Here is a 284,280-nt window from a genome sequence, read left to right as displayed (position 1 = left end):
AGCAAGCGAGCTGTTTAAAAAAATTAAGATTATGACACGCTGTTTTAAACCAAAGTATAAAATTCTAAAAAGGAAATAGAAGATTAGAATGGATTCCCTGCTATCACATTATGTTTTGATATTAGTACTTCAAAAAATTATAGAGGAAAGAACAGCCAGAAATATACCGACTGATTTAGTGTTCGTTGACTTAGAGAAGCCTATGATACAGTACCCTTAAGAGTCTACAGTAGCACGTCATCAAAAACAGAAAACGCGGTCCAAGATTACGGCTTTAATTTTGAATATTTTGTCGAGATATTTGGCACACATATTCGTAATAAGTATAGTAAATAATGGCGGTACAGAGCCCAATTTGCGAAATATGTTAGAATGTGGAAATTGCTCTATAATTAAATACAATATTAAAAAAAACGATCCTGTACCGCCATTAAGAATAAAAAAATACACTTTCTTCAAATAAACACATTGGAACTACTAAAATTTATCTCTAACAAGAAATCGAACATATAACTAATAACTGATTAGGCAACATACAGAAATAGTCACTGTCATTTTGACAAACCTGCATCAGATTTCTAAGTCTAATAGCACGATTCTCTTATTTCTGTTATCTGTATCGATATCTGTTCAGTGCAGTAGTGTATTATTTTAAAAATTCCTTATATTTTTGTGTAATAGAACTAAAATTGGACTATTTGAAAAAAATAGTGGCAATATTTTTCAATTTACGGCGGATTTATTTAATTTTTATCGCGTAATATTTACAACGAAAGAAAATAATAAAACGTAATCGATTTTTTTAAGATTTTGCTAATCATTTTGACGTTCTATGGATGAAATATTAGTTTCTTACTTCGGACACTTTTACAATTATTGTGTAGATGGCGCTTAGATTAATAAATTAATTGATAATTACATATTACGAAATATTAAAAAAACTTAAATTCAGTATTTAAAACGTAAGTTTATTTAATACGTTGACGGACGTCTAGAGACGTCTAATTTCGATTGATGTAATGTGACACAACGTCTATAGACGTTGCACTTTCTCTATTCTACTTTGCAAAATACATATAGTGTCACAACACTTGCTTATACATTTGACGCACTGTCCGTCAACGTGTTAAGGTAAAAATTTGACACAGCTTTGACCAACTAATATTTTTCCTATTAATGTTTTTAATTTCAATGTTTTAAATTAATCACTTTGACATTTATGTCAAATTTCCAGAAAATGTTCACTGACTTGTCACTACTGGCGCTCACGAACTTTTAAATATCCCCTCTACGTACGAGCTCACACCGTACAGGTAAGTATATTTTACGTAAAAATATTTCGAATTCTAATGCCAGTTTAATATAAAGTTATAGAAATATCATCAATAGTTTAAATTTTAAATTTAAATAAAAAAAACTAAAATACACGCTTTTAATAAAATTTTCACCTATTTTGGTTTATATTTATAAATATTTATTTACTTATAATAAAATTGTTTTCTATTACTTCCATTTAGCGCAACTATGAGTATAATGTCAGAATATTCAAGTTATATCAAATAATCCCGACGCACTGTTGCCAAAGTTTCGGAAAGCTTTCGAAAAAAGGTCTGCTACTATCTCCCGAAGTTATAATGATGACACACGCTACTGTTGGCTCTTAAAAGGATCGTTTGAAATATTGACGAAGGCAGGCCTCAGTACATAACGCATACATTAACGCTACAGCGAACATACCTAAATGCAAAAAGTGCCGTTAAAATGGATGGACGAAGTGCGGGGTTGATTTATCCCCTCGACTTCATGCAAGCCACGGGTTGGGGGGCTGCTCCGTTCGACTGGTTCGTGGAAATAAGAAAAACTCGTGCAGGTTATAAGTTTAATAAAAGAATATACTTTTATTCTGGCGATCATTTTCACAAAAACTACACATAACTACTTACTAAACCTTTTCATTTAATTTTACACAGTAAATTTCGCATTTAGCGATCTATTTTTACACAAAAGTGATACATGTTGCTTGTTTAAGAGTCGGCACACGAATGCTAGATAAAACAGGCGGGAAAGAACCACATAACTCTATGTATGCATAAAACCGGCCCACAAAAAACCCAACGCATTTTCGTTTTACTTGTAGGGAAAAAGGGGCGAGCGTCCGTTGCACCATAATTCTTAAATCATTGCGTTTCGCAACAATGGAAAATAAAATTCCAGACGCATTTCCTGTCACAAAAGCCTTAAGACAAGAATATTCTTTGTCCCCAGCTCTATTCCAAATCTATATTCAGGAAGCATTAAACAACTGGGGGAGAAAATGCACAGGAATGGGAATAGAACTTGGAAACAAGTACATAACAAAAAATCTTTTCTTCGCAGACGATCAAGTGATTACAGCAAATGATGAGGAAGACATGGATTGTATGATTCTAAAGTTATCTGAAGAATACGAAAATTGAAGACTCACAATACGAAGACAAAAAATTAGAAGAATATAAATACCTATAGGGACAGTGATAGCAAAGGAAGGATACAACAGGGCCGAAATGCGACAAACACTATACTCGTTACTTTGGTACATATCCCAAAATTAGTTTACAAACAAAAATGACAATCTACAAGTCGGTTGTAGAACCAATTTTGACGTATCGATCTGAATGTTGGCAAATGACTATGGAAAAGAAGAAAAAACTGGAAGTAGTAGAAAGGGACTCTCTAAGAAGAGCGTGTAGGAAATACAGACTTGATCACATCCCAAATGAAGAAATAAGAAGAAGAACAGGAAGGATTTACAATACCGTAAACACAATAGAATCCAAACAGCTTTTATGGTACGGGCATGTAATGCGAATGAATGATGCACGATGGCCAAAATAGACCTTAAACTATGTTCAATGGAAGAGGGAGAGGAAGACCAACATTAGTATGGAGAGAAGGAATCAGAGGACTAATGAGAGATAGAGCCATAAATGAGGAGGAATGGAACGACCGATATAGGTGGACATCGAAATGCGGCAGTAGCTGTATACTCACGGGTAAAGTAATGGGTGCTATTATCTATTCAAAAATAGTGCATAATGGTAGGGGGGCCCAAGCGGGGATTTTTGCAGTTACTCGAGCGCGTCAGATTATCATATGGGGAGAAACCTTGTACCCTGCAGATGTACTCTACCATATATTGGCTCTTAACACAGGGGAGTTCGTTAAGGGTGGCCCGAAAAAAAATCGATCCTTAAAAAAAATCGAAATTGTCAGATTAAGATAAGGTAAGCTAAGTACATCTACAAGGGTGTATATTTCAAAAATCTGACGATTTGAACCGGGCGTAAGGAAACGGGTGAGTCCCAAAGTTTCACAAGAAAAAAGCGAATATTTCGCGAAATGAATGACAGATTGAACAAATAAAAAAATACGTGCTTAATATTTTTTAAAAGTCTATCGAATGATACCAAACACGACTTCCCACGGAGAGGGGTGGGGGGTAAATTTAATATTTTAAATACGAATCCCGCGATATTTCGCGAAATGAACATCAGATCTATAAACTGTAAAATACACTTATTTAATATTTTTGAAAAACCTAACGAATGGCACTAAACACGACCCCCCACGGAGGTGGGGTGGGGGGTTACTTTAAAATCTTAAATAGGAGCCTTAATTTTTTATTACAGATTTGGATTCCTTACGAAAAAATAAGTAATTTTTATTCGAACCATTTTTTCGAAGTATGCATAGATGGCGTTATAATCGGAAAAAACGATTGTTGGAAATAGAAAATTAAATTAAAAAATGGCAAGCGCCTACTAAAATGGAAAACTTTACTTACCTTTTTTTGGTTTTAGGACCTACTCTTCACAACCCCATAGGTCCCCATAACGCTCGAGTGACTCCATATTTAGCATACTTTGCTCCCCTACTATAATAAGCATGTTTATTAAACGGTCGTAGAAATATTTAGTTTAAAACTTTATTAATTTTTTAATAAAGAGTGAGAATATAGAATATAGGTAAACATCGATAGCGACGTCTTTTGAAGTAGGTATTGTTGACACTGTTTTTAATAGTAAGAAAAATTTGAGGTACTTATCTCACTAAAATATCACTTAATACCGGTATTTACTTACGTCTACAAGTGCTTCTAAGCTAAGGTATATTTGTATGCACACGGTCCATGAAAGGAGCCAAAATTCTGCATTAAATTATGAAAATCTGAGAGTATCATCTAATTGAACATGTCGGCAAACAACAAAATAAATAAGTAGGTATATCTAAAGTTGACTGCTAACATATTAGCCGTCAGATACCTATTATATCTTATCTATTAACAAGCTATCAAAAATATAATTTTAGAAAAAACGATGCACATGCTCATATTTTTTTTAATTATCTACTACCTACAATAACACTATAGCGATAAATTGTCATGGAAACTACCCTCGCCTAAAATTTGGGCACGGTGTTTAAAGAAGAAGAAGATAATACATTGTTAAAAAAGGTTAAACGAAGAGAAACTATTCTCTTCGAAATGGAAGTCGATTAAAAAAGCCGCACATATGTACCGGGTGTCCCAATAAGAATGGCTCTCGGCCATATCTCAGGAACCGTTTATAGTAGAGCTTTGAAATAAAAAATTTTATAACAAAAGTTGCCTCAGGAAAAGCCTGGAAATTATTTTCATAATTGTGGGTCCACCGCTAAAGGGCGTAATTGAATATCAAAAATAAAAAAATCTAAATTTTACAAAATTTTCCTAATGAAGGGGCACTGGAAATCCGATTATTGTATTCTTCATCAAATTCTGCGCATATTTGATTTAACAAGTTTAACTCTACCTTTGCAAATAAGAGGTGGGGGTGAGTGGGAACCTTGTTATGAAAAAATGGCTGTAAGTCCGGTTCTGCTAAATCAAATTTTGAAAACTTTGTCTTGTTGAAGACAGATCTTTTTCTTCAATGTAAGCGTGATAATTTTGAACCATCCTAATAAGTAATAAGCCAGCTGGGAGGCGTTATTTAATTTTTTTCAGAAATCTAGTTTTCTTTGGAAAATATTAAATACAAGTATGCATTTTTAATCATACTTTATAAAATTAGATTAAATTAGCAATAGAATAGCGAAAACCGCATGTCGATACCTTTTTTCTATCTCAAGATATCTCGAGAAACGTGTAAATTTTATACATAACTGTTACTATCACCGGTAAACTAAGTTAATGAAAAGTAGTGTGCTGTGGAAAAAACACAAAACATTTTCCAGATGTCAACGTATAAAAATATAATTAATTAAAACAACAATATAAAGAGAAACAATACTATTAAAATTAAATATAACACAGAACAAAAAGAACTACTTAGTGACGACCTAAATATTCACATTGTTGCCCATCATACACTACTCTAGAATACATTATCCAGAGAATACTAAACGCCATTCAAAGCATATCGAGAGCAGAAATTGAGACTGCTGTTCAATCTACTCTTGAAAGAGTAAATGTTTGCAACGAAAATGATGGGCAAAAATTTGAACGTTTATGTCATCACTAAATAGTTGTTTTTATTTCTTTGTAATAGGGCTTTTCAACGCTTCTCATTTGTTTCGAGCCTCTGTCATATGCCGTATAATCCGTGTATAACATTAATATACGAGATATGAACGAGGCTAGAAACAAATGAGAAGCGTTGAAAAGACCTAATATACGTTGACAGCTGGAAAATGTTTCTTTGTTGTTTCCATAGCACACTACTTTTAATGAATTTCGTTTACCGGTGACAGTAACAGTTATGTTTTTAAATTTACACGTTTTGTAAGATATCTCGAGATAGAAAAAAGGTATTAACATGCGGTTTTCGCTATTCTGTTGCTAATTTTGTCTAATTTTGTAATATGGTATTAAAAATGCACGTTTGTATTTAATATTTTCCAAGGAACACTAGATTTCTGAAAAAAATTAAATAACGCCTTCTAGCTGGCATATTACTCAGTAAGTTAGTTTGAAATCATAACTTTTACATTGACGAAAAAGATCTGTCTTCAACAAGACCAAGTTTGCAAAATTTGATTAAGCAGAACCGGACTCACAGCCAGTTTTTCATAACAAGGTTCCCACTCACCCCCACCTCTTATTTCCAAAGGTAGACCTAAACTTGTCAAATCAAATATGCGTATAATTTTATGAAGAATACGACGATCAGATTTCCAGTGCCCCTTCATAAGGAAAATTTTGTAAAATTTAGATTTTTTAATTTTTGATATTCAATTACGCCCTCTAGCGGTGGTCCCACAATTATGAAAATAATTTCCAGGCTTTTCCTGAGGCAACTTTTGTTATAAATTTTTTTATTTCAAAGCTCTACTATAAACGGTTCCTGAGATATGGCCGAGAGCCATTCTTATTGGGACACCCGGTACAATAATGTCAATGTTGTTTTCTGCACGAATATTGTTATTGTTGTCAAGTCCTTTGTACTTAAAGGACGTAAGTATTTGTAATGAAATAATACTCGATGTAAAATACTTTATTTTACAGAATTATGCACATGGTTTCCATTTTCTATCCCAGTATTAAGTATCTGACAGCTGTCGTTCAGATGACAGTAGTACCAACCTACATTCATGGTTAAGGGAGTTTTACACGAACATAACACCTCCTCCCTTGACCATGAATTACAAAAGTTAACTAGAAGTAAAAGTACTTACAAATTCAGTCTGGTAACAGGTTTCCTTACTCTAGTGGAACGCCTTAAAATGGGTTCCTCAGTTTCAGTTTGAGCCCCAGGTACACTATTCGAACTTTCCATATTGTTTGAAATTTCGGATTCATCAGTAATCACTTCGGTAGGTGGTGGTGAGACACTGTGCTCTGGAATTGATGCCTCCCTCGGAATCAAATTGTGAGTAATGGTATCCGGAATGTAACATGTTGGATTATTTTGAGATGGAGTATATTCCCCAATTTGCCGTATTTGGTCTACATGACGTTTCCATGTTCTACCATCATCTAACTGAATTAAATAATGCAATAACCCTAATCTGAGTACAATAATGCCAAATTGCCATTTAGAATGAAAATAATTCCTCACGGAAACCCTAGTTCCTATATCAAAGTTTCTTAGACTCATATCAGTATAGGTAACTCTATCACTACATGAAGGTTTAAGTAAATCTAATCTATTCCTTATTTGTCTTCCTAACATAAGTTCTGAGGGACTTTTACCTGTAACTGTATGTGGGCTTCTGCGGTATTGCATAAGTAGCTTACATAATTCAAACTCCCTGTCATTTCCCTCACTTCGCATAGCCCTTAAACATTTTTTCAGTATTTGGACATATCTCTCTCCCTGTCCATTTGTTGCAGGATGGTAGGGTGCAGTAAATTTTTGTGTAATTCCATTATCTTTCATAAAAGTTCTAAACTCATGAGAGTCAAATTGTCTACCATTGTCTGTAACAAAAACTTTAGGAATACCAAAAGTTGTAAAAATTTTTCGGCAAATTTCAATAGTAGTTTTTGTAGTAGTATTTTTTGTAAAATGAATTTCAGGCCATTTACTGAAGGAATCTACCAATATAAAATAATAACCTCCATTGAAAGGTCCAGCGTAATCAGCATGCACTCGTTCAAAACAAAATTTTGGTGGCTCCCATATATGAGAATTATCTTTAATTGGGTTGTTCTTGTGCTTATTGCACTCTAAACAATTTTTACAAAGTGACTCAATATCCTGGTCTATGTGAGGCCACCAGCAATAACTACGAGCTAAAGATTTCATTCTAACTATTCCAAAATGTGCAGTATGTAATTCTGTCAAAATTTTATTTCTCAATTTAGTAGGTATAACTACTCTTTGTCCTCTCATAATAACATCAGATTGTAATGAAAATTCAGCCTGATTTATATTGAAGCTACATCGTTTATCAACAGGTTTTCCTGTTTTTAACCCAACAAGTAATTTTTTTAAGGTATGATCATTTTTTGTATGAAAAGCTAGATCTCTAATATTTGTAGGCAAAGTTTCAATTTGATTTATTTCAAAAATATCTGGCTCATCATGTGTGAAATTTTGTTCTGATTTTATAGGTAGACGTGAAAGTGCGTCAGCATTGAGATGAGAATCTGTATTTTTGTAACGAATGTCATAATTCAAACCTTGTAAGAAAATTGCATAATGTTGCATTCTTGTTGCACTTAAAACTGGTAGGCTTTTATCAGGTGCAAAAATTTGAACTAACGGTTTATGATCAGTGAGCAAAGTAAATTTCCTAGCACATAAATAATTGTAAAATTTTTTTACTCCAAAAATTATGCTGTAAGCTTCTTTGTCTATTTGTGAGTACCTTTGCTGTGTAGTAGTAAGAGTTTGAGAAGCAAACTGTAAGGGTCTCTCTGTACCATCTGGAAAGATATGTGAAAGTACTGCACCTACCCCATAGGGTGATGCATCAGTTGCTAGGACTAATGGTAAATTTGGGTCATAGTGACATAAAACATTTCTAGAACAAATGAGTTTTTTTGCTTTGTCAAACGCAGTTTGACAAGTGTTCGACCATTTAAAATTGACATTCTTTTTAAGTAAATTATTTAATGGTTGTAAAATTGTAGAAGTATCTTTTAAAAAACGTCTGTAATAATTAATTAGGCCACAGAAACTCCGAACTTGAGTTCTGTTTGTAGGTATTGGAGCATTTGCAATTGCAGTTACCTTATCTGCACTAGTAGACACACCCGTTTTACTCATCTTATATCCACAGTAGTCAATCTCGTCTTTGAAAAATTCGCTTTTATCCAAATTTATATGTAAATTATGTTCAGATAATTTCTTTAAAACTTGTTCAAGTCTTTGTAAATGTAAGGTATTATTTGGAGCTGTAATTCTTATATCATCCTGAAATATTGAAATACCATCTATTCCTTGTAGCATTTGCTCCATTAAACGTTGCCATTTGGCAGGAGCACTAGCAATTCCAAACATTAATCGATTTGGTTGAAATAAACCTTTATGGGTGTTTAATGTAAGTAAATGTTTCATTTCATCTTTTATTGGCAAGTGTAAGTAAGCTTTCGTAATATCTATTTTTGTATATTTGTCCCCACCTGCTAATTGGGAAAGTAGGTCATCTGGTGTAGGTAAAGGGTATTCATCCACTTCAATGCAAGGGTTTAATGTGATTTTAAAATCACCACAAATGCGTATGTCCCCATTTTGTTTAACTACAGGAACAATAGGAGTTGCCCAGTCCGAAAATGCTACTTTCTTTAAGACTCCCTGATTTACTAAGGACTCTAATTCTGCCTCAACTTTAGGGCGTAATGCAAAAGCTACAGGACGGGCCTTACAAAATTTTGCTTTAGTACCAGGTTTTAGATAAATTTCAGCCTCTAACCCTTTTATTTCACCAACTGACTTTTCAAATAAATGTTTATATTTATCTAACAAAGTTGCAATTTCAAAATTTTCATGTAGAATTGTATTTACCTGATGTAAATTGATTTCCAGAGCATGTATCCACTCTCGACCAACCAGTGAGTAGCCATCACCATCCACCACATACAAACTTTAGAGTGTGCTTTAATTCCTGGTGCTCAACCTCCACTGAAACTAAACCTAAAACATTCAAATTATTTTTGCAGTATGTAGTTAATTTAACATCCGATTTTTGTAATTGTAATGCAGGAAAATATTTTTCAAATATATTTTTATTTATGATTGTAACAGCAGCGCCAGAATCAATTTCAAAATTTAAAATATTACCATTCACTTTTAAATTTATAAAAAATTTATCTTTGCAATTTCCAGCATTTACTTCTAAGACCTCTTGAGCAGAGTTTACTGAATTTACTTGCCTGTGTGAATTTTGTTGTGCCTTTAAACAAACTTTTTGAATGTGTCCGACGTTTTTACAAAAGTTACAGATTAAATGCTTTTTATTACATTTATCGGCTAAATGCGAGGTGTCTCCGCATCTATAACAAGCCCTATTAGGGTTATTTGACATTGTAGAAGTATTATTAGGAGAGCTACTATGATTATTTACTGTATTATTATCATTAAATTTACTAGTGTTTGTATTTTTATGAGAACTTTTTGCTTTCGCATTTAAAACATTTATACTAGCCTGATTGTAATTATTGTTGTGAGAAAATTGATTACTATCCTTTTCTGAAGTTTCCATGCTTGCTGCAATTTCTACGGCTCGGTCCAAGTCCAATCCCTTTGTTTCTAATAGTCTGGCTTGAATCCTCTTTGACTGTAAAACAAAAACAAACTGATTTCGTATAGCACTTTTTAAATATGTGGAAAAGTTGCAGTTTATGGCAAGTTTCTGTAGAGAATGTAGGTATTCTTGTATACTTTCGCCTTCTGCTTGTCTTTTTGATTGAAACCTAAATATTTCAGCAATTTCAAGTGGTGCAGGGTTGTAAAAATTATCCATTAACTTAACTGTATCCTCATATGACTTGTCTTCAGGGACCTCTGGAGCTAGTTTATCACACAGTGTATCGTATGCTTCCGACCCCATGTAATGTAGTAAATAGGGCAATTTCATTTCCTCTGGAATTTTAAAAACTTTGTATGCTCCTTCCAGCCGTTTTACCCACCTGGACCATTTTGTAGCTGTCTGGTTAAAAGGTTCAACGGAAAACTGGAATGTAGAAACTTGTGTAGACATTACTGGAGCTGTAGCAGGTGCAACTATCGCAGTTGTAGTTGAGGAACTCGTGTTTGTACCGGCTGTAGTTGGAAGCGTTGTAGTTGATGTAGTGTCTGTAATATTTGTATCCCATCCTCGTCGCCAAATGTCAAGTCCTTTGTACTTAAAGGACGTAAGTATTTGTAATGAAATAATACTCGATGTAAAATACTTTATTTTACAGAATTATGCACATGGTTTCCATTTTCTATCGCAGTCGCAGTATTAAGTATCTGACAGCTGTCGTTCAGATGACAGTAGTACCAACCTACATTCATGGTTAAGGGAGTTTTACACGAACATAACAATTGTTGATATATTCCCTCTTGCTCCTGGTAATGCCTTAAATGTTTGTTTGGAATATTCGGATTGTTGGTGTAATTGTTAGATGGTTCTGAGAAAAATCGTTTTTGTTTGCTGCATGGCTGTTTGCAATGTATTTGCCAGGAGATCTGGAAGCCGGTCTGGCGTTTCGATGTTGCTGTGTAACACAATACTCTGGGGTATTGTGATTTAGAGGGAGTAAGAATTTAAAATTGATGGAGAATTAGGAGAGAAGTTATTGAATATACTAATAAAAAATGGCTTAGCCCAGAGGAACAAATTTAAATGGTCAGAGAGACACCAAAATCTTAAGTGAGGATTACGGCTAGCTTTACTACACTGAAGTTTGGCTTTAAGGTAGAAAGAAAGAGATATTGGAGACTAGAACTATATAAACAAGGGATAAAATGAGACCTTTTAACACATAATTAATTAATGCAATTAGATACCTACTTATTCTTCAGGTGCCGTGTCCGTATTCAGACGTTGGCCGTCATCATCATGTTTACAATTTCCTGACACCTCTCGCAATTAGATAAGACAACTGGAAATATAATGGTACGAAGATTACTATATTTTTAATTCTGTATTAAGTAATATAACCATTCCCATAATTATTTATACAGGGTGCCCAAAAAAAAATTTAATTAAATTATTTGTCAAAAAAAAGAAGAATATGTAATTTTTTAATTCAAAATTTATTTTATTGAACTGGCTTGAACATTGAATTTAATCGAAAAGCAATGTGTATTTGTGAAATAAACATTTTTTTTGTTTTCTGGCAATAGTAGAATGTATTTTAAATTAAACAAATTACATAGTATTCTTCTGTTTTTTATCAAATAATTTAATTAACTTTTTTTGGACACCCTGTATAAATATTTATGTAAATGTTTATATTAATGATTAGAGCTAGTATACGATCATACCTTTCAAATGAGCTAGAATACGATCCCTATTCCCATTTAAAAAATCAAAAATCATCGGTTCCGTCAGAACGCCCAGATGGATGACATCACTAATATTAAATTTATGCCAAAATATCATAATTTAAAAATAAAAATCGACGTGTCTTAGGATTTTTCTTTATCGTCGCCGGTTAACGAAATAACGAATTTATTCATTTCATTTGCACCATACTGTATACATAAACAGAAAATCTGGAAAAAGTAGTGGTGTAGAGGTAGGAAAGACTAAAAAGCCGCGAACAAATAAAAAACCACCACTACTAAAGGTATTAGTAAAAACAATAATCAAGTCCATGGGAATAGCAAAAGTCTTAACAATAAGGTTAGTAATTAACATAAATGTACTCGTCTAGGTAAGGTACTACAAAAAAAAGAAGAGTAGAACAATATGGTTACCACAAATAAAGACCTTACCTAGTATCGGTAATTTACACAGGCAACTTACATAGCAAGAATATGACTATTAAGTATCCGAACTAACTAAATACCAGATCTATGTGTAAGTATTATACTTACACATATATACTGGGAGATATACAAAGCTATAGAAATGGGTTTGGGTCAGCGACTCTATTTAATTATTACTTAAAAAAACCTCTATAAATATAATTACCCTTCTCTGTTGACAACCTCTTTTATAAATTTATTACCCTCCCCTATTAAATTTTAAAAATTGATTTATTTATTATTTACCATTACCTAACCAAACTGTATTTGAAAACCTATTTTATAAAAGAAAAAACACCACCTATTGATTACAAAAAAAGGCTATATTATATAGTTGACCTGATTTATATGCATATAAATAGTTTACACTATTGGTAAATGAAAATAAGAATCAAGGTGTTCATATGAGACGAAACAAAAGCTTATATTTTTCCAACAACTGGTTCCAGAAAACAGGTCCTCTTAGGGTTGGTCCTCCTCTACCGAATGGTGTTTTGTCTTCAAACAATTTGCAAAAACTATGGGTGACCCCACAATATGCTTGGCCCCCACAATATAGGTGGCGAATCTGAGGCTTAACACGCTGACGACCTTAGCGATAGCTGGAAAGTAATATTAAAACTGATATTCCTATGGGTATATCTGATAATTCTTGTAATTGACTGTTTCTCTGTAGTATTCGATGTTACTCCCCTTTTTTTGAGCCTCAGATTCGGCTACTTCAAACGAAAATAGGTCTGCGTCCTACTATGAGTCTGACCCCAAACTAACGATCAGATCGGCAATCGAGTTTTTCAAATCAATATCATGTTTCTGCAAGAAAGTCATTAGAGAATTAAATAATATACAGTATGTCCCTGTAAGTTGTATCATTATGGACAACTTTTTTATTATTAATTTTACGAAAAAAAGTTATTCTTTATAAAAAGCTCTGCATGGTCCAAAACCTAAGATTTAACCATCAAATATCAAATTTTTTGAATATTATACGAGGTATGTCAAAAAGTTTGAATTTCACTCAAGAGTAAATTAGCTTTATTTTTTGTAATATTGGAAATTGCTATTATGAAAAGTTGTTTGGAATTAAAAACTATATTCTAATATGCAATTACATATTTCTAATTGAAAAAATTTTTTTTTTGAGAAATTATGGATAACTATCATTATTTTTTCAGTTATTTCAATTCTGATAACTCTTTTATTATTAATTTTACGAAAAAAAGTGATTCTTAATAAAAAGTTCTGGATGGTCTAAAACTTAAAGTACAACCATTTTATATCAAATTTTATCAATTTTATACGAGGTATGTCAAAAAAGATAAATTTAGATCAAACGTAAAGTACCTTTATAGTTCAGAATATTTCAATTAGAAGGATGTAATTACATACTGAAACACAGTTTTTAATTCTAAATAACTTTTCATAATAACAATTTTCGATATTGTGAAAAATAAACGTATTTTACATTTGAGCGAAATTCATATTTTTTGACATACCTCGTATAAAATTGATAAAATTTGACAAAAGACGGTTGTATTTTAGATTTTAGACCATGCAAAACTTTTTATTAAGAATTAATTTTTTTCGTAAAATGAATAATAAAAGAGTTATCTGAATTAAATTAACTGAAAATAATGTTTGTTATCCATAATTATTCAAAAAAAATTTTTTCAATTATTATTACATACTAGAATAGAGTTTTTAATTCCAAACAACTTTTCATAATAGCAATTTTCAATGTTGTGAAAAATAAAGCTACTTTACTCTTGAACGAAATTCAAACTTTTTGACATACCTCGTATAATATTCAAAAAATTTGATATTTGATGGTTAAATCTTAGGTTTTGGACCATGCAGAGCTTTTTATAAAGAATAAATTTTTTTCGTAAAATTAATAATAAAAAAGTTTCCCATATGAATACAACTTAGAGGGACATACTGTATATTAAGCTTTATGATCGGGATTTGACAAAAATATGAGAAAGCTTTCAACAGGAGTGAAACCTTCCATGTAACGAAATATCACAGTTACTTGATTGACAAAAATTATTCTATGTGAATAATGTGCTGATTTTTTTACATTTGGAGCTTTGCGGGGGCCCCGGAATGTGGGGCCCCAGGCTGCTGCCCAGCCTGCCCTCCTTAAATGCGGCCCTGTATTTTAAATTAATGAGGAAAATCCGGGAAACAAACTTACGATACTATCCCGACACCGACACGGTAATTATTTGGTTTTATATTTAGTTTACTCTAAATAATAACATCAAATTATATTTTTATATGTTTACAACACACCTTTAAAACATAATTGTTGTATTCTCTATAATAATAATATGTTATTGACTTGTAATAACGATATTTTCTTTTTAGTGATTTCTCCTTTTAATATTGGTAACTAGATCCTGTTACATTCTGCCGAGGAATTTGCGACTCAGTTGGCTTTATTTAGCAAAACAATTGCAGCTTATTTGATTTTTCTATATTTACCAAATTTATATGTTTTCTCTACTTTAGCTAGGTACCTACTTACCAAATTACGTATTTTATTATAAATTAGATGAAATTGTTCTTGTAGCTGATCTTTTAAAACTTCAGAATTTCAAGGAATTGATAATAATAAGAGTTTATTTTATTAAATTTGCTCTTTGAGCCTCTATTGTTGTGAGTTTTACTTCAAAATTAGCAAATATTATGGAAAAATCTTTTAAACTAAAATTTTATTTTTTTCAATACATTTTTGCGTCACGTAATATTCATATCAGCTCTTTTGTAGCTGAAACTGAAATATTGAGTGTGCTACTCATTTTTGCCGCTTTCAGCGGTTTATTATTCTTATATGTACTATTATTGTACAAAAAGTTGTTTTTCTTCTTTGTAAGTTTTTTAAACTATGGTATACAGTTAACCACGGGATTTTCCCTTTTATTAATTATGTAAACTATTACTTCAGTATTGAGGTCAGCCAACAATTTTTGTATACCTACTATTTTGTTTTTTTCTACTATGATATCAATCACATGTAGGGTTTGTTGTTATGAAACATTTCAGCCATTTTACTCCAAATAAAGAGCAGACCATTTATTTAAAATTTAATTAAACATTTAAACATGTAGTTCTTATATGCACTCAACCACTTATCTAATATCAAGAACATTTCCTTGATTATTTATTCCGATATTAGTGACCCACATTTTACAAAAACACACAAGATTTTCCTGTAGATATTTTGATTTCTGGGTCAATATCATTATTTTGTCGTAAGATGATTTTAGTATATAGAATAGTTGAAAACATTAAAGTCTCCGTAGTAAACATTTAGGCAAAGTTTTTTGACACTATACGTTATTTTTCGTAACATGATATACCTAAATAATATTATGATGGGCGATTTACACGCTAAAGTGGACCAAGGAGAAGTGGAGAATTGTGAGGGCCCTGACCTTAGCATATAAAGCTAGCTGCTCCCTTGTATAAAAGACTGCTGGTTCTGCTATTTGCTGATGAACACCTCAGATAGAAAGACAGGCAAACTGACTTGGGGTCTCTTCAACAGGGCCAAAACGATTGGTGCGTCTGCTCACTGGGACTCCTTTAAGGAGGCTCAGAGGAAATGCATGTGTCTGATTAATAGGTCAAAGAGGAGCTACTGTGACAGCGTGTAACACATGTACGCTTCAGCTAGGATTCATTGTGCCCTTTCCCAAGATCCGATTCCGGTGGTGGGTCAATTCGTCAATTGTGTCGTTCCAGTGGAAGTTTATGTTCCATTGACAAGGAGGCCCTCAGGAATCTCTTGGATGCTCACTTCCCAGAAGGCAAGAATGATGCTACTGCCCTAGTTACGATTACGCTCACAGCCAGATTACATCAGATCCTACGAATGCGGGATTTTCGGATGGCGAAGGAGGTATATTGTATACGAAGGTGTGTTGGGATGTTAGAACTTACGCCCCCTTTAAGTAACCAGGTAAGAACGGAATTACACCTACCCTGTTTCAGTACGGTCTGGACCTTATTGCCCTCACACTAGTCAGGATATTTAGTGCCTGTCTTGCGATAGGGTGTATTCCTTTACTCTAGAGGATGACTTGTTGTATTCACGTCAATATGACTAGCATGCTGGGAAGTCTTATGAGACGGTCCTTCATCACCTTGTCGACAGCTTGGAGCGGGCGGGCCAGATTAGAAACAAGCTGGATATCTTTATTGATATTGTGGGTGCCTTTAGCTGCGCTACTTTTAATTCCATGCTATTTGTTGTGTTTGGAAGTCGACATCTCATGAGTTACCTTCTGGGAAGAGTTTGGTATTCCCTACTGTAGTGTATGGTAGTCGACGGCCTTCTTTCAGTGATGCAGTTATACTGGTAGAGTGGCTCTTCTTGGGAACGCTGCAGGGGGTCACTCCGGTATGCCTTAGGTTGAGGAATAGTGCCAGTTGAAGTCATCAGGAGTTTATCCTGCTATGGTTGGTATCTGCTTCTGTATGTTTACTCGGAGAACGGCCATAGGATCTACTAGTACTAGACAGCTTATCTTTTATGGCATAGCTTAATCGGTTTTTAAATCGGTGAAGTACCTAGGAGTGATCCTGAATTCCAAACTGTCATAGAAGGAACATCTGGACACCAAGGTGAAGAAGACCGTTGCAGTTTTCTGGGCATACACAAGAACTTTCGGAGCCAAATGGGGTCAAAACCTAGCCAGACCGGGCGTATGCGACCATATGACATGTGGTGGCCCAAATCTAGACTGTCTACAGCTAAGGCCCAGTTGGCTCAAATACAGCGGTTAGCATACGTTGGCATCTGAAAAGCCATGTGGACGACTTTCACAGCGGCTCTTGAGGCTCTTGAGGAGTCTATCGTATTAACTGCTCTAAATACTAGTTGAATATGGACCTAGTCTCTATGAGAGGGGTGATAAATAGACCCGCCTTAGGAGTCCTAAGTGTCTGAAGAGCTAACAAATGGACGCTACCCCGATCTACCATAACCATAACCACAAAGTACTATAGATAGATGCCTATTTCCGCGGATCTATAACCTGAGTTTATCTTTGTTATGTCATTTGGTTGGTTTTTCATTGGAAGCCCCCTAAGGTAAATTTTTCCTCCCAAGGCAAATTTCTAGATTCGCCACTGCCTTTGACACGAAAAATCTTTAATTCGAGTTCGAAATGGCAGACGGTGGATCTGTCTGACTCCTTCAGCATTCCCCATATGTACGAATCTGATGGCGTTAGTTCTGGTGAGTGGTAACTCCCAAAATGATCGCGCAGTATTCGAATAGACCCCTAGCAGTGTGACAGGTTTTCCCGTCCTGCTGTAACCATTGTTTATTTTAAGCTTGGACCGTTTACGTGACCTTTTCCGCATGACCGAAAATAGTACTTCACCAAAAAAAATTTTTTCTGCGAAACTAAGAACCACTCTGAAGCACCTAACATAGTCACGACATTCACATACGTTATAACGACCGACGTTCGGAAACCACTCAGTACGTTTCGGCTCCCGACACATACAAATTTGAGGCATACGACTTTCAGTACTGTTTATTTTGCCGCATACAGTACTTATCCCGCTGGATCGTCTGGAACCCGCGAGTTATATCCATTGACCCCATATAGGCCAATACCCTGAATCCGATGTGTCAGCACCTGAACTATGGTCGACCTTATTTCCAAACTGCAACTTGTGTATTATTGCTTATTTTTCAAATGTGTAATGTATTTCATTTCATTGAATATAATTCAGTCTGATATATTTCTTTGTAGAGTAAAGTCGCATTTTTATATTGTAACTATTAGATCGCAATAAAGTAAATTCTCGCACTTGTATTTTTAAAAATTGTTTTTAAAAATCGTTCCAAAAAGGCATAAACTATCAGTGGCGCAGTCTTAGTGGATTTTTCGTCGAATTCCATTGAGGATATTCGTGGGTTTTAACCTTTAAACGAAAAAAAAAAGAACCGGGTTCCGTTTTCATAAACTTTTAAACTGTCAGTGATTTTGGGCTCCATTCGAACATCCAGAATTCCAGGAACAAGTAGAAGTGCATACATGTGGTAAGCTAAAAATTTTTGTTCATTTTTATCAGACTCCTCTTGTCTATTGAATCCTTTTGCGAAAATAATAGTCAAGTGTAGTATTAGTTATTATTTTATTTTATTTTTTGATAGATTAGTATATAGGAAAGAAAAGTAATAAATAAAGATAGGATGACTTCACCAAGTACTTCAAATACTACTATTATTGTACCTAAATTAGATATTGCCAATTTGGCGATTATTCCTCGTTTTGATGGAAATATAAATAAATTCTACAGATTCATAAATGCAACTGAATCAATCTTAAGGCATTATTTCGATACAAATAACCCTAGTAGTTTTCAAAATTGTTTGCTATTGAACGGAATTTTAAATAAACTAGAAGGAAGAGCTGAAGAAATTATTGCTATTAGCGGCTATACTGATTGGGATGGTATAAAAAATACATTAATTTTAAATTTTGCCGACCAAAGAGATGAAAATTGCCTTAATCAAGATCTTGTTAATTTAAAACAAGAACCAAACGAATCACCTTATCGGTTTCATGAGAAGGTGCTCGATTTATTAAATTCCATATGTAATTATATTGATTTACACCATCTTGGTCAGGAGCACACATATAAAAGAGAATTTTTTAATAAACAAGCACTAAAAACATTCTTAGCGGGTTTAAGAGAACCTTTAGGGCCCTTTATTGCCCTTTAGGGCAATGCGGCCGAAATCCATTGAACAAGCTGTTCAATTCATTAAAGAAGATAACATTAAATATTACCAAAAGAGTCAAAATTTCAATAATAATAATAATAATAGTAACAGATCTAGACACACAAACTATAACTTTTATCCAAATTCTCAAACAGATCCTCGCAATGATAGACATTTTCAACCTTCGCAATCAAATCAGTATCAAAGGAACAATACCCAAAACTATCAGTCTAATTTCCAAAATAACACTCCCAAAATCAGTCTAATTTCCAAAATAATTCTAATAGGCCAGCTCAAAATGTTTGGCGACCAAACCCAAATTTTGTTCCCAACCGACCCACTCCAATGAGTACATCTACTAGAAATAGTACACCCCAATTTAAAAATAATTTCCAAACCTTTAACAAGCCAGCTCAAAATAATACCTGGCGACCAAATCCCAATTTTGCCCCAAATACATCTACTCCTATGAGTACGAATACTAGAAATAGTACACCAGGATTCAGAAATAATTTCCATAACCCCAGAAATCCAAATCAAAACTTCACATTCGAAGAACTGTATAATACCGAGTACGAATCCATCGATATTGATCAAAATACCCAAAATACCCCTGATCAAGAAGCTTATGATGATGCTAACGAAGAGCATAATCAAAATTTTCAAGACAGCCTCTTTCAAAATCAACAGACTTAATAGAATTAAATTTTTCCACAAATAAAAGAGAACTGCCTTATATCCAAATTCACGATCCTCCCTTAAAATTACTGGTAGATACCGGTTCCTCTAAATCTTTCTTAAATCCAGAAAAAGCTAACTTCTTTTATAAAAATTTTATCTATTACGAACCCTTTGTTGTCTCTGCAGTATTTCAAAGTACAAAAAAGGACTTTTGTGCAGAAATTCCCATCTTTTCAGAATTCAATAAGGAAGGTAAGATTAAATTCCACCTTTTTGACTTTCATAGAAGTTTTGAGGGTCTTTTAGGACTAGATAATATAAAATATCTAAACGCTAAGTTGGATTTCGTAAATTCCCAATTAACTACTCCGTATTCCAGTATCCCGATAACATACTATAAATCTGATCTAAAGATAATCTTCAAACAAAAATTGGACCCCCTATCTTGTAGTGTAGCCAAAATTTCAGTTTCCCAAAAATCAGGATGTATATTTATCCCTGACCAAACAATCCAAAAATGTGTAATCCCTGCATGTCTTTCGAATGCAATAGACGGTTTTGCCCTAGTAGAAATCTTTAACCGAACTCAAGATGAAATTTTTGTCACATTAGATGCTTCAATCGATACTGTCCCTTTTGACGAAAATTGTCATGAATTATTCCATGCAGACATAGTGCCTGCCGATGAAACAGAAAATATTAATATCGAAGATTTAATCCGTACCTCTCATATGAACTTTGAAGAAAAACTAAATATTCTAAGAATTTGCAATAAATACTCTAATCTTTTTCATAGCGAAGATAAACCCCTTACATTTACGAATAGAGTTAAACATGTTATTAAAACTAAGGATGAACTACCTATTTATAGTAAATCGTATAGATATCCTTTTGTTCATAAACCAGAAGTAAATAGTCAAATAAACAAAATGTTGGAACAAGGAATCATTAGACCCAGTAATTCAGCGTACAGTAGTCCCATTTGGGTTGTCCCAAAAAAAGCAGATGCGTCAGGAAAAAAGAAATGGAGAATTGTTGTAGACTATAGGAAGCTGAACGAAAAAACAATTCCAGATAAATATCCGTTACCAAATATCACCGATACACTTGATAAATTAGGCAGATGCAACTATTTTAGTACACTTGATCTAGCTAGTGGCTTTCATCAGATTGAGATGCACCCAGACGATATTCCCAAGACAGCATTCAATATTGAGAATGGTCATTATGAATATGTTCGTATGCCATTTGGGCTCAAGAATGCTCCTGCAACTTTTCAGAGAGTTATGGACGATATTCTGCGAGGTCTTCAAGATGACATCTGTCTTGTCTACTTAGACGATATAATTATTTTTTCTACCTCACTTCAAGAGCATATTGTAAATTTAGACAACGTTTTTAAACGTTTGCAAGAAAATAATTTTAAAATACAACTAGATAAGTGTGAATTTCTCAGAAAGGAAGTAGCCTATCTTGGTCACATTGTAACTACAGAAGGTGTGAAGCCAAACCCAGATAAAATTAATGCAATTGTCAAATACCCAATTCCAAAAACTGCACGCGAAATAAAAGGATTTTTAGGATTGCTAGGATATTACAGGAGATTTATAAAAGATTTTGCCAGATTAACTAAACCATTAACGAAATGCTTAAAAAAGGATGCTAAGATAGAACACACTCCAGAATTTGTAAAATGTTTTGAAGATTGTAAAAATCTATTAATTAATGAACCTATACTTCAATATCCAGATTTTGATAAAGATTTTATTTTAACTACAGATGCAAGTAATGTAGCAGTAGGAGCTGTATTATCTCAATTAGTAAATGGTCAAGATAAACCAGTAGCTTATGCCTCGAGAACATTAAATGAGTCCGAGCAAAACTACAGTGTTATAGAAAAAGAACTTCTCGCGATAGTATGGGCAACTAAGTATTTTAGACCTTATCTTTTTGGAAGACAGTTTAAAATTATGACAGATCATAAACCCTTACAGTGGCTTATGTCTCTTAAAGAACCGAACTCACGATTAGTGAGATGGCGTTTAAAATTAGAGGAATTTGATTACATAATTGAATACAAGAAAGGAAGTTGCAATGCAAATGCAGACTCCCTATCTCGAATAGAGATTCATTGTAATGAATTTTTAAAATATGTGAAGGAAATTAATAAAACTCCGAAAAACGACGATGATGATAGCAATTCGATGGCTGTAAATGTCGACGACAACATTAACGAAGAAAACACAGAACAAGGAAATAACCAAGACAACGATATTGAAGAAGAAGATGATGATGATGATGACGGAGAAACTGTACATACTAGTTTAGAAGATCCAATACTAGGAATGCTCATTTCTGATAAGCACCTTAATGTTTTTGATCACCAAATTGTAATTGATTTCGTTTTACACTCAGCCGTCAAACCAAAAATTGAAAAAATATTTCCTAACAGAAAAAGACTTTATATCCAAATTTCAAAAAATAATATTGTAGAAGAAACTATAAATATATTTAAAATTTACATTGACCCAAAATACAAATACGCTGTGTACTTCAAGGAAGACACTTTTATACCAGAAATACTAGAAACTTTAAAAAACACTTTTAAAAATTCTGCCTACAAGTTAATAAAATGTAACAGCATCTTAAAAGATATAGTAAACAAAGATGAACAACATGAAAAAATAAGGTCATTTCACGAAGGAAAAACCAATCACCGAGGTATTCTAGAAACAGAAACTAGGATCAAACGCACCTATTATTGGCCAGGAATAAAACAAGATGTAACAGATTTTATAAATAATTGTAATATTTGCCAAGTAAATAAATATGATCGTAATCCGCCAAATCAAAAACTAATGATTACTCCCACAGCTTCAAAACCATTCGAAATAATATTTGCAGACACTTTTTCAAGCCAAGGCCAAAAGTTTCTTACTATTATAGACTTATTTTCTAAATACGGTCAAGCATACCCTCTTTCAGCATTGACAAGTACTGAAATCGTAAAAGCTTTTCTAACCTTCACACCTGACACACCATGGAATTCCTGATCTTGTAACTATGGACCGAGGCACAGAATTAAAAAACTCTGTTGTACAAGAATTTTTCGACATACATAAAGTAAAAACTCATTATGTAACTACAAACAGTACCCAATCTAAAGGAGCTATAGAGAGATTTCATTCTACTCTAATAGAACATCTACGAATAATTAGAAGCAAAGCTGATGGAAAAATTGATATCCTAAATCAAATGCCTTATGCTATTTTAGGCTATAATAACTCAATACACTCAGTAACTCAACAAAAGCCGATAGATATTATAAATGGCCACATTAACACTAAAGAAATTTTTGATATAAATATAAACCAAAAACTAATTAATAACTACATAGAAAAACATAGAGATAGGACCAAAGAAATCTATAAAGAACTTAATAAAAAATTGATCGAACAAAAAAACAAAAGTATCGAATATAATAATAGAGATCGACATGAACCACTCACATACGAAGAAGGAAGTGATGTTTACAGAAAAAATACTACACTGGTACGAAATAAACTTAATCCCAAATTTATGAAAGATAAAGTTGTTGAAGATGCAAAAATTAAAGTTGTTACTCCAAAAAGACTTTTACACAAACAAAATTTAAGACGACCAAAAACTAACCGGAAAAAACAAATACAAATTTTCAGCTTGCTATTAATCAACTTTTTTTTCATACGCGACTGATAGTTTCTGCCTTTTTGGAACGATTTTTAAAAACAATTTTTAAAAATACAAGTGCGAGAATTTACTTTATTGCGATCTAATAGTTACAATATAAAAATGCGACTTTACTTCTACAAAGAAATATATCAGACTGAATTATATTCAATGAAATGAAATACATTACACATTTAAAAAATAAGCAATAATACACAAGTTGCAGTTTGGAAATAAGGTCGACCATAGTTCAGGTGCTGACACATCGGATTCAGGGTATTGGCCTATATGGGGTCAATGGATATAACTCCTCCACCCTTAGTTTCTGGAATTTTTCATGGAATTGAAAAATGACCTAGGTTGGGCCTCTGGTAGATTTTCTTCAGGATCATCTTCTTGGATGTGAACATTCTCCATGGAACTATCGTCTTTTCTTTGTGATTTCGTTCTTCTTTTTATAAATTTAATAACAAAATATGCAAGAATTATTATAATCAAAAATATTACTGTTAGGTTCCAAAAATTAGGATGAGCGATTTTTGAGTTTTTAAGTATTAATGTTTTAATTTCTTCTTGTTTCTTCTTAATTAAATGAATCTTGTCCAGTTGAACATCTTGGATATGGACTTCGGGAATCTCTTCTTGGTGGGTATGAGGAATAACTATATTCGGAAGTAATAGTGGCTGACTTTCGGAAATGAGACGATTATTGCTAAATGTTTGATCTTCTGTGCTAAACTGGCATTGGAAAGGAACTGTGATGAGATAATTTCCAGAAATTAATTGAAGGTCTGTGTTAGTACAGTTCATTTGGATTTTGGTTTTGGTTACCAAAACAGCGATGTAGTGGGACTCATCTATTTGCTGGATCATATTTCTTGAAATGTGAACTTCTATTCTTTGGCATCTCGTAGGATTGGATTTTAGTTGAAGGAGTTGAAATAGACAGTCTTCTTCACTTTTGCTTCTTAGAGGATTTTCGGGACAGAAGAATTTGGGCTTCAGGTTTGAGCATGGTACAGATGTGTATTGGTAAAAATTTTCATTCATTATCAGATAAGTGTTAGGGGGCACTATGGTAGTATGATTTACAGTAGGAATCGAGTATAAATGATAGTAGGAAAATTCGTCGGGATAAGCTATTGGAACATGGACAATGAAAACAATCGTCAAGTTAGAATAGTACGCTTCTGTCTCTAAGATATTATAATAATTATGTATGTCTGATGTGATATTTGGATAAATTAGTTCGTTTCTTGAATGATATTCTAAAATTTGAGTTAATATTGACTTTAGTTCATTAATTTTTACTATACTACTATTTAAAATACCTAGTCTCGCAAATGTTATAGAGTTTTCTATATCTGTTAGTAACTGTACTATAATATTTATACTTATACCGTTGACTGATAAATTTCCGTATTTATCAATCAACGCTTATACTTAATTGATCTAAAATATTTCTAGTTATAAGAAAATCTTCAAAATTAAAAATAAACTTATTAAGGTTTGAACGAATAGATTCTAAACCAGAGAAAATTACTTCTTGGTTACTTTTTATGAGAGAAATAGTATTATTAAAATTCTCTACAATCTCAGTCGATAATGAAATTTGTTTATTAAGTTTAGTTACAATTTTATTTTGGTTACTTTTTAGTTCTTCTAGTGCGCTATCATAATGTTTTGCGTCTTCTGCATCTAAGTTTCCTGTGATACTTTTAATTATTGAGCCTAGTCCGTCTATAAGACCTCTTTTTGCTCTGTGATCAGGTAAGAGTGATTGGAGTTTTTGTTCAGCTAGTTGTAGCTGGAATAAAACGACGCGATCAAAATTTTCTAATTCGGAATAATAAGGACTACTAAGGCCGTCTTTAATTGCAGCTGTTACATTTTGGTAGGAAAGTCTTAGAGTATTAATTTCTTTTTGAATTGGTTCTAAATTAACATAATGGATAAATGAATGAGTACTAGATTTAATTTTTGCAGTGCCTAATTTATAAGGAAGTATTCCGGGACTATCTTTGAGATTCGTAAAGGTGATTTCTTTATTCTCGACTTGTTGAAGTCCCAGGATCATCATCGTTGTCATTAGGAACCTGTAAGAGTTTTTTCCGGTTAGTTTTTGGTCGTCTTAAATTTTGTTTGTGTAAAAGTCTTTTTGGAGTAGCAACTTTAATTTTTGCATCTTCAACAACTTTATCTTTCATAAATTTGGGATTAAGTTTATTTCGTACCAGTGTAGTATTTTTTCTGTAAACATCACTTCCTTCTTCGTATGTGAGTGGTTCATGTCGATCTCTATTATTATATTCGATACTTTTGTTTTTTTGTTCGATCAATTTTTTATTAAGTTCTTTATAGATTTCTTTGGTCCTATCTCTATGTTTTTCTATGTAGTTATTAATTAGTTTTTGGTTTATATTTATATCAAAAATTTCTTTAGTGTTAATGTGGCCATTTATAATATCTATCGGCTTTTGTTGAGTTACTGAGTGTATTGAGTTATTATAGCCTAAAATAGCATAAGGCATTTGATTTAGGATATCAATTTTTCCATCAGCTTTGCTTCTAATTATTCGTAGATGTTCTATTAGAGTAGAATGAAATCTCTCTATAGCTCCTTTAGATTGGGTACTGTTTGTAGTTACATAATGAGTTTTTACTTTATGTATGTCGAAAAATTCTTGTACAACAGAGTTTTTTAATTCTGTGCCTCGGTCCATAGTTACAAGATCAGGAATTCCATGGTGTGTCAGGTGTGAAGGTTAGAAAAGCTTTTACGATTTCAGTACTTGTCAATGCTGAAAGAGGGTATGCTTGACCGTATTTAGAAAATAAGTCTATAATAGTAAGAAACTTTTGGCCTTGGCTTGAAAAAGTGTCTGCAAATATTATTTCGAATGGTTTTGAAGCTGTGGGAGTAATCATTAGTTTTTGATTTGGCGGATTACGATCATATTTATTTACTTGGCAAATATTACAATTATTTATAAAATCTGTTACATCTTGTTTTATTCCTGGCCAATAATAGGTGCGTTTGATCCTAGTTTCTGTTTCTAGAATACCTCGGTGATTGATTTTTCCTTCGTGAAATGACCTTATTTTTTCATGTTGTTCATCTTTGTTTACTATATCTTTTAAGATGCTGTTACATTTTATTAACTTGTAGGCAGAATTTTTACGTGTTTTTTAAAGTTTCTAATATTTCTGGTATAAAAGTGTCTTCCTTGAAGTACACAGCGTATTTGTATTTCGGGTCAATGTAAATTTTAAATATATTTATAGTTTCTTCTACAATATTATTTTTTGAAATTTGGATATAAAGTGTTTTTCTGTTAGGAAATATTTTTTCAATTTTTGGTTTGACGGCTGAGTGTAAAACAAAATCAATTACAATTTGGTGATCAAAAACATTAAGGTGCTTATCAGAAATGAGCATTCCTAGTATTGGATCTTCTAAACTAGTATGTACAGTTTCTCCGTCATCATCATCATCATCTTCTTCTTCAATATCGTTGTCTTGGTTATTTCCTTGTTCTGTGTTTTCTTCGTTAATGTTGTCGTCGACATTTACAGCCATCGAATTGCTATCATCATCGTCGTTTTTCGGAGTTTTATTAATTTCTTCCATATATTTTAAAAATTCATTACAATGAATCTCTATTCGAGATAGGGAGTCTGCATTTGCATTGCAACTTCCTTTCTTGTATTCAATTATATAATCAAATTCCTCTAATTTTAAACGCCATCTCACTAATCGTGAGTTCGGTTCTTTAAGAGACATAAGCCACTGTAAGGGTTTATGATCTGTCATAATTTTAAACTGTCTTCCAAAAAGATAAGGTCTAAAATACTTAGTTGCCCATACTATCGCGAGAAGTTCTTTTTCTATAACACTGTAGTTTTGCTCGGACTCATTTAATGTTCTCGAGGCATAAGCTACTGGTTTATCTTGACCATTTACTAATTGAGATAATACAGCTCCTACTGCTACATTACTTGCATCTGTAGTTAAAATAAAATCTTTATCAAAATCTGGATATTGAAGTATAGGTTCATTAATTAATAGATTTTTACAATCTTCAAAACATTTTACAAATTCTGGAGTGTGTTCTATCTTAGCATCCTTTTTTAAGCATTTCGTTAATGGTTTAGTTAATCTGGCAAAATCTTTTATAAATCTCCTGTAATATCCTAGCAATCCTAAAAATCCTTTTATTTCGCGTGCAGTTTTTGGAATTGGGTATTTGACAATTGCATCAATTTTATCTGGGTTTGGCTTCACACCTTCTGTAGTTACAATGTGACCAAGATAGGCTACTTCCTTTCTGAGAAATTCACACTTATCTAGTTGTATTTTAAAATTATTTTCTTGCAAACGTTTAAAAACTTTGTCTAAATTTACAATATGCTCTTGAAGTGAGGTAGAAAAAATAATTATATCGTCTAAGTCAGCGATACTCAAAGTGTGTTCCGCGGAACCCTAGGGTTCCGCGATACCCCTGTAGGGGTTCCGCGAGAATAAAAAAAATTCAAAACACCTCTTTCTGTTCGACTTTTCTGACGCGGTATAGCACGATTCACGAGGCGTGGTCCAACCACAGGTCGAACTTAGTTGCCTCCTGTTGTCTCATAAAATTTTACTAGCCTGTCACCGCTGATACACGACTTGGTGTGACCAAAGAATATCCCAACCAACTTGGTTGGTTGGGGTATTCTTTGGTGACTTAGTCCTTAGTACTGTCAGTAGTCAGTCGACAATTAGGGTTCGGAGCGAAAAAAGTGTTTATTTTTCTACTGCTGTATTCTGATTGTATCAGTTTTGTTCTTTTGTTGTTTGTGATTGTACGTTATTTTGTGGTTTTTAATAAAGAAGAATGTCACGTTGGCTTAAAGGCGTTAAACGTGATGCAACAACATCTTCTACCGAAGCCGAATGTTCGAAAGCAGTACGCGCGGAGTATAAAGCAATTACCGGTCAGACGATTATGCAACGACGTCAGTTCCACGGTTTCAAAGGCGAAAAACAGGAAGTATGATGACACAGTTTCGGATTTGTTGATTCCAACGGCTCAACTATCTGCATTTTATGTAGTAAACTGTTTCCTAATTTTTCCTAGAAACTGTACACCCCGAGTCTAAAAACAAGAATAAAGAATTTTTTTTACGTAAAAAAGAACAGTTATTGGAAAGTCAAAAAACTATAATGCATGTAACCAAAACTTTCAATGAAAAGGCCACAGAGCCATTATATTATTTAGTTAGCTATCGCATTGCACAAGCAGGTGAAGCGCACAATATCGCTGAGAATTTAATAAAACCATGTGTGTTAGACATAAAAAATGTATGATCGATGAAAAATCTGCAAAGCATCTTTCTACTGTACCACTATCGAACGATATTGTTTCACGGCGTATTCATGATCTGGCCAGCTACGTCAAACAAGAACTACCTAGTTACACGTCTACAAAAAACACGATTCGCCTTGCAAATAGATGAGTCTACTGATACATATGAAAGTTCTTCTGATGAAGACATGCTTATGTGTTCACCGCTGCCCACAAACACAACCGGAGAGGAAATTTTTAATAAAATAATTATGTTTTTTGAGGAAAATAATCTCAGTTGGAACGATTGCATTGACATTTGTACAGATGGGCCAAGTCGATGATAGGTAAAACAGCAGGATTGGTGTCACGAATAAAAAATAAAGCTCCTAATTATAGCTCCAGCCATTATATCCTGCATAGACAAGCACTTGCGATGGAGCAAATGCCGTCAAATCTAAAATTAGTTATGGATGAAGCAGTAAAAAGAATAAATTTTATCAAATCACGACCACATTCCCGATTTTTCTCATTATTGTGTGAAGATTATGGCAGCAAATATAAAACACTGCTGCTCCATACAGAAGTGCGATGGCTGTGTCGGGGTAAAACTTTAGCAAGGCTATTTGAACTTGAGCCGAGTTACAAATGTTTCTTTCAAATACTTATTTCAATTTGAAAGACCGTTTGTATGATAAAACTTGGTTGTTGCGACTGTCTTTCATGGCGAATATCTTTTTAAAAACTGAACGATTTAAATTTATCATTGCAAGGTAAACAACAGTGTTCCAGGCCTGTAACAAAATAACTGCGTTCAAAAGAAAATTAGTTTTTTAATTATTTGCGCCAGAAAGATAAAAATAGAAAGCTTTACATCATTCAGTTTGTTAGCGATACGGACTCAGAAATGTTCCAAGATGATGCATTTGAAGAAATAGTCAAATATCTCACTTCCATGCGTGCATCTTTTGATGTATTTTACCGAAGAACAGAATACAAAAATGAAAATGACTTCATGGATTCATAAACCCAACTTACAAAAGCCCGAAAATATGTCAAACGAGATATACGAATATCTTTTAGAAATGTCATCAGACACATTTATGGAGTCATTGTTTAAAACGACGCCTCCCAAAGATTTTTGGTGCAGAATCCGTGATGAATATCCAACGATTGCCAAAATGGCTGTGAATATTCTTCTCCCGTTCTCAACAATATATTTATGCGTAACAGGATTCTCCACATATGCAACAATGAAAACAAAATACCGCAATAGACTGGACGCCGAACCTGATATGAGACTTCAAATTAATGTCATCTATCAAACCTGATATCAACCAATTGATGAAAAATAAGAAAACAGTTTCATACCTTCCATTAGTTAACAAGTATGTAAGTAATAAGTAACTGTTACATTGGAATTTGATTATGCTTATTAATAAAAAATACACTTTTATAAAACTATTGTAGGGTTCCGTTAAGTATTTTACTTTCCAAAAGGGTTCCGTCACCAAAAAAGATTGAGAACCGCTTGTCTAAGTAGACAAGACAGATGTCATCTTGAAAATCTCGCAGAATATCGTCCATAACTCTCTGAAAAGTTGCAGGAGCATTCTTGAGCCCAAATGGCATACGAACATATTCATAATGACCATTCTCAACATTGAATGCTGTCTTGGGAATCTCGTCTGGGTGCATCTCAATCTGATGAAAGCCACTAGCTAGATCAAGTGTACTAAAATAAGGCATCTGCCTAATTTATCAAGTGTATCGGTGATATTTGGTAACGGATCTTTATCTGGAATTGTTTTTTCGTTCAGCTTCCTATAGTCTACAACAATTCTCCATTTCTTTTTTCCTGACGCATCTGCTTTTTTTGGGACAACCCAAATGGGACTACTGTACGCTGAATTACTGGGTCTAATGATTCCTTGTTCCAACATTTTGTTTATTTGACTATTTACTTCTGGTTTATGAACAAAAGGATATCTACACGATTTACTATAAATAGGTAGTTCGTCCTTAGTTTTAATAACATGTTTAATTCTATTCGTAAATGTAAGGATCAAATCTTCGCTATGAAAAAGATTAGAGTATTTATTGCAAATTCTTAGAATATTTAGTTTTTCTTCAGAGTTCATATGAGAGGTACGGATTAAATCTTCGATATTAATATTTTCTGTTTCATCGGCAGGCACTATGTCTGCATGGAATAATTCATGACAATTTTCGTCAAAAGGGACAGTATCGATTGGAGCATCTAATGTGACAAAAATTTCATCTTGACTTCGGTTAAAGATTTCTACTAGGGCAAAACCGTCTATTGCATTCGAAAGACATGCAGGGATTACACATTTTTGGATTGTTTGGTCAGGGATAAATATACATCCTGATTTTTGGGAAACTGGAATTTTGGCTACACTACAAGATAGGGGGTCCAATTTTTGTTTGAAGATTATCTTTAGATCAGATTTATAGTATGTTATCGGGATACTGGAATATGGAGTAGTTAATTGGGAATTTACGAAATCCAACTTAGCGTTTAGATATTTTATATTATCTAGTCCTAAAAGACCATCAAAACTTCTATGAAAGTCAAAAAGGTGAAATTTAATCTTACCTTCCTGATTGAATTCTGAAAAGATGGGAATTTCTGCACAAAAGTCCTTTTTTGTACTTTGAAATACTGCAGAGACAACAAAGGGTTCGTAATAGATAAAAATTTTATAAAAGAAGTTAGCTTTTTCTGGATTTAAGAAAGATTTAGAGGAACCGGTATCTACCAGTAATTTTAAGGGAGGATCGTGAATTTGGATATAAGGCAGTTCTCTTTTATTTGTGGAAAAATTTAATTCTATTAAGTCTGTTGATTTTGAAAGAGGCTGTCTTGAAAATTTTGATTATGCTCTTCGTTAGCATCATCATAAGCTTCTTGATCAGGGGTATTTTGGGTATTTTGATCAATATCGATGGATTCGTACTCGGTATTATACAGTTCTTCGAATGTGAAGTTTTGATTTGGATTTCTGGGGTTATGGAAATTATTTCTGAATCCTGGTGTACTATTTCTAGTATTCGTACTCATAGGAGTAGATGTATTTGGGGCAAAATTGGGATTTGGTCGCCAGGTATTATTTTGAGCTGGCTTGTTAAAGGTTTGGAAATTATTTTTAAATTGGGGTGTACTATTTCTAGTAGATGTACTCATTGGAGTGGGTCGGTTGGGAACAAAATTTGGGTTTGGTCGCCAAACATTTTGAGCTGGCCTATTAGAATTATTTTGGAAATTAGACTGATTTTGGGGAGTGTTATTTTGGAAATTAGACTGATAGTTTTGGGTATTGTTCCTTTGATACTGATTTGATTGCGAAGGTTGAAAATGTCTATCATTGCGAGGATCTGTTTGAGAATTTTAATAAAAGTTATAGTTTGCGTTTCTAGATCTGTTACTATTATTATTATTATTATTGAAATTTTGACTCTTTTGGTAATATTTAATGTTATCTTCTTCTTTAATGAATTGAACAGCTTGTTCAATGAATATCGGCCGCATTGCCCTAATTATGGGCCCTAAAGGTTCTCTTAAACCCGCTAAGAATGTTTTTAGTGCTTGTTTATTAAAAAATTCTCTTTTATATGTGCGCTCCTGACCAAGATGGTGTAAATCAATATAATTACATATGGAATTTAATAAATCGAGCACCTTCTCATGAAACTGATAAGGTGATTCGTTTGGTTTTTGTTTTAAATTAACAAGATCTTGATTAAGGCAATTTTCATCTCTTTGGTCGGCAAAATTTAAAATTAATGTATTTTTATACCATCCCAATCAGTATAGCCGCTAAAAGCAATAATTTCTTCAGCTCTTCCTTCTAGTTTATTTAAAATTCCGTTCAATAGCAAACAATTTTGAAAACTACTAGGGTTATTTGTATCGAAATAATGCCTTAAGATTGATTCAGTTGCATTTATGAATCTGTAGAGTTTATTTATATTTCCACCAAAACGAGGAATAATCGCCAAATTGGCAATATCTAATTTAGGTACAATAATAGTAGTATTTGAAGTACTTGGTGAAGTCATCCTATCTTTATTTATTACTTTTCTTTCCTATATACTAATCTATCAAAAAATAAAATAAAATAATAACTAATACTACACTTGACTATTATTTTCGCAAAAGGATTCAATAGACAAGAGGAGTCTGATAAAAATGAACAAAAATTTTTAGCTTACCACATGTATGCACTTCTGCTTGTTCCTGGAATTCTGGATGTCCGAATGGAGCCCAAAATCACTGACAGTTTAAAAGTTTATGAAAACGGAACCCGGTTCTTTTTTTTTTTCGTTTAAAGGTTAAAACCCACGAATATCCTCAATGGAATTCGACGAAAAATCCACTAAGACTGCGCCACTGATAGTTTCTGCCTTTTTGGAACGATTTTTAAAAACAATTTTTAAAAATACAAGTGCGAGAATTTACTTTATTGCGATCTAATAGTTACAATATAAAAATGCGACTTTACTCTACAAAGAAATATATCAGACTGAATTATATTCAATGAAATGAAATACATTACACATTTGAAAAATAAGCAATAATACACAAGTTGCAGTTTGGAAATAAGGTCGACCATAGTTCAGGTGCTGACACATCGGATTCAGGGTATTGGCCTATATGGGGTCAATGGATATAACTCGTGTAAAAACCTTCTGTTTTTGTCAAACTCGAAAGTGATTTAGTGCTAGTTGTTCCAAGGATCGTACAGGTGGTGTGCAGAAAGGTGCTGGAGGTATTCTCATCCAAGCGTGGACACAGCTATTTACTGGCAAGTACTTTCCAATTTTGCATGACCAATCATTTGTACAATTTGCGTTCCACGCAAAACCTTGAACATTTGAGTGCGTAAAAATTAGTTCTGAGGCGGACTCTGTTTCTTCAAATAGATCTGTGGCAATAAACATTAGAGACATGACTCAAAACGTGGTGTTAACCAACGAACAATTTCAAGAGTTTTTGTCGAGATTGTCGGTACAAAGTGCTCCCGTTTCGCCGTCGCCGTCGGTCCAAAGTGGCAACTTCATTAGCGCTGTAGAAATCTATAAAGATTGCGCATTAGTGTCTGACGAAAATGTTTTTCGGGAATCGCTATGCTTTTTGATGATTTCGCGTCGAAATGGTATCAAGGAGTCAAAGATACTATTAATACATGGAAGGAACTTGTTAGTTCCTATGGAAGGATCTTGTTAGTTTGCTGAGAGTTACGTTCGGTCTGAAAAAAACCTGCATATCGTGTGTACCGCGAGTTATTCGCCGAGGAACAAGAAGAAAAAACGTCAGTGGACGTCTTTGTTTGCCGTTGTAGGGCTGTCCTTGCGCAACTAGAACTAGGCAGCCTTACAGAATAGATCCAGTTAGATATGGTGTATGGGTTACTAGATACATAAAGGGATTAGAGAAAAGATTTCTAGAGATTCCGTTTACAATTTTAAGGAGCTGGTTACTTCTTCTTCTTATGAAATCCACTAATGGTTGCTCGCGATCACGTTTGACCATTTTTCTCTATCCCTTGCAGTATGTATTAGGTGTCTTTTGTTTCTTAGTCCTGTCCATTGTTTGACATTACGGAGCCATGACATTTTCTTCCTGCACACTCCCCTTCTTCCTTTCTTCATATTTCCTTCAATTAAGGTTTGCAGAACCTGGTATCTTTCGTTTCTAATTAGGTGGCACAGGTATGTCGTTTTTCTCTGTTTAATTGTACATAGCAGTTGTCGTTCGGTACCAATCCTTCTCGGGATTTCTTCATTTGTTATTCGTGCGGTCCAAGGAACTTTAAGCATTCGTCGATAAATCCACATCTCAAATGCCTCTAGCTTATTCATTGTGTTTATTTTTAAAGTCCAGGTTCCCAGGTACTTAAATTTTCTTACGCGCTCTACATCTTGGTTGTTCTATCTTGCATTTGCATTTTGATGTTGACATAATTGACGGCTGATTATAAGGAACTTCGTATTTTTTATGTTGATGCTAAATCCCATGTTCTCGCTATGTTCTCCAATTTTATTAAGGAGGTTTTGGAGGTCTTCTATATTGTCTGCTATTAAGACCGAATCATCCGCATATCGTATATTATTGACCCTGGTACCATTTACTTTGATGCCGCTTTCGCATTCCTCAAGAGCTTCCTGGACGATATTTTCTGAATATAGATTGAACAGTAGTGGGGGGAGAATACATCCCTGTCTTACATCTCTGAGAATTTTTTTAGCTTGCGTTATTTCATTATCCCCCTTGACGACAGCTGTTTGATTCCAGTAAAGAACTTCTATGCAGCGAATATCTTTTTGATCTATGTATGAGTTGTTTTAATATATTTACGAGTTTATGATGTTGTACTCGATTGAAGGCTTTTTTCATAATTTATAAAGCACATCATTACATCTTTCCTTTGATCGTAGCAGTTCTGAGATAGCACTTGGGTTACAACTATTGCTTCCCTGGTACCCAGGCCTTTTCGAAATCCAAATTGTGAGCAACCAATAACCTTATCGCATTTTGTGGAGATTCTGTAGTGAAGAACTTTGAGGAATATTTTTAAACAATGGCTCATCAGACTTATCAGTCGGTGGTCTTGACACTTTGTTGCGTTGTTCTTTTTTGGCAAAGGGATAAAGGTAGATACAAACCATTGGATAGGGAATTTTTCTTTTTTATAGATTTGGTTGAAAAATCTTTGAAGTATCGTAATTCCCTCTTCATCTAAAAATCTGAGTAACTCAACAGGAATTTGATCAGGTCCAATGGCTTTCCCGTCTTTCGAGGTACTTATTGCTCTAGTAATTTCTTCAATTGTGATCTCGAGACCAGATAGGTTGTTAATATCTATCAATTTTTCCTGAACGACTTCGATCGCAAGCCTCTTGTCCGCAAAGAGATTTTTGATGTATTCTTCCCATATGAGTTTCCTATCTTTTTCATCTTATGCCATTTGTCCTTGTTCATTTTATAAGTTAGAAAACTTCTTTTTTCTATATATTCCAGCTACCTGAATAGACAGAATGTCTCTAGAGGTCTAATTTCCATTGATGTAATATGACACAACGTCTATAGACGTTGCTTTTTTCCCTATTCTACTTTGCAAAATATATAATATAGTTTCACAACACTTGCTTATACATTTGACGCACTGTCCGTCAACGTGTTAAGCATACAATTTCTAAAATATATAAAGAAGGAAGAGTTAAAATCCTGTGATCTTTAAAGTAGTTTCTGCAATGTGTTATTCTTCTGACGCCATACAGATATCGTATTGCTCTTTTTTGTAATTTGAAAATAACATCGAATTGGGCAGCTGTCCAAGAACCCCAAAAAGGAAGACCATATCGAAGATGCGACTGGAACAAAGAAAAATATGTTATTTTGAAAGACGCTAAATTGAGTTCATTCGAAAGAGATCTTATAGCATAGCAAGCTGAAGATAGATTCTTCCTTAACAAATTGATATGAAGGGACCATTTATTTAATAATGTTTAAATAATGTTACTGTTTTATCTACGTTAAACGAGAGTAAACATTGGTTATCCTTTGAACCCACTTAATTTTAAATATTGTTCTGTAACACCACATTTCGAACACTTCTATTTTCTTATGTGTTGTTGTGTTGTCCCTTCAATATCCAAGCTTCAAACAGATATAAATCGATTAAACAATCAATCTAGAATAAACATCAAACACATTGTTTTCAATCTTCACTGTGCACTGTTAAACTGTGAATGATACTTGTCAGAAAACACAAATAATGAATAAACCAAAAAATAAAATATCATGATGATTATCAGAAATATATTCTATATTGCTTTATGACGTAACGACAAAAAAAACAAAATATCGTCGTTGATTGAAATATTAATACGGGTATTAATATTTCAATCAACGATATCATGATGATTCTTCAAACATATTTATCAGTGTGTCACGTAACGGAAAATTCAATATCATGATGACCTTCAAATTTATTTATTGCTTTGTCATCTAACGAAAAAATAAATATCACCATGACTTTCAGAAATTTTTATCGCTTTGTCATGCAACGAAAAAACAAATATCACCATGACTTGCAGAATTTTTTTTGCGATGTAATTCTTAAAAATAGGACCCTTGAATTAGTCAATTCGCACTTGTATTTACATTGTATATTACAATGGACCTATGTGATTATTTTATCTAGAATCCAATTATGTCTACAATGTACCAACAACAATAATAAATTTGGGATTGATTATATAATCAATCCGAATTGTGCGCTGTAGAATGCTAATGGGACTTACAATAGCCTGTACAATAAAAAATATGGCAAGTAATTTTGTCGCGCGCTAGCATTTTGGGCGTATTCTATACAAAAGGATAGAATGTTTTGAAATGTAGGTCTACTGGCGCGTTCTCAGGGTCTCTTGGACGGGACGGATAGTCACAAATCAGATGTTGCTGGAAAGAGTGAATATTGAAACTTAAATTACTTAATATAATATGTATTATAAATTCGGATTATATATGAGGCGCTCAGACGCAGTGGCGTGCTGGAACTTTTCAAGCGGCCCGGTGATTTTATAGAAAAGCGGCCTCCCATCCTCACTTTACCTTCTATTATAAGAAAGACTTATTGACCGGCCTCACGAGGCCGCAGCCTCTCGGTGATTGCACCGTTTCATTTATATGGTCAGCACGCCACTGCGCTCAGAGCAACAGTGCAACAGTTGAGCAGTTTTAGATATTATTTATATACACCGTTATTAGGCGTCAACGCCCTTCGGTAGGGATCTACGGAGGAGTATCACCAAGCCGCAAGCCCTTATCCCTTGCCGCACCGCTCCTCCATAGGCCGATTAGACACCAGTTTATTCCAGACCAAGTCGTAGATTCTATTGAATTTTATACTAAGACGTTGGCCTTTTTATTAATTTCATATGACCGGGCTGGGGCTCGAACTTCGATCGCAAATCCACTAATCTTGTCGATCGACTGCGCCTCAGCCAACTGAGCCGTCTGACCGACGGCTTAAATTTTTAGAATAATATATCAATAAAAGCAGCAACATTAAATCTTCGGATTAACAAGCAACGGTGTAACCAGGATGATCCTAAGGGGGGGTTACAACTGCTGGAGGGTCTCTAGGGGGTATGGAATAGCAATGGTGTTAAGCGTATAGAGCTCAAACACAAATGGGGGGGATTACAACCCCCCCTAGTTACGTCTCTGTTAACAAAGGCAGAGGTGTAATTAGGGGGGTGTAACCCCCCATTTGGATTTGAGCTCTATACGCTTAACACCATTGCTATTCCATACCCCCTAGAAACCCTCCAGTAGTTGTAACCCCCCCTTAGGATCAACCGCCATCCCATAAGCACAATGTAAATACCAATGCAAAGATTGCATTTATCTCAAAATTTCGTTTTTGGGGTTAGGCCACTGTTGCTCTGAGCGCCTCATATATCCTTAAAATGATAGAATAGTTTGAAATGTGCGGGTCTAGTGGCGCGTTCTCAGTCTCTAGGATGGATAGAGTCACAAATCAGGTATTGCTTAAGTTGATACGACTAAATATTGAACCTGAGATTACATTTAATATACCTAAAGAAGAGAAAACTTGAGTTTCCTGGTTACATCTCTAGAGGCGTAAGATATGAGTTCCTCCAGCTTATAATGCAATGAAAGATCGTTGGATGAAGAAGCGCATAATCTTTTGAAATGTGAGTCTACTGGCGCATTCTCATTGTCTCTTGGACGGATAGAGTCACCAATCAGATATTGCTGGAAAGAGTGAATATTGAACCTGAAATTATATATGTACCCATTATAAATTCTGATTACATTCTTAAAATGATAGAATCTTTTGAAATGTGGGTCTACTGGCGTGCTCTCAGTCTCTTGGACGGATAGTCACAAATCGGGTATTGCTGAAGTTGAAAAGACCAAATATTGAACCTGCGATTATATTTAATATACGTAAAGGAGTAAGGAGAGAAAACTTGTGTTTTTCCTTTTTCCTGTTCAATTTCTATAATCTGATGATCCATTTCTTCCTTGGCCTCCCTTTCCTTCTTTTACCATATCTTTTTGATTCCATCACCTGCTTTGGTAGTCTTCCTTGGTCCATTCTGTTAATGTGTCCATACCATTTTAATTTTCTTTTTTGGATCTTGGTTATTATCGATTCCTGTTTCAGCCTTTGTCTAATATCTTCATTTCTTATTCGGTCCAATTTCGTTTTTCCTGCTTTTTTTCTCAGCTGCTTTATCTCCGCTGCGTTTATTGTACTGTCTATTTTTGCATTGTTTACCCATGTCTCACTTGCATATATTAAAGTTGGTACAGATATTGCATTGTATACCTTCAGTTTTATTTCTTTATCTATTTCTTCCTTTCCAAATATTGTTTTATTTAGTGCATAGTAGATCTTATTTGCTTTTTTCGCCCTGTACGAGATTTCTTGATCTAGCTTTCCATCCTCTGATATTATTACTCCTTGCTTAAGTTCAAAAGACTAAATATTGAACCTGAGATTAAATTTAATATACGTAAAGAAGAGAAAACTTGAGTTTCCTGACCACACCACTAGAGGCATAAAATATGAGTTCCTCCAGCTTATAATGCAAGGAATCATCGTTGGATGAAGAAGTGTGGGGCGTAGAAGAATTTTGTGCTGCGAAAGCTTCGTGAATGGTTCGGAATGACATCGGTCTCCAGCTATTGACTGTTTAGAGGAGTATATTTTGGAACCGGTCATGTAAAGTACGCCTATCAATGTGGTTAATCCCTGAGCAGTTTTAACAATACAATTCTTCGATATGAATCTTTATAGATCATTTTCTGAAGATATATTATGTGTTGGTGTAATTGATAATATATACCTAATAAAGTTTAATCAAAAAAATTGTTTCCCGTGATTATCCGTACCTATACAAGTCGCATTTGCTTGTGGTTTTATCTTCGAATATTTGTTTATTATTTTACTATTCGATAGCTGGAATATAGTGTGTGCCTTTTTTTGTAAGTCTTCTGTTGTACACCTGTTTTGTACTTCAGCCAGTTGGCTTATTGTACCTACATCTTTCATTTGTTATCTCCATGATACCCATTCCAAAATTCTGAAACCTTATATCAGATTGTACATAATTAGACAGACTGTGTGTATCATATGTTTTTGCATCTAGGCATTAGTCTGACAAACATTAGTCTGACAAACAAACATTAGTCTGACATTAATCTGCAAAAGATCTGTTTGCTTCCTCCAAACAAACGACAAAAAGTTGCAGTCATGAACGATATGGTGACTGTTTCAGGTCCTCTGTTATATAGTCTGAAGCTTTATTCTCCATGAAACAGCCCAATTGTATGTAGGTGTCCTTTGGATAGCGCATGTCCAATACCTGGTACTCTTGCGAGTTTTTAGCAGTACGTCAGCTCAAGAGTATTATACCGTTAATACTGCGGTAGAACATTCCGTGGCGTATCTCTTTTTCGAATTTTCGTCCTCATACCAAACGGAAGCACTGTTTTAAAAATCAAAAGTACTTAATGATTTGCTTAAATATTTATTTCAAAGTAAACATTTCTTGTACAAACGGTATTATTGTATCAACTATGTAATTGTCGGTAAAGTTCACACGAACTACGTTCAATGATTTTGTAAATAATAAATTATGTCTAAATTTGAATACAAACCTTAATAACCATTAGAAATCAATTAATCACTGATAATAGAAATCACACATCAAATAGATGTTATCTTTCTTCACCTCTCACCGTTAAAATATATATTATTATGACACAGTGAATTAGCATAGTTTATTTCAATGTTGGATGATATTTTAAAAATACTAATCATCATAAAGACAAATATTGTCTAAAAATAAAAACTTCGGTTATCACATAAGGTTAAATTTGTTATTTATTATAAGTTTTTGATAATTTATTTATACAGGAAGGACTACAGGGTTTAATATTCTAAAATGGTTGTTAAATATTTTGCTGGTGTATTGACATTCGAGCGGGCGCGATGTCGTAAATTTTACGACAAAAATTCCGTGATGAGACCCCCTCTCATATCACACGGTTTAGAGCGTCCAGATTCTGGGTTTGTGAGGTTTAGTATTTAGTCCAGGCAGTATGCTCGCCCCCGTTATGTAAATTATTCCGATTCGTTTTTTTGTACAAACTTAGATACTCAAAAAGAGGTCCTCATAACAAATGCACACGGCGCCAGGAGCTACCGTGGTGGGAAAAGTGTTTAAACAATTTTTTTAAACAAATTCAATATCAATTTTTCATTTCGGACAATTTTTTTTAGATTTTTTGGGTCATTCTTTGAGCAAAAGGTCTCTTGTGATTTTCTCTAAAATTGATTGTTGTCGAGTTATACGCGATTAACAATTTGAAAATCGCAAAAATGGCCATTTTCAAGGCTTAATAACTCGGTTAAATATTATTATGAAAGTCAGAAAGTGACCGAACCAAAGTTTGAAGCCCCTCCCCACAAGATCGCAAAGAAATGTTTGTCATTATTTTATTACTAAGCTGTTATTTTTAATTATTAACAATGAGCGCTAAGCGCGTATTAGCCGGCCGTCAATGGTGAGTGCGAGTGAGATGTACCATTATGGCCATCCAATAGTGCATCTCAGTCGCACTCACCATAGACGGCCGGCTAATAGGCGCTTAGCGCTCATTGTTAATAATTAAAAATAACAGCTTAGTAATAAAATAATGACAAAAATTTCTTCAGGGTCTTGTAGGGGGGATTTAAACTTTGATTTGGTCACATTCTGACTTTCATAATAATAATAATAATTTTTAAAGGACTTATTAAGCCTTGAAAATGGTAATTTTCGCGTTTTTTAAATTTCGAATCGCGTATAACTAAATTTAGAGAAAAATCACAAGAGATCTTTTTTGCTCGTAATGACCCAAAGAATCTAAAACAAATTGTGCGAAGTGAAAAAAAAATGATATCTTGAGTTAGTTTAAAACATTTTTTTAAACAATTTTCCGACCGCGGTAACTCCTGGCATCCTGTGGATTTGTTATAAGGACTTCTTTTTGAGTAAGTTTGTACAAAAAAAAAAAGACGAATCGGAATAATTTACCTAACGGGGGGAGCATCAAGCCTGGACTATTTTGCTAACAAACAACGGTGTACGCACAGATGTTTGATATCGACAAAATTTCCTAGAAAATGGACCCAGACACTAAGGAGCCTCAGGTTCAAGATTCAAGATTAAAATGACACCTGAGGTGGAGTGAGCACTATAGATAAGACATGTGCTGCTTATTCGGCCTCTAGGATAACAAAGAGATGGCCGTGTGTACTTTTCTACAGTTTGGTAAATATTGGTGGCATAAATTCTCAAATCTTATACAAATTGGTTCGTCCAACCGAGGCTCCTAAATGTCGCAGAGTTTTTTTAAAACATTTGACATTTAGCCTAATGAAAACATCTTATATTCAGATCAACCCTCAGAAATTTACCTCAAGATCAAAATGCTTTCCTTAACGTGACTTACGGACGGGAACCTACCGAAAAAGAACAAAATAGAAACCCTCGTCAGTTATTTACATGCAAGAAACTGTCATCGAGGTGGTTTGCTGGTAGATCATTCGGGGGTTCAGATTTCGAGGTCGCTGATCATTAATATCATCATGGCGATGGTCTGGGTACCTACTTTTAGGGACCGTTCAAGTATTACGTAACGCAGGTTGGGGAAGGGGGTCAAAAATCTTCAAAAATTGCGTTACGCAATAGTTAAACTCCCATAAGAGTGCGGTACGTAGGGGGGGGGTTAAAAATCTTCAAAAATCGCGTTACGTAATACTTGAACGCTCCCTTAGGACAGGTATCACCTCATGGAGTTTTATGGAAAACCTATGCAAACTCGTTACTCGATGGTGTTTCGGATCGCTGAGCAGGAATATCATGTCGGAGATGGTCGCTCACGATTCTCGCCTCCTGGAATTTTGTGAAAATTCGATACAAAATCAGTGCAAAGTCGGTACCTGGAGGCTTTTGGGGTTGTTGAATATGAATATCATGTCGGTAATGACCTCCAAGCCACCATATTCGCAGGAGGGGACTACTCTCCTTAAGTTTTATCGAAATTCGATAGAAAATCTGTTCGTCCTGGGCACCAAATGCTTTGGATGCCATCGCCGACATGATATTCGTATTCAGCGATCTCAAAAACTTCCGGATAACGAGTTTGAATTGAAGTGAAGTGAATCCACTGATTTTGTATTTAATTTTTCGCACAACTCCAGAGACGATGCTCGTCCTGGACACCAGGTGCCTCTGCGACCATCGCTATGATCGATATGATTTTCATGTTCAGCAATCCTAAAAACTTTTGAGTAACGAGTTTGTACTGATTTCCGAATTTCCACAAAACTCCAGGAGACAAGACCTATCCTGGGCACCAGCTACCTCGGAGACCATCGCCGTCAAGATATTCGTAATCAGCGAATTCAAAAACTACCGAGTAGCGAGTCGGCACAGATTCCGTATTGAATTTCCATAAAACTCCAAATGAGACGCATACTGGGCATCAAGCGTTTCGGAGATTATCGCTATGATGATATTCGTATTCAGCAACTCCAAAAACCCCGAAGTACTAATATTGAACTCATTTCCGTCAATTATTTTCGAATTACAAATTGATTACAGTGGAACCCCGATAAGTAGGCCCCCGATAACCCGGAAGTCCGGCTAACCTGGACCGATTTTCATCAGACAAACATTTCAACAATAAAAATGTATGTATTATGTTAAAACATTTTATCTGTAGCCGCTTCTGGAATGTCTTAAAAATATCGAATTTCATTGATAAAATGCGCATATCCCACCGATCTTCGCTTCGACCATAATATAATATTTGAGAGATAATGGGTATTTGTGTAATTTGAACTATACGATAGTAAAAATGACTCATGGCACACGACGGCGGCGGCAGAGCGACGTGTATTATCTCAGGCTATCGAAAACAACAGGCACCTGTTGTTAATTTATTTATTTCCAACTGTCTTAGCATTGTTTAAAAAAATTTTTTTTCAAACAATGGTCTTTTAAACAATGAAAGAGCCACTTTTCTGAAATAACATAACATCGTTCCGATGGCAGACGAAATTGACACAACCGAAACTGACATGAGTTTTTTTACCTAGAAATGAACAATACTCTATACTCTGTCTATACTCTATACTCTATACTATACTCTATACAACTATAGGTAAGTTAGATGTGTACTGTGCATATATATTTCATGTTATTTCAATTATAACGGACTTTATCTATTAGTATACCGTATTTTATTAATTTTTACCATACTCTCCGGCTAACCCGGATTTTCGATAACCCGGATCTGCCGCGGTCCCGACTAATCCGAGTTATGGAGGTTCCACTGTATTTTTCACAACTTCGCAAATCTCTAAGATCCATTCCGGTCATTTTTGTCTCGTTTTGTGGTGGAGGCTCGATGGCTCATCGGATCGTGACGTAAGAGGGCTCGTTGGAAACAGGAGGGGGTAGCGAATAATACAAGCTAGTAGTACAATACAAGCAAGTAATACAGTACAGTGTATTAGTCAAAATGTTTACCCTGCGTAGTAAGTAAACACAAGAATAATATTTGAAGGATATGACTCGAGTCAAGGACTTATTGAATAACTTGCGGCATAGAATTTAAGAACTTAATTTTAGAACAGATGCTCTATTAATTTAAATGGCACAATTATGTTCTAGAACGAATTAAATGTTCATTAAACATTAGGTTAGGATATTAGTATAATAATATATAAGTTATTTTTTATGAAAATACAAAATTAATAAATTCAGTCCTGGTTTCGGCACCCAAACAATAATTATTACGGAATCAAAATTTTGGGACATCCTGTACAACATGCGTTCTACCTCCAATATTTACTCTCGAATATATAAAAGGGATATTATTATCGAAACGATTCAAATTGATCTCGGTCGTGAAACCGGTACGATAAAATATATTATTATCTTTAAGTAGAGCACTCACTTCATTGATTTCGTGATTTAACAACATATCGTCAACATGAGTAAATACGTCTACCGTTCGCCTTTAAATGACGCTATTTGCGCTCCTGAAAGGGAGCAAAAGTGCCCATGGAATCCGAAAGTTGACAGATCGACCTCAATTCATACAAAGGTCGATTGGTAAGTAGACTATAATATTTATATATTTTGTTTATTATCTATCCATTTAATTTTGTTGTTGTTTCGTTTCCTATATTTGAAAATACTTAAATGTTTAGTACAAACAGAAGAAATACTCGCGAACTTCAATTGTTATCTTATATATTAGTAACTAAGGATTTCCACAGTTTTCACTGTATTCATTCACTCAACCGTTCTCTCCACCTCTTTTTGTTTTGCCGGTCCCCTTTCTGTAGATTTCTTCTCTCCATTGCTTCGTCCATTTTATCTCTGAAGCATCTTCGGGGTGTCTCTTCCTTCTTCCTATCGGGCTCCACTCTGTTATTCTATTTATCCAACGATTTTGGTCTGCTTTTCTGACATGTCCATACCAGGTTAATCTCTTCTGTTCGATGTAGTCTATTATATCTGAGTTCACTCCCATCCTTCTCTTAATGTTATTTTCTGTTATTTTATTCTATCTTTTCTTGTGACTCTGCCGCTTCTCCTTAGAAATTCTATCTCTGTTCCTCTTATTTTGTTTTTGGTTTTCTATTTATTGTCCAATTTTCACACCCATAAGTGAGGATACTTCTTGTCATGGTATTATATATTCTTCTTTTTGTTTTTATGCTGATGTTCTTCTCCCTCAGTTCCGTGTTCAATTTTTGTATGCAGTCCCTTGCTTGTCCTAATCTATTTTTTATATCTTCTACCATTGTTCCTTTGTTTGATATTATGGAACCTAAATACTTGTATTTATCTGTTCCTACGATTTGTTTACCTTCGTATATTTACAGCTGTTTTTATTTCTGTATTCTCCGTTGTTAGGAATTCAGTTTTTTTAGGTTTATTTACATCCCATTCTTTGAATATTCCTGTTCCAGTTTTCTCATCATAAAACTGAGGTCATCTTCGTCTTGTGCGATCATTATTTGGTCGTCAGCAAAACTTAGGGTATATACTTGATATTCGTTCCTTTCTGGTATACCCATTCCTTCGCACTTTCTTTTCCATGGCTTCAGCATTTTTTCCAGGAATATTTTGAACAGGGTAGGGGATGTGGAGCAGCCCTGTAGTAGCCCCTTTGTCGTCTTAAATCGACTGCGTATTCTATTGCCCCTTTTGATTGCTACTTTGTTATTCTTAAAAGAGTACTTTCACTGCTTTTATTAATATTCGGGGAATTTTGATGTCTTCCATTGCTTCTCATAGCTTGGTTCTTGGTATCAAGCCATATACCTTTTTAAGATCTACAAAAAGCAGATGGACGAATCTATTTTTGGCCATTTTTTTTTCTATTAGTTGATCGATCGTGTAAATTTGATCTAAACATGCTTTCCCAGCTGTGAAATCTTCCTGGCCTTCTTCGATTTTATTTTGTATGTATATTTCTAATTTTTTCTCTATATTTCCATACAGTCTGCCTATAGACGGTATAATGCTGATTCCTCGATTATTTCATTCATAGGAGATTCTGACCAATAGAAAGCTACGGAAATCTAAATTAAACTGATAACTTTTTTGATTATGTCATTCATAGGAGATTCTGACCAATAGAAAGCTACAGAAATCTGAATTAAATCGATAATTTTTGATAATCTCCCGTCGTTAAGTATATTACGTCAGATGCCCTTCGTTGCTACGAAAAAATACATTCAGTGACATTAATGACAATTAATGTTTTAAAAATTATAAAAGTGATGACCTTCAATTATCAAATATTTATAAAAACTGTGTGTTTAATGGTACTTACATAAATAAATTACAATAAAATTTTGGTTTTGAACAGTTTTATTCATGAAATAATCGCAACAAATTGCACTCGACCTCTGAAATTAATATAGAATTTTTGCACTCGTGACACTTTGACATAATTTCACTCGCCTTCGGCTCGTGAAATTAAAACTGTCAAAGTGTCACTCGGGAAAAATTCAATAATTTCAGAGCTCTTGTGCAATTACTACTGATAATTTTCGCAGTATTTTCTATTTCCTTTCTTACATATTGATGTCATAATATGCTTGAGTCTATTCTGCCGGTAATTCTTCTCTATTCAGTGCTCTCTCAAACATTCAGTGCTTTTGTGTATCATGCGGACATGAGGAATAGTTTTTTCGTACTTCCGGGCCTAAAGTGACAACTTCACTCCCTTGTGACAGGTACTAAAGTGTCACATTTAATCCCTCCGGGATTAAATATTGACGAAACTCCCGGAACGATTAAATCACAAACAAACGAATTTAAGGGATATTTTATTGAAAAATATAATTAATTAGAATGGTAATTAACGTTAATATTCAAATTAATATTGTGACAGTTCGTCATATTGACCAGTCTTTCCTGGGTTAATGCAGCAGGTAACTGACGAGTAACAGATAGGTCCTTTTCATATTGAACTGGTGTTTGTTTCGAAGATCCTGCGGAAACAGGAAGCGAGAATGAGGACTGTGGCATAACTATAGTGGACGAATCGGCGACTTGACCAAATATTTTATCTGAAATTTTTTGTTTATTTTTAATAGACGATTCAATATATCCCTCGGCCACGTTGGAGGATTTCCATCCTCCATGTCTCTTCAGCACGTCTATTGTTGCTCCCGAATCAGCTAACAAAGACGCAGATGTGCGTCTAAAACAATGTCCCGTATAAGACGTCGCATTTTCTAATTTCAAGAAAGCTGCTATTTGCCGTGGAATTGTACCAAACATGTTTTTTCCTACTACTCGCGTAGTACATTCTTTGTTGATGTATTGAACAAAAAATTTTGAATGAGTTGTCCCTGTCTTTCGCAATGCCACATATTTCCGAAATATCGCCACAAAACTGATGGCACTGTTTTCTGAATTTTTGATCACAAAATTTCGGTCAATTTTATTTTTGGTGTTTCTAATCGCAATTAGGAAGGAATCGCCCAAATCTCTCACATCGTCGATTTCTAAATCAACCAACTCTTTTCCACGACAAGCTCCCGCAACGCCCAAAATAAGTGCAACCTACAAAAAAATTGATTTCTTAAAATTTCTGAATATAAACAAATTTCCAAATTTACCTTAAGCATTAAATATTTATCATCCGGAGCCTCCCGTAAGAACTGATCTATCTGCTCAGACGTGAGAATTCTTGACTTCTTTGGCTTAAATCCCTCATTTCTTCTCTTCAAAAAAGCTAATAATTTTGGAAATTTACTTATATCAATATCTTCTCTAATGTTAATAACCGATTTCAGCATTGAGTAATGTGCCCAGAGAGTTGAGGCACAAACCGCTTTTGATTTATCATCGAAGTAGACTAACAGCGCATTTTCAGTATATAGGTTGTCTCACATTTTTTAAGCGGCACCACTTTTTAAAAGCATCGTACTGCTGCTCGTATAGTTTTCTAGATTTCGGTGGTAACAATTCTTCACCTACTTCGGCTGCTCTTTTATCAATATCAGATACACCTTCTTCACTCATGATACCAATAATTATCAATAACAATGTTTCTTTACAATGACACTAGTAATGACAATGTTTCTAAATTATAACTGTCACAACGCAATGTTACTATGGTAACTTATTTTAAAGACAGTTTATTAAATGAGTTGAAGAGAGAAAAAACTGATTGAAATTATTGAAATAATTAATAAAATCATACCGGAAGTACGAAAAGTATCGTATATACCTTGCGACTGAAGTACATTTAATCCTTCAGGTAAATTATGGCCCTCCCTGCGGTCGGGCCATAAACTTTACCTTCAGGATTAAATGTACTACTTCAGTCCCGCGGTATATAATGTACTATTAGATCCGTTTTTTATCAATTCAATTTTTGTCTTAATTGAACAATATTTACATTTTTATACGGCAACTCTATATCAAATATTTCAATGGCGATGAAACACTTACATCCCGCCTTTCTGGAAAACCCAATTCCCAAAATTTTGTTTACCTATTTTTCATGAGTTATGATGAAATTGTTGTTTATTTTGATCACAACCTTCCGTTATAAACAAACAAGGCTGAGAAAGTATTCGAAAAGAAAGTATTACTGAACTTTGTCGAAGACATGTGGACTATTATTATTAAGCAGTTCTTATTGGTGTCAAAAATAGAAAGCTAAAGACAGACAAAACATTGTAAACCAATCTTTTGTGGAGAATGATTTGATTTGTATTTTTTGTCCAAACTATTATTAATTATTCTTATTATTTTGTCATTGTTTCCCTTCTTCCTTAGTATAGTCCTGTCGCCAGGGGGGGTACAACGGCCTCGTTAATTCAGATGGACTTACTCAAGTTTTTTTTATGTATTTTGACCCGTAGAACACGAATTTTTTGGGTAACAGTTGATCCGGATGTCGATAAGATTGTTATAGACCAAGAACTTGAGGAATCAAATAACAGCGATTTTTGGCAAAACAAAACAATATTTTGTATTTTTTGGGCCATTTTAAGTAAAAAATATTTCTACAAGTTTTTTCGTAGGATGCACAGTTTTCGAGATAAACGCGGTTGAACTTTAAAAAAATCGAAAAATTGCAATTTTTGAACCCGAATAACTTTTGATTAAAAAATAAAATAGCAAGTCTGCTTACCGCATTTGAAAGTTTAAGTCAAATTATATCGGTTTTGATTATTTGCATTGGTAAAAATTTATTTTTTTATTGTTTAACAAAGCTATAAACACGTAGGGTTTCCCGTGCTTTTACATGCGTTTTAACGCATGTAACGTAGAAATAGTCTTGATTGCACTAGTACCTATTCTACCTACTCGTTCGATTTTAAATGAGAAATCATAGAAACATCACTCACGCACTAGTTGTTTGTAGCTTTGTTTAGCAATAACACAATAAATTTTTAGCAATGCAAATAATCAAAACCGACATAATTTGACTTGAACTTTCAAAGGCGCTAAGCAGAATTGCTATTTTATTTTTTAATCAAAAGTTATTCGGGTTTAAAAATTGCAGTTTTTCGATTTTTTGAAAGTTCAACCGCGTTTATCTCGAAAACTGTGCATCCTACTAAAAAACTTGTAGAAATATTTTTTGCTTAAAATGACCCAAAAAATACAAAATATTGTTTTGTTTTGCCAAAAATCGCTGTTATTTGATTCCTCAAGTTCTTGGTCTATAACAATCTTATCGACATCCGGATCAACTGTTACCCAAAAAATTCGTGTTCTACGGGTCAAAATACATAAAAAAAATTTGGGTAAGTCCATCTGAATTAACGAGGCCGTTGTACCCCCCCTGGCGACAGGACTAGTATATATGTATACAAAAAATGCGCTACAGGCACTGTAGTCCCCTAGCTTCCATAAACTTGGTTGTTTCCCTCCATTTTTTCGGGTTCCTAGCTTTTCTCTTCAATCTCTCACAATCTCTCAAGCCTATTTCAATAAGTCTTGCTTTTCTGCTTCCAATCATTTTTTCTTTGAACGCTCTCTCTTTTTCCCAATTTCTCCCTCCTTCAGTATTATTATATTTCAGTTCTCTGGCATTCGTGTAATGTAGCCAACCGTATTTCAGCTCTTTGGGGTCGTATTTTTGTCGTCATTATTGGTTTTCCATACATCTTCACTATTTCTTTATTTGTTCGTCCAAATATTTTTTACCGTTTGTATTCCTCGGAAGATTTTTCTGAGCACCTTTCTTTCCGTTCTTCTTCATGTGCCGTGCTCGATTATCGAACGTTAGCTATCAAATTGGCTATAGTAATTTTGTTGAGGGCAGCTCGGAAAAGGGATGCAGAGAATCTGTTCAACCATTCTCTCAAAGTTTTTAAACCCTTTCTTTCCCAGACCTTGCTTTCTTTTCTTGCTGCTGGTAAATAATCTACGTTCCCCTGGCATACATCGCTGTGGATCTGATTACTTTCTCGTAGACTCTTTTGTTTTTAATGTTGAATTTAGTGATCGTATTTCTTCCCTTCATTAATCTTTTGTTTATCCTTTTCCTTCGTTTCCCATGTTCGTTATAGTTACTTCTAAGTATCCAAATTCTGACACTTTTTCAAAAACCTATTCACAGCTTCTGCTGATATATTTGCTATTATTTGTTATGTCTCCTCTCATTTCCATATATTGTGTTTTTGTTGGTTTATTATTAGTCCGTACCATTTCGATTTTTCTTCAAATGTCTGGAAAATTTCTTGAGGAATTATTTTTGTTTTCACTAGTATCATCACGTCATCCGAGTTCGATATTATTCAATGTTCCTTCCTATTGAAAATAGTTCTGGTTGTACTTAAATTTTGATCGATTTACGATTTGTTTTAATACTAGGTTTCAGAAATTCGGTGATAGCGGATCCCCTTGTTATAAACCTCTGTTCAGTGTGAGCTGCCTTGAAAAGCTTTCTTACATTGTCACTAAGTATTTATCTTGTACCTAACCGTTATTTTCACTAGCCTTGTGATATTTCCCAAACTTCTGCTTTTTTGATATTTCCAATGTTTTTATGGCACCCCGTACCTACTATTGGATTGTAAAGATGTGAACATGTTTATTTAAGTACATATAAACTTGTACTTATTACTACTTTTTTTAAGCAACAATGTAAATTTTTTTTACAAATTATTATATTATTTTTTCATAGGAACGCACCTAAGCCAAAAATATTACCGAATGCTTTGGCTGCAATTGGTAATACTCCATTGATCAAGCTCAACAGGATACCTCAGCAGGAAGGATTGGAATGTGATATATGTAAGCATTTTTAATAATATAATTAAATTTAACTTCTTTGAAATAAACACCGGAATTTTAAATCAAATTGTTGGTTTCCTTTGGATTTCTAAAAATAAAAGATTTCTAAAGATAAGATAAAAAAATAAACATATTAGTTTTATCTGAAAGTTATCAGAAATACAATCAATAATAATTTGTATAGTAGATTAATTTACTTAAAAATATACCTATTTACTTTACTTATCATTTAATTTCCTGTATTATCGGTATTACATAAATTATCTTTTTTTGTTCTTTTTTTTTTGTATATCCTATGAGATTATTAATTTGTAACATAAAATATGTAGATTATAATAATTTTACATTTAGCCTTACACGCAATTTTTGAACTTTGATACTAATTTGCTCTGTATTATGAAGAATATTAGCTAAAACCATTAAATATCTCCTTTAAACAAGCAGCTTCTAGCGCAATTAAAAAGATATTCAAGCTTTTTGATGCTTAAAAGCACTTAATACAATAAGGGAACTTAAATTCGAAAAAATGTTATAAATCACAACAGAACATAATTTAAAACATAATGTATCAAAAATAAAAAAGTTTTTTTTTCTTTCGTTTGGCCCCTAAAGACGATTAAAAATTCAAATTATACCAACCAGCCCAAAACGCGTCGTGACGTCATCCGGTTATATGTTTACATTCTGCACCAACAAAGTAAACAAAATTGTATATAATTTTAAATTGGGCATTATAAACGTCAGTAGAAAATACAGTTATGTTACGTCACAAGTGTTTTTGATCGTTTGAACTATTCGTAGAATACTTGTACTTTTACAAATGGTTCTATTTTCCATAGTAAACCTTCTTTCCTTTCCTTCAAAAACTGTATCAAACTCAAATCTCAACAAAGTGGTATATATATTATTACAATGACATACGATAAATGTAATTAGAATATAAATATTTTCCCGTATTCCGAGACGATGAGCTGGCGAAATACCCAAGTAGGTGGAGGCCAATAGACTAGAGAAGGAGAAGAAGAATATACCTAAATATAACCACAATCATAACTTTGTAATAAAACTATGTGACGTCATGGGTCGTTTAAACTATTGTATACCACAGAAGACTTTAAATTTGTATTTCTAAGTTATTACGAGTTTTTGAAGCGTGAAATTTTGGAAATTTCATTTTTAAACAAAACTGAACACTATTATGTAATAAAAAAATGTGCAAGTTCCCTATTACACAATAGTGAAATATACTCCGTCTAATATACTTACCGTTGCACGACATCCGCGTCATAGCCCGTGACGTCACATGATACCAACACGAAATATTTAGGCGGTAGGTATGTTCTTTTTTACAATCATTTTGCCGAGTCCCAGTACACTGAAATTACAGCCAATAGACATATTTTATTATATACGCGTAGAAATAATATTTAAAGATTTCTATTAATATTAACTTAGAAGAGAATTAAGAAACACACAATAATATGTTTCATTTAATTTTGTATAAATGGATTATAAAGCGTTTTTATTAAGCACATTTGTTCGGAACACACTGTAAATGTAATCGAACGTAGGTGATATTTTGGCATAAATTGGTAACATTTATTTGACAGCTGCGGTGATATTTGTTTTTATTCTTTACTATTCGCGGTGTGCAAGTACCTACTCGGAAGGGATACGCGAAACGATCGTGCGCGAATAGCGGAGAAATATTGCAACTTTCTTAAATAATTCATATTGTCAATTGAAATTGTCAAATTGACGTACATTTCATACCTATTGTCATTTAAGAAGAAAAATTATATATTGCTTCACAATATTGGTATGATATGCAATTATTATATAAAGGTAAATTTAATTAATTGTATTTTGCTTGCAGTACTGCATTTTAATAACTAATTTTATTTATAATAACATAACCTAAATCTTATTTTTTCTTCTTATTATTTTTTTGGACTATAGCCTTGACAATTATCCAGTAACCAGGACCATATGATTGGCCAATATAATTAAAAGTGCGAATAAAAGTTCAGAGCGAAGAAACCAGGTGTCGCTTTTCCGAACTTGCACGGTCCTAATAAGTATTTTTTGTTTTATTATATTTATTGTTTTTATTATTTACTTTAACGTAAGATTATAACGTAATTATTGTTTTCTATTTCTGAAGTTTTTATTTTTTATTTATGTACATTGAATATTAATTTGTTGTGTTGTATAATCCACTTCCGCAAAAAATATGTGATATATTTGATTTAAAATGAATTCAAGAATTTTTTGTAATTTGACAACAATGCCAACTTAGATCTCTGACGTAGATAATGACGTGCAACGGTAAATATATTAGACGGACTGTAGTAATTTCACTTAAGACTTTCACTATAGGTACTATGTTTAAAAAATTCCTTTTGATTCTGCCAAGCTATCTCACCGATCGAAATTAATCATCTCAATAGAGACCGATCTTCTTCTTCATTTGCCTCATTCTTTAAGGGCATTGGCGGTCATCACGGTCCATTTTACTCTGTCTGCAGCGGTTCTGAAGAGTTTTATTGCTGTTTTCACTCCACCGCTGTACATTTTTTCACCAGAACGCGTGTCGTCTTCCCGGTCCTCTTTTACCTTCCACTTTCCCTTTGTATAATCAATCGCATCAAATCATATTTTTTATTTTTTAGTATGTGAGCAAAGTAGCTCATTGTTCTTTCCTTCATAGTGTTGAGTATTTGTTTTCCTTTTTTCATTTTTCTAAATATTTCCTCTTTGTTACGTGTTGTGTCCATGATATTTTCCACATTCTTGGTAACAGTATATCTCGAAGCTAGCAAGTCTTTTTTCAGTTGCATCCGTAATTATTGTCAAACTTTCAACTCCATGTAAACCATTATTCTCTAACCAGGTTAAAGAATACGTAGCATCTCAATACACTAGGTCCAATTTCTTATCGGGATTCTTTATCATATAAATTAATCTAATTAAAAAAAAATATTTATTGCTTTGTTCTTGATACCATTAATAAAACAAGCTAAACAAACAAATTTGGTATTCGCAAAATTACTTATACTTCCTATTAAATTTTTGAAATGTTGGAATCTTAAATGCATATGCTTTTACGGAAAAAAATTAACTTCTGATTATAAATAAAATCTATCACATAGGTTATTGACTGACCTTTTTGATTCACACACAATGATGTCTCCTCTTGACCCAAACAGCTCCTCCTTGTTGATTATGTTAGGCTACCAATCAAAGCCCTCTCCGTTCTCAGCAAACAATCCAGCAGGATACCAGCAACTATTTCTCCAAACCACAAGCCAGGCCTCTTTTTGCCAGTACTCGTTCAATAAACTCCAAAACTCTCTCCTCTCTTTCTCTCAACAATAATCTCCTAAGACCCAAGTATCTTTTTTACTTGGTGTCGCAAATAATTTTAATAACGATAATTCTTGTAACTTACTCTCTTGGACTTTACAGAATCAAAGAGGTATTTCTTCTCGATTTTATTTTTCTCTCGTTCCACTTTCAGCTGCTCTCACTATCAAAAACAACCACTAGTACTTGCTTCTGAACTACTCACGAAAACTTTTGACTGCTCTTCTCGAATGCCCGTAACACAATAATCTTTTCTTTTCCAAACTGTCTCAACATTCAAACAAAACTTTCCCCATTCCAAATTTCCAAGCCAATCAGAAACATTTCTCTCTCTCCATTCTTTTTTTCATTCGAAAACCCACTCATACTTTAAAAATTTTTCAAAATCGCCTGTTTTAGCCACTCTGTGGATCCATAGAGTAGCGCTGCAGAGTGGACCGTCTGGTTTGGGCCTTAAAGTACCTAATCTCACATTTAAAGACTAAGGAAGAAATCATGCAAGAGAAGAAACATGAGTTGCACATGTTAATGAAGAAAAGAATATAGGCACCATCAAATTGATGAAATCTCACTGATAGTCCCAAAAAAAAAAAATTAAAATTAAAATAAGTCAAATTGTTTGATACAGTAGAAAAAAACATAACCCACTATAGTTATTATGAAAAAAAGAGTAAATTGTTTAAATGCAAATATGTACCTACTTCAAAATCTTGAGATAATAATATTTTAAAAAAAATTAATTACGCGTGGAGTGCACTTAATAAGATCAATAAAATATATCTACTTGTGTTAGATTATACACTGACAAAATTATGTAATAATTTTAAAGTAAACATTGTTGATATTTACAAAAATCAGTATTTTTGACTACTTCAGAAAAAAAGGAATATTGACATAAAAAGTAAATATAAATGACATAAGAAATGGTACACGCGTGATGTTCAAAATATCATGATTTTCACTGAGTTGAGTTAGCTATTTTGCTGTAATTTCTTTTTTTTTGCTTTTCTTGTATAATATTTTCAGTACAAAAGATATGACATAACATACGCCGCAGAAACAAGACCTGATACAGATAGGACAACAAGGTTGCTAAAAACAGCCGAGATGAAAACCCTTCGAAAAATCGATGGTAAGAGACTATGGGATAGAGCTAGAAGATAGAAGTGCAGATATACGACAGATATGCAAGGTGGACAACACTAAAAACTGGGTAAAAAATAGAAAAGTAGAATGGAACAACCAAATAAGCCGAATGACAACAAATAGAGTAGTAAAGACGTCGAGAGACGGTTCCCAATAGGAAGACGATCAGTGGGAAGACCGCGAAAACGATGGAATGACAACTTACTGGAGGCACATTGAAATACAGAGTGATGTATACACCACAAAAAACAGCAGAATAAGAAAAATATATAAGGTTTAAGATGAGTGGTTGAACTTCGTATTTAAATCCGATTGTGTAGCAAGAATAATATTAAATTAACAAATGAATCTAAAAGTAAAAGATTTTTATGTTCGATTATTGAGAGAAAATATTGACTGTTGCTAAAAATATGTTAAGTACCCTACTTTAGACACATTTAATTGTGAAGGTTTATACAGTGATGAGAGCGCTATAATAACCGGCAAAATAGCTCAAAAGATGGAAAACATAATACAAATACATTGCGAAACAAAAAGAGATGAAACTAGTGGAGGTGGAAATTATCGTTATAAACGTATTAATTAACATTACATTACATAGTTTCCCATCTTTATACATTGCGAAACAAAAAGAGATGAAACTAGTGGAGGTGGAAATTATCGTTATAAACGTATTAATTAACATTACATTACATAGTTTCCCACCATTAGACGTATCAGAGAAGTATGACAACTGTCACTGTGACAGTAGAATTTTATGAAATACTCCTGACACAGACGTATAAAGGTGGGAAACTATGTAATGTAATGTTAATATTAATACGTCTATAACGATAATTTCCACCTCTACTAGTTTCATCTCTTTTTGTTTCGCAATGTATTATGTTTTTCATCTTTTGAGCTATTTTGCCGGTTATTGGCGCGATCATCACTGTATATGGAAATAGTACAAATATTTGGTATCATAAAAATGAAAATGCAACAGATGCATTCTTAAAATTGAAAACAATTATCTGTAACATTAACCTTATATTGGACCTGAAAGTGAGAGTACTAGGATGTTACGTACTTTAAATACTACGTTGTGAAATGAAAAGCTGGTAACTTAAAAATATTGAATAACTAAGTAGGTTATAATAATTTGGAAATATAAAAAAGATCCCCAACACAGAAGAAATAGTACATTGTTTACCGGGTAGGAAAAGCTTAACATTCCTGGACGACTGTGAAGATTGCTAAGTCGAGGCGCAAGCCGAGACTTAGCAACACAGAGTCCAGGAATGTGGCTTTTCCTATGAGGTAAACATACTATTTTTCCGCAAATCGTTTAAAATTCGACAGATATTGATTGATTTAAAAAAAAACGCGATAATTTTATTCCCAAATAAATGGTGCTTTGAAATTCCTAATAAAATTACTTGGGTTACTATGGAAACGTATTGAGGTTGAATTGTCAAACTTGACGCTTATAAATTTAATTGCTGGTGTTCTCGAAAGCAAAATGATAAGTGATGATGAAATTTCCATTCCTGGGACTCCTCCAGAGCTGGTTGAGGCAGTGAATACTGCTTCATTAGAATTATTGCCAAAGAAATCAAGAGAAAAGTACGAAAATGCATACAGACGTTTTATGGATTATTAATAATTTTCTATCATTTATGTAGAACACTAACAACTGTACGGAAATATCATTTCCTTACAGTAAGGAAATGACATTTCCTTACAGTAAGGAAGTCCTGACTTTTTCTTCAAGAAATTTTGACAGGAATGTCAAAATTTCCTGGCGATTTGCGGAAAATGAATTTTTATTGAAGAGATGACTAAGGAGTATTAAAATAATGAGAGGAATAACCAACCTAGCGTGAATACTTAATGGTACCTCCATCTTCATGGGATTATCCAGAAAATAAAAATCAATCACAGGACATATTCAAAGTTGTCAAAAATATTATCGTTATGTAATAATCTGAATTAAAAAGCTAAAGATATTGCTACAAACTGACAAAGGACACCACACACAAATCTAATGTAACACAAATGCAATAAAATTTACATGAATAGATTTGTCTAGAAATTACAATCAGTTCATCAGTTTATCAGTATGCCAACTCTGAATTTTAATTAATAACGGTGTAAATTGTAATGAAGTTTATCGAAATCACATTTTTGAAGTCCATAAAAGTGTCAGTCATAAATACAATTAGTCTAGTGGCTGTAGAACAGCTTCCCAGCGTGAGCCAAACCGATTAGGAGATCTACTTATACCTTTTTTACGACTGATCAAATTATACCTACTTTATTATCTAAAAGATAAGAGTAAGCTTCTGCCTAAATACCTGAAGATTGATGCCTGATATAAATTGGCAATTAATAAAATATTTTTTCTCTCTTTTACTCACGAACATTTCCAAGTGATTTTAGATCTGCTTGGATCACTTTACGCCTTTATTAATCAAAATTCAGAGTTCAATATGAAATGATTGCAATTTCGAGAGGAATCCATTGATGTAAATTTTATTTCATTTGAGTGACATAATATTTTCCATAAGATGTGTGGGGTATCCTTTAATATATGGAGGACATCTATAACAGCAGAACACAAACTGCTGCATTTATTAAGCTTATTGATTGACAAAAATCGTGTTATGATTACTAAATGTTTATTTAAAACATTTCATATTAAATTAAGTGTTATCATTTATTATGAAACAATCTTCTAAATGAAACCAACATTTATTGTAAATATTTAAACAATTTTATTGAATTTATATTCATTTTATTAAATTAGTTTTGACCTTTAATAAAGCAAATGCCGATTGCGGGGTCGCTCAAAAAACGACAAATATTATCGTTCTGTATCAAAATAATATCATTTTTCGGTAAGTAATTTTTTGTTTGCATTTATTTTCACAATACGGTTAATTTAGAATCTTATTAATTATAAAAACCGTATATTTGCCTATCTTATCAGTCATAAATAACTACAAATGTCAATAATTGTCCTTAAGATAACAAACTTTTTTGGATAAGTCACTTTTACCTAGTATATTATATAATATTGTACCAATAAAGATAAATATTAATACAAATATTATTAGAACTGGATCCCGCGTACCAAAAAAAGTTGATTAATAGCAGGCTAAACATTTGTTAATAGCTTAACGATGTCTAGTCGGACCAACTTTGATGTATGGGAACATTGGAATAGGGGAAGTTTTAATTGTGGAACAAGTTAAAAATTTGGAACTTCAGACTACGAAAACGTTCCATGTATTTTGTCGGACTGAACTTCCAATTGATTTGGGCATTTTAATGAGTGGAACACGAAGAACATGTCAAATGACGGGAATCGTGTTGGTTAGTAATAGCAGTCTGTTTTTTGCATGAGTGTTTAATGAAAGGGTAACAAATTAATTGGAAGTTCTGTCCGACAAAATACATGGAACGTTTTCGTAATCTGACGTTCCAAACTTTTAAACTGTTCCACAATTAAAACTGCCGCTGTTCCAGTGTTCCCGTACATCAAAGTTTGTCCGACTAGACACATTTAAGCTATTAACAAATTTTCAGCTCGCTATTAATCAACTCTTTCTGGTACGCGGGATCCAGGCCTATATACACACACTGCATCAAAGAATAAATAAAATAGCCATCATATTTCCTATTTCCTTAATATGCCTCATCTACAATTACAATAAAGAATCATTTGAAGACTTAAATTATATCTCCAGTAATTTCTTAGCATGTATTTAATTTCACTTTTGTATCAAGAAGTTAAAAAAATATTCACCGCCTTTAAATGAAACAAATTCCCTAGATTGCTTCGGAAAATATATATTTTATTCTATTATTAACTTTACAGGCAAATCAAAACAGTGGCGCAGTACAAAAACAAAAAATATATACTTACAGGCACAATACATATAATAATATATTCTTTAATATAAATATACAACCCCTTCTTACTTTGTTGCTTTCCCCAAGATTTAAATCGATTGAAGTGTGAAGAATAGAATAGGTTCGAAAAGACCAACAAAAATCTAAAGAAATTCCAGTAAGAAGAGGAGTACCAGTGCCGTTTTATCCATTGGGCGCTTTGGGCGGGCGCCCAGGAGCCCGGGCCCCGAAGGTGCCCTTCCATTTATTAATAACAAATTAAAGTCCGCTAAATAATCGAGGATCATATTTTTTTTTAAATAGAGAAAAATACTATGAAATACCTGCGATTTCGATATGGTCTAATTTTAAGACTGGTAAATAAGAACTGTGACAACTTTTAAACCAAAGAGCGATTCCTTGGAAAATTGTAAAAAAATGTATGAAGCTGGATACAAAGCTTATTATAGTATAGAAGATTAAATATAATTTTAATAATAATTTTAATCTTATAGAGTTAAACCCAATGGAGGCAAAGAGAAGTGTTTATCTGTTTAGCTGTTTATTGTTACCCGTGCAAATTATTTTCAATTGGAAAAATATTTTAACAGATTTTAGATATACAGTCGAACCCGCTTATTAGAATCCCTGTTATAGGAATATCCCGGTTTATGGAATATAAATTCAAGTTCCCGAAACATTTCCATTTACTCCTTAATAAATTTATCTGTTTATTGGAATAGGATCTAACTAGATAATACCGCTTATTAGCATATTTTGCAGGTCAAAGAATATTTTTTTTACAATTTACGAAAAATTTAAATTATGTTTGGTATTATGGTTTGTCGTCAACGGCCAGTAGTGCTGGATTAGATATTATTAGGGTAATAAATATTTATTACTTTGTAACGAATACCAATTCGATCTTTAGCATGGCCGACAAATGCATGGGTCATAAAATAATTTTTATTTGTCTACACAAAGGCACTGTTGCCTGTTATAAAATTGTTAGAAGCAGTTTATTTAGAATTCACTCAGAGAGTACCTACCTGTTTGCAAGATGTAAATTATGGCTTTGTTAAATTCGAAAAGAAGAGAAAAGAACAAGAATGTAACAATCCATTTCTTGACGCCAATAAAACTTCTATTCAACCAATGGATTAAGGATGACCACACGGATTAACAACGAAAAAGCTATATTGACCAATAATTTCTCAAGAAAAAAAAGTAATTTTGTTATATATGCATTTTAATAAGAAAATATTTACATATCTACATATTGCATACATTTCATATTATTTACCTAATGTATTCATTCACATACATGTAATGTAATTTGGTATTTAACACATACATAGATAAGTACTAGTTACACTACTGTATTATTGACGTAAAAAGACCTAAAACCATTTACATACACTGATTATGTAGGTACATATATGATATACATATTGGCATAGTATGTAAAACTACACATTGGCATAGTATGTAAATAATATTATTACGTATATTCGGTAACACTTATTTCGACTAGCCACCAATGATCGGTTATTAGAATATCCCGGTTATAAGAATATTTTTGCCTTGCACAAAGGCTATTCCAATAAGCGGGTTCGACTGTATTTTACCCACTGGAAATATTTAAATAGTTTACTCAAATCTCACGAAGAAAGTAAATTCATCTAAACTCTATGGTTACATTAATAACAAGTTCATCATTTATGGATCATCAGTTAAATCGGAGTTATAGAGGTTGGCCTGAAAGAGCAACTAGAAAGCGAAGCTGACTATTGAGTAAAGGTCCTAAGAAGAGTTGTTGTCACCACTAAATTACTTGCTTCTCAAGGACTAGCTTTTCGTTGATCCCATGAGAATTTACCGAGTCGTCATAAGGGAAATTACTTGTATACTTTGTTTTCTTGTATACTTTGCTTTTGACAACTTCTTAGCTCAGCATTTACAGCGGAATGCAAATAAAGAAAAAGGTTCAGTTAGCTATCTGTCTGACCAAACTTGCAATGAATTCCTGGAAGCGATAAAATCAAAACATGTAGAAACTTTTGACGCTATAAATGCTTTACTTAAAAACTACGGATCCATCAAACATATTTTTCCAGTTAAGCGATAATAGAGACAAAAAATCAGCAGTTAGAAGAGAAGCCAAGGCACTGCATAACAAAATGGATACCTTTGAGACAGGTTAACTTGGATACTCTTGGATTTCGGCAAGGATTTTAAAACGAGTGAATGCAACAAGCAAAACGTTAGAAACTCTGGACTTGAACGTGTCAATTGGAGTAGAATTAATGGCATTTGAGCTTTGTTGGAGACGTAAGAAATAAATTACTTAAGCGAAATTGAACTAGAAGCCGAAAATATTTTTTTGTGAAGGCAATAATTTCTAACATATTCTATAGAATTGGCCTTCAAAAAACAAAGAAAAAACATTTTTCGATGAAGGAGTTGAAAGTGAAACAATGTTACAGGGGCAAGAGATATTCAGAATTGACGTACGTATTTAATGTTATATGCCACAATATTTCCTAAGATCTTTTAAAGAGAATATAATGCTACAAAGATGTTACATAAGCTATTAGATGGTTTTTTACGCTAAATAAAGAAGAAATCAAAAAGGTCATTAATATTTTATACGAGGAATATAAAAAAGATGTTGATGAAACCAAAGAGAACTTACATAATGAAATTATTCATTTTATAACGTTATGCCAAAAGTTGAATAAACATTTGAAAATTTGGTGTCATCCAGGATGTAAAGACAACTTTTGCCAATTTTTAACTTCACTGCAAGTTTATTTGACGATACCAATTTCTAATTCGTCAAGCGAGCAGTCTTTTTTGGCTTTAAAAAGAATAAAGATACATATATTGAAGATCAAAGGGTCAAGAAAACCTAGACGCATTATCACTATCGTATTATAAAAAATGAAGAAGTGGACCAACTGAATTTTGATACTATTAATATGGCAGTTTGCTAATGCCTAGTCGAGAAAAAAAGGGAGCTAATTTTTGTCTTATATATTTTTTAGAATATGTTAGCTCACCGGAGGGACCGCAGACGTTCGGAAACAATTAGCGTCTCTTTGCAAAGACAATGACGTCGACTTTGCAAAGTAACAAGACACTTACTCAATACACACACTACACATTACTCCCCTGACTTAGTGATAAGTTATACAATTACGTGGATAAAGGTTCTAGTTCTAAACCAAAGCCAGAATCAGAGAAAAAAAAAAAAAAAAAAAAGAATATGTTATTTTGTTTGTCATGTGTTGTTCTGTAGAACTTTTTGTTTTTTTATATTTTTAAATATATTTTTACGTTTGCTATTTTTCTCGTTTGTTTTAAAAATGTATGGGTTTTACAATAAACGTTTACAGTTAATGCAGGTTAATGCTTGTGTTTCTCTTTGAACGAAAGAACGAATATCTTTGTTTTTTTATAACCTACAGAACTATTTTATATAGTTTTTTTATTAGATGCATAGTTTTTAAGTTATTCGGAAAAAATCCGTCCGAAAAGGTGTCATTTTTCAATTAAAATGGCCAATTTTCAACCACGAATAACTCAAAAAGAATTGAGTTTTCAAAAAATAATTATAGAACAGTTTTCGGCTTTTTTAACCGAAATATTTTTCACCCTCGAGAAGGGGTGGGAACCACCCCCAAGATAAAAGCGCACATCGGCATAGGGTAGACTTTGTTTTTTGAGCTATTTCCTACTTACTGTGACAATATCGAGTAAATCGATGTAGTAGGATGGAATTCGGAGCCAAATACCCTCATTGACTGCCCTAATTTAATTGTATACGTATATAGCGTAAAGTCAATGTCGACTTTAGTTACATACAATATCTGACGAAATGGTGACACTTTACTTAGAATACTGAATGTTTTAAAAATATATATTTACTACTTTTATTTTTAGGTGTAAAATGTGAGTTCTTCAATCCTGGTGGATCCGTAAAGGACCGCATGGCAAACAGAATATTAACAGATGCTGAAAATGAAGGCATCTTAAAACCAGGATGTACGATTATAGAACCATCTTCAGGAAACACTGGTATTGGTTTGGCTATGGCAGCCGCTATTAAAGGTAATATATAAACGTCTTCTAATCTGGCTTTAAAAAAATTGATCTTTTTTATTGAAACTAAATGACATGTTTCGTTTACGTCTTTTAGGATATCGATGTATAATTGTAATGTCAGAAAAAATATCAAAAGAGAAAGAATACGTAATGAGAGCCCTTGGAGCTGAAGTCATAAGATGCCCTGTAACCGCCAATTCGTTTTCTCCATATGGAATGTTTGGAACCGTACATCGTTTATCGAAAGAAATTCCTAACAGCGTTATTTTTGACCAGGTAAGATTTATGCATACTGAGGAAGTTAAAAAAGTGTCTATTTACAATTTTCCTTGTACTGGGTGTCCCAATAAGAATAGCTTTCGGCCATATCTCAGGAACCGTTTATAGTACAACTTTGAGAAAAAAAATTATAACAAAAGTTGCCTCGAGAAAAGCCTAGAAATTATTTTCATAATTATAGGTTCACCGCTAGAGGGCGTAATTGAATATCAAAAATTAAAAAATCAAAATTTTACAAAATTTGCCTAATGAAAGCGCACTGGAAACCCGATCATCGTATTATTCATAAAATTCTGCGCATATTTGATTTCACAAGTTTAAGTCTACCTTTTGCAAATAAGAAGTGGGGGTGAGTGGGAACCTTGTTATAAAAAAATGGCTGTAAGTCCGGTTCTGCTAAATCGAATTTTGCACACTTGGTCTTATTGAAAACAGATTTTTTTCGTCAATGTAAGAGTTATAATTTCGGAACAGACTATTAAGTAATATGCCAGCTAGGAGGCGTTATTTAATTATTTTCATAAATCTAGTTTTCTTAGGAAAATATTAAATACAAGTATGCATTTTTGATCCTGTATTACAAAATTAGAACAAATTAGCAACAGAATAGCAAAAACCACATGTCGATACCTTTTTTTATTTCGAGATATCTTAACAAACGTGTAAATTTTACACATAACTTTTACTGTCACCGGTAAACGAAGTTAAGGAAAGGTAATGTGCTGTGGAAAAAACAAAGAAACAATTTTTAGATGTCAATCTGTATTAATTAAAACAACAATAGGACAAACACCGCTATAAAATATAACGAAGAAATAAAAGCAACTACTTAGTGACGACTTAAATGTTCAAATTATGGCCCAGAATTTTCGATGCAAGTATTTACTCTAGAGTGTATTGAACAGCAGTCTCAATATCTGCTCTCGCAATGCTTTGCATGGCGTTTCCTACTCTCTGCATCATGTTTTCTCGAGTAGTAGGCCTAGCGGCAAAAACAAGGTCTTTAATCCGCCCCCATAAATAAAAATCTAAAATAGTTAAATCTTTTTACCTGGCTAGCCAAAAAATAGGCTTCCACGTCCCATTCATCTATCAGCGAATGACTCATCTAAATCTAAATCTCTAAGTACTCTGGAAAAATGCGAGGGACAACCATCGTGCTGAAACAACATGGACAATTCATTCCTTAGAAAAATTAGATAGCGTTCACCAATAATAGCATTATCGAAAAGAGAGGGTCCAATTATCTGACTGTCACCAGATTTAACTGTTTGGTGTGGGGGCGGTTTGGTATTTCACTTTTATCATTGATTATAAATATTCCTGTAGTTATTAATCAATGCTTTTATTTAGGTATGGAGACGGATTAAAGACCTTGTTTTTGCAGCTAGGCCTACTCGAGAAAAAATGATCGAGAGAATACGAAACCCCATTCAAAGCATTTCGAGAGCAGAAATTAAGACTGCTGTTCAATCTACTCGTGAAAGAGTAAATGCTTGAATCAAAAATGATGGGCAATAATTTGAATATTTTAGTCGTCACTAAGTAGTTGTTTTTATTTCTTTTTTAAATGTTATAGTGTTGTTTGCCTTATTGTTGTTTTAATTAATTATATACGTTTAAATTTGGATGTTTCTTTGTTTTTTATAGCACACTACTTTTCCTTAACTTAATTTAGCGGTGACAGTAACAGTTAGGTTTAAAATTTACACGTTTCTTAAATAACGCCTCTTAGCTGGCATATTACTTAATATGCTGTTTCGAAATTACAACTCTTTAATTGACAAAAAAGAGCTGTTTTCAACAAGACCAAGTTTGCAAAATTCTATTTAGCAGAACCGGACTTACAGCCATTCTTTTCATAACAAGGTTCCCACTCACCCCCATCTCTTATTTGCAAAGGTAGACTTATACTTGTGAAATCAAATATGCGCAGAATTTTATGAAGAATACGATGATCGGTTTTCCAGTGCCCTTTTATTAGGCAAATTTTGTAAAATTTTGATTTTTTAACTTTTGATATTCTATTACGCCCTCTAGCGGTGAACCTACAATTATGAAAATAATTTCCAGGCTTTTCCCGAGGCAACTTTTATTATAAATATTTTTTTTCTCAAAGCTGTACTATAAACGGTTCCTGAGATATGGCCGAGAGCGATTCTTATTGGGACACCCGGTACATTATCATGAACTGTACTGTGTTGTTGTTACAAAACTATTTCACATAAATATTATTCTCATAATAATTCAGAAAATCGTGTCCACTGCTGGAAATAGTCCTCCTCTAATTTCTTCTAATGTTCTCTACATTGGGCCGCTTGTAGCCAGTTTCCCGCTACTCTTTTCACGTCGTCGATCCATCCAGTCAGTGGTGGCCCCCGGCTTCTTTTAAAGTTTCTGGATCTCCATTTCAGGATTCGTCTTGTCCACGGTTCATCTTGTGTTCTAGCTCAGTGTTCTCTGTTCTAGCTAAGTGTGGTGTTTTATTGATGTTTGATTTATCATCTAAACAATTGGTTGCTTTCACAGCATAGGCGTATCGAATTATCTTTTGCTTATTTTAGTTTAGATTAAAATATATTTTGCTCAGATTTTTGACATCTTTTTTATCGTTTATTGCGTTGTTGTTGTTGTTTTTTTTTATTTATATAGGATATAGACTTCTATAGGTTTGTTGAAGACTGTGTAAATTATTCCAGGACCGGATTGTGACGTTGAATTTGAGGGGTAAAAGTTTAGGGCCTCATCTCTGCTGTAGAGGCTTTCTTGTGCTTCTATGTCTAGGAGTCTCTTATTGTTCTTGTCTTGTAATGTCGTATAGGTACGATATCTTTATACTACGGAACAGGTTTATAGAAGAATATTCAAGAGATCACTGTAGTGCTATAGTTACCATTTGTCGTAATAAATATATGTTTGAACAGTTTAATATCTAAAATACGAATGGTATTCTTTATTACTTTCTTTATTTCGTAGTTTTCGAATCCCGGAAATCCACTAACTCACTATGATACCACAGCAGAAGAAATCTATGATCAATGCGACAAACAAGTTGATATGATAGTAAGTATCTCTTTAATACCTATTAAAATTTCAAGTGTTTTGTAATGAAAAAAGCAGCGATGCTTAGTTTTAGGTCAAGATATCAGACTAAAAAATTTAATTGCATTAGAAGTACAAACATTTACAAGTATTTTATTTATAACTTTCAAGGATATCCAATGTAAATATGCTTCTAAAATAATAATTGAATGTGTACAAAGTAATACTCAAATCGTTTAGGTATATTTTTTGTTTTCGTAATTATCGACACAATAGGCGTCCATCTCAACCTTTTTTAATAGCCTGTTTAATACTTATACTCCAGGGAAATATGTAAAATTTAAGGGGGCTCAGGAGATCTCAAGAGCCAGGTATTTGATGAGTTTTTTCGTTATTATATAGCTATAGTAAGTACAAATTTTTGCAAAAATCTCAGTGCTATTTTTTTTAGTTATAAACAAGTTACTGCGAAAAATTAGATTTTCTGAAATTTTTGCTTACCATTATAAAAGATATTTCTTTTCTATATCTGTTAAGAAAAAATGTTACAAAATTACATAAATAATCTAAAAAATTTTAAATTAATTCGTAGTTTCAAAAACAACGAAACAAAGCAAAAAAAAAACATGCTTTTTTATGATTGCTCTCAAATTGGGGCGTTGTAACACTTAACAAATCCTTAAAACTTAAGCTTGATCCATTGGTAGTTAGTTAGTTAAAAAATTATTCAAATTATGTTTAAAATTAATATTATATTATTAAAAATATAATATAATATTTATAGAGTTAAAAATCATTTTTATACCCAAGAATTGTTTTGTAAAGTTACTGTTATTTTTAACTTATAATAAACAATTAGAATAACTTTTAAAATCTTATTTTCAGATAAAATATTTTTATATATTTGAAAAGCTGATAATTTTTACACGAATTTGGAAGAAATCTAAAGTTATTCTGGTAAAATAAAAAGTAGGAATTATGTTTTTAAGTTGTAGTTAATTTGTTTTTAATAGGTAATTAAGAAAAGTAATTATTTTCATTTTAAAGATAAAGACTTAAGAGGCAACATTAGCCCGCGGAAAACGCGTTCCAAGATTGCAGCTTTGATTTTGAATATTTTGTCGAGATATTTGTCACACATATTCGTAATGTAGTAAAGAATGGCGGTACAGAGCCCAATTTGAGAAATATGTTAGTATGTGGAAATTACTCTATAATTAAATAAAATATTGCAAAAACATATAAAAAAATATACACTTTCTTTAAATACACTTTTTTATCTACTCTATCTCATATTATGTATAAGTTTTTAGTTTGTTAAAACTGTCATTATAGATAGCAGTGCGTGAAGGATTTAAAGTGTGCGTGAAGTAACAATGTATTTTAAACGGGATTTACTTTTTCGCACTGATTTTTGGCATACTTTCTTTCTTTCTTTCTTTCTTTCTTTCTCCCCTTCCTTATACCCTTTTAGGTGTGGGATTTGGGTTTAGTTTAGCTACATATTATCTATTTCCTTTCCATTTAGAGAGGTCACGTTCCATGTCGCTATTCCTATTTGTCCTGATTCGTCATTTACAAAATTAGTATTTGAATTTTAATTATTGTTATTATTACTATTACTACTTATACTACCAATATTTCCGTCATCCATCCTATTTCTATTAGTATGTTTAACATTTGAATTCCTAAACCTAATTTTATCACTAATCAAGTCTATACTTTTATTTTCATTGTCCAGTGTATTCCTAATTTCCTTGTTTTCTGATCCTTGTCTGGCCTCTACTTCGTCTCTTCTCTGTCGCTCTGCTAGTTTTTTGGACTCGCTACCTCCACTACGTTTTCCTCATTGTAGTTCGATCTCCAATCCTTACCATCCACTGTAATTTTGTTGTACCCAATTTTCACCCTTTTTCCTTTATCTCTCATCTCCCTTGCTTTGTCTCTTAGAGATTTCATTTTTTCTCTCTCTTTTCTTGTAAGGTCCTCTATTATCCATATTTTCTTGGGTTCAACGTTATTTAGTTTCTTCCTATTTCGTAGAATTACTGTTTTTTCTTCTCCGTTTCCTAGTTCTCTTAAGCATGTTCTAATTCCAATCTTACACGCTCTTTTAATATTAATATTTACTCCTAAATGCTTTCCAATCATATTTGTTGCTCTTTCTTTCAGTACTGTTGAATCATCAGTATGTATTTCTAACCCACTAATAATTAAATTATTTTTCCTTTTGTCTTTATCCATTATTTCTCTTGTTCATTGGAGTTCTTTTATATCATCTGTTTTCTTTTTATTTTCTTTTTTAATCAATTCATTTCTTCTATCAAGTCTTGTCTTTCCTTAGTCCATTCATTTTTCATTTTTTGGATTTCTCGTTTTATATTATTTATTTCTTCATTATTTTGTTTTATCTCTTCTTTTAGTTCTTTTATATCACTTCTGGTCTCCTTATTTTCTTCCTTCATTTCTGTTTTTAAGTTATTTATTTCTGTTTTATTCTCCTGTTTCAGTTCTGCTAATATTTTATTTATTTCATCCATTTCTTGTTTTTCTTTGTCGTCGTTTTGGGGTGGTGTTCTTATTGTTGACTTACTTTTCTTAAATGCTTCCTCTTCGTCAAACGAATTATCATGTTCCCGTTTGCTCCTTTTATTCTTCATTCGAGTGGGATTATACCCGTAACCTTATTTTATTTAAAGTTGGCGTCAGGCAGTGCCTTCCACCTCGACGGTTCAGAGAAAACACTACCTACCAACTTTAATTTAATTTATCTTCCACCTGATTAAATTTTCCAAAGCCGTCCCTGACTTTTATGTTTAATTTTGATAAATTAATGGCTGGTCTTAATCTATTCTCGACAAGTTTTTTGTTCGTGGTTTATTTTAATTAGTTTTTGATTATATGCTTAAATATTAGGTACTGGACTTTTGATTTTATGAATATTAATCTAGGCATACATTAACTTACAGTTGTTTTTCTGAAGGCTTTTGCGTTGTGGCTTACACTTTCACTTACACGCACTTGGGGAGTTTGGTGCCATTCGACACATTTTTAAAAATATTGAATAAGTGTATTTTTCACTTTTTCGATCTGATGTTCATTTCGCGAAATATCGCGGGATTAGTATTTAAAATATTAAATTTACCCCCACCCCTCTCCAATGGGAAGTAGTGTTTGGTATCATTCGATAGATTTTTGAAAAATATTGAATATTTATTTTTTAGTTTTTCGATTTGTCATTTCGCTTTTTTCTTGTGAAACGAATGGGACTCGCCCATTTTCTTACGCCCCTCAAATCGTCAGATTTTTGAAATATACACTGTTTTGCATGTATGGTCGAAGCGAAGATCGGTGGAATATGTGCATTTTATCAATTAAATTCGATATTTTTAAGATATTCCAGAAGCCGCTACAGATAAAATATTTTAACAACCTATTAATCATGCAGAATTACTCGACGGATATTAGTACAGTTAAAATAATTAAGACGATAACCGGAGGACAATAATTATTTAATGAGTGCAATTTAGTTTTTTTTTTTAATTTAATGACAACAAAAAGCAAGCCCATTAGCAGAACCCAATTAAAAATTATTTTGCACATCATATTTGAAACATTATTTGGTTGAAAAATCTCATTTTTGTTGGCAAAGAAAATATATTAATTTGTTTAGACTAAATTACAGTTGTGCTTATCTTAAAAAGGATATGTTACTATCAACTTTCACACAGTGTTGCCAAACTGAATTTTGTTATTTTGGGTGTAAATTTTTTCCACGGATCTCCGAGGGTACATACTTAACTTACCTTATTTAATCTGACGATTTAGAGTTTTTCTAAGGATAGATATTTTTTCGCCTCCCCCCTCAACAAACTCCACTGCATTAAGAGCCAATATATGGTAGAGGTACATTTTCAGGGTACAAGGTTTCTCCCCATGTAATAATCTGACGCGCTCGAGTAATTGCAAAAATCCCCGCTTGGGCTCCCCTAGCATTATAGTCTAAGATATTTTTATGTTATGGAAACATAACTAATGATTAAAACCAAGGATATTATGACTTATGACACACATGGTAAATACACTTATACATAAGTAATTTTTATAATGTCGACAACAAGAAAAAGTACTGCCTCCCCGAAAATAGTGCGTTTCTTTTAGGTATGGATATAATACACAATTTAGAACAAAAAAGTCCTATAACATTTTTTTCTAAAGTTAACCGTTTCCAAGAAAAAAATTACATTGTTCTCCATATAAGTGAATTTTTATTTTCATAAATTTGAATGACATGGCAACGTAGCCTAGAAGAACTTGCTGTGACTGTGGAAATTTAACCTAATAACCCCTTGTTTATTTACTTTGAGGTGTGATTTTTCGGGTTCTTGACATCGTAGGTACCTACCTGAAAAATAATGGATATGGGTTTGGTTCATATTTACATTATTTTACCTACCAGATGCAACTGACCTACTAACCTACTTTTTAATCTTTAGATTTTTTAGTTGCGCGTTGTTGCCAGACTTCAATTTGCATATCAGAATATATTTTCGTTTTTTGGTCAAATGGATCAATTTAGAAAAAAATGTTATAATACTTTTTTTGCTCTACATTGTGCTTTCTACCTATACCTTTAAGGAACGCACTATTTTCGTATATAAAAAAAAACAATAAAACTTTCTACGTCTGATAACACTTATTTTACCAAAATTTTATTTTAGATAATGGGAGCTGGAACAGGTGGAACAGTTACGGGTATAGGAAGGAAATTCAAAGAAATCTCTCCCAACACAGAAATCGTTTGTGCAGATCCATTTGGATCATCCTTTGCTTTACCAGAAGCCATTAATAAAACCGACGTCACTTTTTGGGAAATAGAAGGAATGGGTTACGATTTCATTCCCTCAACTTTGGACCGCAAAGTCATTGACACTTGGATTAAAGTAGGAGATGAGAAGGCCTTGCCAATGGCAAGAAGGTTGATTAAGGATGAAGGACTTTTAATTGGTAAGAAATAACAATACATCAAAAATACGTTAAAAAACTTTACACTAACGGAATATAACAAATACATATGTAGTATTACTTTATACTTTATCATTTTCTGCACCTGTTTAATATTTTTAAACGGTTATTTGATACTCTCTGCAATTTATTTTATCTATATTTTCATGCCTTTCTGTTTTTCTTACTTCCTTATCTTCGTGCGCATGTCCTTTCTTTTTGTCTATTATTAGACTTTAATTACAATTTTCATTTATGCCCTTTTCTCAATTCTCCCCCATTTTCCGTTCATAATTAAAGCAAAAATATTATCTCCAAATCCAGATCACAACTATCGATAACAATACTACTGGCAAAAGTTAGTGAATGCCACATAGGTAATACTTGTTATTGTTACATGTTACAAAGTAAGAACTTTCAACGCGAAAAGTCTCAGGTTTAAATTACTATTTACCATCTTAATTTTTATTAAATTGGTGGATTCTGCATCTGAGACTCTTCAATTTGTTATGAGATGTCGCTGTATCGCGTCTAATGGGAAATTTGAATTATTTTTCAGATTCCCTTTAAAATTATGGTGGAGCTGTTTTTCGATTCAGAGGTGTGCACGCTAACAAAAGCTACTAAAGACGCCTGAAATGGTAGAAACAGCCTGTCTAGCGGGTGTACAACCCTCTGAATCGAAAACAAGCAAAACCATCATTTATTATTTTATTTCCTTTACTCGGTTTGAGTACTGAAAGTTCCTCTGCTGTCCTTTTCCTAGACGAATGAAGGCGGAATGTGATCGTTTCCCTTTCGTTTTCTATATTCGTCGTCTGCTGTCTTATTACAGTCGAACCCGCTTATTGGAATAGCCGTCGTGCCAAGAAAAAGTATTCCTATAACAGGGATATTCTAATAACCGATCATATAAGCCTAGTAAAAACGTTTTGGGACCTCAAATTTCTATTGGTTAAACCGGGATATTCCTTTAACCGGTATTCTAATAAGCGGGTTCGACTGTAATTGAAAAAGTCGCAGATTAAGCATGTACCAGTAAGAACTTTCAACGCGAAAAGTCTCAGGTTTAAATTACTATTTACCATTTTAATTTTTATTAAATTGGTGGATTCTGCATCTGACACTCTTCAATTTGTTATAAAGTATTTGTTTAAATTTTGTAATGTAAATTCTATAATAAGGTATAATTATGGTATTTGTTTAACCTTTAACTACACGCGCTGGCGTACTTTGTACGCCAGATATAAGAATTCTACTGGAAATATATTTAAAAATTTAATTTTTGACCTTGCTTATTTTTCTAACCTATCACTGGAATGTGCTTTACAATTTGGTTTTAGTTTAGTTATAATCGGCGTTCTGGAAAGATCGTAATTTACATTTTATTATTTGTTGTTTCCGGTGGTGGACAATATACTCCAGGATTATATTACTATAAGTCGTAATATAAGTACATATTTTAATTGTTTTAGTCATTATGGCAAAAAATATATTTTTTTTTGTAAACAATACTTTTTCTCCTGTAAAAAATCACATTTAAAAAATTTTTTTATTAGTAATTTTATTTATCATGGAATCCAGTTATTCCATGATTCCAGTTATAAATCCCAATTGGCTTACTGAAAAGGAACTCCAAGTATTCACTGATGCCGAATAAGGTTTATAACAAACAACTAAGTGTATTTTTTCAAAAAAATTAAACAAATCCGCTGTTTTTAAGTGTATTTTCTTGTGGCGTACAAAGTACGCCACGCGCGTAGTTATGATATAACTTGATGCGCGGGTAGTTAAAGGTTAAATTTTGTGTGTAAATTCTAAAACTTGATAAAGAGAATCAAAGTGCCAAAATCACTAGAAGAGCAAGAATGGCATGGGTAGGATTTGGAAAACTCAGTTGGATACTTAAAGAACCACAAAATACCTCAATACTTGAGGAGCAAAAATTTTTTCCAACAGTGCATTCTTCCTATCATGACATAATATGGATGTTACACCTGGACCCTAAGCAAGTCAAATATGAACAAACTAGCTACAACAGAAAGGGCAATGGAAAGAGCTATGTAAGGTAACGACTGTCAGATAAGAAGAAAAAAGACTGGGTAAGATAAACAAGTGGAGCTTCACAGGCCACACTGATAGACAAAAAGACCAACGTTGGATACAACACTGGAGGACTTACAAAGGTTGACGACCAAGAGGACAAGGAGAAGTGGTCTCACAGAGATGGATAAAGAGCGATGGATGGAGGTGAAGTGGCCTATGTCCAAAAATAGACGATAAAGGCTAAGAAGGAGATATATTTTTTATATTCCATAGCATGCTCTTTTCTGTGCTGCCTTCTGCCAATTTGCCAATCATTTATTGTAGCACCATTACATTTTTTATAATTCAGTTCCCTTATGCTTTGGTTGATATTATTCACTATATTTTTTCTACTAGCATTTCTCATCTTGAAAGACAGTAATACTCTTTCTTTTTCAGGGGCTAGCAGTGGAGCTATGATGTGGGCTGCTATTCAAGCAGCGAAAGCTAAGAACTTCGGTCGCGGTAAAAAGGTTGTCGTTGTTTTGCCAGATAGTATTAGGAACTACTTAACAAAGTTTGTGTGCGACCAGTGGATGGAAGAACGAAATTTACAACCTTGCGTAAATGTTAATAACCATCCGTAAGTACAACTCTACAAAAGTTGATATTTTAATTTTTGTTTTAAATCTATAGTCCGTCTAGAAAGTATCCGGAAAAAAGAAAGCAGAATTATAATTTTACGGTCTTTATTTCTATCACTTGAAATATTAAATTTCAACAAATAATTCATCTCAACCTCCATTTAAATCTAAACACTTAACTAAACGTCCAGGTACACCCGAAACTAGGTCAAGGCCATAATTTTCGGTAATGGTGTTCCAGACCTATAAAAATGACCGAATCAAACCTTCTTTATCTCGTGGCGCTGCTCGTTCCACTTTAATCTTCATCAGTCCCCATATGTTTTCAATGGGGCTAAGATCTGGAGAAGCTGCTGGCCACGGAATTGTTGCCAATTCGTGTTCTTGCATCCAAGCTTGAGTATAAGCAGAAGTATGGCATCTTGCATTATCTTGCTGAAAACGCCACCCCTCTGGATATAAAACACGAGCCGTTTAAAGAAGAAAACCATGCGATGTCACAATATTTCGCACTATTAACAGTACCATTAACTATACAGAGAGGTGTAGCACCACGCTAAGATATTGCTCCCCAGACCAATATTTTAGTGGGAAATTTGGAAATTTGAACGGTAACATTTTTCCTTGATAGGACTTTTAGATGATTTACACCAAGCTGGAAACAACTTTTATCAGATATAAAGACATTATTAAAATTATCTTCTCGAAAACTTTGACAAAAATCTATTCTTCGTTGCCTTTGCAGAGATGTCATTGTAGGGATTCTTTTTAAATTTCTTGATATGTAGCCTTGATTTTTCAGTGGCATGCGGACAGTTTCTGGGCACAATTTTATTCTTCGTTGATTTCCAAATCTGTTCGCTAATTTTCGAAATCCTAGGCGCGGATTTTTTCACCCTAAAGCCACTAAAGCATTTAAATTGTTTCCGCGAATCTTACGCGGTCTACCCGAAACTGGTCTATATCTCATATCTATGCCATTTTTTATCCTCTTTATTGTCTCACACTGCACTTTTTCCGAGTTCAGTCAATTGCACTAATTTTTTAACCTTTCGGACACCCTTTCTATACAAATATTCCACCACTTTTCTTTTTTCTACTTGCGACATTATTTCACAAATCTTAAGTCTGTTTACAAACAACAATATTTGACAGATGGTGTTGTCATGCGATTTTGTCCATAACCTACTATCGGCACAACCTACTTGATGCATTACTTTTGTCTTAAAATGTTACAAAAAGGAAATGTATTAAAATTAGTAAAAATATAAAATTCCGGATACTTTCTAGAAGGACTATATTTATTTTATTTAATTATACCTATATTTCCCTCAAATAATGCTCCTCTTAGTTATATCTGTTAAAATACATCCCTATTAAAACACAACATAGATTCATCTAAGATTTTTTTACAGGTGGTGGGATTTAAATGTCTCCCAGTTAGGTCTTCCAGCACTACAAACGGTTCCAGTAAATTCTACCTTTGAAGAGGCTTTGAATTTGATGAAGAAACTTGGACTTAATCAGATACCAGCATTAGATGGTCAAGGGTAAGTTAGATTTAATACATAATATTCTTATATTACCTAAGAAACAAAAACTGAAATCATTCACTATCAAACTTTAAGCACGAAGTTCTATACCTCGTGCTTATTCGTTCTATAAATTGGCTATACTAATTTTTGCTGACGGTAGTTGTAAAATGGAATGCAGAGATTTCTACCACGAACCATGAAATTCTTTTTCGACCTGACTATCTTCTTCCTGTACTCCTAAAATTAATTATGCAGGGAAAGATTCAAGGAAGGCGCAGCATAGGTAGGAGAAAAATGTCCTGGCTGAGAAATCTCAGAGAATGGTTTGGATGCAGCTCAATTGAACTCTTTCGGGCAGTAGTGTCAAAAGTTAGAATAGCAATTATGATTGCCAACCTTTGTCGCGGAGATGGAACGTAAAGAAGAAGAAGTCTTCTTCCGTCTGTCTTGTCTCGTATTATTAAATGAAGTATACTATAAATTCCTATGTGGGTGACGCATACTACTATTACAACTACTACTACATGTCGCTTTATAGCGTTCACCGCCGTTTTCCGAGTTCCAACCGCTACTTCGACCGTTTTTCCATAGTTTCCCTGTTATGTTTCTTTCTCACAGCCCTTTTTGTATTCCTTCGCTCCAACTTGTTCTCGGTCTACCTCGTTTCCTCTTTTCTTCTGGTTGCTATTTTAGTATTTCCTTTTGTATTTGTTGTTAATCCATTCTTTGTATATGTCCGAACTAGATAAGTTGTTTTGTTGATAAATCATTTGTGATTGTTCGTTGATAATCTTTTCTCTTCTAGATTTTTTCCATTGCTCTCAACGTTGCCAGTATTCTTTCTTTCAGTTGCATACATCGCAGATGTATAGTGATACTTTTCACTATAGTCTTATAATAATTTCCTCGTTTTATTTTCTTTGTTGATGATTGGTCTCATAAAATACTGTCTAACATTATGATGGCTTTTTTATCTGTTGTATTTCGTTCTTTTATGGATCTGTCTAATGTTCCATCGTGTGAAATATTGATACCTACAGAGCTTTATCGTGGTCATGTCGTCTAATATGAGATCTGTTTGTTCTCCTCCTATGCACAAGTATTCGGTTATCTTTTTATTCACTTTTATTCCCCAAATATTATACTTATCAATTAATTTTCGGTTTATATAGTTTTAATCGTCATAATTTTGAGCAATCATTATTTGGTCATCTGCAAATTTGAGCGTATATAATATAATGATATTATCACAGTGTTGGTGAGTGGTATCCCCATTGTTCTACATTTTTGTTTCCATCTTTTCAAATCACTTTCGTGGTATATTTTAAATAAAGTGGGAGATAGGCAACATCCTTGCTTCAATTCCTTTGATGTTACGAATCCTGTTGTTAATTGTGTCCCTGTTTTTATTTTTGTTATGGGTTGATTGTATAATACTTTGACGGCTCTTATTAATTCTATATTAATATTCGTGCTTTCCATTGATTGCCAATCCAAGCCACCTCATTTCACTAATACCCAGAATTGATGCAGTTTACTCATGACATTTATTGCATTATGTTTTTTTTCGGGTTATTATAAACTCCAAAAATTCCATGTACCTATTCTACAACTCATTTCGATACAGTTCTATGCAGTTTTTCTATTATACATTATACAACTGAAAAACTCATGGAACATACTACTTAATAAGGAACTGAAAAACTCTAAATATTGGAGTCTTACTTAAATTCTATAGCGGATTAACGTGTGTTCTTAAGTATAACTGAATATATTTTTAGGGGTGTTGTTGGAGTAGTTTCCATGCAGCTAATTATTAACAAGCTCACATCTGGTAATGCCAAGCTAAGTGATCCAATAGCAGATTCGCTTGACCGACTTTATCCCAGGCTTGAAAAATCTGCCAACATTGGTCTCGTCTCAAGGGTATTGGAACGAGAACCTTACCTGGTAATTTTGGATCCTCAAGGTAAGAAATTAATTTATTGTGTTAGCAGATTATCCAACATTAACGGTGAAGAAATACCTAATACTTTGTCTTGGATCTATTTTTTATAGCATCTCTCTTAGCTCGTTTTTGACTTAATATTTTTCAATTTTGTTTTATAGTTACTGCGATGCTCTTAAGGTTTCTTGTACTGTCTTTTTTTAGCTTTTTACCAACTTCCATTTTTCATGCTATGTTCTTATTATGTCATATTTTCCGTGATCACTACATGCCTAAAATACATATCAAAATATACATACCTACTAAACAAAGAAAATGACGAGAAAGAAAAAACAATATTGGTTAAAAATAGTCTTAGAAGATATAATTGTTTTAAGATAAGCTCGTTAGGACTACATATTTTCTCAACTTTTATGCATTTATTATGTATATGACGAATAGATTTTTAAGTGTTCTCTGTGTCAACGAACGTGATTCTTAACAGTACATATACCTACGATTAGCGGAGACCATACAGATACGGTTTAAAACATACAGCAATTACATCCTAGCAGATAATAATTAGGTATGTTTAAAATAATTTGAATTGCTGGGTATCAGTAATTATTACCGATACCCAACATCATTAAATTTTCAACATTTTGAATTTTGAAATTGTAATGTCATATTTGGATTCACCATAATCAAAAACAAAATAGAAACATTTTTTATTAAAGTAATTTACCGATATATTTAGAATCATTTTATAAACTTGCTTGATTTTCTCCAAAACAATGCATATTTTCGATCTACATTGACTCCCCAATTAATTGTTTTCGGAAAATAGCATTTGACTGAGCATTGCAAGTAAAACTATTCAATAATAAGGCATGAATTTTATTGTTTTTTATTCTTATAAGTAAAGTTCGGATTTAAAAGCATAAAGAAACGCAAAAAAAGCGTTTAAAATGCATAACAATTTTACGAAAAAAATCATTTTATTATACAAAAAAAGCATGAAAATAAGCATATAAATTTTGACAAACCATTTTTATTTAAGAAAAAATATATATAATTATCTCAAGGCTAAGCTTAAGAACTAGTAAAGACCTATTATAAATTTAATAATAAAATAGAATAAACAAAATAAAAATAGATAACTGAAACAAAAATGCTTACTGAAAATATATCATTTTTGTTTAAAGCATGAAATAACTAATTACTCATTTAAATGTTCCATCGTAAAGTTCATTTTTGTATATCTAAAAGCTTCTTTTAACGTCCACACTGGTTACCGGTGCATACTTATACTTTGCCACTACTGCCGGATCCATATTTATATCTTCAACGTGTTCTCAATTTAAAACTGAAAATATTTTCTTAATCTTTTGAAATCCTTCGTTTTTTGTTAATACATCTTTGAATTTTTTTAATACTATCTGACCAATTTTTCCAGGGATACCTTCCATCTTTTTTTCAAAACTGTTTATTTTTTGGATCGACTCAACTGATGACATTTGCTGTTTCTCCAAATATTTCATTGTTTCACTCACAGAACAAATATTTGCTTTTGATAAAAGCAAGATTGTTTTGTAATTCTGTTTCACCTAAAACATCCTGACAATAATCGATTTCCTAGTTTTCAATGCGAAGTTCCAATACGAAGCTTTTAAAATTTTCGAAATATTCGGAGTAATATAAAGCTGCATCTAACCATCTACCCCATCGAGTTAACACTGGTTCCTGCGGTAATGGAGATTTAGGGAATCTGTCTCTAAAAAGTGGCACCCTTAAAGGAGCTTCAATGAATTTTTTTTCATTTTTTATCAACTCATTAACAAGTGAAAATTGCAGCCGTATAGTCTCAGCAACGCGATTCAGGCCATGTGCTAGACACGTACAGTGAATTAGATTTGGATAAAACACTTTAGAATTTTTGATGCTGTTTTGATCATATGTGGTGCAACGTCGAAAAGCATTAATACTATTTTGTTGGTGGGCACAGCCTCGGGAAGATAAAAATTTGTTAAAGCGTAATTTACGAATCTTGTAACTGTATTGTTATTTGTTGCTTCTAGTTCTTTTGAGCACACTAAAAATAACCCTTCGTCAAGATTTCTTCGTGAAGTACGCCTATGATTAAATTAGCGACGTATCTTCCACAAATATGCTTAGTCGGCGCACACAGTGGAGGCGGTTTCCGCTAGCGGGTAACGCTAGCGGGACCCGCTTTTAAACGTTTTCAAAAAGAATGCACGTCTTTAAATGTACACGAACATAGTCAAAGCAGGTCCGCACGGTCCAACCGCCTCAACCCGCCTGACCGCTTTTGCTAGAATGAGAATTTAGTTTTTTCCGCGCGGTTTTAATGTTTACTGCAATGATAATTTAGTTTATTCGCTCTTTTATAATAAGAATTAATAGTTCTCCATGGATTAATTTTATAAATAATTGTACATTATAATAAACAAAAGTAATAAAGTCAATCTTATTGAAACCGTAATTTTGTGTGACTTAGGTATTTCTAAAACCATTCCAGTATTAACTATTAACTAAATCAGTACTTGAAAAATAAATTTACAACAAAACTACTTACCTCAATGTTATAACAAGCCTTTCTTCCGGAAGGATAGCCTGCTTATGTAAATTACACCAGTTTTTAATTAAACGATACTCCTTCTTCTTCTTAAAGTGCCTATCCGTTCCGGATGTTGGCGATCATCATGGCTATCTTGACTTTGTCTACCGCAGCGCGGAACAGTTCAGTGGTATACCACTTTTGTAAATTTTGAAGCCAGGAATTGCGTCTTCTTCCCGGTCCTCTTTTACCATTTACATACCTTCCCTTGGAGAATCAGTTGGAGAAGGCCGTAACGTTCTTGATTTCTCACTACATGTCCTAGATATTCTAATTTTTTTGTTTTGATGGTTATGAGAAATTCACACTCTTTCCCCATTCTACGCAGGAATTCCATGTTAGTAATTCGGTCAACGCAGGATATACGTAAGATGCTCCTATAACACCACATTTCGAAAGCTTCGAGCCGATTCATAGATGTAACAGTTAGTGTCCAAGCTTCCATTCCGTAGAGCAGGACTGTGAATATAGATAGCATTTCAACAGACGGTATTTTGTTTTTAATGATATGTCTCGACTGTTGAAAATGGGTCTCATTCTAAAGTATGCTCCTTTCGCTTTTATTATTCGCTGTTTAATTTCTGAGTAGTCCCATTCGCTATTTAAATTCGTACCCAGATATGTATATTCTCAACTCTTTCGATATTCTGTTGGTTTACTGTAAGTTGAGCGTTTAATATTGTTTTTAACGATACTCCACTTTCTCCAAAATATATTTAAAAGTCTCTTGAGTCATTCTCATATACTGGAAGAATCGTTCATTATCTTTTAATTTTTGAAATAGATGATGATATTCTCCATAAATTAATCTTTCTCGATTAATAGGATGTACATCAACTCTCTTTTCAGTTTAGTCAAAACAGAATCTAAAGCAATTATATCATCATCGGAAGACGACATTTTGCTACAAGTAGTAGACGCAACTGCCAGATTTGAACGATCTCTCTCGCTTTTACCCGTCGTCACTGTGTTACCATACCCGCGCGCGAGAACCGCGCGGTTTGCCCGCTAGCGGAAACCGCTTTCACTATGTGTGCCGCCTTAGTCTCGTCCACAGCAAACCAATGTTATTGTTTCCCACTACTGTGTTTTTACTTTTTTCTGGTTTTATTGTAAATGCAATTTACATATTTTTTCGGAGAGTATTTTCATCCGGCACATGTCTTCGATAGTAGGTACTTTTCGAAAAATGATTTAAAACTTTTCCAAAAATGATTTAAAACTTTCATTTTGCAATTTTTTTAATGGAAGTCCACAATAATTGCACTACATAGATCAAAATTAAATTTCTGCTGTTCGCAAATGAAAAAATGATAATAGTTTATAAAAAGCACCAAATAAGCACAATAATTCAAAAAAGGCATTATAATTTAAAAAAAAGCAAAAAAGGCATAAAAAGAGCTGCCAAAAAGACTTATTTTTGCATATTTCGGTCATATTTAAAAAGAAAATAGTCCTGCTTGTATTATTTACCATAAGCATTATGCTTAGAAATCCGGACTCTACTTATAAGTATTTAATCAATATTAATAGACTTTTAATTTTAGGTAAAGGTCCTTCCACAGTCAACAAACCTGTAGGTGTCGTAACTCCTTTGGATTTTCTACAGTTCATACAGAAACAAAATTAAGAAAAATATAATAGATTAAGGTTTACATGTATGTAACAAAAATAAATAAGTTATATTAACTAATAAATAAATAAGTGTTAAAATCAATAATTTTATTAAATTGAATTATAAATGATTGTGTATATTATTTTACTGTTAAAATGATGTCTTTTAAATATCTTGAAAACTAAGTGTCGAAAGATGGGAGATTTTTATTGAATGGGTATGGTGTGTATACAGCAGTCAAAAGAGTAGAAGAAGATCGAAGCTCAAAAAAGAAGAAGTAAAAAAGACAGAATATTGCAAAAATAGTTTTTATATTTTACAGGACAAGACTAACCTACAAATCAGATGAAATATTGCATTTTATGGGATAGAAATGATCAAACAACTAACAGCAGAAACTAACAGCATTATAAAACAAAATAAAATGTAATTATCCTGTTATTTAAAAGACTTTTTAACAGAGAGCTAAAGCAAAGAGTTAAAATCAAAGGAGAGACTTAGCAGATTAGCAACGAGGTTTTATTATGGGAAAATCATGTGCAGGTCCTGTATCCGCCATGAAGAAAATTACCAAGAAACGATGAAAGTGTAATATTTTTAAGATTTAACGACTTGAACAAAGAGTTAGGCTGAGTAAGGTTCAGTAGTTAGTCTTTCGTATAATAGAGGTGTTTCGAGCAGCTGTAAACAAAGTCAAAATTGCCATAATGATCAACAGCCAAATTGTTGACCATTATGGCAACATGATCATTATGGTGTCCCAATGTGGATTGCCAATATCCAAAAGTATAAGAACCACAAAAAGAAGAAAATAATAGAGTAATTTCCTTGATCATCTTAAAATCACCTTAAAACATAAATAGAAACAACAAGGAAGTTAAAATAGACGGGTAGCTCACGGTAACTATAGACAGAGACAACTGAATTTAGATTCATTGAGCCCTAAGATATTTAGTTTATTCATGTATGAACTCATCAAAAGCGCCAACCAAGGGAAGTGAAGGTGAGAAACAAAGAAATTAAAATCTTCTATTACGCAAACCGCGCAAAATTTCTAGCCGAAGATAAAAATAGACTCTCAGTCTGCAGATCTAACACAATAATGGCAGAGGAATTTATTATAAGGATCTAATTCTAAATTCAGAATTAGTGGCAGCTGGTCTCACTTAAGATACTTTAAGATACTTTAAGATACATTAAGATACTTACGAAATTGTTCAACTTAATCTATGAAAGCGGAAAAATTCCTAAAGATTGGCTTAAATCCTCATTTGTTGTACTACCAAAAAAACACAGAGCCACAAAATGCAGCGACTATCGCACCATCAGCCTAATGAGTCATGTATTGAAAACGTTTCTTAGAATCATTCATCAAAGAACATATAGAAAAATTGAGGAAAGAATCTCAAGTACTCAATTCGGTTTTCGCTGTGGCCTTGGAACGCGTGATGCACTATTCGCAACCCAAGTTTTAATTCAGAGATGCAGAGATGTAAACCATGACGTTTTCATGTGCGCGATTGATTTTGAAAAGGCCTTTGATAAAGTTCGCCATGAAAAAATGCTACATATTCTCAAAACTACCGGTCTGGACGGTAGGGACATTAGAATAATCGCAAATTTGTATTGGGGCCAGGCTGCATGTATTAGGGTTGCGAATCAGTGCTCTGAAGAAGTAAAAATCAAGCGCGGAGTTCGACAAGGCTGTATATTGTCACCAATGTTGTTTAATCTTTACGCTGAAACAATCTTAAATGAAGTCTTGGAAAACGCAAAAGAGGGAATACTCATTAATGGTATGCTTATGAACAATATCAGATACGCAGATGACACCTTGTTGCTGACTGGATCAATTGAACATCTTCAAGCGTTATTGAATCGAATGGTGGCATTCTGCGCGATATATGGACTCAAACTCAACGCAAGAAAAACAAAGTTTATGGTTATTAGTAAACAGGCAGCCGTAAATAATAATAACTATAACGTAACAATCGGTAATGACTCAATTGAACGAGTAAGTAATCTTGTATATCTGGGTACTCATATTAATGAAAGCTGGAACCCTAGTACAGAAATAAAAAGTAGAATTGCCAAAGCAAGAACAAGTTTTATGAAATTTAAGAAAATCCTGTGCAGTCATGATCTAAATTTGGAACTTCGCATAAGAATGGTCCGATGTTATATATTCCCAGTACTACTTTACGGGGTTGAAGCATGGACACTGACAGAATCGCTTTTAAAAAACCTAGAAGCATTTGAAATGTGGGTCTACCGCCGTATTCTGAAGATCAGTTGGGTAGAAAGAGTCACAAACGAAAGGGTTTTGCAACGTTTGAATAAAAGTTGCGAAGTAGTGAACACGGTTAAAAGGCGCAAATTGGAATACTTTGGTCATATAATGCGTCACCCAGAAAAATATGACATACTTCACCTTGTCATGCAAGGTAAAATAATGGGAAAAAGAAGTGTGGGCCGCCGTACAACTTCTTGGCTTAAAAACCTACGCCAATGGTTTGGGAAAACTAGCACTGAACTATTTCGTGCGGCTGTAAATAAGACAATGATTGTTAATATGCTGCACAACATGAGAGCCAACGATCGACAAGCGGTCTCGGCACCTTAAGAAGAAGAAGGTCTCACAAACTCAGAATTCGTATGTGCTTTCTGCACATGCGAAGGCCTCACTATAACTTATGAGGTTTTCAGAAAGGTAGTCTGGGTAAATACATTTAGTCCAGACCAAATAGTTCTAACCCAGCAAACAGACCGACGTGTTAATTACGTGAATTTTGGGTACATTTTTCACCAATATACGTAAATTGCTTACGTGAATTTCACGTGAAAATTTGGTTGGAATGTCACATTGAAAATACGTCTTTAAATTACTTGAATAACTCGTCTTCAATAGACGTGTTATTTACCTTAAATAGCAATAATATGTTTCGGGAAATTCACGTTGCAAATACTTGTTGATTAACGTATCTTTTAGGGAATGAATATATTAGTATTCACGTGAAATATACGTCCGCGGTTCACGTAAATAATTCGACCTTAATTAACTTATGAATCACGTAATTATTATCCTGATATGATATAAATAAAACAAGCATATTATAAAGTATTAACAATGTATTTATTTAGTAGAATTTAGAGACTTTGAAACATTTGTCTTGTATAATTATTATACAAGATAATGAACCAAAAATGCTACCGACCTACAGACACATTAAAAAATTTGCCAACACAAAACACAACACAGGTCACTTTTTATTTTGACGACACTTTCTTGTTTTTTTCACGACCCTTCAACCCTCGAGCAGTGAGGTAAACGTTAATACGAAAGACATTATTATAAATAAACCCGCCAAAATAAAACGAGGGAAATAAAGCTCTTCACGTTTCACTTGCACTTTTTGTTGTGAGAAGCTGATATTAGAGGTTATGATCATCGATTATAAAAATAGATTATTTTTAAATTACTGATAAACTATTCTACTTACTTTAAATTAGTATTAGGTATTTTCTTTTTGTTTTTAAATTTCTTCTACTATTAACTAATTGGTCTTACTAAAAATCTATTTCAATACCAGAATAATATAAAAAAAATAATCCTATCGAAACGTATCTATTATTCGATAAATCGATTAATTTAGTTTTCGAACCAACTATATTGATCACGTACCGTGGTCACGTGATAGTATTTAAAGGAGGAGAAAGGCTTGGTAGTACGTCATCACCGCGCGCGATTTGAAAATTAGACTCAACATCACTTTAGCTCCTGTGATATTTTTAAAGAAAAAAAAAATAGCAAAAATAGCTTCAAATCAAAGTTGGATTGAAATAGTTATGCTAAATGATTTTAAAAGCGAAATCATAAAACTTTTTGTTTAAATATTGGTGTTATTTACATTACTTTTACGTGAAATACATCTAATTTTTCGACGTCCATAAAATACAGTGAGTAAAATTCAAGCGATACGTATTTAACCAACACCGTTGTAAAATTTTGTTTTCAAAAATATTTCTCAAAATTTAACCAAAGGAAGTTATTTCTGTTTCGTGATTATTACGTGAAATAAACGTACCTTTGCGATGTAACCATTCACACCTATGATACATACAGACATTCACACCTATGATAAAAAAACATGTACAATATTCGTCATTATGATTTTATATTATTCTAATGTCAAACATGTATAAAGGAAGCACTAATATATAGGTGAATGATTTGGCACTGAAATACGTTTTTTTCCCGTCATAAATCACCGAGTTACGTATTCGTTGAAATTTGCCGTAAATTTAACGTAATCATCACGTAACTGGGCTCAAACCTGTTTGCTGGGAAGTTAGTTAAAATAATAAAAATAGTTATAACTTAACTAAAACCAAAAACACCATTTCTCTAAACCAACAAATTAACATAGATGGAATTAAGATATTCTAAACCCACTATACTGCCGTCCTAAGCCAAAAGGACGTATCTCAAAATTTTTCGGTTTTTATAATGGTTCTTAAGGACCCCAAATACAATGTTTGACCTATTCCCTAAGCGAAAAAGACACATTTTAACTACATAGTGCCTAAAAATTGGTAATAATATTAGACGCATCTTAAAAAGAATACAAAATCCTACTCCGATTCGACGTATCTCAATTTCCCAAGCGAATATGATGGTTCTCAAAGATGCGCCTTTTTCGCTTAGGATTTTTGGTAATTTTAAGCACAGTGCACATTTAGATGCGTCTAAATTAGTTATGTTTTTACATCGTAGTTTCTGTGTAATGAGTTAGTGGTGGTAAGAACACACAAGTAAGTGCAGTGAAGAACTTAATATTAATAACGACATTAATTTGAATAACGACATAAACTCTGGGAATTGTGTAACAGAAATCGCCCCTGCCATTCACATACAATCGGAAAGGCCAGTTCTTCTCGATATTTCTAGGTCTTTTGTGCCAGTTCACTTTGAGGTTCTCGAAGAAGCAGACTTATGCCCCCTTACGTCAGAAGTAGAGAATGTTGAGTTGCAAACAGTGACTGAATTATGTGATCAAATCACGGAAGCAGCCGAGCCGCAATAATTTATGCATGAACCTATTCAAGACGAGCCTGTTACGGATTCTGACGATTTTGTAGAACCTGACGGAACTGAAGGAAATAATACCGCACTTGTCGTTCAATACACTAAAAAGGGAACAGTGCGAAAAAGAAAGAAGTTTAAATTCTCAGTAAGTTCCTGACCTGTCAAAACCTGACATTGATTAAAAAAAATGTTTATACCTGCATATACTACATAAAAAGTTCTTATAACTAAATGGACATATGCCCATGAGGTACGTGATCATTTTTGTTATTCATTCTCGTTTTCTGTCGTTTTTCGTGAACCTAATGCATTCTTCTACTACCTATCTTTGTTATTTTCGTTTTTCAAGTATTCCATGCTACTTTACCGTCCATCTATACCAAGCTCTCTATCTTTCAGGGTTTTTCAGTTGTGAAATGTCACGATATTACGTTACAAATGACGATTTCTTCGATGTGATTGAACATGCTCATCAGCAATGTGGTTATGGTGGTAGAGATCTTACAACTAAAGTCTTGAATAAAAAGTATGCAAATATCGCAAAGAGTGCGTAAACTATTAGATACTTGGATTTATTACTTTCTTTAGATGTACAGTTTATTCGCATGAGACATGAACCATGAACTGGATGTAGCTCGTGCTCGGTGTAGCATGTGCTCCCCTACATATAAACCGCAAATCGGTTGAATCGAAGAGGGTGAGCGCCGAGCGGCGAGCACCAACGTATCCACTATGTGGAGCTGCTAGACCGAGCACGGATCACCCACGTATGGATACGTATGAAACATTATACATTAACATTACACACCAACATTATACACTAACATTATACATTAACATTATACATTAACATGTACACAAAACACATCTTCTTCATTTAGTTCCATGGCCCTTATCGACCGTTGGATATCATAAATGGTCTACCATATTCGCTGTGACTTTATTGACAGCAGTTCTGTTGATTTTCCACACCAGTGCCTTAGATTTTTCAGCCATGATGTTCTTGATGACAACGTTTCCGTTGGACCTTTCCCTGAATGATCAGATGTAAAAGATCATATTTTTCAGGGTGTCTCCTAATGTGACCGAATAATTCCAGATTGTGTCTCTTACTTGTGTCAATACTAAGATCGTGACTGCAAAGTACCTTTCTCATTTTTACAAAGGTAACTTGGGCTTGTTCTACCCGGCTTTTAATTTCTGCGGTTAGATCCCAGATCTCATTGATATTACTGCCGAGATACACGAGTTTCTCTACTCTGTCCAGTGTGGCAATTCCGACTTTTATACCGTCATCCTGTATATAATTTTATTTGATAACTATCATATACTTAGTTTTTTTAACTTTGAGTTTAAATCCATACTGATCACAGGTCTGTTTTTTTTATTAGATTTTTAAGGTTTTCTCCGCAATTAGCAAGCACTAAGGTATCGTCGGCATATTTAATATTGTTCACGGTTACTCCATTCACGATATTACCTACGATTGTCTCCATTAAGGCTTCCTTAAATATTTTTCCTCCGAATACAAGTTAAAAAGTAAAGATCATAATATATTTATTTTTTATATTGATTTTATCAGACATTTCTTGTTCAATTTAATTCTTGCCACTTATATTATTAATGCCAGTATGGATTTGTAAATATTCGTAAATCTTTGTCGTCCAATCCAACTGTTTCCAATATTATTTCTAGAATTTTGTTATGTGGGACCTTGTCAAAAGTCTTTTAAAAATCGATTGCACAGACTTTTTTAGTACATAATATTTATTTTACCAAAAATCAATTAAGTTTACAGAGTTATTCACTATATTTTGACCCCCCCCTGTAAACTGCTTTATTTACAAAATTAGAAAAAATGTAAAATACAAAAGTTATTTCATTTTTAAATTATGATTTTTTGACATATATATCATACTAGTGACGTCATCCATATGGGCGTGATGACGTAATCGACTATTTTTTTTAATGAGAATAGGGGTCGTGTGCTAGCTCATTTGAAAGGTTATTTAAGTCTCTATTCAGTAATATAAACATTAAGATAATTATTTATACAGGGTGTCAAAAATTTTTTTTTTAATTAAATTAATTCACACAAAAAGAAGAATGTATGAAATTTATTTAATTCAAAATATCTTCCACTGCTGTTAGAAAGCAGAAATAAAAGTTTATTGCACAAATAAACATTGCTCTTTGCTTAAATTCAATATTCAAACTGCCAAGAGGCAGATTGAAGAATTGAAGTGAAAAGTAATTTATTTGTAGTAGTTTATTTGTCCAATAGGGCTTTTCATCGATTGTCATTTGTTTCAAGCTTCTGTCATATGTTGTATAATCTGTGTATAATATTAATATACAAGAAATATAATAAATATGACAAGAGCTCGAAACAAATGACTGTTAATGAAAAGTCCTATAAACATTCATTTCTATTTTCTGACAGCAGTAGAATGTATTTTGAATTAAATAAATTACATACATTCTTCTTTTTGTGCCAATTAATTTAATTAAATTTTTTTTGGATACCCCGTTTAAATAATCATGTTAATGTTTATATTGCTAAATAGGGAATTGAATAACCTTTCAAATGAGCTAGCGCACGACCCCTAGTCTCTTTTAAAAAATAGTCGATTACGTCATCACGCCCAGATGGATGACGTAACTAGTACGATATATATGTCACAAAATCATAATTTAAAAATCGAATAAGTTTTATATTTTACATTTTTTTCTAATTCTGTAAATAAAGCAGTTTACAGGAGGGGTCAAAATATAGTCAATAACCCTGTACATAAATCTAATGTAACTACTGATATTAATCAAGTAGGTAAGCAATGCTAACAACTACCAAAAAGGCTTGAGCCAGTGAATATACAAAATGTTCTTTCAATATTGAATCATATTTTTAAAATATCAATTATTATGGATAAGAAATATTGACATTAAAATATAAGTGAAGGTACATTATTATAATATAGTCCTGTCGCCAGTGGGGGTATAACGGCCTCCTTAATCCAGATGGACTTACTTAAGTTTTTTTTTATGTATTTTGACCCGTAGAACACGAATTTTTTGGGTAACAGTCGATCCGGATGTCGATAAGATTGTTCTAAACAAAGAACTTGAGGAATCACATAACAGCGATTTTTTGCAAAACGAAACATTTTTTTGTATTTTTTGGGTCATTCTAAGCAAAAAATGTTTTTACAAGTTTTTTTCGTAAGATGCATAGTTTTTGCATTTTAGAACCCGAATAATTTTTGACTGAAAAATAAAACAGCAATTCTGCTTACCGCATTTGAAAGTTTAAGTCAAATTCTATCGGTTTTGATTACTTTCGTTGCTAAAAATTAATTTTTTTATTGTTAAACAAAGCTTTAAACACATAGTGATTTAATGATGTTTTCAATGCATTTCTCATTTGAAATCGAACGAGTAGGCGCGCGTACAGACAATTTCTACGTAGATCATACATTAAAACGCATGCATTGGGCACGGGAAACACTATGTGTTTATGGCTTTGTTTAACAAATAAAAACTTAATTTTTAGCAATGCAAATAATCAAAACCGATAGAATTTGACTTGGACTTTCAAATGCAGTAAGCAGAATTGCTATTTTATTTTATTTTTTTAATCAAAAGTTATTCGGGTTCAAAAATTGCACTTTTTCGATTGTTTGAAAGTTCAACCGCGTTTATCTCGAAAACTATGCATCCTACCAAAAAACTTGTAAGACTATTTTTTACTGAGAATTACCCAAAAAATACAAAAAATGTTTTGTTTTGCGAAATATCGTTGTTATGTAATTCCTCAAGTTTTTTGTTTATAATAATCTTATCGACATCCGGATCAACTGTTACCCAAAAAATTCGTGTTCTACGGGTCAAAATACATAAAAAAACTTGGGTTTTTTTATGTATTAGGTCCATCTGAATTAAGGAGGCCGTTGTACCCCCCTGGCCACAGCACTAATACAAAATTTGTTCAGTTTATAACTTTTTGATCATTTGGTTATAGAGGACGGATTTATACCGTGGACTTTTAAATTGTGATAGGTCCAACTAAGTTTTTTTATGTATTTTTGTCTGCTGATTATGAATTTCGAGTGTGTATTTCCTTTTGACTAGTCAAAAATTGTTATAAACAATTTAATTGTTTATAAAGCCCTAGGTCATAAACTAAGAGATACGTACCTAAAAAAAATTTCAAATAAAATTTGATCTTTAACCCATTCAGACCGATTGACGTATTGGTGCGTTATAAAATATATTATAAGGAATACTTTGATAGACGGGTGAAGTACATGTACTACTTTGTATGCAATAGTTTGGGACGGCTGCCGTACACGTTTTACTTCTTTTGTATTTTTTCTGGACTGATACCGTACATATACTGCTGTATTATACATCAGATTTAGGGCCGGTTGTTCGAACGCTAATCAAAAATGGAATCAACTGATCATTATCAAATATTTAATTACTGTCACCAACTGTCAATGTCAACTTTGTTTGGGTTGCTGAAAACATAATTGAATACAATTATGAGATTTATTAAACAATTATGTTAATAATTGCTATGTTAATTAATAATTAATTAATAAATCAATTATGTTAATTATCATAATGATAATTAACATAATTGATTACAATCAACTGTTGTGTTGTTATTTGATGGTTGTTAAGGGGACTTAATTATAATCAACTTCTTGATTTGCGTTCGAACAACCGGCCCTTAGCCGAATATCGTAGATTATATATTAAGTCAGTAATATTCTCTTTGAAAGACTGCTGTCGCACCGGTACGGCAATTGGAAAACGCATTAGTCTCAGTACGACCGACGTACAGGTACGCCATTTATTATTTTTGGGGTTGTAAATAAAAAGCATTTGTAATTAATATGTTTTAATCTTTAATAAGTAAATAAGTAAGAAGCAAGAAACAAACTATAAAAGCAAAGTTTTTAGACAGTTTTTTATAAAAACGCATCATTCTTGCCTGCCGTTATAGTACGTCAACCGTCCCCACCCCTTGGATTCCTTACACCGTCCTAGAAAGAGACGCGCGATTAATCGGTCCGTCCTGAATGGGTTAATAAAAGATTATTATTAATGTATTTTAAAATTGTAAAATTAGTACAGATTGGTTAAAAAATAAATATTTTTCGAAGCTTTATATTATGATCGTAGCTCGGCTATGAGGCATTTAAATGAGCTTTGCAATGTCTTATTTTCAAGCTTAATTCAATACTTTCAAATAAAGTTGATTAAATTACCTCACCTTTATTTGTGTTAAAGTTATACCGGTTTGAAATTGGGATTTCCTTTAAAAATTGTAAATTAATTTGTTTATCAGGGTTTTAATTAGATTTAAACAATTTAATAAAAACTTAAATTGAGGGGCTCGGTAGTAAACAATGGTGAGGGACAAATTTTGATTTTTCGCGAAATAGTATGTAAAAGATGGCAAGGGCCATGGCAAAGCCGAAAATTTTACTTAGCTTATCCTCCTAACAGTAGATGGAGTCAGATTAGTTTCTTAAAATGTGGTAAGGGACATGCATAAGCATGAAAATAATGTTATGTGTCCATGATACTGCAGGTTGTTCAAATCTAAATGGCTTTTTTGCTGTTAACAGTGACAATAATTCTGAGAGCTACGATGATTTGCAACTCAGATAAAGATCCTAAATTTCAAGTATTTAGTGAACTAGCTTGGTCAAGTTTCTCTAAAGAAGACAATTTCTTTATATTATTAGAATAATTGTTCGCAAGTAAAAAATGGTAAGGGATGTACTTAACATTGTTTACATCCACGTTCACTTTGCATAAAAACTTAACATTTTTTACTTGCAAACATGAAAATAAATTCTCTCCAGCGCAATATTATTATTTTTATTTAAACGCTTTAGAAAACCTGAAAGATGTAAAATCATTTTGGGAATTGATTCCAGCTGTTTACCACAAATGGTATCTAAATTTAAAATGAATTCCTAGTACCTAACAAATTATGTTAAGTCAACACCACTTAACACGTTACGTTAAACTATTTCAAATATTTTAGGTAAACAATGTTAAGTTGTAGTTCATATTTTCATACTTTTCTAATTAATCATTATAAAAAATATTTGGTTTACCATATTTTGCCTACGTATTAACAACATATTCAGCTAGTTTTAACATGCTTCATACTTTTATATTTTTTAATAAAAAATATAAGAATATTTTTTTCAAAATTCAACACTTCAAAACTCAAAACTTCTTTACTGCCCTTTACCATTTTTTTACTGCCGGACCCCTCAAATAATGACCCATTATCACAACAATAAAAGAAAAAATGCGTAGTACAGGCGTCCGTACTTAAAAAAACAAAAATCTGGGATTTCCCTGGGTAAAAAGTACTTTCTCGGTTAACAAAATGTATATGTAAGTCTTCTGGACGTCATAAGCTCGCCCGCGCCACCTAAGCAATTATTTTAATTTAATATAATATGTATAATAATATGGTCTTTGGCTGTGTTCAACTGTAATTGATTTTAAGCAGTTATAAAATTTATACCAACCTATTATAGCTACGCCACTGTTTCGGGGTCACTGTTTATTTGATTTACATAACATTTATATCAAAACAATGCTATTATTTTTAAGGCAAAATTCATACTAAGTTAAGAGCTGCTCGTAGGCACTTTTAAAGTTTAATCTAATAAATATTGTTATTATTTTTTCGTACTCTATCATACTCTATTTGTAAATTAGATTAAAAATTTACCACTGATAGAAATCGAATACCTACATAAGTATTATTAGTTCAGAGAAATAAGGAAAAAAATATCGTGTTGGTGACACATCCCCCTCCAGGCTGAAACTAAATTTTTCGAGTAATATGGTCATCTACAATAATAACCTATATGTTTCCTGCAGCCGATTTTGATGATATACATAGTTATAAACAAATGAAGATCAAAAAACGGTAAATTTTCGCTTTTTTCGTCTCTTACTAAAAAATTGGGCATTTTAAACAAATTTGAGAGTAATAAACTCATAAACCGTATAAAAAACTTCAATATGGCGTTCGCTGAATATGTCTATCCTTATTGGTTACTTAGAAAATTGCCAAATAAATCATAAATTTTGAGTTTTTATAAATATTCATAACTTATGTAAAAATTAACTTAGAACCTTCTTATTACATGGAATGCTGAGACTTATGGTGCTTAAATTACACCCTAAATTCCAAAGCAATTGGTCAAATAGTTTAAAAGTTATTTAATTTGTTTTTCCAAAATTAATTTTTTTTGCAACACTGTAAGTCAGAAAATGATGAAGTTACAGTAATATTTTGGATAGTTTATGAATGAAGAAAATTTACAGTATTAATTTAATTTAAAAAAAATGACAAAAAATAATTATAGATATTGCAAAATAATTTTGCAAAAACATGTGAATTAAAAAAATGGGGGGGCTAACTTTGTCCCTAAATGTCCTAGAACAGTTGTTTTTCTTTCTAAATGTGTATAAAAATTCAGTCTTTCTAAATATGAAAAAATAATTTTTCTACGGGTAACGGTTAAAAAGTTATTCTAATTGTTTATAAGTAAGCAAAAAATGGACATGTTTTTGCAAAATAATTTTACAATGTTTAAAATTATTTTTTGTCATTCATTTTTAATTAAGGTAATAGTATAAATGTTCTTCTTTCATAAACTGTCCGAAGTATTATTGTAACCTCATAATTTTCTGACTTATAGTGTTGCAAAAAAATGAATTTGGGAAAAATAAATTAAATAACTTTTAAACTATTTGACCAATTGCTTTGAAATTTAAAATATAATTTAAGTACAAGAAGTCTCGGCATTCCGCGTAATAAGAAGATTCTAAGTTAATTTTTACCTAAGTTACGAATATTTATAAAAACTCAATATTTATGATTTATTTTGCAATTTTCTAAGCAACCAATAAGGTTGGACATATTCAGCGAATGCCATATTGAAGTTTTTTATACGATTTATGAGTTTCTTACTCTCAAATTTGTTTAAAGTGCTTAACTTTTTGGTAATAGACGAAAAAAGCGATAATTTACCGTTTTTCGATCTTCATTTGTTTATAACTATGTATATCATCAAAATCGGCTGCAGGAAACATATAGGTTAATAATATAGATGTCCATACTGCTAAAAAAATTTGGTTTCGGCCTGGAGGGGGATGTGTCACGAGAAAAACCTTATTTCTCTGGACTATATCAGTTCTCGATCTATATTATTAAAATCTTCATGAGTCATTTTCTGATAAAAAAAAATGAAAGATCACGATGACTTTCAAAAATATTTATTACAATGTCACTCTTTTTAAAACATAATTCGTGTAAGAGTTCTTGTGAACTGCATAATGCACTAATATTTTTACATTGTAATTATTTCTGAATTTCAAATAAACTCAATAAAATTAAGAATCAATTATTTCTAAATTATACCATGGATTGTTAAACAGGACGGATTAAGATTAAAGGGACTGCCGTTTCCATGCATTTAAAAACTAGATCATGATGAACTCGATCAAATGCCTTTTTGTAGTCAATGCAACACATATCGACGTTCTTACAACTTTTTGGAGGAGAAAAGGCATACAAAATAGGATCCCTCTAGTTCTTAAGCCATTTCTAAAGCCATCACCAATTTGGCTTTCGAATACACGGAATGTGTGTCATATGCCAGTAGGTCCACAATTTGAAGGCATTGCGTTTCATCCACATAGCATTTGTAAAAATCGACGCTTTGGCTCCGTACGTTATTGCGCACTGAGAATATAGCATCTGAGAATACTACTTGTTAAGGGTAGATTGATAATATCAAGACTGCATAGTACAGTATTTGGTTTAAACCGTCTACTCTCTCTGACCAAATCTCCTGACACGACAAAGTTCCTCCTCTACACACGTCATGGTAGGGGAGCAAAGTATGCTAAATTTGCAGTCCCTCGAGCGTTATGGGGACCTATTGGGTGGTGATTGTTAGATCCTAAAACCAAAAAAAGTTAAGTGAAATTTTCCACTTTAGTGGGATTTTCCACTTTCCATTTTTTAATTTAATTTTAGATTTTCAACAATCGTTTTTACCGATTATAACGCAATCTATCAATAATTAGAAAAAAGTCTCAAATAAAAATTGCTTATTTTTACGTAAAGAATCCAAATCTACAATAAAAATTTGGGGGTCCCATTTAATATTTTAAAGTAACCCCCCACTCCACCTCCGTGAGGGGTCGTGTTTGGTACTGGTACACCCCTCACCGTGGGAAGTCATGTTTAGTACCATTCGATAGATTTTTGAAAAATATTGAAGACGTATTTTTTAGTTTTTCGATCTGACGTTCATTTCGCGAAATATTTGCTTTTTTCTTGTGCAATTTTGACTCACCCATTTCCTTACGCCCCTCTCAAATTGTCAGATTTTTGAAATATACACTCTTTTGCATGTACTTAACTTACCTTAGCTTAATCTGACAATTTCGAGTATTTTTAAGGATAGATTTTTTCGGGCCCCCCTTTATGAACTTCCCTGTGTTGAGAGCCAATATATGGTAGATGTACATCTGCAGGGTACCAGGTTTCTCCCCATATGATAATCTGACGCGCTCGAGTAACTGCAAAAATCCCCGCTTGGGCTCCCCTACCATAGCTAACAAAACGTAAAATTATTATTTTACTTACATTTTGTCTAAACATAATGTGTATAAGCCGCATTTTTTAATTTCTAACGTCATAATTGGGAGTACAAAAGTGAAACGTTTTAAAATATACATCTCCAAGTAGTAAATTATCATAGTTTACACGTCATTTGTGTATAAATAGATCATTCAATTTTATAGCCTAATGAATAATGAAGACATGACACAGTGTTATTGACACATGGGACATGATATATGTAAAATTAATATTTTGCATACATTTTTTCTAAACCTAATGGGTATAAGCCGTATTTGTAAATTTCTAACGTCATAATTATTGGGAGTACAAATATGAAACATGTTAAAATATACACCACCAACTAGTAAATTACGTACTCTATATTATAGACCTTACCATAATTAACATGTAATTTGTGTCCACCGCTTTAAAAAAAGCCACCCGTATATACTTAACAATTGTTCATCCGTGTTGGAGTAAGAGGTCAGGTCAACAACGCTACATACGTCCTGACACAACAAATGTTGTCAGGATGTTGGAATAGCAAGACCTAAGACCACCCGACCAAATCCGTCAGCCTGACTGTCAGGGTTACTGACGTTGTCAGTCCCGACAGTCAGGTGGTTTTGTCAGAGAGTGTGTAGACCTTGCAAGGGATATTATTGCTGCTTCCACTTCCTCTATAAGAGGATGTACGAGCCTGTTATGGTGTTGGTTATTTGTTGTTCGGCTCTTAGATTTGAGAATAAATCTTTTATGTAATCTTTTTAATGTTTTGATTTGTTTGATATCTACAATTTATCCGCTAAACCACTTTTTTACAAAAAGGCGGCCGGTGATTTTATGGTTTTTGCTCTCGGCGGATAGAAGGCACAAATATTCATACACTGGTAATCTCACTTTAATTCGCCATATTTTTGGAATATTATCCTTTTTCCAATCACCCATTCAATTATTTTAAGTAATTGTATAACATTTATATTTTTTACTAAATTTAATTAACTATTAGGCCACTTCTGAGCTTGGGCACGGGGTCGCCTCAAGCTGAGGGCCAGTTTCCTTTTGCCAGGCCTGCCATCCTATAGTAACGCCACTGTATCTACATCTACTTTTTCAAATATATAATTGATTTCCAAATCACCTTAAAAATTAATTTCTGGGGCCACTGTTTATGTAATTTATATCAAAACAATTTTACTGATTAGATACTTTTAAAACAAAATTGATATAAGTCAATAGCTACTTGTAGGCTCTAGCTTTTGAAGTTTAATCTAATAAGTAGGTATTGTAATTAGTTTATCAATAATAAAGTATTTTTGTAAATTAGATTAAAAATGTAACACTGATAAAAATCAAATACATAATTATTATCAATCCTCAATCTATAATATTAAAAGGCTCATGAGTCATTTTCTGATAAAAAGATGAAATATCATGATGACTTCCAAAAATATTTATACAATGTCACTCTTTTTGAAAGAGAATTCATGTACCTACAAGTTAATAGTTCTTTTGAAGTGCATAACCATTAATGAACTAATATTTATCCATCCATCCAATGGCTTCTTCTTCTTCAAGTGCCGTCTCCTAATCGGAGGTTGGATATCATCATCACTATCTTTACTCTATCCACCGCTGCTCTAAAGAGTTCTATAGAACTGCATCTAAACCAGTCCCTTAAATTCTTTAACCATGACACTCTCCTTCTTCCTATACTCCTTCCGCCTCTTATCTTTCCCTGTATTATCAGTCTTAGCATTTCATATCGCGGTCCCCTCATTACGTGTCCCAGATATTGTAACTTTCTTATTTTTATTGTGTTTATTATTTCGCATTCTTTACCCATTTCTCGCAGTACTTCCGTGTTCGTTTTCCTCTGTGTCCATGCTATTCTAAGCATTCTTCTGTAACACCACATTTCAAATGACTGTAGCTTATTTATGTGTTCTTGCTTTAATGTCCAGCTTTCAAGTCCATATTGTAGTATCGAGAACACGTAGCATCTCAAAGCTCTTGCTCTCAGTTCTAAACTAAAGTCTTTGTTGCAGAGAACTGTTTTCATTTTTACAAACGCATTTCTTGCTATTTCTATCCTGGTCCCTATTTCTGTTGTTTGATCATTTTTCTCTGAAATCCAGGTTCCTAGGTATTTGTATTTATCAACCCTTTCTATCGGTACATTTCCCAAATGTATGCTTGTTTGTATGTTTGTTTTCTTAGTTATTATCATGTATTTGGTCTTTTTTATATTCATTTTTAGTCCATATTCTTTACAGAAATTGTTTGTTTTGTTCAGTAGTAGTTGGAGTTGTTCAGCAGAGCTTGCTATAATCACGGTGTCATCTGCATATCTTATGTTGTTAATAGATCTTCCGTTAATTATTATTCCTTCACTTTGAGATAGCAATGCTTCTTCAAAAATGGCTTCACTATATGCATTAAAGAGTAATGGAGACATAATACATCCCTGCCGAACTCCTCTCCTGATTTCAATTTCTGGACTGGGTTCGTTATCTATTACAATTTGTGCTCTTTGATTCCAGTAAAGGTTTGTTATTATTCGTAAGTCCCTTTTGTCTATGTTTTTTGTCTTTAGAATTTGGACTAATTTTTCATGTCTTACTTTGTCAAAAGCCTTCTCAAAATCAACGTAACAAACATGCACATCCACATTCATGTCCATGCATCTTTGAGCTAACACATTAAAAGCAAATAACGCCTCTCTGGTTCCTAGTCCGATTCTGAACCCAAACTGACTATCATCTATTCCTTCTTCTAGTTTTTTGTTTATACGACCATGTATTATTTTCAAGAATAATTTGAGAATGTGACTTATTAATGATATTGTTCTGTATTCACTACAATCTTTAGCGTTTGTATTTTTAGGGATAGCACAAAAGGTTGAGAGTAACCATTGTTTTGGTATGCTTCCTGTTATGTACACTGTGTTAAACAAGTCTACGATAATGTCTAAGGTTTCATCATTTATACATTTTAAGCTTTCTACTGGGATTTGGTCTGGACCTACTGCTTTACCATTTTTGCTGTTTTTTAATGCCGATTTAATTTCTTCTTTTAATATCTTCAAAACCGTATCATCTTCTACTTCGACTTCCATCTGCTCTACAGTGCCATCCAATGGCACTACAGCCCAAATCGAGCCTTGGCCTCCTTCAATAAGCTTCTCCAATCATTTCGATTTACCGCTGTTCTTTTCCATGAACGCGTTCCCAGGAAGTTCCTGGCATCCTCATCGACTTCGTCTTCCCATCTCTTTTTAGGTCTTCCAACCGGTCTTCTTCCCTGCATTCTTGCATTCAGTAATTTTCTGGGGATTCTATACTCATGCATGCGGACCACGTGCCCTGCCCACCGTAATCTCTGTAGTTTAGTGTGTTGTGCTAGAGTTGGTTCGCTATATTGCTCGTATATTTCTCTATTATACCTAATTCGCCAGTTGTTATTTTCCCTTATTGGGCCCAGTATCCTACGTAATACTTTTCTTTCAAACACATCTAATGCATTGGCAGATTTCTGTGTCACCACCCATGTTTCGCAGCATAACTTACTATGGGCCTGATTATTGTTTTATATACCCGGAGTTTTGTTTTCCGGTGTACGTCTCGCGATTAAAATATGTGGCCCATCGCGAAATATGCTTTATTTGCCAGCACAAGCCTTCTATTTATTTCCGGTTCTTCTTCACTGCTTGCAACCAGATCCATTCCTAGGTACGTGAATCTATTCACATGTTCTATATCGTCAATAAAGTGTTGTTGCGCCGGTCTATTTGATCTGGTTTGTATGAGTAGTTTTGTTTTATTTGTGTTTATTGCTAGCCCTACTGCTTCTGCACTCTGTTTCAACTCAACGTAGGTTTCTTCCGCTGCATTCATTGTTCTGCTCATTATGTTTATATCATCCGCGTATGCTGCTAATTGGGTAGATTTGTTTGTAAGTATGTTATTTCCGCTTACCGTCAACCGTCTAATTACATATTCAAGAACAAGATTAAAAAGTGTTGGAGCCAGTCCGTCGCCTTGTTTCAGTCCTTGCGTTATCGTAAACGCATCAGCGATCTGTCCTTGAATACATACTTGTGCTTCTGTTTCTGTCATTGTCATTTGCACTAGTCGTATTAATTTTGATGGTATGCCAAATTCTTCCAATACATTAGGTAGAATTGTTCTATCTATTGAATCATAGGCTTGTTTAAAATCTACAAAGAGATTGTAAACGTCCATGTCATATTCCCATGCTTTGGCTAGTATTTGTTTAACTGTAAATAGTTGGTCAATGGTAGATCTATTTTGCCTAAACCCTGCTTGATATTCCCCGATGATTTTTTCCGTGAGAGATTGAAGTCTTCGATTAAGGATGTTTGTGAATATTTTGTATCCCGAACAAAGTAAAGAGATGCCTCTATAATTCTGACACAACAGTTTGTCTCCTTTTTTATGAATAGGGCAGATTATACTTTTCTTCCATTGTTGGGGGATTTCTTCTTCTATCCATATTTCTCGTATTAGCTGATACATCTGTTGTGTCAAATTCCTTCCTCCTTGATTGAGTAGTTCTGACGGTATTTTATCTATTCCCGGTGCTTTATGGCTTTTTTGTATGTGGATTGCCGTTTGGACCTCCTCTAGCGTTGGGGGTCTAGTTAATTCATTTTCTTCTCCATCTTCCCCCAGCTCTTGTTGTTGTACCTCCTGCCGTGCCTGCTGCTGTCTCTGTTGTTGTAATGGTGGTTGTGCCCCTTTGTTTAATACTTCCTTAAAATATGTCATCCAGGTTATCTTAATTTCGTCCATATCGCTAATGATTTCACCCTTCTTATTTTTGCAGAGGCTAGTCTTCGGTTTGTATCCCTGTCTTAAATGTTTAATAAGTTGGTATGCACTAAGTTTTCCTTAAACTCCCTCTCTATGTTTAGTATCCGTTGGTTTTCGTACTTTCTCTTTTTCTGCCTGCACAGTTTATCTGCTCTTTGTCTTTTGTTCTCAAATTCTGTTTTTCTCTCTCTAGTACGTCTGAGTATGTAATTCTTATGTGCTTCATTTATTTCCTGTATAGATTGTTTGCATTCTTCATCGAACCATGTTTCTTCTCTCCGTTGTGTCTTTGTTCCTATGACTTCTTTCGCTGTGTTTAGTATGATACTGCTTATGGTGTTCCATTGATTTTCTATTGTGGAGTCTGCTCTGTTTTCTTCTAGTAATTTTTCATCCACTGTTCTCTCAAATCTTTCTTGTACCTCAGGGACTTTTAGGTTATCTAAGTTTAGTTTTTCTTGTTTTGGATATTTTTCCTTTACCTGTCGACTGATTTTGCATCTAAACCGTGTCTGCACTAGTAGATGGTCTGAGTCACAGCTTGCGCCACGTCTGCTTTTTACATCTAATATACTCGTCGCCATTCTTTTTTCAGTCAGTATATGGTCTATTTGATTTATTGTGTTTCCGTCAGGTGATATCCAAGTGCCCTTATGTATGTCCCGATGTGGGAAGCATGTCGAACTGATAATCATATTCTTTCCAGCTGAGAAATCTATTAGAAACTGACCATTGTCATTTGTGTCTCTATGCAAACTATGTTTCCCAATTACCCCTATGTACTCTTCTTCTTTTCCGATCTTGGCGTTTGTGTCGCCTATCACCATTTTAATGTCGTTTCTTGGTATTGAGTCATAGATTCGTTCTAGATCTTGATAAAAGGCTACCTTAGTGTCTTCTTCCTGTTCATTTGTGGGACAGTGTACATTTATAAGGGTTATGTAAAAATAATATTTTGCATACATTTTTTCTAAACCTAATGGGTATAAGCCGTATTTGTAAATTTCTAACGTCATAATTATTGGGAGTACAAATATGAAACATGTTAAAATATACACCACCAACTAGTAAATTACGTACTCTATATTATAGACCTTACCATAATTAACATGTAATTTGTGTCCACCGCTTTAAAAAAAGCCACCCGTATATACTTAACAATTGTTCATCCGTGTTGGAGTAAGAGGTCAGGTCAACAACGCTACATACGTCCTGACACAACAAATGTTGTCAGGATGTTGGAATAGCAAGACCTAAGACCACCCGACCAAATCCGTCAGCCTGACTGTCAGGGTTACTGACGTTGTCAGTCCCGACAGTCAGGTGGTTTTGTCAGAGAGTGTGTAGACCTTGCAAGGGATATTATTGCTGCTTCCACTTCCTCTATAAGAGGATGTACGAGCCTGTTATGGTGTTGGTTATTTGTTGTTCGGCTCTTAGATTTGAGAATAAATCTTTTATGTAATCTTTTTAATGTTTTGATTTGTTTGATATCTACAATTTATCCGCTAAACCACTTTTTTACAAAAAGGCGGCCGGTGATTTTATGGTTTTTGCTCTCGGCGGATAGAAGGCACAAATATTCATACACTGGTAATCTCACTTTAATTCGCCATATTTTTGGAATATTATCCTTTTTCCAATCACCCATTCAATTATTTTAAGTAATTGTATAACATTTATATTTTTTACTAAATTTAATTAACTATTAGGCCACTTCTGAGCTTGGGCACGGGGTCGCCTCAAGCTGAGGGCCAGTTTCCTTTTGCCAGGCCTGCCATCCTATAGTAACGCCACTGTATCTACATCTACTTTTTCAAATATATAATTGATTTCCAAATCACCTTAAAAATTAATTTCTGGGGCCACTGTTTATGTAATTTATATCAAAACAATTTTACTGATTAGATACTTTTAAAACAAAATTGATATAAGTCAATAGCTACTTGTAGGCTCTAGCTTTTGAAGTTTAATCTAATAAGTAGGTATTGTAATTAGTTTATCAATAATAAAGTATTTTTGTAAATTAGATTAAAAATGTAACACTGATAAAAATCAAATACATAATTATTATCAATCCTCAATCTATAATATTAAAAGGCTCATGAGTCATTTTCTGATAAAAAAATGAAATATCATGATGACTTCCAAAAATATTTATACAATGTCACTCTTTTTGAAAGAGAATTCATGTACCTACCTACAAGTTAATAGTTCTTTTGAAGTGCATAACCATTAATGAACTAATATTTATACATGGTAATTATTTCGGAATTTAAGATGAATTCAATAAAATCAAGAATCAATTATTTCTCAATTAGACCATTGATTGTTATACAGGACGGATAGTACATTCTTTCACGGTTTTTGCTGTAAATTTTAAAGAACCGCTTGGATTGACATGGAATTTGGCGTACGCATAGCTAACATGTCAAAGAAAAAAAGTGATATGGTGCCGATGTGCGCTTTTGCCCTGGGGATGAGCCCCATCTCGGGGGTGAAAAAATATATGTCCCTAAATGGATAAACTAACTAATTTTAAGCAACTTTTGTTCCATAGAGTTTTTCACCAAATCAATACACTTCGAGTTATTTGCAAGTGAATATGTTCATTTTTGAACAAAATAACCACGTTTTTAGACGGTTTTTCGCAAATAACTCAAAACGTAAGTATTTTGTCGAAAAAAATATTCTTAGCAAAACTATAGCCTATAAAAAAGTGAAAAAAACGGGGTACATATTAGGTCGCTATACCTAGCAAAAGCAGAGTTATAGCTAATGAAAAATAGGTTCATATTCGAAAATTTCCAAATAGAATAATTCAATGTGAAATATCCAAATAATGAAGCATTAGTGGAGAAAACACATTACAACTTTTTTAAAGTGTTTAAAAAAAGCTTTATTTCTGTTTTTATAAAAAAAAATTCTAGCATCAAATGTAAGCAAGTTATGCTCAAAATAAAGTTGGTCCCTTTTGTTTTGGCAAAAAAAATCAGAAAGGTCACCTCCCAATTAGCAACTTAAATGAAATTAATCGTTACCGCTTCACAAGTTACTTTACTTATGTTGTGTTTATATGATCTGTAAGTTTCATCGATTCAAAGTGCTTATTTTTGAAAAAAAAATGGTTTTAAAATAAAATTTTTAAAAATTTTTTTGTTGAAGTATTTTGTTGTAAGAAGTAAATGCTGAATTTTTCTATAAACTATGGGAACTACTATTGATGTACTCTTAATGTTTCTATTCCTTTGTAAAGTGACTTTAGTGAAGTGAACTGTGCCTTGGACTTAAACCAACCAAGAGAAGATACAGGACTAGTAGAAGGGATTTTTTTTGTAAACTTTTCATTTTCATTTTGGTAAACATGATCTCTTTATGTAAAATCGCAAGAGATCACAGATCTTTTTAATTTTGTTTTATTTTGTGTCAATAAAAAATGGTTGGTTCATTGCAAAATATTATTTATTATTATTGTCTCTTCCCTTTCTTTTGTTTTGTAAGTACAACAAAGAATTTTCTGAGTAAAGACATAGATAAGGTAAGTCACGCCATAAGTATTTTATATATTTTGTATTGACTAGGTTTTTGTTTAATTTTTGATTTAGCTATATTTTCTCTTACGTTTCTATTTTTGTATATTTATGATTCCCACAAGGAAACCAGTGGCGCCCAATATTTTATTTCTATTTGTTTGAATTCTTATTTGATTTTTCTATTTTTTTATTTCTAAGCTAATAAGAGAATATTAATAACATCCCGCTAAGGACCACCCCTATATCTCTTTCGTACTGAGCAACCGAGGACATGTTCTTCAAATTGTTCAACACGTTAACATCCCCTTATATTACATATCAACATCTTGTCAAATTATATTTTCCATTATTCCTACAGGGTGAATTTCGTAACATATATTTTTGTCGCTGCAACGTGTTAATAGTGTTATACAAATAGCGCCCATTCGTAGGACTGCTATAATGTGAGTAAAAATATAACAACCATTTTGCCACAAGAAGATCCCATTTCATATCTCCCTCTCTGATTCTGATTAAGTCATGGAGTATGCAATGAATCACTTACCCAATGAGACATTGCAGACAGACCGCTATGTGGCAAATGCAATGCTACTCCACAAGAATGTACAGCCACACGACTTGAAGGTAGTTTAAACGACATACACGAATTAACTCCTGAGGTAATGGAATGGCTCTATATACGGTTTTCATCTATAATGTGTGAGCGGCCGTGGAGTAACGGCATAAACGCTGGCCTCATACGCCAGTAGACGTGGGTTCGAGCCCTGCCAACGACAAACCATTTTCATTTCCAATAATGACACGAGCCGTCTCACCGTGCCTCGGAGAGCACATAAAGCCGCCGGTCCCCTGGGCTAGTGTACATCGGCACTAGTTACTTAAAACAGGGTTAAAGATGTAAATGGCGCCGGAACTATCCGAAAGGATCTCCCCGGCAAAAATGCCATACGATATTATTATATTATATCTATAATGTATAGGAGGCAGAAAATTTCGTTCAAGAATGAATCAATTAAAATGTATCTGAAAATGAAAGACAGCTTATATTTCAATTCCTTCAAAGGCGACCACACCTCTTACTTACCTACGTTTCACCCTCTTTAGGGATTATTGGGGAGGCTCTATGGTTTACGGTCACCTCTGAACGAATTGAAATGTAAGTTGTCTTTCATTTTCTTTTAGTTTTACTCCTATCTGAATGCAGGGAACCAAGATTTATTGGAATTTTTACCTAGATGAACAGACAGGTAGTCGTCGTTCATTTGCTTTGCAAGTTTAGAAAGCAAAAAATTCGGAGTGTTTACCAGAACTTGGTCACAATAGAAGCTTTTAGTTCTTCTGATCTAAAACTTCGAACTGTTTTAAAATTTATCTATTCCCAGCAAACAGACCGACGTGTTAATTACGTGAATTTTGGGTACATTTGTCACCAATATATGTAAATTGCTTACGTGAATTTCACGTGAAAATTTGGTTGGAATGTCACATTGAAAATACGTCTTTAACTTACGTGAATAACTTGTCTTCAATAGACGTGTTACCCACATAACAATTTCATGTTCTTAGTAGATTCATAGAACATACTTTTCAGAAAAAGTATATACTTAGAATATGCGTAATTACCATTGCGAATGTGCAGAGCATATACTGAGTATATACTACATTACAGTACTTAAACGTTCTATGTATATACTTAGAATGTACTACCGCACTTCTTTTCAGTATATACCAAGAACATACTTTTTAGAAGATTCTAAGGAGGTGCTATAAACCTTCTATTTATATACTTAGAATGTACTATCGTACATATTTTAGTATATGGGAAGAATATTCCAAGGAAGTGCTATATACCTTCTAGTTATATACTTAGAATGTACTATCGCACATATTTTTAGTATATGGGAAGAATATTCCAAGGAAGTGCTATATACCTTCTATGTATATACTTAGAATGTACTATCGCACATATTTTTAGTATATGGGAAGAATATTCCAAGGATGTGCTGTATTTCTCAGAAGTATGTTTTCAACATCACCCAATCTCATCCTATAGGTTCTACCAAAGAATACTAACACACCCACAGGGTGTGTTAGTATTCTTTGGTTCTACTAATATATTATATTTACATATTCTAATTGCATATGAGAATGTAGATATTACATTCTACAATATTACGTAAAAAGTAAGTATAAAATATATAAACTTTAGTTAGTTATATAGGTACCTATGTATAATAAATATTATATGGGTAAGTAGCCTATATATAAAATATAAGTAATATATTTAGTTATTATGTGCACATCAAAATAAAAATGCTGCTTATATAATTATATAATAGCCAAATATATTATAATATGTATGTAAATTACTAAAATTTATAGGTATCTATATACATTATACATACTTTTACTTACTAGGTATTTAGGAAATATTGAAGTACCAATATGAATTTATTATTTTCAAACTGCTTTTTATGTTCTTAAAAATGTTTTAGTCCTTGTAGCTAGAAATACTTGGTCCTACCTAACAGCGTAGACATAAATGCATAACTGTACTGGAAACTATTTTCATATTTTGCTCTTTTGTTACCTACCCCCTTCCCTTGTGCAGGTATAAAATGCAATGCAAGGGTCAGAATGACAATGAATGGCCGTTTCCGGATTCCCGAAAATTATTTTACTTATGGTATAAACTACTTAAATCAAAATGGTATATTCATTTCAACTGAAAACGAAACGAGAATTTCTCATTTTTCTTCACAATAGAATTAAGTTTTAAACTTTTTACCATAGAATTAAAACGGTTTAAAAAAAATGAATTAGATAGTTCAGTAGCACCTACTAAAATACATAAATTTTATTAATTATTCGAAGTTGATAATCTATAGGCTCACATTATTCTTCTTCCTATAGGTAGGTACATACAGTATATTCTTTTTTAGATATTTTAAAAGTATATACAAGTAGGTATGTGTTAAGTATATACTTTTGCATATACTTACGCATATACTAAGAATATTCGATTAAGGTATATTCTAAGAATAAACTTTTACGAACATTCCGAGATACTACTTACCCGAATGTGCTCAGTATATTCGGTGCAAGAATATTCTTTGAGGCACATGCAAAGAACATGAAATTTAGAATGTTTTTTATGGTACATGCTATGCTTGTACTACGCATATACTAAAAAGGATATACTTCGACGAATGTTGGTAGGATATGCTTAGAACATGATGCGAACATCATTGTTATGTGGGTATTTACCTTAAATAGCAATAAAATATTTCGGGAAATTCACGTTGCAAATACGTGTTGATTAACGTATCTTTTGGGGAATGTATATATTAGTATTCACGTGAAAGATACGTCCTCGGTTCACGTAAATAATTCGACCTTAATTAACTTATGAATCACGTAATTATTATCCTCATATGATATAAATAAAACAAGCATAATATAAAGTATTAACAATGTATTTATTTAGTAGAATTTAGAGACTTTAAAACATTTGTCTTGTATAATTATTATACAATATAATGAACCAAAAATGGTACCGACCTAAAGACACATTAAAAAATTTGCCAACACAAAACACAACACAGAACACTTTTTTTATTTCTAGGAGGCACTTCGACACTTTTTGGTTTTTTTCTAATTGCATCATCGGCACTTCAACCCTCGAGCAGTGAGGTAAACGTTAATACGAAAGACATTATTATACGCCTAAAATAAAACGAAGGAAATAAAGCTCTTCACGTTTCACTTTTACTTTTGTTGTGAGAAATGTGAGAAGCTGATATTATATAGATAGGTTATGATCATCGATTTTAAAAATCGATTATTTTTAAATTACAGTTAAACTATTCTACTTACTTTAAATTAGTATTACGTACCTATTTTCTTTTTGTTTTTTTTTTCTTCTACTATTAACTAATTGGTATTAGGTACTAAAAATCTATTTCAATACCAGAATAATATAAAAAATAATCCTATCGAAATGTATCTATTATTCGATAAATCGATTAATTTAGTTTTCGAACCAACTATGTTAATCATGTACCGTGGTCACGTGATAGTGTTAAAAGGAGGAGAAAGGCTTGGTAGTACGTTATCACCTCGCGCGATTTAAAAATAGACTCACCATCATTTTAGCTCCTGTAATATTTTTAAAGAAAAAAATAGCAAAAATAGTGTCTAATCAAGGTTGGATTGAAATAGTTATGCTAAATGATTTTAAAAGCGAAATCATAAACTTTTTGTTTAAATATTGGTATTATTTACATTACTTTTACGTGAAATACATCTAATTTTTCGACGTCCATAAAATACAGTGAGTAAAATTCAAGCGATACGTATTTAACCAACACCGTTGTAAAATTTTGTTTTTCAAAATAGTTCTCAAAATTTAACCAAAGGGAGTTATTTCTGTTTCGTGATTATTACGTGAAATAAACGTACCTTTGCGATGTAACCGACATTCACACCTATTATAAAAACATGTACTATATTCGTCATTATGATTTTATATTATTCTAATGTCAAACATGTATAAACGAAGCCCTAATATATAGGTGAATGATTTGGCACTGAAATACGTTTTTCCCGTCATAAATCACCGAGTTACGTATTCGTTGAAATTTGCCGTAAATTTAACGTAATCATCACGTAACTGGGCTCAAACCTGTTTGCTGGGTTTAAACAAAAGAACTTAAAATCTGTTTATAAGTAAGATATAAAAAAAAATTAACCAAATAAACAGTATTATAACTTAAAATAAAATTTTTTGCCTAGTCAAATTAATCTTAAGTTTTAAATTTTGGGACATCCTGTAAAAAATATGCGTTATCTCTACTCTCTCTGGGATGTCTAGAAAATGTATATAAAAAGGATATCTGAAGTAATTCAAATTACACTCGATCGTGAAATTTAAACAATATCTTATCACTTCTAAGCATTTCATCTTTAATCAATTATTGAATAACATAATACTGTCAACATGAGTAAATACGTCTACCGTTCTCCTTTAAATGACGCTATTTGTGCTCCTGAAAGAGAGCAAAAGTGCCCATGGAATCCGAAGGCTGACAGATCTACCTCAATTCATACAACGGTCAATTGGTAAGTGGAAACTAATTTTTTCGTATGAATTTTTTACATATCCATATTACCATAATATTTTTGTATTATCCATATTACAATGATTATTTCATTCAGAGGAGATTCTGACCAATAGAAAGCTACAGAAATCTAAATTAAATCGATAATTTTTGATAATTTCCCGTCGTCAAGTTTATTACGTCAGATGCCCTTCGTTGCCACGAAAAAATACATTCAGTGACATTAATGACAATTAATGTTTTAAAAATTATAAAAGTGATGACTTTCAACCGTCAAATTAATATTTATAACAACTGTTTGTTTAATTGTACTAATTTGTACTTACATAAATAAATTACAATAAAATTTTGGTTTTGAACAGTTTTATTCATGAAATAATCGCAACAAATTGCACTCGATCTCTAAAATTAATATAGAATTTTTGCCCTCGTGACACTTTGACATAATTTCACTCGCCTTCGGCTCGTGAAATTAAAACTGTCAAAGTGTCACTCGGGAATAATTCAATAATTTTAGAGCTCTTGTGCAATTACTACTTAACTGATAATATACCTACCATTTATTTCTTGATGTAATTTTAATTTATAGAAAAAGATCTTCATTTTAATGTGTTCCTAATTAATGGAGGGCGTAATATACTAAGGAAAAAAAATATGGCTTTCCACCACCAAAAATATACATCGCTGAGCAGTCATAAGCCATAATTCTGATATTTAAAAATTTAAATGGAAAATATTCCTTCTCATATATCGAATACATAATAGATCTATTTACTCTGATTAATTATAAAAAATAAGACTAGCCTAATTGGTCCATAAATCGCTAATCTTCTTCTTAAACTTCCGTCTGCTCAATGGATGTTGGTTACTACAATTATTGCAAACTCTTCTCTGTCTTCAGCTGTTTTTATTAGCTGTTTAAAATTTAGCCCTTTCCATTGTAGGATGTTTATGATCCATGATAGTTTTTTCTTTTCTAGTCCTCTCTTTCCCTCGATCTTCCTTTCAGTGGACTAGGTATGATGCTTTTCCAACTTTCACTATGTTGAAAAGTTCTTTTTCTTTGCCTATTCTATGTAGCACTTCTTCGTTTGTGGTATGCGATGTCCATGAAATTTTGAGGATTTTCCGGTAGATCCACATTTCAAAGGCCTTCAATTTATTTACGTTTGATATTTTAAAGGTACATGCCTCAACTGCATAGAGAAGAGTCGACCAGGCGTAGCATTTTGATAATCACAAAGCAGTTTTTTGATCTTTTCGAAACATTTTCTGGCCTGTTCTATTCCCGATCTTATTTCTAGATCAGGATTTAGGCTGCTATCGGTTCAACATCGCAGGTACTTAAATTTATTGGCCTGTTCTAAAATGTGCCCATTTATTGTGCAAAGTTGAGTACGTTTTGGTTTTGTTCGGATTGACATCACTTTGGTTTTTTTTAACGTTTGTTTTCATAGCAAATTTCTCACAGGTCGAGTTGGTCTTGTCGATGAGTCGTAGACATAAGTCGGAATCGGCAATCAACACCGTATCATCGGCGTATCTGATGCTGTGCTGTTGATATTTACGCCATTCACCTTGACTCTATCCTTGGAATCTTCCAGTGCCTCTTTAAATAGAAACTCGGAGTAAATATTAAACAGCAGAGGCGACAGAACACATCCCTGTATAACTCCCCTCCTAATTTCGCTAAATCGCTAATAATTATTATTATATTGGAAAATTTTTGGCATTGATTGTCTTTTTTTGGTATTGATTCCCCGTCCATAAGCTAGTGTCAGTGTATATTATAAATAGTCGACACTTAAAAATTATAAAATTCTCAAATAATAAGCAATTGTTCACCCAACGTGACCGGATGTATAACCGAAAGTCGACATTTGAACTCTTCGTGTAACTTTGCGTTGATTGATATACATTTCACTAATTTTGAGTCCAGTCATAATTTTTTAACCGGAAATGACATCAAAACCAGAACTTTTGTTTTGCTGTAATTCATATTATACACTTTCTGGATTCCTTGTCAAGTTATTAGACTAATCTCTTTTTATTGTTCTAAAGCTTTCCGAAAATCGAAACGTCAAACAATCTTAATTTTAAAGTAAAATTTTGGCTTAGTCCTAATCTTCTTCCTCATGTACCATGTTCTTTCAGAACGTTGGTTACCATCATAGTTATCTTAATTTTATTCACTGCGACCCTGAATAGCATGCTTGTATCAACACAATACCAATCTCGCAAGTTCTTCAACCATGAGGTTCTTCTTCGTCCTGGACCGCGTTTGCCTGCTATTGTTCCTTGCATAATATTTTGAAGCAACCTATATTTGGGACCTCTCATTACATGCCCGAAATACTCCAGCTTTCTCTACTTGATGCTTTTTATAATCTTAGAAGTCTTGCTGAGACGTTCTAGTATTGTGGAGTTTCGAATCTTCTCCACCCTCGAATCTTAAAAGGAAACTTTTAAAATTCTTCTGTAGCACCCCTTTTCGAAATCCTGAAGGCGATTTAGATATATTTTATTTACAGTCCAGGATTCGACACCATAAAGCAAGACCAAGAACACGTAGTAGCGAAGTAGGCGGATCCTCAATGCCAATTTTCGGTCTCTGTTACATAACACATTTCACATCCTTGTAAAAGCGGCTCTAGCCTGTTCTATCCTAGATCTAATTTCGCCGTGACTTTCTGCGTTACAATTTAATTGCCGTCCAAGGTAAACGAGTTTATTAACTTACTCAAGACGGTTTATAGATGAATATATAGACGGTTTTATATTCTGTTGTTTACTTATTACGAGTATTTTGGTTCATCTTGGCTAGAAGCTAGGAGTGTACTGTATCGTCTGCATCTCGCAAATTATTGATGACTTCACTGTTCATAATTTATTCCTTCTTGTTTTTCAGAAAGTACATTTCTGAAAATTCTTAATTAGAGAAAAAATTTCAATTTTTTTTTCAATTAGAAGAATGAAGTTGCATATTAGAAAATTATTTTTAAGTCCACACACATTTTCGAAATAACAATTTTCAATCTTGTGAAATATATAAAGGTACTTTACTCTTGAGACAAATTCATACTTTTTGACATCCCTCGTATACTATTGAAAAAGCTTGATATCAGATGATTGCATCTTCGGTTTTAGATCATGCAGAACTTTTTATGAAGAATATATTTTTTTCGTAAAATCAATAATAAAAAAAGGTTTCCATATGGTTCCAACTTACAGGGATATACTGTATATATTCGTACATTAGTAATTATTCATTTGTTTTTAATTTTTAATATTATCCAAATATATATTATTAATTTTAATTTTCAAAACATATCTAAATTTTATGATATAATAATAAATCCACTTAGTAAATATTTGATTAGTTTTACTTACATGACTGAAACAGTATAGACATTTGCTCAATAATAATAAAAAATTTCGCTTACAAATCCTACACCGCTACAGTTAATTTCTGGACCGAAATAGCATAGGATATGTAACTAATATTCTGTATACAAAACCTACTCGAGTTCAGTCGCCCCATGACTGAAATAGTATAGGTTTTGTAAATTCGCGAACGGTATGCCGTATGCCAGGTGTAACCTAATACAGAGCGTTAATTTTGGCGGTGGCGGCATAGTGCTATAGAGAGGTATTTCTTGGAAAGCAGATACCGAACGTGTTTAGGTGATTGAGTTAATGAGAGCTGATATGCACATTAAAAACATTTTAGATCATTTTTTGCCATTTCCCAGCTATATTGGACAACAAATTCGTGTTAATGCACCATATCACAGGTCTTCATGTCGGTAGAATAGTGAATACTTACCACGATACGACTTAATTTAAAAATTATATTGGCCACCATATAGCCCATATCATATTTAAATCTGATTTTACCATTTATATGATACTTTAAAACATCGCATTCGGAAAAGAACTCCGATTTCTATGGCACTGGTGGCAGCACAAAAAAGTTCATTTCACACGTTCATTTCAAAATATGCAATATTTTTGTTTGTGAGTATAGTAAATTACACTAAATTTTTTTTGTTTTATTATTGTCTCCCATTAAAAGGAGGGTTTAACTAAAATTCCGTGTCAGTTCCATTTTAGTTTATTAAAAATATCTACTCGTACAATATTTGGTTTGGAAGAATTTGAAATTGCAAGAAATCAAATCTACTATGGGCTACCTAGTTGTTTATATTAACACACGAGTAGGTGAAATGGATATTTATAACGAATGATATTTTATCCGTTGAGTCCGATCCTTTTTCTCAAAACTGTACAAAATATTCATACATAATTTTATTCTTAGTACCTATCAATGTAATAAGGGTACCTCTTATTAATTTATGACTTTTTTGTAGGCAAGCTCCACGTCCAAAAATACTGCCAAATGCCTTGCACGCAATTGGTAATACTCCATTGATCAAGCTTAACAGAATACCTCAGCAAGAAGGTTTGGAATGTGATATATGTAAGTATTTAACTCACTGTACAATAAATTTTGAGATCTTTAAATGAACCACGTAAAAGTCTTAAACAACTAATAAATTTACTTAAAATTTAGCAATTTTATCCCATAGTAACTTAATGAATTACCTTATCGACATATTAGGTATGTCTTTTGGGAGTTCATCTCTGTATGAAATATGAAATTTGAAATTGATTAATTTCGTTTTATAAGCATTATCATTATTGTTGACACTGCATTTGTCAAGAAGTCTCGATTTTTTTAGTTTTAATCATTGTATGTCAGTTTATTCGCCAATTACAGTCAACATCCATAGCAAAACAAGATTCTTTAAATTACAATTCAAAAAAATATTCATGCTTTATTATAGGCTGCATTACACTAAAATTTTATAAATGTACAGAATTTTAACACAACCGATCGACAACGTATCAACAAATACAATATAAGTTCTACGATTTAAAGTTTTGAACTGCAATCTACTTCATTATTAAATTAATCAAGTAGGCACAAACTAGTCACTTTTTACCTTCAGTCCATTCTAGCCGTGTTTTTCTTTTTTAGTTTTTTACTTTGTTTATATCAAAGATTCCCAAACTTTTTTCTCTTGTAGACCCCTTGTCATGTTTTTAATTTGATATCGACCCCCTGCTATTTCACTTTGAAAGATTTAAATTTGTAACAGTATTTACTAACTTATAGCGTTTTATAGTGTGAAAAAGTAAAAGAAACATTTTACACATGTATTACTTAAATTTAAATCAAAATATAGTATGTTTATTCGCACTGGATAAGCTTATAAAATTAAAAAATCTTACAAGAAGTTCAAAGATCAAAATCTATAAATCCATCGTCAGACCTGTACTAATATCTGGATGCGAAACGTGGACCATGACCAAAGCAAACGAAGAAAAGCTCAGTCGTTTTGAATGAAAAATACTTAGAAAAATTTTCGGACCTCACCACGATATCACCACAAACCAGTATAGGATCAGAACCAATATCGAATTAAAAGCACTCTACAATGACGCCGATATTGTCCAAGAAATTAAATCACAGCGACTAAGATGGGCAGGCCACGCGCACAGAATTCATAACGAGAGACTTGTAAGACTGGTATGGGAGGAGATTCCTACATGCAAAAGACCACTCGGAGGTCCCAGAATGCGATGGAGAGATAGCATCCAAGCAGATCTCCGGAAAATGAACATTACATTTGACCCTAGGTTGATGGAAAACCGAACAAATTGGAAAAAAATTGTACTGTCAGCCAGGACCCACCCAGGGTTGGAAAGCTACGTGATGATGATGAAAATATAGTAGCTGTTACATGAAAAAAACTAATCACAAAATAAATTCATTTAATGGGAGGGATGAACTTGATGGTTTAATAATAAATTATCAACATTTGGCATTAATTTAGTTACATCAAATCTCAAACCTCCCCGGTTACCCAATTCTTTTTTTATGAGATCTATAACTGCGCTAAGACCCCTATCTACTAGGTATGAAGATGGAAAAGTGATTAAAAACTTTCTCGCGGTATTTCGTAATATCATCATCATCATCATCATCACGTAGCGCTACAACCCTGGGTGGGTCCTGGCTGACTGTACAACTTTCTTCCAATTTGTTCGGTCTTCCAATAACCTAGGGTCAAATGGGATGTTCATTTGTCGGAGATCTGCTTGGATGTTATCTCTCCATCGCATTCTGGGACGTCCAAGTGGTCTTTTGCCTGTAGGAATCTCCTCCCATACCAGTTTTAAAAGTCTCTCGTTATGAAGTCTGTGCACGTGGCCTGCCCATCTGTGATTTAATTTCTTGGACAATATCGGTGTCATTGTAGAGTTCTTTTAATTCGAAGTTGGTTCTGATCCTATACTGGTTTGTGTTAATGTCGTGGTGAAGTCCGAAAATGTTTCTAAGTATTTTTAGTTTAAAACGTCTGAGCTTTTCTTCGTTTGATTTGGTCATGGTCCACGTTTCGCAACCATATGTTAGTACAGGTCTGACGATGGATTTATAGATTTTGATCTTGGAACTTCTTGTAAGATTTTTTGATTTTATCAGCTTATCCAGTGCGAATAGACGATTTGCTGATTGGATTCTGTCTTTTATTTCTTCAGTAACATCGTTGTCAGCTGTGATTACGGCCCTCAGATACTTAAAACGTTTTACTCTTTCGAAATTGAAGGTGTTGACCGTCACATTTTGTCCTATCCTGTCTCTTCGTGTCGTTCTATTTATACACATATATTTCGTCTTCTCTTCATTAATCCTCAGCCCTACTTCGCTTGTTGCTCCTTCCACCTTGTTGAAAATGGCTTTTGTGGATAGGATGGAGTCTCCAACGAGATCAATGTCATCTGCGTATGCTAATAATAACTTAGGACCTTAAACCGATAGCAGTTCTGTTTTTATTTCGGCCAACCTCATGGCTTTCTCTAATACAAGGTTAAACAGTAGTGGAGATAATGCATCACCCTGTTTGAGTCCACTGTTGATTTCGAAGCTGCCAGACAATTCATTATTTACACGTACTTTTGATATTCCACCCTCCATACAGACTTTAGTCATCCGAATTAGTTTCTTTGGTATTGAGAACATGGCATTCCGCCATGGCATTCCATACTTGGCTTCTTTCTACGCTGTCATATGCCTGTCGAAAGTCTATGAAGAGATTGTGTATCGGTCTGTTATACTCCAATCTCTTTTTTAAAAGCTGTCTCAGCGTGAATAATTGATCTATTGTGGATTTTACTGTTTTTTGCAATCTTTCAAATTTCTTGCCATTGACCTCCATTTTCAATTTTTATTTTTGCCCACATAGGCCACTTGGAGGTTCTTATCGACCCCTGATAGGTCGATATAGACCACTTTGGGAATCACTGGATTATAACCTATAGAGAGAATTATTATTATTATAGAGAATTTATTACCTGTATATAGGATATCTTTGGCTTTACGAATTTTTGTTTATTCTAACAATGCTTTACAATAAATACTACAATAATAACAAATCACATGCTATGATTTTTTTAACGTATATATTATTAAGTTGATGTCATATAATCAAATGAACTATCTTCCACTAAAGTCGTCCCAGGAATGCAACTTCTAAATATTGGCAATATAATTTTAAAGTCTTCTACTTTAAAATGTATAAACATATTATGTCTGAATTGCCGATATGAATCAGTCAGATTAAAGTAAATTATTAGAAGAATAATTTTTTTACCAAGTATCAAAAACAAAATTTGTTTAATTTATTAATGGTTTGTATTTTTCATAACGATTTCCGAAATGGAAGTCGAAACGTTACGAAACGAAATAAATTCAACTTCAAACTTAAATTGTGGCTTTATTCCCAAATAAAATATTAAATTGTATAAGATGCCACAAGGAAATATCTTCAGTACGAATTGCTTGAGGTAAAACTTACTGTAATATATTTGTTTTTAGATGTAAAATGTGAGTTCTTTAATCCTGGTGGATCAGTAAAAGATCGCATGGCAAACAGAATACTGACAGATGCCGAGAATGAAGGTATCTTAAAACCAGGATGTACCATTATAGAGCCGTCTTCAGGAAATACTGGCATTGGTTTGGCTATGGCAGCTGCTATTAAAGGTAAATTTGGCTTTTGAAGAAACTTTCGTTTTATTTATTTCAAAATTACTGTAATTAAATCAAAATGTTTCTGTTTCTATTTACAGAGTCTGTTTCTATTTACTGTAATTAACTTTAGTTTCATAATCCTAAACCAAAATTTTTTTTACCACGTTTTAGGATATAGGTGTATAATCGTAATGTCAGAAAAAATATCCAAAGAGAAAGAATACGTAATGAGAGCTTTGGGAGCTGAAGTTATTAGATGTCCTGTCACAGCTAATTCGTTTTCTCCATATGGAATGTTTGGTACTGTCCATCGTTTATCAAAAGAAATTCCCAACAGTATTATTTTTGATCAGGTAAGCTCTTCGCCCATATCAGTTAAATTTGAAACTAATATATTTTTTTTCTGTTAACATTGATAGTTTTTTTTTTCAAAAAGCTATTTAACTACAAATCAAAAAAGACAAATAACTAAGAACAAATAGTGTCCTTATTGAAGTATTATTTTCCAGTTAATTTTTTCTTTCAAAATTTTCCAAAAACTATTCTGTCCAAAGTGGAAACTTATTACTGCTATGCCTTTATGCCCAAAATTTAGTAACAGTACGACATACTCGTACAATATGTATGAACAGTTTAATACTATAACTTAAAATATAATTATTGTTTTTTTTTTATTTTATAGTTCTCTAATCCCGGAAATCCACTGACTCACTACGATACTACAGCAGAAGAAATTTATGATCAATGCGACAAAAAAGTAGATATGATAGTAAGTATCTTGTTTTTTCTTGATGTGCCTATCCATGACGAATGTTGGCGATCTTCACGCCAATCTGTATCTTATTTGCAGCAGCGCGAAAAAACTCCACAGATGTTTTGTTAAACCAGATTCTGAGGTTCTTTCAGAATGTTCTTCTTCTTACTGGACCTCGCTTACCAAAAAATTTTCCTTGCAGGATGTCTTGTAGGAGAAAAAAATCTGGTAGGTCTGGATCCCGTGTATGAAAAAAAAGTTGATTAATAGCAAGCTGAAATTTTTTTAATAGCTTAAGGGTGTCTAGTCGGACAAACTTTGATGTATGGTAACACTGGAACAGGGTAAGTTTTAATTGTTAACAGGTTAAAAATTTGGAACGTCAGACTACGAAAACGTCCCATATATTTTGTCGGACAGAACTTTCAATTAATTTTTTACCCTTTCTTTAAACTGTCCTGCAAAAATCAGACTGCTATTTATCACCAACTGGGCATTTTAATGAGTGGAACACGTAGAACATGTCAAATGAGAGGAATTATGACAGGTGACAAATAGCAGTCTGATTTTTGCATGAGAGTTTAATGAAAGGGTTACAAATCAATTGGAAGTTCTGTCCGCCAAAATACATGGGACGTTTTCGTGGTCTGACGTTCCAAATATTTAACCTGTTCCACAATTAAAACTTCCCCTGTTCCAGTGTTCCCATACATCAAAGTTTGTCCAACTAGACACCGTTAAGCTATTAACAAATTTTCAGCTTGCTATTAATCAACTTTTTTTTCATACGCGGGATCCAGACCTATGGATTCATTTCACATAATGTGTCCGAAGTAGTCTAACTTTCGAGATTTGATGGTGGTCAGTAGGTCTCGGTTCTTCTTCATTCTTCTGAGGACCTCTTCATTTGTGATACGATCAGTCCATGAAATCTTAAGTATTCTCCGTTATAGCCACATCTAAAATGCTTCCAATCTTCTGCACATATTTTCGTTCAAGGTCCACTATTCAATATCATAAAAAAGGTCCTGTCCTTTCCTGTCCTGTCCTAAAAATCATATCCTGATTGTTGGTCCATTCTTAATTTATTATGGTGCTGAGGTCATTGTAGTGCGTCACTTTTTCTACTACGGTGAGGTTGACACAGAATTAACCTTCTGTTATATTTTTCTTGCTAATTATCATGAGCTTTGTCCTATTTATGCTTATATTGAATCCATATTTTTCACTGTAATACGTGATTTTGTTCCTAAGGTCTTGTAGATCTTCTAACTTGTCTGCGAATACTATTATAGTGCATAATATGTGATGTTGTTTAGGCGGTACCTGTTTAGTAGAATGCTTTTTTCAGTTGCCTCACTCCACGCATGATTTTCACCTTCAAATCTAAAATTTGAGGTCTCATTCCAGTATAGACCAGTAAGGATCTGTTTTTAGGTGGACGTGAGAGGTGGCATTCAGATTCTTGTGGATAAAGTTAGGTGATAATTTCTTTAATAATAATTGATTTATGCTCCTTCTCAAATATGCCCGGAACATTAATAAAAAAAATAAAATATTTAAAAATTTCAAAAAATTTCGTTTTTTTTTCTTTTTTTTTTGGTTATAACTTAAAAACTATTCATTTTAGAACAAAGTCCAATCGAAATAAAATAAAGATAATTAAATTTTGTATCAGATGCGATTGGTTAAAAATGTCTTAATTTATCACCCTTGCTTCAAAATAGCAATAAATATAAAATAAGTGGGCAAAACAAGCCGGTCCTTATTCAATGATTTTCCATCACTTGGGTTACATTTGGAACCTTCCTAATTCGCTTAGAAAATTTTTGTAAATGCTAAAACCGTACACCAAATTTCATTAAAATTGACTTACTAGATTTTGCATAATAGTTTTGCAATCTAAACTTTTTTTAAAACATTAAAATTTTTTAAAATCTTGTAAAACAAAAACTAGAATATACAAAGCTTTGTCAATTTTTTTTAAATATAAAGAAGTACTCCACCTATCTAATGCACTTTACAGAATTGAAATCGGATTATTTAAGCAGCCTCAGCAATGTTTTAAAGTTATAAACAATTTTTTGGCTTATAAACAAATTAGTGCTGTGGCCAGGAGGGGGTGCTACGGGCTGCTTTATTTAGATGGACTTACCCAAGTTTTTTTTATGTATTTTGACCCGTAGAACACGAATTTTTTGGGTAACAGTTGATCCGGATGTCGATAAGATTGTTATAAACAAAGAACTTGAGGAATTACATAAAATCGATTTTTCGCAAAATAAAACATTTTTTTGTATTTCTTGGGTAATTCTAAGCAAGAAATGTTGTTACAAGTTTTTTCGTAGGATGCATAGTTTTCGAGATAAACACGGTGGAACTTTCAAAAAATCGAGAAATTGCAATTTTTGAACGCGAATAACGTTTGATTAAAAAATAAAATAGCAATTCTGCTGACAGCATTTGAAAGTTTAAGTCAAATTATACCGGTTTTAATTATTTGCATTGCTAAAAATTAATTTTTTTATTATTAAACAAAGCTATTTGTTTATAAGCCAAAAAACTGTTTATAAATTTAAAACATTGCTGGGGCCCCTTAAATAATCAGATTTTAATTATGTAAAGTGTATTAGATAGGTAGAGCACCTCTTTATATGTAAAAAGATTAGCCAACTTCTAAATGGTCTACTTTTTGTTCAGATAGCCCAATAAATGACCGTTTTGGAATGTAATTTCCAGGGGCAACTCCGAATTGCATGAAAATTTGGATTTAGGCTCAACTTACCCTCCACTTCAAAGTTGAATTTGTTCCGTTGGTTGCTTTTACTTGGGGGGTGACATTTACCCCTTCTCGGGGGGTGAAAAACGCGTGTTTCAAATGAGGCCGGAAATGGATAAATTGACTTATTTTAAGCACCTTTTGTTCTATAAAGTTTTTTACGTAAGTCAATACTTTTCGAGTTATTCGCGATTAAAAATGTTGATTTTTCGACAAAAAAACTACGTTTTCAGACGGTTTTTCCCAAATAACTGAAAAAGTAAATATTTTATCGAAAAAAAGTAAAGTCTACAAATTGAGTAGAAGCAAAGTTATAGCTCATGAAAAATACCTTCTTATTCGTCTAATTCCAAATCGAATAATTCAACGCGAAATCACCGAAGAAACAAGCGTTTTTCGGGAAAACCTTATTAAAATTTTTAAAGTATCTAAAAAAAGCTTATTACTTGTTTTTTACAAAATTCTACAGCATTAAAAATAAACAAGTTACACTGAAAAAAAAAAGTTATCCCCATTTTTTGGTAAAAAAAAATCGTGAAAAACTCACTCTATTTAGCACCCTAAATGAAATTAATCGTTTGGCTTTACCATCTATTTTAACTGTATGTGTATTGTTTATATGATCTGTAAGTTTGATTGGTTTTAAGTGCTTATTTTTAAAATAATTTGGTTTTGTATTAAAAAAAATTTTTCTAAAAATTTTTGAAAAATTTAATTTTTTCAAAATAACTTAAAAAGTATTAGTGATAAGAAAAATCTTAAGGAGTAAAGAAATGTAGGTTTTGCTATTGTAAATATGGTAGTTTATTTTGTTTCTCCGTAAGACAAAAATTAATTAATCTATGGCTGTTCAAAATTTGCATACACTCATGATTAGTGACCCATTTAAGCTTTCTCAATTATAACCCTTTCAAAAATAAACACTTTAAACCGGTGAGCCTGACAGATCATATAAAAAATAGATAGGTAAGTAAATTGTTTGTAAAGCGGTAACGATTAATTTCATTTGGGGAGCTAAACACGGCGATATTTTCATGATTTTTTACAAAAAAAAAGAGGGCCAACTTTGTTTTGAGCGTAACTCGCTTATTTTTAATGCTAAAACTTTTGTTAATAATTAAAACAAAGCTCTTTATAAACACTTTAAAAAAGTTTAAATGGGTTTTTCCCGAAAAGTGCTTAAGTTTTTGGTGATTTCACCTTGAAATATTCGATTTGGAATTAGTCGAATAAGAACGTATTTTTCATGAGCTACAACTTTGTTTTTGTTTGACTGATAGACTTTACTGATACACCATTTTTTTGGGTTATTTATAAGCTACACTTTTTCTAAGGATATTTTTTTCGATAAAATATTTACTTTTTGAGTTATTTGCGAAAAACCGTCTGAAAACGTAGTTTTTTGTCGAAAAATCAACATTTTAAATGGCAAATAACTCGAAAAGTGATAACTTACGTAAAAAACTCTATAGAACAAAAGTTGCTTGAAATCAGTCAATTTATGCATTTCCGGTCTTATCTTGAACGTATGTTTTTTCACCCCCGAGAAGGGGTGACTATCACCCCCCAAGTAAAAGCAACTAATGGCACAATTTCAACTTTAAAGTGGAGGGTAAGTAGAACCTAAATCCAAATTTTCATGCAATTCGGAGTTGCCCCTGAAAATTACACGGTATCGCCGGATTTTCCGTTCATTTACTGGGCTAAGAAAGATTTTAAAAAATTTGAACTTTTTTAAAAACATTTAGATTGCAAATTTATTATGCAAAATTTATTAGGTCGATTTTAATGAAATTTGGTACACGATTTAGGTATGTTACAAAGAATTTCCTAAGTGAATTACTAAGGTTTTAAGTGCCACCAAAGTGGTTAAAAAATATTGAATAACAACAGACTTATTTTGCCCCCTTATTTTGTATTTATTGCTATATTGCAGAAAAGGTAATACCTTAAAACATTTTTTACCAGTCGTATATCATACAAAATTCAATTATCTTTATTTTATTTCTGTACGACTTTGTTCCAAAACGAATCGTTTTAAAGTTATAAGCAAAGAAAGCAGAAAAAAATCGGTGTTTTTCGAAATTTTTAAATATTTTAATTTTTTTATTAATGTTCCGGGCATATTTGAAAAGGAGCATAAGTCAATTATTATTACTGAAGGTGTCACCTAACTTTATCTGCAAAAATCCGAATGCCACCTCTCACATCCAAAAATAGACGTTTTTTCGCAAATCCTTACTGGTCCAAGTAAAAATTTTCAGATCTTGGTCATCAATTTTTTCCTGGCGTGCTGTCCTCAATCAAGCGTTTTCTCTAATCAACCAGACTTAACTATATATGTCCCAATTGACGTCTATGTATCTCTGAAATAAGAGAACAAAGCATCTCTCTTCTTCTTATTCTTATGCAATTCACTAATTTATGTTCGCGATCACGTTTGGCCATTTTTCTCTATCCCTTGCAGTATGTATTAGGTCTCCTATGTTTCTTAGCCCTGTCCATTGTTTGACATTACGTAGCCATGACATTTTCTTCCTGCCCACTCCCTTCTTCCTTCGATGTTTTCTTCAATTAAGGTTTGCAGAGACTGGTATCTTTTGTTTCTAATTAGGTGCCCCAGGTATGCCGTTTTTCTCTGTTTAATTTTGCATACCAGTTGTCGTTTTGTACCAATTCTTCTCAGGATTTCTTCATTTGTTATACGCGCGGTCCAGGGAACTTTAAGGATTCGTCGATAAATCCACATCTCAAATACCTCTAGCTTATTCATTGTGTTTATTTTTAAAGTCCATCCTTCCATGCCATATAGGAACACCGACCATACATAGCATTTCGTGAATCTTAGTCTTAGGTTCAGGTCAAAGTCAGAGTTCGTAAAGACGTTTCTGAATTTCATGAATGCACTTTTGCCCCTTTCTATCCGACATTTAATTTCCATATCCAACATCCAGTCTTCACATAGCCAGGTTCCCAGGTAGGTACTTAAATTTTCTTACTCGCTCTACATCTTGATTGTTATATGCTAGTTTTGCATTTTGATGTTGACATATTGACGGCTGATTATACAGTCGGAAAAATGAGACCCATGAACGAACATATAAAACACGCTGTATTTTCCTGTCACCGTGTCACAAAGAAAATTGCCCAGCGCAAGTACATGTAATAATAATTATTACGTGTACTTGCGCTGGCCAATTTTTTGTGTGACACGGTGACAGGAAAATACAGCGTGTTTTATATGTTCGTTCATGGGTATTCTTTCATTTTTCCTACTGTAAGGAACTTTGTCTTTTTTATGTTGATGCTAAGTCCCATGTTCTCGCCATGTTCTCCAATTTTATTAAGAAGGTTATGGAGGTCTTCTATATTGTCTGCTATTAAGACCGAGTCATACGCATATCGTATATTATTGACCCAGGTACCATTTACTTTGATGCCGCTTTCGCATTCCTCAAGAGCTTTCTGGAAGACACTTTCTGAATATAAATTGAACAGTAGTGGGAAGATAATTCAACCCTGTCTTACACCTCTGAGGATTTTTTGAGCTTGCGTTGTTTCATTATCCACCATGATGGCAGCTGTTTGATTCCAGTAAAGAGCTTCTATGCAACGAATGTTTTTTTATCTATGTTGAGTTGTTTTAGTATATGTACGAGTTTATGATGTTGTACTCGATCAAAGGCTTTTTCTTAATCTATAAAACACATCATTACATATCTCCTTTGATCGTAGCACTTGGGTTGCAACTGGTGCTTCCCTGGTACCCAGACCTTTTCTAAATCCAAATTGTGAGCAACCAATAACCCTATCACATTTTGTGGAGATTCTGTAGTAAAGAACTTTGAGGAATAATTTTAAAGAATGGCTCATGGGACTTATCGGTCGGTGGTCTTTACACTTTGTTGCGTTGTTCTTTTTTGGCAAAGGGATTAAGGTAGATACAAGCCATTGAAACATACAAGGTTCTATCAAACCAACAGTATTTATGAACCCGAACTGGTTAGGGAAATTTGACTTTCACACAGATTGTAAATTCCTTTATGGATTATATCTTTCGGAACAATTTTAGAAGATGACTAGTGAGGCTTATCGTACGGTATTCTTCGCATTTTCTGGCTCCTGTTTTTTTTTGAAAGTGAAATAAACTCAGACTTAAGCCATTATGTTGTTGCTGTTAAAATAATAGAGAAAAGACTAAGGCAAGAAGTAGAAATGAAATTGGGAGTTGAACAAGCGGCCTTTAGACCAGGAAGACAAACAAATGACAACATATTTACCATCAGGAACCTAATCGAAAGCTTAGGCACGGGGGGAAAACTGGTATTAGCATTCATAGACCTAAGAGCAGCATTTGACACGATAGAAAGACAAATTATAGGGGAATGCTTGAGGAAAATAAATGTACCAAACAGATTGATAAAATATTATCAGATATATTATCTACAGATTATAGAAAGTACTTACAAAGAGGTAAAAGTAAGAGTACAAATAGGGGAACGATCAGAAGAATTTAATTGGAATAGAGGTATTAAACAAGGAGATAGTCTCAGCCCTTTGCTATTCATAATCGTAATGAATGAATTAATAAGAAAAACTAGAGCAAGAACCAACCAACTACAGACAATAATAGGATACCATAGATTACAACCGGGAACAATAGTCCTTAATGTATGCGGACGACATAGTACTAATAGCAGATTCTGAGAACAAAATGCAGTAACTAATGGATATATGGGCAGAGGAAATAAAAGAGCTAAAAATGGAAATAAACGAGGAAAAAAGTAAGATAATGACAATCAACGGCAAAGAAGATAATGAAATAAAGATAAAATGCAAAAACTCAGAACTGGAAAGTATCTGGAAGTATCATTACTAACGACGGAAAAATAGACTGGGAAATAACAAATAGAGTAAAGAAATCAAACAAGTTATACTATGCCTTAGCCCCAATACTGAGGAAAAGAAAACTTGCAAGAGAGATAAAAATTAACATATATACCACAATAGTGATATCGACTGTGCTCTACGCAAGTGAAAACTGGACAATTCTGGAAAAACATAAGAGCAGAATAAATGCAATGGAGATGAGACATTTAAGAAGGATAGTTGGAAAGACAAAATGGGATAGATTAAGCAACGAGACTATTGGGAGAATGGCCAACCAAGAACCAATAATGAATAAACTAAAAAAGAGACAAATGAATTGGTATGGGCATTTGATGAGAATGCAACCCAACAGAATTACGAGAAGAATTCACGAAGCAAGGAACATTGCAAAAATAAAAAGAGGCAGACCAAGGAAAAAATGGATATAGAAAATAGTAGAGGCGGGAAAAGTTAAAGGAAAATCACTCAAAGAATTAAAAATAATGGCGGAAAACAGAAAAGAATGAAAGATATGGGTGAATGTAAATTAAAATAGCGATCCCAAATCCGACACCCTGATAGGGTACAAGGAAGGGGAGAAAGAAAGAAAGAAAATTGCTGCTTCTCTAGAATTGTATAATATATTGTACTTTGTGATTATACAGTGGAACCTCGATTATCCGTCTCTTCATTAACCGTCACCTCTGTTAACCGTCAGGGTACATACAGGCGTTGTATTGGCTACATAAGCAAACATTTTAAAAAATAATATAAAAAAATAAAAAAAAAGTTAATTTGATTTGTGATGAGGACACGGCTATTCATTGCTGACAGATAAAGAAGTCGTTGAAATGGGAACAAAGGCGGACCAAACAGATTCAGAAGCTGACACAGACTTGGAATTCGACTGTAGATATGTTGATGAACCTATTGTAACTGACAAAGATTTGCGTAAATAATCTAGAGAAGCTGCATCGCACATGCAATAATTCATCGAGTGGTATTCTCAACCAGAAGAAGCCAATAAAGTAGATTGCATGATTTTATGCCGATTAAGAAATTCAGCAGTCGCAAAATGTGAAGCAACCATAATACAAACAAAGATTTCAGAATATTTTAAATTGATTCGATTGTACGAACACAAATCCCTCTTATATTGTCATACAAAACATACAAATGAAATTTGAGAGTTGTACTATGAATTTTTAATTTTTTTAATGTTCTGTTAACCGTCTTTTCGATTTTCCGTCATACCCTTGGTCCAGTGCTCTGACGGATAATCGAGGTTCTACTGTATTGCTATTGATTCGTTGTCCATTAGTTTGAGTAGTTCTGCTTATATATTTATCAAGACTTGCTGTTATACTATTCTTTAGCTATCTCGCTCGACACCTAATTAATTTTAAGTGTTTTCTAATTACATAAATTTTTGCTGAAGTTTGGACAAACACTTCAATTAAAAATAATTTAATTATATATAAAATTGAATATAATAGAAGTAAAACTCAAATCACTCCAAACTATCAAGGTTTTCCAATATAAACATATTTAGCTGAAGTATGCTAATTGTTAATTCCATCTGCATACACTAATAATCAAGTCTTTGAGGTATTTTTTGTTAGATTCATTATCATTGATACAATAGTAAAAATTATTTACCTTTTGTTTATTTCTGTGAAATGATGTTGTGTTACACAGCAATTGAAATTATCAAAACTTCTAAAATATACTCTATTCCTATTTTTTAATAATATCTATTACTCGTTCTCAAAATATAAATTAAACAAATTATTATTTTTTTGTTCCTTGGAAATGGAAATATTTTTCTTAATAGTTAACGCGAGCCACAGTTGCATAAAAGAGGCTGCACGTAAATTGGCAGACGGAGGGGCGGACGTACGGACGAAGAAACAAATATAATTTGGAGGATCGAAATTTTATTTTAGTACACATTATTATTTCGATCCAATAAAAATAAAGATATATATATATCTGTTACAGTTCAAGTTGATTCTCAGTTAGAGTTGAATCCAACTAGTTGGAGTCAACTCCAACTGAAGTAAAATACTGCGATATTTCGCGAAATGAACATCAGATCGTAAAACTGCAAAATACATCTATTCAATATTTTTCAAAAATCTACCGAATGGCACCAAACACGATCCCGACGGAGGTGGGCTGGGGGACTACATTAAAATCTTAAATAAGAGACATCTGTACAAACTGAAAATTTAGCATACTTTCCTCCCCTACTATGAGGATTTATTGATAAAAAACATGGCTAGTTGTTAAAGCACATAACTTTTTTATTTTCCAACATAAGCAAATGAATCAAAAAAGAAAATGTTAAGAAAGCCTACAATTGAGTTTTAATTTTAAAATATTATATATACTAGAATATTCCACAGGGTGTTCCGAACTTTAAGAAAAAAAGACAGTATGATTGTAACACCCGGTATAAAATGACATGTACCTGTCTAGCAACAATATTATTACAACGATATTCTTAACTAATAAGGCTATAATTTACTAAAAGAACCACTTAAATCGGAAAACAGGTTTAGGAAATTCGAGACATCAAACATGTCCCATTTTTAAGGTGTTCGGCTAATTTTGCCGGTGTGTGTAATTTTTTCACTTCGTACAATTTTTTTTTAGATCCGTTGGGCCTTTTTTTCTCTAAAATTGACTGTTGTCGAGTTATTAGCTACTTAAAATTTGAAAAACGCCAAAATAACCATTTTCGAGGTTAAATAACTCGGTTAAAGATAATTATTGTGAAAGTCGAGCGAGCGGCCGTGGAGTAACGGCATAATCGCTGGCCTCATACGCCAGTGCACGTGGGTTCGAGCCCTGCTAAAGACAAACCATTTTCATTTCCAATAATGACACGAGCCGTCTCACCGTGCCTCGGAGAGCACTTTAAGCCGTCGGTCCCCTGGGCTAGTGTACATCGACAATGGTTACTTGAAACAGGGTTAAAGATGTAATTGGCGCCGGAACTGTCCGAAAGGCAAAAATGCCATACGATATTATATATTATGAAAGTCAGAAACTAAAAAAGATTAAAGCTACCTCTATAAGATCCTGAAGAAATTTTTGTCGTTATTTCATAAATAAGATACTATTTTTAATTATCAACAATGAGCGCTAACCGTGTATTGAGGCGGCCGTCAATGTGAGTGCGAGTGAGATTCGCCATTGGACGGCTGGAATGGTGCATCTCTTTAGCACTCACCATTGACGGCCGCCTAATACGCACTTAGCGCTCATTGTTAATAATTAAAGATAAAGCTTAGTAATAAAATAGTGACAAAAATTTCTGCTGGATCTTGTAGAGGGGGCTATAAACTTTGATTTGGTCACTTTCTGACTTTCATAATAATGAATTTTAACCGAGTTATTAGGCCTTGAAAATGGCTATTTTCGCATTTTTCAAATTTTAAATCGCGTATAACTCGACAACAATCAATTTTAGAGAAAAATCACAAAATACTTTATTTTGGCTCAGAATAACCCAAATGATCTAAAAAAATGTTCGAAGTGAAAAAATTATTTTTGTGAATTTGTCTAAAAAGAATTGTTTAAACAATTTATCGATCAAGGTACTGCCTGGCACCCAGTAGATTTGTTATAAGGACCTCTTTTTGAGTAAGTTTGTGCAAAAAATTCGAATCGGAGTAATTTACCTAACGGGGGCGACGATACAGCCTAGACCAATTTGAACATATTCAGTAACATTTAATTTATAGAATCGGCTGTTTGTGTGAATCAGAATCTACTTTTACTAAATGGCATTGGGAAGAGTACACTTTTCCTAGTTGGAGTCTACTTTTATTAGTAAATGTTGAATATAAATCTTCATTTTATATTTATAATCAACTTTTACTGAAACCAGCCGTTAGAGTTGACTCCAACTAGTTGGTGTAAACTCCAACTGGATAATCAACTTGAACTGTAACATATCTACAATCAAACAACTACAAAAAAAAAGAATGTGTGTGTGTACTTTGTACGAACGTAAGAAGTTATATTACTTCTGTTATTATGATTTCAACGAAATTAATATACTTTAAACTGTTTATTTATATTTTATTTAAATATTAAACTAATTTTAATACTTACTACTTTTCAACAATTTTTATTAAAACAATAGCAAAAATTAAAAAATAAAAGAATAAAACACACACAAACACATTGAAAAATGCCACAAATGATTTCTGAACAATAATTGTTGGAAATTTTTTAACTAAATACGTATTTTCTGAAAATAAATTATATAATAATATACTTACAATTATAAAGTGTATAAAAAAAATAAAAGTTTGTATTGTGGATTGAACCCGCGTACACTGGCGCGGTTAGTTTTGAAATTCAAGCATCTTTAGATCTTGGCTACGGAGACATATGCATCATGTTGGTGCATGTTGTGTCAAGATAGACCAACTAAACGTTTTAAACTTGTGATAGTTCTGAATTTAACGAAATTAATTTGATTTTTGTGGAATTGAAATATTAAAATACAACAAAACATAGAGTAAGAAAACAATATTAGATGAATATTGGTAGAAATTTTGTTGGTAATCAAATTACGTAAATCAAAGCATTATATACTAGGTAGATTTATTTTACATTTTCCAAATAGGTAGGTACCTATGTAATTTTTTATTACGACACTGAAACATTTACAATCAAGTACGCACCTGTTGCTTTTAAAAATTATTTAAGAAATCACTACAATTATAATATTGCTTTTTTCTCTGCCCTCACAACAATAAAAACTAATATACACTACATTTATTTACCCATAACCGACATATTGAACAATTATTGACAGGTCATTGTAATTACCCAATCAGAGCACGTTTAACGTTTCAGCTGCGCCCAGGACCAAGACTTTTGATGAATTCGCGCACATATAAATTTACTCCCAACGCGCCTAAAGAAGTATAACTTCAAAAATGGATCAAAATGGTAACACAACTAATAAATGCGAATGTAAGGCTGTTAGGATATTTTCTAGCACAATGGAAGTTAGCGGACATTTTACTTATACAGAAACCAGGTCCATTATAGTTTGTTTACTGTCGACTTTCCAACCGATGACCATCATCTAACAGCTACATTTGCAGATGATACTGCAACTATGGCGAGACACAAAAACCCCCAAAGTGCAACCCGTACTTTACAGATAAAACTAAACGAAACACATAAACGGGCTAGTAGATGGAGAATAAAAATAAACGAGGAAAATCAGCAAATGTAAGTTTTACAAAATGCCAAGGTGATACACCATCAATATACTATAAGAGTAACCTAATACCCAAACACATTGTGCAAAATACTTTTGACTAGACAAAAGGAATTTGGAAAACTCATATGGGATAAACGTAAACAACTAGGTTAAAACACTACTGGCTGCTTGCAAGTAAGTCACCATTATCATTAAAAAGTAAATTTCTGATCTGCAGTTCTAGGAATTATACTTAAAACACTTCTGGATGCTTTCAAGTAACTCACCACTATCATTAAAAAGTAAATTCCTGGTCTACAGTTCCGTCATAAAGCCTATTTGGACAGACGGCCTACAACTCTGGTGTATAGCTTCTAACAGCAAAAGAGCGATCCTGGAACAATCCCAATCAAACATTAAGAACTATAGCGACTCCCATTTGGTTTATCCAATCAGGTCATTTACAGTGATTTAAAAATCCCTACAGTTAAACAAGTAATCACGCAGTGTAGGGACAAAAATATCTAAAGCGTCTTGAAGTGCTTCCCAACAATCTTGCAGTCGGTTTCCTTGAGTTTACAAAATAAGAGACTAAAAATTCGTAGTCCACTGGATTTACCCTATAGACAATTAATAGACAACAAGTAAAAGTTTAGAATAAGTGTATATTAAGTAGTATAAGTCGTACCAATGTATACCTAGTTAGAAAAATATTCAAGCAATAGAGTTATAGCCTAGGCGATCACTCCTAGTGTTAAATTTTTATTCAACAAAAATGCTTACCTACTGTTTATGGTTTGTTATAAACGGATGGCGTTTGAAACAAAAATCTACTTATCTACTTAATAAAATACTAATTGTAATTTTTAGATAATGGGAGCTGGAACAGGTGGTACCGTTACGGGTATAGGAAGAAAATTTAAAGAGATTTCTCCCAATACGGAAATCGTTTGTGCAGATCCAATTGGATCATCTTTTGCTTTACCAGAAATTATAAATAAAACTGACGTTACTTTCTGGGAGATAGAAGGTATGGGCTACGATTTCATTCCCTCAACCTTAGACCGCAAAGTCATTGACACTTGGATTAAAGTAGGTGATGAGAATGCCCTGCCAATGGCAAGAAGGTTGATTAAGGATGAAGGCCTTTTGATTGGTAAGTGGAAACAATAAATAAAAAGGAGAGTTTAAATATTGACAATTATTGTAAGTCAGTCATTTGTGGAACAAAGCCTGCTCTAAATATTTGCAGGTTACTCTTTTTTATGTAGTTGCTATTCAGTTCCCTGTTATTCTCATTAGCTGATCTGACTATCTGGTAACTGATTATCTTGGGTTCCTCTTTTCTATCCTTCGTTTCTGTTCTGGTAGTTGACTGATAGCTGATCTTCTTTCTTTATAGTACGACCGCCCTATCTACATTTGAGTTTTGTTATCTGCTCTATGATGTCCTCTACCTTTGTATTTCTCCGGATATCATCGTATATTTTCCTATATTGTTGTTAGTTCAATTCAATCTATATCTTTTTTTGTTTGGATGTTATTATGGGATATTTTTTTTTTATAATTAAGCTACTCGCGTTATATCAAAAGCTGGTAATGTACATAAGCTTAAGAGCTGGTAGTGTATATAGTAGGGGAAGCAACAATGCTAAATTTGCAGTTACTCGAGCGTCATGGGGACCTACTGGGTTGTGAAGATTAGGCCCTAAAACCAAAAAAAGTTAAATTAAGTTGTCCAATTTAGTGGGGACTTTCCACTGTTTAATTTAATTTTCCATTTTTCCAAATTTAATTTTCCATTGTTTTAAAACAATCGTTTTTCCCGATTATAGCGCCATCTATCCATAAAAGAATGCCGAAAGAATTTCTCGAATAAAAGTTACTTATTTTTACGTAAGAAATCCAAATCTGAAATAAAAAAAGAATGTGTGTGTACTTTGTACGCACGTAAGAAGTTATACTTCTATTATATAATTTTAACGAAGTAATTGTATTCTATTTAAATATTAAACTAACTTTCTTATCTACCACTTTCAAAAAATTTTTATTAAAACAACTAAAAAAAAATGAATCGTAGAGGATTGAAACCCGGGACGTTTCGATCTCTGACCGAACGCTCAACAACTAGACCATCGAGGCTCATTTGATTGACACGTAACTTTCGGATATAATTATGAGTGCAGCTGATCTCACTACTACCAACTTTGTTAAATTTCGAAACAGTAATTTCACTTTTATTTAATAATGGTACGGTAAACAATCCTCATTTTTTAATATGTTATTCCTTACAAAAATACCTTTAATTTAAGCACAAATAATTAAAAATCGTAAATTTGGGTCAAAAGTTATTAACTTTTTAAGAGTTCCCATAAGAGCCCATGTTAAAACTTAACTTTGACCCTTAATAGTAATTAAACGGCACGGTAAAACATTTTTTAAAAAATCAAGTCTTAGTTTATTGAAGTAAACTATAACATACTAAAATTTCATGCAAATCCTTAATTCTTTGCCGAAGGTGTAGAACGTCATTAAACTTGTGATATTTTGATATTTTGAAAATTGATCAAATTATTTTAATTTTGAAGTGAAAATGATTTAGAATTGAAAAAATACAACAAAACATAGAGTAAGAAAACAATATATTAGGTGAATATTGATATAAATTTTGATGGTAATCAAATTATATAAATAAAAGTATTACATACTATGTATTTTGGCAGATCAAACAGGTAGGTTTATACACATGATACATTAACAATTATTACGTACCTGTTGCTTTTAAAAACTATTTAAAAGTCACTACAATATTATAAACTTTTTTGTTTCTGTCCTCACAACAATAAAACTAATATATTATACATTTGTTTACCTTTACCTCCAAACCACAGGTGTCCTACAGCTGCCATATTGGATAATTTTTGACATGTCATTTGAACATTCAATCAGAACAAAGTTATAATGCGCGTATGCGCCTGGGTGATGCGTATGTGCCTGGTTTTAACATATAAAAATTCACCCTCATCGCGCGTAAAGAAGTATAACTTCAAAAAAAATTGAGGCTTCTTTTTAAGATTTTAAGGAAACCCCCCATGCCTTCCGTGGGTGGTCGTGTTTGATATCATTCGATAGATTTTTAAAAAATATAGAACACGTATTTTTCGGTTTTTTGATCTGATGTTCATTTCACCAAATATTGCGGGGTTACTATTTAAAATTTTAAAGTTAGCCCCCCACCTCTCTCCGTGAGTGGTAGTGTTTGGTATAATTGGATATATTTTTGAAAAATATTGAACACGTATTTTAAAGTTTTTCGATCTGACGTTCATCTCGCGCAATATTCGCTTTCCTTTTTGTGAAACTTTGCGACTTGTCCATTTCCTTACGCCCCGTTCAAATCGTCAGATTTTTAAAATATACATACACTGTTCTGCATGTACTTACCTTATCTTAATCTGACGATTTCAAGTTTTTCTAAGGATATATTTTTTTCGGACCCCTCTTAACGAACTCCCCTGTATAAAGAGTCCATAGAAGGTAGGGATACATTTGCATGGTACAATGTTTCTCCCCATGTGATTTTCTGACGCGCTCGAGTAACTGCAAAAATCCCCGCTTGGGCTCTCCTACCAATATGAGATAAAAGCTTTTTTAAAAATTAATTGTATTACCGTTTTCCTTTAACGTATTTCAAAGTTTCAAGTTTGGTTATTCCTAACAATGTTTATTCCATGGTACCTATATTTCTCGACCAATCTTATTCCTGTTCCATTATTCTGAATACATTCAGTAGCAAAAATTTGATATTATCCAGTGTTTAGATAAGAAACAAATAAATACTGGCAAGATAACAACAAAAATAGCCAGATACATAAAAAAGAAAGAATAACACCAGCCTTCAGAACTAACAACAACTTAAGTAAATATAATAAGAACAATAAAAGCCGAAAGAGAAAGCAACTACAGAGTGGTGTGTACAAACTAACTTGTGGTGACTGTCCGAAAACTTACATCGGTCAAACTGGCAGAACCTTTGACAAACGGATAGCAGAACACAAAAGGGCTTTCAACAATGGAAAAACAGACACTTCTTCATACGCACTTCACCTTCTAGATCATAATCATTCTTTCAATGAAGAGTTTCAAATTCTGCATATCCAAAATAAAGGCCTTAAGCTATCTTTTCTAGGATCTATGGAAATTAATAAATTGAAAAATACAGATATAATTCTGAATGACCAACTCGAGACAAACAGCTCCCCACTCCTCAACCTTTTCAGTTAAAAACTTAAAAAGGTAAACACATTGTAAACTATATCACTTGAGAAAGGCACTCTGCCGAAACAGCTGTAGTCATTTAGTTGTAATAAATTTTGTGGAAGTATAGAAAACAAACGTTTTCAGTGTTTTATTGTTAGAAAAAATCAAATACTTCTTCCTCTTTATTTTTTATTCTAGGTGAATTTCCTGTTCAAACTTTATCCACCTGCCTTCACCTACTTGCATCAAGGTTCAAATTGTCACTCCATCTTCTTCTAGGTTGGCCTACACTTCTTTTCCTCTTGGCTATTTATCTCGAACGATTCTCATTCTCTTTATTCGTTCTGATGTTAATTGTGTTAATATGTTTATTCAACTCTTTTTTCCTGTTTAACACCCAAACATTACTATTGTCTACCCTATATGTATTTCTTATGTTTTCACTTGTTTCTCTGTCTAGAAGAGTCTTTCCAGTTATACCACGAATATTCTCATTCTGTTGTTTGAAGCAATTCTTGGGTTTTTATTGTTTTTGGTCTAGATCCTGCGGCATATATCATTATAGGTCTTCTAGTGGTTTTGTATAATATATTCGAAAATCAAATACAAAGAACCACAAGCTGAATGAACTAAACAAGAAAATATATAGGGCCATAAAAATAAATATATAATATTTTCCAGTTTTATACCGCTTATGCGGCTTTTGGATTAAAGCAGGGTAATCTGCTATCTCTAGGGCCGGTATACGAGGAAGGTAACAGGGCCAGATCTACGCTTCAACCGCCTATTATTACCTCTGGTTTTACCCAAGGTACTAATTTTACTCAGGCTAAGTCGACCCGGGGCCTACGGGCATTTTCTTAAATGTCTAGATGTTCTCGCCAGGGCCGTAACTACCATTGGGCCAACCGGGGCAGTGCCCCGGTGCCCCCGATTGGTTGGTCATGCATAGATTTTAACGAGGTCAAATAAACGTTCAAAGTACTTTCAGTCAAGTTCTACTTCAAGTTGTCCAGTTGTAATAAGTACACGTTCTAACAACTTCAATGCGATTTTAACCTGTTTCACCTGCACCAATTTAAAAAAAATTGTCTCAAAATCTCTCCATGAAGTCACCTCATTTTCTTTGCTTTCAAAACACAAAGCAGTTCCGTTTTTTAGATGGCTTCTTATCATTTCTTTGCAATCTTCGAAGTTCTGCATATGTTGTAATTTGTTTTTTAAGATATTAATGAATGGTACCGGATGTCGTTTTCTAATATCCTCGCCAAATTGGATTCTGATCTAATTAGAGCTGTATATAATTACTTCCCGATAGTCTCCTTCTCCTTGACATTTTCCTATCTCTTTCAATTTTTCATCTACTTTTCCATATCGAATTTTAACGCATTCTCGAATTTTTCTTCCACTTTTTCAATTTTCTGTATCTCCTCAGCAATCTGGCTTACCTCTCTCTGCATTTTCTCTAAATAAACCTGCATATCTTCATATTTTTCCAACTCTCAACGAACAGTATCGTTCATTGGGAGGTACTGAATTCCCCATACCAGTCTGAAAGGTGTTCTTCGAAAGTCTCGGACGACTCTCAAACCTCTCAATCCAACACGCTGGGCTGGAAGATTTGATGTAGTCAATGCATTAAAACAGAGATTTTGCGATGTTTCGAAGTTCCTAGCTCTGACAAGTAACAAAAGAAATGAAAGAGACGAAGCCTAGCTCTGACAAGTAACAAAAGAAATGAAAGAGACGAAGCAGCACAACTGAAAAAGAAACTAGAAATTTGTTTTGTTACTAGTTGTGCAAAATAATATTCTTGGAATCCTCAACATAGTCTCAAAAACACTGCAATCAGAATTTCTGGACCTTTTAACAGCTTACAGTTTACTTGAAGACAGCCTCTTAAACCTAACTGAAATGAGAAGCAATTTGAAATCTTCTTTGAAGAGGCTTCAAATATGTGTCAACGTTGGGGAAAACATACCAGTAGAGTTCGCTCCAAAAAGAATGCAGAAGACGAAAAAACATTTCGATGAACTGTTCGAAGATGAAAGACCTCAAGATTCCAAGTCATGCTTCAGAGAAACCGTGATTTACTCAATGATAGACACATTATGCCATCAGCTACACACTCGCTTTCAAGGAACGAAAGCAGTGTTAGATACGTACCGAATTGTTCAACCTGATTTAATTTTGAATGCAAACGAACAAGACCTTCAAAACGAAGCAATCAACTTCGTAAAACTTTTTCCAGATGAGAGATTGTAAACCCCCCGAGACCCACCGTTAGGAAGCCCCCAGATCACGTTTGCCCCTGGGCCCCTTACATCGTACTTGCGGCCCTGGTTCTCGCCGGAGCTGGGATTCGATCCCCGGCCTACCTGCGTGGAAGTTAGACATCCTACCGCCTGAGCTATCAGGCTTCTTAAATATAAGTATTATAAAATGTATTATTCCGCTATTTTTAATGTTTTTTATTCTGAAGGTCTACTTATAGAATAGTTGAATCGAGATCGTTTTATTTGATCTTTATCTATTCTTAAGATCTGCTGACATTGCTGATCTACCTACATGATCTACATGATCTACATCTTCTTTTTTTCTTAAGGTGCCTATCCGTTCCGGATGTTGGCGATCAGCATGGCTATCCTAACTTTGCTTGCTGCTATTCTGAATAGTCCGGTTGTCGATCTACATCTACTATTATCTATTCTTAAAATCACTACAATTGTGTCTTGTTAATATTTAGTTTAGTGATAAGCTGTTTTCCTTGTTGAATTTTTGCGGCATTTCGTTATTACAAGTGTGTCATTTATTTTGTTTCAATAACGTTACTCACTATATTCCTTATACTAGGTGTAAAACGTTCTGGAAGAAAATTACTATTATTTTTTTTTAGGGGCTAGCAGTGGAGCTATGATGTGGGCGGCTATTCAAGCAGCGAAAGCTAAAAATTATGGCCCTGGTAAAAGGGTTGTAGTTATGTTACCAGATAGTATTAGGAACTACTTAACAAAGTTCGTATGTGACCAATGGATGGAAGAGCGAAATCTTCAGCCTTGTGTAAATACAAACAACCACCCGTAAGTAGACTACATACATACCATTTTTTGTTTACTTTAATCATATACAGTGAGGACTTTTGAGTTGGAATAAATTCATTACATCGAAAATGGGCAAATTTGGAGAGAAATCCTCAGACAGGTCGATTTTTATTTTTAAATTAAGACTTTTTGGTATATATATCCTACTAGTGACGTCATCCATCTGGGCGTGCTGACGTAATCGATAATTTTTTTTTAAAGAGAGTAGGGGTTGTGTGACGGCTCATTTGAAAGGTTATTTAATTCTCTATTCAGTAATATAAACATTAACATAAAAATATTTTTACAGGGTGTCCAAAAAATTTTTTTTTATTAAATTAATTTACACAAACAGAAGAATGTAAGCAATTTATTTAATTCAAAATACATTTTACTGCTGTCAGGAAAAGAGGTATTAATGTTTATTTTACAAATAAACATTGCATTTCGCTTAAATTCAATGTTCAAACTGCTAAGAGACAGGTGGGTGGCAGTTTTAACATTGAATTTAAGCGAAAAACAATGTTTATTTGTCAAATAAATTTTTTTTTCTGTTTTCTGACAGCACTTAAATGTATTTTGATATAAATGAATTACATACATTCTTCTTTTTGTCTCAGTTAATTTAATTGAAAAAAAAATTTGTACACCCTGTATAAATAATTATGTGAATGTTTATATTATTGGATAGATAATTAATATCCTTTTAAATGAGGTATCACACGACCCCTACTCTCATTTAAAAAAAAATCATTGATTACATCATCACGCCTAGATGGATGACGTCAGTAGTATGATATATGCCAAAAGTCGTAATTTAAAATAAAAATCGACCTGTCTCAGGATTTCTCTCCAAATTTGTGTCTTCTCGAGATAATGAATTTATTCCAACTCAAACGTCCTCACATGTAATATTGTAACAGTTTTTAAAACTCACACGCTTTTCTGATGAGTTTTATGGTTTCCTTTTTGTATCTAAATTTTACAAAACATTTTGCTGAATATATTTAACTCTTCATTTGATTTCTTCTTCGGTTTCTCGAGATTAACGTAATATTTTAGTTACACAAAATATCTAATTCCTTTATTTTCGATAGAAAACCAAAAAATTGTTGTTACAATTTAGTTTCTCCTCATTTATGCTGACCTGTTATGTTAAATCATCATCATGCAACCTCTTCCGTCCATTGCTGGACATTGGTCACTCCCATTTTTCGCCACCCAAGTTATGTTAAATGGTTTATTGTTAATAAAGCTTTAGTATTATATTTATTACTGTATGTAGTACATATAGAGGTAAACCATATCAGGTATAAAGGAAATCAGTAAAAACTTCATAAAATATTGGTTTGGATTTATTTAATTTATACATTAATGAGCAAGCTAATAACCGTCTAAGTAATGCAAAAGAATGAAATCATAATACGTTGTGAATTAAAAAGAGATGAAACTAGTAGAGGAGGGAAAATATCGGTAGAAACCTATAATATAATTTAATTAAATTACAACAACTCTCGAGAGTCTCCACCTTTGGACATTAGCTTAAGAGATAGTTGACTTCAATCGTGATTGTACGTATGAAGTTCTTCCTAACTTAGTTTTATTAGGTTATGTATGTTTTCTTCTTCTTTGGTTTATTGGCTTCCACCCACTTGGATATTTGACCAGCTCATCGTTTCGGCTAAAGCAAAAATCCCTTATTATGAATGGGTTGCATGTGTGAGTCCATACTATTGTAGTAAAGAAAAAGAGAGACGTTCTCACAAACAATTTATTTTACAACTGACAACCGGTTTCGCTGTCTATACTTTGCACAGCCTCTTCAGGTCAACAGAAAATAAATTGTTTGTGAAAACGTCTCTTTTTTTCTTTACTACAAAAATCCCTCATTCATCTACAATTATTTAGAATTCATATCGGGACAAATACAACAAAAGTAAAAAGTTTTCTCGCTCAGGGATAACTGCCGACCAGTACACAATCTGCTTTAATAAGCCACAATTTCAGTTTGAAATTAAGTTTTTTTGGCATTTACATTTCGATTTGACGTTTATTTATGTCAGTCGACATGAATAACCATTATGACTGAAGGCAACTAGCCACGTATAAGAACTAGCTTTATCTCGTACGAACTCACAACTTGCCGGTTATTAGGGCACTCGTCACTGTATAGTAATAGATGTTGGTCAAGTAAAGGTCTACTCAGTTTAATTCGTTTTTAAATTTTACTCTGAAATCGAATAAAAAAAAGAATGTGTGTGTACTTTGTACGCACGTAAGAAGTTATACTTCTATTATATGATTATATGATTATAAACGAAATTAATATACTTTTTATTTATATTTTATTTAAATATTAAATTAATTTATACTTACTACTTCTCAAACATTTTTATTAAAACAGTGCCAAAAAACACATTAAAAATGCCACAAATGATTTCTGAACATTAATTGTCGGAAAATTTTTTAACTAAATACGTATTGTCTGAAAATAAAATTATATAATAAATATACTTACAATCATAAAATGTATAAAAAAAAATAAAAAAATAAAAGTTTCTATTGGGATTCGAACCAACTTACCACGCGGCTGGTATTTGCGTTGTATTGGGATTCACCCGCATTAAAACTTCGCCACAGAGACAGCTTGTCATTATGTGCGAAGATCCTCTAACTAAACAGATTAACCTTTTGACATTTTTAACTTATGTAAATAAAATTATTTTGATTTTGAATTGAAATGATTTAGAACTGAAAAAATACAACAAAACATAGAGTAAGAAGACAATATATTAGGTGAATATTGATAGAAATTTTGATGGTAATCAAATTATGTAAATGAACGTATTACATACTACTTATGTATTTTGGTAGGTTCAAGGTAGGTATCGGAGCCCGTATAACGACTAATAAATTTCGCAATCACTTGCGTCGTGCAAAGTGGCTATGTTCAAATATCATAACAAAATTTGATCAACTATTTGTAAAACACTTACCAGTGAAAGATTCTTTAGCTTTGAATAAGCGAGATCTGCGGCACTCATACTAGGCACAGTTTGATGAGCTTTCACATTGGCATGCAACAATCATATCTTCTATGTAAATAAGTCTAAAAATATAATATGAAAACTATTTAAAAAGGCAGTATAACCATTAACTAACTTTTTGTTTGTTGTTTCTCTTCCTACAAATTTTAAAACGCAACAAGCATACATTATAACCAAACCATGCACAGTCACACAGCTGTGCCACAGCTGCCATATTGGAGAATTTTTGTCATGTCATTTGAACATCCAATTAGAACAAAGTTATAATGCGCATGCGCCCGGTCGCTAGGTTTTCCCATATAAAATTTCACCGTCATTACGCCCGTAAAGAAGTATAACTTCAAAAAGATACTAATTTGAGATTTTTTAAAAATTGATCTTGTAGGTGGTGGAATTTAAATGTCTCCCAATTAAATCTTCCTGTACCACAAACTGTACCGATAAATTCTTCCATTGAACAGACTTTGAATCTAATGAAGAAACTTGGACTTAACCAGATACCTGCATTGGATGATCAAGGGTGAGTTTTATTTATACCATTACATTTGCATACTATACTAGAAACAAAGATACATTAAAAACTAACAATATATAAAACACCTAAAATTTTTCAATATTTTCACAAAATTTATTATAAGTTAATGTCACTACAGATGTTTCGGCAGAATGCCTTATAGTAGGGGAGGGAAGTATGCTAAATGTGCAGTCACTCGTGCGTTTTGGGGACGTATTGGGTTGTGAAGAGTAGATAGGTTCTAAAACCAAAAAAAAAGTTAGGTAAAGTTTTCCATTTTAGTGGGGACTTTCCATTTTTAACTTAATTTTCCATTTCCAACAATCGTTTTTTCCCATTATAGCGCCATTTATCCATAATTCGAAAAAATGTTTCAAAAAAAAGTTATTTATTTTTACGTAAGGAATCCGAATCTGCAATAAAATATGGGGGCTCCTATTTAAAATTTTAAAGTAACCCCCACCCCTCTCCGTGGGGAGTCGTGTTTGGTGCCATTCGATTGATTTTTTAAACATGTGTATTTTTCAGTTTTTCGATCTAATGTTCATTTCGCGAAATATCACGGGATTCGCATTTAAAATTTTAAATCTACCCCCACCACTCTCCGTGGGGAGTCGTGTTTTGTATCATTTGATAGATTTTTGACAAATATTGAGCACGTATTTTTTAGTTTTGAGATCTATCGCTCATTTCGCGAAATATTCGTTGAAATTTTGTGACTCGCCCATTTCCTTACGCCCCGCCCAAATCGTCAGATTTTTTAAATATACACCGTTTTGCATGTACATACTTAACTTACCTTATCTTAATCTGACAATTTCGAGTTTTTCTAAGGATAGATTTTTTTTTCGCCCCCCCCCCCCCCTTAACGGACTCCCCGGTGTTTAGAGCTAATATATGGTAGAGGTACATCTACATTGTGCCAGATTTCTTCCCATATGATAATCTGACGTCCTCGAGTAACTGCAAAAATCCTCGTTTGGGCTCCCTTACCATTACTGAAGTGATGTATTTTAGTATGTGTCTGCACTTTAAAGTCTCTAACTGAATAGGTTGAGGAGTGGGGAGCTGTTTGTCTTAAGTTGGTCATTCAGAATTATGTCTATATTTTTTAATTTATTAATTTCGATAGATTTTAATAAAGTTAGCATACTGCTATTATTTTGAATACTTATAAAGAATTTAAAACTCTTTATTAAAAGAATGATTATGAAATGCCTACGTAGAATCTGTTTTTCGATTATTGAAAGCCCTATTGTGTTCTGCTATGTGTTTGTATTCTATAATTATTCAGCTTTCAGATAATATAACACCAGCTTTCAGAACTAATAACAAATTAAGCAAATACACTAAGAACAATACGAGGCAAAAGAAAAAGCAATTACAGAGTGGTGTATACAAAAACTGGAGAAAAATTAAATGTGGTGACTTTCCAGAAACGTACATCGGTCAAACTGGCAGAACCTTTGACAAACACATAACATTACACAAAAGGGATTTCAATAATATAAAAATAAATTCTAAGTACGTACTTCAGCTTCTAGATCATAACCATTTTTTTAATTAAGTGTTTAAAAGCCTTATGCTATTTTTATTAGAATCTATGGAAATTATTAAAAAAATACAGATATAGTATTTTTACTACAAAAACGTTATTACGTAGGTCAAAATTTTTGACGTAAGAGAACTGTCAAAACATTAGAATGTGACTTTTCATTATTGCTATGTTTATTATAAACACGGTAAACATGTTTATTATAAAAATTTTGACCTACGTAATAACGTTTTTGTAGTAAAAATACTATATAATTCTGAATGACTAACTTGAGATAAACAGCTCCTCTCTCCTCAATCTATTCAGTCGGAGACTTAAAATTGCAAAATACACAGTACATAATAAAATACATCACTTAATAAAGAGGATCCTTTGCGGGATCTCTTAATGACACAATCTGGAAGAACAAGCACCTACCACAAGACACAAAAGCAAGAATCCATAAAGCAGCAATTAGACCTATACTGACGTAAACTGCGGAGACAAGACCTGACACATCTAAAACGAGACGACTACTAGAAACAGCAGAGATGAAAATCAATTACATTTAATGGGAAATAAGCCGCAATTTTACCAAAAAAATGATTTTATTAACGTTTCGACGGCGATGCCCAAGTCGGGTGTCGTTGTCAAAATACAAAAATTCCGACTTGGGCGTCGAAACGTTAATAAAATCATTTTTTTGGTAAAATTGTGGCTTATTTCCCATTAAATGTAATTGATTATAAAAATGCCACAAGAAAATAGCTTCAGAACAACAGAGATGAAAATACTCCGACGAATATCAGGGAAAAGTCTGTTGGATAGGGAGAAAAGCGAAAACATAAGAAGATCATGCAATGTAGAAGACATAAATGGATGGGTGACAAAACGGAAACAGGAGTGGAACGAAAACATTAGTAGAATGGCTGAGGATAGGATAGTACGAATAGCACGGGATAAGTCACCAAATGGAAATAATAAAGGGGCACTCTGCATAAACAGGGCGACATTAACTTAGAATAAATGTTGTGGAAGTATTGAAAACAAAAGTTTTCAGTGTTTTATTGTTAAGCAAAATTAATTTCCATCAAGTAACGGTCGAATGCATTAATTATTTAAAATATCCATTACGCTACGACAGCCTAAACATTGAGTCCTACACAGCTTTTTGTGTTACATGTCTACGGATAGTAATAGCAACTTAAAGCTGGAAGAATTCAGAAGAATTTGCCAAAACCAAATCGAGAGGCTTATTATATTTCAGTTTGTTTTGAGAGCGCCATGAACACCCTCACTAGTTTCACTCTCATTAGAGATCATCAGAGAGTGTATATTGGTTATCTCTGAACAAACCGAAACAAACCAAGTCTCATAGTACCGAACCACGAAAAAATAATTCGCTAAGTTTGTAAGTAATAGATACCACGAAGGCGTAACCAGAAACTTGGTCTCATTAGAAGTTTTATTTCTCCGGAAATAAAACTTCGAATTGTTTTAAGCAAATGTCGCTACGGCATCCATATCGAGTTATTTTGTCGAGATTCGGTACTAGCAGGCTTGGCTTGTTTCAGTTTGTCTACAGATAACCATATAAACCCTCTGATGATCTCTAAGGAGAGTGAAACTAGTAAGGGTGTTTATGGCGAACTCCGAACGAACTAAAATATAATACTTATTTATTATTTATTGACGAACCGAAGTCCATTAGTACATAATACAATTAAAATGTCACACAAACTAAAAAAACCATTCAAAATAAGATCTAGTACAAAATTGGTAAATACATAATAAACAATAATAAAATTTATTGCTCTCATTTAAAAATTGAGAGCTAGTCCTATAATATAAAGTAATAAAATCTAAATATCTAAAACATTTTGCAATTGACAAATACAACTTATCTTAGAACGAAGACAATAACAGTAACAGTAATTGACAAATCAGTCCTAAAATTAAAACATTAAGTTAAATATAAATGTAATTGTGTGGAAAACACAGTAAAGTCGTTCACAAAGAAATCAACATGCTGAGATAAAGCGTTTGCTAATTTAATAGGTTTACAGAGATAGGAACTTGAACCATAGTTTGTACGGTTAATGACTTTGTGGAAGGTGGTCACAGAACGGGTGGTTCTTGAAGGTTCATGTAGACCAATTTTATTTAAGAGTGAGATACAGTATTTATGACCATGAATTAAGTTATATAAGAAGCAAAGATCTTTATGTTGACGACGACTCTGTAATGGGTCAAGTCGAATAATTTGCAGTTAAGACTCATAACTTTGGCCAGTGAAATGCATCTTATAAGCATAATAACGTAAGAATTTACGCTGAGCTTGTTCGATTTTATTAATGTGACAATTATATTGAGGTGACCAAACACATGATACATAATCTAAATGTGGTCTAACCAAAGAATAATAAAGAAGTTTTAAAGAACGACCAGTCGTAAAGTCATAGCTACATCTTTTAACAAAGCCAAGCATCTTTAATGAGTTAGAAACCATGCTATTAATGTGTAGGTTGAAATTCAAGTTATTGTCAAGAATAACACCTAGATCTATAACTGAGTCAACTAATTGTAACCTAGTGTCCAGTGTCCCGTATATAGTAAGAATTATTATTCTCGAAGTGTCTCAGTCGAGTAAAAGTTATAGCATGGCATTTGTTTGCATTTAAGTCCATCCCATTAAGTGAGCACAATTCCACAAGATTATTAAGATCTGATGGCAAATTGAAGCGATCCAAATCAGAGGTAATTATGTGAAATAATTTAAGGTCATCAGCAAATAGAAGAAATTGAGCAAAATTGAAACTTTTGTTTATTTCATTTATAAATAAATTAAAAAAGATAGGTCCTGAGTAGGAGCCTTGAGGTACCCCGATTTAACTATAATTTCATTAGAGAAATAATTCTTAATACGAACTACCTGCCTTCTATCTAATAGATAATTTCGAATCCAACTAAGCAGAGGATCAGAGAAACCTAACTGTTCGACCTTATGTAAGAATAACGTATGGTTGACCCTATCACCGAACAACCCTATCAAATGTTCGGTGACCCTATCATATCAAATGCCTTGGAAAAATCTGTATAGATCGCATCTACCTGTTGTTTGCTTTCCAAGGCTTTATTTAAGAAGGAGGTATAATTTAACAAGTTCATTTCAGTTGATCTCCCCATAACAAAACCATACTGTTGTTCAATTATTACGTTTTGTATAGTGGGCTTAATTTTATCACATACTAAACTCTCGAATAGTTTAGGTGTAGTATTAAAGATACTAATAGGTCTGTAGCTTTGAAGCCTGCTTCTATCGCCATTCTTGAATATGGGTGATATAAAACTAACTTTCCAAACGGAAGGGAATTCACTCGTCTGTAATGATTTTTGAAAATAAAGAATAAGGGAGGAACAAGATTAAAACTACAGTATTTCAGTAACTTGAGTGGGATTCCATCAGGCCCTGGACCCTTATGTATGTTTAGCTGAGATAATTTGGTATATACCTCTGAAATAGATAAGTTACAACCAGCAATGTTGAAACTAGTGTTAGCCCTTGCACTATTTGGAATAGGACATTCGTCCTCACTATATACTGCAGCAAAGTACTGAGCAAACATCTTGGCTATGGTAGGACCATCGGAACTGGTTTGGCCATTATGGTTTAAAATGTTCGGAATGCTATTATTGTTCCTTTTAGAATTTACGAACCTCCAGAAGGTTTTAATGTTACTGGGAAGTGTACGTCTCTTGATTTCGTTTTACGGCGAATTCTTCTGTAATAGTTTTACTCCTAACTGGGTATCGAGACTCGAGACTAAGTTTTCGTTGGAATTTTGCCACCTTGAATAGACAGGAAGTGAGGTGCAAATTAAAGACCTCCCCGTGTTTTCTTTAATTCAGTATTCGCTTGGTTTGCAAGTAACAGAAACCACTAAGGCGTAACCAGAGACTTGATCTGATTAAAAGTTTTATTTCTCCGGAAATAAAACTTTGAATTGCATTGTTAAATCTGGAATTTTATCGGAATCAAATTCTAACGGATGTTCATGTTATGTTACTAAAGCTTCGAATATATTTTAAGGGGTGTTGTTGGAGTACTTTCAATGCAGCTAATTATTAACAAACTTACATCTGGTAATGCTACACTCAATGACCCAATAGCAGATGCTATAGACCGACTTTATCCCAGAGTTGAGAAATCTGCTAATATTGGACTCGTCTCAAGAGTATTGGAACGTGAGCCTTATTTGGTAATTTTGGATACACAAGGTAAGAAATTAATATATTCAATATTAAAAGTAAAAGATGGTTTTGCTTGTTTCCGATTCAGAGGATGCACAATCGCCGGACAGCTGTTTCCACCATTTCAGGCTTTATCAACAGCGCTAGCGTGCACTCCCCTGAATCGAAAAACAGCTCGACCATCAATTTAAGGGGAATTTCAAAGATCATTGAATATTGAATTGAATTGAATTTCATGAATATATTCAATATTAGTTTTCACCAATACCAACTACGTAGAGATGAAATTTTCTCTACATTTTATATATTGCTTCCCAATCCCATTGAGGGCTCAAGAAATCCCCCTGTCTTGTCCCATTTTCAGCTTCAATTGGGTCAGTTAATTCATCTTCTACTTTTGCTTGTATTGTGTTGTACTGGTATGTGTTTTCGATCGTTTTAGTTATTTCTAGAAGTACTTCTCTTGAGTATAACATAGGGTTAACGTTTTTTAATTTGACCCTATCAAATGCTTTATTAAGGTCCACTCAACATAAATATGCCGGTTTGTTGTATTATTATGAGTTCTCTTCAATTTGTCTCAGTATAAAAAATATATAGCGTCGGTGGATGATTTAAAACCTTGTTGTACTATTGCTATAATTTCATTCAGTTTGTTTGTTACCATTTTGGTCGTTAATTTTAATATTGTGTTTAATAAGCTAATTCCTCTGTAATTCTCCGGGTCCGGTTTGTCTCCATTTTTAAAGGGATGTATTAGGGTGCTTAATATCCATTTTTGTGGTATTTTGTTGTATTCTATTATTTTTTTGTATTAGTTTTAAAAGTTGTTTAGTCAGATCTTGTCCTCCTTACTTTAGGAGTTGGTTCGATATTCTGTCTTCTCCTGTAGATTTTTAATTTCTTAATTTTTTTAGTGCTTCCTTTACCTCTCTCTCCTCGATGTTTATTTCTTCGTTTGTTGTAGCATCAGGTGTTCGTGGTGCATTATCTTCGCATTTGGTAAATAGAGGTCGGAAGTAGTCTGCCCATATTTCCATCTGAATGTGTTTATGGGCCTGATTAGGGTAATCACAAAGAGCTAAATTAGATGATTTACATTAACGTGATGTAGGTCAACAAAATTAACATAATTAAAAAAGGAAATACTTAAATACCTCGCGTGTTTTAAACAACAATATAAGTAGAAACTATGGAAGTCATACAAATTGTCCAAAAGGTTATAGAAAATAAAATAAAAGTAAGAGATTACTTTTATAATAGTATATTATGCAACGAGCATTTAATGATGGTCATTATGAAGCGAGTATAAGGAATACGAAACGAGCCGCCTGGCGGCGAGTTTCGTATAGAGTACGAGCTTCATAATGATAATTAAATGCAAATTGTATACACGATTTTTTCTATGATCATTCACAACAAAAAATATATTCAAATTTATTAATTTTGTAACGCAAACAAATTAAAGTAGTTTGTCAGTCTGTTTACATATTGAGAACTGTCAAAGCGTATATATTTGACTCGCCATTGGTCACTGCGCGTGTGCCACCTTCATCGCGAATGCTACATCGCAATTCTATTGCGCATTCTATTGGCAAGCAAATGAAGCATTTTAGCTCGCAATTTTTTCGTCCAGCATGTATTTACTTGAAATTTTCATAGAAGGTATAGTCCAGGGGTGTCAAACTCAATTTTGCAGAGGGCCATATATTAAATTCAGAATGTGTCGGCGGGCCAGATTCAAATAAAAAAAAATGTACTGAATTATTATAACATTTTATTTAATAGTATACTTATAATATACGGTTGTTAAAAATCATATCAAAGTTATAAAAGAGGGTAATTATTTTGAGCTCGAGGATCCAGATACCTGACTTCTCTTGTTTTTGACAAGCTCACTGATGTCAGGTATCATATTCGTTGTATTTATTTTAAGAATTGATTGGAGATGTTCATTTGTAAGTCTTGTGCGATGTTTGTTCTTATTTATTTTCATGACGGAAAACATCTGCTCACATAAATAGGTGCTACCAAACATGCACAGAATGCGTGCTGCATGCTTTTTTAATTCCGGGTAGTTATCCAAACTCTTGAAATATTGTGTATAAAATGTAAGTGCGTTAACCTCTTTAAATTTTTCTTTCAAAATACTGTCCGATTGAAGATCTATCAACTCCATTTGCAAATGAACTGGTGCCTGTCAAGCTTCAAAATTGAATGGATTGTTGAAAATTGGGAATTCCATTTCATTCATTTTGTGGAAGTCTTCAAAACGATTGTTGAATTCCGTGATAAGATTTTGCAGAAGTTGAGAATATTGATCCAATTTTTTTTGATCCACTGTGCCAAATGATTTTAAATGAGGGAAATGATCCAAAGTTTGATTTTTTACCTGATTTTCCCACAGCCTCAACTTTGTTTCAAAGGCTTGAATACATGAGTACATTTGAGTGACAATCAGATTTTTACCCTGTAACTTTACATTCAGATCAGTCAAGTGTTTATTCATATCTAACAAAAAGGCACAATCAACCCACCAGTCATTGTCATAATCAATTGGGTTGCCTTTTTCTAACATGAAAGCTTGAATAGGGTCACGTAATGCAAAAAATCTTTCTAAAACTACTCCTCGACTGAGCCAACGAACTTCGGTGAAATAAGGGACATCAGAAAACTTTTCGTCCAAATCTTGTAAAAACTGCCTGAACTGTCGGTGATTTAGTCCTCTGCTCCTTATAAAATTTACTATTTTAATTATAGGTTGCATGACATGGTCCATTTTTAAATGTTTGGATGCCAATGATTCCTGGTGAATTATACAGTGAAATCCCACAAAATTTCCTGATGTTTTCTGTTTTAATTTAGTTACAACGACCGAATGTTGGCCAACCATGGCAGGAGCGCCATCCGTAGTTGTGCTGCTAAGTATATTCCAATCGAGTCCATATTCTGCCATCAAATGCTCCAATGCAGAATAAATATCATTTGCTGTTGTAGTACCTGTCAATGGAACGCACTTTAATAGTTCTTCAGTTATTTCAAAGTTACTGTTAATACCTCGTATAAAAACAGCAAGTTGAGCTGTATCAACAGTATCAGTGCTCTCATCAACAGCCAGTGAAAAGTTTGTAAATTCCTTAATTTTCTCCTTCAGTTGAAGAACCAAATTTTGAGATAAATCATTTATTCTTGAAGCAACAGTGTTTCTTGACAGCGAAATATTTTGAATTATTGACTTTTGAAATGGAAATGAAACATCGGCAACTTTCAACATACAGTCTTTAATAAAATCACCATCAGTGAAAGGTTTTGATCTCTTCGCGATTTCTAATGCAATAATAAAACTTGATTTCAGGGCATCTTCGCTCTCAGTATTAGCTTTAGTAAACATCGATTGTTGACCTTGAAGTTTAGATTTTAAAGATGACAATCTGTCCATTCTTATTTTTCCAGTGTAACAATCGAATTTTGATTTATGATTCGTATCATAGTGTCTCTTCAAGTTAAACTCCTTACAAACAGCAACTGTTTGATTGCAAATCAAACACAGTGGTTTACCTTTCCATTCTATGAAAAAATATGCATTTTCCCATTTAGACTGAAAAACTCTACGTTCACTATCAACTTTACGTTTTTGTGACATTATGCCGAAATCGTAACAAATATGGAACTCGACACAATTATGGATATCGCACACGCACGACACAAACAAATGTACAATACCTTCTCAACCACTACTTCGCAACTGACTCACGTGACACGTCGACGCACTTCTTTTATATCGATAAGGAAGGTTCTAGTCTAGACTCGAAGCGCATGGAAGATTCTATTGTTCTCAACAAAAATAATAGGGTGTTTCCGCTAAGAGATGGTGTTACTGTCTATCTCTCTCGCTTGTCTAGGCACGCGCTGCCTTTGAAATGACTTATAAATGTAGTGTAGTGTACGCATTTTAAAACTTCCGTAGAGCAATCGAGTGAAGTCTAAAAGCTCTAAAAAACATGATTCTTCTTTCTGTGACACATTGCGATCGCGGGCCGTATTGGTATGGCCCGGGGGCCGGATGCGGCCCGCGGGCCGTATCTTTGACATGACTGGTAATAGTCCATTAAAATGTTACATTTTTTAGGCCGTACCTTGCATTTCTTAGAGGAGTCAATTTTATTTCTTTAATGTGTAGGGGGATCAGTAGAAGCTTAAGTTCAAGTTTTTGGGGTCGCCATCCTTGTCCCCCGGTCGCCATCTTGGAAATGGGGTGCAAAGGGGTTTCGCGCTATATCTCGTAAACTACCAACCCTACGGAAAATCTAATTAAACATAAAATGTAGCAAAATAGATTTTACACAATTTTGTTTCTACTACTTTTTATCGTTAAGTGACCAACAAAAAAGATATAACCAAAAATATGTAAATTTTTTTTAACAAGTTTCCTTTTGGATGTTATAGCTTTTTTTCAGTCCATTTTAAAATAAAATAACGTTATAGCAATTTTGTAGAGGGTTTTTCAGCGAACAATTTCCACTATAAAGTTGTTTAATTCTATTTATTTATATAGGTTTTACAGCGCTCCAAACTTGACCAGATTCTCGAATGCTCATAGGGATACAATAAAAACAAAAGTTAGGCTTGCTTTTCTATCTATATATAATTTTTATTCATACAGTTTATTATGATTTTAATATTTCTATGCTATTATTAATCTGTTTTTGACCTTTCTTCCCACTATAAAACTTATAACTCTAAGCATATATAGAAAAGGCCCAAGAAGTTGTTTGAGCACAAATTCGCCGCTTCAGAAGAAGAATGACGCAACCGCAAAATGCAAAATTCTTAAGCAGAGCAAAAAACGATTTTTGATATCAAAATCATAAAGTATGATAAAAATTAGCCATTCACCACACCGTGGTCAGGATCTCGAGATATAAGCGTTTTTTGGGGTGTGCCGCTTGTATATGAAGTAACATAACTTTTTTCCTATTACATATTTTGACTTAAAATTTTTCAAAAAACTTCTTCTTGAACTATATTTTATTGTTGTGTGGGTTGAAATTATAAACTAAAAAGTTTGTCACTCAACTTTTTTAAGCAAACATGAAACTAACGAAATATGATGACAAAATGTTAATAAATTAACAACTCCTTTTTTAATGTGTTTAAACATTTTGGACAAATTTCATTGTTATCTACGTACTTCAAAGATGACACAGTAAAATTTTTGAAAGGAAATATTTACAGCGACCAAAGATACAGCGAGGTAAATTTGAAAAATCATCAAAATTGATTTTTGGCATTTTTGTATAAAATTTATTTTTTTAACATGTTCCACCAACTCTAGATAAAAATAAACTTCATATTCGGATTCAGCGACCTCTAAAACCTAAAAATAGACCAAAATGGATCATTCACCTTAAATTTGATTTTCGTGGTTGGCATAACGGTTAATGCCGCTCGTCTAATATTTAGATAGAAAAGCATTATTTTTCTACGAGAATTCAAGAATCTGGTCAAGTTTGGAGCGCTGTAAAACCTAGATAATAAATAAAATTAAACAACTCTATAGTGAAAATTGTTTATTGAAAAATCCTCTACAAAATCGCTATGATGTTATTTTATTGTGAAATGAACGTAAAAAAAGTTATAACCTCCAAAAGGAAATTTCTTACAATATTTTCTCTTATTTTGTTTATAACTTTTTTGTTGGTCACTTTACGATAAAAAGTAATAGACATAAAATTGTATAAAATTTAATTTGCTTCATTTTATGTGAAATTAAATTTTCTATAGGGTAGCTAGTTTACGAGATACAGAGCGAGAGCCCTTTGCACCCCTTTTTCCAAGATGGCGTCCGAGGGACAAGGGCCTCAACCCCAAAAACTTGAACTTAAGCTTCTACTGAACCCCCCTACACATTAAAAAAATAAATTTGACTCCTCTAAGAAATACACACTAAATGTAACATTTCAATGAACTAGTAGGGAATAGTCCAAGATCATTTTTTCTATATCATGCCGCTGTACGCTAAAACCTTGGGGGTGGGAATTTTTTATTACATTTTAACCATGTAAATCGATGTAAAAAGTAATTCTAGAAAAAAAATGTTTTTTGCATATTCTTCGTAAAACCATTGATTAATAAGTACAGGAATATTTATAATCAATGGTAAAACTAATATTTTTCGAGTTATTCGCGGTTGAAAGAACAGTTTTTCGACGAACAAATCCATCATTTTTGAGGGTTTTTGAGAATAAGTCAAAAAATATGCATTTATTTAAAAAATAAAAAAACTGTGAATACCAAAATTGTATCTTTTAGTAACATAACTCAAATTCTTTTTCTGTAATATCTTTACGACTAATACGAACGAAGATACGGCATGTTAAAGGTTAGCTTTTTTCGTCAAATCCATAATTTGAAATATTCAAAGCCAAATAACGGGAAAGCTTTGCATTTTTCGAGGAAAACTTAAATAATCTTTTTTCAAGCCTACACTTACACCTTTCAAAAAAATATTAAAAAGTTTCTATCATAAAAATTGAGCGACTTATGATAAAAAAAAGTCGGTACCTGCTTTTCTCTACGAAAAAATCAGTGAAAACAACCCCCTAACTACCCGTCTAATTAAAAATTGGTCTTAACCTTCCTGTAATTCCTTTTATATTTGCATTATAAATACACATAAAAAGTTTGACCAATTTAAAATTTAATTTACATAGTATTATAGCTCTTCAAAAATCCTATAAACTCATATTTGAAAAAACTTTTTATCGCCAGCAATCAAGGAATTATGTTTATAAAACGAATTTTTGTTTTTTCGAAAAATTTAAATAGTCCGCTTTCAATGTATATGTCGTAGGCAAGTATGAAATGCAGGCATTCCTGCAAAAGCCTAGTCATTTTTGTAATGACTACGCAGTTTGTATAACGTTTTCATTTTTACAAAATGACTTCACACTTTTAGGCATTTGCAAATCCACCAGCAACGTGAACGTTTTTACGACATTATTTTGTCAAACAAACAGTAATTTTATTTTGAAACAGTGTTGCAATTTAGATTATGTTTATAAAATTTATTAAATTTAATTAATTAATGAAATTACTACACCCAATGATTCTAAACCTTTATTTTATAATAAGGAACAAATATTATTATAAAAATATTAACTTAATTAATTAAGGAACTTAATTAAATATTTTAGACCTGAAACATTATTTCACTGAACTTACTGCAAAAGCTATACGACGAGTTCATTGCACTAATTTGCATAAATGATAAAATAAAATTATAAAACAATAACAACAATAAACAATAAAACCTAAACTTATATATCATCTGTGCCTAAATTGCAACACTGTTTCAAAATTAAATTATCCTTTCCGGCAGTTTTGCAAATGGCTAAAAGTGTGTGATTCAGTTTTGTAAAAATGAAAACATACAAACTGCCTAGTCATTATGAAAATGACTAGGCTTTTGCAAGAATGCCTGCATTTCATACTTGCCTACGACATATACAATACCACAGAACCGGTTCGTATACTGGAAGATGACTAAAAAACTATTTTTATTTGTATTTGTACATATTTGTAAATTCGTATTTTTGTGTAAATAAATGTTTTTGTAATTCTTTAATTCTACTTTTTTTTTCTGTATAGATCTATTAAAAATTATCTATTTATAAAAATTTCATTGTTATTAAGGGTGGTTTCTAAGGGTTGAAATATTATGACATTGTATCCTTTAGCATAAAACAATTATTATTTAACCAATCAAAACCAAATTTTACCCATATTAAAGTTTAGAATGTTTTTATATAATTTTTGACAATAAGGGGTAGTTTACACCCCTAAAAATAATCAACGCCCTTGAGCATGATATAGAATATGAAGTAGAGGTGAGATGATCCTAATCGTAAATTTTTATGTAAATCGATGCAAGCCGAAATTATTCTTTTAGGAAAAGTCAATTTTTTATGAATAACTCCAATAATGGTGGTTGTAAGGGTTAAAATATTATAATATTATATCTTAAAACATAAAACAATCATTATGCTACTAATAGGAACCAAATATTGACAATATTAAAGATTAAAATATTATTTTATAATTTTTTACAATTAAGGGTAGTTTTCACCCTTAAAAAACCAAAAGCGTACAATGGCTCAATATAGAAAATGAACTAGAGGGTGAAATGAGCCTAATCCCAAATTTTTGTACAAATCAATGCTGGACGAAAAAATTGCGAGGTTTTGCCATTTTTTCAGTTTCATTTTCTCGACTATTAAAAATCTGTATCGTAATGAAAATCTGTATCATAATGAGATTATTATGATACAGGTAGTGAAATCATAATTGATATATTATAGTATGAGAATAGAAAAAAATATTTTGGATCAGAAAATCAACGTATATTCAAATTTATGTTTATTCAATTAAAAAAAAAACTTTTTAAATTTTAGGTAAAGGACCTTCCAAGATAAATAAGCCTGCAGGCGTTGTAACTCCTTTAGATTTTCTACAGTTTATCCAGAAGCAGCATTAAATATAGAGGAGACTAATATTTCCACCATTTAACAAAAGTAATCACCATAAAGTGATAAAATAAATAATACCTAATATAATAGAAATATTAGAAATAATAGAAATTATAGATTATAATAAATAAATAAGTATTATAATTAACAGTGTGTTTTTTATGCATCATTTTTACGTTACTCTCTGGAATAGTAGGTACTTATACCTACACTCCAAAGTATGGGAAATAGTTTCTGCTGCAGAATAACCTAAATTATAAATTACATTGGAGAAAAGGGCAACGAGAGGATATGAATATTGGCAAAGAGAGCGTCCAAGAAGATTGACCCAAAAAAGAAGAAGAACGCAAATCTTAAACATTTGCAAAAAAAATCTTAAGTTCAGGCATAGGAAGAGGTACACAAATAGACAAATTTACGGAACAATTTTTATATCGCACAGATCAACTACACACCGGCAAAATTAGCCGAACACCTTAAAAATGGGACATGTTTGATGTCTTGAATTTCCTAAACCACTGGTCCGATTTGAGTGATTCTTTTAGTATGTTATAGCCTTATTATTTAAGAATATCGTTGTAATAATACTGTTGCTAGACAGGTAAATATAATTTTATACCGGGTGTACCAATCATACTGTGTTTTTTTCTTAAAGTTTGGAACACCCTGTGGAATATTCTAGCATATGTAAAATATTAAAATTAATAGTCGATTGTAGACTTGGGCTTTCTTAACATTTTTCTTTTCGATTTATTTACTTATGTGAAATAATAAAAAAGTTATGTGCGTTAACAACTATCCATGTTTTTCATCAATAAATCCTCATAGTAGGGGAGGAAAGAGGAAAGTATATTAAATTTGCAGTTACTCGGGCGTTATGGGGACCTATTGGATTGTGAAGAGTATGTGCTAAAATCAGAAAAAGGTTAAGTTAAGTTTTCCATAAATTGGGGGACTTTTCATTTTTTAATTTAATTTTCCATTTGAAACAATCATTTTTTTTTTCGTTATAGCGCTATCTATCAATAATTCGAAAAAATGTGTCGAGTTAAAGTTGCTTATTTTTACGTAAAGAATCCAAATCTGCAATAAAAATTGGGGGCTCCTATTTAAATTTTAAATTAAATCCCCCACTCCACCTCCGTGGGGGCTCGTGACACCCCACGGAGAGGGGTGGGGGGTAAATTAAAAAATTTAAATACGAACCCTGCGATATTTCGCGAAATGAACATCAGATCGTAGTACTGCAAAATACACCTGTTCAATATTTTTCAAAAATCTACCGAATGGCACCAAACACGACCCCCCACGGAAGTGGGGTGGGGGGTTACTTTAAAATCTTAAATAGGAGCCCCCAATTTTTATTGCAGATTTGGATCCTTGGCGTAAAAATAAGCAACTTTTATTCACAAAATGTTTCCCAATTATGGATAGATGGCGCTATAATCGGAAAAAAGATTGGTGGAAATGGAAAATTAAATTAAAAAAAGAATGTGTGTGTATTTTGTACGCACGTAAGAAGTTATACTTCTATTATAATATAATTTCAACGAAACAAATATACCTACTTAACAGTTACAATACAAAAATTAACAATAATTACCAAAAATTAACCAAAACTTAACAATGCCAAATATTAAAAAAAAAAAGAAAAAAGTATGAATCGTGCGGGATTTGAACCCGCAATCTCGCGATCTCTGGTCCAATGCTCTACCAACAAGACCATCAAGGCGCATGCTAGTGATGTTTCAGATATACATAAATACACATCACGGCGACAATTGAAATATAAAAATAGATGTTTTATTATTTTACGCCCAAGGAAGACAAATCCAAAGACACAAAATTATAATAAAAACCTTTTAAACCACCTTTTTCAAATTGCGCAAGTTGTATTATTAATATTAATGTTAATAAATGAAATATAAATATTTTGACGTTTCACAATTTGACAATTCACTTTTAACTGCAGTGCCTTAAAAATTTTAAAGCACTAGTGCCTTAAAGTAGCATTTTTAACGCTCCTATGGAGTGCTAGAAATTGCATTTTTAACACGTTTGTAGAAAAATATATTTAAAAACACTAATATATTCTTTCCACACCTTTTCTGGAGTGATACATACATAAATTAAAACATTTAGTAACTAACTCCATACTGCCTGTGTGCGCATGCGCGCAGATTACTAAAATTTCACCCTCAATGAAATCGCGCCTAAAGAAGTATAACTTCAAAAATGGAGAGTTCCACACTTTATGGAAAACTTAACTTTTTTTGGTTTTAGCACCCACTCTTCACAATCCATTAGGTCCCCATAACGCTCGAGTAACTGCAAATTTAGCATACTTTCCTCCTCTACTATGAGGATTTATTGATAAAAAGCATGGCTAGTTGTTAAAGCACATAACTTTTTTATTTTCCAACATAAGCGAATGAATCAAAAAAGATAATGTTAAGAAAACCTGAGGCTATATAGTTTGGTTTTAATTTCAGTATTTTATACATGCGAGAATATTCCACAGGGTGTTCCGAACTTTAAGAAAGAAACACAGTATGATTGTAACACCCGGTATAAAATGACATTTACCTGTCTAGCAACAATATTATTACACCGATATTCTTAACTAATAAGGCTATAACATACTAAAAGAATCACTCAAATCAGACAACAGGTTTAGGAAATTCGCAACATCAAACATGTCCCATTTTTAAGGTGTTCGGCTAATTTTGCCGGTGTGTTTATTATATTATACTATGTTATTATACTAGCTGACACGGCGAATTTCATACCAGCTTAAGAATTAATAAAATGTCCTATTATACGTAGGAAAATTTTCAAAAAAATATTAGTGTCTATACATTTATATGCTAAAATTTTGGTAATCATATGATTGCACCAAAGAACTTCCTAGAAGATTGAATGGAGAAATGTAGTTTTTTTTCAACATTTTCTAACGATACCACGATACTTTTTGAAGACATACCTTTATTGCAATAATAATTTTGCACGTAAGTTAAAACACTATGCAAACTTTATTATTGGATATTTAATAAACATAAATAAGGTTTTTCTCTGTCAGTGTTATCAGTATCAATACACAAGATTATGCTTAATCACAGTTTACAGCTTCAAAAAGGCATAACGATCGATGATTCATGACAGTTGCTTCACAATAATTTTAATGTAGTATAACAAGGAGAGCAATTATGCCGGTTGTATTTGCTTTTCTGTAGATAATAATCAAATGGATTAAAATTTAATATATTTTTTAACCCGGGAGCAGTCGTGCCGTTAGAAAAAAATCTAACATTTTATCCTTTTCTGTGATAACTTGATGAAAAATTTGCAACACACCTTTCCACTTGTAAGTGCCTCGAGGAAGATTTCAGTAACGCGTGGGATTTAAAAAAAATTTTATTTTTTTTTGTTGTGGAATTTATGGCTTTGGTGAGAACCAATTAGCTTTAAAATTGTTAGAAATAGATATTATTAACATAACAAGTAACTAAAAATATTACAAAATAGAAATTTGTTTTAAATTCGTATTTAAATTCGTATTCTGAAATTTTTTCTCTGCGCGCGACTGCATGCTTACGTGACAGAAGTGAGCGCGACTGCTCCCGGGTTAAACAGTTGACTTCACATCATAAAAATATAAGATTTTTTGTTTTAAATGGTAGGTACACTCAGCCCATCCCTTTAAGGAACGCACTATTTTCCGCGACACCCTGTATGCTTATTATAATATGTCTGAATTTTCGTTCTGAATGACGCAGATAAAATTAAATTATTACATTTTTTTTTGTAGTTGTATTACTAAGTAATAGAAGAGTTTTTATTTTGAGAAATTCTGAAGTGTAAATCGAAACGTCAAAATAAAAATGTATTTTCAAATCAAATTGTGGTTATGTTTGCATTAGAAATAATAAACAAAATAAAAAGCAACCAGAAAATAAATAATTTAAGAACTACTAACAACAATGTGTTGAACTATAACATCTGTGTATTGTTCTGAAGCTATTTTTTATTTATTTACGCTGCAACCACAAGGGTTATTAGCGATCTAAAAAATATAATAAAGGTAAAGTTAGTAAAAATTACAATAATTGATACAGTCCAGAGTCTTTAACCCAGATGTGCCTGACGTACCATAAATTGTACATACACCATAAACATGTTTTGACTTATACATATATGCACATTCTTTGTCTTGGTAACAGCTTAAATACTTTCAGTAAGTCTTAACCAACCCTAAGGTGTAGTTGTGAATTGCTCACTTTGTGATATTTGGCGATAATTATGTAATAAAGATTATAAGTTTTATAATACGGCTGAATATAGAAAACGATTTGCTAAATAATTCAATATTTGTTATATTTATGCAGAAAATATATATATTTTTGTACATACCGGTAAAAAATACGTATATATTTCTATTTAGATTTAGAAATTGTTTAAATTTTTATCTACAATATGCGTTAGGCTATTTCATTTTTCTACGAGCGTGCAAAAATGTCTACTTTGGCGCACGCATTTTAGTTTAGAAAGTTTTACTTTTCCGCACGAGTTTTACTTTTCCGCACGCGTTTTACTTTTCCGCACGCGTTTTAATTTAGATATGTTAATATGGCCTTAAAGTAATTATAATACATGCAATAAACTAATATTTAGATATTATTTACTAATTTATTTCAAATATATCTTATTGTGTTCATGTTTTAATGAAATTAACGCGAGAATTCGATGAAATAAAATAATTTTGACATAAAATTCGAAAGTCAAATCAGTAGACAATAACAGTGGTTTTGAATCGTCGTCATGGAAACCAAGATCGTCGTCATGCTAACCAATTATGCTGAAACTTTGGTTTTGACAACCTTGTCAAAGAATTAATTTGTGTATGTATTTTCATATTAATTAAATTAATTGATTAAGATTTGGTCATTTTTTAAAGACTCGTAGAAAAAATATTGTTCCTAACGCTTGCAGAAAGTCTCTTTTCCGCACTCGACTGCTTGCCGAACTCCCGCTTCGCGTCGTTTGGCAAACTGCAGTCGCGTGCGGAAAAGTATGACGTTCTGTACTTGTTAGGAAATAGTATATTGTGCAACAAGTGCAGAAAGGTACTAATTTCTCACGAGTTTGAAAAGTTGCGGTACGAGCGCAAGCGAGTGCCGCAATTCAAACGAGTGAAAAATTACCTTTCTGCACGTGTTTCGCACTATACTTTTTCTACAAGCACAGTTTTTCCTAAAAATAAAAATCACAATTTCCAAACGACGATTAATTATAATAGGTACCTATGTGATAAATTTTAAACTGTATTTAATTAATACCTACTAATCAATTTAAATTCCTTATACCTAAATAAATTGCACAGAAATCAGTTAAAAAATTAATGCACTGCCTTAATTTGTTTAAATTTAAACAATTATTACACATTATTGACATTATATTTATGCAGTCACGGATTTACACAAAACCTACTTCATTCGACGTCTCTTGCACAGGTTGCTAAATCCTTATTGGTTATTTGATAATTATAAAATGTTTAATAAGAATAAAATTGTAAAATAAAACAGTTGTAACATCCATAATTTAGTTTCTATGCTATAGTTGAATATAATAATTGTCTTATAGGTTATATATTTGTCTAAAGTTTAACCACGGATGTAAACAGAATATAACGTTACTCAGAATGCGGTAGTCCACGGATGTAAACAGAATATAACGTTACTCAGAATGAGGTAGTCAACTGTGCAGAAAAGAACTTTGCGGCACAGAAACGTCACTTTGCGGCACAGAAACGTCACTTTTCTGCACACTAATGTCAAATATCTTATACTGTGAGAAAATATCAAGTTTGCTAACATAAAACCGTGCAGAAAAGTACACTTTGAATAGTGGTTGTAGAAAAATAACTATTTAGTGTACAAAATATTGTATGCCAGGAAAATACCATACTATTTATTATTAGGGGCTTTTCACTGGAGGATGCGCTTGGTATGTTGGAGAATCATGAAAATTTAGTAGCAATTGTAGACAGTATTGCTTTGGAGTCTCCAGTAACTGCATGTCCTAACAGACGAAGACTGATGATAGAGATATAAAGGCAATAGATAATTTACCTGGCTCGCAATTATAACCTCGTTCTCAAACTATATGTGCAAAATAATGACGAAGGCATATTGTTACCCGATTCTCAATAAAACAGTCCATTCACAGAGCTGAGAGATAAACGGAGAGGTAAAGGATCAAAGAAAAAATACATATCACTAGGTAAGGAAAAACATGCAGAGAGAAGGTCAATGTATTGGTGAAAAAGGAACTTCCAAAATATGATTCTAAGCGTTCTGCTGAATGTTTTTCACTTTTCGTTGATAAAAGTATCTTATACTAAAGCTTATACTGTCAGCAACTAATCGATATGCTTTACAGAAGAATCGCTAACAAGAAGTTTGCGAGTATGAGGTCAAAGCTTTTCTGGGATCTCTACTATTGAGTGCTTATGTCAACATTCCTTGAAGGAGAATGTTTTGGCAACGCGAAAGAGATCCTAGAAATTGACTTAAATCTGTGACATATGCCCTTATTTACAAAATTGGATCAGTTATAATTTAGAAGACGCTAATTTAGATTAGGTCGTTCATCTGCCAATGAAAACGTCTAAATTTGCTATGATCGACTATACCATTTGGTAATTCCACAGGAAAAAATATCTCGATAGTATGATTTGTGCCATAATATTTCATAAATAAGGTGTTTAAAATCCAACGTATGCTTAAATTTCAAATGTTTCGTTTTATACTATACCCAAACCTAATAGTAGGTTATATGCCTGGTGTACCATATTTTGTACAGCATTTTTTTTTACTTATTTTACATAAATATTTGGTTTTAACGACAAATACAATAGGAAAAATGAAAGAATACCCATGAAGGAACATATAAAACACGCTGTATTTTCCTGTCACCGTGTCACACCAAAAATTGGCCAGAGCAAGTACATGTAATAATAATTATTACATGTACTTGCGCTAGGCAATTTTCTTTATGACACGGTGACAGGAAAATACAGCGTGTTTTAAATATGTTCGCTCATGGGTATTCTTTCATTTTTCCGACTGTATGTTTTTGTTACCTTACTACATAACACGTACATACATTTGAAGAAAAATATTAAAAAATATTTTAAGGTAAGTTTTAGGCATATCTGGGTTAAGATAACTTATTGTGTTTTTAACGTTCGTGTTTACTCCTAAGGCTTCCTTTATAATCTTTGGGATAGTGTACCTACTTCTTTCTTGTTGCTTCATATATTTTGCACTCAGTTGATATAATGTTTCACGGAGAATGTTGTTTCACAGTTTTCACACATCGCATCGGCGGCGGCACAATTCGCGTAAAGAATTGTTTATGTGTTATTAGTTGCTGTGTCCCAGCCGCAAAGGTGTAATTTATTATTCTCACTTGGTCGGGTCTGTTCGCTGTTGGTTGGAGCCACGGTTTCACTAATTGTTTGATTTCCTTGAATTTATTTTGTGATGCACTCCACTTATTTTGCCACGCACTTTATATAGCCTAATAAAATAAAAAAAAAGTCAAAATGTAAATTCGTACAGGTTAAAACAAACTTTATATCAAATTTTAGGTGGGTACAAAAGATATTTTCAAGAAAGTATCCAAATCATACAAGGGGATCATTGTTTAAATAATTAAAAAGGGGTAATTTTTGCAAAAAATATACTTTTTTAACTGCTGAGGTAATTCACTTATTAATGAAGGTCTATGAGATTGTTTTCTACAAAGTTGAAGGGTAAATCTTTCACATAAGACTTACTAAATTAAATTCGACCCCCTATTTATTTAAATAATTGTATATAAAACTTTAAAAACAAATTTGCAAAAAAATATTTTTAGCGTTTTAAATAAGCACTATAAAATATCTTATTTTACGGTGTAAGTTGCGCTATGTTACCAGTATTAATTAAAAATAAATTGGTCGAAAAATATTTAATATTTTTTGAGATATTGAATTTGTTTATTAAATGCTACTATATTTTCAATTGCAAAAACGTGGTTGTTGGCAAAGAAATATTCATCTGCTTAAGATCCCATTATTTTTATTTTTATGTATATTTTCGATAAATGTATTGATAAATTCAAATTTCAATTAAACTGCCCCCTAAAATGGCATTTGAAAACTATTCAAATTTGTTTATAATTTGTTTTTTTTAATAACGTCGCGGGGATTGAGTATTTTGAAATGCCGTTTGGATAATTGGGTTCCTGAGAATTTTTTACTAATTAACAAAATTTTTTTGTCGTTTTTTCTTCTTCTTTTTTTCTTGGAGTTATATTACTACGGGCCCTTTTAATGTAAACGTTTATTAAGAATGTCGCATCTCTGAGTTGTAGATTCTAGACCTAAAAATATTAAGATTTAACTAAAATCTCTTCAATAAAATGTGGCTACTTACTGAGTTACAGGGTGTTTTATTTAAAAATTTAAAAATTATTTTTACCAACTACTTTAAAACTATTTGACGTATCCTTATCATACTTGGCAGAAAGTGTGGCTATTATACACCCTACTAAATTGTGATTAATAAAAGTTTCTAGCTAGTGCCAGAGGCGTACGACAGGGGATAGTGAATTATTGACCCTTCCCAAATTCTACGCCACTGAGTAGATTTTAGTAGATAGATTTTAGCGTAATTTTTCGATTTTCCGATACTTTGTATGTAAATAGCTTTATTGGTATCGATAAAGTCATCAGTTTTAGAGATATTGGAAGTTTAAAATGAATGAATGGATGAATCAAAATAACTATGCTGTTTTATTTTCAACGTCCAATATCTCAAAAACTAATGACCTAATCGTTACCAGTAAAGAGTATATTATTTACATAGAAGGTATTAGAGAATCGAAAAATTTTGCTAAAATGGTAATCCCCTCAGTGGCGTAGAATTTGGGAAGGGTCAATCATTAACTATTCCCTGTCGTACGCCTCTGGCAGTAGCTAGAAACTTTTATTTATCACAATTTAGTAGACTGTATAGTACCCACACTCTCTGCCAAGTATGGTAAGGATAAGTACGTCAAATAGTTTGAAAGTACTTGGTAAAAATAATTGTTAAATTTTTAAATAAAACACCCTGTAACTCAGTAAGTAGCCACATTTTATTTAAGTGATTTTAGACCAATCTTAATATTTTTAGGTCTAGAATCTAAAACTTAGAGATTCGACATTCTTAATGAAATTTAACCCTAAAAGTTAAACCCTAAAAAAAAAAGAAGAGGAAAAGAGAAGAAAAAATTTTGATAATTATTGAAAAATTTCCAGCAACCGAGTTATCGAAACGGCATGTCAAAATATTTATGCCTTGCGACGTTATTAAAAAAACAAATTATAAACAAATTTGAATAATTTTCAAATGCCATTTTAGGGGGAAGTTTAATTAAAATTTGAATTTATCAATACATTTATAGAAAACATACATAAAAATAAAAATAATAAGATTTAATACGGGTGAATATTTCTTTGGCAACAACCGCGTTTTTGCATTTGAAAATAGAGTAACATTTAATAAACAAATTCAATATCTCAAAAAATATTAAATACTTCTTGACCAATTTTTTTTTTATTTAATACTGATAACATAGAGCAAATTTTCTTGTAAAATAATATATTTATAGTGCTTATTTAAAACGCTAAAAATAATTTTTTGCAAATCTGTTGTTAAAGTTTTATGTATAATTATTTAAATAAATAGGGGGTCAAATTTAATTTAGTAAATCTTATGTGAAAGATTTACCCTTCAGCTTTGCAGAAAACAATCCTATAGACCTTCATTAGTAACTGAATAACCTCAGCAGTTAAAAAATAATTTTTTTGCAAAAATGACCCCTTTTTAATTATTTAAATAATGATCCCCTTATATGATTTAGATACTTTCTTGAAAATATCTTTTGTACCCACCTAAACTTTGATATAAAATTTGTTTCAACCTGTACGAATTTACATTTTGATTTACATGTAGTGTAATTTTATTTTACTAGACTAATATATTATTTCTGACTTCAAGTCATCAAAAAACCTCATTAATAAGAATGGAGTCCAGGCTGAAGGATGCTAGTAGATCTGCTTCTTCATTTCTTTGTATAACTGAATGCGATGGGACAAACATAAAGTCGACAGTGATCTTATTTTTATTTAGGATCGCTATTTCTGATCGGATATCTGAGTCAATTATTGGATTATTGGTGTATAGACGTTTGATAGTGTGCAGTGAGCTTAGTGAATCGGTTATTATGAGACTGTTTCGACTCTTTTATATGGATAAGTTCTTTTAATATTGCATACAACTCTGCAGTGAATAACGAAGTAATAGGATTGAATTTAAATTGTAATGATGTGTTGGGTTTGAGGATGGCTGCACCAATACCGTCTGATGATTTGGATGCATCAATGTATACCTTAAAGTGATTTTTATAAGTTTCCATTTCTTTTAAGAATGATTGTTTGATCAAATCTGGTATAGTCTCATTTTTTTTGTATATACTAAGGTTAGTATTAATTTTGGGAATTGGTATTAACCTTAACCAAGGTGGAGAAGTTAGGAAATTTGTTGGGAGAATTTAAGGAAATTGGAGATGTAGGTCATGAAGGTTTCTTCTAAATCTTTCGTAAAATGGTGGATTTAATCTTGTTGCAGAGAAAGTGTCTTGAAATCGATCTGTGAACCCACTGGTATTATAAGTAGGGTGTTCTTTATTACTGGCTATTTTAGAAGTATATATGAGAGAAAGATATTAGCATCGTAAACTTAGGGGTGGTTCTCCTCTTAAGCATTGTAAACTTTCAACTGCTGTCGTTCAAAACGCACCTGTAGCTATTCGTAGAGCTGTGTTTTGAAAAGTTTCCAAGGTTTTCAATACTGATACTTTGCTTGATGAATAAACTATCGCACCATAGTCGAGTTTGGATCTAACAAAAGATTTATATATACATGTAATAGTGTATTTTGATCTGCTCCCCAGTTTTTGCTGGAAATAGTTTTCATAAAATTTAATCCTGCTTGGCATGATTTTCTAAGTTCTTCTGTATGTTTTTTCCATGAAAACTTTTGGTCGAAAACAATACCTAAAAATCGGACATTATTTGTGAAACTGAGGGTTTGGTTATACAGCTTCAGATGTGGAGTTCGAGTGTTATGTTTTCGTGTGAATAGAATACATTTAGTTTTTGTCGGTGAGAATTGTAATCCGATAGACCTAGACCATGATTCTAACTGATTGATTGTTTGTGGTAAATGTTTTTGTATATATAGAGTTTTTTTCTTTGGCAAATAAAACTAAGTCATCAGCGCATAGTCTTCCTTTGACAATCGATGAGCATTGTTGAAGTATGTCGTTTATGGCTATTAGAAAAAGGATTGAACTTATAACTGATCCTTGTGGTACTCCGTTCTCTTGAACTTTTTTATCTGAGTTAACATTATCTGATCGAACTATGAAGCTGCGAGATTGAAGAAAATTTGATATGAATCTTAATATATTGCCTCTGATATCCCAGTTATGCAATTTCGATATGATATTGAATCGCCACACAGTATCGTAAGCTTGATCAATATCAAAGAAGACTGCGATACAATCTTGCTTATTTGCAAATGCTTCATGTATTCCTGACTCTAAGTCTATTAAGTTGTCTATAATAGTGGATCGAATTTGCTTAAATCCGGTTTGTTGTGGGATAAGAAGTTTTTGTTTTTCTAAATACCATCTCAGTCTTTTATTTACCAATTTCTCTAACACTTTACATATTATAATATTGGTTAAACACATTGGTCGATATGATTCTGGTAATGTCCGGGAGTTATCAGGTTTGAGAAGAGGTAGTTATTATTGCTTTGGACCAGGTTGACGGGAAAACCTGCTTACTCCAGATAAAATTATAAAGGTCTAGTAATAAATGTTTCTCGTTGTCTGGAAGGTGTATTAGAAATGCTAGGGGGATACCGTCTGGTCCCGAGCTTGAATCTTTGGAATAGTTTAAGACTACATCAAGTTCTATTAAGGAAAATGGAACGTTAAGGTGTGAATCTCATGTCCGTCGAATCCCAGTATGTTTTTTCTGTTGTTTTTATGTATTTTAAAATCGTCAATGTAATTTTCATCACTGGAATTTAATTCGTATTGGTCTGCTAACATATCTACGATTTTTTTTCTGTCACTAATTATTTTGTTATTTTTTGCTAGAAAAGGAATTTGATATGGTTGGCATTTGCCAGAGATTTTCCATAAATTTCTTCAAACTGTACTTATAGTTGAAGAGGCATTTAGAGATGAGATGATTTTTTTTCAGGATTCTTTTCTATTATTTTTTAGAATGTATCTTGCCTCGTCGTGTTTTGTATTCCGTTATGTTTTCGTCTGTTTTGGGATGCATTAGTCTTTAGACTATTGAAAGCTTTCTTATACGCTCTTGTAGCTTGGCTGCATTCAGGTGTCCACACGGGAATAGGTTTACATTTCTTTAAAAATTTTTGTTTTTCCTACATATGTCACTGCGGCTGCTGTGATGGTTTGTAAAAATGTACTTAAAAACTTATCTATGTCGTTTGATGGTGTGAAGTTGGTTTGGTTAATGTCCAGTTCGATTTGTTTGGTAAAGTTAGTCCAATCAGCATTTTTAATATTCCACTTTGAGATTAGCGACTCAATATTTATTGCGTTCTGATGTGTTAAAGAAATTATAATGGGGTAGTGGTAGCTACCATATAAGTAGGGTAGAACGGCCCATGTTAACGTGGTGGGCAAGACTGGGTCAAACAGAGAAATATCAATTGCCGATGTTGTGCCATTTTGGATGTTGAATCTGGTTCGTCTTCCGTCGTTAAGTAGATTCAGATTTTGTAATGTTATAATATCTTCTATAATTCGTCCTTTCGGGTTGAGTTTTATGGAACCCCACATCGGATTGTGGCAGTTAAGATCTCCAACGATAATTCTAGGTGAAGGAATTTGTTTCAAAATAGCTGTTTAATCTTCTTGGGATATGGTTTGATTTGGTGGGATATACATATTACATACATTGCGATAGTTATTAATTCAATATTATTTGAAGTCAATGATAACTGTGTGCTCATGAATTATTCATCTAAGTAAATTGCTACTCCTCCACTGGCAATATTTTGGTTTAATCTGTTGTTGTAGAAACATGAATAATTACGGAAAGTTATATACATTATGGTTTGAATTTTTGAAGTTTGTTTCCTGTAGGCAGATAATAATAGATGGGTGTGTTTCAGAGGTAATACGTTTTAGTTTTTCGAAATGTGTGTATAACCCATTTAAGTTTCATTGAAGTAGAGAAATGAATGTAATTATTCTTTAGAGGAATTTACAGATGAGTCGGAATCTTCTCCCGACAATGAAGTTTTTAAAGCAGGGAGTAAACCCATGTGTTTGCCAAGTTTTTGTATTAATCTGGTGCTTTTGGTTTTCATTCTTTTGTCGGTATAATATGGATATAAATCCGTTAGAAAATTTATAAGCGCATGAGAATCTTCTTAGTACAATTTTGTTACGCCGATTATATCTTTTGCTCCTTGCATACTTTCGAATAGATCCGCTACTTGATTGAAGCTTAACAATTGCATTTCGCTTTACATATTCTCTAACTGGTTCTAGTAATATTTAAAGATTTGTTATCTCATCTGTTAAGTTTTTGTCATCATTTTTGGTTTTTTCTTTAATTGAAGTTTAGGTTTTTCGAAGTTGTCTTCGGCGGATGGCGAGATTGCATCTTCTAAGGTTCTTTTTCCGGTTGCTTTTTTCGAATAATTTATCTGGGGTTCGTGAGTATTCATGTGTGTATTTTTATTTGGAGGTAAGTGTTGGCTTGTTTCAAGTGAGGTTGATTTTTGTTTTTGGGTATTAGAGGATGACTCAGAGGATGTAGGTGTTACTGTAGTGTTAACTTAAGAAGTGGTCAAATGTATGGATTTATTTTGTAGTGAAAATTGTTGGGTTGGGTTTATTGATAAATGCGGGATGGATACTGTTTGTGATGTGGTTTGAGAAGACGTAGTAAGTGTGGAGGGAGTGGTATTTAAAATTGTGGTAGTATTTTGTAGATTATTTTGTTGAGTATGATTTATTGATGAATTATGTTTTATCTCTGTTTGCACTGCATTATCACTGTAAGGATGGTTATGAGGTGAAATATTTGAACAATTAGCTGTGTTTAGGCAATACGTAAAGTATCCTTAACAATAGTAACCTATACTTATTGTACGGTTATAGAGTATATTCCCATAGGTAAGCTGGTTAAGAGTAGATAACGATTTTTCATATGTAATTTAAAGTATTATCTGCATAAATGGCACAAAGAATATTTGCTACGAGAGGTATATGGTTCAAAATGCATACAGTATCACGACTAATAAGTTATGTTCACATACATGTAGAGTACTTACAGTTTTATTCCTTGATGACGTGTCACATCAGAGCTCTGATTGAATTCCATAATCCATTTGGTTCATTTGTAAGGCACTCACTAATACGCTAAATAAATCATCGTCGATAATACTGAGCAGATTGAATTATCTGAGCGGTATAAAACGATAGCAAAAAAAGCCGGTAAAATGCGGCCTTTTTACGAATAGCGGGAGCGTCGATAGATTAGAGATGATTCTCGTTAGGAAGCTTTTGACGATCTGCCCCGGCGAGGGGTTCAAATGCGAGTCTCAACAATAACCTGGAGTTTCCAGAAAGGTTACATAAATACTACTTGAATTTTAAGTAATCAGTAGTACAGGGGCGTAACTAATTATTTTAGTGAGCCGTGTATAATATATTTATTGTACATATTGCCGGGGGCGACAGGCGAGAGAGATGGCCTATATCACCTCGAAGAGAGGGGATTGGCAAAGATGTGCACAACGATAAGAAATGTTTGAAGAAATTAGAGTTTATATACACAAGGGGTAACAACGATAAAATGGAGGAAAACGATAAGTTTTCCCCCTAGGGATAGATTTTAATCTTCCAGGGGAATCACAGCGATTTTCGTAATACCACGAAGAAAATCACCGTGAGTAGTGTGAATCTTGACAGTACGAACTAGACCATCCTTACCAGGCAATACATCTATTACCCTGGCAGTTGGCCATAAGAGTGGAGGAGTACCATCCTCCTTCAACAGAACCAAATCCCCGATCTTGACAGGGTCAGTAGGGTCGGTCCATTTATTTCTTTGCTGCAGGAGGCAAAGATAGTCTTTTTTCCACAATTTCCAAAATTGCTGTTGAATTTTACTAATACGCTGAAAAAGATTCAACCTATTTTCAGGTATCTCTGAAACACTTGGTTCAGGGGGCGCGGTTAAACTTCTTTGAACTAAGAAGTGAGCTGGAGATAGGAAAGCGAAGTCATTGGCGTCAGACGACATCCTAGTGATGGGTCTCGAATTTAGAATAGCCTCGATTTGGCATAATACTGTGTTAAACACTTCAAAGGTGAAGTGGGAATTTCCTATAATTCGATAGAGGTGATACTTCACACTCTTTATTCCTACCTCATGGAGGCCGAATTGATGGGGGTTGCGGGGAACACCCATCTTGAAAGTTATGGAGTTTTGAGTACAGAATTCCTTAATCTGTTCCGAATTATTTTGATTTAAGAAAAAATCATAGAATTCGCGCATTTCATTTTTTGCCCCATGGAAATTTGTGGCATTGTCGCTCCAAATAATACTGGGCGTGGATCTTCTGGCAATAAACCTTTTCAGAGTAAGAATATAGGCTTCTGCGCTTAATCCTGTGACGAGTTCGATATGAACACATTTAGTGCTCATGCAAATGAAATAGGCTACGTATGCTTTGTAAAGCGGTGCCTTCCTCAAATGTGAGGACTTAATTAAGAAGAACCCCCCATAGTCCACTGAGACGACTTGGAAGGGTCTAGTGGGGAGTACACGATCGGGATGCATATCTGCCATCTGTTGAACAGAATTGGGTGTCATGAATCGGAAACAGTTTACACACTTACGAATTAAGCGTTTAATCTGTCTTAATCCGTCAATTGGCCAGTACTTCATTTTGACATACGAAAGTACTGTTTGCGCGCCTGAATGTAATAACTTATGATGAGCTTGAGTCAAGATTAGTTCTACAACTCGACATTTAGAAGGAAGTAGAATGGGGTGTTTTTGATTATACGATATGGGGGCGTGTCGGAGACGTCCTCCCACACGAATCAGCCCATCATTATGTTGTAGGAAGGGGTTGAGTTTACGAATGGCTTTATTGGTCACGAGTTTAGCATTTTTCAATTCAAGAATCTCTTTTTTAAAGTAGATACTTTGGATATACCTGATGATCGCGTGATCAGCGATCTCCATTTCGGGTGGCGTCAATATATCCGTATCTCGTGGAGAGTTATTTATTTTCTTTTTAATATTACTGATGAATCTAAAAAGATAAGCGACAATTCTTTGAATTTTACGAAAAGAAGAAGATTTAGCGAATAGATTTTCAAAGGTGTCGTTGAGTTCGTGATTTGTTGCTATGTTTGAGACAACTAACTTCCTTAATTCAGGAAGATCATCCTGAAAATGAGGAATTTGATGAAGAGAAAAATCGATGGGATTGTCTCTAATAAAGCTAGGTCCGCATAACCAGTCTTCGGTGGTCTGGGGATTATCAAAGACATTTATCCCTCTGGAAGCGGGGTCAGCGATGTTTTCGTGACTTCTGACGAAATGGAAATCACAAGGAAAAGTTTCCAACAAGGAATTGACCTTTTGAATTCTGTTTTGTACAAAAATGTTCCAAATGTGTTTTTTAGAAAGTATCCAAGACAAGGCAATTGTAGAGTCAGCAAAGAGATGAGATGAAGATATACTCAAATTTTTCTTGAAGATGTGAAAAAGTCTATGAGCCAGAGTGACTCCCAACACTATTCCACAAAGTTCCAATTTGGGGATGGTGAGTTTATTTTTTAGCGGAGAAATTTTGTTTTTAGAAGCGATAAGCCGCGACGATACAGAAAAGTCTGAGTATGTCGCTTTGAGATACACACAAGTGCTGTATATTTTTTCCGATGCGTCGGTGAAAATAATTAATTGAACATCAACAACTTTCTTTTGTAAAAGTAAGCATCGAGGTACCTTGACCTCTTCTATAGTTTTGAATGTCGATAAGAGGTTTTGCCAATTTTTCATAATGATGGGTGAGTCAATGGGTTGATCCCAGTCCAGTTTCTGGGACCATATTTCCTGTATCAAGAGCTTAGCGTTCACAAGGACAGGGGATAACCATCCTAGCGGGTCATACAAAGTAGCAATGTAGGAGAGAATAGTACGTTTAGTAACAACATTAGCCAATTTGAAGATAGGAGTTTTAAACGAAAAGTGGTCGCGTTCTGAATCCCAGAATATGCCTAAGACTTTATCAGATCCCGTGAAGTTAAGACTGACTTCAGAGACGGGATTTAAATTGTGTTGAGACAGAAATTCTGAAGAACTGCAGTTCCACTTGTGGAGGAGGAAACCATGGGTTTCTAGCAAAGAAGTTAATTGTTCGAAAAGACAACTTAATTCATGAAGACTGTCAGCACCGCTGATCAGGTCATCCATATAGATAGATTCTTGCAGAACACTAGTAGCAAGTTCGTGGGTATGTTTGTTGTTGTCAGCGATGTGCTTGATAACTCTTTGAGCGATAAATGGGCTACTTGGGAGCCCGAAGGGTAATCTTTGAAATTGATAGCACCGTAAAGGCTGCTGAATATTGTCCCTAAAGAGAAAATTTAACAGAAATGTTTCAGTGGGACAAATGGCGATTTGTAGGAACATAGCCTTGATGTCGCCTACTAGTGCGAATTTAAACTGACGAAACTTAGCGAGAATGTCAAAAAGTTCATGTTGGACGACATAACCTTTGTCTATGACGTCACTGAGGGAGATTCCCGTAGACGATTTATTGTTTGGATCGAAAACTATACGAGTGGAAGTAGTAGAGTTGGATTTGAAAACGGGAAAGTGAGGGAGAAAGTAATTAGGTTTACCTGAGTCATTTAGCATTTTTAACGGCACTTGAATTATTTGTCCGTTATTGAGATATTCCGATATAATGTCCTGATATTTTTCCAATAAATCAGGGTTGAGTTGAAAACGTTTCTCGAGACTGAGAAAACGTCTTTTTGCCGAGAGAAACGAATTTCCCATGTCTATATCTTCGATAGGGAGTTTGAGATTGAGTGTGGACTCATATCGTCCATTGGGGAGAACATTAACATGTTTTACAAAATTAATTTCAGCGGGGTGATCATTAATGAGATCGGTGTTCTGAGGAGCGGCTTCTTCCAGCTCCCAGAATTTTTGTAAATGATCGGATAGTTCCTCGTTGGACACTACCGGCTCATTTACGGCGGAAGGAGTGTTATGAGAACAACAAGTAACGAGAGAGTTTGAATAAAATTCCAAAGCCTTTTTAGTATTTTTCGACTTAAGAGCAAAGTCTGGAACTGACCCTGATATCGTGTACCCGAGTAGAGTGCGTTGAAGAACGGGAAGACCTTTTCCCAAACGAATTATTTCAGGTTGAATGATATCGTTATACAGGTCTGCACCGAGCAGGATACCAATTGGGGATGTTACATGGAACATCGGATCACCTAATGGTATCTCTGAGGGTATGTTTAGTTTGCTCGCCGAAATAGAAATTTGAGGAAGCGGATTTGTTATCTTTGGGAGTACAGAGCACGAGATGTCAAAAGGAACGTCGTTAGCGACAGCGAAAATTGTTGTATCTACAATAGATTGAGACGAGGATGAGGTGGAGTTAATTCCATTGATCCGTAATTTTCCATCTCTAGTGGTGAGTGACAGTTCCTTTACGAGGTCAGCACTAATAAATGAAACCTGTGAGGCCGAGTCTAAGAGTGCCTTTGCGAAGACCCTCTTGCCGCTAGGAGCGACAAGATAGACCTGGAGTGTGCTTAATAACACCAAATGATTATCAAGCGAGGCTGCAGATAGAGCCATTGAATGTGGAGTCGAATTTTGAAGATTAACTTCCGTTTCAGGAGCTCTAACATGTGAGGGCCCCTGTTGTGAATTACCCTGTGTATGGGAGTTATTTGAGATAGCGGTTTTATTATGATTATTTGAGTTGTGTTGGCCAACAGCCGCGGAAGGGTTACTATGACCCGTTTTGTCGAAATGGAGCAACGTGTGATGACGAGATTTACAAACTATGCAAGAGAATTTGGATTTACACTGATCGAGCATGTGAGACCCAAGACAATTAATACAAAATTTATTTTGTTTGACAAAACTAAAACGTTCTTTAGAATTCAACTGCTTGAACTGAGGACAAGAGTAGATCGAGTGAGAGTCGTTGCAATAGGAACATTTCTTAGGACCTAAGCGAGGCGAAAGGTTACTGGTAGAAGTGTCTGAGGCTAGGTGTAAAGAGTGTCTGGAAGTAGTAGTCGATTTTGGTTTTGATTGAGATTGAATATTCTCAAGATGAACAACGCGTGTCTCGATTTCCCCTAGAAAATGGACAAAATCAGGGGTAGCTTGGCTACCACCGGATTGGAACTCAAGAGCCCTAATGGTAGGTGCGTCGAGTTTCTGAGTAGCGATATGTATGAGAAGTAAATGCAAGAGATCTGAAGGGGGCCTATTCAAGTTCAATAGGGCCTTGAAATTATTTGACATGACCGTATGAAAATTTCTTAATTGTGAGTGATTTGCGTTTCCAGAAATAGGAGGCGCATCAAGAATTTGAGAGATGAGAGTTTTGATAAGCGATTTAGAGTTGGCGTACCTTTGTGTCAGGTTATCCCGGGCTATTTTGTAATTGTCACCTGTGAGTGGGATATGCTCGAGAAGCGTCAAAGGCTCGGAAGTTAGAAAACTTTTGAGGTAAATGAGTTTTTCCAGATCACTTAATGTAGTATCAGATCCTATTATTGTATCAAAGGTCTCAATGAATGAATTGTATTCAGTAACTAAGCCACTAAATGGTTTTAACTGAATACGAGGGAGGTTTACTGTTCGTTGCCTAGCCATAGACTGTGAGGTTAGAGAAGAATTAGGGTCAAATTGGAGGGAGGGGGTAGCAGTCACATTAGAACTTTCAATGACCTCTAACCTTTCTTCCAATAGAGAAATTGTATCCAAATATTTATCAAAAACCACAGAGGAATCAGTAGAGGGGGTAGGTTCCTCGGGGATCGTCTCCAGCACATTTTGAGCATCGCGGAAAAGTCCGTAAGAATGTTTGAGTTGTGAAATTATTTCACGAATTTTATATTTGTTTAGAGAATTAAGAGTTGTGGGAACCGAATCAGCCAACTTGGTTATATCAAGTTTTGCGGTGAGCCTCTGTCGGTTATATTTTGATCGGTCAGCCATGTTGCGAGAATGTGAGATTAGATAGATTATTTGCAAATGTCTAAACCTATAAATCGATGCGAAAATGAGAGAATATGTACAATATATTATATATTACACGTTTAATAGTGTGAGATTGGCTTAATAGTATCACCCTGTATGAGCGCAGATTAGTATATGAAATGCAAAACTATAAAATTTCAAAATATATGCAATTTTCCAAAATGGGTATTTTTCAGCAAGTGTGAGACACCCTTAACAAGTATTTAAATTAATTAAATTGAAGGAAAAAACAATTATTTATTTTCTATAGTTTTCTAGAAGTGTAAAATGAGCTTAAGCGAAGCTAAATGTAGCAAAAACTTACAATTTATGCAAGAAAACAAAATTATTTTTAATAATTTTTGTAACCTGTGAACCAGGCTTAATCGGATTCAAAATTATAAATTTAATTTAAATCAAAAGGTTGAACAAACAATGTTAAAATTATAACACCCGTACTATCAGCCAAGAAATGAGTACACTTTTTGTATACTATAAACAGAAAAATATATTTACGAAAATAAAATAATGTAATATATGCAAATATTTTTTCATACAAACAAAACGACTCCTTTATTTGAACAAAGCAAGTAGTTTCTGAAATTGCACGTGTAGACCGGGCTTAACAACCTACCAGCTATTGTAGAGACGTGCTGGGTTAAATACTGAGAATTTGAGTGCAGAAAGAGAGGAATATTTTATTTTTGTGCCGGGGCGGCGTGGCTTGGAAATTTCCAAATGCAACAGAAAGACACTATAAATGAAAAACCGTTATTCTCAGAATAGAGATTATCAAAATATGCAAATACGAAGGACCTTGAGGATTTAATTAATAAATAATTAATATGATACGGCTCGATGGAACAGAAATGTTTAGGCAATACGTAAAGTATCCTTAACAATAGTAACCTATACTTATTGTACGGTTATAGAGTATATTCCCATAGGTAAGCTGGTTAAGAGTAGATAACGATTTTTCATATGTAATTTAAAGTATTATCTGCATAAATGGCACAAAGAATATTTGCTACGAGAGGTATATGGTTCAAAATGCATACAGTATCACGACTAATAAGTTATGTTCACATACATGTAGAGTACTTACAGTTTTATTCCTTGATGACGTGTCACATCAGAGCTCTGATTGAATTCCATAATCCATTTGGTTCATTTGTAAGGCACTCACTAATACGCTAAATAAATCATCGTCGATAATACTGAGCAGATTGAATTATCTGAGCGGTATAAAACGATAGCAAAAAAAGCCGGTAAAATGCGGCCTTTTTACGAATAGCGGGAGCGTCGATAGATTAGAGATGATTCTCGTTAGGAAGCTTTTGACGATCTGCCCCGGCGAGGGGTTCAAATGCGAGTCTCAACAATAACCTGGAGTTTCCAGAAAGGTTACATAAATACTACTTGAATTTTAAGTAATCAGTAGTACAGGGGCGTAACTAATTATTTTAGTGAGCCGTGTATAATATATTTATTGTACAAGCTGCCTGGTGTCCAGTTAATTTGCATTTGAAACATGTTTCGTCTTGGGGTATAAATATGCGGTATGATGTTTGTTCTAACTCGATGATAAAATATTCAGGTAGTACAAAGTTGTCTGACAAAGGTAAAACGAAAATTTGTCGTCGGAGGCTTAGAATATTATGACTGAAAGCAGGATTGGTTGCCCCTATCCGTAGATATGATAAATATGTCTGAGAGAGGATTTAAACCTAGTTTTATTCATCATCATCAACCCGTACGCGTCCACTGCTGGACATAGGTCTCCCTCAGCTCTTTCCATCTTTCTCTGTTTTGTGCGGCTTGCATCCAGTTGCCGACAATACGCTTCAGATCATCAGCCCATCTGATTGGTGGTCGTCCTCTGCTCCGTAGTGCTTTTTCTCGTGGCCTCCACTCGACAATACGTTTTGTCCATCGGTTGTCTGACAATCTGGCGACGTGTCCTGCCCAATTCCACTTGAGCGACGCGATTCTTTCGACGGCGTCCGCTGTTCTTGTTCTACGACGTATTTCTTCGTTTGGGATTCGGCCCCTCAGGGAGACACCCAACATTTGGCGCTCCATAGCTCTCTGAGTTATGCGAATATTGTTCACTACCTTTTTTGTGAGTGTTAATGTTTCCGCTCCATAAGTGAGTACAGGCAATACACACTGGTCAAAGATTTTCCTTTTCAGGCATATGGGTAATTCCGATTTAAATACATAGCTCAGTTTACCAAACGCTGCCCAGGCTAATCCTTTGCGACGTGGGGGCTCGCACGTCTGGTTATCTCTTCCCAACCGAATTTCATGTCCCAAGTACTTATAAGATGCAGTCTGCTCAATATCCATTCCATCAACAACAATATTACGATTTAGCACCAGATTAGCCATTATTTGCGTCTTGTTGATGTTAATCTTTAGTCCGGCCTCTAAGGAAGCGTGATATAACTTGTTTAACATTATTATTGCATCATCCATACGATCGGCTATAATGACGATGTCATCTGCGAATCTCAAATTACTGAGCTTCTCTTCATTTATGTTGATACCAAAAGGGTTGTGAACAGCTTTGGTGAGATAGTGTCTCCTTGCCGTACTCCTCGCTGTATACAGAATTTATTTGTTTGTTGATCAGATAGTCTTACGCTAGCCGTTGCGTTGTGGTAGCTATATTTTATCATGTTAGTGTAGCGATGGTCTATTCGGCATTCTGTCAATGCTTTTAACATTTTCTGCTGGTTTATGGTATCGAACGCTTTCTCGTAGTCCACGAATATCAGTGCCAATAATTTGTTGTATTCCGCAGACTTCTCGATCAAGTTTTTTATTACCAGTAAGTGGTCGTTAGTGCTATATCCGGATCTGAAGCCAGCTTGTTCTCTAGGCTGATAGAAGTCTAACTTAGCCTCCAGTCTTTTTTGATACTTTTTGTGAAAAGTTTATATATGTGTGATAGCAAACTGATAGGACGGTAGTTTTTTAGATCTGTTATGTCACCTTTCTTGTGCAATAAAACAATGACTGCATTGTTCCATTGAGAAGGCGTTTTTCCTTGGTAAATGCATTCGGTGAAAAGTTGGGCCAAAACCTGGATAATTTTATTTCCACCTTGTTTGATTGCCTCGATACCTACTCCGTCATCGCCAGGGGATTTATTATTTTTCATTTCTGAAAGTGTCTTTTTAACTTCGTATGGTGTTACTTCTGTCATTAATTCTGATCCCTGGTTTGTGATTTTGGGCAGGAGCTGATCTTGCCTTGCGTTGGTGCTCTCATACATTTCGCGATAAAACGATTCGACAACCTTAAGGATTTCGGCTCTATCCGTAGCAATGCTGTTGTCTTTGATTCTTATTCTGTACATATTTTTGTTGCCAATGTTATTCGTATTTCGCCGCAAAACTTTTAAACTTTTGTTTTCTTGAATTATGTGAGTTATTTCTCTTGTATTCTTTTCTCTTATGTCTTTTCAGATTGACCGGTGGATATCTTTATTTAATTTCTTCAGTGTTGTGTAGTTGGAGTCGTATTTTTCTGTCAGTTGTCTTCTTTTACTTATTAACTCTTTGGTATTTTGGCTTAATTTTTCTTTATGGGTCACTACCGTCGAGCAGCACTCCCTTTCGGTTTCTTTTAGTGCCTTCGTTATGAGATTATTTGCTAGTTCGATGTCTTCTATTTCGTTTTCTAAGTCTTGTATACGGCTGGTTAGTAAGTCTTCATAGATGTCGTTGTTTTCTGTGGGAATCCATTTCTTCTTTCGTGTTTTGAAGATCATCTGTGTTCTTTCCAAGTTGACATTTAATTGTATCCTTGCTCGGATTAATCTGTGGTCGCTTCCTATCGACAATTTGTTAAGTACTTCAATATCTTTAATTATTTCTTTTCTGTTCGTTATGATAAAATCTATCTCATTTTTGACACTACCATCTGGGCTTATCCATGTCCATTTACGCTGAGGCTATTTATCGAAAAAAGAGTTCATCACGGATAAATTTTCCTGGTGTAAGAAGTTAAGCAGTCTTTGCCCTCATTCATTTCTTTCGCCGTACCCATACTTGCCCATTGCTACTTCTGCATGATCTTGTTTAAAGCCCATTTTCGCATTAAAGTCGCCCATAACTATTGTGTAGTATGATGGTGTAGTATGTAATGCAGTTTGTAGGTCGTCATAAAATTTTTCAGTTTCTTCATCCGAGTGGCTAGTCGTTGGAGCATATGTCTGGATTATCTTAAGGTTATATCTTGCATTTAGTTTGAAGATGAGCAAGCAAGCAAGCAATTTGATTCAACCCGACCTGTGGGAGATGTCCACCCTATCGAAAAAGTACATTCGGGTGTAACAATTCATTGGGGCGAGGTGTTTTGACCCGAGTACAAACAGGGATCACTCCACCTTGCTCCAATGCCGCAGGCCATCCCTTCCCCCCCATAGCACTCTGATGCGCGATGGGGGCACAACTATCGTAGCCAAATTTTCTTCACAACGGAATCCTGGGTAATAAGATTCCATGTGGTACCCTAATCGAATGCAAAAAACTAGGCCAGCGTGAAGCGCTCTATGCCTTTATCTTCTTAATTACTTATCCGCGGAACTAAAATTGCTTGCTTGGGCCTCAAGTCATTGTACCGAGCCCCATTGAGCTCTGTCCAATGACTTGTTGCTCGAGTTGTTTTGGGTGTTTTTTTTGGTTTTTTATATTTTTTTGGGGGCTTACGCCTTTTTTGTATTTTATATATTTTTTTGGGGGCTTACGCCCTTCTGTATTTTTCTATTTTTGATTTACCTTAAAGGTGATCGTGGTATTGGACCTACGTGTGTTACGTTTTATTCGGCACTTGTTTTCGAGCTACGAACCGTTCACTGTTTACACTATTTTATTTATTTATCCCACTTTACAATACTTGTTGCTTTGGACGTTTGTGCTTCCACCGGTGGAGAGCGTCGTACCTTAGCATCTCTCGCAGTATTGGGCTTGGATGGTGTTCCAGTTCTGCAAATTTTACCCTGGCCTTGTCTGTCATCATCTCCGTGACTCTTACTTGCTGTAGTTCTCTGAAGAGGAATCGCTCGGCAACGTATTTTGGGACTTTGGCTGCTTCTCTTAGGCTGTTGTTGTGGACCACCTGTATCTTCTTTTTTGTTGTGTTACACACGTGTCCCCATGCGAGAGATGCGTACGTTAATATCGGAAGTATTATGCTATTTATGAGCCTTATTTTAGTCTTCAATCTCAGTTTACTTCTCTTTCCTGTTAGTCCTCTGAGTGTTGCTCTTGTTATGTTGGTTTTTTGGACTGTGGCTTCTACGTGTTTCTTGAAGGTTAATCCTTTGTCCGTGATGACTCCTAGATATTTGGCTTCGTCTTTCCACTCGATGGGGGTGTTCTGCACCGTCAATTGTTCTTCTGGCTGTTGTCTTCCTTTCTTATATAGTATCGCTTGCGTTTTCTCCGAGTTGATGGCTATCTTCCACTTTATGCTCCATTCTTCTATGTCTTCTAACGCTGTTTGCAGGTTGGTCACTGCTATATCTACATTTCTATATTTGGTCGCTATCGTTGTGTCGTCTGCGTAGAGGCTCATAATGGTACCCGGAGTTCTAGGTACGTCTGCGGTATATATTGTGTACAGTAGGGGTGACAAGACTGCTCCCTGCGGTACCCCAGCTTCCGGGCTCCCGAGCTCGGACAGGACTTGTCCTATCCGAACCCTGAAGCTCCGGTCGCCCAAGTACGAAGAGATCAGCCTCGTCATCGCCCCACTGTACCCATAGCCTCGCATTTTATATATGAGTCCCTTATGCCACACTCTGTCGAAAGCCTTGCTTACGTCCAGGAATGCTGCTCCAGTGTACTGCTTATCGTTGAAACCAGCTGCTATGTACTCAGTTAGTCTGAGTACTTGTAGCTCACTGGAGTGCTCTGCTCTGAATCCAAATTGAGCTTCTGGGATTATCTCTAGTCTGTTTGTTTCCGCTTGCAGTCTTCTGAGGATGATTCTTTCCACTATTTCGCTGATCGCTGGGAGTAAGCTGATTGGCCTGTAGTTCTGCGGGAACGTGTGGTTTTTGCCAGGTTTTGGGATCATGATGACATGGGCCTCTTTCCATCTGTTTGGGAATCTTTTGTATCTTAATATCGCATTCACTATGTTTGTAAAATACACTATGGCTCTTCTGGGAAGGTATTTTAGGGCTCTATTTGATATTTCGTCTAGACCAGGCGCTTTTCTCGGTGAACTGTTTCTTATATGTTCGTTTATTTCTTCCGGTGATGTTGGGGGGATGATGTCTTCTGGATCCTCTGGTCTTTCTTCTTGCTCTTCGACTTCTTCTAAGAAGTCGTCTTCCTCGTCTTCATGGAAGTTTAGTCTGCACTCAATTTCGAGTGTGGACCTCATCGCCTCAGCTTTTTCTTCTATGGAGTGTACCATGCCGTTTGCTCCATGTAATGGGGGGGATGGGTTTTCTGTCGCTTCTTAGCATTTTCTGGAGCTTCCAGACGTTTTTCATGTTTGGGTCTGATTCTTCCATCTCTTGTACGAAGTTGTCCCATTTTTCGCTGCGGTGTAGTCGAAGAGCCGTCTTCAGCTCTCTGTTTAGTGTATTTTCCCAGGTTTTATCTACTCTGTTTCTCGTTCTTCTGGCTATTTGCTTCGCTCTGTTCTTTTCCCTTATAAGATCTTTTACTTCTTGTGGTATGTCTTTAAACCTTCCCGTATGGATTTCGACTTCTTCTACCGTTGTGCTGTTTCTAATCGCTTCTTGTATAATGTTTTCTAGCTCTAAGACTTTTTCTTCTATTTGTTCTGGATCGTTTATAGTTGGCACTATGTTTATTCCTTCACTAACTAATCTTTTATAATTTGTCCACTTTATTTTCTTTTTAGTTCTCTTCGGTTGATTTGTTTCTTCCCATGTTCCTAGTTCTAGTAGAATGGGGTTGTGGTCTGTGTTCCCTTCGTCTCGTATGGTTAGTTCTGCTTGAAGTCCTAGGTTCTTTGCAACAACGATGTCTATATGTGTGGGTAGTCCATTTCCTGGGAAGTGTGTTGGATCTTCTGGGCCCATTGCCATTGTATCTTCGTCATTTTCTATGTAGCTGTTTAATAATCTTCCATTTCGGTTCGTAGCTCTATCATTCCAGTTGGGGGATCTCACATTTAGGTCTCCTATTATTAGTGTTGATTCGGCGATGTTTAGGAACGCGTCGAGGTCTTCATCCATTAATGGGTCTTGCGGTCTTACGTAGGCTGATGTTATTCTGACTGCGCCTTGCCTCATTTTCACTTCTATTGTTGTTGCCTCCATGTTTACCAGTGGTGGAGTCGCGAAACTTGTGTGTTTGATTCCCTTCTTGACTAGGATGGCTGTTCCTCCTGATCTTCTTGTGTGGTCGTTCCTATATACATCGTATCCAGGAAACTTTAGATTAAAGTTGTTGGTAAGTTTGGTTTCCTGTATGGCTACGATGTCCATCTCGTATCTGTTGGCGATTTCGTCTAAGATGTTCTGGTTTGTTGTTATGCCGCCCGGATTCCAGGAGCATATCCTCAAGTATCCCCTTTCTGTCAGCATTACTTCTGTGCCTCCCTGGTGCCCAATATCACTTCTTTGACTACCTTAGTCACTATGTTGGTGACCATTCTGACTAGGTAGTCTTCGTCTGGGATCGCTGTGTTGTTCTGCGCGTTTTGTGTGGCCTGGGCGTAGGAAACCCCGGTTGCTTGCGGTCTTCTTTGTTGTTGTGCTTGATGTTGTGGCCTCCTTGGTGGTGGTCTACCCCATGTTGGGCACCTAGGTCATCCTCGGTAGCTGGCTGAATGGCTGCCTTTGCAGTTAGCGCAGGTTGCTTTAACTTCTCTGTCACGTTTGCACTGTTTCGTTTGGTGGTCTTCACCGCACTTTACACACTTTATGGCACTCGTTTTGGGCGTGGTGGAAGCCCTGGCAGTTAAAGCACTGCGTTGGTCCGTTAGCCTTTCGTAGGTCCTCTACCACGACCTTCATGTGGCACAGGTTGGTGATTCGCTTGGCATCCTCGACGTCCTCATGGTCCAGAGTCAGGACGAACATTGGAAGCTGTCTCTTTGGGCCGGCTCTGGTGGACATGTTTTTCGCTGAATGGCAGACAATATTATATTGTGCTGCCATTTCGTCTTTTATTTCTTCTTCTGTGGTATTTGTTGGTAACCCTCTTATAACCACTCTGGGTTTTCTATCTTCGTCTAACGCGAAGGCTATCCATTGTAGCCTTTTGGTTTTGTCCTTGGCTTCATATGTTTTAGCATAATCTGCCACTATCCTAACCATGTTCCTGTAATCTTCGGGGCTTTTGGTTTGTATTAGGGTTTCCATACCGCTCTTGGAGATCTTGTTGATCGTTATGATCTTTTGCTTTTGGGCAATGCTGAGGATGGCCCCTGTCTCGTTCACGCTCTGTAATTTTATTACAGGCGGTTTTCGTTGTTTTGTTACCTGTTGTTCAGGCAACGCGGTATCTTCTTCGTCTTGGTTTGTCACTATTCGGTCTGACTCCGAAACACTGGGGTGCCGCGCGGCAAGCGTATCTCCACCTGTGCTTGTAGCTGGATGGATTGGTGGGACTGGTCCTCGGGGCAGGTTGAAGGTGTCTTGTATTGGGGGAGAAGTGGCCCTCATAGCGTTGCCTGCTTGGAGTTCCCATGCCGTCGCCTCTTCTTTTGAAATCGGTGATTTCAGTGTTGGGAAATCTTCTTTGTTTTTCGGTTTGTCTTCGGTTCGAATCTTTTTCAGTCTCTCTTCAGCGGTTGGTTTTGGCTTTTTGGCTTCAAGGGCTGGCTGTGGCTTCTTGGCTTCAGAGGCTGGCTGTGGCTTTGGTTTAGTCTGCATTGTTGTTGATTCTTTTCAATGAGTTTTCTAGTCTCTTTCAGTTCTGTCAACAGGTCGTCCAACCGGTTTGACATCTTCTTGATTTCGGCCCTTAGTCGCTCGTTTTCTTCCTCTTTCTTTGCCATTTGATCTTCGGCAATTTGAAACCTGGCACTCATCGTTTTTATCACTTTTCTCAGGGTTGCTACTTCTTCATTCGGATCCTCTTCGCTCTCGGATTTGGCTGTCTGTGCTCTTTTAGTGGTACCTCTGCCTGCCTCGTCGGGAACTTCTTCCTCCATGGCCTCTACTTTTGGGTTGTCCTTATCCTTCTTCGTTTCCTCTGTTTGATTTTTCTCGTCGCTCTCTTTCTTTTTCTCCTCTCTTTTCTTTATGGACTTTTCCTTCTTCTTCTCGCTCCTAGGGAGTTTAAAACCATCGTTTTTCGCGCTTCTGTCGTCCATGGACGTGTATCCGTCAGTTTCATCTGAGCTTAATTCCTGAAACAGGTTAGGACTCACTTTGCGTGTGTCCTCACAAGTTGGCGGGGTAGGCGCCATGGAACGGTGACCGAGATCTGACTCGAGTCATCTGGGGTTGGGGGCGAATGGTCCTAAGTTTAGCGAAGCCTTTTTTTCTGCCGACTGACCCGATGCCAGCTCGGTTTCAGGGTTGCCTCCCTGCACCAAGCGCGGTTGTTCACGTACCCAGACAGAACTAGGTACGGGATCCTCTTGACTTTCTCGTTCTACTGACCTAGGGGCCGGGGCTACCCGATGTATATTCCAAAGAACTACACCTTGCAGTGTCGATACCCTTACGGAGGCACAGTAGAAATCCCGTAGCGGGCTCACGTCGAGCCCGCTTTACTTTTTCTGCTAACCGATCTCTAGCTGTGGCGTCTCAGAGAATTCAATAAAATCAAACTCCCTAAGTTTCACCACATCTAGTCGATCGGCCTTTGCCTCTCCTTCTCGCCTCAGAGAGTGATTATCGTTCAATTGTTGTTGCGCTTACATTCGCAACTGAACTACTGTTGAAGATGAGGTACACAATCCTGGGACTTATGCTGTTAATTTTAGTTATATTTTGGGCGTGCTTTCTATGTATAATGAATCCTACTCCACCATTTGAAGTGTCTTCTTCTCCTCTAAAATGAAATAAGTGTCCCGATTTAAGGGTAATTTGGGCTTCTCCTCTTCGTCTGGTTTCACTGAGGCCGATGATGTCCCATTTTATTGTTTTCAGTTCTTCCTCCAGTTCCATTATCTTCTGGTCCGATATAAGAGTTCTAACATTGTATGAGGTGATATGCATTTGTCGTTTTTTGTGGTAGCCTGATCTTTTCCGGGGATTCTTAGCACCCTCTGTTCCAACCCTTTTCCACCCGCTACCTTGGCTGGGGTGTTAGAGCCGCCGGAGACTGAGGGCCGTTCAGTAGTTTTGTCTTTCATGGAAATTTGCCTTTGGGGTTTTTAGCCATTAAAACACCACGCTTGGCTAGTGCGTGTTGGCGAGTTGATTAGGATGTGGAAGGAGGAAAGGGTGGAGATGGGAATGCTTTGGGTTAGGACATGGTTTTCCTGGTAAAGGGATGTTAGGGAAATCCATGAGCTCGCGTAGGGCAAGTGTGCTATTCTTGAAGTAGATTTATTCCCTACCGAGATCGCAGAGAAGTATCTACCCGCTACCACCGTTTTATTTATTATAGTTTTATTAATTCGTCTTTTATTAAGTTGGAAGGTATGCTTGGACATACATTGGACAGAATCAAGCGGACTGATGGAGTTGATAATCTTCTCGCTTCTAGTATATTTCCATTTACTTTTATCTTCTTTGTTCCTGATATGAATTTATCTACCAAGCTTTTCGATGATATATGTATGCACATTCTACCGTTTGATATACGGGATGTGAAAATGATATTTTTTGGTTCTATATGCTGATTCAATCCTTCAAGGTAGTCATTAATTGTACAATACTCTAGAGTGTTAAATAGAATAGCTTGGTCTCTGTTTGGGATTACTATACTACGTGATTGGCTAACTGCTTTTGAGTATGATGCAATTTGTGGTAGTTGACTGGAAGATGACATCTTTTGAATGGATTTAAAATCAGACGAAAACCGGTGCAGTTTTACAGCTTTCGCTGTGATACCAATTCATGGAAATCGGATAATATAAAAATAATTGTCGCGATTTACGTAAATATTTAGATCCAAATAAATGATAATAATAAATTTTATCTACTCACAATACCAATATTTTCTATACAAATCACTTTCACTTAGTTTTTACTTTAATTTCTTTTCTACTACTAAAATTTGCTTCAGTAATTATTACTATTTAACTAGCACAATAATTGGGTGCCAAAAACACTTATTACTCGATCGTTGGTTAAATAGCGAATCCTCTGAAGCTATTTCTTTGTGGCATTTATGTAATTTACTAATCTTATTGGGAAATAAGCCACAATTGAACTTAAAAAATGATTTTATTGACGTTTTCATGATTATATAGTTTATTATTTAAATGATTTTTTATTTGTTTGTAACGGATATTCTTTAGTTAATGTTGATTTCATGTAATCGACTGAACTATCTTGCAATAAAGTCGTCCCAGGAACGTAACTCATAATTGGCAATATCATTTTAGTCTTCTACTTTAAAATTTATGACACCTATATGTCGGAATCGCCGATATGAATGAGTCAGATTAATTTAAATTATTAGAAGAATTTTTTTATAACAATATTTTTGTTTAATTTAGTAATATTTTGTGTTTTGATAACGACGTCCGAAGTGGAAGTCGAAACGTCAATAAAATCATTTTTTAAGGTAAATTGTTATGTGGCTTATTTCCCAGTTAAATTAGTAAATAACGCTAAATACACACTCATCGATTTTGGACGGTCGATTTTATCGCCCGATATTTTTGTGGTATAGCAGGTGCTTGCAGACACATCGATATTTACCGTTGTAACAATCAGTTGCTTGGTTGTCGTGATACGAGTTATAGGGGAGTGCATTTATATTTTCACTTCGGAAAAAATCAAACAAGATAAAACTTTTTGTAATTTCATTAAGAAATGTTTAATAAACAACATATCAAAAAGTTCTACTCGAGAAGTGGGTGCTTCATTTTTTATTAAACAAATGAACAGCGAAGTTAGATGTTTTTTTAAATAACTCCGAAAATATAATTTTTAGAAAAAAATTGACTTGACCATTGAAAAATTCAGAAAATTTTACAAAAAAATCTTATATAAAGATTTTTCTAAAATTAAATATCTAGCTTCTGTAATTTTTTATTTATAACGCTAAAGTCACCCTTCTCACACACATTGGCGCACTGTAAACTAGTGTTGGAAGAAGTGAACGGTTGAGTTTTTTTTCATGTAATTCTTTAACTAATGGATCAAAAGAAATTTTTCAAATTGGACATGAAAGAAGATGAAATAAGCTATCTTATGGTTGTAATAAAAAGAAATAAAATGTATGGACATAAGTACGGTGTGGGCAAAAAGTGAGCCTTACATGAATTTTGTTTAAAAATGATTTAAAAATGTGTAACTAATACAATTTTACTTATAAAACTCTCAAATTTGCACAACTTATTTCTCAAACATCTTACTAAATGATGTTTTATTAAAAAAAAATCTCAAAAATTTAATTCAAATAATACGATGTCTCAAAAAATGTAATTTTTAAAAACTTTGTAGTTTTACAGAATTCCCACCATTTTAAGACGGTATTGCTCAAGTTTGAATAAATCAAGCTTAGGATGTAATCTTTAAAAAACACTGAAATATTTTAGTTTAAAAATGAAATAAACAATTTCTTGTTGAGAAAACTAAGAAAGATAACAAAAATGTAATACAAAAATCGAAAATTACCAGCTGAAAAAATGTATATACAGAGTGATCAAAACTTTTTTCTGTAAAACTTACCTAAAATACATTTAATAATAAGCTTCAACAATAATAAATGTTCAACAAAAAAATTTTTTTTTTAGCTCTTATACAGTATGTCTGCGTAACTTGGAACCTATTGATAACTTTTTTAATATCAGTTTTACGAAAAAAAGTTATTCTTTATAAAATATTCTGCATCGTATATAACATAAGATGCAACCATCAAATATCAAATTTTGTTAATTTTGTACGAGGTATGTCAAAAAATATTAATTTCACTCAAGAGTAAAGTACCTTTATGTTTCACAATATCGAAAATTTTTATAAAAAAAAAGTTGTTTGGAATTAAAAACTATGTTCCAATATGTAATTATATCCTTCTAATCGAAAATTTGTTTTTTTAAATATTGTTTCAAATTAATTATACCCAACATCATTAAATGTTCACTTATTATTTATGATAACTCTTTTATTATTAATTTTATGAAGAAAGTTATTCGTCATAAATAACTGTGCATGGTCTAACACTTAATATTCAAATATAAAATATTATATTTTATCAATATTATACGAGGTATGTAAAAAAATTATATTTCGCGCAATAAATATGTACCTTTATAGTTCACAATATTTCGATTAGAAGAGTGTAATTGCATATTGACACATCGTTTTTAATTCTGAACAACTTTGCATAATAACATTTTCAGTATTATGAAAAATATAGGTATTTTACTCCTAACTGAAATTTTTATTTATTGACATATCTTGTACAAAATTGATAAAAATTGATATTTTATGATTGCATTTAAAGTTTTAGAATATGCAGAGCTTTTTACTAATAATAACTTTTTTATTTATGATCCAATTGCAACAATTTTTGAAGATGCAGCCAATCTTCACTTTAAACGAATTTATTACCAAGTTTAAGCTTGGTTAAATATATTTTTGCCAGCTGACAATTGGGGCTGGAAAAAAGATAACTCGAGTATGTCACCAATCACCATGACGCAAGATCCCGCCCCAAGTGAACTGCTGAAAATGATTTTTTGTGCATGCAAAACTGGCTGTGGGAGTCAATGTGGATGCAGAAAAGCTGGATTATTCTGTACCACTGCTTGTTCTCATTGTTTCGGACAAGACTGTTTGAATTGTCCCGTTTTAAATGAACAAGAAATTGAAGAAAGCGAAGATATCAGCGTAGTTGGAGGTGATATTGAAGAGATAGATTTTGAATAATTTGTTTTTTCTTTCTAATACATTTTAATTTTTAATATTATTGTGAAAATTCTTTGGTTATCTTCTTTTTAAGAATGAAATTCCATATTTGTTTGATTGGATTCTACTTGTTTTTCATTTAAATATCCGCCATTTTGGATCCGCCATTTTGAAATTTAAATTTTTAATCTTTAATTCAGATTCAACAACCTTTTAAAAACAAAGACAATAGATGTTTTAGAAAAATGTTCTTTTTTATGTTCTTTTTAGAAAATACGCATTTTGGATCCGCCATTTTATAGTTTATAATGTTAACATTTAGTTAGGTTTGTCAAAGCTCTCAAACATAAATATATTATGTAGAAATAAATACATTTTTTAAAGAAATTATGATTTTACAACTATTTTTTAAGTTATCCGCCATTTTGGATCTGCCATTTTATAATTTAAATTATCAAAATTTGATTCAGGTTCAGCAACCTCTTAAAAATATCCACATATATGTAAACAAACACGTTTTATAAAAAAATTCGGATTTTACAACTACTTTTTAAGGATTTTTAGGAAAAAATCCGCCATTTTGAATTTGCAAATTGTAATGTCAGATTCGGGTTCAGCATAATCAAAACTAAAATAAAAACATTTTTTATCAAAATAAAATGTTGAATTCACCCATATTCTTAACATTATTTATACAAAACAATTGTTATTGTTTAAACAATTAATAAACAATTAGCGGCGAAATTTGTGAGTAGAACTTTTTACTTTAACATATTTATAAACTAACAAAAAAAGTTTTAGAAAAATATAACCTTGTTTGATTTTTTCCGAAACATTGTATCTTTTCGTTCTAATTGCACTCCCCTATTATGAATAAATGGATCCTAAACGAGTTGTTGCCGTGTGTTTATTGTATCGCCGTATTAACACGCAAGATTAGGTGCGCAGGATTAAATGCGAATGGTGGATTCATCATATCAATCAAAACAGAGAAAAAATGGGAACATTCTACACTCTGAAGAACTACGTGCTCTACATGCATCCGTAGTTAGATTCCTTTCTTAAATAGATATGTATATCCAAAATTTTCTCCCATGAAACAGATCTTGCCTCCACTAACGAAATAAGGACGCCATTGTCAAGAAAATCCGTAAAATCACCCATTTTAACAATTTAAATTATATTCAAGCACTGTCAAAGCTAAAATCACAACATATACTTACAATTTCACTGATCTGTTGAATGGAATTTGCCGATAAAAATCGATGTGTGTATAATGCTGTATTGAGTCATGCCACTAGTAGACCAGGGTAATAAGCTAGAAATAGACCATGTTCGGGACACTCAAAGATCCAGGTAGCTGACTACTTTTTTAGTTATTGTATACCGATAGGATGAAAATCTACCTGTTTCCTGCCTAGAGTTCGCGTCCGTTTTTTAATTATTAATAATTTAGTGCAAAAATCGCGATTTTTTCGATTTTTTTGCACCCCTTTCAAAAGCTAAATAGTTGACATTAAATTACAAAATTTAATTTTTTAGAACATTAAAAACCTTCAAAATGCCTATTTTTGAAAGTTAAAAAGAGAATTTGTTGCTACGCAAACTGCAAAATAAGTGAAAATCGTTATTTGTTAATAACTTTTACTAAAACTACCTTAGAACTTTAGTGTTTCACCCAAGGTTAGTGTTTATTGGGGTACTTAACAAACCCTCAAAATTTGAGACCGATCCATTAATTAGTTTAAGAGTTATTCTAATTGTTTTTCCCAGAGACCTTTATTTTGCAATAACATAAGACAGAAAATAATTAAGATAGGACAATTCTGAGTATGCCAAATGAAAGTAGAAAACTTATACTAGCAAAATGTACTAAAAAACGATAAAAAGATTATCTAATATAGTCAAATATCCTAATGCCAAATTTGTGAAATTTTGTAGTTTAAAAACATTTAGAATAACTTTAAAAATATTGTCTGTAGAAAAAGTCATTTTACATATTACAAAAGCTGGTATTTTACACGAATTTTTAAAAATGTAGTTTAACTGGTGACTAGTCGTGGTAAGTGAAGGGGGAGCTGGGAGCCGACAAATGTACGAGTTCAAAAACTAAAAAAACAATTTAAAACTACTATAATTTTCTATATCTCGGGATCTACTGAATATAATTTGATCGTTCTTTTTTAATTGGTATGTAATTTTTCTGTACATTACAAATATGTAATTTGTCTAGACATTTTATTAATTAATCAGCAGTCTAATTTGTTTAAACAATTTTTGAAAAAATAATTTTTTCCCAAAAATCCATAATTTTAATCATACCATCCCTATTAATCATAGAAAAAGTTAAGGTATACTTTAATAAATAAATTATCTTCAATAAATAATCATCTAATAAAAATCGTTTATTTATTAAAGTGTATTTTAACTTTTTCTGTGATCATTAATGATACTATGATTAGAAAAATTTATTTTTGTAAAAAAAATATTTTTTCAAGAATTGTTTAACCAAATTAGACTGTTTATTAATTAATAAATTTATAAACAAATTGCATATTTGTAATGTACGTAAAAATTACATACCAATTAAAAAAGAAAGATCAAAATCCATTGAGTTGGTCCGGAGATACAGCAAATTATATTCGTTTGAAATTGCTTTTTCGGTATTTTAACTCGCTGGATTTGTAGGTTCCCCCTAGTAATAGTTTGCAATACATTTTTGAAAAATCGTAGAGGGTGCTGTGAACGTATAACGCTTGTGCAAATTTTTAAAGAAAAAACACAAATCCCCTTCTTTAAAAAATGGCATTAATGAGATTCCTTAATTATTATAAACAAATTAGATGTGAATTAAACAAAAACAAATGGCTAACTTTGTCCCAAATGAGCCGAGGCAACATTTTTTTATTTTAAAATTCGTGTTAAAATACTATATTTTCGAATATATAAAAAGATTGTTTCTACGGACAACATTTTTAAAGTTATTCTAAATGTTTATAAAATACAAGATTTTAAAAATTTGGCATTAGGATTTTTGACTATGTTAATAATTTTTTTATCTTTTCTTAATACATTTTGATACTATCATTTTTCTACTTTCATTTGGCATACTCAGAATTGCTCTGTCTTCATAATTTTCTGTCTTATCTTATTGCAAAATAAAGGTCTCTGGGAAAAACAAATAGAATACCTCTTAAACTAATTAATGGATTAGTTTCAAATTTCGGAAATAGGTCCAGATGCGGTCGTTGCATATGCGGTCAAGGTAATTATCGTTGCAAATGCGGTCAATCCAAAATATTTTGGCAGGTAAAGGCTGATTCACATTATAGCTCAAGTCACGCTCCGCTCACGGTCAGCTCAAGCCACGATCAAAATATTCTCTCGGAGAAACCACGCGGTCCAAAAAAAGGGGACGGAACTTGACCGTCGTGTTTAGTGCGGATAGCATGATTAAAATGCGTGTAAGAATAGTTGACCGAACCTTGAGCTGAGCGTGAGCGTACCGTGACCTGAGCTATAATGTGAATCAGCCTTAACGTTGCACTTGCGATCAGACATTTTACTTAAAAGCTAGAAATGTAAGAAGGTCGTAAATTAGTAACCACCCGAGTTATTAGCAGGCCCGGTCGACCCAATTGAAATATTTTATTCCGCTTATCTATCTTTCGAACAATAGGTAATGAAAACAGTAATGACTAAACCACAATAATCCCCTCATTACGGATTTTTGGAAAGTTTGTATTTGCCTAATTAAAAAGGTTGGGGAAGCATATTAAAACAAATGCATATTATTTGTATATTAATAACAACAATATATTAATAATAACAGTAACAACTTTTAATAATGGAAAATTTTGAAGTGATTGAAACCACCAAGGGAAAACCTTCTGATCTTCACGCTGGATATCAGTATCGAAAATATAGGAAGAATAAGGAAGATGTTGTAACTTGGGTATGTGTAAAAGAACGTCACCACAACTGTAAAGGGAGGATGAAGACAAAACTGACGGATTTACTCGAAGTCAACCAACACACTTGTGGTGTCCCCAATATAGCTCTCTTAGAAGTAAAAAAGGCTACGTACATTTCAAAAAAGAGAGCTCGAGAAGAAGACACTCCAACCCCAGACATTTACAGGAAAGAGTTCGAAAAACTATTTACAAAAGGACTCGATTTTGTAAGTAAAATTCCTTTGTATGCCTCACGTAAGTCTACACTTTGTCGTTCAAGACATTTACAAACTGGTGTCGGACCGGAACCAGCGTCGTCTATTGAAATAGATATCCCACTGGAAATGTTGAGATTAGAAGATGGTCAGAGTGTTTTGTGTTTTGACGACACTGAAGAAGGAGAAAGAATTTTATGTTTTTCGACTTCGAAAGCAAAGGAAACGTTAGAAACAAAACAGATTTTTTTGTCGACGGTACATTTAAGAGCTCCTCCAAACAGTTTACACAAATATATACCATGCATGTTGAAATGGGCAGCACTGACGACGAAACAAGAATTGTCCCTGTGTTGTATGCGCTTCTACCGAACAAAAAAATGAAAACGTATAGAAGGCTCTTTACAATACTGACAAAAAAACTAGGCGGATGGAAACCAACAACAGTGACGCTTGATTTTGAAGATGCTGTTATTCAAGCTCTCAACACTGTTTTCCCAGATGTTAGACTGCATGGATGCAACTACCATTTTAATCAGTCGCTTTGGAGGAACATTCAGTCGATCGGACTGACAACACAATACATTACCGACGATAACGTTAGACTTCATTTAAGAATGTGTTCTGCATTGGCATACTTACCTTTGGAGCAAATAGAAGACGGGTGGCTAATTATTCAATCTGATTCTCCGGAAGATGAAAATTTGACAAAATTTTATGATTACTTCGTTAACGAATGGCTAGAAAATCCAGTGATTAGCATGAATATGTGGAACTGCCATGGCCTCCGACACCGAACAAATAATGCCGTGGAAGGATGGAACAACCGGTTAAACAGAATGTTAAAAAACCTCATCCAAACAAATACATTCTCATAAAAAATTTAAGAAAAGAAGCAGAATATTTCGATTACATATTAAATAGAATGGACTTAAACCTAGAAAATAAGAAACGAAAGAAAATGTATATTCAACTGGATAATAGGATAAATAGTGCAACAGAACTATTGCAGCGCTCTTGTGATATAAAATCATTTTTGGTGTCCGTGGCAAATATTCAAAAATTTCACTAAAAAAAAAACATTAAAATAAAAAAAAAACAAAAAAAAACAGAAAAAATTGATAAAAAAGCTAAAAAAAAATAAAAAACAAAAAAAAATTAAACATGCCTATGATTCATCATAGCCAATCCTAAGCCTGGACAAAATGTGAAGGATTTTTTTAAATGTTTGTACTTAACTAATACACATTAAATATAAAAAGACATGAAACAATCTTAGGGAAGGAACTCCCATTTTTAAATTTTTAATACTTTTTAACATTTGACACAAACAGTAAGGTAGCCAATTTATATAGAAATAATCAACAATTCGCTAATATTTTATTTATGTGACACTAAGGTTTATTAAATCAACTATCTTCATTTTTTTTTAATTAGTGCACATAATCTCACTAAACTCTCAAAAGAAGAAAGTTTTTTTATATCAAAATGCTTTTTGCCTTAATAAAATTATTAGTAAGCATTTTCTCCTCTTATCAACGTCTATGGTAAATAATATTTAAATCTTACAAAAATTTGGTTATAGAATTATTCATGTGATAGTGGTAGAAAAAGGTAAAAATATGATTTGTTTATTAGGCAATGACCGCACATGCAACGTTAAAATCAACATATTTTTGTATGACCGCAAATGCAACGATAATGGCCGTGATCGCAAATGCTACGACCGCATCTGCAACGACACCAAATTTCGATGGTTTGTTAAGTACCCCAATATCCAACTTTGGTTGAAACACTAACCCAGATAGCAATATAAACTTGTTTCAAACTTGCAAGAAGTTTGATACATCAAATATGAAAGCTTGCTGCAGGTTTGCCATGGCAACTTTGCAAGCTTGCAGCAAGTTTAAATCAAACTTGCTAGTTGGTGTGTGACCAACTTGCATGAAGTTTGTTTTTTCAAACTTGATATAATAAACTTGCTGAAGGTTTGTTTTTGTTTTGTTGCATGAAGTTTGTTTTTTCAAACTTGATATAAACTTGCTTAAGGTTTGTTTTGACATACTAGCCACAATTTGAATAAAACAATGTGAATAAAAAATACAATACCATTTTATATAACTATTTATTCAGTAATCACTCAACTAAAATACAATCTATTGTCTAAAATTATTTATTGGAACTTACATTAAACCCGCTAGCGCTAGCTTCAGATTCCGATGCTCAGTTTTTTCTCAGCTCTGAAACAAATAAAATAAATTGTTATAAAGTCTTGCTGTGTGAACAGAATTAATATTTGCTATTAAAAGAGATAAAAACATGTTAAAGTAACAATTTTACAATAAAACCTAAAACTTATTTATAAATAATATATTATAATATGTTTATTTTAGACAGTATGTATGTAAATACAGTTAGACGCTACAAAAAACAAAAAAAATTACCTCAATTTCACCAAAGCCAAAAGAATACCTAATCCTAATCACCACAAGCAGGTGGGTCTATGAAAAACTGAAGAAAACAAGCTTCAGCTTAGTAATTAAAGTAAGTCTCGGTGAATTGTACGGTAAATGTAAAAAAATCAAAGAAAAATATCAACATAGGATAGGATACGATATACCTAACCACAAATTATCACCGCTGCTTGGCAGGATGGCAATGGCAGGTTACTTTTCCCGTGTTGCCAGCTGTCGAGTAAGCTTTTTCCCTCAACGTACCTTAAAAATTCCCACTTTTATGATAAAATTCCCTCCTATGCTCCTATTTAAAAAATCTGTGAAAATATGTTGAATTATTTTCAAATATTTTGATTTTTATAAATATTTTACAATTTGGACTGGAGCAAAGATTCCCTTATAAGTTAACTTTTTCCCTTTTATGTTGAAAATTCTCGCAGAAAGGGAAATTTACCACCAGTGGCAACACTCTCGTTTTCGTGGGCATGACATCAGTCAGGGCAAGTCAGGGTAACGAACGAAACCGAACCGAACCGACCGTAACGTGTAAGTTGTAAGTCAACCAAATAGATGGCACGCGTGACGTACGTGGCTTTGCAACTGTACGCTTGCAGCAAAGTTGCTACAAACTTGAATCATCATCTTTGTCATAACAATATTGCAGCAAACTTGACACAACCTTGCATCGTCATATTTGACGCAGCAATTTAAAATCAAAGAAGAATCAAACTTGCCACAAGTTTACATGCTATCTGGGAAAGTTCTAAGAAAAATCGGCATTTTGAAGGTTTCTCAATGTTCTAATAAACTGAATTTTGTAATTTTATGTCAACTATTTAGTTTTTGAATGGAGTGCAAAAAATCGAAAATATCGCGATTTTTGCACTAAATTGTTAATAATTAAAAAACGGACGCGAACGCTATGTAGGAAACAGGTAGGTTTTCTTCCTATAGGTCTACAATAACTAAAAAAGTAGTCAGCTACCTGGATCTTTGAGTGTCCCGAGAAAATCCTTATTACCCTGGACTATAGTGCCGGTGAATACCGTGGCAGTGGCCGGCTGCTGAACGATATTTTTTATCGTCACCGATAAGCGGTCGGCGTGTGTGAAATGTCCCGTTCTCGCATGTGGTTCGTTATCGAAATTTGGACGGCGATAATAATCGCCCGTTAAAAATCGATGTGTGTGTATTTAGCGTTTACATCTGTAGGACAAATAAAAATTTCTATTAATGCACAGGAATAAAATATTTATTGCCCAAAACAATTGTACAATTTTAGGTTATATTAATCAAATCGTTTATTTCTTGTAAATTTGTTAATTAGCTGTAATGCCCATTCCGGTTGATCCGTTGGAACCATATGACCTGCATTTCTCACCATAATTTCCGTTAAGTTTCCAGCTGTTTTAACATATCCAGCAACAACGTCTTTATTGTTGTCATCGCGCCACTGTCTTCTTTTTGCTTTCTTATAGATATCAGATCCACTAAATTTTAGTTTTTGTAAATAATTCACTGTCAACGGATACGGTACCATAATATCTAATTGTCCGTTGTAGATTAGGACCCTATAATAACTTAATAGCTCTGATACTTTTTGTGCTTCTGATTGTATCATGTCAATTAAGAGATTTTCAGAAACCTTAGTGTCATCAAACTTGGTATTGCCAACATGAATTGCCCTTCTTACTTCTTGCTTTCTTAAAAACTTATCAAGTGGTGTATTTTCAGCGGCTTCGTGAAATGTTTTATCATCTATATAATTGTACCAATTTATCGAACTTTCACCTATAATGGTACCCCATATCAGCCCCTGAATATGATACGCATAGGAATAATTTTTTGATTGAATGGCATTTATCCCTAAAAATATAATAACGTTAATAATTACTGCATAAATAGTTCATTGCCGAGAATTTTGATAATAAAGATTTTTAATAGTAAGCGAAAAAAATATTTATTACGGTACTATGACCGGTACTATGACGGGTAATATGACCCATATACACGCCAATGGTGAATATAAAATCCCTAATTGTATGTCAAAAAATGATTAACAACTATCTATTAAAATCTACAAAATTTCATTTGTATATCTCAACCGGTTTTAGAGCAATAAATAAATCGTCAGTTTGTAAGAAAAAAATGTAACATGCCGTATCTCGGAAACGAAACATCTGCGGACATATGTTTATAAAGCAAACGGTCATTATTTTTTCATGCAGAATTACCACTTACAGTTTGCGTTCTTATTTAGAAACACCCTGCACTTATGAAGAACATGGCTAGTTGTTAAATTACCTAACTTTCTTATTATCCAACCTAAACGATTGAATCAAAAAACATAATGTTAAGAAAACCTGAGGCTATAGTTGGGTTTTAATTTTAGTATTTCATACATGCTAAAATACTCCACAGGGTGTTGCGAACTTTGAGAAAAAACACAGTTTGATTGGTCCATCCAGTATACAATGAAAATTTACCTATTTAGCAACAATATTATTACAGCAATATTGTTAAAGAATAAGGCTATAACATATTAAAAAATCACTTAAATGAGACAAGAGGTTTAGAAAATTCGAGACATAAAATTAGCCAATTTTGTGGCCCGTCCGTTTTCTCTGACGCTCAGTGTATTAGGGCCAAACCAGACGCACCAACTTGCAGCGCTACTCTGTGGATCCACAAAGCAGCTTCCGATGATTGGCCGTGGGTTCTTATGTAAAGTGGACGTTGCACCCCAGACGAGCGACTGTGACTGTTGCCAGTCACAGTCACAGTGCCGACTTTAAATCGCGTTTACATGATGGCAATTGGCGAGACAATTGTCAGAAGACAACTGACTGGCATGAAATTATTTTCTTCGTGTAAACACTTCAGGCCAATTGCCTTGCCAACTGCCCTCACAATTGGCCCAAAATTCAGTTGTCTCCGGGAGTAGACTGAGGACAATAAGCTGCGCCCAGTGAGCCCCCCACCACTCGAAATCTCAATTGTCGCGACAATTGGCGCCGTGTGAACGGTGTAGGACAGTAGTGCTGTCTTGTTTTTTGCCAGTTCCCTCTAGATGACGAGCAGTCGGCCATGTTTTAGCTGTCTACTGCCATGGCAATAGTTGGCCCCGTGTAAACATCTTCTCTTCCAACTGGACTGGCCTCCGACAATCCGCAACCACGTGATGACAATTGTCCAATGACAATTGTCTCGCCAATTGCCATCGTGTAAACGCGACTTAAGAGCTCTGAGTAACGTGTTTTCGATACTAAAATATGGACTTGAAAGCTAAACACTGAAGCAAAAAATACGAAAGTATTTCATGTCAATACACTTTTTATTCATGTACCATATGCCATATGTCTTTCAGAACGTTGGTTACAATCATAGCTATCTTAATTTTATTCAAAATAGCCATGATGCTAACCAACTTTCTGAAAGCAAATGGTACATGAAGAAGAAGATTCTTTGACTATTTTTCCTAATACTTTCGTATTTCTTGTTTGGTGTTCAAATACCTATAGCTTATTTATGTGTTCTCGCTTCAGTGTCTAGCTGTGAAGTCCTTATTTTAGTATCGAAAACACGTAACATCTCAGAGCTCCTACTCTTAGCTCTAACCTAAGGTCAACAATATATACTCTCCGAGAAGAATACTGCCCTGTAACGTTTTAGCATAGGATTTTGTATTCCCACTGAGTAGGTGCATAGCAGTGGCGACGCGTGACTTTTTCTAAAGTGTTACCAAAACCAGACGTAAAAAAATCTTATTTAAAAAAATTATTTTGAACCTCCCAAATATAATTTTTTGTTTTCAATCCTGTAGGATAAAGTTAAACAAATCACTATTCCCAAATTATAGATATGTATGTAATTATGTATATGTAACAGGTATAACAATAAATATGAAACAAACTAAACATATATTATTCTACCATAAAATTAACATAGAAAAATGAAGTAGGAAAAAAAAACAGATTTTGAAAACTATTGTTTATATTTTAATTCTTCCATTTTCAATAATCTCATTTTTTTTTCTTCAAAATTATATATATAAAAAATATATATACAAGGAGAATTACTTTTCAAGTAGTTGATCAATTACGCAATACGCAGCAACATACTTCCATGTTTAAATGCACGCACACTGTAATATGTAATAGGTACTAAAGCAACGTTACCAATCTTCAAAATGGTTACAATACTGACATACACAACGTGCCCGCGCGCCGTGTCTAGAGGCGTCGCTTCTTCAAAATTTTCAGAAACGAGTTATTTAGACCCACGCGATTGCGAGGTTCTTCCTTCCTCTTGCGTTACCACTGCCAGAATTGGTAACAGCATAATAACGTGCAATGGATTCACCTATCTCGCCAATATTTTCGTGCGTCTAGTAGTTGGCTATTTACTGAATTAGGTAGATACTATTAACAAATATTTCTGTTGGTAAAAAATATAAATGGAATTATTTCATAGTAGTCATAAAATATTTATTTGCAAGATTTTTAACTATTACCAGTGGTAACAGTGGTTACATGGACGCTTCGCCAGTGGTGCATAGACCTGACAACGACTACGGAGCTTGCGCGATCTCCTCACCACCGCGGCCTCAACATCCCTCGTCAGGTCAACAATCCTGCCTGTAGGAAGAGTATATAATATTATATTCTTTGCGAGTATCAACGAGTATTTTGAAGTGACAAATAAACGTGACCATCTGTCCCATAGGTACAATCTTTTTCTAGGAGAGTATAATATATTCTTTGCTAAGGTCTTCATTCATTCGTCAAATAGTACAAAATAATAGATAAAAATAATCAAAATAAAAAAAATTACAACATCTGGGACACGTAATGAGGGTACAGCGATATGAAATGCTATGATTGATAAGAAGCTTGCTAATGCGCGTGATACACACGCAATCTATAAGTACGCGGGTTTAAAGATCGCGGACTTACTCGGCTCGCCAGTCGGTAGCAAAAAATTTAGAAACTGTCCTCGTGGTTGAATTTTTTATTTTCTGTGTACCTAATTTTGCTTTAATCTTATGTTTTTTAGTAGAGTTTGATTATTTTTTGATCAGGTTTTGTTAAATAGAAGAATAATTTGATTTTTTATAAGTGTGGTAAGCTGTTAAAATTATGATGTGAAGTATAGCACTTGTTTTTGATCTATTTTAATTTAATACAAGGTAGGCATAAACAAACAAAATATCATAGATAAGATGGTAATATTTTCATCAGGAGGATAAAACAGCCTATAAATAATTAGGTTTACTCAAAAACAAATAATCAAAATAATTTAGTATAGCTTAAAATAGTGTTTTACGGTTTTTTCAAAACTTATAAAATATAACTTGTCTCCTTTCAACAATAAACGATTTAATTATTTCTAGGCAATTTGCTTAATTAGTGAAAATATAAGTGTAACTTTAAACGCAATAACATGATGGCTCGAGGCTCGTGGCTCGTGGCAGTGATACACGTACGGGTTACGAGTAAGATTTCAAACTTGTTGGATCGACAGCGTACTTACTCGGCGGACTTAAAGTACGCGTACTTGCGATGATACACGCGCGAAAAAGGTCGCGAGCCATAAGTTCGCGTACTTACTCGCGTGTGTATCACCCCTTTAAGAGCGAAAGATAAGAGGAGGAAGGAATAAATGAAGGAGAAAAATTTAGGAAATAACTCTTCAGAGCAGCCGTAGATAAAAATATTGATGATAGTATTCAACCTCCGATTGTAAGAGGGCATTAAAAAAAAAAGGAGAATAATTACCGACGTAATGCTTCCACAAAATTCGGTTTTGAGGCCAATAAGTAAATTATTCATTTTTGTGATAAATATTTACTTGTTATTTATGTACGAATATTGTTGACTCTTTTAAGTAAAAAATTATGGTATATTAATTCATGAGAATATCAAAAACTCAAAGAAATAACGAGAATATCTTCATAAACGGAACCAAGGTCGATCGAGTAGACCGATATGCATATCTTGGAACAACGATTAACTCCACAGGTGATTACTTCCAGGAAATCAAAATTAGAATAGAAAAGGCTAGAGAAAATTTTAACAAAACGAGAAAAGTGCTCTGCACAAGAGATTTGAAGTTGGAGCTAAGAGTTAGGTTGGCTAGTTGCTAAGTTTTCTCGACTCTGCTTTATGGAATGGAAGCTTGTATCTTGAACGCAGCATCAACGAAAAAACTGGAGTGATTCGAGCTGTGGGTGTACAGAAGAATTCTGAAAATTTCGTGGACAGAACATGTCACAAACAAAGAGGTTCTGGGAAAGATGGATGAAGAAATGGATAATCTTAAATACCGTCGGTCAGTTGGCCAAGCAGTCTGAGACGCTCGATCGACAAATCTAGTGAATATAAAAAGGAAAACGTCGTAGTCTAACACTCTGAGAATCTACGACTTTGTTTGGAATAAGCTGGTATCTGATCGGCCTATTATGGGGTAGTGATGTTGATTATAGTTAGTTTCGAGTATTCGTTACAAATCGTTACTTTTGTATAAAGTAATCATTTACAGTATTCGTTAATTTGATTACTATGATTACTTTTGTAATTGAGTACCGGTAATCATATCGAGAATCGTATTTCTCAGTAGGTAGGTCAAGGGCGGATCCAGGACCGATTTTCGGGAGGGGCCATGAACTTTTTTGGGGAGGGGTACCAGGTTCTGGAGGTAATTTTTAAAAATTAGGGTTACAATGGTGAGTTTTAAGGTACTTTTCACATACTTTTCAGTGCCATAAAGACATTCAAAATTTAAAGTTATTAAAGTCAGTACCGATTCCTACACATTCCTTCGGATCCAAGGCAGTTCTTTCAACACGTTTAATACTATTTTCCCAATGCTTCTCTTGTCAGGCATTGTTTCCTCCTTTCTTGATTTTCATTAATTATTTTTATGTTCACATAAGCGCCAATGAACTTGACAAACTCTTCATGAATGTTGTTATTGTGTATGTATCTCAAATTTAGAGAAAGCTGTTCCATGTGGGATATGTCGGTCGTTTCATCAAATACGGCAGAGTAATAATGTGCACTTTGACTCTAATTCATTCTTTGTTCAATTATTTCCTCATCACAACATGTTATCAATTGATTTTGACTGGTACTACTAATGTTTGTTGCTCGGTAAGATGTTGTGGATATGTGTTGTTTGGGAGTCTTATTTCCTGATGCGATTTTAAATCTTAACAATTCCCCTCATTGCTAGGTCCAGCATCTTCGTCCAGAAGCAGAAGACCATCATCACTATGGCCTCTTAGAGAAATATTTTGTCGACCTAAGAACACTATAGACTCTACTATTGGTCGTAGTCTTTCTCTATTTTCTAGTATCTGTGTAGACCTGTGAGAGTCTATCTGGTTAATGACTGACTTTTGCGGGTTGAGATAACTTTGTAGAAAATCCCGCCCAACCTGAACGCACTCTTTGTGGTATGATGTTTTTTCATGGGTTTGTATGGCTCCGTCTTTGCCCATGAGTTTGGCGAAAAATGTTAAAGGTTTTGTGACAAGGCTTTGGGCTGTCATCCCTTTATTGTGACTATATTTTTCATTAGAAAAATAAAACGCAATACTTGCAAAGCAATCCCTTTTGAATGTGCTAAAGTATCAACCAACTTTATTCTAAGTGCTGGTGGCCCAAGTATAACTCTTCATTTCTTTTTTTATTTTTTTTGTGTACAGAATATGCAAATTCATACGATTTTGATTTACAAAACATAACATTTCATAACATTTTGATTTTCAAAACATCCTATGTCATTCTTGAAGCTTCCGTTACTGCTTTTGTTGAATTCTAGTTCAGAAGACATATTTATCCCCTGTTTTTTGTAAATATATATATGTGTTTGAAACTAAAAACATTTGAACTGCAAATATTTAAATGTCTTTTTTTTAATTCTCGGAGGGGGCCATGGCCCACATGGCCCTGGATCCGCCCTTGAGGTAGGTATAGGTATTCCGATATAACAACGACTTTCACCGATCTGTTTAAGGCATAAAAATAATTTGATTACAATGATTACTTTTGTTCCTTTTGTATTTGATTACCTGTAATCATATCGAGAGTCGTATTTCTCAGTCCTCACACTCACACCCTTAAAAGAGGTGACACACACGCGAGTAAGTACGCGAACTTATGGCTCGACGACCTTTTCGAGCGTGTGTCACCGCAAGTACGCGTACATTAAGTCCGCCGTCGATCCAGCAAGTTTGAAATTTTACTCGTAGTCTGTACGCGTATCACTGCGTCGAGCCACGAGCCGCGAGCCGTTATTTTATTGCGTTAAAGTTACACCTATGTTTTAACTAATTAAGCAAATTGCGTATAAATAATTGAATCGTTTATTTTTTAAAGGAGACAAGTTACATTTTATAAGTTTTTAGAAAACCGTAAAAAACTATTTTATGCTATTATACCAAATTATCTTAGATTATTTGTTTTTGAGTAAACCTACTTATTTATAGGCCTATCTTGTATTAAATTTTAATAGATCAAAAACAAGTGATATATTTCACATCATAATTTTGACAGCTTACCTCACTTACAAAAAATGAACGAATAAATGAACGACGGCGGTCTATTAGGACAATTTTTTTTTTTAAATAAAACGATATTTTTTTTTAAAATATAATGCAAAATGTAAGTGTTCATTTTAATGAAACGTAGGTACTGAAAATACCGACAATATCCCTAAGTCTGCCCGCGTTTAATATCTTTAAACCCGCGTACTTAAAGTTTGCGTGTGTGTCACGAGCTTAAAACGCTTCATACCGATAACGATATTCGATACACTCACTGTATAACACTCGTAAAATACCGGTCCCGTCCGTTACTCGCTGGAATACGATTGGTAGAAAGTAATCAAGTGTACTGTTTTTACATACAATAGTCGTTACTCGCTCTGATACGATTGGTACTAAGTAATCAAAGTAGATACAATAGTCGTTACTCGCTCTGATACGATTAGTACGAAGTAGGTAACGAAGTAATCAGAGTAATCAAAGTAGTCAAAGTAACGATTTGCCTCTCTGTATAGTAATCGTTACTTTCGGTATTAGTAAGTAACGAGTACTGTGTAACGAATACATACTTTTTCAACATATCTATTATGGGGGAGCGGTACGACAAGGCATAAGGGCTTGCGGCTCAGTTATACTCCTCTATAGATCCCTACCGGAAGGGTGTTGATGCTCAATAACGGTGTATGTATACATATTCTTAAATACCATCAAACCCAGAAAATTAAAATATCGGACAAGTGGAGAGAGATACAACTTGCTATAATTGATTATGCAGGGAAAAATTCAAGGAAAAAGAAGCATAGAGAGACAAATAATATCGCGGCTGCGCAACCTGAGAGAATGGTACCGATGTACATCAAATGGACTTTTCAGAGCAGCCGTCTCTAAAATCCGAATAGCTATGATGATTGCCGACCTCCGTCGCGGAGATGGCACGTGAAGAAGAAGAAGAATTTGTTTTGACATATACTAGCCGGCATAATAAGGTGGTATACCAACAGGTATGTAATTCTAGATTCTAGGTTCAGGTTCAATATGAATCGCCACCGTCCAGTTAATCAAAGACAGTTAGAAGCACTAGGTGAAGAACTCCCAGATTCTGATCTAGTAGAATGGTTTTCTGCTGGATCAAGCGACAATAATTATGACCCAACTTTCGATATATCAGCTGATAGATAGTAATACGTCGGATTCATTTTTGGTGGCGTCTATGAAAATAGCAGAAAACGTCTTACCTATATCAAAGTACAGTAAAGCCTAGACTCGCTTGTAGCTGTTGATAGAAATGTAGATACCGGGTACTTCTTGACGATATATTTTAACCTCCCCAGAATACTTTATTAGTTACAAGAATGTCAGATGGCTGCTAGTATTACCAAAGTAGATTTGTAATACGTATTTCCTCGGTTCCTCGTCTTTCGCCAGAGGACCAAAAAAGTTTCCGCATTAGTTTAACTTTGCAACATCTCATGGAATACGGAAAAAGGCTAATAACTTTCTTTTATCAACAATAATTACTGGCGACGAATATAGGTGCCATGATTATCTTATATTATTTGACCGTCAAGCACTAAGTCGAAAAGGTCAAGATAAATAGTCACTGGGTGTCATTTTTTCAGCAAGTCAATGATCGTTCTCATGTTGCCAAAGTAATGAAAAAAATCTAATTTCGTCGATCTAAAGAGATGGAGGATATTAGAGCATACACCCCTATAGTACAGATTCATCGTCTCGTGATTTTCACATGTTTGGATCACTGCAAAAGGCGCTAAAAGGTAATCGTTTTCCTTCGTACGAAGAAGTACAAAACACCGCAAAGGATTCTTCGAGCAACAGTTATAAGAATTCTTTAAGCAATGTACATATATGTTACCGGCCAAACCCTATTTCAGGACAAACCAGTTTGGCCTAGGCCAAACTAGTTTGTCCTAACCGCGTTAGGATAAACTAGTATGGCCTAGGCCAAACTAGTTTGTCCTATCGGTAGGCCAAACTAGTTTGTCCTAGGCCAAACTAGTTTATCATGATACAAATACACACACTTCAGGCCAAACTAGTTTGTCCTAACCGAGTTAGGATAAACTAGTATGGCCTAGGCCAAACTAGTTTGTCCTATCGGTAGGCCAAACTAGTTTGTCCTAGGCCAAACTAGTTTATCATGATACAAATACACACACTTTAGGCCAAACTAGTTTGGCCTAGGCCAAACTAGTTTATCCTGATATAAGGACGCACACTTCAGCCCAAACTAGTTTATCCTGAATGTATGTTTTTATATCAGGATAAACTAGTTAAGTCTTGTCTAAACCAATTTAATCTAGTCGAAAGTTCATAATTGATTACAGATTGGTTGCTGATTTAAACGTAAGTTTAGAAGACACTATTAAGAGTTGTAAGACTTTTAAGTATTTACGGTAAATGATAAACCGAGATGGCACTTGTATGAAAGAAATTGAAATGAAAATACTACGGAGAAAACAAGCCACGAAACGAAAGCACTCCATGGGGAGAACATGGAAGAACACTCTAACTAAAGAAAAACAAAAAAAGATTTTTCAGGGCATAGTGCTGAATATTCCCCTGCAAGAGCGGAAGAATGGCCAGTGACAACAATAATACAAAATACGAACAGTTGAATTGAAGTTTATGAGAAGGTGTCTACAAATTACCAGGCAGGATACAATAAGAACAGAGGAAATATGAAGAAAAACAGAAGTAGAATGCTCAATTACAAAAAAGATGTGGTAGTAAAAGTATAGCACTAAAATGGTGAACTGGTACCGGCATGTACAAAGAATGCCGGAGCACAGGTGGCCGGAAAGATTACTGGACTGGACCCGCAGGGAGGAAGACGTAGAGGAAGACCTGCTGTGAGATGGAAAACTCACATAGGAAATGCTATGATAGATAGAGACCTCAGAGATGGCAACTGGGAGAATAGAGTGCTATGGAAGACGAAATCGGCAAACTCATAATGGGAAAAAGCCAAGAAGAAGAAAGTAATTCAGCGAACTAGTACGGCTTAATATAAATAATAAATTGAAAAAAATACTTTGTTCTTGGAAAAATATTAATTTATATTAAAATTATAATTATTCATAACAAACAAACAATAATATTGAGTTATATTCGCGGTCGGACGGACAGACAGACTAGGTCAAATTTCTCACCTTTAGTACCATCCTTGGATTATAAGCTTTCATTTGACACCTCATTTGTCATTCTACCTGGTATAATGACGGAGGAGTTGAGTTCACGGAGAGACAGACAGACGGATAGACGGACGGACAGACGGACGTGGATAATTCAACGTTTTCACATTTTTTCAAAATTGGTGAAAACAATATTAATTCGTACTCGATTTTATTCGCAAATGTATTTTTTTTTTAATTTTTGAAGAAAACTTCATCATTTTATTTATTATTTTTTATATTATTTAATTATACCAGAATATATTGATTTATAGCATGTATCAATATCTTCACTCGATGTATCATATGATACAATATATCGATGTATAATTTTTTTTGCCATCCCTGTTAGGACGTGATTTGGAAATTCCCCGCATATAAAAGTCCTTACATGTTCGTTAAATTACTTTCAACTGGGCTAAATTGGTTTAGACTAGGCCGTACTAGTTTATCCTAAAGTATGAGTCTTTATGATATCAGGATAAACTAGTTTGGCCTAGGACAATCTAGTTTGGCCTATGCGCGATAGGACAAACTAGTTTGGCCTAGGCCATAGTAGTTTATCCTAACGCGCTTAGGACAAACTAGTTTGTCCTGAAATCGGGTTTGGCCGGTAACATATACATCGACTGGTAAAACATTGTGGTGGTAAGTATTTGTAGATATATTTACCAATAATTTTCTTCTGGGCAAAAAATGCGTTCCAACTGAACAAGCCTCGTATAAGCAAACAAGGCTGACTATAATACACGAAAGAAATTAAATTAGAAATTTAGAAATTCTCCATAGACCGGGCAATATCGTCGCCCCCGCTAGCGCAATTATTCCGATTCGATTTTTTTGCACAAACTTACTCAAAAAGAGGTCCTTATAACATATCCACAGGGTGCCGGGCGGTGCCGTGGTCGAAAAATTTTTTAAACAATTTTTTTTAAACAAATTCACAAAAATAATTTTTTTATTTCCAACAATTTTTTTTAGATAATTTGGGTCATTCTGAGCAAAAAAGGTCTCCTGTCATTTTTCTCTAAAATTGACTGTTGTCGAGTTATACGCGATTAAAAATTTTAAAAATGCGAAAATGGCCATTTTCAAGGCTTCATAACTCGATTAAAAATGATTATTATGAAATTCTAAAAGTGACAAAATCAAGATTCAAATACCTTCTTCAACGTCCTGAAGAGATTTTTGTCACTACTTTATTACAAAGCTGTTATTTTTAGTTATTAACAATTAGCGGTATAGTCCAACTCTATCGTCGCCCCCGTTAGCGGAACTATTTCGATTCGATTTTTTTTGCACAAACTTACTCAAAAAGAGGTCTTTATAACATATCCACAGGGTGCCGGGCGGTGCCGTGGTCGAAAAATTTTTTAAAAAGTTTTTTTTAAACAAATTCACAAAAATAATTTTTTCATTTCCCACAATTTTTTTTTTAGATAATTTGGATCATTGTGAGCAAAAAAGGTCTGTTGTCATTTTTCTCTAAAATTGACTGTTGTCGAGTTATACGCGATTAAAAATTTGAAAAATGCGAAAAAGGCCATTTTCAAGGCTTCATAACTCGATTAAAAATTATTATTATGAAATTAAAAAAGTGACAAGATCAATATTCAAATACCTTCTTAAGCGTCCTGAAGAGATTTTTGTCATTATTTTATTACAAAGCTGTTATTTTTAGTTATTAACAATTAGCGGTATAGTTCAACTGTACCGTCGCCTCCGTTAGCGGACCTATTTCGATTAGATTTTTTGCACAAACTTACTCAAAACGAGGTCTTTATAACATATCCACAGGGTACCGGGCGGTGTCGTGGTCGAAAAATGTTTTAAACAATTTTTTTTTAAACAAATGCACAAAAATAATTTTTTCATTTCCGACAATTTTTTTTTAGATAATTTGGGTCACTGTGAGTAAAAAAGGTCTCTGTTCATTTTTCTCTAAACTAACTGTTGTCGAGTTATACGCGATTAAATATTTGAAAAATGCGAAAATAGCCATTTTCAAGGCTTCATAACTCGATTAAAAATTATTATTATGAAATTCAAAAAGTGACAAAATCAAGATTCAAATATCTTCTTCAACGTCTTGAAGAGATTTTTGGCATTATTTTATTACAAAGCTGTTACTTTTAGTTATTAACAATTAGCGCTATAGTCCAACTTTATCGTCACCCCCGTTAGCGGAACTATTTCGATTAGATTTGTTTTGCACAAACTTACTCAAAAAGAGGTCTTTATAACATATCCACAGGGTGCCGGCCAGTTCTGTGGTCTAAAAATTGTTTAAACAACTTTTTTAAACAAATACACAAAAATAATTTTTTCATTTCCAACAATTTTTTTTAGATAATTTGGGTCATTCTGAGCAAAAAATGTCTCGTTGTCATTTTTCTCTAGAATTGACTGTTGTTGAGTTATGTGCGATTAAATATTTGAAAAATGCAAAACTGGCCATTTTCAAGGCTTAATAACTCGATTAAAAATTATCACTATGAAATTCAAAATGTGGCCACATCAAAGTTTTAAATCCCGTCTTCAAGGTTCTGAAGAGATTTTTTTCATTATTTTATCACAAAGCTGTTCCTTTTAATTATTCACAATTAGCGCTATAGTCCAGCTGTATCAACGCCCCCGTTAGCGAAACTATTTCGATTAGATGTTTTGCACAAACTTACTCAAAAAGAGGTCCTTATAATAAATCCACGGGGTGCCAGGCGGTACCTTGGCCGAAAAATTGTTTAAACAATTTTTCGACCACCGGCCGGCACTATGTGGATATGTTATAAGGACCTATTTTTGAGTAAGTTTGTGCAAAAAAATCTAATCGAAATAGTTCCGCTAACGGGGGCGACGATACAGTTGGACTATACCGGTAATTGTTTATAACTAAAAATAACAGCTTTGTAATAAATTAATGACAAAAATCTATTCAGAACGCTGAAAAAGGTATTTGAATCTTGATTTTGTCACTTTTTGAATTTCATAATAATCATTTTTGATCGAGTTATGAAGCCTTGAAAATGGCCATTTTCGCATTTTTCAAATTTTTAATCGCGTATGACTCGACAACTGTCAATTTTAGAGAAAAATGACAGGACACCTTTTTCGCTCAGAATGACCCAAATTATCTAAAAAAATTTTTGGAAATAAAAAAATTATTTTTGTGAATTTGTTTAAAAAAAAAATTTTTTAAAAATTTTTCGACCACGGCACTTTCCGGCACCCTGTGGATATGTTATAAGGACCTCTTTTTGAGTAAGTTTGTGCAACAAAAATCTAATCGAAATAGTTCCGTTAACGGGGGCGACGATACAGTTGGACTATAGAGCTAATTGTTAGTAACTAAAAATAACAGCTTTGTAATAAATTAATGACAAAAATCTCTTCAGAACGCTGAAGAAGGTATTTGAATATTGATTTTGTCACTTTTTGAATTTCATAATAATCATTTTTGATCGAGTTATGAAGCCTTGAATATGGCCATTTTCGCATTTTTCAAACTTTTAATCGCGTATAACTTGACAACAGTCAATTTTAGAGAAAAATGACAACAGACCTTTTTTGCTCAGAATCACCCAAATTATCTAAGAAAAAATTTTTGGAAATAAAAAAATTATTTTTGTGAATTTGGTTAAAAAAAATTGTTTAAAAAATTTTTCGACCACCGGCCGGTACTATGTGGATATGTTATAAGGACCTATTTTTGAGTAAGTTTGTGCAAAAAAATCTAATCGAAATAGTTCCGTTAACGGGGGCGACGATACAGTTGGACTATAGCGCTAATTGTTAATAACTAAAAATAACAGCTTTGTAATAAATTAATGACAAAAATCTCTTCAGAACGCTGAAGAACGTATTTGAATCTTGATTTTGTCACTTTTTGAATTTCAAAATAATCATTTTTGATCGAGTTATGAAGCCTTGAAAATGGCCATTTTCGCATTTTTCAAATATTTAATCGCACATAACTCAACAATAGTCAATTCTAGAGAAAAATGACAACGAGACATTTTTTGCTCAGAATGACCCAAATTATCTAAAAAAAATTGTTGGAAATGAAAAAATTATTTTTGTGTATTTGTTTAAAAAAATTGTTTAAACAATTTTTAGACCACAGCACTGGCCGGCACCCTGTGGATATGTTATAAGGACCTCTTTTTGAGTAAGTTTGTGCAAAACAAATCTAATCGAAATAGTTCCGCTAACGGGGGTGACGATACAGTTGGACTATAGCGCTAATTGTTAATAACTAAAAATAACAGCTTTGTAATAAATTAATGACAAAAATCTCTTCAGAACGCTAAAGAAGGTATTTGAATCTTGATTTTGTCACTTTTTGAATTTCAAAATAATCATTTTTGATCGAGTTATGAAGCCTTGAAAATGGCCATTTTCGCATTTTTCAAACTTTTATCGCGTATAACTTGACAACAGTCAATTTTAGAGAAAAATGACAAGATACCTTTTTTGCTCAGAATCACCCAAATTATCTAAGAAAAAATTTTTGGAAATAAAAAAATTATTTTTGTGAATTTGGTTAAAAAAAATTGTTTAAAAAATTTTTCGACCACGGCACCGCCCGGCACCCTGTGGATATGTTTTAAGGACCTCTTTTTGAGTAAGTTTGTGCAAAAAATCGAATCGGAATAATTGCGCTAGCGGGGGCGACGATACTGCCCGGTCTACCAACTGAAACTATTTTTGACAGATCATTAAAATATTTAAATTTTATTTGACTGAACCAGCATATCTGCAATGATTTAACTTATCAAATCAAAAATTTCCAAAATTAACAATAATTTTAGGAATATCTAGGAATAAGTCTTTTACCTTCATCTTCAAGATCCTGCAGCAAATTCTTCACATTTAAGTCGATTAGTCCATGTTGATATACATAGTCTGAGAATCGAAATTGATTAATTGGATCAGTGTAACCATTACCAATAGCCAATCCCTTGAGGTTAATCTTTAGCTTGGCAGCAGGGTTTCTGTGGTGAATTTCGTAACCTATAGCAGGAATATATTTCCCTGCATAGGATTCTCCTGCAATAAAGAATTCTCTATCTTGGAATTCATAAAATAATGTAAAGAATTGGTATAGAGCTTCATATAAATCCGACGCAACTTTTGTTTGATTTTGAGCATAACCACCGTCAGTAAAACTGAATCCGGTTCCAGCTGGTTGATCGATATAAAGCACTGAGTGTTGCATTGTCCAAGAGGTATTTCTTTTTGAGAGTTCTCCAGCTTCTGGAAGGACAATTTTATTTTAGTAAATTAATCTTTAGATACATTTTATTTATTTTTAATGTTGTAAAGCTAAAGTAAAAAACATTAATACCAATAAATAATCTGACATAAAAGTAAAAAGTTAGATACAATTTGCATGTTTCTTCCTCTCGGCGTCATCAGCCATCCGTATTCTACACGTAACTTTTAACTTTTATTTTAGATTATTTATTTCTCATCCTATTGAATACCAATTCATAAACAGAAGAAGAACGATGTGTGCTTTTGTACCAATTATTTATTTATATAATATTTTACATCATAATTTTGTACAACACAAGAGATATATTCCATTGAAATGTTACATTTTTAGGTATTAGCTTGCATTTGTCAGATGACGCAATTTTATTTTTGTTTTATGTTTAGGGGAGGTCAGTAGATGCTTAAGTTCAAGTTTGTGTTCAAAAAGAACTGCAAAGGGTTTTCGTGCTGTATCTCGTAAAGTAGTAACCCTATAGAAAATTTAATTAACCCGGGAGCAGTCGCTTCGTTAGAAAAAATATCACATTTTATCCTTTTCTGTGATAACCTGAAAAATAACTTGGAAAAAATTTGCAACATAACTTTCCACTCGTAAGTAACTCAAGGAAGATTGTTGTAACCCGTGGGAATTTTTTTTAATTTGTTTTTAATTTTTTATTTTTTTTTGGAATTTATGGCTTTGATTAGCTTTAAAATTGTTTTTTTTTCGTGGAATTTATGGCTTTGGTGAGAACCAATTAGCCAGACTATGTTAGATTGAATAATTAATTTGTGTAAATTATTTCATAGTATCAAACTTGAGCATGATGTATTCATTTGTTTTGTTAGTTATATGTAGCATTAGTAAGGTGTTTAATTTCTTTTTTTTTTCTTCACAGCGCTAGGGCGTCAACCCGGTTCAACACCCCGGAGGTTTCAGCCCTCTTTGTGTGTGTGTTTATTGTTTTATTTTTTTTTTGTTTTATTTTTTTTGTTTTATTTTTTTTGTTTGTTTTTTTTTATTTTTTTATTTTTTTTTATTTTTTTATTTTAATTGGTTTATTATTTTTTTTATCACCATTTTTTTTCTGTAATAATGCTTTACATTTAGTTTCTTTCGCAGAATTGCTTACAAAATTGGTTAGTAATTTTACAGTTTTAGTTTACAATTTATGATGTGTTGATGAAGTACATATAGTCCAGGGCGCATCTGTTTTAAGATGGACGTTGAGAGGTGACTCAAATTTTTTTGCAGAAATTGCTTGAAAATAAATAAAATAATAATATTTGAGTTATCCTCCCTCTCAAAAAGGCCCGGAACATTGTTTAAATAATCAAAATGTCAAAAATTGAAGGAAAGATTCGATTTTTTTTCTTCGTTTTTTGATTATAACTTTAAAAGTATTCATTTCCGAGAAAAGTTGTACTGACATAAAAGTTGCGTAATTAAATTTTCTACAATATAGAATTGGTTAAAAATTTAAAAAATAGTCACCCTAGTTGCAAAATAGCAATAATTGCGAAAAAAACCATACAAAAACAAGTATTCGCATTTTACGTTTTTCAACCATTTATGCTACACTTAGGACCTTCATATTTTATCCAGAAAAACTTTATGATAGAGTAAAACAATACTGTAAATTTCTTAAAGATCGGTTTAATAGATTTTGCAAAATAAATTTTGCAATCCAGCTTTCGCAAAAAAAAATCATTTTTTCAAAATGTTACAGGACTGAAAATAAAGCAGATAGGAAGTTGAAATTTTTTTTGCTTATAGAAGTGTACTGTACCTTTCATTTGCAATTTTCAAAATTAAAATTGATTAATTACCACGGCGTCAGAAAATTTTTGAAATAAACAATAATTTTTGGTGCTACGCGCAGGACAGCGGTGTTCGATTCACACAAGTTGATTTCCACCAAAATTTCTTCCAATCTTTATCTAATATATTATTTTCTTACTCTATATTTTGTTGTATTTTAATATTTTAATTCCACAAAAATCAAACTAATTTTATTATTGTTTGTGAAAACAATTTAAATGTTTAAACAATTGCATATGTTTAAAAATAATAAACTTTTATTATTTAAGTTAAAATATATGAACAAAGAAAGTTTTTGCTAATAAAAGTGTTATTTCAAAGGATAGAGTATGTGTTTTTATTTTGCAATAAACAAATTTATTTATTTATATCGAAATGTAATAAAAATTAAAATGTATCAATCATTATCAAAGGTCATTGGAATGCCCAATCAGAGCAAACTATCCGCTGTCCTGCGCGTAGCACCAATAATTAATGTTTATTTAAAAAAATTCCTGACGCCGTGGTGTTAATCGATTTTAATTTTGCAAAATTGTGAATGAAAGGTACAGTACACTTCTATAAGCAAAAAAATTTTCAACTTGGTATCTGCTTTATTTTCAGTCCTGTAACATTTTGAAGAAATGAATTTTTTTTTTACGAAAGCTGGATTGCAACATTTATTTTGCAAAATCTGTTGAACCGATCTTAACGAAATTTACAGTGTTGTTTTACTGTATCATATAGTTTTTCAGGGTGAAATATGAAGGTCCTAAATGTAGCATAAATGGTTGAAAAACGTAAAATACGGATACTTGTTTTTGTATGTTTTTTTCACAATTATTGCTATTTTGCAACAAGGGTGACTATTTTTTAAATTTTTAACCAATTTTATATTGTAGGAAATTTAATTACGCAACTTTTATGTCAGTAGAACTTTTCTCGGAAATGAACACTTTTAAAGTTATAATCAAAAAACCAAGAAAAAAATCGAATTTTTCCTTAATATTTTGACATTTTGATTATTTAAACAATGTTCCGGACCTTTTTGAGAGGGAGGATAACTCAAATATTATTATTTGATTTATTTTCTAGCAATTTCTGCAAAAAAATTTGAGTCACCTCTCAACGTCCAAATGTACTAATATTTTGACAGATGCGCCCTGGTCTAATAAAGTATATCATTATTTCCTGAAAAAATAATACAATTTAGGTTTATTGGAAGGTTTATATTGTAGTGAATTAAGTTTTTATATAGTTTGTTAATGTTTACATTATTTATTGGACATTCAAGTAAAAGATGTATCAATGTACCCATTTTATCACAACTACAAAATTGATCGTCTGTAATTTTCATTTTGTGCTTATAATAAGGTGTTATTGCATGATTAGCACGTATTCGATTTATTGTGGCGACAAAGTTTCTGTTTGGTATTTTGTGAAACCATGGTTTTCTGGGGATTCTTTGCTGGTGTTTACAAAAGTTTGTTCCGGTTGTTGATGCACTGTATAGGTTATGCCACATCTCATTAATTTTGTTTCTTTGATTTAAGAATAAATCGGACGGGGGTAGTTTAAGATTTAGTTATTCTCCTGATGTTGAGGCTGTATTTCATTCCCTGTTATACCTGCGTGTCCCTTTACCCATAGATATATGACGACTTTATTCTTGATGTGTATCTCATTATGTAAATACAGGATTTTTGCTTCAATGTGATTAACTGATCTATTTATTTTAACATTTTTAAGTTTATCTACTGCACTTTTGCTGTCCGTACATATTATGAATTTGTCGTGGGTAGAGCCGAGTATGTATTTCATAGCTTGCACTGTTGCTGTTAATTTTGCAGTGTATACGGAAGCTTCCTTTGGTAAAATAAATTTTTTGTCAGTATTTTCTTCAAAATGGTAAAAGACACAACTGGTATATTCTTTTGACTTTGATCCATCAGTGAATATAAGGTTTGTTCGTAGTACGATCCAATCGATCAGCAACCGTTGCCAACCATCAGACGCATGCGCAGTTAACAGTTAGCGCTGCGCAGTTAACAGTTCGAGTTCGTAGGCTACGAACGCGCTTGCGTCTGACGGTTGGCAACGGTTGCTGATCGTTTTACGAACAAACCTATAGAATCATAGTTTGGCCAGTATTTGTTTTTTGTTTCGTTGAACTTTGTTTGATTGATACATGCTACTTCTTGACTTTCAAAATAGTAGGTTCTAATTTCACGTGAAAAAATTTGTTCAGGTGAGTAAATTAAAACCGGGGGGAGTTGGTTGGAATAGACTATATCTGTAATGTCAGCTATTTCTGAGAAAGTTTCTACTATGAGGGGGGTTTTCTTGAAGTGCCAGTATCTGTGGGTCAAAACTTGAACTGTTAATGACTGTAGATATACTATTGAGGTAAGAAGTTTTTTTGGAAATGGTTTTTATCATGAATTTTCTGCTCAATAGTTGTCTTCTTAGTTTAAGAGGAGGTTCCACGGCTTCAGCTTGTATAATGTTTATGGGCGTTGACTTTAGATATCATAGGCAAACTCTTAAGCATTTATTTTGTTGTATCTCGATTTTATTTAGATGTGTATCTGCTGCTGTTCCATAGAGTTGACTTCCATAATCCATTATTGATCGTACCATTGTTTTGTAGAATAGTAAAGCCGTATTTGGGTCTGCTCTCCACTTTGCTTTACAAAACGCTCTTAAAATATTTACAGAATTACTTGTCTTTTTGATAATTTGGTGGATACAGTCCTTCCATAATAGCTTTCTATCTAGATGCAGACCAAGATATTTTACAGAGTTACTAATACAGAGTTTATATTTTCCTATTGTTAATTGTCTTTAATAGTTGTTTCTGTTTCTAGAGAAAATACATATATTGGTTTTGGACTCGGATATGGAAAGTCCCATGTTGTCTAGGCATTTTTGGATTTCTGTAAATTCAGTGTTGATATTTTCTAAACATTTGTCCTCTGATTTGCTACTGGTGTAAATAACAACATCATCGGCGTATTGAATAATTTTGGACTTTTGTGATATAACATTTTCTATGTCCATTGTGTACAAGCTGTAGAGGATTGGGCTCAGGATACTACCTTGTGGTAATCCAGATCTACATATTCTTGATTTCGAAATTTCTTGATTTATCTTTAAGGAAACTGATCGAGTAGAGTAAGCTGATTTTATGAAGTTGGCAAAGGAGGTTGGTAGACCAATATTGATGAGCTTCTCTTCTAGTATATCTATTTGAACATTATCATTATGCTGAAGTTGTATCCAAAAATGTGGTCAAAGTGCTGTGTTTCTGTGTGAATCCTAGATAGATGTCATTTACCAGTATCGTTAGGGGCTCTAAGGAAGATCTTCCCTTTCTAAAAGCATATTGTGAGTCAGGTAATATTTTTTCATTTTCTAGCCAATATTCAAGCCTGTTCTTTGTCATTCTCTCCATAGTTTTAAATATACACGATGATAAGGCTATGAGTCTATATGAATCTGCATTTCCGTTCTGTTTTCCAGGTTTTTTGATAGGTACTATGATGTATTCTTTCCACATCGGTGGAAAAGGAATCCTATTTATTCAAATCGAATTGAACAATTCCAATAGGGCTTTCTTATGATCTAAGGGCATTTTATGCAACATATTGTATGAAATGTTATCCGCCCCGGGAGATTTATTATTTGTTGACTTATGCAATGATCGAGTTCCCATAATTGAAATAGCGATTGTAGAACAGAAGTTTTCCTATTTACGGTAGCTATTTGTTGAGTAATGTTGTTTTCAACCCATGGAGGTGAGATTTTTGTGTGGAATTCGCTTATCCAGTCTTCTTTGGGGTTTATTGGGGGTTTATTTGCTTGTTTTCGGTTTTTATATCGGTTTACCTTGTTCCACACTTCTTTAATTGGTGTATTTTGATTTAGATTTTGGCAATAATTTATCCAGCTTTTATTCTTGGTTTCTTTAAAAGTTTTTTAGCTACTGCATCAAGTCTTTTATATTCTATTAGAATATTAAGATTTGGAGCCTCTGTGTAGGTTAAGAAAGCTTGCTTTCTTGCTTTAGCAGCTATGTTACAGGTTTCGTTCCACCAGTCCTTCGAGCAATGATTTCTATTTTGTGTGTTTGATTTTCGTAAGGGAATTGCTTTGTTGGCAGCTTTGTTAATATTGTCGATAATGCCCATTAGTGATGATTTTGGTTCTGTTGCTTCAAGTGTAGCGGTGTATACATCCCAATTAGCAGCCTTGAGTCTCCATATATTATGTTTTGTCTGTTTAATTTGCGCAAGCGGGATATTCCTTCCAAATTGTATGTGTATTGGTAAGTGGTTAGAGCCATAAGGTTCTTCTAAAGTAGACCACGTAATTTTAGTTGTGTCAGATCCTGTGTACAGAGGGTCAAGTCTACAGCTGACTTCTTATTGCTTGCTAATGTAGGTGATCCGTCGTTCATAATTACTAGGTTGCATTGTTCGATAGCTTCCAAAAGAATCTTGCCATAAATGTCGTCATATCCATCGTTCCATGCCAAATTATGTGCATTAAAGTCGCCCCCAATTATGAATGGTTTTGGAATTTGTTCCAAAAAGTTAGTCCACTGTTGTAATGATATTCTAGTTCTCGGTTTAAAGTATACTGAAAGGAAGTAATTTTTTTTATGTATATATGGAAAATTAACCGAGATACAAGTATGCTCAAAGTTGATTGTAGTTGGAATTGAGACTTCTTGCTATATTAAGTGTGATTTTAATAAAATGGCAGAGCCGCCGTACCCGTTGTCCCGGTCACAGCGAATATTGTTGAAGCCTTTAAAATTATAATATTTTTCTGCTTTAAACCATATTTCCGATAGAAGTGCAACGGAGTAATTGCCCCTATCTAGTAGATATTCCAAGTTATTTTTATTAGAAACTGCCGAACGGCAGTTCCATTGAAGAATATTTATTGTCCGATAGTTGAGGTCTGAGAATGTGATGACGTGTTTCCATTTACAGTTAATTTGACTAAATTTTCAAGTTCTTCCTTATTTACATTTATACTTTTTGTTACTAAAACTTTTGAGACAATTTCTATAACTAATTCTAATATTGAATTTATCATGCTCAAGTCTGAAGGAGATGCAACTGGATTATTATTAATATTTCCCTTATAGTTAATATTTTCTAATATTCCTCCCGTAGGTAATTGAGATCTAGGGGAAGATATAATTTCAATATGCAAAATTAATGTTGGATCTGGACTATTTGGTCTCTGTCTTTTAAATGTTCGAGAATTTGTACTATTTGAATTATTATTGTAGAATATATTATTGGTTGACATTTTGTTAATTGAATTTAATGGGAGCTTGGTGGGTGCATAATTATTGGGATTTAATGGAGGGAAAGTTTTGAGGCAGGAGAGGTTTGTAGTTTGTTCAGTATTAATGGATGTTACTTTTGCATAGGAGTTTCTGGGGAACTGTTTGTTGGCGTCTTGATAACTAATATTATTGGAAGACATAGCGTCTTTAATAAGTTTTTGGCGCTGAAATTCTTGACACGCGCTTAAGTTTGTAGTAAAATGATCTCCCGAACAATTAAAACATTTTGGAATGAGATCGGTCTTTTTACATTCTTTTGAGTTGTGGGATTCTTGACATTTATCGCACCTAGCCTTGCTCTTACACTGCCCACCTGTATGTCCGGATCGAAGACAATTAAAGCGTAATAACACCTTTTGTTTATACGGTTCGACTTCCTTTAGTACCTTGTTGATTGTTATATATTTTGGTAGCACTTGTGACTTAAAACTATTTAATTGTGATTAAATCTTTTGACTTGAAGGACTTCAAATTTACAGTGTAAATCGTACATTTTGATTCTGTTCTTAACATACTCTACTGAAAATGCTGTGGAAATATCTTTTATTACGCCCTGTCTAACTAAAAGAAACTTAGGAATGTATATGTCTAAATTATTTTTTGTAAATATTGCTTCATTTCTTTTTAGATATGATATAGTTAGCCGATTTATAATCTTTAAATTTAATACGTATTTTATTTCTCCCTACTGCGTCAATGTTTACAATTTTTTCATCAATTTCTTTAAAATTTGTGATAATAATATCACCTATCTTTAACGCGTTTAATCTGCCTTGAAAATCGGGTGAATTATTTTCTAAATAAACGTAAAATGTCCTTCATCGTTTTGTCGGTAAAGAAATTCCTCCCTTTTTGTTCCTACTTCTTTATTTACGGTATTTTTATTGAAGTTTGTACATTAGCAAAGTCATTATCGATAATGTGTTTATTATTAACAAGTTTTGTGGTACTTATCTGTGTAACCGGAACAATATTTTGAAATTCTAACAGCTCCTCCTTTGAAGATGTTGCATGTTCTGTATCCATTTTCGTTTCTAAAACATTTTTATCGGAGGCGTCGCCCCCGCTAACTGCACTCATAAGTTTTTAATGTCTTTATTTCGATTTCGCTTTTTTATTTGGTGTAATTAATTTACTTTTAAAGTTCACAAAATATTTATTTATATACCTAATTTATAAACACCGGTTTTAAAAACAAGCTTCTTTCCTACGCACGTCTGACTACCACGACAAATGATAAAATTTTTAGAAATAGATATTTTTAACATAACAACTAAATAAAAATATTATAAAATTGAAATTTGTTGTATATTCGTATTTAAATTCATATTGTGAGACTTTTTCTCTACGCGCGACCACTTACGTGACGTTGTTCTGAAGCTATTTTAAGCTATTTATTTTATTTACGTGACAGAAGTGAGAGCGACTGCTCCCGGGTTGCATATTTAGAGATGCTAGCGTGTGAAGACACCAGGGTGTTGAAATCAGTTAGGGTTTGGAAAAACAGTACATTTATAGATGCCAGCGCGTGTTGACACCACGGTGTTGAAATCGGTTAGGGTTTGGAAAAACAGTACGTTTACAGATGCTAGCGTGTGTTGACACTAGGGTGTTGAAATCAGTTAGGGTTTGGAAAAACAGTACATTTACAAATACTAACAGATTTGGACACCAGAGTGCTTACAGACGCTAGCGTGTGTAGACACTGGGGTGTTGAAATCAGTTAGGGTTTGGAAAAACAGTACATTTACAGATATAGTAACTGATTTAAACACCATAGTGTCAACACACGCTAGCATCTGTAAACGTACTGTTTTTCCAAACCCTAACTGATTTCAACACCCTGGTGTCTACACACGCTAGCACCTGTAAATATGCTCCCGGCATAAACATAAAATGTAGTAAAGTAAATTTTCTACCATTTTATTTTGATTTCTTTTTATCGTCAATTGACGAACAAAAAAGTTATAAACAAAAATAAAATAAAATTTTTACCGTGCTCCTTAAATTAAAATTTTTAATTCATACCGTGCTCCTCCTCTTCATTTAATCCCTATTAATATTTCAAAATCTTTTTTTTTATCCTTTCGAAAAATTTTGTTTTTTGCAGTTGCGTCATTCTTCTTCAAGACCGGCAATTTGTCCTCAAACAACAACTACTTGGGTCTTTTCTACATGCTTAGGGTTCAAGTTTTGTAGTGGGGAGAAAGGCCAAAAATAGTTTAATAATAGCATTTGAATGTTAAGATCATAATAAATTGTATAAATAAAACATATATAGGTACAAAATTATTCCTAATGTTTTTTTTATTGTATCCCTATGAGCATTCGAGAATCTCGTCAAGTTTGGAGCGCAGTTAAACCTAGATAAATAAATAAAATTAAACAACTTTATAGTGGAAGTTTTTCGTTGAAAAACCGTCTACAAAAATGTTATGATGTAGTTGTATTGTAAAATGAATTGAAAAAAAGTTATACCCTCCAAAAAGAAACTTATTACAAAAATTTACTTATTTTTGTGTGTAACTTTTTTGTTGGTCACTTGACGATAAATACTAATAGAAATAAAATTATATAAAACTTAATTTGCTACATTTTATGTTTACTTAAATTTTCTGTAGCGTTCCTAATTTACGAGATACAGTGCGAAAACCTTTTGCAGCCCTTTTTCCAAGACGGCGGCAGGGGACAAGGGTGACGACTCCACAAACTTGAACTTAAGCTTTAACTGATCCGCCTACATATTAAAAAAAATAAAATTGCGTCCTCTAAAAAGTGCAACTCTAAACTGTAACATTTCAATGGACGAATATAGGAATCGTCTTTTTCGAGACGGCTTGTTGCACAGCCATCAGGAAAGATGAAGCTCTTATGCTTTCCACTGAAATTGTGAATCTCCAGGACAATTCGATTATCTTCTGGTTATGAGTTCCTATTCTAGTCGGATGGCTGATGACGCCGAGAGGCAGAAACATGCATGTATCATTCTATTGAATACAGAGGCGACTGTAGCCCATGTAGCGCCCGTGTGCAGTCGATGCCTTGGCGCCCTTTGGTTGACGCGCAGTCAAAATGGAATAGTCAAATAGTAGTTCAGAGAAATAAGATTTTTCTCGTGACACATCCCCCTTCAGGCCGAAACCAAATTTTTTGAGTAGTATGGACATCTATATTAATAACCTTTATGTTTCCTGCAGCCGATTTTGATGACATACATAGTTATAAACAAATGAAGATCAAAAAACGGTAAATTTTCGCTTTATTCGTCTATAACCAAATAGTTAAGCATTTTAAACAAATTTGAGAGTAAGCAACTCATAAATGGTTTAAAAAAATTCAATATGGCGTTCGCTGAATATGTCTATCCTTATTGGTTGCTTAGAAAATTGCAAAATAAATCATATATTTTGAGTTTTTATAAATATTCATAACTTTTGTAAAAATTAACTTAGAACTTTACTTTCTTATTACACGAATTGCTGAGACTGCTGGTGCTTAAATTATATTTTAAATTTCAAAGCAATTGGTCAAATAGTTTAAAAGTTAGTTAATTTGTTTATCCCAAATTCATTTGTTTTGCTACAATATAAGTCAGAAAATTATGAGGTTACAATAAGAATTGTGATAGTTTACGGAAGAAGAACATTTACACTATTGATTTAATTAAAAACAAATGACAAATATTAATTTTAAACAGTGTAAAATTATTTTGCAAAAACACGTCGATTTTTTGCTTACTTATAATCAATTGGAATAACTTCTTAACTGTTACTCGTAGAAAAAATATTTTTTCATATTTGGAAAAAATGAATTTTTAGACACATTTAGAAAGAAAAACCATTGTCCTAGGACAATTAGGGACGAAGTTGGCCACCCCTTTTTTTTTTAATTCACATGTTTTTGCAAAATAATTTTGCAGTATTTAGAATTATTTTTGTCATTTTTTTTTAATTAAATGAATAGTATAAACCTTCTTCTTTCATAAACTATCCAAAGTATTATTGTAACTTCATCATTTTCTGACTTTTAGCGTTACAAAAAAATTAATATGGGAAAAACAAATTAAATACCTTTTAAACTATTTGACCAATTGCTTTGAAATTTAGGGTATGATTTAAGCACCAGAAGTCTCAGCAATTCGTGTAATAAGAATTTTCTAAGTTAATTTTTACATAAGTTATGAATATTTATAAAAACTCAAAATTTATGATTTATTTTGCAATTTTCTAAGCAACCAATAAGGATAGACATATTCAGCGAACGCCATATTAAAGTTTTTTTATATGATTTATGAGTTTCTCAGTCTCAAATTTGTTTAAAATACTTAACTTTTTGGTTATAGACGAAACAAGCGAAAATTTACCGTTTTTTGATCTTCATTTGTTTATAACTATGTATATCATCAAAATCGGCTGCAGGAAACATATAGGTTATTAATATATATGTCCATACTACTCAAAAAATTTGGTTTCGGCCTGGAGGGGGTTGTGTCACCAACAGGATATTTTTTTCCCTTATTTCTCTGAACTATAGGTACCTATAATACCTAGTACCTGTACTAATAGTACATAGAGTATTAGAGGATATTAGGCACGCTTATAATGCAAACAAAAATCCAGATGCAAATAGTGTAATATTAAATTATGTCGGGAGCCAATAGGTATTCACGGCGTCAAAACAATCTACACATACACATATCTGTTGAAAATATTTAATTAAAAATGAACTTTTTTATCTATGAGGTATAAAGGAAAATTTGTTGAGGAAATTTGACAGATTTGAGTACACGAGTAAATAGCACTTTTAGGAAGGAATTGGTTAGATGAATAAAAAGGAACAACTTTGTGATTATTTAAAAAAATAATAATTTATTAACGAATTATTAAAGGAAGCACATATGCACTTACTACAACATATAATTATAAAAAATTTTCGTGGTTTTGCATTAGCAAAATCTTGAAATAATATCACTTACTTCAGTTTTTATTTCATGTTCAATACTTACTAGTGATAAATTTGTCAATCGACTTTGGGACAGTGTTGACCTTAGATAGTATTTAATTATTTTCAATTTAGAAAATGATCTGTGCGCTACTGTCACTGGCAATGTGAGGTAAATTCTAAGAGCGGTGAACAAGTTTGGGAACACTGGATGTAATTATTTGTATACAAGTAATTTAAAATGAAGCTGGACCCTAAATGCTGCATCAATGAAAAACTAGAATCATTCGAGCTGTGGGTGTACAGAAGAATTCTGAAAATATCGTGGACAGAACACGTCACAAACAAAGAGGTTCTGAGAAAGATGAATAAAGAAATGGAAATCTTAAATACCACCCAAAACAAGAAACTTGGAATATCTCGGACATATTACACGTGGAGAGAGATACAACTTGCTCCAATTGATTATGCAAAGAAAGATTCAAGAAACAAGAAGCATAGGGAGACGCAGAATATCGTGGCTGCGCAACCTGAGAGAATGGTACGGATGTACATCAAATGCACTTTTCAGAGCAGCCTTCTCTAAAATCCGAATAGCTGTGATGGTTGCCGACCTCCGTCGCGGAGATGGCACTTCAAGAAGAAGAATTTAAAATATCCAAAGGTGTAGTAGAATCATCTATAAAGATTGGTAATAATTCTATTTCATTAAAGAACTCAAACTTATCTACGTCTGAAGAGACAACATGACACAATTTATTTTCTAAATTAGAACAATATGCTCTTTTTATATCTAACTCTAAATCCTTCTAGTGTTTTAATTTTTAAAGGAACGAAAAAGTGTCATTATTTTGCTTTAAAAGTATTAATAGGAAATAGTAGAAGTTTACTTTAAAATGTATTTTCGCGTCATTTACTGATTTATCTGCCGCCTTATAATTAAAAAAAGTTCATATTTAATGTTGAAACAAAGTAAAGGACCCGCTCTTTGGCGCTTGGTGCCCCCAATATCTCGGCGCCCGTGTGCACCGCACACCCTGCACAATAGGTAAAGCCGCCTCTGGAATACCAATAATTGTATACCAATAATTTATTTATTCGCAAATATCTTCCGGATGTAGTATTATCCTTCTCATCATCAATTCTTTAGGCTCGTATTCCCTGGTAGTTAGTTCTTTTTTAAAGCCATCATCGTTCCTATTATTAAACTAAGAATAAAAGTTGTACAAGGAATATTGCTTAACCTGATACTCACCTGTTACATAAAAGGGTCCATTTTCCGTGAAAAGTCCAAACAAAGAAGAACTCCCTGGTCCACCTTGTAGCCATAAAAGAACTGGATCAACTTTATAATTACCTTCTGAAGGGAAAAACCAAAAGAAAAGGTTACTTTTGTATATTTCATCTACAGTTAGGTATCCAGCATAGCTTACAACATCTGTATTCAAACCAGTAACACGTGCTCTGTTTTGAGCCTCATGCAGTCGTCCGGTTTTTATTAAATCTGTTAATATAAGAGGCTTTCCAGCATCTCCTTTCCGAAGATTTCCATCTAGTTTTCCATAATAGTTGTAAAATAAATTATTTTGGAAAAAGTCATGAACAGCTGATGTTTCTGCTAAAGAAAGTAGAAAAATCCTGAAACTAATACTTAAGAGAACTTTCATACGTATTGTTTTAGTAAAGCAAGTGAATGCCATTGCTAACAAAATATCTATTTGTACTGACACTATGTAATTTATACTCTGTATACATATTATTTTATTTGAATTTTATTTTAATTTAAAAAATATTTCTATCGTGTTATCGCGCTTTCGTGCTTTTGGTAATCTCCATAAAAGAATCACGTTTCACTAGTAAAATATAAAACTCTAAATAATATAAACATAAAATTAAATAATTAAAGTAGTTATAAAAATGAGTTTTAAAGATAAAAAAATTTTCATTTAATATCAATGACGTATAATACAGGACTATTTTAAGTCATTATTTAATATTAATAGCATAATGTAGGTACATTGTTATAATGTATATTGTAAAAGCCAGGTTTGTCTTTTACAAAAGTTTTAGACAAGGTTGCGTGTTGTCTCCATTGTTATTCAATCTGTACAGCGAAGCTATTTTAAAGAAAGCAATATCAGAGGAAGAACAAGGTATATCAATAAACGGAAAAGTCTTGAACAACATAAGATTTGCAGACGATACCGCTATTTTTGCAGACAGTCTAGAATCTGGAAGAACTGCCACAATTAGTAAATATATTACATCAAGTCAGGACTATAAAATATGGACTACAAATGAACGTTAAGAAAACCAGGTTCATGATTATTTCTAAGCAACACACAGTAAAAAGGCTAAATATTGAGGAAAAACAGGCTCTTAATTCACAGTGGCGGATATAGAGATTTTCCTTGGGGGGACTTCCGATGAAAGACCAACCAAAAGGCTTAAAAACACTACATAAAAGACATACAAAATAACATATACAATAAGCTCCCTTAATTTTCCTAACTCTCCAGTTTATTGGGTTTAATTTTTCTGTCTGTAGTTTAAGTTCCATGTCAGCTAATATACACTCACACCGGCACAAAATTCCGCGACCCAAAATTTTTGGTTAAGTTTGACAATCTATAACTTTTTTATTTGTATTCCGATTTTCAAGATTCTTGCATCAGTTTGTAGGTACATGTATCAATGTCTTTTGTTATTATTCCGGCAAAAATTTTTTTTTGCTTCATCATCATAGTCATTAACATCTTAGTAGATGTGTTGTGGTTCATAATTGGGCTTCAGCAGCTCGGACAGTTTGATTGATAATATTTCTCCACTGGTCGCGGTCATCAGTTACATGTATTGCCTCAGTATACTGTTTGTTGAGAAGCTTTTTAGTAATGTCCGCCCATCGCTGTGGAGATCTTCCGCGTTGGCGTTGAGTCTGAGGCCTTCCTTGGACCACCAACCGCTCCATTTTGTGATCACTTCGATGGATATGACCAAAGAACTTTAAAATTCTAGAGTAAACGGTACTGGAGAGACGCTGATCCGGTTTAATTTCATCCAGAACCGAGATATTTGTACGGCGAGCTGTCCATGGAGTTCGAAGCAGGCGTCTCCATGTCCACATTTCAAAGGCGTCTATACGTCGTCTATCTGATTCTTTGACTGTCCATGCCTCGCATGCATAGTAAAATATGGAAAAGACCAGAGTTGAAACGAGTCTCTTTTTGTTTGTCATAGTAATGTGACGATCACGCCAGACCCCGTTTAGTTCACTCATTGCTGCTCTTGCTAGTTGAATGCGTCTTCTAATTTCAGGTTCACAACTGCCTGTGTTGTTAACTAGAGCTCCAAGATATATCATAGATGAGACTACCTCGCATCCCGCAATAGTTTGGGTTTCAGGAAACTGTTGTTGGCGATCAATAACCATGATTTTGGTTTTGTTGTAGTTAACCATGAGTCCAAATTTAGCACTTTCTACCTCGAGTTTTTTTAATAATTCAGTAATTTCTTCTGGAGTAGAGGCTAGAAGTGTAGTGTCATATGCGAAACGCAAGTTAGATATCTTAACACCACCTAGGTTTACTCCTCCCTCCCAACCATCCAAGACTCTGCGCATTATGAACTCCGAATAGATGTTAAATAATAAGGGAGATAAAACGCATCCTTGGCGTACTCCCTTCTCCAAAGTGCATTTGTCATACAGGTATCCGTCTATTCGAATATATGCCAGGTTATCTTGGTACAGTTTGCTAATAAGGTGAGTCAAGTGTTTAGGTACACCCATTGTCGTCAATATGTTCCATAGTTTGTCTCATCTAACATTATCAAAGGCCTTTGTATAATCGACGAAACATATAAATATCGGGATCTGGTATTCTCTGGCTTTTTCTATGATGTTTCTTACATTAAGGATTTGTTCTCTAGTACCTCTGCCCTTTACAAATCCAGCCTGCTCAGGTGCTATTTGCCAACTTATGAAGTTTTCTAGACGCCGTTGCAGTATGTAGAGGATCACCTTACTGGCGTGTGATATTAGAGCTAATACCCTGTAGTTGTTACAATTATTTGTTGAACCTTTCTTATGAAGAGGTATGATTATGGTCTTTCTCCAATCCTCAGGCCAGACGCCTGTGTGCCGTATTTCATTACACAATCGATGTAATATTTTCACTCCACATTCTGGAAGATGCTTCAAGACGTCTGCAGTACTGAGATCATATCCTGCTGCTTTGTTTAACTTAAGTATTTTTAAAGCGAATTCCACCTCGGAAAAAAGTATGTCGGGTTCAGATTCAAAACTAGTGTGGTGTGTCTCTGTTGAAGGAGAATGGAAAGTGGAGGTCTGGCAGTCAGGTACAAACGGGGTGTCCGCTGGCATCTGGTCCGTATTGGCGTATAAAGACTTACAATACGCCCTCCAAACATCAATAACCTTGTCCAAATCCGTCTGTACATTACCTTCATCATCTTTGATAGACCAAGATTTCTGCTTGAATTTACGTGTGAGTAGTCTGACTTTATCAAAGAGTTCTTTGGTGTTATTTGTGTCGGCATGTAGTTGAATTTCTCTGCAGATTTTCTCTATATGTTTGTTTTTGTCTCGTCTACAAGCAGCCTGAATAGCTCTAGATAGCTGTCGGTACTGGGAATTCCTGAGAGGGTTCTCGATTCCAGCAATTTTAAGTTTTCTACGTTCTTCAACGAGGTCAAAAGTATCTTCAGACATCCACACTTTTTTTGGTCCGGTTGAGACGGCATTAGACTGTGCCTCGCAGTCAGTCAAGGTCTGTATCAAGGTATTTTTAAAAGATAACCAAATCTTTTCGGAATCATGAGTGACGATAGTTGGTAAAATATTTTCGAATCTTTCATTACATTGGCTTTTAAATTGTTGTGTATCTTTTATTTTTGATATCCTCTTGTTTCGGATCCTAGCACATGCCTTGAATTTTTGCTTTAGCGTTGCAAAAAGAAGTTGGTGGTCAGAGCCGCAGTCAGCGCTAGGTCGTGTTTTACATTGGCTAATAAATGTTTTCCAGCGATGTTTTATCATTATGTAATCGATTTGATTTCGGTGTCGTCCGTTAGGTGAGATCCAAGTGTACAATCTTCTGGGGTGGTGCTTATACATAGAGTTCATTATTGTCAAGTCATTGTCAAAGCAGAACTGGATAAGGCGGTCTCCCCTTGAATTACGTTCACCTATTCCACATCTACCCACAATATTTCGTATATGTTCGTCAGCCATAGTAACTCCGATTTTTGAGTTTAAATCACCCATGATGATAGCGATTTCTTTATTTGGGATATTTTGCAGATATGATTCCAGTTCGTTGAAAAAATATTCAGTTGTATCATCATCAGCAGTTGAGGTAGGCGCATAGACCTGAATCAAATGGACAATAGAGGGAGATTCATTTAGTTTTAAGGATATTATACGATCACTGATAGCTTGATATCCCAGTATATAAGGAGAAAGAGATTTTGAAACCCAAAAGCCAACACCATTGATACTTTTGTTAGTGTTGCCGGAAAAGCACATGAAATGTCCCAAATTAGTTATGTAGTGCCCCTCGTTACGGAAGTGAAGTTCAGAGAGCCCGGCCACAGAGATATTGGTTCGTTCTAGTTCCTTCTCCAGAATAGCTTGTTTGCCCTGTTGTAAAAGACCACAGACATTCCATGTAGCTATGTTGTATGGTTTGCGCTTATTAAGTTTTTGTTTTTCACCAGTAGCACATTTCGCATGTAAAGCCTGATGAGTCACGTCTACATGCCCGGTAACTGATTTCACACATTCCTCCCCGGACGAGAAGATGCGCCGGGTGCCATCCGGATCGCGAAGCTCATCATCCGAGGCTTCGCAGCTATTGCTCATATCATGAACTTTCGTGGGTGAAATAAAGGGGTGGTTTCCCGTTGCCTTCCCCTTTGGTTGGGAGTGCTAATAAGGAAATTTGTTTAAACAGGGTTAGTAGGAAAGGACAATGGTATCTACTGTTTGGACTTAGTAGATATACCAAGGCTCGCGTGGGCAGGGTCGCATACCTGAAGTAGGACTATCACCTATTGGGTTTATAGAAGAGTCTCTACCCGCTACCCTGAGGAAATTAGGAGTGTGTGAATGGGGAGAGGCGCAAGTTACGCAGTTTGTGTGTAGGGTGCGCGACATGTATATGCCACACACCCCCCGCGCAGAAAGGACCTCTTCCACTCAAACACGGTCAAGAGGACTCATCCGACACTCGGGGTGTAGCTGAGATAGGTTCTTGGTAAATAAATGGGTATGGAACGAGATGGAATGTTGGGTAAGGACAGCGGTCAGCTGCTCCTGCGTTCGCCTCTTACGACCAGTAGGAGATACTGTGGGTGTATTCTTTTTAGCGGCCCGCATCCCACACGGTAATTTTTTTTTTGCTTATATGGCATTATATGGGGGTGAATAAAAAGCGTTGTATTTTCTCTTAAATTTAAAAAAATCTGTGGAAAAATTGGAGGCCTGATTTTGTTTTGTACTCCTTTTGTATTATCCTAGAGGTATCACTAAGGTTTTGTTTTTTGAATTATCTGAATATTTCTTTCTTGTAAAAGCTGTAAATAAAAACACTGCTTTGAAGGTTTATTTAATTAAAAATAACAAACGCACTAAAATTAACAAAACAAAACAAAATTAACAACAAAACAAAACAATTCAATAGCCTGTATGTCCACCTCTTGCAGCAACGACTGCTCGCAATCTGTTTGGCATCGAATAAAGATGTGTTATCCTTGCCTGGGGAGTAGTCCGATATTCCTCTACCAGGGCCATAACTGTACAAAATTTTTGGAGGCCTAGGAGAAGGCGAATAGCTACATATTTTTAGTTCATCCTATAAATTCTCAATAGGATTAAGATCTGGGTTGCATGCGGGCCATTCTAATCTTATCAATCCAACCTTTTTTATGTACAAAAAATGGTACAGCTCTTACAAGAAAAGAGACATGATGGCATGGTGCAGTTGATATTCGGATAATTCAAAAAGCAAAATCTTACGAATATCTCCAGAATAATACATTATTATTATCTAACAAAATCAGCCTTTCAATTTTTCCACAGAATTTTTAAAAGTTAAAAGGAGAAAATACAATACTCACATTCAGCCCCGTATAATGCCATTTAAGCAAAAAAAAATTGTTAAATTTAGTAATCCAGCTACTACATATTAGCAAGTTAAATTGTCAAATTTAATAAAAAAATTTGGATGGCGGAATTTTGTGCCGGTGAGTGTATTATGTATAAATAAATAATAGATTAACAGTGGTTCTTAATCTTTTGTTGTGGCCATGTACCACGAAATTCTTTTTATTATTTTTGGTTGCACCTAACTAAAATACCTACAATATTTTATCCTAGTAGTACTCTAATTATATTACTATAATTTATACGCAAGATTTTTTTATTTAGCTTAATTCTTCGGCAACTAAATGTCTATTGGCATGGTACAGTTGATTTTGCACTTCTTACTTTGAAAGGTCAACTTCAAAGTCTTTACAAAGAGACGCTAATTGTATCCGAACGTCTGCGGTCCCTCCGGTGATTACCTATCCCACAAGAACAGAAACTATTGTAACTTATTTTTAATAAACGAAAAATCTCTTTCAATCCACATGCAATATAATATACGGGTGTTTGGTAACGAATGGGCCATACCTTAAACTTCGATTCCTGAGGTTAAAATAGGTCGATTTAAGCTAACTTACTTTACTACGAATGTTGATGATAACCGAAATACTTTAAAGTCAAAGTTAAACTTTTATTTTATTTATTCTTGAATATTTCCTGACAGGCATGGGAGAACAATACGAAATTTGGTAAAAGGGGGTTTTTGGGACATGAAATCAAAATTCCCCACCAAAAATTATGTACTGCCCAGATGGCGCCACATACGCCTTTCACGCGCCGATTTAATACGTAATGTTGGTTATTAACCACTCTACACAGTTTTGTATCAATACTTTTATTCTCCTATTATTTTTACTTAAAAATGTATACTACATTCATACCGCTTATCTCGGCCCTTTTCGAGAACAAATCTATCTATACTTTTGATTTTTATATTATTTCCCGTTAAAAAGTTCTAACCGGAAGTGCTTATTATGATATTACAGTCGCAGATATAGTACATGTGACATGTCAATCGAAGCCTATTGAGAAGTCGAGATTGAATGTTTACTTCCGGTTTTGAAGTCATTTAAGATTATAACCGAGAGTTTAGTAAAAATGACTTAAAACTAGTGAAATTGTGTATAAATCGGCGCAAAGTTACACGAAAAGTTCAAATATCGACTTCCGGTTCTACTTTCGATCACTTTGGGTGACCTTTCGAGCACCTAGGACTTACGAACTCCAATTAGTTACCAAGCACATAATGCGTAGTGCTAAAAACGTATTCTTTAAAACAGTAAAGGTTCGCACTTAGTAAACTATATTTCCGACATTTATACTTTTAACATACTTTATGTATAATATTCGAATAATATTTCGAATATTCGAAAAATATTCGGGCTAAAATTTCGGGAAACTTGTAAACCAACGTTTATAAAATACAAAATCATGTCATTCTATAGTCTGTACATTTACCACACTCTTCTGTTTGTCAAAGAAAATTTCAATCAATTTGAAACTAATGCTCATCGACATAATTACCATACAAGAAATTGTAATAAGCTCCGAATACCCCAGTTTAAAACATCAAGATTAGAAAATAGTTTTAAATTTATGGGAATGAAATTGTAGAATAAACTTCCCGATGAAATGCAGGAGATTGCTAGTTTTAATAGTTACAAAAATAAAATCAAAAATTTATTATTAGCCAAATACTACTATTCAGTCAAAGAATTCCTTGACGATAGCCTATAAACTATTTTAAATTATTTTATTTTTTATGTATAAATTGTTTTGTATATACAAAGTCTAAAATGTCTAAAAATGTTAGTCTAAATATGTTATTTTATAATATGTGTTAGGTGTTAGGTACCTATAAAAAATTGTGTAGCTGAACAATGTTAGCTTGTAACAGTTATATTACTGTATATGACCTGTCCTATACATTTGTAAAAATGTCTTGAAAGGATGAATACATATTTCTATTTCTATTTCTATTTCTATTTCTATAAAATTAAAGACAATTCAAAATTTATTTGTCGTTTATTAATAATTTATAAAGCTGAAAATTTAAATTGTAAGATGATAATTAAATAAGTTGACAAGTTAGATAAAAAAGTTGGCAACAGGCGTTGATTGATCTCGAAAAATCCTGCAGCGGTAAATTTAGGTCGAAGTTCCTTAGCTAAATTTAAGAGCATCAATGCATCCTCGCTTCCCTTTGACGCGTATATATAGGTGCATGTGTTAATTAGCTCTTTGGAGGTTTTTTCAACTTTGTCACACGATAGTATTATGGCTAAAGAGAATACCTAAAATTATATTAGAAGTAAGTAAAAACACTTTAAATAATAGTCCAGAAAGCCACTGCGCATCCGCTAGGGAAAATATTTTAATTCGTATTTTTTGCACAATCTTACTCAAAAAGGACTCCTTTTAACAAATTTGCATGTCGCCAGGACCAAAAGGTGGTCAAAAATTTTTTAAACGTTTTTTTTTTGTTTTTTTCCTAAAATTATTTTTTTTGTATGGAAAAAAAGTTTTTTTAGGTTTTTTGGATCATTCCAAACAGAAAAGGTCTTTAGTGACTTTTCTCTAAAAATGATAGTTTTTGACATATAAGCGAATAAAAATTGAAAAATTGCGAAATCGGCCATTTTTAGTCCTCAAAAACTATGTGAAAAACTGAAAATTTGAATGTTGTCAAGGTAGGTGGATATTCTTTAAACATCTATTGATGAAATCCCGAAGAGTTTTTTGCAATACAATATCAAAAACCCCTCTGTTTTTTAATTGCCAATCAAGCGTGCGCGACACTATTTTCCACCGACAGTATGTTGCAAATGAAAGGAATAAATTCGTTATTTCGTAAACCGGCGACTTTAAGGAAAAATCCCGAAACAGGTCGATTTTTATTTTTAAGTTATGATATTGTGGCATATATGATATACTAGTGACGTCATCCATCTGGACGTGATTACGTAATCGATGATTTTTTTAAATGAGAATAGGGGTCGTGTGCTAGCTCATTTGAAAGGTTCTTCAATTATCTATTCAGTAATATAAACATTTACATAATTATTTATACAGGGTGTCCAAAAAAATTTTATTAAATTAAATTATTTGACAAAAAAAGAAGTAGAAGGACACCCTGTATAAATAATTATGTAAATGTTTAAATTACTGAATAGAGAATTAAAGAACCTTTCAAATGAGCTACCACACGATCCCTATTCTCATTTAAAAAAAATCATCGATTACGTCATCACGCCCAGACGGATGACGTCACTAGTATACCATATATGCCAAAATATCACAACTTAAAAATAAAAATCGACCTGTTTCGGGATTTTTCCTTAAAGTCGCCGGTTTACGAAATAACGAATTTATTCCTTTCATTTGCACCATACTGTCGGTGGAAAATAGTGTCGAGCACGCTTGAATAGCAATTAAAAAAAATAGGAGTTTTGAATATTGTATTGCAAAAAACTCTTCGGGATTTCATCAATCGATGTTTAAAGAATATCTACCTACCTTGGCAACATTCAAATTTTCAGTTTTTCACATAGTTTTTGAGAGTTAAAAATGGCCGATTTCGCAATTTTTCAATTTTTAATCGCTTATATGTCAAAAACTATCATTTTTAGAGAAAAGTTACTAAAGACCTTTTCTGTTTGGAATGATCCAAAAAACCTAAAAAACTTTTTTCCATGCAAAAAAAATAATTTTAGGAAAAAAACAAAAAAAAAACGTTTAAAAAATTTTTGACCACCTTTTGGTTATGGCAACATGCAAATTTGTTAAAAGGAGTCCTTTTTCAGTAAGATTGTGCAAAAAATCTGAATTAGAATATTTTTCCTAGCGGATGCGCAGTGGCTTTCTGGACTATAATAGTTTTGCTGTAAAACGAAAACTAGAGACGTCTAATTCATTCGTATAGAGAGTGTATATGTTACTGGCCAAATTTGATTTCAGGACAAACTAATTTGGCCTAGGCCAAATTAGTTTTTCCTAAGCGTGTTAGGATAAACTAGTATGGCCTAGGCCAAACTAGTTTGTCCTATCGCGCGTAGGCCAAACTAGTTTGTCCTAGGCCAAACTAGTTTGTCCTAGGCCAATTTAGTTTGTCCTAGGCCAAACTAGTTTATCCTGATATAAATACACGCACTTCATGCCAAACTAGTTTATGCTGATATAAAGACGCATACTTCAGGCCAAACTAGTTTATCCTGAAGTGTATGTTTTTATATCAGGATAAACTAGTTTTGCCTAGTCTAAACCAATTTAATTTAGTCGAAAGTAATTGATTACAGATTGGTTGCTGATTTAAACGTAAGTTTAGAAGACTCTATTAAGAGTTGTAAGACTTTTAAGTATTTAGGGTAAATGATAAACCGAGATGGCACTTATAAATGTGAAAGATATAGAAATGAAAATAGTACGGGGAAAACAAGGCACGAAAGCATTCCATGGAGTAATATGGAAGAACACTCCAATTAAAGAAAACAAAAAAAGATTTTTCAGGACATAGTGCTGAATATTCCCCTTCAAGAGCGGAAGAATGACCAGTGACAACATTAATACGAAATAAAATACGAACAGGATCCGAACAGAATATGAGAAGGTGTCTACTTACCAGGTAGGATAGAATAAGAACAGAGGAAATATGAAAGAGAATAGAAGTAGAATGCTCAATTACAAAAAAGTTGTGGTAGTAAAAGTAGAGTCCTGAAATGGTACGGGCATGTACAAAGAATGCCGGAGCACAGCTGGCCGAAAAGATTTCTGAACTGGGACCCGCGGGGAGGAAGATGGAGAGAAAGACCTGCCGTGAGATGGAAAACTCACATAGGAAATGATATGATAGACGAAAACGGCAAACTCATTATGGGAAAAAGCCAAGAAGACGAAAGTAATTTAGCGAACTAGTACGGCTTAATATAATTAATAAATTGAATAAAATACTTTGTTCTTGGAAAAATAATCATTTTTATTAAAATTATAATTATTCGTAACAAAGTTATATTCGCGGTCGGACGGACAGACAGCCTAGGTAAAATTTCTCACCTTTAGTACCATCCTTGGATTATAAGCTTTCATTTGACACCCCATTTGTCATTCTACCTGGTATAAGACGGAGAAGTTGAGTTCACGGACAGACATACAGACGGACGGACAGACGGACGTGGACAATTCAACGTTTTCACATTTTTTCAAACTTGGTGAAAACAATATTAATTTGTACTCGATTTTATTCGTAAGTGTATCTATTCTTCTCATTTTTGGAGAAAACCTCATCCTTTTATTTATTATTTTTATATTATTTATTATACAAGAATATATTGATTTATAGCATATATCAATATCTTCATTCGATGTATCATATTATGATACAATATATGTATAATTTTTTTTGCCATCCCTGTTGGGATGTCATTTGGGAATTCCCTGCATGTAAAAGTCCTTACATGTTCGCTAAATTACTTTCAACTCGGCTAAATTGGTTTAGACTAGGCCGTACTAGTTTATCCTGAAGTGCGAGTCTTTATTATATCAGGATAAACTACACTCAAAAAAATTTAGTTCGTAATATTGATTAACAGTGATTACTGAATGGTATTTCGTTGTCACAACAATTTAATTTGTTGTTTCAACGAACTTTTTGACATTGACGAATGTATTTGGTTATTGTCACAATGATTGAACAATACTTGTGAGAATAACTAGAGTACATTAATCAATAACACTCAATTTATTCAGCCAATAACTTAGTTTCGTATATTTAATAAATACTGTTAATTCTGGCAGCAACTCACGTTCTTGATTTCGTAGATGACAAGCAATTACCTTGGTTTATCGTGACAACGTACAGATTTCATTAAAACAATGTACAAATGTTGTTAATAGAGAGTAATATATGATTATTGAATAGATGTAAATTGATTGTTGTGACAACGAATGCATTAATCAATCTACTACTGCATTCAATACCCACAATCAATGCGTTCATTGTGACAATAATCGTAGTTGTTGAGACAATAAATATTTTGCTTGACCATTTGAAAGTTAACGGCTTTTCCTTATCGTGATACCCCTAGCTTCTCTGTGTTACCGAAATGCCGAATAATAATTGCATTTCGTTTTTAAGTGGAGTCCGTAGTAGAAGGAAGTTTTTGTGTGTCTACTATCGTGAAATTTCGGTCGAATTATTTTTAAATGTATTACTTTTTTTTCGAATCCTGAGAAAACTAATTATTATTTTTGAAAATTTAAATGCAAAATAAAATATTACAGTATTATCGAGGGTCTGAAGTCCCTGAGAACCTCTATAATGATTATTTTAATAAGTCACAGGGGTGAAAAAGAGAAAATTTAGTATGATTTTTAATTTCAAATAGGCATACCATTCAACAGAAACTTTTTGTTTATTCTAAGGGACTTTCTGCCCTCGGTAATAATGTAATATTTTATTCTGCGTTTAAATATTTCAAAAATACTTATTAGTTTTCTCAGAATTCCAAAAAAAATGAATGCGTTTAAAAAGAATTCGATCGAAGTTTTGCACCTGCGTTCTCAAAAAGGATTAAAGTGTTATACATTTTTGGAATCACGATTTCAAACGATTTTAAATAAGCTGTCACATGACGTACTTTCCCATTAAAAAAATCAAAGTTACGCCGCGCCTGTCACCCGAAGAGGGATCGTGTAAAGTTCGAAACATTGATGTTGTAATATACTTTGATTATTTTAAAAATCGACCTGTCCGAGCGTTTTGCTTATGTGCTAAATGTGTAACAATTATTCCAGTACACTGTATAAGTGAAATCATATGAAAAATCACACAGTGTAAAGTACTTTAGGTTAAGGATAAAAAAGGGGGATTTAAAACATTATTATTAATCAATTAATATCATACATTGGGCTATTGCATTCAGTAATTATTAATATAAAATACGTTCATAGTAGGAATGAACGAAACTGATTGTAAGAATGAATAGAATTGCTTGTAAGAAAAACCGTATTTATTGTGGGAATGAACGGAATTAATTGTAACAATAAACGGAAATAATTGTAGAAATAAACGAAATACGTTAGGAGAAATAACACTGTTATTGACACAACGAATAGTCTTCGTCGGTCAATTAACGACGTTGTTGTTTCAATAAATAGTGTTCGTTGACTCAGTGAACAGAGTTCGTAATACCAATAAAGTGATATTATGGTATACATAATGAATGTTCATCCATTCAATAAACGTAATACATTGGCTCAACGAACGAAAATAATGAATTGATAAACATCGTTTTGTTGTCCCAATAAAACCAAGAATTGGACAAATTTTAAGTATTGCGTTTATTGTCTGAATTAACATTTTTATTGATATTACGTACCTTTTTCGTTGAGTGTAGTTTGGCCTAGGCCAAACTAAAACAAATCTGACTGCTAGTATCGAATTACAGCAAAAGAAAACGATGCTGATGCCGTGCGGGCATCTTCTTACAACAAGAGTAAGTTTTAGATTAATAAAATAAAAAAGAATACATAAGTATTAAAATTGCAAATTATAGAAACCGCGGAGGCGTTACCAGAAAATTGGTTCCAATAAAAATTTTATTTTAATATTATTTTTAATTTTATTACAGTAAAGTGAGGCTACTTTGTGACACTTTTTTAGATTTTGTGATGATATAGTACATACACTTTCGGTTTATTATAATTTTAAAAATATCACCTGAAAGCTCAATATTTCCTCTATGTTCAGTGACAACTAGAATGCGCTATATGCTATAGAAATCAAGAAAATGTCAAAAAAGGTTGTCATAAAGTCGCCCCATGGGTGGGGGTTTCTTTGTGACACGTAAGTTTTTCTGCGATATTTATATGGAATTATAACTGTGGCACAAAGAAATACCCGTAGGTTTTTTACAAACAACATTTTAATGTTAAATGGAGGTAACATATTGTGTTAAAATATAAATTTACTTTGGTAAAAATATCTTCTTCAAAAGTAAAAGTTTTCACGCCAACCTAAAATCACCTGTTTTGACGATGATCAAATCAGCTGTGGCATGACGAGCGAAGTTGCACTAGGAACTTTTGGTTCACGGTTCTTAGACATTACTACGGTTGCCTAAATCGACTAACCAATGAACATTAAGGGTGAGATTACGTCACGAGAGTTTACTGTCATTTGAATCGTAATATGATTTTTTTCGAATCCTGAGAAAACCAAGTATTTTACAAAAATTTAAACGCAGGATGCAAGATTACATTATTACCGAGGGCGGAAAGCCCCTTAGAATAAACAAGCAGATTCTATTGAATGAAATATTTGAAATTAAATATCACACTTCTCTTTTATTTTCAGCCCTGTAACTTATTAAAATAAACATTATAGAAGTTCTCAGGGTCTTTCAGCCCTCGGTAATGATGTAGTCTTTCATTCTGAGTTTAAATTTTTCAAAAATATTTATTAGTTTTTCCAAGATTCGATGAATACAATTAAAACACATTGAGAATTTTGACATGCGTCAAAATTTTGCATTAACTCAATGTAAAATTCTCAACTGTTGAATTCCAGCTTCCCTAATAATTATTTTACATCAAAAGACATTAGAAACTATTTGTAGAGGATTAAAATCTGTATTGGAAATAACTGTTAAAATTGGTCTACGTAATTAAACATATTCCAAAATTTTGTAAAAATGTAATACATTTTAGTTTTCAGCCCAAACTTAGGCCACACACAATGCAATAATGTTCACATTTTTGAACTGTCAATATTTTTATTTTGTCATCTATTGTTTAAAAACAATACAGTTGATACGATACCCTCAGTTGCGGAGAAAGGATTAATAATAAAGATTTTTTATTCAGTCAATGGTGTGAGCACTGGCAGTTAAATAGTAACGTGTGGCCTTACTTTTACACGCATACCTATTGTGGCAAATGTATCATATTTTTAAAAATTTTGGAACGCATTTAAATCGTAGAACAATTTTAACTTTTGATTTTAATACAGATTTTAATTCTCTACAAGTATTCTCTCATGACTTTTGATGTAAAATAATTAGGGAAGCAGGAATTCAACAATTTAGAATTTTACATTGAATTTCCTATGGCCCTTTTTACGATTCACCACCCGGTATAATATAAAATGTGTACTATTTGTCTTATTATTTCATAATAACACAAATAATACACATATATACACAATAACACACATTCAATGATCGAAAATCATTTAAAAATATGGGAATGTAAACTCTTGTGACGTAAAGTCAAAAATATAAGTCTCCCCACCACCGTCGGACAAGACAACCGTAATAAAGTCTAATAACCGTAACTTTGGTTATTGTTCCCTAGATAGTGCACATAGGCTACGATTGAGATAAAACATTTTGATTATTCCAGCATTTCTAATGGCTAGGCCAAGTTAATCAGTTTAACTATAGAGGCCACTGTCACAAAGTAACCATATGTGTCACAAAGTAGCCTCACATTACAAGGTAAAACTTACACTTCTTGTAAAAACACTTTGTATAAAAATAATGATATGAAATATTATTGAAAATAGATCAGTATCTTTTTATCAGTAACAGTATTTTTCTGATAAGCCCTTTACATCTGGTATTATTGTCATCCTTGGGTCTGTTCTAGTGGCTGTTGCTGGATTGCTTGTGGCCATGTGTTTTTTCTTTTTTCTATCTGGAGGAATTCCTTGTTTAGAAATGACAATGTTTAGTCATTTTTATTAAACCCTTTGTTAGCATGGTTTTTTCTTCTTGAAATAGGTTTTCATTGAAGCAGGTAATTAAAATATTTGTTAGTGTGAGTTGGCTTTCTGTAAATTTTGGTGACGTATAGTATCCTGTATCATCTTTGAAGATTAGCACATCCAGAATAGGAAGTGATTTTTTTCCATGGTGAATTTGATTGATTATTCTTTATTGTTGATGTCATTCAGGAATCTATTCTATACTTATGGTGCATGAGGCCAAATTAATTGGATTTGCATCGTCTAGATATCTCCACCATACTAAGCGTTATTTGTCTTTTTGTATACAATATTTTGTTCAAAATCCTTTATGAATATATCTGGAAATAAGGATAAGCCTATGGTTAATGGTCTAGAGAAGTAAATTTGATCTATAATGTACGTTTAAAAATCAGGTATGTAGTTGAGTCCCGGGGCTCATCTGCTCATCTGCTCAAAACTTTCTCTGTCTGGTCTCTGCGCAGATAGGAAAAATTTCGAAAGTCATTCCTAGTCTTGACGAGAAATAACTTATTCGGTTTATTGTTTTAAATTAATCTAATCTAAATCGAACAATCGTGTGGGTATTACCACTTAGTTAAAAATAATTTACTTCATAAACAAATATATCTAAAATATGTTGACGTAAAAACGCAAATAGTAAGTACTGATTACTGAAAACATATAATAACTAAAAATACTTGCCCATAGTGATACATTTTCCAAAAGGTTACCAAGATTCGGTAAAAAATGCCAAAAATTCATTGTTTTATAAATAAATAAGAGTAAGTTGAAAATTGAGAGCATACTCAAAAAGGTTAATATCAGAAGCGTCAAAACCATTTTCCCAGTTGCTCTATTAATGTCAGTTGCAGCTTTGTGTAGTGTTAAAATATACAATTTTATTTCTTGAACATTTTCGTAATGAGATAAATCTTCGCCAATAGTGATTGAGTCCGTGGAAAAAGTTTCTAGAAGGGATTTTTGTAGTTGTGTATATCTAATTGATAAAAAATTAGATGATTGGGAGGTAACTAAAGTTAAAAACAGCATTTCCAGGTGCAACATTAGCCAATAGATGGAAGAAAACAAGGAATAATTGGACATTTCGGTTTTTGGAAGCCACATGGCAATGACATAGATGCAGGAATAAAACAGTACAAACAAAATCCACTTGAATATTTCTTTTCCTAATTTAACACTGTGCTTAAACCTATTATTTATTATTTCAATATTTTCGAAGAAACTATTCCAAAGGGAGTTGTTATTTATGCTTCCATACAAGCAGTGTCCATTGAACAAGAATAAGGCCATAAACTGCATAGCCATCAAAAACTTCTCGGTGACTTCAAACTTCATAGACCTTGATGTGTATTTATAGTACATAATTATACATACTGTTCCAATCATGTGTACTATCGTTAGAATGACTATTAAGACTCGCCTTTGTATTGCTTTGTGCTCTGAAGGAAATGTTCCTATATATGACGCTGCTATAAAAACTGATTTGATCACAAAAATATCCTGTTTCATCATCGTGAACTTAAGGAAAACTACTTTTTTACTCACTAGACACAAATTGTTTGAAGTGGAATTTTATAGCACTATAGTTAATTTCATCAAGATGATTAAGGGAAGCTTTTTTGCTGATTAAGGTGTAAATATTCGCTAGTAAATGGGTCGATGAATTTATTGTTCCATTTAATTTAATTGAAAAGTGTATTATTTTTTTATTAAAAAAAAAATAATACAGGAACATATTATATTTTATAAAATATATAAACATGTAGAAGAAAATTTACTAAAAGAAAACTAACTACTAACATTCACTCCAAAAATCTCAGAGATTTAACAGAAATTTTATCATAAAATATAATCCTGTGCAAACATTTGGTAAATGTTTGCCATACCGAAAAGTATAAAAAATACCTTTACCTCTGTTCATGGTCTCTGTAAGGTTTGTTCTAACCAAATATATATATATATATATATATATATATATATATATATATATATATATATATATATATATATATATATATATATATATATATATATATATATATATATGTATATATTCGGTGGCGCCCAAAATCCCGACAGCCAGAATCCCGACGGCCAAAACATCGACACGCCAGAATCCCGACACGCCAGAATCCCGACAGGCCAAAATCCCGACATGCAACAATCCTCGCATAAGCAAAATTCCCGTCCACTACATTTTGAATATTTATTGTTTCCTTTTCAAATGCAATACCAAATCATATTATAGAATATTGAAATTGAACAATTAATTACTTACTAAAAAGTACGGGTACTAATTATTGTGTATTTTAAAAGAAAAAATTATTAAAGACTTCATTTTATAATATAAAAGTTGACCTGATAATATCTATTATATGAAAGTAAACTTGAATTCAGGATTTGATTATACATACATTATTTGACTATATATTGACTATAATTTTATTTAGAAAATTATTTCATATTAAATGGTAAATACTTTTGTTTAGCAACAAAAAATAAAAAAACAGATGGTTATGAACAAAAAACCAGAAATAAATGTAATTATATGTTAAAATGGAACTCATCAAACCTGTCGGGATTCTGGCGTGTCGGGATTTTGGCCTATCGGGATTCTGGCGTGTCGGGATTTTGGCCGTCGGGATTTTGGCTGTCGGGATTTTGGGGTAGACCCGTATATATTAGTTATATGTATAAATATAGATAAGAAAAATTACAGGAGTAATGTTACCATTTTGGTCATATTGTTAGAAGACCCTGTCATCTAAGGGCGACAACTAACACTGCCAAGGAGGTAAGGCTACCTTAGGAAATGGAAAGCCATATCTTTATTAAATAAATTGTTGAGTAAGCGAGTACAAATATAAATTTAGATAAGGAAAATTTTTGGCAAACACTCGCAAAGTGAATGTGAATATGAAAGGGAATATAAAATGATGGAGGGCAACTGTATACAGGGTGTCCCAGACTAATTTATCCAGGCTATATCTCTTAAACGAATACAGATTTTCGAATGGGATAAAAACTGGTCTATTCCATTTGTAATACACTTAAATATGGCGTAAAAAAATCATCCCCTAAATATTAATCCCTTAGTTACAACCCCTAACTTTAATTTTTTTAATAGCACTCTGTAAATTTTTTTATAGTTTTGGATGTGGTCTTCTATCGTCTATTCAACAGGTTTTTAAAAATTAAATCGGTTTGTAAATAATCAAGAAAATATCAGGTCTTTTTCATTTTTGTTAATTATTATGTGTCCCAGACTAATTTATTGAGGCTATATTTCTTAACACAATAGAGATTTTTTAATGGGACAAAACTGATCTATTCCATTTGTACACATTAATACGTAGAAGAAAAAATCATCCCCTAAATATTCAGCCCTTAGTTACAACCTCTAACTTTAATTTTTTTAATAGCATCCTATACATTTTTTTATAGTTTTGGCTGTGGTTTTCTATCGTCTATTCAACAGACTTTTTTTTTGTAAATAAAATGGGGTTGCAAGGAATCAAGAAAATATTAGTTTATTTTTTATTTTTTTTTTAATCAAGACAGCCTTAAAAAAGAGAATAGAAAAGAAATAATGCTTTATTGTCACTGAAAATTTTACAATTTTATGGTCAAATCTTACGTATGTAGAGTCAGAAAATAACAATAACAAATCATACCCTAAATGTTCATGCCTTAGTTACAACCCCTAACTTTATAATTTTTAATAGCACCCTGTACATTTTTTTATAAATTTGCAATAAGCGTATTTAAATAGTAAATATTTAATAAGCGACAATAAAGCATATTTCTTTTCGAGTCTATTTTTTAAGGCTATCTTGATTAATTTAACGAAAATAAAAAATAAGCTGATATTTTCTTGATAACTTACGAACCCATTTTATTTTTAAAAAATCTGTTGAAAAGGCGATAGAAGATCACATCTAAAACTATAAAAAAATGCACAGGATGCTATTAAAAAAATTAAATTTAGGGATTGTAACTAAGGGATGAATATTAGCGGATGATTTTTTCTACGCCATATTAAAGTGTATTACAAATGGAATAGATCCGTTTTTGTCCCATTCGAAAATCTCTTTTTGATTAAGAGATATAGCCTGGAGAAATTAGTGTGGGACACATAACAAAAATAAAAAATAAACCGATATTTTCTTAATTATTTACGAATTGATTTTATTTTTAAAATATCTGTTGAATATACGATAAAAGACCACATCCAAAACAGGGTGCTATTAAAAAAAAAACAAAATTAGGGGTTGTAACTAAGGGATGAATATTTAGGGGATGATTTTTACTACGTCATATTAAAGTGTATTACAAATGGAATATATCAGTTTTTGTCCCATCCGAAAATCTCTATCGGTTTAAGAGATATAACCTGGATAAATTAGTCTGGGACACCCTGTATACGTTATACGTAATTCGGACTAATTGGCCCATCATCAGTACAGTGTAGCCAATTTAGAAAAGGGGTGGCCTATATTAACTTGAGACTTGTCACCGTTTTGAGAATGGTGACATATAATCTATATTTTTGTCTACAGTTTGTCAAAACTAGGAATAATTTGCAAAATCCTGCATTAGACCCGCCTGCTTGCTGCGAGGGAAACTTGTTGGAAATTATTCTATAAAAAAAGTAAACTTGACCTGTAAACTATGCTTAATAATCAAGTATTCGAACTAAAACGTTCATATCGTTCATATCATCTATCTCTTTCTCTCCTGAATACTTTCCCCTTTCCCTATCTGCTCTCTGCGCAGATAGGCAAAATTTTGAAAGGCATACCTAGTTTTGACGAGCAATTGAGACTTTCAAATTGATCGGTGTATTTTTTTTAAATTAATTTAATAATTTTTAATTATTTTGAAATAGTTGTTTATGAAACAGTTCGTGAAGTATGCTTTTTGCGAACGCACGCGATGTTTGGAGCAGGAGAGAGCGGAACGAGTGCTATACATCGCGTAAGTTCGCAAAAAGTACTTCACGCACAGTTTCATACAATATTTTATCTAAAGCAAATAAAAAAACTGTAACTCTTCGTCACTGGAATTCATTTCTATTCTACAATTTTTAGAATTTTGACATTTAAAAATTTCTTTCAAACCACAAAACTGTCAAAATTTGTGTTATAATTCATTGCTCATTATGTCATTACCATGACAACGTGAAAGTTAAGGATATTTGATTATATGAAAGTCTGTCAAAATAGTGCGAAAAAGTAAATCCCATTTGAAATACATTGTTACTTCACGCACACTTTAAACTCTTCACGCACTATCTATAATAGATCTGGATCCCGCGTATGAAAAAAAAGTTGATAAATAGCAAGCTGAAAATTTGTTAATAGCTTAAGGGTGTCTAGTCGGACAAACTTTGATATATGGGAACACTGGAACAGGGGAAGTTTTAATTGTGGAACAGGTTAAAAATTTGGAACGGCCAGACCACGAAAACGGCACATTTATTTTATAAATACAGAATAGACTTAAACTCTCCGAACAGAGATTAAACTCTCATGCAAAAATCAGACTGCTATTTATCACCTGTCATAATTCCTGCATTTGACATATTCTACATATTCCACTCAATAAAACGCCCATTTGGTGATAAATAGCAGTCTGGTTTTTGCACGAGAGTTTAATCTCTGTTCGGAGAATTTAAGTCTGTTCTGTCGGACAAAATACATGTGCCGTTTTCGTGGTCTGACCGTTCCAAATTTGTAACCTGTTCCACAATTAAAACTTCCCCTGTTCCAGTGTTCCTATATATCAAAGTTTGTCCGACTAGACACCCTTAAGCTATTAACAAATTTTCAGCTTGCTATTAATCAACTTTTTTTTCATACGCGGGATCCAGACCTATAATGACAGTTTTCACAAACTAAAAACTTAAACATAATATGTCATAGAGTAGATAAAATAATTTTGTACTACCACCTAACCGAAAATAACTTACTTGATAAACTAATATATTTAAAATATACAGGGTGTCCCGAATCTCTACCGACAAACAATGAAGACAAGAGATTCCTCAGATAATTTTAAGAAAATTTAACCAAATTCAGCTAGTCTGAAAATGCTTCCTAAGGGATCTACAGCTCTTTGAAGATGGCGTCTTGTAATTAGTTTTTCTTAAATACCTCCAGAACTCTTCTAGTTAGAAAAACGAAAATTGGTACGCATATTTATCTTCTAGAGGTAAATCGATTCCATCCATTGCGAATTTCTTGTACCGGGCATAGGCGTCCGTTTTGGGTATGGAAACGGCTATTTTATCGCATAACTTTTTTGTCTTTAACTTTTAGGCATTTTTGACTCTGGATTATTAAATTATGAGGTATTCTAGTACTAAAATGTACTCTTGCTTTAAGTCGGTAGGACACACCGTTTTCTAGAAAAATCGATTTCGAAATTTTTCGGTTCGTGATTTGAAAAAAAAAATTGAAAAAAATTTTCAAAAAAAAAACGTTGTATTTTAACAACTTAAAGCAAGAGTAACTTTTAGTACTAGAATATCTCATAATTTAATGTTGTAGTGTCAAAAATGCTTAAAAAATAAAGACAAAAGAGTTATGCTATAAAATAACCGTTGAACTACCCAAAACGGACGCATATGACCGGAACTAGAAATTTGCAATTTAATGAAATAGATTCGTCTCTAAAATATAATAAATAAACGTACCTTTTTTCGTTTTTCTAAATAGTTTTTTTTGGATTTTTTTTTTAATTTCAAAAAACGAAAAACTTTTAAATTGATTTTACTTGACAACGGTATGTCCTACCGACTTAAAGCAAGCGTACCTTTTAGTACTAAAATACCTCACAATTTAATAATCCAGACTCAAAAATGCCTAAAATTTAAAGACAAAAAAATGATGCGATAAAATAACCGTTGCCCTACCCAAAACAGACGCCTGTGACCAATACTAGAAATTCGCAATATATGGAATTGATTTACCTCTGGAAGATAAATACGCCTACTAATTTTCGTTTTTTTAAGTCGAAGCGTTCTGGAGGTATTTAAGAAAAGCTAATTACCAGACACCTTCTTCACATAGCTCTAGCTCCCTTAGCAAGCGTTTTCGGACTAGGTGAATTGGGTTAAATTGTCTTAAAATTAGCTTAAGAATCTCCGGTCCTCGTTTGTCTTGAGAGTTTCTGGACACCCTGTATAGAACTAAAAACGGAAATAGTGTAGTTCTGAAACTATGTTCTTGTGGCATGTGTAAGTTAAATATTGTGTTTATATGCGATTAGCTACAACAGTTGAGTGTAGTGACAGTTATGTTTTTATCTAAAAAGATTTGACGTTCCTATTTTCACTCCAGAAATCGTTTTCAAAATATTATTGAGAAAATTTTGTTTAATTAGTCCATAACCTACAAGATGTTGAGGAAGTTATATAGGTATTGTCAAAAAATATGTTGACTCATGGTTAACACACTAGGTCAGTAGACAACAGCCATACTCTAGCTGAAATATTTGAGGGTCGTTATTTTATGCCGCATAGTCGCATAGTATATCAAATTCCGATTATTCTTTATGTTTCTGCATTATTTCTATGTGCTTTATGTGATTCTGAGTATGGGAATCTCCTTATTGTGTTGTGTATTGTGTATTGCATATGTATTGTGATTGATTGAAGGCATTTTCTCACACTTTCTCGTCCGATATTGTTGGTATATTCTTGTTGTTCATTTCTTCTTTAAATATTGACAACCAAAGTCTGCTGCATTCTGCTGATGGGTTTGCTACATATTTCTCTTCATTTAGGATGACGACTGGTTCTTTGATTTTTGCCACTTTTATGTCTGTTTCTTTCATGATTTTTAATGCATATTTCCTTTGTACTCTGTGTTCATTGTCCGAGGCATATTTGCATATCTGTGATTTGTCCAAATCCCTGTTTTTGATGTATGTTGTGGCACTAAGTATGCCCCAAACACGATGGGCGACATTTTAATGTAGCACGCCTATGGATAACAAAGGCAAAAAAATATGTATCATGACAAATTTAACAAAATATAAAACTATACTTGGTGCTACTTAACTTTTGATATACCTCGGTAGCTCTAAGTCTTCAGAGACCTAGGGGTGCGAATTCTTAATAGATGTTAAATAAAATTGAAACTCAATTGCTCGGGAGGCGCCCTAAATAAAAAACAAAATATCATATTATATGCTTACTTAAAAAAATATTAAACTAAGATGCCGATCACTTGAAATATCTGTACTTACCGTAGGCTACTTTAATGCGTGATTATTTTATAAGGATAGAGATTGGTAAAGAAAATCTGGTAATTAAACATAATTCTTAATTTATTTTTTTTTTATTTTATTCTGACCTTGGTTCAGAACCTTTAGCCACGTAACTACATATACAATTATTATTCGTTCATAAGTATAAAATTGTCCAGTATACACTTAAAAATAAAAAATAAAAAAAAGTAAAGCTTACAAATAACAATGCCTACGTACTATGTTAATAAATACAACTATATTATTTTTTTTCTTTTTTACTACGGTAATAACTAAAAACATACATAGGTTACAAAATAATATAATTAATTACAGTAAATATCTCATTCATACATTACATAATACAAAAGAAATACCTATTCATTCAAACGATTAGTTTTACATTCACACTTTTAATTTAATTTTTTGAAGAAATGTCATAATTAGTTTAAAAATTTTAATGTTATCCACACTTAATAGCACATTTAAGTCTAGGGGAGTATTTAAACCCCTAAAATTAAACCCTTAAACTTAAAATTTAAGTTTTAAAGAAAACTTAAATTCTTACTTTATTGAAACAAATAATAATTCAGCAAGGTTTTTATAAAAAAAAGAATAAAGTTTCATCAATTCGCGAGAAAACGTAAGAGTTAAACAATAAAAAAATAGCGCAAGTACCAAGATGTGGTCTTTATCCATAGTCCATCCATGCGCCAGTTACGGTGTTAACCATTGTCCTGATGTTACGACACATTTTTTTGTCACGCACATGACGACACTCAATTTTACAGACAAAGTCTTCTTCTTAACGTGCCCTATCAAGTCCCCTTGACGTTGGCGATTAACATGGCGAAACTGTCTCTGTCTCGAGCTATTCTAAATAGGTGTTCTGCTTTCTTTATTCCTGTCCGCTCCCGGATATTCTTCAACCAAGGGGCCTGCTTTCTACCAATTCCTCTGCGTCCTTCGATTTTACCCATCATAATAAGTTGAAGAATATTATACCGGTCTCCCCTTACTACGTGTCCAAAATAGGCCATCTTTCTATATTTGATATTATCAAGCAGCTCGCGGGTAGCATTTGCTCTCTTAAGGACTGCCACATTTGTCAGCATAGCCGTCCATGGTAGTGGTCCATGGTGTCCACAGACAAAGTACAGGTATTAATTATATTAGAGATGAAATTCCATAAACTTGATTGAATGAAACGAAGAACTTTTCGACAAAAGAAAACTAATAGATGTGTTCAATCCATCATTAGGAATACAAAATACGGTCGAGAATTTACATTCTCTACTACCACAGCAGCCACTTGAGACTACTTCGGCTCTGGAACAAAAACTCAAAGAAACTGTACTAAATACAAACAACTAATTTTCTCCATTAAACTATTTTCAACAATTTTTGTCAGCAGGCTTTGCCTTGCTGACGGAAAGGCACAAACTTCTTATTCTAGCTCTCTAGAATTGATCGCTCTTCTCAACTACTTCGAACTCATCTTTCATAACTGATCTCGATTATAATTCGAACTCCTGTACCACCCAAAACTCATTCCATCTTCCCATTTTTCTATCCTCACTCAACCATGTCCGGTTTGACCAATCAAAAAATTCGCCAACTTCCACTCCTCATTTCAAAACGAATAGAGAAGATTTAAGCAAACTTCAACCACGCCTTCAAAGGCAATAACTTATTCTTTCGCAAATAGGATTTAAACAACGAAATTCTGATGATCATACTCAACTCAAAACTCTCACGCTTTTCGCTGGTACAGCTTTTCGCACAGCTGGCCCACTAGACCACTACAAGTATATTATATAAACAACTTAGAACCACTTAATCTTTATTAAGGAATTCTCAACATAAATAAATGAGCTTCAAAGTAACATATTCCGGTCTAACAGACGCCAAAAATACATTAGCAAAAAGATTTATGAGTCTCATTCCTCTGACGGCAAAAATTCAACTTTAGATAAAAACAGAGATACGAATACGCATGAGAATCAAGAATTAATTGCGTAATACTACAGATTCATGAGGAATAAAAAATAATCACACATTTCCACGCGACAAACAAACACAATTTCTGAAACGGATTTACCATACAGGGTGAAGCAACAATATCAGGAATTCGAAAACGTTAATGCCCTTTGCACACGTTACAATGTTTCATGCTATTACCAGAGAACGACAGTTCTCGCCAGTGGAACACACCCACACCCCCTACACACGACACTATATATACACGAAATTTTCGATTTTCTAAATCTGACTGAATTAAAAATTGGGCCAACTCCCATCTTAAAGTTCAGGAAAAGACTCACCTATTCCTATATCAACCATCCATTTTGGTTCAAGGGTGTGGATTTTACGGCCCTTCTTATTTAGGGTCTGTTTTTCGTTCTTGTCCACAAAACTCCCAAAAACTTCGAAAATTTAAGTCCGACTTTTGCGGCTTCTAATAGTACTGATCATTACCTTTCCAACTCATGTCCAATTTTGAAAATCGGGTATACCATTCGAAAGTTACCGAGCTCAGAAATATGACTCAATTTCTATTTAAAAAAGGGAAAATGTTTGTGGATATGGATGTATGTATGTGACTGGAAAAGTTAAACCGACCTGAATTTTTTTTTCTGTGTTTGAAGAGGGCGTCAGGGCCGATTCAGAACCGGTGTAGTTTGTGACTTTTGACCACCCATAAGCCAGCTATAGGACTTGGTAGGTACAAAACGGCATATTTTTTTGGGGGTATATATCTTCGGTTTAAGAAGAGACAGGAGAACCGCAAATACACCAAATCAATAGTGTTGAGTTAAGCTTTCAAATGGTGTGTAAGACGTCACGACCAGACATACACACAGCTCAGTATTGCCGAAAAACTAAAAAACTAAACTTTGAAAATTTTGGTTTTTCGACAATTACTCAAAATTTCAACCTACGAATTGCGCCAATAACTGAGCGTTTCTAGAAGGACCCTAGACGATTCTAACGGTGTATAGCTCATATCCGGGAAACTTCGAATTTATAAGTTATAGGCTTCATAAATATGATCAAATCTATTATCTATGAAAAAAAAAACGGTTTTTCAAGCTCAATAAATTCCTGTAATAGCTTAAGTTATCATACTTGACCTTAGATGCATCAGATACTACTTGTCCATACGTTTCAAACTCATGTTTAGCGATCAAAATCGGTTAAGCCGTTTTTTTTAATGTTAATGGACATTATGAATTATGAAATATTATGAGTTGTAAAATATTGACTTCATAATTCTTTATTTGGTGTTTACGTTGTGATTTGAGGGATTATTTTTTAATGATTTTAACTTCCAATCGTATTGTAAGATTTTTGAACACGTGTTTAATTCTGTCTAATCAGATTATTATTTCATCGGTAATTTTCTACTGTAGAAAATTACAGTGAGAAATTTTTAAGTAGATTGTTTCTATTTAATTGCAACCAGTTTCCTAGTTTTGACAATTGTCAAATTTAAGAAAATATACATAATATACTTTTAGTTCTCAATCTGATGTCAAATTGTCACGAGGAGAACACAAATAGGCAAATTTAAGCGCTCGATTTACTTCGGTAAGATTATTTAATAAATAAAACTGTATTTATAAATAAACTAAAATTTTATTAATATCTTCATCTAAATATTTGCTAAACTGTGCTTTTCACTTTGATAAGTTGAAAAAAGTGTGTCACATTAATTGAGATCAATGTCACTGACTGTTTTTATATAAAGACTTGAATTTTATATTAAACAATTAGTACATATTAAAAATAATCTTACGAATATCACACGACATTAAGAATAAATAAGAAAATTGCTTAATTTTTTCTCAAATTTGTTATCATTGGGCAATAGCCACTCGATTCCTGTGGGCTCTCGTGTCTATTGCCAGACAACAGATTTTCGAAAAACTGTCGCATTATTCTCAATTTATTCTCACTCTCTTGTGACAATATACCCGAAAATTAGTTGGAGTTTAGGTAATAATGTAAATGTCAATAGTAATTGCACGAGAGCTCTAAAATTATTGATTTGTTTTGCGAGTGACACTTTGACGGTTTTAATTTCACGACCCGAAGGGGAGTGAAATTATATCAAAGTGGCATGAGGGACACGAGGCGATAATAATTTTAGAGATCGAGGGTAATTCACTGAGATTATTTCATGAATAAAACTGTCTTTTTAAATAATTTTAACTAATATTTTGTTGATATTTTCGCCTGAATATTTACTAAACGTGTTTCTTGGTGTTCGCTGTGACAAGTTGTAAAAAATTAATTGTCATTAATGTCACTGAATGTTGATTCTTGCATAGTATCAAAGGGCATCTTGACGACAGGATATTATCAAAAATTACCACTTTAATTTTTATTTCTGTAACTTTCTTTTGGTCAGAATCTCCTACGAATGAAATAATCATTACAATCAACTGTGGCTAATCCAATTCACCTAAACACAATATTTAGGATATACTGAAGTACCTAATGATTATTCAAAATACTTATACGCTCTGAGCTTCGCTGGTGTCGCTCCTAGCGAAATACTAATTCAACTTTCACCGGTAATTTTTAAATTTATTATTTAATTGTTATCGCTTAATATTTACAACGCAAAAAAGTAATTAAATTGTAATCGATTTTTTTAAGATTTTGTTAATCATTTTGACGTTCTATTGATAAAATATGAATTTCTTACTTCGGATACTTTCATAATTATCGTGTAGATGGCGCTAAGATTAATAGAATAATTTATAATTACATATTACGGAACATTAAAAAAACTTAAATTCAGTATTTAAAACGTAAAATTTAAGGTAAAAATAAATAGCACAGCTTTGACCAACTAATATTTTTTATAATTAATGTTTTTAATTTTAATTTTAAATTAATCACTTTGACATTTATGTCAAATTTCCGGTAAAGGTTTACAGACTTGTCACTACTGGCGCTCGCGAATTGATCGTGATGTAAATATCCCCTCTACGTACGAGCTCACAGCGTATATAAATATAAAAACTTACCAATAGTGATACATTTTCCAAAACTTTCCCAATACTCGGTAAAAAATGCCAAAAATTCATTGTTTTATAAATAAATAAGAGTAAGTTGAAAATTGAGAGCATACTCAAAAAGGTTAATATCAGAAGCGTCAAAACCATTTTCCCAGTTGCTCTATTAATGTCAGTTGCAGCTTTGTGTATGGTTAAAATATATAATTTTATTTCTTGAACGTTTTCGTAATGTGATAAATCTTCGTCAATAGTAATTGAATCTGCGGAGAAAGTTTCTAGAAGAAATTTTTGTAGTTGCGTATATCTAATCGATAAAAAATTAGATGATTGGCAGGTAACTAAAGTTAAAAGCAGCATTTCTAGGTGCAACATCACCCAATAGACAGAAGAAAATAAGAAATAATTGGACATTTCTGCTCTTCGACGCCATACAGCGATGATATAAATACAGGAATAAAACAGTACAAACAAAATCCACTTGAACATTACTTTTACTAATTTAATACTGTGCTTAAACCTCTTATTTATCTTTTCAATATTTTCGAAGAAACTTTTCCAAAGGGAGTTGTCATTTATACTTCCATACAAGCAGTGCCCATTGAACAAGAATAAGGCCATCATCTGTACAGCCATCAAAAACTTCTCGGTAACTTCAAACTTCATAGAAGTTGATATATGTTTATAGTCCATAATTATACAAATTGCTCCAATCATATGTACTATTGTTAATATGGCTATTAAGACTCTCCTTTGAATTGTTTTGTGCTCTAAAGGAAATGTTCCTAGATATGAGGCTGCTACAAAAATTGATTTGATCACACAAATATCTCGTTTCAGCATCGTGAACTTACGCAAAACAACTGTTTTGCTCACTAGAAACAACTTGTTCGAAGTGGAATTTCATAGCACTATAATAGTTAATTTCATTAAGGTTATTACGGGAAGCGTTTTTGCTGATTAGGGTGTAACTATTCGCTAGTAGAAGGGTCGATGAGTTTATTGTTCAATCTAATTTAATTGAAAAGGTGGTTATTCTTTTGATTAAAAAGAAAAACAATATAGGAGTATTTTATAGTATTCAGTGCTACACAAAATTAGCTCACAAGCAGTGCCGGTTTATCCACTGGGCGCTTGGGGCGGGCGCCCAGGGGCCCGGGCCCCTTAATTATAAAAAAATAAAGTCGCTAAATAATTTACATATTCTCCAAAAAAAATCTCATACAGAGATACGCCAAAACACTGCAAAATCCTTTGTTCTATTGTCAAATCTCTTCACGCCTATACACAGTGCCGTAGCCTAGTCAGTGTTTGTGGCGGGTCCCTTTTCCAAAAGCTACAGAAAGTTGTCAGATTTCGTCATGTCATTGATTAGAAACTACCCAGGTAGTGGGTAAAAACTGAGTAGATTATGAATCAATGGCCATGTCTCGAATTGTATCCAAAATAATCGCACAAACGGAGTTTTTTAGTTTCTAATAATTTCATTTTGTATTGTGGGGCTTAAATATTAATTTTTCTCACTTTTTGGCTATAAAATAAGTTCTTTTAAAATAGAAACAAAATAAGTCCTTTTAAAATAGTTAAACGAAAGACAAAAATAGATATACACAAATCTAATTTATAGATAAAGAATAGAGTATTCTCGAAAATGCCAATACCCAAACAATAGGTACACACTCTTTCAAACATTCAACAGTTCAAAAGTAAAGCGATTACAAAAATTGCAATTTAGCATTATACAGTGGCCTCTAAGGCTAGCACTCCACTCGCGATTTGTAATCGCAGCGACCAAAAAATCGCTGTCGCAGAAAATCTAGTCTAGAAAATTAGTCGCTGTTTTCAGAATCGCGAATTGAATGCTACAAGGATGTAACATCAGCTTTTAGATGTTTTTTTTTTAATCTAGAGATAAAGAAGAAGTCAAGACGTCAATTAATACTTTATGCGAGAAACATAAAAACGATGTTGATGAAACCAAAGAGAACTTGCCTAATGAAATATATTACCCATTTTGTAACGTTATGCCAACATTTGAATAAACATCATACAATTTATGAAAAATTTGATTCTTCCAGGATGTAAAAGCAACTTTTCCCTATATTTTAACTTTACTGCACATTTATTTGACGACACCAATTTCTAATGCGTCAGGCGAGCGGTATTTTTCGGCTTTAAAAAGAATAAAAACCTATTTAAGGTCAAATTTGGGTCAAGAAAACCTAGTCGCATTATCACTATTGTATATAGATAATGAAGAACTGGAGAAACTGAATTGTGATAATAGATATTATATGGCAGTTTGCGAATGCCAAGTCAAGAAAAAAAGTGATCTAATTTTTGTCTTTATGTATTTTTTAGAATATGTTTATTTGCTTCTCATGTGTTGTCTTTTGGAACTTTCTGTTTTTTATTTATGTTTTTAAATGTATTTTTTGTCTCTTTGCAAAGACAATGACGTCGACTTTGCAAAGTAACAAGACACTTACTCAACACACACACACAACACATTACTCTCTTGAGTTAGTGATAAGTTATAATCTAAAAAACAATTATGAAATTGACTGGCCAGTTGGTTGTGAAAACCAGTGCCAATAAAACACAAAACACACACAAATGTATTTTTTGGATTATTTTTTACGTTTGCTATTCTTCTTGCTTGTTTAAAAAAATATTTTATGGATTTTATAATAAACTTTTATAGTTAATGCATGGGTTTTCTTGTTAAAAAACTGACAACGAATAGCAATGAAGGGGGCCCCTAAACCTCCAGCGCCCAGGGCCCGAAGTTAGGTTAAACCGGCACTGCTCACAAGACCAAATAACATTAAGCCAGTCAATTAAGACCCATAAAAGATCACTCTTACTTTTTCTTTAAGGGTCATACGCTTCCAGAATGTAGACATTCATAAGCCATTTATACCTAAGTAATTGTCCCTTCCTGGCCATCGTCAAAATTTCTCCTGGATTTAGAATTTGTCACCAAACTTCTATATTTTGCTGCCACGAATGTTGCCTTCTTGCTGAACCTCTTCGCCCTTCTACTCATTAAAATCAATATTCATGCCTCATTTGAGTCACACGCAGGTTATAAATAGGAAAAATCATCAATCAATTTCGTTGGTGTTCCAAAGCTGTTGACGTGGCATTTTTGGGGTAAATGATATGGATATATGGGATTAGCCACAGTTGAGTTGTAATGACAATTAAATATTTTACCTAAAAATACTTCTTCTTTTGGTGCCTATTCGTTTTGAATATTGGCGATCATTCTGGCTATAATAATTTTATTAACTGATACTTTAAATAGATTAGTAGTTGTTATGGAGAACCATTTCCTCAAGGTCTTTAACCATGATATTATTTTTCTCCCAATTTCTCGCTTTCCGAAAACTTTGCCCTAAAGGATTACCTTGAGTATTCTCTATTTAGTGCCGTTTTTCATTATGTGTCCGATATATTCTTTCTCCTACATCACCTCTTTTTATTTCCCATTCTACGTAGTACTGTCTCGTTGGTTATCTTGTCCGTTTTAGGCTTCTCGAAGGCTTCAAGTTTTTTCTCCATCGCTTCAGTGAGTATCCAGGATTTAACTCCGTAGTATAATATTGTGAAGATATAACATCGTAGGAGCCTTACTTTTATCTCCAGATTAAGGCTGTGGCTTTTAACGAGTTTGGCCATGTTGTTGAATGCACTCCTAGCCCTCTCTATTCTACATTTTAAGTACTTCTTGTGAGTGATCCAATTGTTTGTTTACTATTGTTCCAATATAGGTGTATACTGTTTTACTCGGTACACTCACTGGTGTATTCTTGATAAGCAGTTGGACTTCGCTAAGTTTAGCTAATGATTGCTAGATCTAATGATCTAATGATATGATCTAATTTTTTGCTTATGACCATAAATTTAGTTTATATTATCTATGTTTACTTATATTCCAAATCTTTCATTTATTTTGTTTATTACTTGCTGTAAACTGTTCAAACTGTCTGCAAAAATAACGGTATCGTCTGCATAGTCAATGTTATTTAGGCATTCTCCATTTAGGAGTATGTCATGTTTGCAATTTTCCAAGGCTTTACTAAATATTTCTTCTGAATATAGGTTAAACAATATAGGAGAATGTGTGCCTACATCCTTGTCTAACGCCTAAAATACTACACGTTTCGATTTCCCTTCGGAAATCATTATCGAAAAAACTTAAGAATAATCATTTGTTGATAAGGTATGTACAACCGCCAATTGTTATTACTATTGAGGGTCTGTCATATCCTAGTCAACAAAAAATTTTGCTTTGCGTATGATGGTTGGTAAGCAACTGTGGCTGAAAGATATCAGGATGGATGTTTTTATGCTCTGTGATATATCAAATTCCGATTATTCTGTGTATTTTTGCAATAATTCTTTGTGTTATGTAATTTTACGTTTGTGAGTGTTTTTAATAGGTAATGAGTTTTTGGGATAAAAAAGCTTGTAAGTTAAGTTTTATGTATTGTGTGTTGCATAGAGATATGTGCTTCACGTTTCTGTTTTTGTTTTACACTTCTTTAGACTGTGCAGCAGACCTTGTTGCCAATAGGTAATTAAAAAAGGTATAACCGTTTCTGAGGTATAAATAATCGATACAATTTTACAAATTTTGATGGACATATTAAGAAATCCCAGGATACTTCAGTAGAGGTGATGAATATATCAAAATGTATACAGGGTGATTTATTAAGAATGTCCAATATCTGAGTTTTAGATTCTAGACCTCAAAATATTAAGATTTAACCCAAATGACTTAACTAAAATGTGTCTCATTAGTGAGTTACAGGGTGTTTATTTAAAAATTTCATAACTATTACCAGAACTATAATTATAACTATTACCAGAACTGGGTACCTATAATAACTAATACCCAGAACTTTAAAACTATTTAACATATCCCTGTCATACTTTGCAGAAAGTGTAGTTACCATACACCCTACTAAATTATCATACGGAATCGTTTCTGGCTCCTAACAGAGGCATACGATAGGGGACAGTGAACGTTTTTACCTTCCCAAATTCTACGCCACTGGCGGAATTGCTATTTTAGCACAATATTTCGATTCTCCCATATTTTGTAGGTAAACAATTTACTCTTTATTCGTAACGATAAAGGCAATATTTTTCCAGACATATGAATTTGAAACTGAAATGGCACATTTATTTTACATAATGTATTGGAGATGTTAAGTCACAATGACGACCTCTCGTGGATTTCGGCGGAACTAAAATTGAGGCCTTTTTTCTTTTTATTGCCCTGCTATAATGGGGGTTTTTAATGTCAAATGGTTGTTAAAATGGTTTTCAGTATTTTCAATAAAATCAATAAAGTGAAAAATTTATTAGTCCCATTGATTAATCTACCAGCATCAGTAGAATCAAAAAGAACGTGTTAATCCTAAATGTACTCCAAATATTCTGCAACACAACATACAAATAAAAACACTTTTGATGAAAGATTTGTAAGCTTTTAATGAAATCTTTTATATTAATAGTTATTAAGGTACCAAGGGTATTATAAGGATAATAACGCTTGAGGTCAATGGTGTACGTTGACCGAAAGCGTAATTATCTATAATATCCGTCGTGCCTTCAACGTTTAATGTCCGACTAAATTCTTCTTTATATGCAAAAAAATTTGAATAAATTTTGAATTAATTAGTTTTCAAATAAGTACATTTAGCAGCAATAGTCTTAACGTAATGGTGGAAACCATAGGTTTTTATTTGTCAACTTGACAGTATTTAACAATATTCAAATTTAACGCCCAAGGGCGTTATTTTTCAAAATAACGCCCTAGGGCATTATATAATATTTAAGTGACTTCGAAATCATGTCTTTATTTGTCAAATAATAGGTATACCAGTCGGACATTAAATTTATTAATTATATTGATTTTCGAAAATACTGACAACGATTTTAACAACGATTTGACATTAAAGACCCCCCATTATAGCAGAACAATAAAAGGAAAAAAGGCCTCAATTTTAGTTCCGACGAAATTCACGAGAGGTAGTCATTTTGAATTTTTTTATTTGCTTGAAAAATGGCTTTGGCAGAGCCAATTAGCCGGACTTGTTTGTGATTGATTGCAGATTCCCAGTCATAAATTTCTTATTTCATAACATAACTTAACATCGCCAATTGCGCTCTTTCATTTTTAACTTCAAATACAAACATATCTCGAAAAATAATTATTTCAACCTTACGAATGCAGAGTATATTATTTATATAGAAAGTTTTGGAGAATTTAAAAATTATGCTAAAATAGCAATTCCATCTATTCTATACTATGCTATTTCATCTGCAATAGCACGACTCTGATAGTAGTCAGAAACGTTTATTTATACAGGGTGTTTGATAAAGAATGAGCCATAGCTTAACCCTAGATTTCTGAGGTTAAAATAGGTCGATTTAAGCTAACTTACCTTAGTACAAAAGTTGATAATAACCGAAATAGAGGGTGTCAAAATTAAATTTTTATTTTATTTATTTTTGGATTTTTCCTGACAGGCATGGGACAACAACACGACATTTGGTAAGTGGTGCTGGTACTGTACACCCTACTAAATTATGTTAAACAACCGTTTCTGGCTACTACCAGAGGCGTACGACGGGGGAACGTGAATGGTTGACCCATCCCAAATTCTACGCCACTAACGCAATTTCTATTTTAGTGCAATTTTTTGATTCTCCAATACTTTTTATTTAAATAACATACTCTTCATTCGTAACGATAAAGCCATTATTTTTCGAGATATTTGAAGCTAAAAACGAAGGAGCATAATACATTAATCAAAATAAGTGTGTCTTTTTATTTTTAACTTCAAATACCTCGAAAACTAATGACTTTATCGTTACGAATAAAGAGTATATTATTTGCATAGAAAGTATTGGAGAATCTTAAAAATTATGCTAAGTTAGCAGTTTCCTCAGTGGCGTAGCATTTGGGAAGGGTCAAACATTCACTTTCCCCTGTCGTACGCTGGTATTAAATAGAGACGATTATTTAACATAATTTAGTAGGGTGTAGAGTACCTACACTTTCTGCCGAGTATCATAAGGATATGTCAAATATTTTTATAGTACCGGGCACGCATAGTTCTTAAAGTTTTAAATAAAGATTAGATTATTAAAAAAAAAAAGAATACTTTAAAATAATTTGATATATCCGTGTCCTACTTGGCAGAAAATGTAGGCACTGTACACCCTACTAAATTATGTTAAATACTCGTTTCTGGCTACTACCAAAGGCGTACGACAGGGGAAAGTGAATGGTTGACCCTTTCAAAATCCTACGCCACTGATGAAACTGCTATTTTAGCATAATTTTTAGATTTTCCAATACTTTCTATGCAAATTTTATACTCCTCATTCGTAACGATAAAGTCATTAGTTTTCGAGAGATTTGAAGTTAAAAATGAAAAGGCACACTTCTTATTTTGATTAATGTTTTGAGCTTCAAATATCTCGAAAACTAATGGTTTTATCGTTACGAATGAAGAGTATGTTATTTACATAGAAAGTATTGGAGAATCAAAAAGTTACCCTAAAACAGCAATTTCCATCAGTTGCGTAGAATTTGGGAAGCGTCAACCATTCACGTTCCCCCGTCGTACGCCTCTGGTAGTAGCCAGAAAGGATTTTTTAATATAATTTAGTAGGGTGTACAGTACCAGAACCACTTATCAAATTTTGTGTTGTTGTCCCATGCCTGTCAGGAAATATTCAAAAATAAATAAAATAAAAGTTTAACTTTGACACCCTGCATTTCGGTTATTATCAACTTTTGTACTAAAATAAGTTAGCTTAAATCGACCTATTTCGACCTCAGGAATCTAACGTTAAGCTATGGCCCATTCTTTACCAAACACCCTGTATATCAGTAGAATGTATAATACCTACACTTTTTGGCAAGTACGAAAAGTATATTTTAAACACTACTAAAGTAGTGGGTACAAATAATTTTTAAATGTTTAAATCAAACATCCGTATTACAAAAATATTACCTATTTGTATCCAGTACTTTAAAATAATTTGACATATCCTTAATACATGGCAGAAAGTGTAGGTACTGTACACCCTAATAATATAAGTTAAATAAACCTTTCTGGCTACTACCAGAGGCGTACGACAGGGGAAAGTGAATGGTTGGCCCTTCCCGTATTCTACGCCAGTGGCGGAATTACTATTTTAGTGCAATTTTTCGATTCTCCAATACTTTCCATTGTATATATTTTCTATTATATGTAAATATTATACTCTTCATTCATACCGATAAAATTATTAGTTTTCGAGATATTACCTTTAGTTAAAAATAAAGGGGCAATACATTAATAAAAATAGCTATACTGTTTCATTTTCAACATCAAATATCTCGAAAACTAATGACTTAACCGTTACGAATGAAGAGTGTATTATTTACATTGAAAGTATTGGAGAATCGAAATATTGCGCTAACATAGCAGTTCCGCCAGTGGCGTAGAATTTAAGAAGGGTAAACCATTCACTGTCTTCTGTCGTACGCCTCTAGTAGTAGTCAGAAACGATTATTTATCTTAATTTAGTAGGATGTACTGTAGCTACATTTTCTGCCAAGTATGACAAGGATATGTCAAATAGTTTTAAAGCACTGGGTAAAAATATGTATTAATCTTTTAAATAAAACACCCTGTAACTAGTAACGAGCAACATTTTATTTAAGTAATTTGGGTTAAATCTTAATATTTTGAAGTCTAGAATCTACATCTCCGAGATTGGACATTCTTAATGAATCACCCCGTATAGACAAAATATTTAAAATCAACATTCTTCTAATTAAAATATATTCCATAATAATTTTTATACTCGAAAAAAGTCGTTTGTTTTCAAACAAATTTAAAGTGTACTTACCAGAAAGGAGACGCTTTCCAAAATATTGCCAAAATGTATACTCAGCAGTTCAGTATTATAATGTTTGATGACGATGAGACATATATTCACAAAGGCAAGAACATCAACGAATGTTAACACAAAGAACATTAAAATTATCTTTCCTAGTATTGTATTCAATATAACGACACATTTGTATAAACTAACAATAGTGTCTGTAATATTCTGTAAAACTTGACGTTCAGCTGTAACATTTTGAGGACTTTCGTCTTTAATGATATTATCTATATTATAAGTCTCTTCTAGAAGCATTTTTAAGCCGATATATGTGTTTGAAATAGAATGGCATGTTTCATTCGTCATTATTGTTAAAAAAACAATGTTCGATATTAAAATTAACCAAAATATTAAACCAAAAATATATACATTACATCTTTCTTTGCCTCTCTGAACCATTAAATACACACTTAACGAAGCAAACACAAAAACAAGAAGTAGCAAAAGTATTATTTTCTTCGATTTTCGTGTTTTCAACTTCATATTATTAACTTGTTTCATCATCTCAAAGAACGTATTCCAGATTTCTATATTTTTGCAAGCATTATACAGGCACACAGCAATAAACATCGGCCATACAAGAAAGAACTGGAGCAACCATAAATCCTCTAATGAAAGTTGTGTATGGGAGAACGTTAAGTTTACTTCACACATTATGGAAATTGTACCCAAGATATCAGTTAGTATCAACGTAACCAGATGTACTCTTTTTACTAGAAATTTTGCTTGTGATGGAAATATTCCAGAGAAAGATCCCAAAACGTAAATAATTTTTACCAGACCATGAGACATTGTTTCAAATAGTAGAAGTAGACATGAAATTGATTACCTCTCGATTGTGCTAGTCAGGGATAATTGGATGGAAGCGGAAAGTGTTCTAATTCGGAAATTAATATTTTATGATCATTATCGCAATAAAAACCATATTATATTATACCTCATAATATATAGTCGAGGAAATGAAGCATTTTGGCTCGCAATTTTTTCGTCCAGCATGGATTTACTTGAAATTTTGACAGAAGGTAGGAAATAGTCCATGCATCATTTTCTATATCATGCCGCTGTACGCTAAAACCTTGGGGGTGGTTGCTGCCACCCCATCTCGGGGGCGGGAATTTTTTATTACATTTTAACTATGTAAATCGATGTAAAAAGTAGTTATAAGAAAAAAATGTGTTTTACATTTTCTTCGTAAAACTAATATTTTTCGAGTTATTTGCGCTTGAAAGTAACAGTTTTTCGATGAAAAAATCGATTTTTTAGAGGGTTTTTTGAGAATACTTCGAAAAATATGCATTTAATCAAAAAACTGTAGATATCAAAATTGTATCTTTTAGTAACACAAACCAAATTTTTTTTCTGTAATATCGCTAAGACCAATAAAAACCGAGATACGGCATGTTAAAAGTTAGCTTTTTTCGTCAAATGCATAATTTGAAATATTCAAAGTAAAATAACGGAAAAACTTTGCATTTTTCGAGGAAAACTTGAATAATCTTTTTTCAAGTATACAGTTAGGACTTTTAAAAAAAAATAAACAGTTTCTGGTCTAAAAATTAAGAGACTTATGATAAAAAAAGATCGGTACCTGCTTTTCTCTATGAAAAAAATCAGTGAAAACAACCCCCTAACTACCCTCCTGATTAAAAATGGGTCTTTACCTTTCTGTAGTTCCCTTTATATTTGTATTATCAATACACCCAAGGAGTTTGACCTATATAAAAGGCCTAATTTTAGAAAAATTGGAGTTTAAAGAAAAATTAATTTTTTGGAGTTGTCCATTATTCACCTTTTACTTCAAAATATCTCCGAAAATACTGAAGATACGAAAAAATTGATAGATTACTAAATTGTAGCTTCTTTAATAACTAAAATTCCCTTGCGCAGAGATTTTCATTACAGTGAAAAGTTAGCGAGATATAGATGTTTAAAACCTCTATTTACGAGCAAACATTCCCTTATTCGAGCCCTTTAAACCCACCCTAATTAAAAACTGAGGGATCTTACGGAATTTAGTTTACACAGTCTTATAACTCTATTACTACAAAGTCATTTTTTAAAAAACTTTTCACCGGCAAAAATGAAGGAGATATGTTTATAAAACAAATTTTTTTTTCGAAAAATTCGGATAGTCAGCTTATGGATAATTTTCAGTGTATGTATAATACCACAGAACCGGTTCGTATACTGGAAGATGACTAAAAATCTATTTGTATTTGTATTTGTACATATTTGTAAATTCGTATTTTTGTGTAAATAAATGTTTTTGTTATTATTTAATTCTACTTTTTTTCTGTATAGACCTATTAAAATATCTACTTATAAAACTGTAATGTTATTAAGGGTGGTTTTTAAGGGTTAAAATATTATGATATTATATCCTAAAGTATAAAACAATCATTATTTAACCAATCAAAACCAAATTTTACCCATATTAAAGTTTACACTGTTTTTATATAACTTTTGACAATAAGGGGTAGTTTACACCCCTAAAAATAATCAACGCCCTTAAGCATGATATAGAATATGAAGTACAGGGTGAGATGATCCTAATCCCAAATTTTTATGTAAATCGATGCAAGCCGAAATTATTCTTTTAGGTTAAGTAAATTTTTTATATATAGCTCCAACAAGGGTGGTTTTAAGGGTTGAAATATTATGATAGTATATCTTAAAGCATAAAACATTCATTATGTAACTAATAAGAACCAAATGTTGACAATATTAAAGTTTAAAATGTTATTTTATAATTTTCTACAATTAGGGGTAGTTTTCACCCTTACAAAACCAAAAGCGTATAACGGCTCAATATAGAAAATGAACTAGAGGGTGTATTCAGCCTAATCCCAAATTTCGATGCTGGACGAAAAAATTGCGAGGTTTTGCCATTTTTTCAGCTTCATTTCCTCGACTAATAGTCGAAGCAATAAAGTCTCCGAAAAAAAAAAACAAGACAGATCTTAATAATTATTTTTGCATTCGATTTGTGAATGCGCCAGGAAACTTTGTGAGCCATGACCCATAGCCATGAGATAATATAGCCATGAGATAATAATGTTCTTCATGTTCTAAAACCTTGAATACAACCATCTTATATCAAATTTAATCAATTTTATACGAGGTATGTCAGAAAATATGAATTCGCTCAAGAGTACTTAAATAAAATACCGGTATTTTCACAATATCTAAAATTGTTAAGAACTAAAAACCAAATTCCAATATGTAATTACATCCTTCTTATTTAAATATTCTGAACTATAAAGGTACTTTATTCTTGATCGAAATTCATCTTTTTTGACATAACTCGTATAAAATTGATCAAATTTGATATCAGATGATTGTATTTAAGATCATGCAGAACCTTTTACAAAGAATAATTTAAATATACCTTTTATACAAGATTTATTATTTTTTTACAAAGAATAACTTTTTTTCGAAAAATGAAAAAGAATTATCATAATTGAAACAACTGAAAATATTGTGTTGGTAAACACCAGAAATGGAGTTGGTATAATTGCTGATAGTGAAATGAAAGATAACGTAGTAGAAAAAACGAGTGATAGAATGATGTCAGTGAAATTTGTAATTGATAAAGAGGTATTGAATATTGTGTGTGTGTGTGTATGTTCCTCAAACAGGTCTGGGTGAGAATAAAAGAAGAGCTTTCTATGAGCAATTAGGAGACGTACTGAGTGATATTCCAGCAGAGGAGAAAGTTATAATAGGAGGTGATTTCAATGCACATGTGAGCCAAGCCAAGACAGGATATGAAACAATACATGGGGAATTAGACTTTGGAACTAGAAATGAAGCTGCAGATGACATGCTAGAATTAGCAACAGCATTGGATATGGCGATTGTTAACACATTCTTTAAAAAGAGAGAAACTCAACTTATTACCTACAAAAGTGGACAACATCAATCCCAAATAGACTACTTCATGATAAGGAAAGAAGACATACGTGAATGCAAGGACTGCAAGGTAATAGTTAGTGAGACAGTAAGCCAACAACATAAGCTGCTTGTTCTGGACATCTAAGTAAAGAGCGAAACTAAACAAAAATATCGGAGAGGACCACAAAAAACCAAGTGGTGGATGCTAAAAGATGAGAAGGAAGGTCTATTCAGAGAAAGAACAGTAGAAAAAATATGTTGGAACATGAAAGGACGCCCTAGCACAATTTGGAGAAAAATGGCCAATATTATTAGAGAGATGGCTATTGAAATACTTGGGAAAACGTCAGGAAAGAAGTTTGAGGATAAAGAGACTTGGTAGTGGTCAAATGAAGTACAAGGAAAAATAAAAGAGAAGGGAAAATTATATAAAATGTGGCAAGAAACCAGATCGGACATAGATCTTCAAAACTATATGGTCGCCAAAAAAGAAGCAAAAGTAGCAGTAGCAAAAGCTAAAGCAGAAGCGTATTCAAACCTATACGATCAACTTGATACCAGGGAAGGCGAAGCAAAGATATATAGATTAGCCAAACAGAGAGCAAAGAAAGCAAGAGATTTTAATCAGATTAGATGTATCCGAGATGAAAATAATAAAATACTAATTCACGAAAACGATGTCAAAAAGAGATGGAGAAAGTATTTTGACAGTTTATTAAATGAAGAATTTGACAGAGAGCCTGTGGAGTTAAAGGAGACAGTAACAGCAATGGTTACCAGAATAATAAACGAGGAAGTGGCTCAAGCGCTTCAAAAAATAAAGAAAGGAAAAGAAGTCGGACCAGATGATATTCCTGGGGAAGTATGGAGAGCATTGGGAGAGACAGGAATAACTTGGCTAGCAGGTCTATTTAATAGAATTATGGAAGTTGGGCAAATGCCAGACGAATGGAGAAGCAGTATATTAGTACCTGTCTACAAAAACAAGGGAGACATACAACAATGCACAAACTACAGGGCTATAAAACTACTTAGCCACATCATGAAAATATGGGAGAGAGTAATTGACAGACGGATACGTGAAGAAACCGAAATATCCGATAATCAATTTGGCTTTATGCAGGGCAGATCAACAACAGACGCAAATTTCATTTTAAGGCAACTGATGGAAAAATACAGGAATAAAGAGACCAACGCTCACATGGTATTCATTGATCTTGAGAAAGGATATGATAGATTTCCTCGAGAGATTCTGTGGTGGGCACTCAATAAGAAAGGAGTACCTGGCGAATATGTAAAGATTGTGAGAGATATGTATGAGGCAGTAACGACTAGTGTTAAAACAGGTGTGGGAGAGACTGATAAATTTCAGGTGAAAGTAGGATTGCACCAAGGCTCGGTGCTTAGGCCTTATTTATTTCCATTAGTTTTGGACCAGATAACAGCGAAACTACAGGGTAGTATTCCATGGTGCCTAATGTATGCTGATGATGTAGTGTTAATAGGAAATAGTGAAAGAGACTTAGAACAAAAACTGGAACAGTGGAGACAAGCTCTGGAGGAAAAAGGTTTAAAACTTAGTAGGACAAAAACAGAGTATTTGGAATGTTCATTTAAAGATGGAGTTACTACGACTAAAATGGTATCTTTGGATGGTGAAATGATTGTGAAAAGCAATAGTTTTAAGTACCTAGGATCCGTATTACAGAGTAATGGAGAAATAGATGGAGATGCATGCAGTAGAATTAGGGCTGGATGGATGAAGTGGAAAGAAGCGAGTGGTGTGTTGTGTGACAGAAAAATTCCGATGAAGCTGAAGGAAAAATTCTATAAAGCAGCCACAAAACCGGCTATGATGCACCGAACTGAATGTTGGGCAGTGAAAAAGAATGAGGAACAACGAATGCATGTGGCGGAAATGAGAATGCTTAGATGAATTAGTGGAGTGACAAAGAAGGATAAAATTAGAAATGAGTATATTAGGGGAAGTCTAGGTGTGGCACCAATTGATGCCAAAATGAGAGAGCATAGGTTAAGATGGTTTGGTCATGTTCAACGTCGAGAGGTTAATCACCCAATATGAAGAATAGCTGAGGAGCAGATTCCTGGAAGGAGTAGGAGAGGAAGACCAAAGAAGACCTGTGGGGAGACGATAAGGCAGGACATGTTGGGAAAGGGGATTAACATGGATATGACCCAAGATAGAATTGTGTGGAGAAATGCAATTAGGGAAGCCGACCCCGCATAGGGATAACGCAAAGAGAATGATGATGATGATGACTGTGTTGGTAATCCATTAAAAAAAATTAATTTTTTTTTCAATAAGAAGAATGAAATTGCATACTAGAATATAGTTCTTAATTCCTAACAACTTTTCATAATAACAATTTTCATTATTGTGAAAAATAAAGCTTGACAATTTATTTATTAAAATGGATTAAAAACACATAAATTAAGACAAATTTACAACAAAAAAATTTTTTCTTCTCAAGTAACGAAAAATAGATGGGTGCGTATACGCACCTTTGGCCGAATACGGGTACAATTTTTAATAAAGGAACATATAATATCGATGGGTTTTTGACAAAACATCGTAACCGACAAAACGCACATTTTACAGGAGACGACTTTTTCTTCTACCGACTTTTTGGTTAATATAATTAAAATTTTGATACTGTGATAAATTAGTACATAAAAAATATTAATTTAAGAAGAAAAAAAACTGTAATATAACATTCTTTTATTAAATTATGTAACATACGATACTTTGTCAGACCTTGTCTGTGTAAATTTTAGTTGATGCTTGTCGCTTAAGATAAACATACGATAGTTTCAAGATAGCAATCTATAAATGAATATTCATAAATAACGTAAGTATCTTAACAGAAAAAATATTATTAATAATAAAAATCGACAAAGAAAAATAAAATTTAATACATACGTATATTAATCTGTGACACTATACTAAATGATGTACTATTCAAAAAATCTCATAAATTTAATTCAAATGATACGACGTCCCAAAAAATGTAATTTTTGAGAACTTCGTAGTTTTACAAAATTACTACCACCTTAAGAGGGTATTACTCAAGTTTGAACAGATATTACAATTTTATAGGCGTTTTGAAAGCTTAAGATGTAATCTTTAAAATGCACTAAACTATTTTGCTTAAAACATGAAATAAACAACTTCTTTTTGAGAAAATTAAGAAAGGTAAAATATGTAATACAATGATCCAAAAATATCAGTTAAAAAAATGTTTGTACAAAGTCATCAAAACCTTTTTCTGTACAACTTACCTAAAATACATTTAATAACAAGCTTTTTTTGAGCTCTTATACAGTATGTCTGCGTAACTTGGAACCTATTGATAACTTTTTATTATCAGTTAAAAAAAACTATGAGATATTAAATTTTATTAATTTCATACGAGGTATGTCAAAAAATATGAATCTTGTTCAAGAGTAAAGTAGCTTTATCAATATCGAAAATTGTTAATAAAAAAAGTTGTTTGGAATTAAAAACTATGTTTCAATATTCGTTCTATATTGACTCCCCTACAGTTGTTTCAGGTTTCAGTGAACTTACTACCAGTTGATATATTTTTGTCGCAAATATAATATTTATGATATTTGCACAAGAACAACTAAAAACCATAGGTTATACCATTACCAAATTAGTAAATTAGACTTAAAATTCTATTAAAAAGACAATAAACCATAAAAACGAGTATTAAAAACTTACCGCATCTATTGAATAAGAGGATTTATCAAAACTACCACTATTTTCGTTTTAAATTGTTCTAGCTAAATAAAAAAATTGCACTGACTGAGTTCTAACACATTTAAGATAACACTGAGTTAGCGTACGTTCAGAGTGGACGAGCAAAGAGCAAAGAGCAAAGAGCAAAGAGCAAAGCGGAGAAATCAAACTCATACTGGCAAACGGAGGTGCACAGAGTGCTAGCAAAGAGCAAAGCGGCGAAACCAAACAAGTTTGATCTCTTTGGTCCATGTAGTGAGACCGCTCCCGTCTGAAAAAATTTTTGATTCGGATTCTTTGTCAATTCCTATTCAAAAATGTCCCCTTTAAACAAATCTGAAGAGCACCGGGCGGAATTTTTGGGCAGAAATTGTTTAAACAATTTTATCTACTCTATGTTATGTTACGTGTAAGTTTTTAGTTTGTGAAAACTGTCATTATAGATAGCAGTGCGTGAAGTGTTTAAAGTGAGCGTGAAGTAACAATGTATTTTAAATGGGACTTACTTTTTCGCACTGTTTTTAACACACTTTCATATAATCAAATATCCTTAACTTTGGCGTTGTCATGGTGATGACATAATGAGCAATAAATTACGACAAAAGTTTTTACAGTTTTGTGGTTTGAAAGAAGTTAGAATTTTTAAATGTCAAAGTTCTAAAAATTGTAGAATAGAAATGAATTCCAGTGACGAAGAGTTACAGTTTTTTTATTTGTTTATGGTAGAGTAGATAAAATATTGTATGAAACTGTGCATGAAGTACTTTTTGCGAACTTACGCGATGTATAGCACTCGCTCCGCTGTCGCTCGTGCTCTAAATATCGCGTGCGTTCGCAAAAAGCATACTTCACGAACTGTTTCATAAATACCTATTTTTAAACAAATACAAAAGATCACGTTTTTTTGCTCCGGAACATATATTTTTAGACGAAGTAGTTTTCAATCCTAATAGTAAATTATTAATATTGAAAATATTAAAAATATTACTAAAAGATTTTTAAATTGAAAACTTATTGGTACACTTTCCTGGTGACACCTCCAAGACCAATTTGCAAGTCAAATGGATGCTGCAGTGAAGACGAGAGGGAAGGAATTCTACACTATGCAATTCACATCCCCTGTCTGCAGCTGGTAAAGTTCCAACGGAAAAATGCACCTAGTTAGGCCGCACCTACATTTGATCCGATTTTCTCCGATCAGATCAGATCCGACGTCGGCCGACGTCGGAATAGAAAATAAACCCATAGTATTAAATGGGGGTGCCTACATTGGATCCGTTTTCTCCGATCCGATCAGATCAGATCAGATCCGACGTCGGCCGACGTCGAAATAAAAAATAAACCCATAGTATTAAATGGGAGTGCCTACATTGGATCCGTTTTTCTCCGATCCGATCAGATCAGATCAGATCCGATATCGGCCGACGTCGGGAGTAGCTTCTCCTATTCTCATCGAGAAGTGTTTGGTTTCATTCCGATTGGTTGCAAGTTGAGTTGAAATTTTAGTTGCAAGTTGGTTGCAAGTTGGTTGCAAATTGGTTGCAAGTTGGTTGCAAGATGGTTGCAAGTTGGTTGCAAATTGGTTGCAAGTTGGTTGCAAACTGGTTGCAAACTGGTTGCAAGTTGGTTGCAAACTGGTTGCAAGTTTGTTGCAAGTTGGGGGTTGCAAGCTAACATGTTTAAATATATTCAATGTCATCATCTCAACACATCTTCATCGGAACTTATTGTCGGTGGTCGGTGGTCGGAAGATTACTGAACCAATGTAGGCACCTTCGCCGGAAAACCGGTCTGATCGGATCTGATACCCTAATAACACAAAACATTCCATGAATGTTCCTAGAATGTACACACAGGACATTGAAAACATTCCTGGAATGTCCCCAAATGCACACGAATGTCCCTGGAAAGTACCAGGAAAGTGCTGTGTCAGCATTTTAAATATTCTTAGAATGTTCTGTTGGAACATTCCATGAATGTCTACGAATGTTCTTTGGACATTCACAGTCTATTTTTTAGACTGAATGTCTTGTTGGAACATTCCATGAATGTTCTTTGGACATTCACAGTATATTTTTAGACTGAATGTCTTGTTAGAACATTCCATGAATGTCTACGAACGTTCTTTGAACATTCACAGTATATTTTTTAGACATTCACTGAAATATATCGTCAGTAATGTGACAATACCTCCTATATGTTTTTTCATGAGGTTTGCAGGAGACGAAAAACATTTTTTAAGGTCACTTTCTGGTTTCGTACGTATTCTGACTTTTTTTGTAGTAAATAGATAGTTGAATTTACTGCAAAACAAGTCAAAAAATATATGAAAACAGGAGGTGGCCGAAACAAGTTTTTAGTCTATCTTACAAATCTCTTGAAAAAAACAGATAGGAGGTACTGTCACATCACTGACGATATATGGCCATACCAAATAATACATCCTTGATAAATATAAACATTTTTATTGCAAAAAATCTTTACATACATTTTTTAATGTAATTTGCTGACATTCCTAAATATTATAAAAAAATGTGTCACATTTGCTTTGTAAACCTTTCTTTTGCTTTTCGTAGCCACATATTCTGTTTCCTTTCTGGTTTTTTGTAGACCACTTCTCTCAGCTGATTCTAAAAGAAAATAAAATAAAAGGTAATTTTTCTATCCTTTACAATTAACAATCAGAAGAAATATTGTTTACAGGTAATAATATGCATAAATAATAATAATAAAAAAATAAATATTAAATAATATTTAAATAAATAATAAATAATATTTAATAAATAAAATAATAATAATGAACATTTTGTATTTTGACAACGACATCCGATGTGGAAGTAGAAACCTTAATAAAATTATTTTTTCAAGTAAATTGTGGCTTATTTCCCCATTAGAATAATTAATTACAAAAAAGCCACAAAGAAATAGATTTTTCACAAACAAATAAGTATTTAGTATTCATTATATTTATTGTTTTTATTATTTACTTTAATGTCCTACTGGTACATTATTTGACAAATAATGACATTTCGAAGTCTGTTAAGTACGATATAACGCCCTTGGGCATTAAATTTAAATAACGACTTAGATACTGTCAAGTTGACAAATATCAACCTAAGTAAAACTATGGTTACCACAATTACGTTACTACTGTTACTGGTAAATGTACTTATTTAAAAACTAATCAATTCAAAATTGGTTCAAATTTTTCGCATATAAAGAATAATTTAGTCGGACATTAAACGTTGAAGGCACCACAGGTATTATAATGGGTGCGTTCGGACGACCACAGCGGCTGGACAGCTGAGCCAGCAGTAGCTGTCAGACGTCACCGCTGGAAGCCAGCCGCTGAGAGATTTACTAAGCTCTCCCTATCACGGCTGGATACAACCACTCAGCCGATTTCTGCTGAATGCCAGCCGCTACGGTCGTCCGAACGCACCCAATAATAACGCTTTCGGTCAACGTATATCCCTATAATACCCTTGGTACCTTAATAACTGTAACATAAGATTATACCTTAATTCTTGTTTTCGATTTCTGATGTTTTTATTTATTTACATTGAATATTAATCTGTTTTGTTGTATAATCTACTTCGCAATAATTATGTGATATATTTGACTTAAAATGAATTCAAAAATTTTTTGTAGTTTGGCAACAATGTCAACTTAGATCTCCGATGTAGATAATGAATTACAACAGTATCTATATTGTACGGACTGTATTATTAATTAGGTTATGCATATACCTGTGTGACATAAGCTATTGGAACAGCACAGTCTCTCAAACGAACAGATGAAAGTGAAGTTCTGTCAATATCTTTTTCTAAAAAGTGTTTTGAACATACTCCTCTATTAACAAATCTGATCTATACTTCATGTCTTCTTCGCAGGATCTTCTGGAAAGCTAAAAATACAAAATATATGCATTACTAAGCATTATTAACAAATTTTAGTTTTAAATAAAAAATATGATTAATGAACTCACAAAATTATTATAAAACAGCTTAGAAATTGTTTATTAGTATAGTTGGTTCCCCAAACTCAGACACAACTGGCTAGTGATTTTAGTAGGTAATTTTTTTTGTTTTTGGCCAATTTTGCCAAAATTACAGTAATTAGTACTGAGACTGAGTTTAGCAAATCGACTATAATATTCTGTGTATTCATTAGTTGGTAATGCATATTATAGTGTGTGGTCTACCATCCTATTTATAAACGCATACACTAGCAAAAACGCAAAAAGAATTATTTTAGTTTTACAAATCCTTTTGTTATTACCTATCTCTATTTACTATTTTAGTTAGGAATAAGCGAAGTTTGTGGCTTATTCACAATTATTATTAAAATAATAAATGGATATGACCAATTATTAACTTATAAAATAAAATAATAATTCTTCTGATTTATGCCTTTTATTCACTTTGTTATATCTACGTTACTTAAAAGATTTTTTATGAATAGTATTATTAGGGTATTAATAGTATTAATTTATTTTCTGAAATACAGGGCATGCTTTCGTTTACATATTTGCATACTAACCTTTTAATAGGGCTGTTCATTCACAGTCATTTGTTTTGAGCTTCTGTCATAATTGAAACGTTATTCCTGCAGATTTTTTTATCTACATTTGTTTCTGCTACTCCAACTGCGTTAAAAACAGGACACCATTTTATGCACTATGTTAATAATACTATTAAAGCTATTATAAAAGTATCCGAATTAAAAAAATATTCTTAAAAAGCACAAATAATACAAACAATCCACGGCAAGGCAAGGCCGGGCAAGGTCGCCAGTCGCCAAGATGAAGATGCCAAGATGGCCGAAGCGAGGTCGTTGGTTGGTCGTTTTTAGTCACGTGATGCCCTCTCAAGCGCCATGCACAAAAATATATGCACGGCGAATTTGAAAATGAACGCAAAAGAAATAAATATAAATGCCTCTCTTGGGTTTTGCATAAGTTATAAGTATTTTTTTTATTAACAAAATCGCATTCCAAATTGAATATTCGCGAACAATAATTTTTATTACATTTGTATGTTTATAATATTGTATTAATTGAACTTGGGAAACTCTTTAAATTTGACATATTATTGCACTGTAGGCCTAAAATGTCACTTAGTTTGTCTGGTATGTTATAAGTAATGCTGTATCTCTTACACGTATGTATTATTTCGCAACTTAAAATATAGGAACATTGGTAGTATGTTCACAGAATGTCTTATGGTAACATTCCAGGAATAATTTAAACAGATGTTCACCGAATGTTCCCTAAATGTCCAGGACATTCAAATATTGATAGAACTTTGGTAGTACATTCCTGGAATGTTGTGTGTTGTTAGGGTATCGGATCGGATCTGATCTGATCTGATCTGATCGGAGAAAATCGGATCCAATGTAGGCAATGTAGGTGTGCACTTACTCTACGGAGTAATACGACTATAAAATAAAAATGTATACCATTTTTATTATTATATATTTTTAGGTTTTTTGGGTTATTCTAAACAAAAAAGGTATCTTGTAATTTTTCCCAAAAATTAATAGTGTTCGAGTTATAGGCGATTTAAAATCTGAAAAATGCGAAAATACGCATTTTCGAGGCTTAAAAATTCATATTTCAATTAGTATTTTTGAGGTTACCAGATACTTAAATTGATGATTAAACATTCAGCTTCGATTCTGAAGAGTGATCGCGTCTAACCTTAATTTATACCGTCGTTTTTTAATTGTTAAATATGCGTGTTTATCAGATTTTTTTGCCGGTGCGGCGCGCTCTATTTCAAAAATCTCCTATTTCCTCCGAAAATTATTTTTTCTAGATTTCTTGGGATATTCTAAATAGAATAAGTTTCTTGACATTTTTCTCAAAAGTTAATAGTTTTAAAGTTATAAGCGATTTAAAATCCAAAAAATGACAAAAAAACTCGTTTTTGGATTTTAAATCGCTTATAACTTTAAAACTGTTAACTTTTGAGAAAAATGTCAAGAAACTTATTTTATTTAGAAAATCCCAAAACATCTAGAAAAAATAATTTTCGGAGGAAAATAGGAGATTTTTGAAATAGAGCGCGCCACACCGGCAAAAAATCGAATAAACACGCATATTTAACAATTAAAAAACAACGGTATAAATTAAGGTTAGACGCGATCACTCTTCAGAGTCTTGAGGCTCAATGTTTAAACTTCAATTTAAGTATCTGGCAACCTCAAAAATACTAATTTAAATATGAGTATTTAGGCCTCGAAAATGGGTATTTTTGCATTTTTCAGATTTTAAATTGCCTATAACTCGAAAACTATCAATTTTTGAGAACATTTACAAGATACCTTTGTTGTTTAGATGACCCACAAAACTTAAAAATATATGTTCCAGAGCAAAAAACGTGATCTTTTGTATTTGTTTAAAAAAATTGTTTAAACAATTTCTGCCCAAAAATTCCGCCCGGCACCCTTCAGATTTGTTTAAAGGAAATTTTAAAATATTTTTAAATAGGAATCCACAAAGAGACCGAATCGGAAATTTTTTTCAGACGGGAGCGGTCTCACTACATGGACTACTGTGAGAGTAAAGAGCAAATATCCTACCTCTCCTATCCACACTGCCGAGTGGAAAAGAACTAAACTCTCGTCTAGCCTAACTACCCGCTATTAGCACTTCTTTGCTCTTTGCTCTTTGCTCGTCCACTCTGAACGTGCACTTTTTGCTCTTTGCTCTTTGCTCGTTGCTCTTTGCTCTTTGCTCTTTGCTCTTTGCTCTTTGCTCGTCCACTCTGAACGCGGCCTTAGAGTAATCCTCCTACCTAACGGTCATTTTGGTCGTTGAATCTTTCGTAAGCGGCAAAACATGCAAACGTAACCGACAAGATTTATGGCGCTTACTATAATCTGTCGGTAATACCTTTCCGTTTACGATACCAAAGGCACAAAATGAGCTTGGAATGCGGTGGTTACGATAAAAATTAAATTAAATTTTAGACACTTAGGATGTTATTATGGGAAAAATAATTTTGAATTAGCTGTAAACTATTGTAAGGAACCATCTAAGATAAAAATCCCATTTTCAGATAATTGATGCTTACGATGTTTTGTCAAAAACCCGTCGATATTGTATCTTAAATGTAAATTAAATTTTAAGATAAAAATTTTCGAAACATTCGGCGTGTCGATACACTCTGCACTTCTTACTTACATAAATAGTATTACTTGAGAGACTAATAAGTTTCGAAACCGGTAGAGGTGCTTGATGCACTCTCTGATTGGACTAGAATATGGTTCGGCTGTATTTTCGTTTTGCAACGAAATTGAAAATGGTTATTCATTCTCGTTGGAACTTTACCGCGCTGAGCAGATGGGACGTGAATTGTAAATTGTAGAATTCCCTCATCTTCCTTAGTCTCAGCATCCGTATGGCTTTCAAATTGTAGAAGCCTCGGAGGTGTAACCAGAGAAGGTTCCCATTGTTTTTATTCTGGTGGGGTGTGGAATAGCATTATGTTGTTTTACATTCCATTAGAGTGAAAAATTAGTCTTTTTGCTAGCAGTTGCCGCTAGGGCATCTACGCCATTTCGTTCGTTGCAATCCGGGACTGCACGCTGGGGTTTGTTTTGGTTGGATCAGAGAGAGCAGCATATGTGCCTCCTGATGAGAGACTAATAAGTTTCGAAACCGGTAGAGGTTCTTGATGCACTCTCTGATTGGACTAGAATATGGTTCGGCTGTATTTTCGTTTTGCAACGAAATTGAAAATGGTTATTCATTTTTGATTTACATTTACTCTGATTGGAGTACGTAGGGAACCATTCTCGTTGGAACTTTACCGCGCTGAGCAGATGGGACATGAATTGTAAATTGTAGAATTCCCTCATCTTCCTTAGTCTCAGCATCCGTATGGCTTGCAAATTGTAGAAGCCTCGGAGGTGTAACCAGAGAAGGTTCCCATTGTTTTCATTCTGGTGGGGTGTGGAATAGCATTATGTTGTTTTACATTCCATTACAGTGAAAACTTAGTCTTTTTAGTATATTACTTTTATTTATCATATATTTTTTTTCTTGCGCTATTATCGTCTCTTTTTATAATATGGCCAATATTGTCGAATCTAGTTTCATCTTGTAAAACAAAAGATGAACGTCTATTTACTGAGTTTGACACTGATGTAGCGGTTTCTTCACTATTCTCTGCATGTCCACTACATTTTAGGAAGTGAAGAACCAATCTCGAAAGAACACTTGGGAAATTTTAGAATCATTCTCAACTTTAAAAATTTTCCATCTATGTCAGATCATGCTTTCTCTTAGAATGCCCATGCTTCTTTATCCTCATCCTTCGGCCAATACATATCAACTTTAGGCAGAGTGTTTTTAACCAGGATAATATACATGCCAATAATTTTTTTTTAAATCTAATTTCAAAATTCTGACATGTTATTTTGCGATGTATAAATCTGTACCCCGGAGGTAAAGGACAATATGTCCATTTTTATCGAAATTGGGATTATTACACTTTTGAATAGCTCTACACAGAGGTAAACCACACTATGTCCAGAGACAATTTAACGGAAAGTTACCGACTTTTTAAGCGACACCACGTCCACTTCCAGTCAGAGGTAAACAACACCATGTGGACTTGGTGTTGCTTACCTCTACTAAATGTGCGCACTGTTATTTACCATCTGGAAATAGTGCTTAAAAATAATACGCTACACTACCATTTTACAGTGAACAAACAGCGATTGAATAATACACTACACTACCATTTTACAGTGAACAATCAGCGATTGAAGATGTGTAAGGTTATGTTTTCAAACAAATTTTGTAAATCTAATTTAGTAGTAGTGAATATGTTGAAAAAAATTGAGCCAGGAGGTTAAATAAAAGCTGATCAAAGAGGTAGACTCAGGCCAATAAATAAAAGTCTTACCGAAAACATAGATAGTATACATTAACATATCAGTTCCTTCCCAACGTACGAGAGTCATTATTCCAGCGGACTGGGACCTTTCGCCGTCGCCGTTTCGCCGTCGCCATTTCGCCGTCGCCGTTTCGCCGTCGGCCGTTTCGCCGTCGAGCCAGTTCGCCGTCGGCCGTTTCGCCGTC

At 33.3% G+C, this 284,280-nt stretch overlaps 4 protein-coding genes and 2 long non-coding RNA genes across 7 annotated transcripts; 1 reads left to right on the top strand and 5 right to left on the bottom strand.

The window, feature by feature from the left end:
- Positions 1-44,897: 44,897 nt before the first annotated feature.
- LOC114324951 (uncharacterized) lies at positions 44,898-158,352 on the top strand. The gene is made up of 20 exons (XM_050659882.1): positions 44,898-45,128; positions 51,691-51,800; positions 64,134-64,301; positions 64,390-64,571; positions 67,551-67,637; positions 72,338-72,623; positions 75,105-75,288; positions 76,705-76,839; positions 78,606-78,793; positions 82,937-83,016; positions 111,122-111,258; positions 115,628-115,737; positions 119,200-119,367; positions 119,527-119,708; positions 120,038-120,124; positions 133,861-134,146; positions 140,147-140,330; positions 143,763-143,897; positions 149,516-149,703; positions 158,130-158,352. Exons 1-20 carry the CDS (start codon positions 45,007-45,009, stop codon positions 158,210-158,212), a joined length of 3,102 nt encoding a protein of 1,033 aa, XP_050515839.1. The 5' UTR covers positions 44,898-45,006; the 3' UTR covers positions 158,213-158,352.
- Positions 158,225-188,070, bottom strand: LOC126890702 (uncharacterized). Its single transcript, XM_050659868.1, has 2 exons — positions 187,595-188,070; positions 158,225-158,282 (listed from the first exon to the last, which is right to left on the bottom strand). The coding sequence occupies exons 1-2, from the start codon at positions 188,068-188,070 to the stop codon at positions 158,225-158,227; spliced, it is 534 nt and encodes a 177-aa protein (XP_050515825.1).
- A 10,843-nt stretch (positions 188,071-198,913) lies between these two features.
- Positions 198,914-200,012, bottom strand: LOC126887859 (uncharacterized). Its single transcript, XR_007699253.1, has 2 exons — positions 199,250-200,012; positions 198,914-199,045 (listed from the first exon to the last, which is right to left on the bottom strand). It is a non-coding gene; the product is annotated as an uncharacterized LOC126887859 (long non-coding RNA).
- Positions 200,013-200,485: 473 nt separating this feature from the next.
- LOC114324963 (venom serine carboxypeptidase) lies at positions 200,486-230,153 on the bottom strand. The gene is made up of 3 exons (XM_028272893.2): positions 229,616-230,153; positions 215,834-216,253; positions 200,486-201,127 (listed from the first exon to the last, which is right to left on the bottom strand). Exons 1-3 carry the CDS (start codon positions 230,058-230,060, stop codon positions 200,550-200,552), a joined length of 1,443 nt encoding a protein of 480 aa, XP_028128694.1. The 5' UTR covers positions 230,061-230,153; the 3' UTR covers positions 200,486-200,549.
- A 7,378-nt stretch (positions 230,154-237,531) lies between these two features.
- LOC114324962 (gustatory receptor 68a-like) lies at positions 237,532-268,347 on the bottom strand. 2 transcript variants are annotated; one of them, XM_028272892.2, is made up of 2 exons: positions 267,494-268,347; positions 237,532-237,819 (listed from the first exon to the last, which is right to left on the bottom strand). In XM_028272892.2, the coding sequence occupies exons 1-2, from the start codon at positions 268,319-268,321 to the stop codon at positions 237,562-237,564; spliced, it is 1,086 nt and encodes a 361-aa protein (XP_028128693.1). In that variant the 5' UTR covers positions 268,322-268,347; the 3' UTR covers positions 237,532-237,561. The 2 variants fall into 2 exon arrangements, with proteins under 2 accessions (XP_028128693.1, XP_028128691.1); XM_028272890.1 differs by lacking the exon at positions 267,494-268,347 and adding an exon at positions 258,581-259,448.
- Positions 268,348-277,635: 9,288 nt separating this feature from the next.
- LOC126887756 (uncharacterized) lies at positions 277,636-280,339 on the bottom strand. The gene is made up of 3 exons (XR_007699198.1): positions 279,729-280,339; positions 278,936-279,093; positions 277,636-277,816 (listed from the first exon to the last, which is right to left on the bottom strand). It is a non-coding gene; the product is annotated as an uncharacterized LOC126887756 (long non-coding RNA).
- Positions 280,340-284,280: the final 3,941 nt, after the last annotated feature.

Source organism: Diabrotica virgifera, chromosome 1 (assembly GCF_917563875.1).
Source record: "Diabrotica virgifera virgifera chromosome 1, PGI_DIABVI_V3a".
NCBI lineage: Eukaryota > Metazoa > Arthropoda > Insecta > Coleoptera > Chrysomelidae > Diabrotica > Diabrotica virgifera.
This window is presented reverse-complemented; position numbering and strand designations above follow the sequence as displayed.

Bases quoted from the DNA above. Each gene is read 5' to 3' on its own strand.
- LOC114324951 (XM_050659882.1), top strand. From the start codon at position 45,007: ATGAGTAAATACGTCTACCGTTCGCCTTTAAATGACGCTATTTGCGCT. The intron at 64,572-67,550 runs GTAAGATTTATG...TTTATTTCGTAG, and splicing joins ACAGCGTTATTTTTGACCAG to TTTTCGAATCCCGGAAATCC. The intron at 76,840-78,605 runs GTAAGTTAGATT...ATATATTTTTAG, and splicing joins CCAGCATTAGATGGTCAAGG to GGGTGTTGTTGGAGTAGTTT.
- LOC114324962 (XM_028272890.1), bottom strand. From the start codon at position 259,411: ATGCTGAAACGAGATATTTGTGTGATCAAATCAATTTTTGTAGCAGCC. The intron at 237,820-258,580 runs GTAAGTTTTTAT...ATATAATTTTAG, and splicing joins TGGAAAATGTATCACTATTG to GTATTCTCTTTAGCCATAAT.
- LOC114324963 (XM_028272893.2), bottom strand. From the start codon at position 230,060: ATGGCATTCACTTGCTTTACTAAAACAATACGTATGAAAGTTCTCTTA. The intron at 216,254-229,615 runs GTGAGTATCAGG...TTGTCCTTCCAG, and splicing joins TGGACCCTTTTATGTAACAG to AAGCTGGAGAACTCTCAAAA. The intron at 201,128-215,833 runs GTAAAAGACTTA...TTATATTTTTAG, and splicing joins GCAGGATCTTGAAGATGAAG to GGATAAATGCCATTCAATCA.
- LOC126890702 (XM_050659868.1), bottom strand. From the start codon at position 188,070: ATGGCGCCTACCCCGCCAACTTGTGAGGACACACGCAAAGTGAGTCCT. The intron at 158,283-187,594 runs GTTGGACGACCT...CTATTATATTAG, and splicing joins ATCAAGAAGATGTCAAACCG to GTATTATTTATTTTATCACT.